A 288,358-nucleotide genomic window follows, 5' to 3' on the forward strand; every position below is an offset into this window, starting at 1 on the left:
AGCCCCTATTTGGATTAGAGCAAAAGCTTCCTGCTCAAAGCTCATCATTTTACAGTCATTAAGAATCACAAGTATGCTTTGCTTATAAGTTGTGTTACATTTATATAAAATACTTTTTTTTCAAATTGCACAAAAGTGCCACATATTAGTACCAGCTTTAACTGTCCATGTGGAAAACATATAGAGAAGACAATGTCACCAGAAAATACCTGGACTATTTGACTTTATGACGAAGTTCAACACTCACAACTAATGATAGGTAAAACTTCTGTGTCATATGGCAGGAAACAACATTGTTTTTCCAGTTACACTGCATAAACTCTACAGATAAATAGGTCATTATGTTTGTATAAAACGAAGCTCATACATTAGTACATCAACATTTCTCACATATATTTATTTTCTGTAAAAAGCACCTATTTTGCAATTATGTACCAATAATGATTTAAATATAATTTCAACTTAAAGTACAAGCAGGAACACCTAATGTTTCATATTTCCTTTTATGTTTTGACACAACAACAACAAATTTTTGAAGTAGTGTGGAAGTACACTCATATTTATCATTACTTAATACGCAGATTCCATGAAATTTCAGTCTAGGTAATGGAACAAACCAAAATCAGCAACAGGATGCACTAAATTTTTACTGACCATGAGATAAAGCTTTAAAAGTTTAAGGTATTAACTACAACATTATTGTTATACACAATTCCTAAAGTCTCCAAAAAATAACATAGGGTTTCTATGACACCAAATATATATTTGTAAACTCTCTAATTACTTCTACATTGAAATATTAAGAAAAATAAATGATTTTATGATTTAAATATGTGAAATAAAATTTTTAATGCAAGGATAACATAAAGGAACATTTAATGTAATATATTTCAATCAGTGACTCTCAACCAATAAAACTATCAGTACTATCTGACTGAAGACAAACATTATAAGAAAGGGAAATTTGTATTCCAGTACTACAAGCGGAACCCACAACTTGCATAACATAATTAGCAGTACTCTAGTAACATCTCCACATATACAATATTTTATTATTTCTAAAACATTTGTCTTCAAATTGAATGAAACAATCAGAAACACACTTCAAATGCACTTCATTTTTATTGAACTACCAGGATAGGTTATATGAGCAATCTACAAAATAATATATACAAACCAGCTTTCACTACAGTCAGGAAAAGATATTCAGAATTGCAATTTTTTGCTTTTGTTATATTAGCATTCACAAACTGTTTGGACATGTTTAAATAAATGCTTGTTTCATGCTGCAGCAGATAAGTGATCAGCAGCATTGAACTTCTATTACTTGTGATAAACTTCCATAAAGGTATTGATTTCATGTTTCAGTGGGATAGATCAACACTCAGTTCAATGGATTCTTCTCAAAATTCATTTCCTTAAATCATACATGCTTCAAAACTTATGGTGCTGCTCCACATATTAAAATTATGGGTCTCTTATGTACTGATATTAAAGCAATACCAAGAAATATACCTGTAGTGACAATATTACAGTACATCCTGTATCAGGACAAATATTCTGTGTTGCATGCATTTATACAAAGTGAATTTCAAGAATTATGCAAGTATTTTGTTGAACTTAAAACAGCAAATATGTCTCCTACTGAGAATGTGGTGAATCACAGATAGTGTAAATACATATTCAGTTCCAATATCTTTGGTATAGATAAACTTGCATCCATTCACAGCATGGATTGCATTTGAAGGATCAGGGATGTATCTACAACACCACAATCAAGACAGGGTATAGATAAACTTGCATCCATTCACAGCATGGATTGCATTTGAAGGATCAGGGATGTATCTACAACACCACAATCAAGACAGGGTATAGATAAACTTGCATCCATTCACAGCACGGATTGCATTTGAAGGATCAGGGATGTATCTACAACACCACAATCAAGACACAGAAAAGAGGTTATACATATAATGTCTGTTGTTTTGGGGACAGGTGTCACTCTCCACACATAAAACATTACACGCACTACAAAAATGATCACCTGTTCGAGTAAATTCACTGTACATCAATGTCATTCATTTCTCAACAAGTGCTATGGCTGAATGAGATATTTATAGATGTTACTGAACTTACTCCAACATTAACAAACTCCCTGACACAAATATTGAAAGCTGATGAGGAAACTGTTGTGATGTCAAACGAATGTGTTACTGGGTAAGTATGAATACAATATTCCTTACTTCATGTTAAACATTCTGTTAGCTTTAGTAAACAATATAATATGGTGCATATTTTAAAACATTCCAATGCCATCTTGTTCAGCATTGCCAGATTTTTCAAAGAACATGTAATCCTGAAACAGAATTATGAACAGTAGATAAATATTTTTACCCAAAACTGTATGGAACAATAGCATTTTATTATTTTTCATTATTTTACAAAAAGTTAGGAAAATAGTTGAAATTAAATACTTTCGATACATTTACGGTAGAGTGAGATTACAACAACACAAGCAAGATTACAACACACAGATTCAAGGACTCGCACTATATTCATATCTCGTAATATATGAAGGAACTCGGTTGGGTGAAAGTGGAGAAACCAACAATTTCCCTGTAGTCAGAATATATTTTGAATCCTCTTTTCTTATTTTAATTGTTTATGTTGGTACTGTACCTGCTGAATAATTATTCATCCTTAACTGCCAACTTTCTTTGCATACACATTTGTGTAAATCCCATTCATCCCTGTGATCATGAAAATGTGCCATTCCATTTGCCTGGCTAACCATTCACCCTGCATGATTGCCCCACATCTCTTCCCCCTCCGTGCTGCCAAAATCAGTTCATCTCTGTCCACAATTGTCTGCCTTGGCAACTAGTCATAAACAGTCATTTTCACTCAAGACAGACTTGTGGAAGCTACTGCAGTTTTATTCTGTTGTGTGTCCATCACAATCACATCATCAATCAGCTGTTGATGAGTGGTTCCTATTGTTTATTTTAGAAGGTACTGTTTGGTATGTTACAGTCCACTTTCAGATATGCATCAAGATAATGGACAAATGAAAATGAGGAAAGAGAACCACTTACCTACAGCTGGCTGGTACGTGGCACATAGAAATCAATAAAAGTACAGAGGCTTTACTTGCTGTCGTGTTACTGTACTACTTCTACCTCATGTTCTATTGTATATAAAACAACATCATCATCATCATCATCATCATCATTTAAGACTGATTATGCCTTTCAGCGTTCAGTCTGGAGCATAGCCCCCCTTATACAGTTCCTCCATGATCCCCTACTCAGTGCTAACTTTGGTACCTCTTCTGATGTTAAAACTATTACTTCAAAATCATTCTTAACCGAATTCAGGTGCCTTCCCCTCGGTCTGCCCCGACTCCTCCTACCCTCTACTGCTGAATCCATGAGTCTCTTGGGTAACCTTGCTTCTCCCATGCGTGTAACATGACCCCACCATCTAAGCCTGTTCGCCCTGACTGCTACATCTATAGAGTTCATTCCCAGTTTTTCTTTGATTTCCTCATTGTGGACACCCTCCTGCCATTGTTCCCATCTACTAGTACCTGCAATCATCCTAGCTACTTTCATATCCGTAACCTCAACCTTGTTGATAAGGTAGCCTGAATCCACCCAGCTTTCGCTCCCATACAACAAAGTTGATCGAAAGATTGAACGGTGCACAGATAACTTAGTCTTGGTACTGACTTCCTTCTTGCAGAAGAGAGTAGATCGTAGCTGAGCGCTCACTGTATTAGCTTTGCTACACCTCGCTTCCAGTTCTTTCACTATGTTGCTATCCTGTGAGAATATTCATCCTAAGTACTTGAAACCGTCCACCTGTTCTAACTTTGTTCCTCCTATTTGGCACTCAATCCGTTTATATTTCTTTCCCACTGACATTACTTTTGTTTTGGAGATGCTAATCTTCATACCATAGTCCTTACATTGCTGATCTAGCTCTGAAATATTACTTTGGAAACTTTCAATCGAATCTGCCATCACAACTAAGTCATCCGCATATGCAAGACTGCTTATTTTGTGTTCACATATCTTAATCTCACCCAGCCAGTCTATTGTTTTCAACATATGATCCATAAATAATATGAACAACAGTGGAGACAGGTTGCAGCCTTGTCTTACCCCTGAAACTACTCTGAACCATGAACTCAATTTACCGTCAACTCTAACTGCTGCCTGACTATCCATGTAAAGACCTTTAATTGCTTGCAAAAGTTTGCCTCCTATTCCATAATCTTGTAGAACAGACAATAACTTCCTCCTAGGAACCCGGTCATATGCCTTTCCTAGATCTATAAAGCATAGATACAATTCCCTGTTCCACTCATAACACTTCTCCATTATTTGCCGTAAGCTAAAGATCTGGTCCTGACAACCTCTAAGAGGCCTAAACCACACTGATTTTCATCCAATTGGTCCTCAACTAATACTCGCACTTTCCTTTCAACAATACCTGAGAAGATTTTACCCACAACGCTGATTAAAGAGATACCTCTGTAGTTGTTACAATCTTTTCTGTTTCCATGTTTAAAGATTGGTGTGATTACTGCTTTTGTCCAGTCTGATGGAACCTGTCCCGACTCCCAGGCCATTTCAATTATCCTGTGTAGCCATTTAAGACCTGACATTCCACTGTATTTGATGAGTTCCGACTTAATTTCATCCACCCCAGCCGCTTTATTGCACTGCAATCTGTTGACCATTTTTTCCACTTCCTCAAATGTGATCCTATTTCCATCATCATTCCTGTCCCATTCTATCTCGAAATCTGAAACATTACTGATCGCATTTTCACCTACATTGAGCAACTCTTCAAAATATTCCCTCCATCTGCCCAAGGCATCCACAGGATTCACCAGCAGTTTTCCTGACCTGTCCAAAATACTTGTCATTTCCTTCTTATCTCCCTTTCGAAGACTGCTAATTACACTCCAGAATGGTTTTCCAGCAGCTTGACCCATAGTCTCCAACCTGTTTCCAAAGTCTTCCCACGATTTCTTCTTCGATGCTGCAATTATCTGTTTGGCTTTGTTTCTTTCTTCAACATAACTTTCTCTATCTACCTGGGTTCTGGTATGTAGCCATTTTTGATACACCTTCTTTTTCCTTTTACAGGCTGCCTTGACTGTATCATTCCACCAAGCTGTTTGCTTCATCCTACTTTTACACACTACTGTTCCAAGACATTCTTTAGCCACTTCTAGCACTGTGTCCCTGTACCTTGTCCATTCCTTTTCCAATGACTGTAATTGACTACATTCAACTAACTGGTACCTTTCTGAGATCGCTGTTATGTACTTGTGCCTGATTTCCTTATCCTGAAGTTTCTCCACTCTTATCCTCCTGCATATGGACCTGACCTCCTGCACTTTCGGCCTCACAATCCCAATTTCACTGCAGATTAAATAATGATCAGTGTCATCAAAGAATCCCCTGAATACACGTGGGTCCCTCACAGCCTTCCTGAATTCCTGATCTGTTATTATATAGTCAATGACAGATCTGGTTCCCCTGCCTTCCCAAGTATTCTGGTGAATGTTCTTATGTTTAAAACAGGAGTTTGTGATTACTAAGCCCATACTGGCACAGAAATCCAAGAGTTGTTTCCCGTTCCTGTTGGCCTCCATATCCTCTCCAAATTTACCCATAACCTTTTCATACCCTTCTGTTCGATTTCCAATCCTGGCATTAAAATCACCCATGAGCAGAACACTGTCCTTGTCCTTTACTCTAACAACTACATAAAACAACAAAATACATAAATATACTCACTTGTGAACACTGTATCTTTTTTCAATGAACAAGGCATGTCACTAAATAAACTAAATAAACAGTAAGTTTGTAACCTATTGTGCATTTTGATTACCCCGTTGAAGTATATACCAGAGGTCTCAAGACTTGAAGAATCCTAATACCTGTTAAACTAAGGAACATATTCCACTTGCGTGTACCTTTAAACAATGGAAAATACGGGATGGAATAATGACAATATTCTGAAAAGGGTAGAGTGCTACTCACCATAAAGTGGAGATGTAGAGTTGCAGACAGGCACAACAAAAAAAAACTGCCAAACAAGTAAGCTTTCAGCTAAGAGGGCTTCTTCCAAAGTACACAACACACACACACACACACACACACACACATATGATCATTGTCTTTGGTCACCAGAGACAGTGGTCATGTGTGTGTGTGTTTGTTTTGTCTGTCTTGTTTTAGGGCATGAAAACAAATAGGATAATACATGCCCATGTGAAAACTGTAGAACACGAAGACAAGGTGAGGAGTTACAAATGACTATACATTGATCCTAACCGACGGAAGAGAAGACAGCTAAAAACAGGGACATGGAGAAAGGTTTATAAAATACACCAAAGAGAAACGGAGGTCCAGGACTAAAAAATTAAATTGCCTTCGCCATATTGCCGAGATGGATAAAAAGTAAAATGCGGTCAACAGCCCATGTGTCATTCGCTAAAACAGTCAATAGCTCAGACAGCAAAAACAAACAAGAATGTAAGTGATTAACAAAAGGACATTCTGTCAGGAAATCGTGGACCATCACAAGTTGAGAGCAATGTGGACAAAGCGGTGGGGGAGCACCACTTAGCAAATGGTGATGGCTAAAATGCCAATGCCCAATAAGCAACCTAGTTAATATGATCTCCTCATGGTGAGAGGGCTGAGAGGAGGTCGTTCAAGCCACTGGGAGAGGCTTAATAACCTGGAGCATTACCAGTGGTGATGCCAAAGTGACACCACCTGCTGACAGACAGCAATACAGAGATGATCAGAGGGAATGTAAGAACTAGCGGGCTGAGGCATGAGGACTTTAGCCTTGGCAGCAGTGTCAGTGGCCTCATTTTCTGTCAGACCAACATGATCAGGAACCCACATAAACATCACAGTGGCTCTATCAAGAGTGAGCAAGTGACGGCTTTCCTGCACCTGTAGCACTAAGGGATGGATGGTGTACAGCACACACAGGCTCTGAAGGGCACTAAGAGAGCATGAGCTAATGACGCAATTGAAAAGTCTGTGTCAATGGATGTACTGTGTGACCTGATGCAGGGCGAAGAACTCTGCTGTAAATACTGAGCAGTGTTCTGAAAGCCAATACCGAAAAAAGTCGATGCCAATGACGAAGGCACACCTGACACACAGTCAGGCCAAGAGCCATCGGTGTACACAAAGGTACTATCGCAAAATTCCATGCAAAGGTCGTGAAACTGAAAGCGATAGAGCAAGGCTGGAGTAATGTCCTTAGGAAGTGAATGAAGGCCAAAGTGAACAAGGACCGCCACACGAAGCCAAGGAGGTGAAGGGTTCACATCAAGTGGGATTCACACCCACAGTGAAAGTTGCAAGCAGCATGAAGTTGAACTGCAGAGAAGAAAGAGCCAAAAGTGAACTCCGCGAGGTAACAGAGAAGAGGGATGTGCCCCATAATGGTGGCCAAAGGAGTAATAGAAGGAGGAGGCATAGGATGGGTGGCCACACATGGCAGACAAACAGCATGCCCTCTACTGAGGAGAAAGTCACAGCAGTAGGTCAACTGCAGTTTTTGCATACAGACTCTCAACCAGGCTAGTGTAAAATGCACCAGTGGCCAAATGGATGCCATGATGGTGGATAGTATTGAGAGACAGATGCGCAGATAAATGAAGCACCTATAGTCTAGTTTCGAATGGACAAGGGACTGGTACAAACGGAGGAGGGTGGTTCGCTCCGCTTCCTAGAAAGTACCGTTGAGGACACTAGAACACTGAGGGACTGCAACAGTGGGCTGCCAGGTAAGACACATGGGAGGACCATGTCCTATTGAGCAGGAGCTCCAGGAATTTCAGAGTTTCAATGACCGAAAGAGCAACAGGCTCAAGATGTAAAGACAGTGGTAGAAACCAAGTGCAACACCAGAAATTCATGCAAATGGTTTTGTCAGTGGAGAAATGAAAGCCATTGTCGATGCTCCAAGAGTAAAGATGATCAAGACATCGGTGAAGATTCTACTCAATGAGTCAAGCCTGTGGAGAACTGCAATAGATGGCAAAATCATCAACAAAAAGGGAGCCGGAGACACCTGGTGGGAGACAGGCCATTATAGGGTTAAAGAAGATGATGCTCAGGACGGAACCCTGAAGCACACTGTTTCCTGGATATATGTGTCCAACAAGGTAGAACCCACACATACCTTGAAATCTTAATCTTTTAAAAATTCCTTAAAGAAATGAGGCATGTGGCCTCGAAGCCCCACGTGTAGAGAATATGGAGGATACCAGTCTTCCAGCAGGTCTTATAGGCTTTTTCCAAATCGAAAAACACAGCCACCAGCCACAGTCTGGGATTTCCACAGAAAACCATTCATGATATGGGTGTACAAAGTGACGAGATGGTCAACTGCAGAATGGCACATTCAAAACCCACACTGTGTAGTGGTTAATAAATTGCGAGATTCGGGCCAACATACCAACCGGGCATGAATCATATGTTTCATCACCTTGCAAATACAGCTGGTGAGAGAAATGGGGTGGTGGCTGGAAGGAAGGTGTTTGTCCTTACTGGGCTTAGGTATGGGGGTGACAGTGGCTTCACGCCATCTTCTGGGAAATGTGCCCTCTGCCCAGAGGCGCTTGTACGTATGAAGCAGAAAGTGCTTGCCTACAAGAGAAAGGTGCTGCAACATTTTGAGTGTGAAAATCATCTGGCCTTGGGTGGAGAATCGGGATGAAGTGAGAGCATTAACTAGCTCCCTCATAGTAATGGCAGCATTGCCCGAGCCTCTTCCACTCATTTCCGATGGAGGAAGGCAGGGTGATAGTGGGAGGAGCTTGAAAGCTCCGCAAAATAGTGGCCCAAGGTGTTGGAGACAGAATAGGGTCCACGATGACATCGTCTGCTACTGTCAGGCCAGAAATTGGGGATTGGATCTTGGTCCCAGAGAGCCATCAGAGGTTGGCCCACACAACAGAAGATGGAGTGGAACTGATAAAAGAACGGTAAAATCCAGCTATCTATTTTACTATCCCAAATAACACAATGACACTGTGCATGCAACTGTTTATAATGAATGCAGTAAGTAAGCAGTAGTAAGCTGCCATTTGGGTGTGCAAATAGGTGGGACAGGTGTCAGCAAACAGAGAGCACAGGTGAAATGGTCACTCGTGTATGTGTCAGAGAGAATGGGCCACTCAAGATGATGGGCAAGCTGGGCAGTGCAGAAGGATGGGTCCAAATGGGAATAGGTCAGAGTGAAGTCTGAAAGGAACATGGGTGCTCATGTGTTAAGGCAGAAGAGGTTAAGATGATTGAGAAGGCCAGCCAAGAGAGCACCTCTCAGACAGGTTCTGGGAGAACCCCAAAGGGGATGGTGTGCATTAAAGTAACCAAGCAGCAGAAATGGGTGAGGTAGCTGACCAATAAGCTGGAGGAAGACTGCTCTGGTGACATCAAATGACAGAGGAATGTGAATGGTACAAAGGGAAAAGGTCAAGTGAGGAAGGAAAGGCTGAACTGCAACAGCTTGAAGGTCAGGGAGATGGGTTGACTATGAATGTGATCCTGTATGAGCAGCATGACTCCCCCATGAGATGGAACACCATCCTCGGTGGGAAGGCCAAAAAGGATCAGGAAGAAATGCGAGAGCTCAATGTAGTCATGACGATGCAATTTTGTTCCTGAAGGCAGCGAACAAGTGGACACTGCAGTTCTAAGATCAGCCATAAATCCTCTTTGTTGGATCGAAGACTACGAACGTTCCATTGGAGGAGAGTCATGATGAGGAAAAAATAAAAGGGTGTCACCTCAGCAGCTGCCGAGTGCCAGCCTTCGAAGACTCGTTGCTACAGGGCACAGGGCAGTAGGATCCTGCTCTGTGAGGTCTACAGAAGCGTCAGCATTTTTCTGTTGGCCTGCAGAGTCCAGGGCAGAAAAATGGTTGGTGATGCACACCAGCAACACTGAGGTTGGCTGGGCGAGGCTATCACATGGCGACACCATCGAAGAGGATCTTCGACACACCGAAGAAGACTGTTTGCCTTTGTTTGACTTCTTGGAGCCTTCCCGGTTGGCACAGGAAGGCTCAGATGTTGGTTGGCTGGAGGGACGTAGGAAGTCTTCATGAAAGTATTCCTTCTGTACTTTACAGCCTGCCAGTTGTGTAGCTGGTGACTTTGTCCAGTGAGGTGAATGTCTGGTGGCATGTTGCACAGCTGGAGGAGGAGACGGGGCTGCTACCATGACACTGGGCACTTTCACAAATGCCGTGATAAATTTGAGGCTGCATGTCTGCGTGGACATGTCCTTTATGGAGCAAGATGTAGCAAGAACAGCACTGTAGGTGCCAGATGGCTTTTTCATTCACCTGGATTTCCTGGACAGCCCTCTCATCGAGATACACAGGATAATTGCAGGTCGTAGCGGCATGGTCACCATTGCAGTTGATACGGGGGGGGGGGGGGGGGGGGGGGGGGCGGATAATTGCCCTTTTGAGCATCCCTATCACAGGTTAACATCTGGCTAGGTGTCTACAGGACCCTAAAGTGCGGTTGTAACTACAACACTGGTAACACTGCATCAGGTTTAAAATATACAATCTGCTGTGATAACTTCATAACGTGCTCTGATCCCTGACGGAAGAACCACTCTATCAAAACTGAAAAAGAGAGTGCATATGGGCACTATGGAGGTATCTAGTTTTTCCATCACCCGATGGACTGCAATGACACCCTGATCAGATAGGTATGTTTGGACATCTGCCTTGGTCAGACCATCGAGGAGCCTAGCATAAATAACACCACAGGAAGAATTCAGTGTTCGATGAGCCTCAAAACGAAGAGGATAGTTGTGGAGGAGCGAAGCTGCAAGTAGCTGTTTTGCTTGAGAACCAGAAGTAATCTCCAAAAGCAAAGTGCCATTTTGTAAACGAGAGCAGGATTTCACAGGGCCAGCAATTGTATCAACACTTTCCTGAATAATAAACAGATTTATCATAGCAAAAGCCTGACCGTCTTCAGTATGTGAAACCATGAGGAACCATCGTGCAGCTGAGAGGGTCTTTGAATCATTAGCCTCATTCTGTTTATGTTTTGTAGCTGTTGACTGTGAAGATGATTGGCTAATTGTGAGAAAATTCCCCACGATTGCCAGGATCTCCGATGGTGCGCTCTTTCCAACTGGGGGCCACATTCAGAAGGGGGTGCGTCTGTCTTAAGTGATTTTTCACTCCTCAGGTCACACCTCCTGAACACCTGACAGAGGGACCAATCAGTAATTTGGAAGGTAGCAGTTCAGGCCGTTATGCGCCAGACACGTGGGCAGGCCTTCAGGAGCACACGGGGAGGAAGAAGAGAAACAGGAACTTCAAATGCCGCAGGGTCATGCATATGTGAATAGTGTCTGCATAAATCTCTGTGTTGTCTACTTCGGAAGAAGGCCTTTTGGCTGAAAGCTCACTTGTTTAGTAGTCTTTCTGTTATCCCTATCTGCAACTCAACATTTCCACTATGGTAAGGAGCAATCTATCCTTTTCATAATATTGTTACTACTGATACTTTTGTATATGCTGCTTCTTTACGCAAACAGGTTAGCAGCAAATGAAGTTCACATAAAGAAAACCAGAGGTTTTAAGGACAGATAAAATTCAACCTGAAAATCTGCTTGTTAAGAACAAAATATAATTTTTAATCCTCTTTTGGCATTACAACATTCATAATTAATCTGAATAAGAATCAGTTACTGTATTAGAAAAATGTGACCTGTCAATATTTGTGAAGAACTATAAGCAGTCAGCTATCACAGTGTGCACTCAACAAAATAACATACAGTACTTTAGGTTAAGTGTGTGTGGTATGAAAAAGTGAGATATAAGGAAAAATGCAGCAAGTACAGGAATTAAAGAAATTTGTGAAGAAACAAACGAACAAGAAATAGGAGAGCTATTCAGAAAGTAGGGAACGTTTCCGTCTGACGCCACTAGGCATGTGCCAATTGCGTATATTTTGGTATGTGCATGCTCAGCAGCTCAGTTGGCATCCATCCGTGACAGTGGGAATGTCTCTGTGCATCTAGTTTTTTGATATTCAAATTTCAAATGTGCACTACAATCAAAAATCCCACTGGTTGTGAGGTATGGTCGGTGATACGATTTTTGTTGGTAAAAAACCTAAAACCTATCGAAATTTATCGTGAACTGTGAGAAGTGTATGGAAAGAATGTAATGAGTGAACGTTCCATCTGGAAATGGTGCATTAAGTTTGAAAATGGCCAAACCAACATTCATGATGAAGAGAAAAATGAACGCCCAAGCATTATGACTGATGCTCTTGGCGCTAAAGTTGATGAAACGATTCGTGAAAACCATCACTTCACAATAGCGGAACTTTTGCTTCCTTTCCACAAGTTTCATGGACTTTGTTGTTTCAAATTGTCACTCGAAAGCTGGACTACCACAAATTTTGTGCACAATTGGTGCCCAAAATGCTTACAGAGCACTGTAAAGAACAGTGAATGGAGGCAACGTTGACATTTCTGGAGGCCTAGTACAAACATGGTGATTCATTACAGGATCAAATCATAACCGGTGATGAGAGCTTGGGTGAAACACGTCAATGGCAAGACATAATTATGGTCCATGAAGTGGGGGGACACAAGGTCGCCCCAAAAACCGAGAAAACGTTTGCAAATCTTGTCAGAAAAGAAGTTGATGGTGACAGTGTTTTGGGATAGGCAAGATGTGCTTCTTATTGATTTTCTCAAACATGGAGCAACCATAAATTCTGCCCGGTACTGTCAAACTTTGCACAGCCTTAGAAGAGCAGTTCAAAACAAACACCAAGGAAAGCTGATGTCCAAAATTTTGTTTTTCCATGACAATGCCTGACCTCACATGGCAAACTGCACTAAATAACTCCTTAATTCATTCAAATGGGAAATTTTCCCTCATCTGCCCTACAGCCCAGATCTTGCACTACGCAACTTCCACTTGTTTCCCAATATGAAGAACTGGCTTGCAATGCAGTGCTTTGATGATGACGCGGAACTCCAGGCAGGCGTGACTCACTGGCTGAAGTCTCACGCGGCAGAATTTTACGACGAAGGTCTTTCAAAGCTTGTCCACCACTATGATAAGTGCCTCAATGTGTTTGGTGACTGTGTGGAAAAGCAGTATGTCAGTTGTTCTTTCAGATGTATATAATAAAATGTATTTCTTGTACTTAGTTTCTTTTTTCTTTTTTTAATGCCAAAACGTTTCCTACTTTCTAAATAGCCCTTGTATAAAGCAACAGTGTGTAGGTAGCAATATGCAGCTATACAAGTCATAGTCCTAGCAGGTACACATTACCAGGAAAGGAAAATTATCTGTAAGAGAGCAGTAAACATCGTTAGCCTTAATTGCATAATAGTTGAATCAAATTACGCTGAACATCTATGAGCAGAAATTAAATTGAGCATGCCAACAGATTTTTAATTTTAGACATACTGCTTAACAGATAAGCACATTTTTTTTACCACTTATTTCGGACTTAAGGCAAAGTTTTTTGGCAACAGCAAAGTGTGGCCAGTGAAGGTAAAAATTATTAAAATGCTCCAAGTGGCAGAGAGAGAGAGAGAGAGAGAGAGAGAGAGAGAGAGAGAGAGAGAGAGAGAGAGAATCTCAAATGAAATAAGGTGCAACTATTAAAGAAAAGGCGTGAATTGAAGCAAGCAACAATAAGAACAAGATGCGAAAAGCTAAATTGAACAAAATTATAAGGAAATGGCTCAGAGACAAAACACACTGTTTGCCAGGAGTAACAACTGCAAACAAAACAGTGTGCAGATGACTAACTAGAGCTTATTTTGTATACATGTCACATATCATCAATTACGATGGAAGATAGCTAACAACAGAGATAAAACTGTACACGCATTCAATGTTTTATTCTTTAATATGTTTGTATAGCTTAACAGTGGAATCAAACGCCACACACATCGTTAATAGTGAATATGTTGACATTCTGAAAAAGAAAAGGAAATTGCAGAATTTTTCATGAGATGTAAAGCTTTTCATGCTGACATGATTTCCAGTAACAAGATGACAAGGTTATCATCGAAAGCTTTGAATTTTTATTCTAATTTGGTGAAAAACTATTCCCATATTGCCCACACACTCTGTTTATGATAGGGATGTAACTGCTGCTCCATCACTGTACTCCATATTTCACTCTTCAAAGTGTATACTTCATAGTTAGTTAACAGCTGCTTAGTGACAGATTTTCTCTCATAATATACACCGCCATCTTCTCAAACTCTACTGCACAAAATGTAGCCAGTTCTCTGCAGATTGAATAACTCATTTTCTCTTTACACTTCTAGCCATGACGAAAAATGTATTCCTATTGCGTGTTGTGAATGTCTCTCTGTTCATTTGCCTTTTTTTAAAGCACAATATCCTGTAGCAGTACATGTTAAATGCATGCCTGCAGGTTCCTTTAATAATACTCCACCTTCGACAACCTGTCATGAAATTATTCCCATTTTACTCTATACCGGCTGACATCTCTGGAGTGGCCGATATCTCTAGAGTGGCACAATTCTGCAAAAAAAGTCTCGAGTAAAAGATGTAAGGTTTGAAGGGGTTATGGAGTAGTTATGTCAAAATGACCTTGAACCCTGTTTTCAAGGTCAAACCAAGGTCAAGTTCATTTCTGCAATTGGTAACCCCTATTTTTTATTCCACATTCATACTCTATGCAAAAAGAAGTATGTGTTCTTTGTAGGGAACATTTATTTTCAAAAAACCAGTGATTTGTCGTCAGGGGGCACTTCATTGTAGCTGTCACAGGTTACCAGTATCTCGAGAATGGAGCAAGACTGGGAAAAATTTTCAATGAAAATTTTGTACGGTTTCTGAACTCTGTCCACTGGTGAAATTTTCGTGAACTTGAAATGGCCTTGAAATTCTTCAGTAGGGATTAACTGCAAAGCAAATACCGTTGGCATTTGTGGAACACAGAACCTAACGTGCACCATATGCAGGATGCCTAGCGGATTTCGTACAGCATTAGCCCTGAAAACGGCTAATTTGGGATCGCAGATGCTCGATCAACTGCCCATTTTGCCTAATGTACATTTGCACTCTCTGTCAGAAACTGGTCTCAACAACATTCATTCAATGTCTGATGGGTGATTGCCTGGAAAGCCGCCACAATCCTTTATCTCATATCTTTTGGCATCATCAGGGGGGTGGGGTGGGGGGGTGGGGTGGGGGTGGAGTACACCTTCTGCTTCCAGAATGAGATTTTCACTCTGCAGCGGAGTGTGCGCTGATATGAAACTTCCTGGCAGATTAAAACTGTGTGCTGGACTGATACTCGAACTCGGGACCTTTGCCTTTCGCGGACAAGTGCTCTACCAACTGAGCTACCCAAGCACGACTCACACCCTGTCCTCACAACTTTGATTCCAGCAGTACCTCGTCTCCTACCTTCCAGACTTCACAGAAGCTCTTCTGCGAACCTAGCAGAACTAGCACTCCTGGAAGAAAGGATACTGCGGGATATGGCTTAGCCACAGCCTAGGGGATGTTTCCAGAATGAGATTTTCACTCTGCAGCAGAGTGTGGGCTGATATGAAACTTCCTGGCAGAAGAACTTGTGTGAAGTTTGGAAGGTTGGAGATGAGGTACTGGTGGAATTAAAGTTGTGAGGACGGATCGTGAGTCGTGCTTGGGTAGCTCTGTTGGTAGAGCACTTGCCCGCAAAAGGCAAAGGTCCCAAGTTTGAGTCTCGGTCAAGCACACAGTTTTAATCTATTTCACACGTTCTGCTTCACAGCTTCCATGATAAGAAGTCCAATGGTGTTAAGTCTGGGGATTTTTGTGGGAAATGACGAATTGCACTACCAATACAAATCTATCGATTCAGGTAAGCTGCAGTGAGGTACCTTCTGACAGGTAGGACCTGATGTGCAGGGGCACTGCCATGTTGAAACCACGGATGTGCTCGTATGTCTAGGGGGATATTTTCTAGTAAAGGAAGCTCCAGATTCTGGAGAATATTAAGATAGTGCAAGCCGTTCAACATTTTGCCATAAAAAATAGGACCTGTCACATAATCTCCAACTATGCCAGCCTCAACATTGATTGAGCACCGTCTCTGTGTTTAGTGATCTCACTGCCAGCGAGGATTTGCTTCTGCCCAGTAGTGTGCATTATGGAGATTGACTCCTCCCATGCTGTCGAAGTTTAACTCATCTGTAAAGAGAATGCATTCGAAGAAAAAGGGATCATGACGTATTTGCATATCGACCCATCGACAAAATGCCAGGCATCTCTAAGGATACCCAGGCTCGATTGCTTGGGTGATATGTAAGCGGTATGAGTGGAATTTAAAATATCTAAAAACTCGAGCTACTGTTGATCGAGGCACGCCATGCATTCCCTGAATCTGACGTGTTGAAAGGTGTGGATCTTCAGCGATGATAGCACAAACTCCCAGCACAACTGCCTCTCTTGGGCTTGTCTTTTGTCTCTGCCTTATCAAGGTACCTCTTTCTGCTCATCTTACCAAAGATCTACTTGTAAACTTTGTGGGATGATCAGCATCAGGACACCTTTTGACATACAATCTTTGCATGGTTGCATAGTTATCAAGACATGCACCAACAATTTTTATCATTCTCATTATTTTGAACAGCATATAATCAGCCATTTCGGACAGATTAGAGTCGAAAAATAAATTTTAGTGATCACTTTTACTATTAATGGCTTTCTTAGGTTCTTCCTTCAACAAAACATCCAGCAAGCATGTTGCAGGAGAACTGACTTAGTACAGTGTACACGACCCGTTTGTTTATGCCACAACGTGAAGCCAAAACATACAGTAATCAATTGCGATCTTTCACAAAATTACTTAGGTGTCTAATGGATATGTGTCTTTCAAGAGGGTGCCTTTACATATCTTGATATTGATGTAAATAATAAAATAATGAAATACCCCACGGTAATCTGGCCTTTTCAAATATGGAGAGAAGGCAGAAATGAAAGACGGGACTGAGAAAGTTGATTGCGAGACAAGGTGATTCAGATAAATTTTTCTCTTATGAGCTCCAAACATTCATGTGGAGAATAATTTTGCTTGTATGGATTTGGAAAAATTTCACTCCACAGAAATTCATTAGAGTCTCGGGAGACGAGATTGTTCTGAGTCCCACGAGGCGAAATTCATCAGAATTCGACGAGGTGGAATTTTTCTAAATCCCTTAACATTCATTTTTTTCTAAGTCCATAAGAGAAAAATTTATAAGATCGCGCCAGTCAAGAATCATTCTAAGTGAGCACAGCCGAGAAATTTTCAGAGTCTCCATAGGTAAAATTTCTCTGAACCCCCAGTCATGATTCCAAATTTCCCGACAATGATGCTTATTAGTTAGCCTCAAAGTTCCACCCTTCTCTTCTCTGATTGTGCTGCACAAGCACAATCCTGGTCTCTGATTCGGCACCATTCAAGTGGTGCACATTGGATTTCGCTAATGCCGATGATATTTGCTTTCGGGTTAATCTCTACTGAAGAATTTTAAGGCCATTTCAAGTTCATGAAAATTTACCAGTGGACAGAGTTCAGAAATCATACGAGATTTCCACCGAAGATTTTTCATGATCTAGCTTCATTCTAGAGTTATTGGTAACCTTGAAAAGTTACAATGAAGTGCCCCCTGGTCACAAACCATTGGTTTTTTTGGGAAAAAAAATGTTCCTTACAAACAATGCATATTTTTCAAGTAAAATACGAATATGGCATAACAAATTGGGGTTACCATTTGCAAAAATGAACCTGACCTTAATTTGATCTTGAAAACAGGGTTCAAGGTCATTTTGAGGTAACCATTCCATGACCCACTTCAAACCTTACAAATTTTACTCAAGACTTTTTTTTGCAAAATTGTGCTGCTCCAGATTAAAATGGGACACCCTATATACGTTACGTGCTTCATTTTCTCCTATTCACACACACACACACACACACACACACACACACACACACACACACACACACAGAGAGAGAGAGAGAGAGAGAGAGAGAGAGAGAGAGAGAGAGAGAATCCCAACACCATACTGATTAGTTAAGACTTTGAAGTACGGAATTTTTCCATAGTGTCAGTTTAGACAGCAGACCGGACTGACAAACAATAATAGGATAGTAACAAAAAGTCCATTGCATGTTAGTTCAAGCAAAGCTCTTTCATTAACTAGTACTGGTTACTTCCATCACTATGTGAAACAATGCCAGAAGCAGTGACACTTATTTATTGTGGCACAATGATTATGATCATGTTAGTTTTCAGAAGCATTGTGCATCCCAGATGCCTTCAGACACCTTTTTACGCAATATGACTTACTTTACCTTCAACTTGAGAAACTCTCTAGAAACATCAAAGTCTTCATTATAACGACTAAAACATTCCAGGGCGATCAGTTTCCTTATTACCACTCTTCTCAAAGAACATTACATCCTGCAGATATATCAAAAGCATGGAGTGAGGTCAAACCAACAAAATATGAATAACTTATAACAGTAAAGATATTAACAGAAACAAATAAAATTTGTACATACAATAATAACCCGAGAATGCAACAGAACAAAAGATTAGGGTTCAATCAACAGTCCCGATTCATTCCTTGAATTTTAATCTTTGTTAGGTCACATTCCGTTACTTCACTGGAGGTAAGATTTGAAATATTCAAGTACTGCAATATATCACTCAATACAGTCTTTGGAATGAATATTATGTATAATAAAACTCATTCTTAATTACAAGTCACTGTACAATGCACTATTGCATCTTAATGATATGTGACATTTTCTGCACATTTGTATGAATTACTTTGTTTCGCAAAATTAGTTCATCTTCCTGACTTTGCATCTTAACAGTGCACCAGTCATTAAAACCAGATTAAACACTGAACATCTTTTAACTCAAGCCTATGTTATATTTGTAAGCAGTTTTCTAACTATGCACAACCGAGATTTATTGAGCTAATGCTTATGATAATCTACTCCGATTCCTTTCCCACAATACTTCATTACACAAGTGCTCTAACAACATACATGAAGATATATATTATTAATAATTCTAACATGTAGATCCCCCCATGAACCATGGACCTTGCCGTTGGTGGGGAGGCTTGCGTGCCTCAGCGATACAGATAGCCGTACCGTAGGTACAACCACAACGGAGGGGTATCTGTTGAGAGGCCAGACAAACGTGTGGTTCCTGAAGAGGGGCAGCAGCCTTTTCAGTAGTTGCAGGGGCAACAGTCTGGATGATTGACTGATCTGGCCTTGTAACAATAACCAAAACGGCCTTGCTGTGCTGGTACTGCGAACGGCTGAAAGCAAGGGGAAACTACGGCCGTAATTTTTCCCGAGGGCATGCAGCTTTACTGTAGGATTAAATGATGATGGCGTCTTCTTGGGTAAAATATTCCGGAGGTAAAATAGTCCCCCATTCGGATCTCCGGGCGGGGATTACTCAAGAGGATGTCGTTATCAGGAGAAAGAAAACCGGCGTTCTACGGATCGGAGCGTGGAATGTCAGATCCCTTAATCGGGCAGGTAGGTTAGAAAATTTAAAAAGGGAGATGGATAGGTTAAAGTCAGATATAGTGGGAATTAGTGAAGTTCGGTGGCAGGAGGAACAAGACTTCTGGTCAGGTGACTACAGGGTTATAAACACAAAGTCAAATAGGGGTAATGCAGGAGTAGGTTTAATAATGAATAGGAAAATAGGAATGCGGGTAAGCTACTACAAACAGCATAGTGAACGCATTATTGTGGCCAAGATAGATACGAAGCCCACACCTACTACAGTAGTACAAGTTTATATGCCAACTAGCTCTGCAGATGACGAAGAAATTGAAGAAATGTATGAAGAAATAAAAGAAATTATTCAGATAGTGAAGGGAGACGAAAATTTAATAGTCATGGGTGACTGGAATTCGAGTGTAGGAAAAGGGAGAGAAGGAAACATAGTAGGTGAATATGGATTGGGGCTAAGAAATGAAAGAGGAAGCCGCCTGGTAGAATTTTGCACAGAGCACAACTTAATCATAGCTAACACTTGGTTTAAGAATCATGATAGAAGGTTGTATACATGGAAGAACCCTGGAGATACTAAAAGGTATCAGATAGATTATATAATGGTAAGACGGAGATTTAGGAACCAGGTTTTAAATTGTAAGACATTTGCAGGGGCAGATGTGGACTCTGACCACAATCTATTGGTTATGACCTGTAGATTAAAACTGAAGAAACTGCAAAAAGGTGGGAATTTAAGGAGATGGGACCTGGATAAATTGAAAGAACCAGAGGTTGTACAGAGTTTCAGGGAGAGCATAAGGGAACAATTGACAGGAATGGGGGAAAGAAATACAGTAGAAGAAGAATGGGTAGCTTTGAGGGATGAAGTAGTGAAGGCAGCAGAGGATCAAGTAGGTAAAAAGACGAGGGCTAGTAGAAATCCTTGGGTAACAGAAGAAATATTGAATTTAATTGATGAAAGGAGAAAATATAAAAATGCAGTAAATGAAGCAGGCAAAAAGGAATACAAACGTCTCAAAAATGAGATCGACAGGAAGTGCAGAATGGCTAAGCAGGGATGGCTAGAGGACAAATGTAAGGATGTAGAGGCTTATCTCACTAGGGGTAAGATAGATACTGCCTACAGGAAAATTAAAGAGACCTTTGGAGATAAGAGAACCACTTGTATGAACATCAAGAGCTCAGATGGAAACCCAGTTCTAAGCAAAGAAGGGAAAGCAGAAAGGTGGAAGGAGTATATAGAGGGTCTATACAAGGGCGATGTACTTGAGGACAATATTATGGAAATGGAAGAGGATGTAGATGAAGATGAAATGGGAGATACGATACTGCGTGAAGAGTTTGACAGAGCACTGAAAGACCTGAGTCGAAACAAGGCCCCCGGAGTAGACAACATTCCAGTAGAACTACTGACGGCCTTGGGAGAGCCAGTCCTGACAAAACTCTACCATCTGGTGAGCAAGATGTATGAAACAGGCGAAATACCCTCAGACTTCAAGAAGAATGTAATAATTCCAATCCCAAAGAAAGCAGGTGTTGACAGATGTGAAAATTACCGAACAATCAGTTTAATAAGCCACAGCTGCAAAATACTAACACGAATTCTTTACAGACGAATGGAAAAACTAGTAGAAGCCGACCTCGGGGAAGATCAGTTTGGATTCCGTAGAAATACTGGAACACGTGAGGCAATACTGACCTTACGACTTATCTTAGAAGAAAGATTAAGGAAAGGCAAAACCTACGTTTCTAGCATTTGTAGACTTAGAGAAAGCTTTTGACAATGTTGACTGGAATACTCTCTTTCAAATTCTAAAGGTGGCGGGGGTAAAATACAGGGAGCGAAAGGCTATTTACAATTTGTACAGAAACCAGATGGCAGTTATAAGAGTCGAGGGGCATGAGAGGGAAGCAGCGGTTGGGAAGGGAGTGAGACAGGGTTGTAGCCTCTCCCCAATGTTATTCAATCTGTATATTGAGCAAGCAGTAAAGGAAACAAAAGAAAAATTTGGAGTAGGTATTAAAATCCATGGAGAAGAAATAAAAACTTTGAGGTTCGCCGATGACATTGTAATTCTGTCAGAGACAGCAAAGGACTTGGAAGAGCAGTTGAACGGATTGGATGGTGTCTTGAAGGGAGGATATAAGATGAACATCAACAAAAGCAAAATGAGGATAATGGAATGTAGTCGAATTAAGTCGGGTGATGTTGAGGGTATTAGATTAGGAAATGAGACACTTAAAGTAGTAAACGAGTTTTGCTATTTGGGGAGCAAAATAACTGATGATGGTCGAAGTAGAGAGGATATAAAATGTAGACTGGCAATGGCAAGGAAAGCGTTTCTGAAGAAGAGAAATTTGTTAACATCGAGTATAGATTTAAGTGCCAGGAAGTTGTTTCAGAAAGTATTTGTATGGAGTGTAGACATGTGTGGATGTGAAACATGGGCGATAACTAGTTTGAACAAGAAGAGAATAGAAGCTTTCGAAATGTGGTGCTACAGAAGAATGCTGAAGATTAGATGGGTAGATCACATAACTAATGAGGAAGTATTGAATAGGATTGGGGATAAGAGAAGTTTGTGGCACAACTTGACCAGAAGAAGGGATCGGTTGGTAGGACATGTTCTGAGGCATCAAGGGATCACCAATTTAGTATTGGAAGGCAGCGTGGAGGGTAAAAATCGCAGGGGGAGACCAAGAGATGAATACACTAAGCAGATTCAGAAGGATGTAGGTTGCAGTAGGTACTGGGAGATGAAGAAGCTTGCACAGGATAGAGTAGCATGGAGAGCTGCATCAAACCAGTCTCAGGACTGAAGACAACAACAACAACATGTAGATTTGGGCAACACTGTTGAACTGCAGTCTTGCAGGCTATCAAAATGTGTTCACCATCTGGTATATCTAATTTGTGTCTACCTTAGTTTGCTCCTTTATACGCCTTTTCAGTTAGTTTTTTCATAATTTAAGATGTACAGTGGATGTTGGTCCTGCAGGAACTGAATCCCTGTGTTAATTTTTACATCAGCACATCTGGGGTGTCATTTTTCAGTTCTACAAAAAGATCAGTATTTGTCCAGAGCAGGGGCATGTACTGAAGTAAACATAGATGATAAACAGTTCAGAGAAGAAGAAAATGAAAGCTCTTTGAAATGCGTTGGTACTGAAGAATGTCAAGATTAGATGAGTAGATTGGATAACTAATGAAAAGGTACTGAATTAAATAAGGGAGAAAAGAAATTTATGGCACCAATTGACTACAAGAAGGGTTAGCTTGATAGAATGCATCCTGATGCATCAAGGTATCATCAGTTTTCTGGTAGAGGGAAGTGTGGGCGGTGAAAATTGTAGAGGGAGACCAAGGCTTGAATGCAACAGGCAGATTCAACTGGATGTAGGTTGCAGAACTTAGGCAGAGATGAGGGTTTGACATGATAGGAACTGCATACAACCAGTCTTTGAGCTGAAGACCACAACAATAACAACATAAAGAAACAGTAGGGGTTTCCAAGTTTATGAGGATGGTATGTAAAATATATTTTGTTTTGTATATAATCAATATCTTTTGTATTTGAGAAGCTACTTCTGACAGAAAACTGATTAACGCATATTGCAATCTTTTGATGACGTCAACATGAATCATCAACTCATTTTGATAAAGTAATGAAGAACATTATACTGCAACTTTAGCAATGTGATTTTTGATATTTTCCTTGAGGGAATTCACATTTTCTCAGTATAATACATAGTGAACCAGCTCTCAGAAGGCTGTGGCCCAAGAGAATAAGTTCTCTTCATTCTACATGTTAATGAGCAATAGTAGTCACTGCTCCTCATAAAGATAATTTGATCTGTCATTAAAACAATGCTTTAAGCATGACGACTCAGCCAAATGGGGTAGGCTTCTTACACCACATTTATCTCATGTGGTACACTGTTGTACAAATTTTTGAAAAGCTTAATGTTATGACAAAGATAATGTTTTCCTTTTATTTGCTAGGTCACAGAACCTGAAAATGAAGTTTAAAAAATGAAGTTGAAATTTACTAATTTGTTTTCATTTATAAGAATGATATTGCTTGTATCTCACACACTGGTGGTGGCTGCAGTAGAGCCTTGCACCTAATGCTGTTTGCTTGTCCTGGCCTTTTGGTGAAACATCCATCACTCAATGTGTGGCAGTCTACATGTTAAGAGTGTCCCTTTTTGTCCTGCCTCTGGTGTTGTGTTGCAGCAACATCTGTTTTTATCATCTAACAATATTCAATTAAATGATGACAGCACTCCATTTCCCATTCTACCTTTACTCAACAAGTGAAACATCCCACTGACCCACTCGCCTTGTTTATCACTTACATCACCACAATTGGGCTGCAAGTATGATGGCAAAAACAAAAGTTTAGTAAAGTGCTGAATTGCTGTTACTCATATGGGCACATTAGACCTTCCAACAGTTATTTTAAGTTTTTAGATTTCATGCTTCCCAGAAAACTATTTGAAAAAATCTTAAAAGATTCCTATGCTGTGTTCTCCTTTCCTTATCGCATTAAATCAAATTGAGTGTCTAACAAGTTCTCTGGTCTGTGAATCACAACCACACTTTCTTTCATTTTTTCGAAACTGAGCCTTGGGGTCTTTTGATGTAAGTATGCCAGTACGTAATTCTTCATAAATCCCAGTTTTATACGTAGTGCTTGAAGCAATATTTTGGTTGGCTGTATCAATGGTTCGAGCACTCAGTTTTTCATTCTAGGAGTTAATGAATGTTTCTTTGGACAACTTTTATGTGAATAGTGTACAATATTACTTTGTGTAGCTGGATTGCAGGCCTACTAATATGGCACACAAACTTTCCACTAGCATCTCACATTGTCAATCATGTTTCTCGTATCCAGATATATTTTTTGTATACAGTTCCCTTTGAAGCACTTTGATACCTGGCCACAGTGCTAGTGATTACATGGTAAAAACACATACCACATGATGATACTACACTGTGAGAATTCTGATATGCTCAAGCAGTGCTCCCAAATGCTTGTGCACAGAGCTCAATATTTAAAGATAATTGTGCTATAATGTTTACAATTTTCAAATTGCACAATTATCTTATTATGCATCTTAATGTTAGTTTTATATTTAGTGGTACCAAATTAATTTCCATGAAATTTTATGTGTTGAACAGTGGTGTACATGTGAATATCAGTCTAAAAGTTTCAAGAGTGCTGAGTTTATAATCCAATCTAATTTTGTGAAAGGTCAAATGATGTATGACCATTAGAATCAGTTAAATAAGGAGGGATCAAACCGTGATATTGAATGTTCCATCAATAGAGAGATTATTAGCGAAGGATACAGCCTCTATCATTTGAAATGAACCGTACTCAGTCTCCACCAGGCACAGGATCTTATTTTATTTTGACAACAGTATTTGCTAAAAAGGCAGCATGAAGAGACAAACACAGACCATCATGTATTTACACAGCACATCAGGTCTAGCCATACATGTTATTTTCCTTCTCTGGGAAAAAAAAACCCTTGAACATGCCTTGATTTGGGCTCTCAGAAGCACCTGTGACATCCCATCGAGTTATGCTGAATAACCTGTCTTAAAGAGGGAATACTGTGGGAGCTTCAGGGAGTGGCTGGAGATGGTACACTGGTGAAAATGACACAAAGAGACTACATTGAAAGACAGGATGGTCAGTTTACAAAAGAACTGTGACTTGCCTTACTTTCTCAAAACTTTCTGATTGACAATAATTTGTTATACTAAGATATCTTGCATTATATTCTGCAGTACTTTTTCTACTAAGCATCACGCCCTCAATCAAGGTATTAATTTTCTGATCTAATTCTGTAGTAATTGTTGACTCTGTCTTGTAACTAAAATATAATCTATGTTGATGTTATTAGTAAAACTTAACAATCTAACACAACTTTTGTTACTTACAATCAAAAAGCATGCTCCCAACATCACAGCCTTCATTTTCACATCAAGATCCATTGGAAATGTAATTCCAAAGTAATCAGCATCTGTGAATGCCTCTCTCAAAAGACCTGCCCATTGTTTCGATATTTTTCCCACTTGTGAGCTGCCATCCTTGGATAGAATCTGAAAGAAATTCATAACAAGGTATCAGCACCCAAAGCACAAAATGCAACAGACTTTACCTTATATCAGTCTGTGAAGTAAAGTCGTACAAAACTGGAAAGCCCTGTTTGGAATACAAACAATGGAAGGTGTAGAGGTAATCACTCATTGTATAGCTGAGGTCCTGAGCAGTGGACTAAACTAAGTGTTCAGTCTTGTTTATGGTCCTACCTACTGCTCATCCCACCCAATTATACTATGAGTACTGCATTCTTTGTTAAATGAAGTTGTGGTTTACAAACTGCTGACAGTCTTCTGTAGGTTTCTGCCTTGTAACTCCCAATTCAACACAGTGGAGCAAGAAAAATATCATTATGGTTTGCACCTCATGCATATTACCTCTCTGCGTGACAACTACATGTATATCATGCTGCTTGCTCAAATAATATCTAGTGTGGCAGTCAATGGTTGACTGTGGATTCCTTATTTTATTTTATTTTATTTGCATGTTTGGAAGAGAGTATAAGAGACCTGTATCTCAAATGCTGAGAAGAGACTACTGTCCAGACCAATAACATTGGGATCTGAGTGAGCAATTAAGTTTTGACAAATACTAAATACAATCACATAGTATGTATACACACATATGTATACAGGGTGGTCCATTGATAGTGACCGGGCCAAATATCTCATGAAATAAGCGTCAAATGAAAAAGCTACAAAGAACGAAACTCGTCTAGCTTGAAGGGAGAAACCAGATGGTGCTATGGTTGGCCCCCTAGATGGCCCTGCCATAGGTCAAACTGATATCAACTGCATTTTTTTAAAAATAGGAACCCCCATTTTTTATTACATATTCATGTAGTACGTAAAGAAATATGAATGTTTTAGTTGGACCACTTTTTTCGCTTTGTGATAGATGGCACTTTAATAGTCACAAATGTATAAGTATGTGGTATCACGTAACATTCCGCCAGTGCGGACGGTCTTTGGTTCGTGATATATTATCCGTGTTAAAATGGAGCGTTTACCAATTGGGGGAATGGTCGATATCGTGTTGATGTATGGGTATTGTGATCAAAATGCCCAATGGGCGTATGCTATGTATGCTGCTTGGTATCCTGGACGACATCACCCAAGTGTTTGGACCGTTCGCCGGATAGTTACATTATTTAAGGAAACAGGAAGTGTTTTGCCACATGTGAAACATCAACCACAACCTGCAACAAATGATGATGCTCAAGTAGGTGTTTTAGCTGCTGTCGTGGCTAATCTGCACATCAGTAGCAGGTAAGTTGCACGAGAATCAGGAATCTCAAAAACGTCGGTGTTGAGAATGCTACATCAACATCAACTGCACCCGTACCATATTTCTATGCACCAGGAATTGCATGGCGATGACTTTGAACGTCGTGTACAGTTCTGCCACTGGGCACAAGAGAAATTACAGGACGATGACAGATTTTTCGCACGCATTCTATTTAGCAGCGAAGCGTCATTCACCAATAGTGCTAACGTAAACCGGCATAATATGCACTATTGCGCAACAGAAAACCCATGATGGCTGCGACAAGTAGAACATCAGTGACCTTGGTGGGTTAATGTATGGTGCGGCATTATGGGAGGAAGGACAATTGGCCCCCATATTATCGATGGCAATTTAAATAGTATGTATGTATGCTGATTTCCTACATTATGTTCCACTGATGTTAATACAAGATGTTTCACTGCATGACAGAATGGCAATGTACTTCCAACACAGATGTCCGGCACATAGCTCGCATGCGGTTGAAGTGGTATTGAATAGCATATTTCATGACAGGTAGATCGGTCATCGCCCACACGTTCACCGGATCTGACGTCCCTGGATTTCTTTCTGAGGGGAAAGTTGAAGGATATCTGCTATCGTGATCCACCGAAAACACCTGACAACATGTGTCAGTGCATTTTCAATGCATGTGCGAACATTATGGAAGGCGAACTACTTGCTGTTGAGAGGAATTTCGTTACACGTATTGCCAAATGCATTGAGGTTGATGCATATCATTTTGAACATTTATTGCATTAATGTGGTATTTACAGGTAATCACACTGTAACAGCATGCGTTCTCGGAAATGATAAATTCACAAAGGTACATGTATCACATTGGAACAACCGAAATAAAATGTTCAAACATACTTACGTTCTGTATTTTAATTAAAATACCTACCTGTTACCAACTGTTCGTCTAAAATTGTGAGCCATATGTTTGTGACTATTACAGTGCCATCTATCACAAAGCGAAAAAAGTGGTCAAGCTAAAACATTCATATTTCTTTACATGCTACATGAATACGTAATAAAAAATGGGGGTTCCTATTTAAAAAAAATGCAGTTGATATCCGTTTGACCTATGGCAGCGCCATCTAGCAGGCCAACCATAGCGCCATCTGGTTTCCCCCTTCAAGCTAGACAAGTTTACTTCTTTGTAGTTTTTTCATTTGACGCTTATTTTGTAAGATATTTGGCCTGGTCACGATCAATGGACCACCCTGTACACATCCTTAAAAAACAATCCGGCACAACTTCTTCCTCTTTTACCCTTGCAAATTTTATTCAAACTGCTATGAGCAAGAGGAATTCATGACTTTATTAAGTAAAAATAAGCTGAAAAATGTTAGTTGCAAGTTTCTCCATTATTTGACACTGCTTAATCATCATCTTGATCGATTTTCTGATACTAATTCTGCAACCTTAGAACTGGGAATGACTAAAGCACTTCCGTTCAACAGCCAACAAAGGAAAACTGTTGGTGGTGGAAACGATAAATTCCTATTTACATCCTTTGTAACAGAAACATGTAAAACTTAGAGGTGGAAATGTTGTGGGAGAACATCAGGAGTTGTGTGTTTTAAAAAATAATAAAAATTTAAAAATACTGTTGTCTGAGAATGATAAGAGCAATACTTAATGCTCATTTCCAAGACAAGTTTATATTTTGAAAACATTAGTAATCTTGACTTTGCACTAACACTGAACATTCTCAGAAAGAATCTTTCACTCTGCAGATGATTGTATGCTGTTTCAAAACTCCTTGGCAGATGCAAACAGTGCGCCAGACTGGTTTGTGAACCAGGAACTTGCCTTTCATGTTTGCCACCGACTCTTGAACTGGGAACCTCGCCTTTCATGTTTGTCATCAGTTCCTGAACCGGGAACCTTGCCTTTCATGTCTGACACTAAGTTTGAAAACAATATACACTCAGCTGCTTAGTGGAAGGTTCATTCTGGAAACAATCCCAACCTATGGCTACGCCATTCCTCTGAAATATCCTTTCTTCCAGGAGGGCTAGTGTAGGTATAAAGGAGACTTTTTGTAAACTTCAAAAAATAGGATAGAATTACTGGCACAACTGAAACTGTGCTGGTAAATCATAAGTCATTACTAGGTATCTCAGTCAGCAACCATATTGCCTGCAAAAACAAGCTTCCAGGTTTGAGTTACGGTATGGTACACACCTTTCATCTGCTTGAAAGTTTTATAAGTAAAGTTATTTTTCAAAATTAAATTGCACCTCTTCAAGTATTTTGTGTTTCACAGCAAATTAAATAATGATTTATGAATATGGTATGTAACAGAATTGCACATTTCCTTTAATTTACAGGTTTACAAAAACTGCACTATTCTGCTTAAAATATATTATGTTTTTTTTCTGAGTGAAATAAAACAAGACTTTCAAAGAAAAATGCATGTATGAATGAGATGTTATTAGCCACAACTCCAGCTATAGTACTTCATACCTCATCACCAGAGATGGCTTCATCAGTAAAGAATATAAGATGAAATGTGGCAAAAATATAGCACTGTGTTGCAACATAACATTCCACACATATACACAAGTTTGCAAGTATACGCAACTGTAATCTTTGCTGAAGTATTTGCAGTGAAAGTACAGTTCTTGAACGAGAAAATTTTCATACAAGACAGAGTTATTATTATTATTATTATTATTATTATTATTATATTATTATTTAGCAACTGTGGATGTACATATATGGATCACATTCAAGTACATATTCGCAGTCAGTTTAACACAATAATTATTACATACACTATTTAATTATCAAAATATATCGTTTTTAAGGACTGGTTTTCCATCTGAGCTCTTGATATTCATGCGGCTGGTTCTCTTTTCTTCAAAGGTCTCTCTAATTTTCTCGCAGGCAGTATCTATATTTTCCCTCGTGAAACATGCTTCTAAATCATTACAGTTGTCCTATAGCTATTCCTACTCAATCACCTTTCACTTTCTGTAAATCTCATTTTCTTAAATTTTTGTAGTCTCTTTCAGCAGTTTCATTTGCTGCATTTTGATATTTTCTCCTTTCATCAGTCAAATTCAATATCTCCTGTGTTATCCAAGGATTTGTACTAGGCCTCGTATTTTCACCTATCTGATCCTCTGCTGTCTTCACTACCTCACTCTCAAAGCTATCCATTTGTCTTCTACTTTATTACTTTCTCCTGTTCTATTCAACCATTGCCTAATGCTCCCTCTGAAACTCTCAACAACCTCTGGTTATTTCAACTTATCCAGGCCCCAACTACCTAATTTCCTACCTTTTTGCAATTTCTTTGGCTTTAATCTACAGTTCATAACCAATAAATTTTGGTAGGAGTCCACAACTGCCTCCGGGTAGTTCATGCAGCAATGTTGAGCATCGTGCTGTGGTGGTGTAATGGTTAGCATTTCTGCCTAGCAAGCAAGAAGACCTGGGTTCCAGTCCAGGCCACAGCACAAATTTTAATTCATTTCTTCTGCTTCGATCATTATCGCAGATCGTGAAGAGACTTAAATGTCACAGGGAAACATTTAATTATAAGACTTTCCCATTACGTCCAACGCTGGGGTGCTATTCCAATGTCAGAGTGCCCTGGCAGTAATGACAATGTAAGGGACAATGCTCAGAGATCTGAATGGGGGAGTATTTTAGCTCTGGAATATTTTACCCAAGAGGATGCCATCATCGTTTAGCCACACAGTAGAGCTGCATGCCCTTGGAAAATATTATGACTGTATTTTCCCCTTGCTTTTCGGCTGTTCACAGTACCAGCATAACAAGACCGTTTTGGTTGATGTTACAAGGCCAGATCAATCAATCATTTAGACAGTTGACCCTGTGAGTACTAAACAGGCTGCTGCCCCTCATCAGGAACCACATGTTTGTCTGTTCTCTAAACAGATACCCCTCTGTTGTGGTGTGCAAAATGTATGAGACAGGTGAAATACCCTCAGACTTCAAGAAGAAGGTAATAATTCTGGTTCAGGTGCTGACATTTGTGTAAATTACTGAACTATCAGTTTAATAAGTCATGGTTGCAAAATACTGAAATGAGTTCTTTAGAGAAGAAGACTGGAAAAACTGGTAGAAGCTAACCTCAGGGAAGATCAGTTTGAATTTTGGACAATTGTAGGAACGTGCAATGCTATACTGACCCTACGATTTATCTACGAAGATATGTTAAGGAAAGGCAAATCTATGTTTATAGCATTTGTAGATTTAGAGAAAGCTTTTAAGAAAGTTGACTGGAATCGTCTCTTTGAAACTCTGAAGGTAGCTAGGGAGCAAAATGCTATTTACAGTTTGTACAGAAATCACATGGCAGTTATAAGAGTCGAAGGGCATGGAAGGGAAGCAGTGGTTGAGAAGAGTGTGTGACAGAGTTGCACCCTATACCCAATGCTATCCAAGCAAGCAGTAAAGGAAACCAAAGAACAATATGGAGTAGGAATTAAAGTCCAGGGAGAAGAAATAAAAACTCTGAGGTTCACTGTGATTCTGTCAGACACAGCGAAGGACTTGGAAGAACCGCTGAACGTTGTGGACAGCATCTTGAAAGGAGCATATAAGATGAAAATTAACAAAAGCAAAACACGACGAATGGAATACAGTTGAATTAAATCACTTGATGCTGAGGGGATTAACATGGAAACAAAACACTTAAAATAGTAGATGAATTTTGTTATTTGGGCAGACAATGGCTGAAGTAGAGAGGATATAAAATGCAGACTAGCAATGGCAAGAAAACCTTTCTGAGTAAGAGAAATTTGTTAATCTCAAATATAGATTTAAGTGTTAGGAAGTATTTTCTGGAAGTATTTGTCTGGAATATAGCCATGTTTGGAAGTGAAACATGGGCAATAAACAGTTTAGACAAGAAGAGAATAGATGCTTTTGAAATGCAAGGATGTAGGTTGCAGTAGTTATTCAGAGATGAAGAGGCTCACACAGGATGGAGCAGTGTGGAGAGCTGCATCAAACAGGCTTTTAGACTGAAGTACACGACAACAACAACAACAACAACACAATTTTTAAATACGATAACATCATATATAATAACACATTTTGTACATCCTTGACAACCTATCTACACACATTCAATTTCTATTTTACCATACATAAGAACACATCTTGAATTTATTCTCTCTCTATCTATGCACCTTTTAATTTCATTGCATTGAATGCTAATTTCCAATTTTTTGCATTTAGTGTTAGTTATTGTTTCTACAAGGATTAGTTTTATTGTTTGCTTAAATTTCTCTTTAAAACTAATATTTGAAATATGAAATGGTGAACAGTTGTAGAACTTTATTGTCATATAAGCACTAATACTTTCAAGTTTAGCTGTGTATGTTGCAGAACTCTTAACATTATACTGTTTCTGGTAGCATGGTTATGTATATCTTCATTTTTATTGAACTCGTATGTATATTCCCATGCAAACAGTAGTATGAGGGTAATCCCAAAAGTAAGGTCTCCTATTTTTAATAAGTACGGAACTCTGTTTGTGTGGCAGTTGGTCACACTGTTATGAAGATTGCTTCAAACGCTGTGTGTAAACATGTGCACGCCGCGCTTAGGCGCTCAGTCTTGGCTTCGCAGCTGTTGAGAATGGAGCTCCCATTGGATGTTACCGCCAAGTGCGAACTGCGCGTAGTTATTTGGTTTTTGAATGCAAAGAGCACTGTGCCAATTGATGGAAGTGTATGGTGAGTCGTGCATGGATGTCAAAAATGTTCATAAGTGGTGTAGAGAGTTTGCAGCTGGTCAGACCGAAATTCACGATGAACAAAGGAGCGGAAGACTGTCAATTTCTGAGGAGACAGTGTTGAAGGATGAGCAAAGCATGCGTGAAGATCAGCGAATCACACTGGATGATCTCTGCACGTTGGTTCCTGAGGTTTCCTGAAGCACCACTCACAGAATTTTATCGGAAACATTGAACAACTGGAAGGTGCACACAAGATGGGTGCCATGCATGCTGACTGAGGACCACATGCAGCGAGTTGATGCTTCCCGTGCATTTCTTCACCGCCTTGCAGTCGAACAGGACAACTTTCTGGACTCAATTGTCATGGGTGACGAAACCTGGGCATACCACTTTACACCTGAAAGAAGAAAGGTGAAAGAAGAGGTTCATAACTTTCTGAACAGCATGGCGGAGAGCTGGTATGACACGGGCATGCAAGAACTGCCACAGCATCTACAAAAATGCATCAACAGAAATGGTGATTAAGTCAAAAATAGCTAAATGTTCAACCTGTAAACTGAAGTACATCATTGTAAAAATAAACAGGTCTATGTACTTATAAAAATAGGAGAGATTACTTTTGGGATTACCCTTGTATTATACTGTAGAAACTTATACTGTAAAATGGTCTTTTGAATAGATGCCTACAGCTATTTGCTCTTCTAGAATTAGCCATTATTCTGATGGTTATCTTTTGCAGTTTGGAATTTTTGTTTGCATCACTCGACTGACCGCATATTTGTATTCGATAGTTAATGATAGCACTGAAGTATGAGAAATAATAACTGATATATTGATGCTTTATCTGTAATTATTAACACCAATACACAGCACAAATATGGAGTTCCAACAAGATCATTTTCATGTTTTTACTAAGTGCTGTGACACTGATGAAAGTTTTATTTCAATACAGTGTTATGGTCACATAATAAACTAGCCTCAAGAGTAGTTGATCAATATAACTGATCAGTGGAGCATATCATAATGTGTTGAATAGATCACTATTCAGTTTTTATGGAGATGATATTTTATACCCAACAGATGTGGCTGCTGAATGTATATGTTGTAATACAGGTGAGACACATAAAGCAAAGATATCAGAGAGATGATTTACCATAATCTTTGCACACAATGCTGCACATTTAGATGATTTTTCTTTAAAAGAGTGTTTGATCTGTTATTCTCATAGCAGTATATTTTATGATAGAATGTTGCCATACTAATTGTTCGTCTTAAGACGACTCTCATCTGAGGACTGACATAAGTAGCTATTTTGATAGGAATATAACATCTCCAGACAGCACCAACAACAGTCTTCAGTGTACCTACATGTATGTAAACAAAAGCACGTGGAGTTTAAGTCCCAGAAATGTTTTATGTAGTAGAATTTAAAATTGTTGAAATTTACTGGTATGTTCAATGAAGATACTCTTAGTACACAGCTAAGGTTGACAGCAATTAGAATTTGTTGTATATGTGTTAGAGTTAATACACTATCTTCCAACTCGAATGAAAATGGCAGCTCCCACCAGCCACCACACCGATACAGTGAGAGTAGTCTTAAGAATGAACAAGTAGGCCTAATAAATAATGGCATACATCTAGTTTTATTAGTTACATAAGAATATTACTTAATTACTTGTTGTTTCCAAGTTACCAGAACAAAATCAATCCTTGCTGTTGTAAAATTGACAACAGGGATACAGAATGTTTTGGTGGCTACGTCTGCTGGTAAAGCTGGCATCTAATGTAACAAAAATCAAATTTGCATACTTTTTTGTGGCACAGGACCTGTGATTTTCTATAAGACGGTGAATAAAATACATTCTGCGAAATTATCACAAAAGTTTAACATGCAGCCTTTTTTGTTTTGTGCACAATGCTGAATGCATTTTGAATGGCTTTATAATATTTCACTACCTAATATTTTTCCCACTTCAGGCAGCAGAGCTCCAGCTTATGACAGCATGTATCTTCAATTAGTACATAGAAAATTATGGATCTTCTACACTGTATCAAAACAAAAGACTTTGATGTGGATTTTGAACCCTGCCAGAAATTTGGAAGGGATCAGATTTACCAGTAATGACTCCTCAGCTAGTCTGGTGCCCTATTTGATGAAGGAAATAATGTAGATAAATGACATTGTGAAAAAAAGAAGTAGGGTTATACGACACTGTTAAGTGGGAGACTGAAGTTTCAATGTGTAGCATGAATCATGTGTCTCCTTTTTAAATGTTTACCATACATGACAGTGATAAGTACGTGTAGACTGTAGTGTCTGAGATGAGGACATGGAGCAATTAGCCAAACACCACTGAACAGTACCAAGGGAGCTACTGAGCTTAATGTCTCAATTCAAAGATGGAATGTCATCAAAATTGATTTGGTAACAGAACCCACATGGCATAACTGTAGAAATATCTAGAATAGGCTCATACAAGAATTGTCCTGGTGGGCGCAAGGCAGGGTAGCTCAGCACCCCGTGTGTGTTGCTAATGTCGGCATAGGAGCAAGAGAGAGTTGTGGAGCGAGTGTAACCACACAGCACTGCTCTGTGCTGGACTGTCCAACAGTCAGATTCAACATAAACAAAATAACAGAGGAAGCGCACTCTGTAAAAGTGGTCAATGAGTGGTAAAACAAGCAAACCATTTATTAGTTAGGTAACAATTAGGGTTTGTGTGGCAGAATTACTACGCAAAGCTTTAGAAAACAATTTCCAAAACAAGAATCAAAGAACGACTTAGAATTTTTCTGAACTACAGGCTGATTCTATTAGTATTGCACATGCATACTAGTCATATGTACACTAGGTGTCTTCTGAAAGATATATCAGTTTCTTAAATGAACTGGAGTCATAAACATTCTATTTTAGAAATAATTTTATGCAAAGGATACACAGTCTCATTCTTACTGTCGGTTGTTGCAAGTAAATATTTTTTGTTGTACTTCATGTTACAGGTTTTTGTATCCCTTTTCAGAGTTTAGAAATCAGATCCTTAGTTTGCTGTTTTGTACACAATAATTTTAATTGACCAAGTTTGAAAACTTATTAAAAAAATAGAAATAAGGTTATAAAGAACTTTAATCCTTACAGTCAATATTGTTAAAGAAGACAACTAACATTTTACAAGTTTTTCATTTTCAAGGCAATGACTTTGTCTAGGTTTGGTACAATATTGCGGGAGATTGCTAACCTCAAAGAAATAGCCAAATTTTTATTGCTAAGTAGTGTACAGCTCTTAGTTTCAGCAATCTTTAAAAGGGGGAAAAAGCACTCACAAACATATGTGGAACCAAACATTGAGAGAACTTTGGCCACTTGCTTGGGTAAAAGAGGATACTTTTCTTGTGGAAAACAGCTGTAAAAGTCATCCGAAGTTTTACACATAAGAAAGAGGTCTTTCAGGTGGATGCCACACTGCTGGTCAATCAGATCTAGTTGAAGCACTTATGAGACATCCTCTGCCCGAAGGGGAAACAGGCAAACCTCACTTATCTCCAAAAATCTCTTTTCAAACTCTTCTTGTAATCCACAAATGATCTGAACATAATCTGAAAAATCCACATTTTCTTTAACACTGTCTAATGCAGGAAAGTGTCCACAATTCTCCTCACACAACTGTTTTTCCCACAGAATAGTGTTTTTTTTTTTAAATGCTCGAGTCATCGGTACTAAAACAACAGCAGAGTGATTTTCACCTAGGAGTGAAATATTTAAAGTATTTAAATGACCAGTTTGATCACTCAAAAAAGTCAAATTCATCACCCACTTAGGATTATGAAGTAATTCTTCTGGATGTCATTTCATTTTCAAAAAAGTATTGATTTCATCCCTCAAGGAGAAAAACCGATGAAGCACCTTCCCTCTGCTCAGTCATCTTACTTAGGTGTGGTAGGGGATGTCCAGGTATTCTGCTTCAAAATCAGCCAGAATTTCTTTAAATTGGCAATGGTGAGTCCATGCAAGCGAAGATAATCAACCATTCAAACAACTGTGTCCATAATATTTTTTATGTTGACAACCTTCGCACAAACTGCCTCCTGATGAATCAGACAGTGGACTGCCATGAATAAGGAACAGCTGACTTCAGGCATTTTTGACCTGGCATAACCCAGGAATCCAGTGCGTATCCCTTGTATCATATAAAGTTGATCGTCGGTAAAGCAGATGGCAGACTGAGATTCATTGGAAGAATCCTAAGGAAAAGCAATCAAAAAAAGGAAGTAAGTTACAGTACGCTTGTTCACCCACTGCTTGAATACTGCTCAGCAGCGTGGGATCCGTACCAGATAGGGTTGATAGAAGAGATAGAGAAGATCCAACGGAGAGCAGCGCACTTCGTTACAGGATCATTTAGCAATCGCGAAAGCGTTACAGAGATGATAGTTAAACTCCAGTGGAAGACTCTGCAGGAGAGACGCTCAGTAGCTTGGTACAGGCTTTTGTTGAAGTTTCAAGAACATACCTTCACCGAGGAGTCAAGCAGTATATTGCTCCCTCCTACGTATATCTCGCGAAGAGACCACGAGGATAAAATCAGAGAGATTAGAGCCCACACAGAGGCATACCGACAATCCTTCTTTCCATGAACAATACGAGACTGGAATAGAAGGGTGAACCGATAGAGTTACTCAATGTACCCTCCGCCACACACCGTCAGGTGGCTTGCGGAGTATGGATGTAGATGTAGATGTAGATGTAGGGCAGGGCTCCATCTGTTGTTACACTGGTCAGGCATTCCCATTTTAAACCCATTAACTTGAACACATTTTCCATGGCTAGAAAAATATCTGAACCCGTGGTCTAACATTTCTGATGACTAAGGATGTGTGAGTGTAAGTGCAAACTCCCCACTTCTCTTACACAAGTTGACTTAGTTGAGAATGCTCAGCCGATCTTCTTCTCTGGATAGCCGGCTTCTGGAATCTCTACAAACTTCTTCTCCGAAGAATGATGCTAGTCACAGGAACCTTTAAGACACTCTATCTCTCTCTCTCTCTCTCTCTCTCTCTCTCTCTCTCTCTCTCTCTCTCTCTTTGTGAAATAATGAGGTACTCAAATAATACTTCTCAACAACTATCGGTATATCTGAACTTCCACAAAGAACAAAATACACACTTCTCACATAAACAATTGACTTCTTGTAAGTCACCCGTGTCATCTCACATTAGAAACAATTAAGTTACATTTACAACAGAGTTGGCTTTATAACCACGAATCTATTATACAGGAATCGTACACACGTCTTGCCTCTAGCAAGTTCAAGTTAAAAGTTACTAAAAATCTTTTTTCACTCAATTGTTCTTTTGTGACTAACAATAGTCACAGTTACATAACAACACAAAATAACACAGAAGTTCCTTGGTGCTGCCATGTGCCTTCATTATGACTTCCATGGACTGACCGACAAGTACTTGTCGGTGCTGTTCGATCGCCGTGTCTACCGTCTTTGTATGACAAACTTCAAACCTGCACACACAGACAGGTGACACGCAGTAGATAGGGTTCCTTTCTCCCACTCACATCTAAAATATCGTGTGTTCGAGATGGTAGAAGGCCGAGTGATTCTAGTATATGCACAGAAATTCTCAAAACACTACGGTGGTTGTGTCTTTTAATGGTATAAGGTCGAGAAATTCTTTGGCGACACACAGATTGTCGTTGACACTCCGAATGAATATGACGAGCTGTGTCCACAATGTCCCTGGACTCATCAAGAGCAACAGAAAATGAAAGGAAGTTTGTCGCTCTCTCCATTAACTGCTGTTCCATATCTGAGGCCATATCCTCGACTTGGCAAGCAACACTTTGAGATGAAAGAGCTATATTTTTAAAATTTTTCCGTGATGTCTGTTAGACAAATATATGCTGCCAAGTCAACCAGGCAATCTCTGATGAGATTCTCAGCTGCAAAGGGTTTCCCTGCTTTCGCAATTCTCAGCAAGCATTTGTAACTTACACACAAACTTTGCCCACCTACTTTCTGCTTCTACCATAGCAAAAGAAAACCTTACAACTTTACAATTTTTCTCCCAGTTCCTCTGAAAAGCGGTCATAGACACTAGCAAGGACAGCAAAATGTGGTTGCAAAATAAATTTTTATCTATTGGAATACCTGTGTTTTAATTAACTGAAAACATTGAGCAAACTATAATATTGGCATTTGTGCACCTGAATAAGTATTAAGGAGAATAAAGGACATTTTACTAATAACTTATTTGCACATTCAAGAACAAATAAGAATTTACAGCGAACACAACAGAATAATTAGCACACACAAAGAGTGTTGGACAATGCCAAAGAGGTCTATTTTACATAGTGCACTTTGCGCCGTCACACACGAAATATGCTGTTCACACAATTCCAACACCCCTCCTTGAACTTATATTTTGTGTGTTGCTTCCACAAGACAAACCAAATAGTCCCACAATCTTCTCAAACTTCTCCCTTTCCAAGGGTTTGGTCAGAAGGTCAGCTAACATGTCTTCTGTGCGCAGATAGTCCACGGCAATGTTCTGTCGCTCTATGTGGTCCCGAATGAAATGGTGCCGTATATCAATATGCTTTGCCCTAGCACTAGTAACATCATTTTTAGCTAGGTTTATGGCTCCCTTATTGTCACAGAAGATGGTTGTAGGTTCCTCAATTAAATTGGGTTCTATTTCACTCATTAATGTTTGTAGCCATAATGCTTCCTAAGTGGTGTAAGATAGTGCCATATACTCGGCCTCTACGGTGCTCAATGCAACAGTTTTTTGCTTTTGACAGGACTATGATGTGAGGCCCCCCATTAATTTAAAATAGCAGCCAGTGGTGGAGTATCTGTCTCCCAATTCACTCCCCCAGTCCGCATCGCTCTATCCCTCTAGTTTTGCGTTACCATCTCTATGGTATTTTAACTCATAGTTTGAGGTTCCTCTTAGGTATTGGAATATCCTCTTTACAGCTTTCCAATGCTTTTCCTTTGGGTCTCTGCAATATCTGCTCACTGCATTGGTGGCAAAAGCAATGTCAGGTCGTGACGTTTGAGACAAATATAACAGACTCCCTACTGCTTCTAAATAAGGAACATTCTTGTCACATTCCACATCAGTCTCATTTACACTTAACTTCACTCCTACTTCCATTGGAGTACTTATGGGTTTGCAATCACTCATGCCAAATTTCTTTAATATTTTTTCCGTGTATGATGATTGACTTATGCTCAATTCTTGTCTTTCTTCATCCTTAGTAATCTGCATACCTAAATTGACTTCTCCCAAATCATGCACCTTAAACTTGGTTTGCAGCTGTTTCTTGAAAATTCTCATTTGGCCTTCACTTTCAGTCAGGATAAAGAAATCGTCCACCCATATCGCCATTATTATTATTTCTTCTTTTCTCCCCTTATAGTAAATGCTGGGATCTGCCTTGGATTGTTTCATATTCATATTTATTAGAGTTTCATGTAGACATCGATTCCAGCAACGTCCACTTTGTTTAAGTCCATAAATACTTTTTCTCAAATGCCAAATCTTTTTACTTTCTGATCTGGTTTTTATGGCTTCCCTTGGTGGAATGACATATATCTCCTCCTCCAATTTCCCATTTAAATATGCCGTTTTAACATCCATATGATGAATTATTAAATTTCGTTTTACTGCCAAGGCTAAAAGATATCTCAATGGTGCATACCTGACTACAGGTGAAAAGGTTTCTTCGTAATCTACCCCTTGTTTTTGTGAATATCCTTTTACCACAAGTCTTGCTTTATATTTTGGTGATGAGCTTTCAGGGTTCTTCAAATTGAATACCCATCTTGCCTGCAGTGGTTTCTTATCTCCTGGCATATCTACCCATTCAAAGGTTTCGTTCTGATATAAAGATTCTAATTCTCTCTTCATCACTTCTTTCCATTCTTGAGAGTTTGGGCCACTCATTGCTTCTTCTGCTGTTCTTGGCTCATCATTAAAAGACTGTGCTGTATACATCTCAAAATCCGGATAAGCCTTCGGTTTTGGTACACGAGAAGAACGCCTTAAATTTTTTTCTTCATTTTTTTCATCCTCTAACTCATTGTCATCATAAATTGTATCCATTTGTCCTTGGCTGTCATCTTCCTCTTCTTCACTTTCTATTTCCTCACACAAGGTTCCACCTTCTGAACTAGGTGCAGTTGACTTAGTGGTTTTGCTCTCTTTTGAGTCCTTTCTATTTTCAAAGAATATTACATCTCTACTTGTGACAATATTTTTAGTCAATGGATCCATTAATCGGTAGCCCTTTGAATTTTCACAATAGCCTACAAAAATATACTTTTTAGCTTTCGGATCCCATTTTCCTCCTAGCTGTTTTGGAATATGTACCACTGCATCACACCCAAAAACCCTTATATTGCTTAGATCAGGTTTCTTTCCTATCCATATCTCATAAGGGGTTCTATTCTTTAATGCTTTTGTAGGTGATCTATTGTTCAAATATACAGCTGTTGACACTGCCTCTGCCCAAAAATCTTTGGATAATTCAGCGTCAGTCATCATGCTCCTTGCTTTCTCAACAATGGTCCTATTAGCCCTCTCAGCAACCCCATTTTGAGATGGGCTGTACCTTATGGTAGTTTGATGCCTGATTCCCTTTTCTGCCAGAAGTTTCTTCAATTTCTGATTAATATATTCTCTCCCATTATCAGACCTGATGATCTTGATCTTCTTTCCCGTCCATCTTTCAACCATATTGCAATATTCCTCAAAGATATCTCTCACGTGGTCTTTAGAACTAAGAAAATAAACATGAGTATATCGTGAGTAATCATTAATAAATGTAAGAAAATAATTACTCCCACCTATGGATTCACACTCCATTGGGCCACATACATCTGTGTGGATTAACTGTAAGACTTATGTGGATTTACTCTTACTAGTCTTGAAGGGTAACCTTGCTTGTTTTCTCTTTATACATGTCTCACAAGGATCCTTGGACACACTAAAATTCTGTATTCCCTTTACCATATCCTTTATTATAGACATACTCTTTCTATTTAGATGTCCAAGCCTCTGGTGCCATAAAAAACCTTCTGCTGAATATACTGAATCACTAACATTTTTATGTTTACTGTCAATGGTATCCAACTTAAAAATACCCCTTTCGCTACTTGCTGTAGCTATAACTTCACCACTTTCACTGATTACTCTTCCACCCTGCATGTCAAAAGTGACTGTATTTCCTTTCTTGACAATTTCCCCTACAGACAGCAAGTTAGTTGCCACATTTTTCACATAATGAACATTGTGTGCTGTAACCATATCTGATTCACCATTTACACTTACATGTAGATCTAGTTTCCCAGCCAGGTGACACTGGAGCTTGTTGCCATCAACAGTAGATATTCCCATATGAGTCTTATCTTTGATGTCATAAAGAAGTGATTTATCTTTAACAATACGCACAGATGCACCTGAGTCTAAAATCCATTCCATATCATGATTACTCATCCCACCAAAAGAATAAAAACATGAGAGTGCCTTACTTTTGTTATTGGTCCCTCTCTGGGCTATCAGTAACATACCTCTTTTGCTGAGTGTCTGATCTTGGGCTTACTTTTTCTTTGCACTGAGATGCAATATGTCCCATCTTCTGACATTTATAGCACCTCACCGGTTTCTTCTTTTTGTTTTTTGAGTACAGAGCAGACGCACCTTCCTTCTCCAATGTACAACAGCTTGGAGCACTCTTTAGTCCTGCAGGATTTTCACCTTAACACTGTTGCCTATGATTGGTATACCCGAGCTTTCAAGTCCCATAATCATAGGTGCATACCTTTCGGGCAGTCCTGCCAACAGCAATGTTCCTATCCATTCATCAGCGATCTCGAATCTGATGTTTCTCAGTCGGTTCGACGTGGTTATTATTTTGTTAACGTATTCGTCTACACTCTTACATTTGTCCAGACGAGTGGTAATTAACTCGCGTAATAATCCTACTTTTCTCGTAAGACCACCATCCTCGAATGCACTTCGTAAATTGTCCCAGACTTCTTTCGCTGTAGCAGCTTTTTCAATGTGAACATAATTCACGGAATCAATCAGTAATATCAATTTTGATTTTGCTTTCCTATCCTTATTTGAATAATTCTGATCTGTGGATTTCATTGTCCCATCTACCACGTCCCATAGGTCGTCTAAACGTAAATACGCTTCTACTGCGAACTTCCAGGTTGCATAGTTTTCGCGACCTATAAGTCTTTCAATCTGTGGAATTTGTGCCGCACTCATTCTTAATGGTAACTTGCTTTTTATTGCCGTAAAGAACACTGAAAAATAATGCGGAAAAAAATTGTGATCGTCTTGTAAGGATAACTCGCACTTCACGTAAATTAGAACTTTTCCAATACTTTCTCCCTACTATTTTATTGATATACTTATTCCAAATGTAGCCTGGGCCCATAACCTATTGGAATTTGCGCAGCTGATTAAGTATTAAGGAGAAAAAAGGACATTTTACTAATAACTATATTTGCACATTCAAGAACAAATAAGAATTTACAGCGAACATAACAGAATAATTAGCACACACAAAGAGTGTTAGACAATGCCAAAGAGGTCTATTTTACACAGTGCACTTTGCGACATCACACACGAAATATACTGTTCACACAATTCCAACATATAACATTTGTTTTCCCATCCACCAAAACACAAATGCACAAAAACACAGAATGACTCTTAACGACACTTTGCTGTCCGAGGGAGCGTTTGTGATGGCTTTTCAGAAAGTGGCAAAAACTAATGTACCTGAAACTTTTTCTTATGTCTGTATGACATGATTTAATGCAACCCAAATATAAAAATTAACTGAAAAGAAATGTTTCTTGTTGTTGATAATCTGATATTCGATAACTGGCACATTGCTATGTGACATATCAGATTATAAAATACAGTTTTATTTACCATCTTTATAAATGCTAAAGAGTCACATGATAGGAAACACTTCACTGTAATGCTGCTTGAAATTTTCTTTCAGTTCTTCAAGCTCTGACTGGTGTTCCTCTTGCGACAAATTTCTGAACTGATATTTATGACAGTTACTTAAGTGCTGTTCAATCAAGCACTTTTTAAATTCATGAGATTCCGATGAAATAATAAACATTTGGCAAGATTTTTGACAACAGTTCAAAAGAAATTAATTTCCCACTCAGGTTTAAATTATGCAGATGTTGTTGACCATCCATCTCTATCCACTGTAGCCTTACATCTGTTGACTGACGGCTTTGTGTCGCATCAATGCTTTTGATTACTGCTGGCGAAGTGGTATGTATTCTGTACAAAGCATATGTACAGCGTCATGGCAAGGCACGGTGGGCAGACCGCACGGTCAGCTAAGTGCACGGCTTGGCCACTGCAACAACATAAGAATTCGCCCAGGGCGCTGGCCTCCGGAGATCGCAGGTGCTAGCGCCCCAGGAGCAGAGTCTCGATGAGCCTGATCTAGAATTTAGATGGCAACAGTGATCTACAGTGTTGTTACCATGGACTGCATACTGTCAGCTCTCTTCCGTAGTTCGATAAATGCCTCTAACAATCATAATTCAACAAATTCTCCTGAACATCTGTGAGTAATTTATGCTTTTAAAATTGAAATGCATCACTTGGGAAACAAAATTATTATTTTCCAAATTTCTAGTATAGCTGAAGAGGGTACCACCTCATTTATATATTATCAGTAATGCAAGAAGTATGGTTATCATTTCATTGACCACATTAAAAAAAGCTGTCGAATGAGATACGGGAGTGTTCCATGACCATTTGTAATGTTGATGAATTAAGAAATATCAAGAATTTGATTTAGGGGAATTTTAAATGTGGTTTATTTCTTCAATTACACAGACCTGGAAATTAATAACCATTAGAATGGCAGGAATAAGAGAACTTTTAATCTTTCCTTCTGCAATTGGCTTCCAACACTGTCAATCCTTTCCTTCTTGAGCACAACAATGCTGATCCTCTGACCTCATTTGCATGGTAACGTGGTAAAACATGAAGGTATTCCTCTAATGCAATAGCCAATATGCTCTCTGGATAAAATCTCATTGTGTATTTAATATTCATTTATGATTACTTGCACTTCCCCCAACACGAGCTCAATGAAACTATTTTGAGAACTCACATAAGGTAATTACACAGGAAATGGTGGAGAGGTATAGTAAACTGAAAAGCGAGCAGTGCTCATGGAGGAGGAAATTACCTTTCCTGGAAGAATGCTAAAGCTGGTGCACAAGATGACCACTCTTCACCCTTATTCTTTCCTCACTGTTATGCACTCAGAACACAATTTATCCCATAACATGGCTCTAATGCATCTACATGCAGTACACATTTTTAACATTTGTTTTTAACCCACTTCATTTAGCAATAAATATTGATTTAAACCATTGAAGCACTATATTTCATTATTTGCGATTTTTTCATCTCTTGCAATGCTGAGACTATTAGCCCTAGAGCAAAAAGGAACAGAGCCTTTTTTGTAAGAAATTTAATGTAATTTAATTTTGTACTGGGAAACATTTTTGGTACAAGCAATGGTATTCATGTTATTCAAGAAAAATGCAAAAAGTGACCTTCAAACAGCCCCTCCATCCCACACTCACTCCCCACTGATCACAATTTTTAGTATGTTGTTCATGACTCTCCCTTCTACCACAGTAAAATAATTTATGACTACATGAACTGTTTCCCCTAATTTTCCTTCATTGACTGGACTAGATGGCAATTGAGAAGACATTTAAATGGGGTGCTGCTGCTGTGAGGTTGGGAAAGCTAAAAACAGCTGGGGGAACATAATGCTCCAAGAAAAGACCTTGAAACTATGTAAGTAGACTTTCGTGGGATAGTCCACATCTAACTCCAAGAGTCTTAAATTTCCAGTTTTCAATTTTTCCCACGAGTTAAACAAAGCTGTGATCATATGTTCTACAATTCTTCATATACATTCAATATTTCCAGTTAGCCCTAGTTCATATGAGTTCCACACACTTGATCAGTATTGATACAGTGCTGTAACAAATACGTTTGAGAAGGCCACATGCAGAATCCCAGTTTGGGTGGGTTATTGTTCTTAGTTCCTATTTGACTTAGGAACATGGGGTACAAAGTTTTTGGTTTAGCCCAGAGTGGTTGCCATTTGTTTAGCCATTCAAACCCCTGCCATACTGTAGCTATGATACAGTATATTAAGCATAGTTTGAACAAAGAATTGGAGCTGGTGCCCAGGCAAATTGTGCAAATCAGTTTTTATTTGCACCTTTTGGATTTTACATGAAAATATGTGCAAAAAATATGTTGGTCTGGGAGGTTTTTTTCAGTGTGCCACTTCTATACTTCAAATTTGTATGAATCAGTTCAAACTCTGCACTAAGTAAGATAAATGGATACACTCCAAGCGAAATTTTTTTAAATCATATAATCTTTATCCATTGCCGGGATATAATGAAGTAAAGTCGAGGTAAATGTAGTAAGACACATTCATTCTTACATGAATTGAATGCCCAGAAACAGTTTAAAGTGATTAAAATAAATAAAAACGCATTATTAAGATAAAATTGAAATCTTGCTTTCAAAAATCTAGCTTCATTTGGATTTTATATGCAAAAAACACTTTTTTTTTTAGTTTTTTTACTTGTGCCAGTTCTGTGTTTCAGTCTGGTTCAAATTTTGTATTGAGGTAGACAAATATATGTAACTAATGTTTGTGTTGTTGTTTTGTGAGAGCCTTATCCATTGACATGATATAAGGAACATGGTTTGAAAGGCAATAAATAGCCTACACCTGATCAGTTGTCACCAGAGTCAACAAAATCCGGGGAGGATAATGGTTCAAACCCACATCTGACCAAGCTGATTTAGGTTTTCCACGATTTCCCTACACTGCTTAAGGCAAATGCCAGGATATTTCCTTCAAAAGGGCATGGCCGCTTTCCTTCCCCATCCTTCCTCAATCCGAGTTTGTTGTTGACGGAAAGTTAAACATTAATCTCCTCCTCCTCCTCAACAAAAATCTACATCGGCTGCCAAGCTATGGCAGTCTAATGCTAAAATTATAGTAGAGTAGAAGTTGGGAACCAGAATGAAAAATACCCCTATCATAGCACAAAAAAGCTGAGTATGTCCTGGGCAGACTTAGGGATTTAAAAGAAGGGAACTACCTTATCAATTTCTCTGGCAGCTTCAAAGACATTTAAATCAAAACATCTTGACACATTTGCACTTTTTCATGAGCTCTACATCTACATCTACATCTACACCTAAACTGATATTCCGCAATCCACCTTATGGTGCATGGCAGAGGGTACCCCGTACCACTACTAGTCATTTCCTTTCCTCTTCCACTCGCATACAGAACAAAGAAAAAAATGACTGTATTTGCCTCCATATGAGTCCTAATTTCTAGTATCTTTGTGGTCCTTAGAAGCAATGTGTGTTGGAGGCAACAGAATTGTTCTGCAGTCAGCTTCTAATGTCGGTTCTCCAAATTTCTCAATACTGTTTGTTCCTCGAAAAGAATGTCGCCTTTTCTCCAGGGATCCCCATTTGAGTTCTCAAAGCATCTCTGTAACACTTGCATGTTGTTCAAACCTACCAGTAACAAATCTAGCAGTGCATCTCTGAACTGCTTTGAAGTCTTCCTTTAATCCAACCTGGTATGGATCCCAAAACACTTGGGCAGTACTCAAGAGCAGGTCACACTAGTATCCTATATGAACCACACTTTCCTAGAATTCCCCCAATAAACTGAAGTTGACCATTTGTCTTTCCTACCACAATCCTCGCATGATCTTTTCATTTCATATTGCTTTGGAACTTTATGCCCAGATATTTAAATGATGTGACTCTGTTAAGCAGGACACTACTAATGCTTATCCAAACATTACAGGTTTGTTTTTCTTACTCATAAGCATTAACTTGAATTTTTCTACATTTAGAGCTCGCTGTAGTTCATCACACCAACTAGAAAATTTTCTGTCATCTTGTATGCTCTTACAGTGACTCAAAGATGACACTTTCCCCGTACACCACAGCATCATCAGCAAACAACTGCAGATTGCTGACTACCCTGTCCACCAAATCATTAATGTACATACAGAATAATAGTAGTCCTATCACACTTCCCGGGGGAACTCCTGACAATACTCTTGTCTCAGATGAAAATTCACCATTGAGGAGAACATACTGGGTTCTATAACTTAAGATGTCTTCGAGCCACTCACAAATCTGTAAAGTTTTTCTATATGATTGTATCTTCTTTAACAGCCTGAAATGGGGCACTAGGTCAAATGTTTTCTGCAAATCTAGAAATACGGAATCTGCTGCTGCCCTTCATCCAGAGTTCACAGTATGACATGTGAAAAGTGATTGGGTGGAAGCCTTAGAACCACTTAGTGATTTTACATAGGACCACAATTTTCTCGAGTTCTCAGCCAAATCTTTTACTAAGGTGTGACGGTGATGATAGTTGCATGCTTCATGCATACATATTTTCAGCTTCCTCAGCAGTTTCTGAACCTTGTTATTAAACCTACAGTGGGTCTTTTTCCATCCTTAACTGACTGAACAGGCACATAATTCTGCAGATCATGATTTACAATCTGCTAAATCTCTGCCCGTAATTCCCCTACATCCAACTTACTGGAACTAAATACTGTCAGTTCCTTGTGTGGGATGCTAACAACTGCTTATCTCCTCTTTCTAGCAGAAATACTATCCTCACCTTCTTAACTGATTTATTAACTTTAGTAACCATAGCTACTATAGTGACATCATGATCACTAATATCCATTTCTGTACTGATGTTGTCGATAAGGTCCTGCCTCTTTGTAACTACAAGGTCCAAGACATGTCCACTGTGTGTGGACTGCTGAACTAGCTGCTCAAGACAGTTTTCAGTAAACATGTTCAAAAGTATTTTCACATCACTGTCTGTCTGTACTCCTCGAAATGAATCAATAGACATCCCGGTCTATGTTGTCTGTTAAAAGTCACCTCCAACTAGCTACTGACTACAGACATTCTTCAAGACTCTACAACTGTCACAGGAAAACTGACTGGCCAGTAAAAACATCCAACAATTAACTTGATTTCACCTACACCTGTTACATGCAACCAGATAGTTTCACTGTCACACTTAACTTCCACGTCAATAGAAACAATATTTTTGTCAACTGCAATGAATGCTCCTCCTCCTATCTTTCCAATATACATTCCATTCCTTGCTAAATATCCCAGACTTCTCATTTTGGGTCCCAGCCAGCTTTCGATCTCAAGAATAATTTGAGCATGAGAACTGACGTGGAGAGCAGGAACTTCGTTACGAATACTTTGACAATTTACTGATACAATTTTGAGTCTGACTTCCCTTGCTGCATATGAATTGGCGAATGTGCATCAGTGTACCTCAAACTACCATCTAACCCTGTTTCCCCAGCTCAATGAGCTCTCTCAGCTGCAAGGTGTTGGCACACCTGTGTCTTGCAATTGATAAGATGAAGTCTCTGATCTTGTGCCCAAAAACCAGAAGATTTGACAGTCATAGTAAACAATACACAATATCATATGGATGAAGAGCATACATGCAATAGCTAAGAAAGTTTTTCTGGGGGGGGGGGGGGGGGGGAGGGGGGGGAGATAAGACATGTGAACTAACATAAGAAAAGTAAAAACGTGCAAATATGTGAAGATGTTTTGATTTAAATATCTTTGAAGCTGCCAGATAAGTTGAAAAGCTACATAGTTCCCTTCGCTTGTATCCCTAACTCCACCCAGAATGTATTCACCTTTTTTGTCCTGGACACATTCACCTTTTTTGTGCTATGATAGGAGCATTTTTCATTCTTCTCTAATACAGGTGCATGAGTGTGTTGTAAATAGTCTCCCTTGTATGTCAACAGCTTTTTCGCAATATTCTACCAATGAATCAAAGTCTGTCACACAGCTTTACCTATTATTGAGCATATGTGATCAATACATTTCATATTTCCACAAATTGTTACCCAGGTATTTGTATGAGTTGACTGATTCCAACAGTGACTCACTAATATTGTAGTCTACTTTTCTGCATTTAGTGAGGAGCACAACTTTAACATTAAAGCAAGTTGCCAATCTCTGGACCACTATGAAATCTTTATGAAGATCTGACTGTATAATAGTGTGCTTGGTGTCTGCTGGCAACCTGTAAAAAACTTCTGCACTAGAATGAACACTCCATTCTAAACTGTAGACATGGAACACAGTTTATATAGAAAATATTTTTACTTCTACTAAAATGCTCAGATACAGATGATGGCATATGTGGTTTTAAGCATTACATCACTCAGATTCATGTATAATTACTCCATCCTTTTAGCACCCACTCAAATATTACATTTATTCATCTGACAGTGTGTTTCATTCATGGCTTGTAATATCGCCAAGAGAGAGAGAGAGAGAGAGAGAGAGAGAGAGAGAGAGAGAGAGAGAGAAAATTCATATTAGTGTAAGGAGCATTCTCAGTGACTTACATCATGTCATCATTTAGATAAGGCTACAGTCAAATCCCCTTCCCTCAAACATCATTAAAATATCTTCCCAATGCAGAACTGTCTCCAGAAAGCCTAAATCAGAGATGACTTTGCAGAACCTTCACTTGGCAAGAAAATACTAGCTATTTGATGTTCACTACACACAGGAAGTTTTGTTCTTCTGACATTACCCTGCCGTGAAGATGCCTTAGCAGAAGTGCCTTTTTTGGTCTTTCACCTTCTGAATACTACTAGCCTTAACATGTGTTTTTTCTGTCCTGTTAGACCTGTTGCTTAACTACTTATGTTTTCTGTACACTTTTCTCCACCGTCTCTAGAGTACTGAAGTTGTTGGAGACATCTACGTAGATAGCACACGTGCAGCGTCTCTTAATCCCATGGCCAGATTTGACAAGTTTGACCTTACCTTAAATTCTACATCACCACAAATACTGTATGTGCAAATTGGGCCTTCAATCCTCAGCACAACATCACCAGCTGCATTCTTTATGCTAAACTGAGGTGACAGAATGCTCCATTCTTGCTGAATGTATCCAACAGTAGTTCCTGGAGGTGATGATACTTCCATGCTCTGCAGAAGGAAAGAAAGAAATATATGTTAATAAATATGTATACATACACATATGTTTGTCGACATACAAAATAAGCTTTAGACATGACAAGAGACAAACAAGATACATGCCCTACACTATTGTTTAACAAACTGAAAGACTTAACATATACTAGTTTATAAATAATTTCTATTTCCGAAATTAAAGTAAAGCCTTATGATTAAAACAATGCTCTAATGATAAATGTAATGGACTGTATGCTAAGTTGAAAGCATAACTTGTTCTTGTTGATGATGTGATGGCGATAATGTAGTGGTAAGAGTAATGACTTTGTTCCAAGCACTCAAATTTAAAATAGATTAATTTAAAATGTGTATTGTGATCTTTGTTTAATGTACACCGTCAACATATAATTAGATGAAGAGAAATCAGAACTGAAAAAAATCATAACTATTTATCACATAAGGTCACGAGATATCAGTACAGAAATGCATAAAATCTTGTCCATAACAGTCTGAGAAGTGGGCCACACATTAAAGAAGTTTTAAAAACTCAGCTCATTCAACATACTGCCAGCTGAAACAAAAGGGATTGGTGTATTATAACTAACCTGTTACCATCTTGCTGTAATTAAATATAACAAAGATCAGCAACACGATGATTGGTTTGAAAACTGAAGTGTTTTATTGGACACATTGAGGATAACATGCTCTTGCTTTGCTACAGTTTATAAACTGCTTCATGTATCACACTGAGAGCAACGAAAGTTGAGGTTTTCTATGAAAAGCACTCCCACTGTCATATTCTCACTCTAAAATTCAGTCAGCAGAATATGAAAGCCCTAAAAAGAATATGTAATGATACATGTACGCATACCGATTATCGTTACCTCAAAAATGATGTTCACTTCATGAGATGGCAACACATGTAGACCAGACGATCTGTCTGAAAGTGAGTGTCAAAATTAAACATAAGCATATGTCATCTAGTGGAAATAAGATGAAATAAGGCAGAACGACATCACATGCTAAGAACTGTACTGAAGGATGTTGCCACCTAGTGAGAAAAATATGTAATATAAGGCATTCTTTTCTGTGTAGTATATAAAATGAATTATTTGTCAAAATGTTGGTTTTGTTACATGTAAAACAAAGAACTAAATAATACTGCAAAAAGAATTACATATTTAAACAGAGAGAAACGGTTAGGATTATTTGGATGTGACATAAGTAAGATGGCAGGACAAAGGACACTATGTAAGCCCACCTTTTTCATTAGTCTTTGTGTGTCTTGCTTATGAAGTTGTTCTTTAGGAGTGATAGAAAGATGTCTGTTCTTAAGATTCATAGTGCAAAGCCACTTCTGTAAAAATGAGTGAGCAGACAGTATAGTGCCTCGACAAACTGTATTAATAATGCTACTTGTGAAAAATTAGTATGTACAATAGCTGTACAATGACAAAGTGGATTAACTGTGGCTCTATATTTGCATATAATGAGGAGCCAGTATCACGACATTAATATGGACATTGAAAGGCTTGCAATGGATGCTGGCTAGCATTTCATATTATGTATTCAGCAGCTTGTAAGTGGTGCAAGCTACCTTCAAGAGCCATAAGTTAAAGTGGTACAGCTGTTAGAAATTTATGTGGCATTTTCAATGGAAGCAAACTTAAAGCTCAGCACAGTAACTGAACATCGAAATGTTTTTATTCTGAGTGTTATCAGAAACTGTGAACAAGTCTGACAGCAGCCATTACTGAAAGTTAAAGTGTGCTAATTGAATTTTTGAATAATTATATTATTATTATTATTATTATTATTATTATTATTAACAGCATAGTGCACAATGTGCTTTTATTCACAAAGTGTGAGTGATTTCAAACTTGTGTTGCCCTTAACTAATATCATTTCCCATGTTCAACAACAGTTACTAAAATAAAGTAATAGCATGGAAAAGCAATTTATAACATCAAAAGATGATCAGCACTCATAATTCGAAAGATCTACCTTTCTCCACCTAAAATATCATCTAGCTGTGAACTATGCCAAGAAGTACACATCAAAAGATAATATGCCAAATTCTATATTACAAAGAGTAGGCATTGCCATAACTGAAATCAGGGAAATGGTACATCTTTTTGCATGTGACAGAATTCTAATATTTTTAAAGTATCAAGGAACGTCATAAAAATTACATTCACTATATTCACTATTATCATATCATTATGATAAAGTGAACTTTCACTTACTTTTGCAGACAGTAACAACTTATAAATAAATATGTTAAAAGTTTCTGATTAAAACACCAACCACCACAGTGTGCACTGAGCCTTCAGCCCAATGCAGATTAACTGTACAATTATCTTCTGGGTAGTAATTCCTTATACTTACTGAAATGTTTTTTATATTATGATGGTTCATGTACTTAAGTGTAGACAGATTCAAGTGATTTTATTATATTGTTTTATGGGTTACGCTAAGGTTTCTTGTACAGTCATCTCAAAATGATGAAACGGTGAATTGTTCAGACAATGTTTCCATCTCTATGCAGTCAAAATTCAAATTACTTATATTTATTTGTGCACTGGCTTGTATGCACAATCACATAATAAACTGCACTTTGATGAAAGTATTAATGAGCAGATACAGCATGTGGCTGTTAACTTTCCAATGTCCGATGCTGCACTGTGAAATGCAGGCAATTCCTAATTAGGAAAGGACTAATTGAAAGAAAAGGAATGGTAGCATCACAAATAGAATAGCACTTCGACATCCAATGCAAAAATATTACAATTTAGTAATACTGTAGTGGTGTAGCAATTACAGCTGTGTTGTTAAATCTGAGTGAGTCATGCCAGTGGCAGCCAAGTAAATCAAGTACAGTGTTGCCACAAGTATTAACAGCAGGGATCTGTTAGATAATACTTATTTCATTACGATACTACTGTAATAGAAGTGAGATTGTCGTAATAGCATCCTTTTACACTTATGGGCTGAGAGAAGGGTCTTTCAATGGCAGTTTCAGAAGAAGGAAACAGGAAGAGAGGTAAAATGGATATTTCACACATGCTGCAACTTTGGCTGCCCAGTAGTAGCTATAGGGTTAATTATGATATAATATTGTTTCTAAATGGTGATGCTACTTGAAATATCCATCATAAACATACCAATGTTAGAGGCCAAAGGCATGCAGAAAGGGCAGGAGGGGGAGGGATGGAGTGGGCATGGTGTACAGGGCAAGAGGGGGAGGGATGGAGTGGGCATGGTGTACAGGGCAGAGAGGGAGAGGGGGAGGAGTGTGTGTGTGTGTGTGTGTGTGTGTGTGTGTGTGTGTGTGAGTGAGTGAGTGAGTGAGTGAGAGAGAGAGAGAGAGAGATAGATGGGAGTATAAAGCTTTGAATTTGCATTCTGACACTTGGCTGTTGAGTTAATACACCATCACCATAATCGACCTTTTAACATCTACTGTCTGACAAAGGCTTCAAAGAGCTTTAGTTACTGTGGTACTTTCTCTAATCTCATCTATCCACATTCCATTAGGTTTATACTTTGGTCTTTTTCTAGGTCCATGGTCTTTTTCTAGGTCCATCTACTATCCACTGCCTGACTAAGTGTTCTCCACATCACTATTTCATTTCCATTTACATCACAATTGTGTTTTCCAGTCTAGTTAGTTTCAAAATACATTTCTATGTTTAATTGTCTCATTTAATAATTCCAAAAATGCATCTCTTCACTGCTCAGTGAGGAATCGCAAGGGTGCTGCCATAAGCCAAAACTTGTAAGACAATATTGTAAACTTTCTGCTTCTGGCACACTGGAAGACATTTAGTTTATAAAATCCAATCCATGCTAGTTTTAATTTATCTTTTTTTTTTATATCACACACTTGTACTCCTTCTTCGTTATCTCAGTCAAAGGATCTGAGTTTCCTCAAAAACAGATGAGGTTAGAAATGGAATCTCCTTTTCTGACACGTCTTTCAAATCTGAATTTTCCGCTATTCTGGTGACAGTCACTGTTCTATCCTGCTGTGTGTCTTGTTTGTATTTTATCTTGTGAAATATAAGACTTAAGCCAGGGGCGGGCAAACGTTGCACGCAGCTCATGAGCGCACAGCGCTGCACGTGTGCTGCTCGCGTGCAATCGTCGACTGGGGCAGTGTAGTACCAGGCTAAGCTGCGGACGTTGATGCGTAGCGACCACTACGTAGTCAACGTTGTATTTCAAGAACCGGAAAATGCAGAGTGAAACAAGGAAACGGAGAAGTGGAGATTTGCTATCTTTTAAAAAGTAATGGGAGAATCATTTTTTCTTTGTGCAAAAACGTGAAAATTCAAAATGTTTAATATGTGGCAGTATTGTCGCTGGTCAGCGGAAGTTTAGTATTGAAGGCCATTATAACAAATTTCACAAGGACGAGTACAATTTATTGTCGGATTCTGAGCGGATGGGGAAATTGACTGAGCTTAAGAAGAGCGATCTGACGATACTAGATGAATCTGTCGTAGTTGCTGTGGTCACGAGAGATCTGCGACTTCCTTTCGTCATGTCTCTTATGTAACTGATTTAACATTTTATGGAGCACCGTTTTCAATTTTTCAGGACGACGACAATGATAGCCCAGCGGTACGAGCTTAATATAGCGAGAGCTGGAAAACCATTTGCTGAATTAGTAAGTGTCGGTTAAGAGCATACATCAGTGATGAAAATTTAAGTAACTGCTTGCGTTTGTCTGTATGTTAAAATTTTATTCCCCTCCACCTGTGATAATTAAATAAAACGTATCGTAGGTAATAGGTACTCTTTCAAAACACGACATCTTTCAAGCACTCCTACTAACCTTATTTTGTTCCACCCCACCTGCGATAATTAAATAAAACGTATCTTAGGTAATAGGTACTCTTTCAAACCACGATATCTTTCAAGCACTACTACTACTAAACTTATTCCTACATTCAATAAAGCAAGCTAGGAAACAAAACGCATTGCAGAGGAAGGAGCGGACAGAAGGTATGGTGGGGAGGGGAGATAAGCGGGTGACCAGCTTGCCCCTGTGTGCACGCAGAACACCTGTTAACTGCACGCGTGCAAGTGCACCGCACACGTGCAGGATTCCTGCCCGCCCCTGACTTAAGCATTGTTACAGTTATAGAGATTTGTTACAATATGCAGGCATTCTGTAATTAATTCTACAAGTTTGTTACTGTATTAGTTTTACTCCAGATTTAATCATTTCTGCTGACATACTGGCGCCTCTTGGCCCTTCTGTTTTTTCATACTTCAAATACTCTTCTACACGCCATCAACTACTAATTTCCAGAATGCCATTATTTTCATAATTAAATGTCTTTGTTTCCCATTTGTCAGTTCAGTTATACAGACATCTAAAGAATTTTTCATATGGTTGTTAATTAGTTTGACAGCTGCCATCATAACTGGTGAGATGTAATGTTGACCCAACTGAATTTTCTATTTGATTCCTTCATCCTCTTATGGATTTCGATCACTTCCATTTCAAATATTTAACAGATCTCACATTCTTGTGAAGGCATTTCCAAATAATTCTGTTTTATATAGCATATTCTGATATTATCGTCTTTGTGAAACTCTCATTTTTCTTTAATAATTACCTTGTTTCAATTGACTTTTTTTTAGACTTGCCTTCTTCATACCTCAAACTCATTTAGCTATTTGCTTAAATACCTCCATCCAATAATTGTTGGCTTTTATTGTGTCCATATTTTCTAAGATGCTGAATTACTTGCTTAATTTGATCCAGTACAACACTTTCTTAATTAAATTCTAGTAATATACTTTTTTGACCACCTACTCCCAGTTGCTTTCTAACTACATATCTATTTATCCACCTCAATATGTTGTCTTCCATGTGGAGGACCTGGGTTCGATTACCAGTGCTGCCAGGGACTTTCCCTTGGTGGTAGGACTGGAACAGGGCGAACTGAGCCTCATGGTACTGAGGGAACTACTTGATTGAGAAGTAGTGGCTCCAAGGTCAAGAAAGCCAACAACGACCAGGAGCATTGTGTTTTGATCCACTGCACCTCCATACTGCATCCAAATGACAGAACTGGCAGAGGATGACATGGTGGTTGGTTGGTCCAGATTGGCCAGTCTGGGCCATAACGTGAAGCTTTGCTTTTTGCTTTGGTCTACAGTCTGTCCCAGGAGTGTTGTTGTTGTGGTCTTCAGTCCTGAGACTGGTTTGATGCAGCTCTCCATGCTACTCTGTCCTGTGCAAGCTTCTTCATCTCCCAGTACCTACTGCAACCTACATCCTTCTGAATCTGCTTAGTGTATTCATCTCTTGGTCTCCCCCTACGATTTTTACCCTCCACGCTGCCCTCCGATATTAAATTGGTGATCCCTTGATGCCTCAGAACATGTCCTACCAACCGATCCCTTCTTCTGGTCAAGTTGCGCCACAAACTTCTCTTCTCCCCAATCCTATTCAATACTTCCTCATTAGTTATGTGATCTACCCATCTAATCTTCAGCATTCTTCTGTAGCACCACATTTCGAAAGCTTCTATTCTCTTCTTGTCCAAACTATTTACCGTCCATGTTTCACTTCCATACATGGCTACACTCCATACAAATACTTTCAGAAATGACTTCCTGACACTTAAATCTATACTCGATGTTAACAAATTTCTCTTCTTCAGAAACGCTTTCCCTGCCATTGCCAGTCTACATTTTATATCCTCTCTACTTCGACCATCATCAGTTATTTTGCTCCCCAAATAGCAAAACTCCTTTACTACTTTAAGTGTCTCATTTCCTAATCTAATTCCCTCAGCATCACCCGACTTAATTCGACTACATTCCATTATCCTCGTTTTGCTTTTGTTGATGTTCATCTTATACCCTCCTTTCAAGACACTGTCCATTCCGTTCAACTGCTCTTCCAGGTCCTTTGCTGTCTCTGACAGAATTACAATGTCATCGGCGAACCTCAAAGTTTTTATTTCTTCTCCATGGATTTTAATACCTACTCCAAATTTTTCTTTTGTTTCCTTTACTGCTTGCTCAATATACAGATTGAATAACATCGGGGAGAGGCTACAACCCTGTCTCACTCCCTTCCCAACCACTGCTTCCCTTTCATGTCCCTCAACTCTTATAACTGCCATCTGGTTTCTGTACAAATTGTAAATAGCCTTTTGCTCCCTGTATTTTACCCCTGCCACCTTTAGAATTTGAAAGAGAGTATTCCAGTCAACATTGTCAAAAGCTTTCTCTAAGTCTACAAATGCTAGAAACGTAGGTTTGCCTTTCCTTAATCTTTCTTCTAAGATAAGTCGTAAGGTCAGTATTGCCTCTCGTGTTCCAGTATTTCTACGGAATCCAAACTGATCTTCCCCGAGGTCGGCTTCTACTAGTTTTTCCATTCGTATGTAAAGAATTCGTGTTAGTATTTTGCAGCTGTGGCTTATTAAACTGATTGTTCGGTAATTTCCACATCTGTCAACACCTGCTTTCTTTGGGATTGGAATTATTATATTCTTCTTGAAGTCTGAGGGTATTTCGCCTGTTTCATACATCTTGCTCACCAGGTGGTAGAGTTTTGTCAGGACTGGCTCTCCCAAGGCCGTCAGTAGTTCCAATGGAATGTTGTCTACTCCGGGGGCCTTGTTTCGACTCAGGTCTTTCAGTGCTCTGTCAAACTCTTCACGCAGTATCGTATCTCCCATTTCATCTTCATCTACATCCTCATCCATTTCCATAATATTGTCCTCAAGTACATCACCCTTGTATAGACCCTCTATATACTCCTTCCACCTTTCTGCTTTCCCTTCTTTGCTTAGAACTGGGTTTCCATCTGAGCTCTTGATGTTCATACAAGTGGTTCTCTTATCTCCAAAGGTCTCTTTAATTTTCCTGTAGGCAGTATCTATCTTACCCCTAGTGAGATAACCCTCTACATCCTTACATTTGTCCTCTAGCCATCCCTACTTAGCCATTTTGCACTTCCTGTCGATCTCATTTTTGAGACGTTTGTATTCCTTTTTGCCTGCTTCATTAACTGCATTTTTATATTTTCTCCTTTCATCAATTAAATTCAATATTTCTTCTGTTACCCAAGGGTTTCTACTAGCCCTGGTCTTTTTACCTACTTGATCCTCTGCTGCCTTCACTACTTCATCCCTCAAAGCTACCCATTCTTCTTCTACTGTATTTCTTTCCCCCATTCTTGTCAATTCTTCCCTTATGCTCTCCCTGAAACTCTGTATAACCTCTGGTTTAGTCAGTTTATCCATGTCCCACCTCCTTAAATTCCCACCTTTTTGCAGTTTCTTCAGTTTTAATATACAGTTCATAACCAATAGATTGTGGTCAGAGTCCACATCTGCCCCTGGAAATGTCTTACAATTTAAAACCTGGTTCCTAAATCTCTGTCTTACCATTATATAATCTATCTGATACCTTTTAGTATCTCCAGGGTTCTTCCATGTATACAACCTTCTATCATGATTCTTAAACCAAGTGTTAGCTATAATTAAGTTGTGCTCTGTGCAAAATTCTACGAGGCGGCTTCCTCTTTCATTTCTTAGCCCCAATCCATATTCACCTACTACGTTTCCTTCTCTCCCTTTTCCTACACTCGAATTCCAGTCACCCATGACTATTAAATTTTCGTCTCCCTTCACTATCTGAATAATTTCTTTTATATCATCATACATTTCTTCAATTTCTTCGTCATCTGCAGAGCTAGTTGGCATATAAACTTGTACTACTGTAGTAGGCGTGGGCTTCGTGTCTATCTTGGCCACAATAATGCATTCACTATGCTGTTTGTAGTAGCTTACCCGCATTCCTATTTTCCTATTCATTATTAAACCTACTCCTGCATTACCCTTATTTGACTTTGTGTTTATAACCCTGTAGTCACCTGACCAGAAGTCTTGTTCCTCCTGCCACCGAACTTCACTAATTCCCACTATATCTAACTTTAACCTATCCATTTCCCTTTTTAAATTTTCTAACCTACCTGCCCGATTAAGGGATCTGACATTCCACGCTCCGATCCGTAGGACGCCAGTTTTCTTTCTTCTGATAACGACATCCTCTTGAGTAGTCCCCGCCCGGAGATCCGAATGGGGGACTATTTTACCTCCAGAATATTTTACCCAAGAGGACGCCATCATCATTTAATCATACTGTAAAGCTGCATGCCCTCGGGAAAAATTACAGCCGTAGTTTCCCCTTGCTTTCAGCCGTTCGCAGTACCAGCACAGCAATGCCGTTTTGGTTATTGTTACAAGGCCAGATCAGTCAATCATGCAGACTGTTGCCCTTGCAACTACTGAAAAGGCTGCTGCCCCTCTTCAGGAACCACACGTTTGTCTGGCCTCTCAACAGATACCCCTCCATTGTGGTTGTACCTACGGTACGGCCATCTGTATCGTAGGTACGGCCATCTGTATCGCTGAGGCACACAAGCCTCCCCACCAACGGCAAGGTCCATGGTTCATGGGGGGGAGTAGTAGTCAATATTCAGGGATATAAGATGAACAATCAACTGAAGCTGAAAACTGAATATGGAAATATGCCCTATTCTCAATGGCTTCCGAGACAGAACACACATAATGCACACTGTTATGTATTTTCTGTATTCTTCGATATGTAGTCAGGTTTACACATGTGCAACAGGTACTAAACATTGCAACATGCATTTTACAAAACATCAATTGAAAAATACATACTTTTAACACACTCACCTCTAAGCATTATTGTACACACTACATTAGAGCTGTTGTACAGCTCACAATAAATGTATGAATAACCCACAATCAACTTCAATGCACTTGTGCACACTCTGGAGAATGTGTTGTGCTGCTTGTCTGAGTGCCTCTGTTTGTTCCCTAATGAGGGCAGAAGCCTCCATGATGTGACCAAGCTGTTCATCTTCTGCATTCACCTTTCGTTTGCACACCTCAGACTTCATTCAACTCCCTAAACAAAAATTTAATGACATAGGGTTTGGCAATCTTCGTAGTCAATTAATTGTACTACCACAACCAATGCAGTGATTTGGGTAAGCGTGGTTGAGATGTTCTCTCATAAGTCGGGTACAATGTTGAGGGCCACCATCATGTTGAAAGTACATTGCAGTCCACATGGCCAAAGGAACTTTCTCAAGGTGTTCAACAAACGAATTTTCCAAAAAATCCAAGTAATTCTGTCCCATCATTCACTCTTCTAAAATGTTACTGATCATGCTGCATCAATCATTGTTCAAAAAACAAACTTGGAAATTAGTTTCCATTGCAGCGTGTAGGTTTTCCTGTGCCCACTGACGATTATGAAGTGTGTTGTTGATTCCATTCCATGTAAATGTGGCTGCATTAGTGAGTAGTATTAATGGAAGAAAAGGATGATTGTCATCTAACCAATGACAAAATTCAAGTCATGTGGCGGTGTCACCAACGCGAAGATTGTGGATACACTGTATCAGAAATGGATACAAGTTTTCTGCATGTACTGTTTACCATTCGTGTGTTTGTGGACATTCATACATGCAGAAAATTGTCATGTACCAGGTAGGACTATGCTGCACCATTTTAACAATGTGTTGCTGTTCCTGCAAAGGTTGTTGAACTACATGTTCAGAAGAAAAATCGGAACATGGAAGAATATCTGTTTCACACAATGTGCGGAAAACTCTATGATCAGATGTTCAACTTGATGGAAAACGCCAATGGTATTCTTTGACAGCTGCAGGTGCACTACCACTGCAGAAGCCACAAAAATACACCATATCTGCATATTCTTCATTAGTTTAGATACGTGGCATTTTACCCAGCATATGTACAAACACAGTCAACTGATGCTTCTCTCTTATACTCTTTCAGTCTCTCTCACTACTTCACTCAGAACACATCAAGGATAATTGTGCATTCAATGGGCTAACATATACATCTACATCCGCACTCTGCAAAACCACTGTGAGTTGCATGGCAGAGAGTATGTCACAGGGTTTCTTCTCATTCCATTAGCATATGAAGCATGGGAAGAGTGACTGTTTAACCCTTCTTGCACTATTGGGGTCAATCTGATCCATAAGCACACTGGAAATATATTTATTCAAAATACACAATTTTCTTCCTCTAAGTCAATTATATCCAATGATGTTTTGTTCATTTTTATATTTACAATACATTAAGTTTTATTCGTGGTTTCTGCAGTGAGTACCATTGGGGTCAATATGACCCCATAAGCACACTGAAAATCATATTTCCCTTGTTTTTAAAGCTTTCCCCCCCCTCCTAATATATGATATCCTTTCTCTCTCTCTCTCTCTTTTTCTCTCTCTGTTCAATGTATCCAACAGCATTTAGGCCTGTTTTTTTTTTGCACTGAGTACCACAGGTGTCGATATAACACCAATCTAAATTTCCTTTTATTTCTTGAAAGTAACAGCTATGAAACTATAGTTATTACTGTTACACTGAGCAACTGTAATTTATGTTTTTATGTTAGTTCATTAAAATACTGCCAATACATCTGACGTAAATTCCTTGGGGTCTATATGACCCAAGTGGTACTTAGTGAGAGAAAAAAGCCCTGGTAGTAGAAGGGTTAAATGCCCCCATGAGACGGCAATCAGTCTAATCTTGTCCTCAATAGTCTCTATGTGAGTGATACGTAGGGAGTTGTAGTATATTCACAAAGTCATCATCAGTTCCTAAAACTTTGTGAGTAGGTTTTCTGAAGATAGTTAATGTCTATCTTCGAGAGTCTGCCAGTTCAGATTCTTCAGTATCTCTATGAAACTCTTCCACAGGTCAAACGAACCTGTAACCATTCATGCTGTCCTTCTTATCCCCTGTTAGTTGCAGCCTTGGTCTAAGGGTAGCATCTTTGATTAGTTATCAAAACATCCTTGGTCCTAGGTTCGAACCCCACCACCACTTACATTTAGAATAAAAATCATCAGCAATGGCAGCCAAAGACTTAGAGCATAAGAAGTTGCCCTGATTCAGCCAACGGCCCTGTCAAAGAGGGCAGAGAAGTAGACAGAGGTGCAGGGCACTCTCTTGCATTTAAGGTGGGTAATGCCCCCAAAGGTGGAAGAATTAGCAATGATCATTGGCATGAGAATGCAGAGGGCAATGGAAACCACTACATTATAGACACACAATGTGCACCCATATCTGAAAAAGTGTCATGATGATCTATCCATTGGAAAAGTATTCTAGACCAGTCTCACATTCAGTACTGCTGGAGGGACTGCCAAGAGGAAGGTGACCATGTGAAAAAAGATTGAATAACCAACAAAAGAATAACATTTTATGAGTCTGTGCATGGAATATCAGAATTCTGAACATGATGGGGAAGCTAGAAAATCTTGAAAAGGCTCAATCTGGATATAGTGGGGGGTTAGTAAAATGAAATGGAGTCAAGTCACGGATATCTGGTCAGATGAGTATAGAGCAGTATCAACAGAAGTAGGATTTGTTATGAATAGGAATGTATGGCGGAGAGAGAGTGGGGCAGTTCAGTGATAGGGTTGTCCCTGTCAGAATCAACAGCAAACTAACACTGACAATGACAGTTAGGTACACATGCCGGTGTTACAAGCTGAAGATGAAGAGAGAGAGCAAGTATAGGAGGGCACTGAACAGATAATTCAGTATGCGAAGGGAGATGAAAATGTAATAGGCATGGGAGACTGGAACACAGTTGTAAGGAAGGAACAGAAGAACAGGTTACGCGAGAATATGGGCCTGGTACTGGGAATGAGAGAGGAAATGGACTAATTGAATTCTGCAATAAATTTCAGTGAATACTCTGTTCAAGAATCACAAGAGGGGGGGGGGGGGGGGTATACTTGGTAAAAGCTGGAAGACATGGGAAGATTTCAGTTAGATATCATGGTCAGGCAGAGTTTCCAAAATCAGATATTAGATTTAATGTGTACACAGGAGCAGATATACACTCAGTTCAAAATTTAGTAATGATGAAGAGTAGGCTAAAGTTTAAGAGATTAGTCAGAAATAATCAATGCGCAAAGAAACAGGATACAGAAATACTTAGGAAAGACGAGATATGCTTGAAGTTCTCTAAGGCTATAGTTACTGTGAAAAGGAATAGCTCAGTAGGCAGTTCGGTTGAAAAGGAATGGACATCCCTAAAAGGGCAATCACAGAAGCTGGAAGGAAAAACATAGGTACAAAGAAGATAACTGTGAAGAAACCATGGTAACAGAAGAAATACTTCAGTTGATCAAAGAAAGAAGGACATACAAATATGTTCAAGGAAATTCAAGCATAAAGGAATGCAAGTCACTTAGGAATTATATAAATAGGAAGTGGATGGAGGCTAAGATGATATGGCTGCATATCAAATGTGAAGAAATCGAAAAAGAAATGATTGTCAGAAGGACTGACTCAGCATACAGAAAAGTCAAAACAACCTTTGGTGAAATTAAAAAAAAAAAATAAAAAAATAAAAAATGGTTCAAATGGCTCTGAGCACTATGGGACTTAACTGCTGTGGTCATCAGTCCCCTAGAACTTACAACTACTTAAATCTAACTAACCTAAGGACATCACACACATCCCGAGGCAGTATTCGAACCTGTGATCGTAGCAGTCGCACGGTTCCAGAATGTAGCGCCTAGAACTGCTCGGCCACTCCGGCCGGCGGTGAAATTAAAAGCACAGGTGGCATCATTAAGAGGGCAATGGGAATTCCACTGTTAAATGCAGAGGAGAGGGCGGTTAGGTGGAGAGAGTACATTTAAGGCCTGTATAATGGGGGAAGACGGGAAGACTTGTCTGATGACGTGATAGAAGAAGAAACAGGAGTCGACAGGGAAGAGATAGGGGATCCATTATTAGAAATCAGAATTTAAAAGGTCTTTTGAAAACTTAAGATCAAATAAGGCAGATGGAATAGATAACATTCCATCAGAATGTCTATAATCATTGGAGGAAGTGGCAACAAAATGAAATTTCAAAGTTGCACGAGCCGATAACTGTGAGAATTATCACACAATCAGCTTAACAGCTCATGCATCCAAGTTGCTGACAAGAACAATATACTGTAGAAAGGATAAGAAAATTGAGGCTGTGTTAGTTAGCAATCACTTTGGCTTTAGCAAAATAAAGTCACCGGAGAGGCAGTTCTGACATTGTGGTTGATAATGGAAGCAAGACTAAAGAGTAACCAAGACATGTTCATAGGCTTTGTCAACTTGGAAAAAATGTTAAACAATGTCAAATGGAAGATGTTTGAAATTCTGAGAAAAATAAGGGTAAGCTGTAGGGAAAGATGGGTAGCATACAATATGTACAAGAGCCAAGAAGGAATAAGAAGAGGGGAAGACCAAAAATAAAATGCTTGGATTGAAAAGAGTGTAAGACAGGGATGTAGTCTACTGTACAATATATACATAGAAGCAATGGTAGGAATAAAAGAAAGGTTCAGTGAGTGTAATTAAAATTCAGGGTGAAAGGATGTCAATGATATGATTTGCTGATGACACTGCTATCCTCAGTGAAAGTGAAAAAGAATTACAGGATCTGTCGAAAGTAATGAGAAGTAGCAAAATTGAGAACAGTCATAAACTTAACATCAGGACTAGTGATCATGAAGTAAATGAAGTTCAGGAATTCTGCTACCTAGGCAGCAAAATAACCAATGGTGGACGGAGCAAGGAGGACATAAAAAGCGGACTAGCACAGGCAGAAAGGTTCTCCACAGAATCAGCAAGGAAATGAATATATGGCAATCAATGACAAGACGAAGGGACAAGATAGTAGAACATCTGTTACGACATCATGGAATTACTCCCATGGTACTACTACAGGGAGCTGTAGAGGGTAAAAATTGTACAGGAAGACAGAGATTGGAATAGCTCCAGCAAATAATTAATGATATATGTTGCAAGTGCTACTCTGAGATGAAGTTCTATTTCATAGGGGTTCCACACAGTTAAGCAATATTCTAGAATGAATCGCATGAGTGATTTGTAAGCCATCTCCTTTTTAGACTGACTGCATTACCTCAGTATTCTGCCAGTAAATGGATGCCTACCACCTGCTTTCCCCGTGACTGCACCTATGTGATCATTCCATTTCATATCCCTACAAAGTGTTATACCTAGGCATTTTTAGGAGCTGGCTTATTCCAATTGTGACTAATTGATAGTATAGTTATAGGGTACAACATTTTTGTTGTTTTGTGACGTGTGCAGTTTTTCATTTCTGAATGTTTAAAGCAAGTTGCCAATCTCTGCACCACTTTGAAATCTTACCAAGATCTGATTGAATATTTATGCAGCTTCTTTCACATTATACTTCATTATAGATAACTGCATCACCTGCGAAAAGCCTGATTTTACTATTAATATTGTCTGCAAGGTCATTAATATACAAAATGAACAGCAAGGGTCCCAACACACTTCCCTGGGGTGTACTTGAAGCTACTTCTACATCTGATGATGACTCTCCATCCAAGATAACATGCTGCATCCTTCCTAACAAAAAATTCTCAATCTAGTCACAAATTTTGCTTAACACCCCATGTGGTCGCTGCTTTTGACATAAAGCATTGATGTGGTACTGAGTCAAATGCATTTTGGAAATCAAGAAATGGAGCCTCTTCCTGACTGCCTTGATCCAAAGCTTTTGGTAACTCGTGAGAAGAGTGAGAGTTGGGTTTCTCACGATTGATGTTTTCGGAATCCATGCTGGCTGGCAGGGGGGAGGTCATTCTGTTTGAGATATCTCATTATGTTTGAGGTCAGAATATGTTCTAAGACTCTACAACAAATCAGTGTCAAAGATACTGGATTGTAGTGTTGGGGATCACTTGCACAACTTTTCTTGTAAATTTGTGTGAACTGAGCTATCTTTGAAATACTGGGCACACTTTTTTGTCTGGGGGATTTACAGGAGATTATAGTTGGAAGAGGGGCTAACTCGGCTGCAAATTCAGTACACAACCTGATGGGGTTTCTATCGGGCCTTGAAGAACACCACTGAAACAAACACTTATTTCACTCATCTTTTCAGTGGCACAAAGATTAAATTGGGGCAACACTCCTGGGTTTTCCATTGTAAAGTAATGTTTGGAAATGGAGTTAAGCATTTCAGCTTTTGCTTTGCTACTCTCAGTTTCAGTTCCTGTTTTGTCCATAAGTGATTGGACACTAACTTTGGCGATACTAACAGCCTTCACATAGGACCAGAATTTCTTTGGGTTTCGTGAAAGATCTTTTGGCAATATTCTGCTACGGTAGTCTGTGAAAGCTTCTTGACAACAAAACATGTTTCATTCAGTATCTCTCTATCTACACTCCTATGCTTTGTTTTCTGTCTATTATGCAGTGGTCTCTGTTTCTTTACAAGATTCTTTACAGTGATTGTATACCATGGAGGGTCGCTCCCGTTATGAACTGTTCTACTGGGTACGTATCTATCCAGCAGGTCTTGTTCAACTTGAAACATAGTTTTTCTACATGCTCCTGCCCTGTGTTGAAAGTTTCAAATTCTTTATTGAGATATGACACTACTGCTTTCTTATCTACTAAGTTACTGAACATGTATGCCAAAAACACATACATGCATCCATGTCACTCGTCCAAAAACAAATGTACATTGATGTATTCTATTTTGGAAACCATTCACAATAGGACACATGTTAATATGGAGTTTACTGCTTCAAACGAGCATTCCCATCATAACCCTGACCATTCCTCCTGCGACACACTGTACATCTATTTGTAGAGTGCATCTCAGTAGTCTATGGTCATATGAAATTCTAGAAGGGTTCATGACTGTCATGTCTTTTAGAATTTCTTTATGAAAGTTTTTTACAGATTAAAAAGACAATGTGTCAGACTAGGAATCAAACCTGGAACTTGAATATTTGTGGTTAATGCTCATGCCCACTGACCAATCCCTACACAACTCATGACCTGCTCCCATAGCTTTACTCCTGTTCATCTCACAAAGTATGCAGAAAAACTTCTGTGAAATATGGAATGTAAGAAAGAGGTACTGGTATAAGGAGAGCTGTGATGCAGGTTGTAAGGTCTGTTGGTAACAGTGTCGTCAGTGAAATGCCAGGTTCCAGGCTTGAGGCCTGGTTTGGTGCACAGTTTTAATCTGTCAAGCAGTTCTGGAAGATTCATTTTGGAATTTCTTTATTGTCTGTCAAAACACAGTCGCTTTTATTTTTAGTTCCACTGCATTCTTGCCTGGTGCATCTTCTATTCTTTTCTGTCATTATACAAAAAACAATCAATTTCTTTAAAATTATCTGAGCATGCCGGCAAAGAGTAAACAATGAAGCATACAGTGAATGATAGAAACAGAAATTGATAACATTGTGGAGTGTTAGTTATTGTACAAAAATATTTATGTTGATACACATTTATCATTTTGGCCATGTAACGAGCAACCTATCTGTGGAGGCATTCATACAAACACATTGTACTCTGAACCACAATAGGAAGGGGACTGAATGCTACCAGTTTCATTTTCTTCTGTGGGAACTAAAACTCTTTGATGTGTACAAGTGCAACAACAGGTCATAAATTAAATAATCTTGCCTTACGTGTTTCGTGGAAATACTAAATGGTTCATATAGGATTTGAAACATTTTTTGATTAATGAGTGTTCTTCATGACCAATGTGCCACTTCATTCTGCATTAAAGTTCTAAATACCTTATGAATGAAGTAACCAAAGGAGTACTTACTTGAAGACAGCATGGAAACCAACACGTATCACATGCCAAAGGACGATTCAAATGAATCACTTCATTTCTAAAATTATCCAGTATCTTCATATCAAATGGCCTCAGAGGACCACAACAATTGCGAGTCAGGCAATCGGAATCCTCCACAGCATAATATACTTTCTGGCCAACACTGTTCTTTATAGTGAACTTGTTTTTTGTCTCAAATCCAGTCAATGCTGCAATACAACACATATCAGATGAGTGAAAGTTACCAATATCAACATGCTTTTGTTACATACAGAATACAATGTATGTGTAAATGGAAGGGGGATCACAGCTCTCAGCTACAGCAGGACATTAAGCAGAATCAGTGGCGACGAGTGAAAATGAAAATGTGTACCGGGCTGGGGTTCAAACCCTGGATCTCCTGCTTACTAGGCAGGTGCAATAACTACTGCACCATCTGAGACACAGCGTTATCGCCACTGCACGGACTATCTCGGTACACCTCACAGCTGATCCACACTCCCACTGTGTGCCACCTATCTGCAGTCCCTGTCCATTAAACTCCTGTTTGCTACTCAGAGGTTCCCACAGGAGGTCTGACGTCTTTCATGCATTCACACTGAACAAAGAGGAACCATAGCCCAGCCAGGCTAATCATTATTTTTATGAATGCAAGGTGTTTGTTCCTACGAAAGAACAGATATCATACAGGTCCAGCAGCTGCGAAATACTATATGAAAATAGACAGGGGATTACTGCTGTGATGCATACCGAGATCGCCCATGCACTGTTCTTTCGAAGGAACAGATCACCACTGATCGTTTTTCAATGTTTTACCACCTGATAATATATGAGACTATATGTACTCACCATCATCAGCTGCAACATATGACACATTATCTGCTATTTTATAAGTTTCTTTTCATGTTGTAAGAGCTGACATTGAATTTTATGTTTCATCTTCTGCACTCTGTATGTTCAAGACAATTTATTGGCTAAGTAACTTATGGAATACTTCATGATGGTACATAGTTTGAAATTTCAAAGAAATAAAACTGACCTAACTGGCACCACAAATAGATGTTAATAGACACACAGACTAAATCAAACACTATGTGGAAATTCCTTTGGAACTAGTGTGATAACAAGCTAAATGCAGTCAACGAACACACAAACTACTTACACAGCTCATGTCAGCATAATTTGGACTTTAAGAGTATTGTGCTGACCAATATAACCTTGCTTTAAATACTGCCATTGCCTCTTGTCTTACTCACATCCGCCATTATGCTGTTATCTGATTGAGGACTGACAAAATGTGCATTCAGAATAGCAGGTGGAATTGCTATATGGTATACTTTATCACCGCAGTTTATTTCTGTTTTAATAATTTCCCATGCAGCTTTGCATTTACTCACTGAGTTCAGTATATATGTATAATATACTTTGCACTTAGCTCCTTGATTTTAGACCCATAAATCTTTTTCGCTTTCATATACTTTATTGTGCTTAGATCTATCATGATATAGTAGCATTATGATTCTTATTTTACTTAGATGTGAGGTGTGCCAGCTTTTTAGATTTTGTGGTTTGGTGTAACGATTTTGCTTCAATATTTTCTTTAGGACAACATGCTTCAAAATTTTCAGTTAACAGTTCTAAAAATTTGGTGGTAGATTCATTTGCACCAGCAGTAGTTATTATTTTATCCCATTCATTTGCACCAGCAGTAGTTATTATTTTATCCCAATTATTAAATTCACTTTACTTATCAACTTGTTTAGCTTTGATTCATTAATTGGTATTATAATTTTTCTGCAGTCTGTGAAAGTTTCAGTTGCTTTACTGTTAAAGAGTTTGTCTGAACCATAGCTTGATTGTGTCAAATTCTGTTTTGTTTAGATGAAAATTACATATTATGTTATCTAGACATGCTTCCTGCCTTGTGGGTTTGTCACTTACCCACCTGAAGTTCAGGGATCTTACTGTATTTAGCAAGTGGTCAACATTTCTATTCTTAAAACTAATTTCTATACTGATATCACCAAATATTAGTGTAATCTATGTATTTGAGTAGCAAGAGTACCAGTTTCTCCAGGAACTCCACAAACAGGTCTTCATTGTGATTTGGTGGGTGGTATATTGAAGCTATTATAATTTCTTGTTTTGGCAACATTATGGCTGCAGCTTCAAATTTTGCTTCTATGCACAGGCCACTTCCATCTACAATTTCATAGATTAGGTTCACACTATTTTTAACATATACAGATACACAACCACATTTAGTACCTGTTCTACAGTAGCTAGTTGCCAACTCATATCCAAATGGTACAGTTAATTTTAGTTCCTGATTGCTAAGCCAGTGTTCATTTATCGAAATCATAGTGCAGTTTAAGTTTCCCTTGTATTTATCTTACAGTGGTGTTCCTGTAGCCCTTCAGCAAAAAATCATTGAGATGGGATGGAACAGTTGCTTTCCTCTTCCTCAGTATATGACCACTTGATGAGTTTTCCAGTGTTGACTGATCCTTAAGATGGCATGGAGGTGAAATTCTTGTCTTCTTAAGGGGATGAGTGGCTTCTATTACTTCTGATGGTGTTGATGTAGCATTTTCCATTACTGATGTTGATTCTCCTCTTGTTGCCTGTTTTTCTGACGATAATGATTCTGGGGATGCTGCTGCCACTTGTGACTGTGGCTCTGCTGCTGTTGACTGGGATGATGATGACATTGCTTTTTCAGTTATTGCTGCTGCTGCTTCTGATAATAGTTTTGTTTTTGTTGATGTTGATTTAGCTGCCACTGGTGTTGGTTCTGCTGAAGTAGCAGTAGCTGCTGCAGTTGGTGATTGCTGCTGTGCTATTGTTTGTGGTTGGCACCCTACAATTGGTTCTGCTATTTTAGACACATGATTTATTCTTTTGCTATCTGCGGTCAACATTTCCAGTTTTATAGCTGAGAAGTCGCTTAACCTTTCCATTTATGTGCATTCAATGCTTTGTGAAACTGTCTCTCTGTAAGTCGTCAACAGATAGAAACTGAGTGTTTTGATACATTTTGCAGCTCTCCTCAAACTGTTTATTGGCCTTAATAATTTCTCTATTTACACATGACTCTTTTATAAGGTCATATCTATGTGGTATTTCAATGATGATCATATTTTTGTTCTTGTTCGAGTCCAGTACTACCTTCAGATTTTGTACAGCACTAGACAAATGAGAAATCGTTCCTATAAACATCATTGGCAACCCCCCTCCCCCGCCCCTCATTTGCATTTTGTTAAGTCCATATAACTAACTACAAGAACATAAAATTTTTGATAGACCACACCCATGACAATCAGTGTATATGTTTACAGAAGGTTTCTGTCCTATTTGTATGTTTAGGCCTACTTGTGTTTGTAATTTTGTTTGCACACATTTCTTCTGCACTTGTGTGTCTCTCTAGGACACTAAAATATATATATATTTTTTATGACACTTGGAACACATTTTCAATGCATTTTCTGTGGGTGAACTTTTTATAGTTACACAATGCCATCTAATGAATAAAATATGCACGTATGGAATATTGGACAAGCTCTATGATTAGAACCCAACAGATTATTGTTCATGGAGAACGCTTGTCTCGTGTAAAAGCAAACTTCAAGAACACCCTTGAGAGTTTTACAGTGCTATTACTATTCAAAATATATGGAAACAATCTGGTGGATAACAGAGCTCTTCGAGGCTGTTCATAAATGATGCTGTTCTATACAGAGAAAATGAAACACCAGAAAATTATAGCTAAATGCAGGAATATCTGCAGTGGACTGATGCTTGATGTAAGCACTGGCAGTTGACTCTCAAAAAGTATAACAATTAAAATGGAAATTGTAGGAGATTGTACATAAATAAGCTGAAGACCCATTATCATTTGACTGCATGACTGGCAATCAATCACTGGTAATGGTCATAGCTAAAAGTAACTACGAGTAGGCATTCACCTTGCACTGGCCCTAGATTTGTTGGCAAAGATTACAGTCAATTTTATTTTCATGTCCATAACACCAATATGGCAAGTGAAAATAGAGGTTCATTTAGGGGCTATATTTTTGCGCAACTTGGCATAGTGTGACACTGAATTTTTGAGCTTTAGTAGCATGCAGACCCTTTTAGAAATAAAAAGGTTGCATAATTACATTGACTTTGATGTAAAAAGCTGTTTTCTATCTTGTCCTGAAGTCCCACGTACCTAAATGAATAATCTTCTGCATTCTGATAAAATGTCATTGTAACTATGTTTATAAAGGATTTATGATGATGATGATGATGATGATGATGATGATGATGATGATGATGATGATGATTAGTTTGCGGGTTGCTCAACTGCGCCGTTATCAGTGCCTGTACAAATTCCAACCTTTGCTCATTCCAATCTGCCACTTTCATGAATGATGATGAAATGATGAGGACAACACAAACACCAAGTCATCTTGAGGCATGTGAATATCCCTGACCCCACTGGGAATTGAACCCGGGACCCCGTGCTCAAGAAGCGAGAACGTGACCGTGAGACCACGAGCTGTGGACTATAAAGGATTTGTCCAATCTGAGTTTTTCATCTACTCTGCAAACCATACTTAAGTCCCTGGCAGATGATTCATCGAACCATCTTCATTCTAATTCTCTATTATTCCACTCTTGAACAGCGTGTGGAAGAAAAGAGCACCTGTATCTTTCCGTGCCAGCTCGGATTTCCATTATTTATGATGATTATTTCTCCCTATGTAGATTGGCATCAATGAAATTTTTCACTTTCAGAGGAGAAAGTTGGCAACTGAAATTTTGTAAGGAGATCCTGCAACAGCAAGAAATTTATTTGTTTTAATCCTGTATCATTTCCGTGACACTCTCTCCCCTATTTCTCGATAATACAAAATGTGCTGCCCTTCTTTCAACTTTCTCAACGTACTCTGTTAATCCTATCTGGAAGGATCCCACACCACACAGCAGTACTCCAAAAGAGGATGGACAAGTGTAATGTGGGCACTTTCTTCAGTAGATCTGTTGCATCTTCTAAGTGTTCTGTCGATAAAATGCAGTCTTTTGTTCACCTTCCCCACTTCATTTTCTACGTATTCATTCCAATTTAAGTCTTTTGTAACTGTAAATCCTCAGTATTTAGCTGAATTTATGGGCTTTAGATTTGATTGATGTATCATGTAACTGAAGTTTAATGGATTTCTTTTAACACTCATGTGGATGACCTCATACTTTTTAATACTTAGTCTCAACAGCCAATTTTTGCACTACACACATATCTTTTCTAAATCATTTTGTCATTATTTTTGATCTGATGATGACTTTCCTACATGATAAACAACAGCATCATATGTAAACCACCTCAGATGGCTGTTCAAATCTTTTATTTACTATGCACGATGTGTTCCAGTCTCAACATCAAAGTCGTAGTCATTACAGTAGCGCCCTTTAATAGACTATGCACTGAAAACTATTAGCATTGAGTCATGAGATTAAATAAAGGAGATGAAATATTTGCATACATCTCACCACAAAAATACACTCACATAACTTTAAACACTAAAGTTGAAGTTCAGTTTGTATTGCCAAATGCTAAATAAATAAATGCAAATCACACACCCATATTTCCATACATGTTAAAATTGCACACAAGGCACCGGATGGTGCACATTTCAGGCATGTCAACAGAAGAACAATACACAGCATGGTAGGTAATCCTGAAGGAGGTGATAGGAGACAGTGTTGAAACACAAATTCAAAAAAACTGTGCAGCAAAGGTGTTACATACATGAGAATAAAATTATGGTATTATCTCCCAACACTAATAAAGAACATCACAGAGCTACAGAATTTTAGAATCATCTAGGATCAATCATAGTAGAGGACTATTTTTACAGCATACAGGAATTCTTAGGATATGATCTGGCACAATAAGCAGCAGGATGGCTGAACAACATGAGGCATATGTGTGAAGTCAATTTATCCATTTTTGTTATATATGCAAGTGTGTATAAAAGGACAAATGAGTATAAATTTTTTAAGTGTAAGAGCCTGTAACCTAGCAGAATAATGTGGTGATGACACTGTTTGCAGAGTTCAAATATTCCTTAGTTCATTGCGTATGTTTTTTTCTGGAAATATCTATAATTTATTTATTTTCTGAACTCTTTAATATGCATCTCCTTTCAGATTGTACCCATTATGTGAAGCAATGTACAGTACAACTTAAAGGTAACCATCATAGCACTGTCCATCATCTACCATCATATCATTACTGATTTGACTAATATCATGATGTACTTTGTGTACTATGTTTGAAGATCACTAAAAATACAATACAGTTTCATCATAATTTCATTTGGTAACTGTAAGAGCATCATGTAACATCCCATGAAATTACCAAAATTGTAAACCAGAGTAATTTTAGCTTGTATGGTGATGTACTGATAGTGCAATTGCAACATATTACTTGCCCCTTAATAGGCTTTGAGAAGTACCAATGACGATGTAGATGCATGGCAGCTGAAGAAGGCCCCCTAACATCATTGTCATCATGCTTGTGCCAGAGAGATATCAAAATATTCCAAAAGCTATGCCATGAATGGCAGTCCTTACCTGGGTACACTGGAATGATAATATGCAACACAGACTCATTCGACCCATTTTTATATACCTGCCTTTCAGTTTGCTTGTCTCTCACTGTTTTACAGAACATGACTATAGAATCAGACTCCTGTGAGATGATTTAATGCAGTGTTTGATGAAACGATGATCAGACTTTTAACATCTCATCAACAATGAGGTCGTTAGAAATGGAGTATCAGCTCAGATGAGAGGAGGAAGTCAGCCATGTTATCTCAGAATTTGCCTTAAATTATTTTGGGAAATTTCAGGAGAATTAAATCTGGGTAGCCGGACAGGAATTTGAAATTGTGTCATCCTGAATATGGATCTAGTATCACGGTGTTTGCTCTCTTAACAAAACTATCCAGTGAAATGTGCAGTCATGTTTATGAAACCTGTCTGTATTTTCATTTGGCAAACATCTTCATTCTGGGCACTTGCACTGCAACTTTTGTTAAAGACTGGATCCACCTGTATCTTTTCCAGCCACACTGGATACAATAAATGAAAAGCACCAGTTTGCTTTTGTTCTACCAAGAACTGACGGAAGATTCTGTTAATATACACTGGATATTGTGACCAAAAAGTTTCTGGAAGAAGAGAGAGGTTTTTCTGCATACTCAACATATAGGGTGGTTATAATTAAACTTTTGCTACTTGAGCCTTTGCAGGAATGATGTTCACACTGTCTACTGCAAGACTTGCAGTGGTGTTTGTGTCATGACTTGCAATTAGGCACCAGAACTGGTATGGTTACGCAAGGTTGAAACACATGCATCAGCATGCATTACAGTTGCTGACAGTTAATAGCCTGCTCAAAGTGGACAGGGCTTTACTCGTACAGCTATTTTATCAAAACAGCACAGCAACAGCACTGCTGCTCTTTGCAAGTGTTGACCTATTAAAGGAATACGGTGAGGTCCTCTTTCCGTGCTGGTGTTGAAGAACTTTATTTGAAAGATTGAATCGAAAGGCAATTTGGGAATTGCTCCTGGGGAGAGGAAAATGCCCAATTGTGCCACAAATTGATGAGGAAGTTACTGTTGTCATAGTTGAGAATGCTGGACACAATGTGCAACTTTCAAGCAGCGCACTACCTGTGTCACGACAGCAGAACATTCCATCATCTACCGTTGCTTCCTTCCTTTCCCAATCCGCTGCCCCCTCCCTCGCGCCCAGTGCCTCCAAATGCTATGTCTGTCCTGCAACCATCTAGTGCTTGCACCCTCCACAAGGCACCAATGACTTCACTACCCCACCTCTACCCTGTTATCCCTCCTCTTCTCTGCCGCACTTTGGATTGCTGCTTCAGTTTGACGTGGCAGAACTGTAATCTGACTGGAGAAGCCACAAATAGTGGTCATGTCTGTGTGAAGTGTGCTTTCTTGTGTGAATGTTTGTGTGTTTTCTTTCTGAAGAAGGCTTTGGCCAAGAGCGCAATGTGTAACATCCATTTCATTGCACCTGCCTGCAACTCAAAGTGTCATCTTTACTGTGAGTAGCGATCTATCTTTTTCATAATATTGTTAATTTGTTTTACAATTTCCTGGTCTCTTAGTTCTGTATCTTACTTTTTCATGTCCATGCAACAATCAAAAATAGAAACTGTGTTGCAGCACAGTGATAATTTATTTTTGTAAAAAAGTGTACAGATTTATCTTCTAACCATTCCTTATCTTTTTTAATATATATGCTCATCTTTCTAGGACTCCATGTCTCAATCTGTAAAAATGGAAGCCTTATAAGATCAATCTGTCGTCCACCTGTCTGTTCGATTGTTAATGCTTGAGTAAGCGTACCATTTTTCATAACATGAGCGTGTGCAAGGTGCACTTTGTACACACGTAAAGAATAGCTGTCTTTATGTTACCAATGTAATCATTTATGAGCAAAATCACAGTAAACATCTTTGTGTAACTACACAATGATAAAAAAACTTAAATTATATGAGATAAATCATTTTTCAATTAAACAATAATAAAATAAAGTTTCCATTAGATCACTCTGTTTGTACACAATGTAGTTGCATCAGACTCTGCCATCCACTTACTTGATTACTAATTATCTTATACATAACTGTCTCACTGTGGGATTGTGCTGCTAGATTGGAAGCAGGGTCATTTTCTTGCCCGGGTCGTAATTTTTTTTCGCCTGTCTCGCTGTTTATTGTATATTATTGCTGATCACTTGGACATACCGCAGCACAAATTATTACTGTGCTAGCTGAATCAATAATGAAGAAGTAGGTACAGGCTCACAATTGTACAATAACAACGGAACAGTACAAGACAATGTTATTTGTGACTGGTGCACTTTATACATAGATGCGCCCACTCGAGGGTTAAGAACACTATTTCTCAGGAACGAGTAGACATATGAAGTTCAAATTTATGTCACACTTTGAGGACTATGGCCCTTGGCATGTAAAAGTTTTAAGCTTCAAGCAGTTCCATCAAAAGATATGGCCATTTATGTCACAAATTTCGATATTCGAAAACCCACTCATCAAAACCCACAGTGAACACTTCCTGTTCACTTAGAATCATGAAAGCAATTAAGACACTGGAAAGTTGTGGGCAAAGGGAGTACTTAACAGTACTATAGTAATAGTCGAAGCTGCGTTGGTAAAGTACCGGAACTTCAAGCGCTGATAGAAAGCACTGAAGCTGAAATCGTTATAGGTACAGAAAGCTGGCTGAAGCCAGAGATAAATTCTGCCGAAATTTTTACAAAGGTACAGACGGTGTTTAGAAAGGATAGATTGCATGCAACCGGTGGTGGAGTGTTCGTCGCTGTTAGTAGTAGTTTATCCTGTAGTGAAGTAGAAGTGGATAGTTCCTGTGAATTATTATGGGTGGAGGTTACACTCAACAACCGAGCTAGGTTAATAATTGGCTCCTTTTACCGACCCCCCGACTCAGCAGCATTAGTGGCAGAACAACTGAGAGAAAATTTGGAATACATTTCACATAAATTTTCACAGCATGTTATGGTCTTAGGTGGAGATTTCAATTTACCAGATATAGACTGGGACACTCAGATGTTTAGGACGGGTGGTAGGGACAGAGCATCGAGTGACATTATACTGAGTGCACTATCCGAAAATTACCTCGAGCAATTAAACAGAGAACCGACTCGTGGAGATAACATCTTGGACCTACTGGTAACAAACAGACCCGAACTTTTCGACTCTGTAAGTGCAGAACAGGGAATCAGTGATCATAAGGCCGTTGCAGCATCCCTGAATTTGGAAGTTAATAGGAATATAAAAAAAGGGCGGAAGGTTTATCTGTTTAGCAAGAGTAATAGAAGGCAGATTTCAGACTACCTAACAGATCAAAACGAAAATTTCTGTTCCGACACTGACAATGTTGAGTGTTTATGGAAAAAGTTCAAGGCAATCGTAAAATGCGTTTTAGACAGGTACGTGCCGAGTAAAACTGTGAGGGACGGGAAAAACCCACCGTGGTACAACAACAAAGTTAGGAAACTACTGCGAAAGCAAAGAGAGCTTCACTGCAAGTTTAAACGCAGCCAAAACCTCTCAGACAAACAGAAGCTAAACGATGTCAAAGTTAGCGTAAGGAGGGCTATGCGTGAAGCGTTCGGTGAATTCGAAAGTAAAATTCTATGTACCGACTTGACAGAAAATCCTAGGAAGTTCTGGTCTTACGTTGAATCAGTAAGTGGCTCGAAACAGCATATCCAGACACTCCGGGACGATGATGGCATTGAAACAGAGGATGACAAGCGTAAAGCTGAAATACTAAACACCTTTTTCCAAAGCTGTTTCACAGAGGAAGACCGCACTGCAGTTCCTTCTCTAAATCCTCGCACAAACGAAAAAATGGCTGACATCGAAATAAATGTCCAAGGAATAGAAAAGCAACTGGAATCACTCAACAGAGGAAAATCCACTGGACCTGACGGGATACCAATTCGATTCTACACAGAGTACGCGAAAGAACTTGCCCCCCTTCTAACAGCCGTGTACCGCAAGTCTCTAGAGGAACGGAAGGTTCCAAATGATTGGAAAAGAGCACAGGTAGTCCCAGTCTTCAAGAAGGGTCGTCGAGCAGATGCGCAAAACTATAGACCTATATCTCTGACGTCGATCTGTTGTAGAATTTTAGAACATGTTTTTTGCTCGAATATCATGTCGTTTTTGGAAACTCAGAATCTACTATGTAGGAATCAACATGGATTCCGGAAACAGCGATCGTGTGAGACCCAACTCGCTTTATTTGTTCATGAGACCCAGAAAATATTAGATACAGGCTCCCAGGTAGATGCTATTTTTCTTGACTTCCGGAAGGCGTTCGATACAGTTCCGCACTGTCGCCTGATAAACAAAGTAAGAGCCTACGGAATATCAGACCAGCTGTGTGGCTGGATTGAAGAGTTTTTAGCAAACAGAACGCAGCATGTTGTTATCAACGGAGAGACGTCTACAGACGTTAAAGTAACCTCTGGTGTGCCACAGGGGAGTGTTATGGGACCATTGCTTTTCACAATATATATAAATGACCTAGTAGATAGTGTCGGAAGTTCCATGCGGCTTTTCGCGGATGATGCTGTAGTATACAGAGAAGTTGCAGCATTAGAAAATTGTAGCGAAATGCAGGAAGATCTGCAGCGGATAGGCACTTGGTGCAGGGAGTGGCAACTGACCCTTAACATAGACAAATGTAATGTATTGCGAATACATAGAAAGAAGGATCCTTTATTGTATGATTATATGATAGCGGAACAAACACTGGTAGCAGTTACTTCTGTAAAATATCTGGGAGTATGCGTGCGGAACGATTTGAAGTGGAATGATCATATAAAATTAATTGTTGGTAAGGCGGGTACCAGGTTGAGATTCATTGGGAGAGTCCTTAGAAAATGTAGTCCATCAACAAAGGAGGTGGCTTACAAAACACTCGTTCGACCTATACTTGAGTATTGCTCATCAGTGTGGGATCCGTACCAGATCGGGTTGACGGAGGAGATAGAGAAGATTCAAAGAAGAGCGGCGCGTTTCGTCACAGGGTTATTTGGTAACCGTGATAGCGTTACGGAGATGTTTAACAAACTCAAGTGGCGGACTCTGCAAGAGAGGCGCTCTGCATCGCGGTGTAGCTTGCTCGCCAGGTTTCGAGAGGGTGCGTTTCTGGATGAGGTATCGAATATATTGCTTCCCCCTACTTATACCTCCCGAGGAGATCACGAATGTAAAATTAGAGAGATTAGAGCGCGCACAGAGGCTTTCAGACAGTCGTTCTTCCCGCGAACCATACGCGACTGGAACAGGAATGGGAGGTAATGACAGTGGCACGTAAAGTGCCCTCCGCCACACACCGTTGGGTGGCTTGCGGAGTATAAATGTAAATGTAAATGTAAATGTAAATGTAAAAATGGTAACAAGTTGCCACAGCCACAGCATGACTCTGCTCACTTTCATTTATTTTTATATATTTCATATGGAAGGGTTAGGACGAGTTGTCCGTATTTCTATGTAGCTTTGATAACAGTCTATGTAAATAAGACTATAATATATTTAGAAGTCTACTCACATGTACCTTGCAAATTTGTGTGCATTAACGATCTAGCTCCATCAAATTACACAAGCAGTTTCTGTTTCAAACCTAGGAAAGAACACGTTCATACCATTGTTGTTGTGGTCTTCAGCCGAAAGACTGGTCTGATGCAACTCTACATACTGCTCTATCCTGCGCAAGCCTCAAATCTCCAAATAACAACTACAACCTACATCCTCTCCACGATTTTTACCCCCTACACATCACTCCAATACTAAATTGGTGATCCTTTGATGTCCCAGAACATGTCTGATTAATCAATCCCTTCTTTTAGTCAAGTTGTGCCACAAATTGGTTGTACGTCCAGTTCCAATCAGTATCTCCTTATTAGGTATGCGGTCTACCCGTCTAATCTTCAACAATATTATGAAAAGGAAAGTTGCTAATCACCATATGGTGGTCTCACTCACACACACACACCTGCAATAGTGTGTGTGTGTGTGTGTGTGTGTGTGTGTGTGTGTGTGTGTGTGTGTGTGTATTGTTGACGAAGGCCTTAATGGCTGAAAGCTTTAATTGTGAGTCTTTTTGTTGTACCTATCTACGACTCAGCATCTCCGGTATATGGTGTGTGGCAACTTTCCTTTTCATAATACTGTTACATTTCATCCTGGATTTTCCATTGTTTGATTCATCTAATTTTCAACACTTTTCTGTAGCAGCACATTTAGAAAGCTTCTATTCTCTTTTTGTCAAAACTGTGTATCATCTGCGTTTCATTTCCATACATGGCTACATTGCAGGCAAATACCTTCAAAAAATACTTCATTGCACTTGAATCTGTATTCAATGTTAACGAATTTCTCTTCTCCAGGAACACTTTTCTTGCTATTGCCAATCTACATTTTTACATCTTCCATACTTCAGCCATCATCAGTTATTTTGCCGCCCAAAGAGCAAAACCCATTTGCTACTTATAGTGTCTCATTTCTTATTGTATCTTCTTCAGCTACTCCTGATTCAATTTGATTACATTCCATTTGTTTGGTTTTCTTTACTGTTTGATCAATGTCAAGATTGAATAACGTCAGGGATAAGTTACAACTCTGTCTCACGCCCTTCTCAACCACTGCTTCCCTTTCATGCCCCTCAATTCTTGTAACTGCCATCTGGGTTCTATACACATTGTAAATAGTCTTTCACATGCTATAAATGTAGATTTGCCTTTTCCTAACCTATCTTCTAAGAGAAGTCGTAGGGTCAGTATTGTTTTGCATGTTCCTACATTTCTCCAGAATCGAAACTTATCTTTCTTGAGATCAGCTTCTAAAAGTTTTTCCACTCATCTGTAAAGAATTAGTACTTGTATTTTGCAGTCATGATTTATTAAACTGATAGTTCAATAATATTCATGCCTGTGAACACCTGCTTTCTTTGGAACTGGAATTATTACATTCTTCTTGAAGCCTGAGTATATTTCAACTGTCTCACTGTATTACTACCTTTTTTCTTTTCCTATTTTGTATGTAAGAACTGTTTGTGAAATAACTCTGTAAACAAAGCAACTGTGCTCTACTTTAAATTTATGCATTTACGTGAATGTATCAACTCGTATAACCTCAAATATATTCACTGGACCAATTTTGTTCACCTGACATTTTTATGCTTTGGATGTTTTTTCTTATATCTATTCTGAGTTTTGTCTTTCATTGTCTTACTCTCATAAGATATGGATGCCATTCGGCTGTGCTCTTTGTGAAGATTATTATGTAAATGATTATTAGCCTTTCTTAACACTGTATGAAGTTAAAGTTATTCTGCCTTTCATTTATAACAAAAACCATGTCACTTTTATGTGATTTCAAATTTGTGTGAGGTGTTTTCATAGGATCATGGCTGGAAGAGATGCACTGACGGCATATTGTTAGTGGACATTAATGACCAAACACTTTTCATATTCAGTCATTACTTTTCATTGCATCTTTTGCTACATGTCTCTCAGATACTTGAACTGGTCATTTTATTTGTATTTTGCAGGATTTTCTTGCAAGCTATGCAAAGGATGATTCAATCATTCATCTACTAACGACAACATCGTCATGTGGCCCTACGCCACTCGGACACAGGCCCCGTGAACATTTAAAAGTTTTTGATGATGGTTAATCTCCCTTCTCTATGTTGCAACCTTAGCTTCACACCAAACTCAGTATGAAGCACTGGTTGTATTACCACCCTTAGCCACATGTATTGCAGACAACAAAATGTGCAACCATCGCTTGGTGATACCCACTCCTTTTCTTTTTTAATTTATATTACATCACTGAAATTACTGTTTTTGAATCTATTTAAAGGCAGTAACGAGTCATCATACATCTTGGACACCAGATGGAATAATTTTGTCATGGCTGGCTCTCTCAAGGATATCAGTACTTATGATGGAATGTCATCTACTCCAGGTGTCTTGTTTACACTTATGTCTTTCAGTCCTGTCAAATTCTTCTCACAATATAACATCCTCATCTCTTTTCATTATGTCCTCTTCATCTATAATATTGCCTTCAAGTTCATCTCCCTTGTATACACCCTCTACATACTCTGTCAACCTTTCAGTTTTCCCTTCTTTCCAACATATTGGTCTTCCATCTGAGCTCTTGATATTTATACAGCTGCTTCTCTTTTCTCCAAAGGTCTCTCTGATTTTCCTGTTGGCAGTATCTATCTTTCCCTAGTGAAATATCCTTCTAAATCATCTAAATCCTTATATTTGGCCTCTAGCCATTACAGCTTAGTGATTTTGCACTTCCTGTCAATCTCGTTTTTTAGACAGTTTTTTTCCCTTTTGCCTGCTTCATTTGGCGCTGTTTTGTATTTTTGCCTCTCATCAATTAGTCAATACCTCCTACGATATCCAAGGATTTATGTGCAGGCCTTGCCTTTTCACCTATTTGATCCTCTACTTCCTTCACTACTTTATCACTCAAAGCTTCGCAGTAGTCTTCTACTGTATTCCTTTTCCCTGTTCTAGTGAATCGTTGCCTAATGCTCTCTCTGAGACTCATTCTTTCAATTTATCTAGGTCCCATCTTCGTAATTTCCCACCTTTTTGCCACTTCGTCAGTTTTAATCTACATTTCATAATCAATAAATTGTGGTCAGAGTCCGCTATCTGCCAATGGAAATGCCTTACAATTTAAAATCTAGTTTCAAAATCTCTGTCTTACCATTATATAGTCAATCTGAAACCTTCAAGTGTCTTATGATTGAAGTTGCACACTTGTACTGCTACACTTTGCGTGTCACAAAAGTGCATTTCAAAAAGTATATGTTATACACACTGACAATGACATATTGAGCTCGATGCAGAAAACATCACATATTCACATGGAGAAATTTCTCGAGTTCAGTATTGCACATGAAATCATCAATTATAGAGTCTGTTTTAACCCTTGAAATAACAGGGGAGCTGGCAGCTAATGTGTGTCCACCTTTTGAAAATACATTCCAGATATGCTTTAAAATTTTCAGTTAAGCTTAACCCATAATTTAAGTTTCATTAGTAGATGTGACTTTTCACAATGAATATTATCTACACTACTACATAAAGTGAACCTGTTGTTTAACTTTGTTACAAAAATCTCAAAAAGTTCTTGACCAATTTCTTTCAATTTTTTACAAGATACTCCAATAAATATTCAACAAAAAAATCAGTTTTTGACAAAATAATTTAATTGGATAGATAAAAAACTACTCATCAAGCAGTGGCAGATCACCCACATAAAAGAGGGTTGTAATTAGGCAAGCTTTCAGAGCCACTGGCTCCTTCTTCAGGCAGAAGGGTTGAAGGGAGAGGAAGAAGGTGAAGGAAAAGGACGGGAGAGGTCTAGGAAAAGGGGTAGGTTTCAGGAAAGTCACCCAGAACTGTAGGTCAAGGGAGACTTACCACATGGGATGAGAAGGAAAGACTGACTGTTGGAGACAGTCTCCAACAATCAATCTTTCCTTCTCATCCTGTGCAGTAAGTCTACCCTGACCCGCAGTTCTGGGTGATTTTCCCAAAATCTACCCCTTTTCCTAGACCTCTCCAGTCCTTTTCCTTTACCCCCCTTGCTCAGGTTGTATTTCCAATTCCTAAACATATTTAGCAATTGTGAAGTGTTGCTGGTTTCAGCAGTATTCAATATTTTCAGATTCAGGACCCTACTTACACATCAATATCCATTTAAAGTATGTTGTGAGCAGAGGCTAAAAGTAATTAAAGAAATTTCTGTGGTGGTCACAAAGTTTGAGGGTTTCAATGTTATTACATACATTAATATTCTTTTGAAGTAGTGACTAGACATTGTAGAACCTCCTAGTTAGCTGTACTTGGTGTGCTTTGGATGTGTTATGGGCTTTTCATTATTGCTGTACTTTTGAAATTTAAAATAAATGTTTTATTTTAAAAACAGCCTATAGTGTTTTACTAACATGGCAGCAGAGTGTGGTTGGTAAAGTTTGCAGGCATCAAGTGCGACAGATTTGAACAATTTTCATGGATACTTAATGTTACTGAAGTGCAAAAGATGAGATGATGACAAAGGAAAGCCAACAAATTGAAAACCTGACAAAAAAACTTTTTTTTTGAAGGGGGGGGGGGGGGCAACATGCAAAAACCAAACAATGGAAAATCCAGGATGGAATGTAACAATATTATGAGAAGGAAAGTTGCTACTCATCATATAGCGGAGATGATGTTGCAGATAGGCACAACAAAAAGACAACTAAAACTTTTGGCCATTAAGGTTCAAATGGCTCTGAGCACTATGGGACTTAACATCTATGGTCATCAGTCCCCTAGAACTTAGAACTACTTAAACCTAACTAACCTAAGGACATCACACAACACCCAGTCATCACAAGGCAGAGAAAATCCCTGACCCCGCCGGGAATCGAACCCGGGAATCCGGGTGTGGGAAGCAAGAACCCTACCGCACGACCACGAGCTGCGGACGGCCATTAAGGCCTTTGTCAACAATACACACACACACACACACACACACACACACACACACACACACACACACACACACAATTGCAGTCTCAGGCAACTGAAACCGCATTGTGAGCAGCAGCAGCACCAGGGCATGATGGGAGTGGGAACTGGGTGGGGGTAAAGAAAGAGGCTGGGGCAGGGAGGGGGAGGGATAGTATGGTGGGGTTGGTGGACAGTGACGTGCTGCAGATGAGACAGAGGGCAGGGGGGGGGGGGGGGTAAGTAGCGGAAAAGGAGGGAAATAGAGGGAACAGGCTGGATGGATGAGGTCAGTAACTAACGAAGACTGAGGCCAGGAGGGTTACAGAAACGTAGGATGTATTGCAAGGAAAGTTCCCACCAGCACAATTCAGAAAAGCTGGTGTTGGTGGGAAGGATCCATATGGCACAGTCTGTGAAGCAGTCATTGAAATGAAGGACATCATGTTTCACAGCGTGTTCAGCAGCAGTTTGGTCCACTTGTTTCTTGGCCACTGTTTGTGGCCATTCATGCGGACAGACAGCTTGTTGGTTGTCATGTCTACATAGAATGCAGCACAGTGGTTGCAGCTTAGTTTGTAGATCACACAGCTGGTTTCAGAGGTAGCCCTGTCTTTGATGGGACAGCGAGGTCATTGGTCCCTTGCTCCAAGTAAAATGATTACACTAGGGAAAGAAGAAAAGAAAAGAGACATACAACACAATAACAGGAGAAAAGAAGAATGACAGAAGGACAAGCAACATTACAATGGACAAAACAGGAAAAGAAAGCCAAAGAGAGAAGCAAGAAACAGATGGAAGGGATAAAAACAAGAGAGGAGATGACCGTGGCTGGCAGACCACGAGAATAAAAGGAAAAGCCAGCCATGGTGCGACACATTAAAACATGCAAGCCTAAAAGTACTGGAGTGGGATAAGGCTTAAGGATTTTAGAACCTCTCCCCAGAGTCCATTTCTCTACTCACCCCTACCACTCGCCATACTCCTACCTTCTACATGCTAACAAGTCCATAAACCAAGCACCCAGGACGCCCCATTGTGGCCAGTTACTGTGCCCCCACTGAGAGAATTTCTGCTCTTGTAGACCAACACCTTCAACCTATCACCCAGAGCCTACCCTCCTATATAAAAGATACATACCATATCCTCCACCGACTCTCCAAACTTCCTGTCCCTTTACCACATGGTGCCCTGCTCATCACTATTGATGCCACCTTCCTGTACACTAACATTCCTAATGCCAATGGCAATACTGCTGTCGAACACAACCTTTCCAGACGCCCTGTGGATTCCAAACTAACAAAACCCTCCCTAGTCGCCATGACCAGCTACATCCTCACCTGCAATTACTTCTCCTTCAAAGGCATTACCTACAAACAAATCTGCGGTACAGCTATGGGCACCCGCATGGCACCATCCTGTTGTTGTTGTGGTCTTCAGTCCTGAGACTGGTTTGATGCAGCTTTCCATTCTACTCTATCCTGTGCAAGCTTCTTCATTTCCCAGTACCTACGGCAACCTACATCCTTCTGAATCAGTTTTGTGTATTCATCTCTTAGTCTCCCTCTACGATTTTAACCCTCCACGCTGCCCTCCAATACTAAATTGGTGACCCCTTGATGCCTCAGATCATGTCCTACCAACCGATCCCTTCTTCTAGTCAAGTTGTGCCACAAACTCCTCTTCTCCCCAATCCTATTCAACACGTCCTCATTAGTTATGTGATCTACCCATCTAATCTTCAGCATTCTTCTGTGGCACCACATTTCGAATGCTTCTATTCTCTTCTTGTCAAACTAGTTATCATCCATGTTTCACTTCCATACATGGCTATGCTCCATACAAATACTTTCAGAAACGACTTCCCGACACTTAAATCTATAATCGATGTTAACAAATTTCTCTTCTTCAGAAACGCTTTCCTTGCCATTGCCAGTCTACATTTTATATCCTCTCTACTTCGACCATCATCAGTTATTTTGCTCCCCAAATGGCAAAACTCCTTTACTACTTTAAGTGTCTCATTTCCTAATCTAATTCCCTCAGCATCACCCGATTTAATTCGACACCATTCCATTATCCTCATTTTGCTTTTGTTGATGTTCATCTTATACCCTCCTTTCAAGACACTGTCCATTCCATTCAACTGCTCTTAAGTCCTTTGCTGTCCCTGACAGTATTACAATGTCATCGGCGAACCTCAAAGTTTTTATTTCTTCTCCATGGATTTTAATACCTACTCCGAATTTTTCTTTTGTTTCCTTCTCTGCTTGCTCAATATACAGATTGAATAACATTGGGGATATGCTACAACCCTGTCTCACTCCCTTCCCAACCACTGCTTCCCTTTCATGTCCCTCGACTCTTATAACTGCCATCTGGTTTCTGTACAAACTGTAAATAGCCTTTCGTTCCCTGTATTTTACCCCTGCCACCTTCAGAATTTTAAAGAGAGTTTTTCAGTCAACATTGTCAAAAGCTTCCTCTAAGTCTACAAATGTTAGAAATGTAGGTTTGCCTTTCCTTAATCTAGTTTCTAAGATAAGTCGTAGGGTCAGTATTGCCTCACATGTTCCAATATTTCTACGGAATCCAAACTGATCTTCCCCGAGGTCGGCTTCTACCAGTTTATTCATTCGTCTGTAAAGAATTCGCATTAGTATTTTGCATCCGTGACTTATTAAACTGATAGTTTGGTAATTTTCACATCTGTCAGCACCTGCTTTCTTTGGGATTGGAATTATTATATTCTTCTTGAAGTCTGAGGGTATTTCGCCTGTCTCATACATCTTGCTCACCAGATGGTAGAGTTTTGTCAGGACTGGCTCTCCCAAGGCTGTCAGTAGTTCTAATGGAATGTTGTCTACACCTGGGGCCTTGTTTTGACTTAGGTCTTTCAGTGCTCTGTCGAACTCTTCATGCAGTATCGTGTCTCCCATTTCATCTTCACCTACATCCTCTTCCATTTCCATAATGTTGTCCTCAAGTACATCGCCCTTGTATAGACCCTCTATATACTCCTTCCACCTTTCTGCTTTCCCTTCTTTGCTTAGAACTGGGTTTCCATCTGAGCTCTTGATATTCATACAAGTGGTTCTCTTTTCTCCAAAGGTCTCTTTAATTTTCCTGTAGGCAGTATCTATCTTACGCCTAGTGAGATAAGTCTCTACATCCTTACATTTGTCCTCTAGCCATCCCTGCTTAGCCATTTTGCACTTTCTGTCGATCTCATTTTTGAGACGTTTGTATTCCTTTTTGCCTGCTTTATTTACTGCATTTTTATATTTTCTCCTTTCATCAATTAAATTCAATATTTCTTCTGTTACCCAAGGATTTCTACTAGCCCTTGTCTTTTTACCTACTAGATCCTCTGCTGCCTTCACTAGTTCATCCCTCAAAGCTACTCATTCTTCTTCTACTGTATTTCTTTCCCCCATTTCTGCCATTTGTTCCCTTACACTCTCCCTGAAACTCTGTACAACTTCTGGTTTAGTCAGTTTATCCAGGTCCCATCTCCTTAAATTCCCACCTTTTTGCAGTTTCTCCAGTTTTAATCTACAGTTCATAACCAATGGATCGTGGTCAGAGTCCACATCTGCCCCTGGAAATGTCTTACAGTTTAAAACCTGGTTCCTAAATCTCTGTCTTACCATTATATAATCTATCTGAAACCTGTCAGTATCTCCAGGTTTCTTTCATGTACACAACCTTCTTTTATGATTCTTGAACCAAGTGTTAGATATGATTAAGTCGTGCTCTGTGCAAAATTCTATCAGGCGGCTTCCTCTTTCATTTCTTAGCCCCAATCCATATTCACCTACTATGTTTCCTTCTCTCCCTTTTCCTACTACCAAATTCCAGTCAACCATGACTATTAAATTTTCGTCTCCCTTCACTATCTAAATAATTTCTTTTATTTCATCATACATTTCTTCAATTTCTTCGTCATCTGCAGAGCTAGTTGGCATGTAAACTTGTACTACTGTAGTAGGTGTGGGCTTCGTGTCTATCTTGGCTACAATAATGCGTTCACTATGCTGTTTGTAGTAGCTTACCCACACTCCTATTTTTTTATTCATTATTAAACTTACTCCTGCATTACCCATATTTGATTTTGTATTTATAACCCTGTATTCACCTGACCAAAAGTCTTGTTCCTCCTGCCAGTGAACTTCACTAATTCCTACTATATCTAACTTTAACCTATCCATTTCCCTATTTAAATTTTCTAACCTACCTGCTCGATTAAGGGATCTGACATTCCACGCTTTGATCCGTAGAACGCCAGTTTTCTCTCTCCTGAAAATGATGTCCTCCTGAGTAGTCCCCGCCTGGAGATCCGAATGGGGGACTATTTTAGCTCCGGAATATTTTATGCAAGAGGACACGATCATCATTTAATCATACAGTAAAGCTGCATGCCCTCAGGAAAATTTACGGCTGTAGTTTCCCCTTGCTTTCAGCCGTTCGCAGTACCAGCACCATCCTATGCCAACCTATTCATGGGCCACCTGGAGGAACCCAGAATCCTAAACCCCTCACCTGGTTCAGATTCATTGATGACATCTTTGCTATCTGGATTGAATCGGAGGACACCCTATCCACATTCCTCCAGAACCTCAACAACTTCTCCCCCATTTCCTTCTCCTGGTCCTACTCAACTCAACAAGCCACCTTTGTAGGTGTTGAGTTCCACCTCAAAGATGGCTACATCAAGACCTCTGTCCATATCAAACCTACTAACCACCAGTGATCCCTCCACTTCAACAGCTGCCACTCGTTCCATACCAAGAAGTACCTTCCATATGGCCCAGCCACCGGTGGTTGTGGCATCTGCAGGGATGAGCAGTTCCTCTTGAAATATACTGAGAGTCTCACTGAAGCCTTCACTGATCATAATTATCCTCCCAACCTTCCAGTTTCCCACTAACCCCCAAAGCCCCACCATCCGGCCACAGAGGAGCATTCCCCTTGTAATTCAGTACCACCCAGGACTGGAGCAACAGAATTACATTCTCCACCAACGTTTTGATTACATATCTTCTTGCATCGAACCTACACAATATACTCGTCCATCCTTAAACAACCCCTGCTCTCAATCCCTTACCTCATGGTTCATGCCCATGTAATAGACCTAGATGCAAGACCTGTCCCATACATCTTCCCACAATCACCTTCTCCAGTCTGGTCATTAATGTCACTTATCCCATCAAAGGCAGGGCTACCTGTGAAACCATTCATGTGGTCTACAAGCTAAACTGCAACCACTATGCTGCGTTCTATGTAGGCATGAAAACCAACAAGCTGTCTGTCCACATGAATGGCCACTGACCCTGTGGTCAAAAAACAAGTGTACCACCCTGTTACTGAACATGCTGCTAAACATGATATCTTTCATTTCAATGACTGCTTCACAGACTGTGCCATATGGATCCTTCCCACCAACACCAGCTTTTCTGAATTGCGCATGTGGGAACTTTCCCTGCAATACAGCCTATGTTCCCGCTGGCCTCAACCTTCGTTAGTCACTGTCCTCACCCATCCAGCTCATTCCCTGTTCCCATTCCAGCACTACACAGCTGTCATTCCACCACCACACCCAGTCTCTTTATTTCTCTCCTTTTCCGCTACTCCCCCCCCCCCCCCACTCCGCACCTCGCCCCTGCCCTCCGTCTAACCTGCAGCACTTCACTGTCTGCCACCCCACCATACTATCCCCTCCCTCTCCCTGCCCCAGCCGCCTCTTTACCCCACCCAGTCGCCACTCCCATTGTGCTTGGGTGGTGCTGCTGCTTGCAGTGTGGTTTCAGTTGCCTGAGACTGCAGTTGTGTGTGTGTGTGTGTGTGTGTGTGTGTGTGTGTGTGTGTGTATCTATTGTTGAAGAAGGCGTTAATGACCAAAAGCTTTAACTGTGAGAGTCTTTTTGGTGTGCCTATCTGTGACTCAGCATATGCGCTATATGGTGAGTAGCAACTTTATTTCTCATAATATTGAGACAATAACCGAATGTGATGAAATACTTTAATTGATTAAACCAGAAGAAAGTGCTGAAAAATTAATAAACCGATCTTACTGCATGGATTAAGGCTAATGGAAAGGCAAGGAAATATCTAATTTTCTCACTAACACCAGATTTTTTCTTTACACTGATATCATGCACGATTTTTGCAAACTTTGCTCAGAGAGTCCTATTACGTTGATTTTACATAGGATGATTTATCTGCTGAAGACAAAACATTCAGTAAGTTTAAAAAATGTGTTTATTTTATGAGTTGTGAATAACAGATTGTGAATATGATTGTGCTGCTAAGGAATGATGTCAAAAATGTAGGTTAACAAACACCAACAATGGCACGATCAAACTGCAACTGAAGCACGCATGTATAAAATGTCTCATTTAAGAAAATGCTTTTCATGTGGCAAAGTAGGTCACATATCAAAACAATGTGACACAGGTTTGGTTTTGGATGTGAGAAAAACAGCAGCTTGCAAACGCTCTAGCATGCACAAAGGAAAAGACTGTATTATTCTGTCTACTTGTGTAACATCAATGGGAAGTTCAAGAAATTGAGCCACAAAGATACTTCAAAAATTGAGGTTGGTTGGTTTGTGGGATTAAAGGGACCAGACTGCTATGGTCATCGGTCCCTTGTTCCACAACTGTAAAACACCCACACAGAGTAAAAACGAATAATGGAGACAACAGACGACACAGGACAAGACAGACTCAGACAGAGAAGAGACAAAACGAATTAAAAGCACACAGAGTGTGACAGTGGTTGGCCGACCATAAAGACAAAAAAGGACAAGCCAACCACTGAAAGAAAAAACACACTAAAAAGTCAGACTAAAATCGTTGGCCAAAGGCCAGAATCAATACGAAAGGACAAACACTTAGATTGAATGATAAAAGCCCCCTGCCCGAATAAAATGCAAAACTAAGCCCGCCATAGCATTGTCATCAGTTAAAAGGGCAGGGAGCGTGTCAGGCAGCGCAAACGTCTGCCTGAGCAGAGTTAAAAGTGGACAGGCCAACAAAATGTGGACCACTGTCAATGCCAACCCGCAGCGACATAGAGGGGGGGGAGGTTCTCCTGGTGCAATAAGTGGCCGTGCGTCATCCATGTGTGCCCAATGCGCAGTTGGCAGAGGACGACAGACTTCTTGCGACAGACTTGCAAGGAGGAGCGCCACACAGTCGTCGTCTCCTCGATAGCACGGAGTTTAATAGGCGCGGTCAGATCGCGCCATTCAGCATCCCAAAGCGCGAAAACTTTGCGGCATAAGACAGCTCGCAAATCAGTCTCCGGGAGGCCAATGTCCAGAGATGGTTCACTGGTGGCCTCTTTCGCCAGGCGGTCAACAGTTTCATTGCCGGGTATCCCAACATGGCCTGGGGTCCACACGAAGACCACAGAGCGGCCACAACGGGAGAGAATGCAGGGACTCCTGGATAGCCATCACTAGACGAGAATGAGGGAAACACTGGTCGATAGCTTGTAAACCGCTCAGGGAATCGCTATAGATAACGAAGGACTCACCTGAGCAGGATTGGATATACTCTAGGGCACGAAAGATGGCGACCAGCTCAGCAGTGAAAACGCTGCAGCCAGCCAGCAAGGATCGTTGTTCGTAATGGTCCCCTAGAGTGAGAGCATAACCAACACGACCAGCAACCATCGAACCGTCAGTGTAAAAAACGCCAGAGCCCAGATACATGGCTAGGATGGATAGAAAGCGGCGACGGAAGGCCTCAGGAGGGATTGAGTCCTTTGGGCTCTGTGCCAAGTTGAGCCGAAGGCAAGGGCGGGGGACACACCATGGGGGTGTACGCAGAGGGGCCCGAAAAGGAGGTGGAAGGGGGAAAACCCCAAACCCGGAGAGAAGCTCTCTGATGCGGACTGCGATCGTACAACCCGACCAGGGCCGACGATCTGGGAGACGGACGATCGACGACGGAAACAGGAGACGATAATTAGGATGCCCGGGCAAGCTACAAACATGAGTAGCATAAGCGGCCAGTAAACGTTGGCACCGTAACCGCAGTGGAGGGACACCTGCCTCCACAAGTATGCTGTCCACAGGGCTGGTCCGGAAAGCACCAGTGGCAAGGCATATTCCGCTGTGTAGGATTGGGTCCAGCACCCGCAGCGCAGATGGGGATGCTGAGCCATAAGCCAGGCTCCCATAATCCAGACGGGACTGGATTAACACCTGGTAGAGCCGTAAGAAGGTAGATCGGTCGGCACCCCAGCTGGTGTGACTCAAGCATCGCAGAGCATTTAGATGCCGCCAACACATCTGTTTAAGCTGCCGAATATGTGGCAGCCAAGTCAACCGGGCATCAAAAACCACACCCAAAAACCTACGTGTCTCCACCACAGCAAGAAGTTCGCCGCCAAGATAAAGCCGCGGCTCCGGGCGAACAGTCCGTCGCCGGCAGAAATGCATAACGCAGGTCTTGGCAGCCGAAAACGCGAACCATTGCGCTACAGACCAAGACTGCGCCTCGCGGATAGCGCCCTGCAGCTGACGCTCAGCAGCGGCAATGCCAATGGAGCTACAGTAGAAGCAGAAGTCGTCAGCATACAACGAAGTGGAGACAGACGTTCCCACTGCCACAGCGAGCCTGTTAATTGCAATTAAAAACAGGCAGACACTTAAGACCAATCCCTGTTGTACCCCGTTCTCCTGAACTTGGGAGGAACTATGGGAGGCCGCGACTTGCACGTGGAAGGTACGATGCGACAGAAAATTTCCGATGAAAATCGGCAGCGGACCCCGAAGACACCAGTCATGAAGTGTAGAGACGATGTGATGGCACCACGTCATATCGTAAGCCTTCCGCATGTCAAAAAGACAGCGATGAGCTGCTGACGGTGGGCAAAGGCCGTACAGACGACGGACTCCAGGCTCACCGGATTGTCGGTGGCAGAGCGGCCTTTACGGAACCCACCCTGAGACGGAGCCGAGACTTGAGTACCCAACTCAATCGCCGGCTCACCATCCGTTCGAGCAACTTGCAAAAGAACGTTGGTGAGGCTAATGGGGCAGTAGCTGTCCACCTCCAAAGAGTTCTTGCCAGGTTTCAAAACAGGGATGACAATGCTTTCCCGCCATTGTGACGGAAACTCACCCTCGACCTATAGACGGTTGTAAAGGTCGAGGAGGTGTCGCTGGCAGTCCACTGAAAGGTGTTTCAGCATCTGACAGTGGATGATATCTGGCCCAGGTGCGGTATCAGGGCAAGCAGCTAGGGCACTGTGAAATTCCCACTCACTGAATGGAACATTGTAGATTTCAGGATGGTGAGTGTGAAAAGAAATCTCCAAAGTTCCATCCATTCTTTAATGGAGCGGAAGGCCAGGGGTAATTCGCAGAAGTGGAACTCAGAACAAAATGCTCTGCCAAGCGGTTGGCAATTACGTCGGAGTCAGTACAAACTGCTCCATTCAGTGAGAGCGCAGGGACGCTGATAGGGGTCTGACAGCCATAGGGGTGTTGAATCTTGGCCCAGACATGGAAGCCAATGGTGGACACATACTGCTCCCAGCACTCCTGCTTGCATTGACGAATGATGCGGTGGGCCCGCCCACGGAGCCGTTTAAAGGCAACGAGGTTTTCTAAAGATGGATGCCACTTGTGACGCTGGAGCGCCTGCCGGCGATCTTTAATCGCCTCGGCGATCGCAAGCGACCACCAAGGCACAGTCCTCTGCTGAGGGGACCCAGAAGAACGGGGAATGGCAGATTCTGTGGCAGTAACGATGCCGGTGGTGACCGAGTGAACCACCGCATCAATGGAGAGGCTCAATAGCGGCAATGGAGGAGAACAAGTCCCAGTCAGCCTTATTCATAGCCCATCTGCTAGGGCGCCCAGAAAAGTGACGCTGTGACAGTGACAGAAAGTGGTCACTACCACACAGGTCGTCATGCACACTCCATTGGACAGAAGGTAAGAGGCTAGGGCTGCAGATCGAAAGGTCGATGGCGGAGTACGTGCCATGCACCACACTGAAATGTGTGAAGGCACCATCATTTAAAATGGAGAGATCGAGCTGTGCCAATACATGCTCAATGGTGGTGCCTCAACCTGTTGCCACGACTCACCCCAAAGAGGGTTATGGGCGTTGAAGTCGCCCAGTAACAAGAAAGGTGGCGGCAATTGGGCTATCAGCACAGCCAGGACATGCTGCGTGACATCATCAACCAGTGGAAGGTAAAGACTGCAGACGGTAACAGCCTGTGGCATCCACACCCGAACAGCGGCAGCCTCTAAAGGTGTTTGTAGAGGGACAGACTCGCTGTGGAGAGAGTGGAGGACATAGATGCAGATGCCACCAGACACCCTTTCATAAGCTTCCCGATTCTTATAATAACCCCAATAGCCATGGAGGGCGGGGGTTCGCATTGCTGGAAACCAAGTTTCCTGAAGAGCAATGCCGAAGAAAGGGTGAAGGCTGATAAGTTGTCAGAGCTCAGCTAGATGGTGGAAGAAACCGCTGCAGTCCCACTGGAGTATAGTATCGTCCATGGCTGAGAAAGGTGTGAAGGGACTGGGAAGGCAGATTATGCTGCTGGGTCACCTGCTGCCTCCGACTGAGCACCTGTGCTAGTGCTATCCATGGCGTCTGAGGGACCAGCGAGATCGAGGTCCTCAGGGGACGCCCGAATCTCCACCTCGTCCTCAGACGCAGAGGTTGTAGGAAGCAGTGGGACGGATGCCACCGCAATGTCAGGATTCTTGGGGACTTTCTTCTTTTTCTGCTTCTCTCACTGAGTCTTCGGTGGTTCAGGCTGGGAGGGCTTCACCGGGTCAGTCTCAGGGACGGACGACGACCGTGAGGCCCTACGACCAGCGACTGGTGGTTGTTTCAGCCGCACTTGCGGGTGTCCGCGTTTCCGCTGGTCGGAACTTACGAAGGGAGGTCCCGAAGGGACCCCTTCCTGGCGAGAGTAGCCGAAGAAGTCTTACTCTTCCCCGGCTGGGAAGGGGGAACTGATGTCCCCGATGGTTGGGGTGGGGTGTTGGGGTGGGGGGGGGGGGGGGTGTTGAATGGGGCTGGTGGATGCTGACCGATCACAGAGCTAACCGTGTGGGACGACACGGGAGATGGGAGAACCATCGTTGCAGCAGCGGCGTAGGTCGACGTCATTGGCACAGGATGGAGCCTCTCATATTTCCCCCCATCCTCGGAGTATGTCAGGCGGTCCAGGATCTTATATTCCATTATCTTCCATTCTTTCTGGAATATCCTGCTGTCCGGCGAGCAGGGGGAATGGTGTTCTCCGCAGTTAACACAGATGTGAGGTGGAGCACATGGAGTATTGGGATGCGAAAGACATTCACAATCTCGACATCTGATGCCGGAAGTACATCAGGAAGACATGTGCCCAAACTTAGCATTTAAAACACCGTATCGGAGGAGGGATATATGGTTTCACATCACAGCGGTAAACCATCACCATGACCTTTTCGGGTAAGACATCACCCTAGAAGGCCAAGATGAAGGCACCGGTGGCTACTTGATTATCCCTCGGACCCCTATGGACACGCCGGACGAAGTGAACACCGCGTCGTTCTAGGTTGGTGTGTAGTTCATCGTCCGACTGCAGAAGAAGATCCCTGTGGAATATAATACCCTGGACCATGTTTAAACTCTTATGGAGCATGATGCTAACTGAAACATCCCCCAACTTATCGTAAGCGAGCAACCTCCGTGACTGGGCAGAGGATGCTGTCTTGATTAGAACTGACCCAGTGCGCATTTTAGACAAGCCCTCCACCTCACCGAACTTGTCCTCTAAATGCTCCAAAAAAAAAAACCGGGGCTTGGTTGACATAAATGATTCACCATCAACTCGCGTACAGATAGGTACTGGGGTGAATAATCTGCACTGCCTTCTTTGGCCATATGCTCCTCCCATGGAGTGGCCAGGGAGAGAAAAGATCTCGGATCAAATTTCTTCTCGTTGAGGTTAGGCCTCGATCGCTTAGAGACTGCTGGTGGAGGCCCACCAGCGAGAGATGATGTACCACGCTTCATTGCAGGTCATCCGCCCTGATGCCACCCACTCCGACCAGGGGCTCTCCCCACGGGCGCCACCCAGCCACAGCAAAGACCACCTGGCAGGATGGTCTTTGCTGGGAGTCCCAATGCCCCAGAGGGATAGGTATCTACTCCTTGGCATACGTGGGGAGGTAGCAGCTCAGGCATCAGCAGTGCGATCCCTGTGTATTCAGGGGGCTACCACCAAGAGGGTACATGACGACCCCACCACAATGGACTCGCTACCGTGCTGTATGTCGGGTGTCGAATATTGTACATCACGAGGGCAAAGATAGAAGAGCACAATGGAGGGAATGTATGCTACCCGGAATACACTGCAGCTGATGTGGCCGGAAGCTTGGTGTAAGTCCAAGTCCATGACAATATCGGGTGTGCCAGATCTTAGGGCAAGATGGATATATAATACACCACGTAAGACGTCCTTCCCCAAATGGTATGCACTAACAGAAAATTTTGGAAGGTAGTGGTCAAACCCCTTAGGGGACTATCACATTAAGGCCGAAACGTTTGAGACTCCTTTTAGTCGCCTCTTACGACAGGCAGGAATACCGCAGGCCTATTCTTACCCCTGAACCCGCAGGGGGGCAAAATTGAGAAGATAGTTTTAATGGTGTGACAAAACAATTTTTCTGTAGATACAAACAAACTGGACTTTCACAAATGGAACACTGACAGTGGTGCAATACATTATAAAACAAATCAACATGATTGGTACACCATGCATCAGCCATTTGAAACTCCAAGACAGCTGTATATTGGCAAAAATAGAGTAGAAATTGGAACATTTGGTGCAAGTCAAATTTATGTGCAGGTATTCAATCAATAGAAATTGATTATTTTTTGTGTTAAGAGCACTGCATAAAAAGGAATAGATCAAATAATTAAAATGTTGACAATCATGGGTCTTTGGCACAAATAGTATAGCAAATGCTGTTGCTGCATCCAGTGTCGAAAATGAGCTTTATCATTTGGCTGTGATGGTTGTTTCTCACAAATAGTCTTGTGTTGTTTGTTTTAGAAAGTGATGATACCTTATACGGATGGTAAGAAAAACTGGGTTATGAAAATAAGTACTACATGCACTAGTTTTTGAAGGATTGTGGTAAAAAGACAATGACTGACAGCAGATTTTATGAGATGTGTATCTATAGCAAGAAACATCTGCTGGCATTTGGTGAAAGAATGGTGAAACCTACTAAACCTGGATAATTAGTTTACACCGATGTTTGTGGACCATCATAAAAAAATAATTTACAGAGTTTCCAATACTTTGCTGTTTTCAAGGATGATTTTTCCAGTTTCACGGTAACATACCTTTCACAACATGAAGATGAAGGTAAAGAAAAATTATCATGGTCAATTAAAACAATAAAGACTCTAGTTCAATTTACAGCTGTGAAGGAATTATGTAAAGCTGGTGGCAAGGAGTTCCATAATTAAGATGTACATAGGTTTGCTCTCTCAACTGGATGGAAACATTCAATTACTGCACTTTATGGAAGACAACACTGGAGGAAGACATAATTTCACTGAAAAAAGCAAAACATAGGAACTAGTTTACAAACTACGATTGAAGACTGATGTGTTTCTGTCAGAAAACTGTATGCAAATATTGCAGTGGTTCAATATAAAGCTTGACTGGTTCCAAAATGATATGTTCAATGATTTGGAACTGATTTTGTTGACACATTTAACCTCACAGCAATATTTAAGATGATGAGAGCCCTGTTGAGTGCTGGAATTCAACATGAATGGTGTATAATGCAATTTGATGTAAGAATGTCATTTCTCAATGGTATTTTTGGGAAATTTACATACTATCAACCAGATAGCTATAATGACGGTACAAGTGTTGCACTAAATTGCTGAAGAATCTGCACAGTTTTAAGCATGCCTCAAAATACTAATAAGAATCTCTTTTTAAATCTCTCAGTGAATGTAATTTATGGCAGAGCCATGCAGAATCATTTATGTTCTACTTTGAAAACCTGGTAATGCTATTTTACATTACTGATGGATTGGCTATGGGTTCCAGGGATGCAACAACTAAATTTATTGAACATTGTGATAAATGTTTTCAGATCACAGTAGAAAATGTTCATTACTTCCTTGGCTTGCAAATCAAGAAATTTGACAATTGTACCCAAATAAATCAGTCTGCAGATGTGAAGAGAATTTTAAACAAATATGGCGCGGTGGATGTAAGATCATTATCTTTACCAAACGAACCACGTTGGTTACTAGGAGAGTCACGTTTTTTTAAACAATAGTGAACCCTGTCAAGAAATATTTGTAAGTTTGTTGTATTTAACACAGGGCACAAAACCAAATTTATCATTTGCTGTTAATGTTGTATTCACAATTTAAGACTCAACAACATAGGTGTAGTTCGCACTGCTCAAAAAATACTCAGATATCTTAATTAAACAATTACACATGGCACTAAGTTTGAGAAGAATGATGAGTGTAGTATTGAAGCTTATAGTGATGTTGACCATGGTGGGGATAAATGCACAAGACAATCAAATAGTAGAATTGTACTCAAGTTTGATGGAGATTCCTTTGTGTGAAAAGTTAAATTACAGCTTTGTGTTGCTCTTTCTTCAAAGACACAGAATATGTGGCTGAAAGTAAACTTCCAAATCACTTGTGTGGTTAGAGCAACTTCTGAAAGAAACTGCAGCTGTTGATGAATCATGAGTTCCTATTTCACAAATAGATAACCAAATCATTATCAAGTTTATCAATGGGCCAGAATTTTATGAATGTTCAAAACACACAGAGACAAGGTACCATCACATTCATTAACTAGTTTAATGAAAGGAAGATTTAGAGTGACCACACATCAACCAGCTGACATTCCAACCAAAGAATTACCATTTTCAGTGCCACAGATGATAAAATAAGTTGTTGGTGTTGTGTCTTCTTCATCGTATTTATGAAATATTGTGGGGGAGTGTAATTCTGATGTTTTACATAAATGTTTTATTTTAAAAATGGCCTATAGTATTTTATCAACAATGTTCACTTGAGATATCTCAGGGCTGCATTAATGAGGATACTCACTCACTTTCTTCCTTGATTCAAGTGTGAAGGAACAGGAAATGGAACACTAAATAACCTGTAAAGAAATCCCTAATCAGGTGATGTGATTAATGTTTACTTGTACAGATTCCTCACATAATTATAATTTCAAACAATGAGTTCAGAATACACAGAAACATGCAACGTATCTAGTCTCTCATGTTCAAACACTGAAAAAAAAGAGATGAAAACCCAATAGCATCTGACCAATAATAAATTGCCTGTTTCATTGTCCACATAACAATCAGTTTCTGAAAATGTTTCTTGCTACACAAAAACAGTTTGGGAAGGCTTGCGTGCCTCAGCGATACAGATAGCCGTACCGAAGGTGCAACCACAACGGAGGGGTATCTGTTGAGAGGCCAGACAAATTTGTGGTTCCTGAAGAGGGGCAGGAGCCTTTTCAGTAGTTGCAGGGGAAACAGACTGGATGATTGACTGATCTGGCCTTGTAACACTAACCAAAACGGCCTTGCTGTGCTAGTACTGCGAACGGTTGAAAGCAAGGGGAAACTACAGCCATAAATTTTCCTGAGGGCATGCAGCTTTACTGTATGATTAAATGATGATCGTGTCCTCTTGCGTAAAATATTCCGGAGCTAAAATAGTCCCCCATTCGGATCTCCAGGCGGGGACTACTCAGGAGGACATCATTATCAGGAGAGAGAAAACTGGCGTTCTACGGATCAAAGCGTGGAATGTCAGATCCCTTAATCGAGCAGGTAGGTTAGAAAATTTAAAAACGGAAATGGATAGGTTAAAGTTAGATACAGTAGGAATTAGTGAAGTTCGCTGGCAGGAGGAACAAGACTTTTGGTCAGGCGAATTCAGGGTTATAAATACAAAATCAAATAGGGATAATGCAGGAGTCGGTTTAATAATGAATAAAAAAAAATAGGAGTGTGGGTAAGCTACTACAAGCAGCATAGTGAACGCATTATTGTGGCCAAGATAGACACAAAGCCCACGCCTACTAGAGTAGTACAAGTTTACATGCCAACTAGCTTTGCAGATGATGAAGAAATTGAAGAAATGTATTATGAAATAAAAGAAATTATTCAGATAGTGAAGGGAGACAAAAATTTAATAGTCATGGGTGACTGGAGTTTGGTAGTAGGAAAAGGGAGAGAAGGAACCGTAGTAGGTGAATATGGATTGGGGCTAAGAAATGAAAGAGGAAGCCGCCTGATAGAATTTTGTACAGAGCACGACTTAATCATAGCTAACACTTGGTTCAAGAATCATAAAAGAAGGTTGTATACATGGAAGAAGCCTGGAGATACTGACAGGTTTCAGATAGATTATATAATGGTAAGACAGAGATTTAGGGACCAGGTTTTAAACTGTAAGACATTTCCAGGGGCAGATGTGGACTCTGACCACAATCTATTGGTTATGAACCGTAGATTAAAACTGAAGAAACTGCAAAAAGGTGGGAATTTAAGGAGATGGGACCTGGATAAACTGCCTAAACCAGAGGTTGTACAGAGTTTCAGGGAGAGCATAAGGGAACAAATGGCAGAAATGGGGGAAAGAAATACAGTAGAAGAAGAATGGGTAGCTTTGAGGGATGAAGTAGTGAAGGCAGCAGGGTATCAAGTAGGTAAAAAAAAGAGGGCTAGTACAAATCCTTGGGTAACAGAAGAAATACTGAATTTAATTGATGAAAGGAGAAAATATAAAAATGCAGTAAATGAAGCAGGCAAAAAGGAATACAAACATCTCAAAAATGAGATCGACAGGAAGTGCAAAATGGCTAAGCAGGGATGGCTAGAGGATAAATGTAAGGATGTAGAGGCTTATCTCACTAGGGGTAAGATAGATACTGCCTACAGGAAAATTAAAGAGACCTTTGGAGAAAAGAGAACCACTTGTATGAATATCAAGAGCTCAGATGGAAACCCAGTTCTAAGCAAAGAAGGGAAAGCAGAAAGGTGGAAGGAGTATATAGAGGGTCTATACAAGGGCGATGTACTTGAGGACAATATTATGGAAATGGAAGAGGATGTAGATGAAGATGAAATTGGAGATATGATACTGCGTGAAGAGTTTGACAGAGCACTGAAAGACCTGAGTCGAAACAAGGCCCCGGGAGTAGACAACATTCCATTAGAACTACTGACGGCCTTGGGAGAGCCAGTCCTGACAAAACTCTACCATCTGGTGAGCAAGATGTATGAGACAGGCGAATTACCCTCAGACTTCAGGAAGAATATAATAATTCCAATCCCAAAGAAAGCAGGTGTTGACAGATGTGAAAATTACCGAACAATCAGTTTAATAAGTCATGGCTGCAAAATACTAATGTGAATTCCTTGCAGACGAATGGAAAAACTAGTAGAAGCGTACCTTGGGGAAGATCAGTTTGGATTCCATAGAAATATTGGAAAACGTCAGGGAATACTGACCCCACGGCTTATCTTAGAAGCTAGATTAAGGAAAGGCAAACCTACGTTTCTAGCATTTGTAGACTTAGAGAAAGCTTTTGACAATGTTGACTGGAATACTCTCTTTAAAATTCTAAAGGTGGCAGGGGTAAAATACAGGGAGCGAAAGGCTATTTACAAATTGTATAGAAACCAAATGGCAGTTATAAGAGTCGAGGGACATGAAAGGGAAGCAGTGGTTGGGAAGGGAGTGAGACAGGGTTGTAGCCTCTCCCCAATCTTATTCAATCTGTATATTGAGCAAGCAGTGAAGGAAACAAAAGAAAAATTCGGAGTAGGTATTAAAATCCATGGAGAAGAAATAAAAACTTTGAGGTTCACCGGTGACATTGTAATTCTGTCAGAAACAGCAAAGGACTTGGAAGAGCAGTTGAACGGAATGGACAGTGTCTTGAAAGGAGGGTATAAGATGAACATCAACAAAAGCAAAATGAGGATAATGGAATGTAGTCGAATTAAATCGGGTGATGCTGAGGGAATTAGATTAGGAAATGAGACACTTAAAGTAGTAAAGGAGTTTTGCCATTTGGGGAGCAAAATAACTGATGATGGTCGAAGTAGAGAGGATATAAAATGTAGACTGGCAATGGCAAGGAAAGCGTTTCTGAAGAAGAGAAATTTGTTAACATCGAGTATAGATTTAAGTGTCAGGAAGTCGTTTCTGAAAGTATTTGTATGGAGCGTAGCCACTTATGGAAGTATTGAATAGGATTGGGGAGAAGAGAAGTTTGTGGCACAACTTGACTACAAGAAGGGATCGGTTGGTAGGACATGTTCTGAGGCATCAAGGGATCACCAATTTAGTATTGGAGGGCAGTGTGGAGGGTACAAATCGTAGAGGGAGACCAAGAGATGAATACACTAAACAGATTCAGAAGGATGTAGGTTGCAGTAGGTACTGGGAGATGAAGAAGCTTGCACAGAATAGAGTAGCATGCAGAGCTGCATCAAACCAGTCTCTGGACCGAAGACTACAACAACAACAAGATCAACTAACTGCCGTTTCAGTGTGTAACAGCTTTGCACTGGTGACAAAGATCACCTCATGTTATTAACCATGGCAAAATGATAAAAAAAAAAGAAATGGTATGAATATCTCAGAACTGCTAGCACAAATGCAACAACTCATTCATCTGTAAATATTGCAGCTTACCTTCCAGTAGTTCAACTTTTTGATGCACAAGCAACTGGTCAATGAGTGTAAGGTACTCGAGGCCTGGCGGTACATTGGGATTGCCTTGTGGCATATTCATCCAGTCGCCTGAAAGGAATAGAACAGACAATGTTAAGTTTTTATACATAAAGTGAACTTCATTTGAAACATGGAATATGGAAAAAAAGGTTTCACACAGCTGTCTTCATTTTCCAAGCAACAACAGAAAACAAATTATAAAAAAAGGGCAAATGAATACCTAGGAAACTAAAGTTTTGGTATTTTACATTGTTGCAAAAGCATCAAATAGCAGGTTTGCTGAGTCTTCAAGTTGCTTTTGTTTCACAGCAGCTACTAACCTGAAAAAACAGACTTTTATTAAATAACAGCTAACATACAGTACAACTTTTATACTGTAATATATAGTTTATAAAAATAATGTTAATAATATCTTCTGTTTCATATCAGTTAAAGTTCAACTTTCTGAAAAGTCCCACAAGTGAGTTTGTGCATTACAGGTGCATTTCTTCTTTATGTGATCAGATGGGAATGACATTTTTCTAGTTTGGTTGAACTACATTACGATATGATTTATATATGTCCAGATTTGCATTTAAATTTGATCAACTGATGGTAGGAGATCATAAATTTTAAACCTACTTTTCAAAAATGTCTACATTGTAAATGTTTCAACTTTATAAACTGAATAACAATACATGTGAAATGTTCACATGGCACAAAAGTGATATAAATACGTATGTAAATTGTAGTTGTTTACAAAGAAAATGCCTTTTTTTGCATGCTGCACATCAAATTTTTATTTTTATTTATGCACCCAGATGCGTTTTGCCTTTTTTACAAGGCATCTTCCTGAAATAGTACATGATTTGTCCATTTTTACACATAGGTTATGGTTTCACATCTAGGTTATAGATTTAAAAACAATTCCTTAACGTTTTTTTATGAAATGGAAAGATACTTACATGTAAGGAATTAGAAGTTGCCTGTAAGTACCTTTCCATTTCATAAAAAAAGAATTACAGAAATGTTTTTAAATCTATAGCCTAGATGTGAAGCCATAACCTATGTGCAAAAATGGACAAATATTGTAATATTTCAGGACACCCACTGAAGATGCCTTGTAAAAAAGGCAAAACATGTCTGGATGCATAAATAAAAATGAAAATTTCGATGTGCAGCATGCAAAAAAAAAAGGCATTTTCTTTTAAACAACAGCAATTTATATATAGCTGCTGCAAAAATGGCTACTACAAGAAACATGTTAAATACAGATGTACTTATTAATAGCCTTCAGAGGACACACAACACTACAGCACTGAACAAACAGTGATGTGAAACAAAAACAGCTATACAAGGGTACAGGATTGTAGATTGTATTTTATTGGTCCTGTTGTCTACATACCAGCTTATGCATAAGACATTGGACAAGTCAAGTTATAAATATACAGGCTGAAAGTCATTTCAAGGCATACATATTTAAGCTTACAATAATACACTTTACACGTAAGTATTTATATAACACATTTCATAAATTTAAATATTCTTCAATGGAGTAAAAGCAGTGATGCTGTAAATATGACTTTAGAGATTTTCCAAATGTATTGACCTCAGTGACAGCTTTTATGTTTTCAGGAAGTTTATTATAAAGCTTAACTCCCATGTGAAAAGTACCTTTTCGCACAGTGCTGTGCCGATTTGAGCCATATGTAAGTTTCTGTTTTGTCTGGTAAAGTGCACATGTATATCAAAGTTTTTTTGCAGTCTCTGGTCCTTGCCTATTACATTTAATTTAAAGAACAAAAGGGTTTCCATAATGTATACACATGGTAATGAAGGAATACCAGATTTCTTAAACAGGGGTTTACAAGAGTCTCTAGGCTTGCACCCAAACAAGATTCTAATGGCCCTTTTTTGTAGTTTAAAAGTGCTATTAGCTGTTTCAGAGTTTCCCCAGAAGGTGACCCAATATCTAAGACGAGAATGAAAGTACGCACGATATGCATTCAATACTGTTTTCTCACTACAGCATGATTTTAATGAACAAAGAAGGTAACATGTTTTGCTCAGTTCTGCATTGAGATATTCAATATGCTTATTCCATCTGATGTTACTCTGCAGCCAAAGTCCTAAGAATTTGGTTTCAGTACTGTTACCAACTGGTTCGTCATTGATAGAGACTGATCGGATAAACATGTCCTTGTTAGGAACATTGTGGAATTTTAGAGCAACGGTTTTCTTACTGTTTATTACAAGCTGATTACTCTGTGCCCAGCTGCTAAGTTGTTTCGTGACCGTGTTTACTGTCTGCTGTAACTGTTCATCGTCGTCTCCTTTTAGTAGAATCGAGGTGTCATCTGCAAATATGATTGTTTTGTGTGCATCAACATTTAAGCTTAGATCATTTATGTACAGAAGAAACAGAAGGGGTTCCCAATACTGATCCTTGGGGTACACCACATTTTATTTGTTTATAGTCAGATAAGTGATTATATACAGTTTTTAGTTCAATATTTGTGTGCTTGACACACACTGCCTGCATACGATTAGTCAGAAAGGAACTGATCCACTTGTTGGACAGACCTCGAATACCATATCTTTCTAGCTTTGACAGCAGAATTTTATGGTCCACCATGTCAAAAGCTTTTGACAAGTCATTAAAGGCTCCTACTGTTTCCTGTTTTTTGTCCATCAGATTTAGGATGGAATTGATGCACTCATAGACAGCAGTTGTCATTGACCTCTTATTTCTGAATCCATGTTATTCATTACATAGGATGCTGTTTTATTTATAAATTTCATAAGTTTCTCATACATAACTTTTACCAGTACTTTAGAGATGCAGGAGGAAATTGTGATGGATCTGTAGTTATTTACATTGTCTTTATCCCCTTTTTTATACACAGGGATAACTTTTGATGTTTTCAACACATCAGGGAAAGTGCCTGCCTGAAGTGAGCAGTCGCATAAGTGTGTGAGTACTTCAATTAGGTTTGATGCGCCCTTCTTTAACATTGTTGCGGGTATACCATCAATACCTGCCGATATAGAATTTTTTAGTCCTTTTATTGCTTTAGCTACTTCATCTTGTGAAACAGAACTGATGTACATTGATCCTCTACATGCACTTATTTTATATTCATTTGCCTGGGTGCTCTTAAAGTATAATTGAAGTTTCACTACTTGAGTGGGACTCTGTGACATGAGATCATAGGACCATGAAACTTTGTGGGAGCATTTGAACAGACAGGCAGAAAAGAAGTAACAAATAAACCATTGGTATAAAGAGATTTTAAATCCCACATGAAACAGTAACCTTTGTTAACTGTCCCACGTTCATGTACCACATTACAAATGCTGCTCAGTGTGACAACCATCTGTATCCATGACAGCCTGGAGTTGCACTAGAGATACTGTTTCACAACTGTTTGTAGCACTTTCCGAATTGTGCACAGTGGAATATTCAGTTATCATGACACAGCTCGTGCACTGCTTCATGATGGTACTTTGCATCTAGCATTTTCAGCCATGGCAATAGTAACTTGCTCAACAATTTGTGGCTCAACTGACCGATGACCCCTCTCAGTAGCAATTCCCAGGTTGTCAGTTAATTCCTTTAATGCATCAATACTCATGAAGAGCATCAGTACTATTGCTGTTGTTTTGGAAAAAAAAAAATTTACAAGTAAAGCCCTATTCATCTTGTCTAGACCTACATTCACTGTCTGCAACTGTAATGCAAACTGATGCTTGCGTTTCTATCCTACATCAATGTACCAGTACCAGTGCTTAATGGCAAGTCATGACACTAACACTACTAACAATGCAAATCTTGCAGCCCACAGTATCATCATTATTCTTATAAAGTTGGGCATTGGTACAGTAAACAGTTTTTCGTCAATACTGGCTCTAGTAGTGAAAGGTTAATTATAACCAACTTGTGCTATATGGTGTAGAGAATGTGAAATGTTTACTTTAAGAACAGTATTTTAAGAACTTTAAGTAGGTGCTTTAAGAACAGTACATAGTAAGGAAAAGTGTTTGTGCACAAACTGAGAAGAAGTAATAGCAAGTGATCAGCTAATGAATCTGGAAAGCTTTGGAGCATAGATGGATTACACGATCACATATAACAGGTGTTTTGACAAATTTCAGAAAATATTAGTAAGAAAGCAGCTGTTTTCCAACTGTAATTCAGAATTCAAGTAATTCCTAATATGCCACTGAAAGACACTCACAGAAATATGGAGATGTAGTGCTCAAAATCACATTTTCTATGGTGGACTATGAAAAACAAAAGGAGTTTAATCAGAGAAAGAGATAGTTACATGAGGATAGCCCGCCTGGTTGGCCGTGCGGTCTAATGGATGGCTTTCCGGGCGTGCCTGAAGTGCCTGGTCTCTGGCACGAGTCCGCCCGGCGGACTTGTGTTGAGGTCCGGTGAACCGGCCAGTCTGCGGATGGTTTTTAGGCAGTTTTCCATCTGCCTCTGCAAATGCGGACTGGTTCCCCCTATTCTGCCTCCGTTACACTACGTCAGCGATTTCTGCGCAAACGAGTTATCCACGTACGCATACCCAACCATTACTCTACCACACAAACATAGGGGTTACACTCGTCTGGTGTGAGACGTTCCCGGGGAGGGGGCGGGGGGGGGGGGGGGGGGGGGGGGCCTGCGGCTGGGACGGAGCCTCTCTATCATTTCTAGGTGTCCCCAGTTAACATACAATACAATACAAGTTTTAGATGTTCCAAAGTGAAGTAACCATGACTATACAAAAAGAATGATATGGTCAGTGCTGGTAAGTCTACTGAAAGGTAAGTGGAGCAGAGGTATATTGAGAAGAAAACATCACCAAATTGATGTCATATTTCAAGAAGGAAAAAGCAGACTTCCAAAATATCAGCCCTAGCAATTGCTCCTGCATGAAAATTTGCGCCGTAACTATGATATTACACAGTAATGACCTTCTGAACACACAGCTTTGAAGTATGTCTGCACACAGGTTGTCGCTTGCTTCCACCCCACTGCAGCTAATTAATGCCCGAGTGTGAAGTACTGTATGGTGGAGTGAGTAATAGTTCTGTGAAATACTGTTTGGACATAGATAACATGCTTTGTTCATTGTGAATAGTTTTACGTTGCAGTTCACAAATGCAATGTAAATGAATGAAGCGAATGAGTGTGTCATTAAAGTAGCAGCATAGCGCTATTTAATTACCAACAGTGCTGTTTTGAGATTATAATGCTCACACTGTTACCGTGCAGTACATTTGCTGGAGATACACAATTCTTCAATGACATTGGCATGATCCAATGACACATTGAAAATCTTTAGCTTCACTTTATTTCATAATAATACTACAGTTCACTTGGTTTATTCATTTTGACTGTGAGGTGTATATATCACTGCAGAATAAAGAGAATATTGTTAAAATAATATTGAATGTATATGTGCATGAGGTGGTTATATTATGTGCTCTCATATTACTTACTATTTTCTGTGTAGAATACTATGTTCTCACGCAAGATTCCCAAACACAGTGGACAGACGTTTCCATCTCCCCCATATTCTTCCTTGCCTTCAACATGCCACAAGCAAGAGGGCTCTGACTGTCACTCTGTTGTAAAGTACTTCCCACTTGGGCATTAGGCTGCTACAATGGGACAGAGTGATTGACAAACAACCAGTGCATGTGGAGGTTAAAGGCTGCACTTTCAGAAGGTCATAACTGCATACTATCAGAATTATGGCCAAATTTTCACATTGGATCGATTGCTGGGACTGATGTCTTGCAAAAGTGCTTTTTCTCCTTACAATACAAGGTCAAGTTGGTGACATTCACTTTTGAGCCTATTAATCTGCTTAGGATTAGAAAAAACTCTATGCCAAGGAACCTTATCAACTACAGACTGACTCCACAAATAAATACCAAATTGATAAGGAAACCAAGCAACTAGATTTTTTTGAAAGTCTCTCCCACTGTTGTGGTATCACTCTAATTTCCAGTTCTGACACTTTTAAGCTAATAGAACATTTTCTTCAGCGTATATCATTCAGCATTTTCAGTCCAACAACACTATTGACAAGTAGCAGCCACAGATCCACTGCTGAACAATATAAGCTCTGGCAGTGGTAGTTGTGAAAATGAAGACAATGTTGTAACATAAGCAATGCCAATGATATACATCTCATGACTGCTATTTTGTTATTACATTATTGGGCAGTAGCCAGAGTGCAAATGATACTTTCACAAAGGTGTGTGTTTACAGTCACAGGCTAAGGAGAAGGGTTCTCACTTGCTGTTGTCCAAGATGGGATGTGACAGGTGGAGAGCTGATGATCCTCTCAGAGCCACCACTTCTTTGAATACCTTGTATTATAATACAGTATTTAGTATTGTTGTGATCTTCAGTCTGATGACTGATGCAGTTTTCCACAATAGTCTAACCCTTGCAAGTCTCCTCATCTCTGCATAACTACTTCAACCTACATTCATTTGAATCTGCTAGGGCAAAGGTTGGAGGAAAGTAACAGCTTACTACCTCCAATAGGACCACACCTAGCAAAGCATTGTGGTGTTCAAACCGAACTTCAAGTTGAGGACTGCTTTACGTTTTTTACTACTCCCTATACAAAGTTCCCTCAAAGATTCCCATTAACAAATTGATGATTTATTGATGACTCAGGGTAAAGCCTATCAACTCAATTTGATTCAGTAACCCCCCCCCCCTCCTTTTCTTAGTTACCTGATCTACCCAACTATGCTTCAGCATTCTTCTGTAGCACAACATCTTGAAAACATTCTCTTCTTGTCTGAACTGTTTATCGTTCATGCTTCACTTCCATACAAGGCTACACTCCAGGCAACCACCTTCAGAAAAAGAGTTCCTAACACTTAATTTATATTTATTGTTGACAAATTTCTCATTTTCAGAAGCACTTTGTGGCTACTGCTAGTCTGCATTTTATAGCCTCTCTCCTTCTTCCACCTTCAATTATTTTGCCACTTTAGTAACAAAACTCATCTACAGCTTTCAGTGTCTCATTCCCCAACCTAATTCCCGGAGCATTACCTGATATAATTCAACTACAGATCTGTAAAAAATACAGCATCTCATACCACACACAAAAGTGACAGAAGTTATCACACATAAAATAAAGGGAAGGCAACAACTCAGATCGATGCACAGAGCACAGAAACACATAACAGAAAACAGCATTCACACTAGCTTTTGAGCACTAGCTCTGTTTCTAGCAGTATTACACACATCCACACATACAACAACATAGACACCCAAACGTACACTCCCATGATAACAGCAAGACTAATGTCGTGGCCACAGGAGTGTGTGTTTGGATGTTCGCGTGGATGTATGTAATACTGCTAAAAAACGAGCTAGTGCTCCAAAGCTAGTGTGAATGCTGTTTTCTGTTATGTTTTTCTGTACTCCACTCTTCAATCCGCTATAGGTGAGGATTACCTTTCCCTTTTTTTACGTACTGCTCCATCAAGGAATTTCCATTATTGTTATAGAATTTGTCATATGATCAAACCAGGTAGAAGAATTTGTTAAAAGACATTTTGCTGTACACCATGAGGAATATATGGTAAGAAAGAGATACTAGATAATACACACAAGTGTGCAGAAACAAGAGGTAGGATATCACTGCAGCATTACAGGATATTATTTACCATTATTCAAAGAATAAGTTGCCTTCCTCAGTTACTAGAGAAAATATTGATTCTCAGTGGGGAACATTTGCTTCAACTTTGAAATATGGGAAAGGTGTACTCTTATAAAACCGCAACATTGCAAAACTGTGACACAGTTAAATAAACGAAAGTTGAAACTACTTTCAAGACATAAAGCAGTACCATACTCAAGTAAGAATTGGACAACCCCGAAGTACAGCAACAATGGAAAACGACAAATCATCACTAATGTATATCTTGTATGCCCACATCAAATGGCAAGAGTGCTAAGAATAAAATCTTTATGATGTTAAAATTGATGTGGATCTTTATGGTAGACAGGTTGTTGTGTGGACATGTTATAGCAGTCAAATAATAAATGGCCAATCTTCTTGATTGTATTAGGCACTATTGTCACAGTCTGACAATTCAATATTTTTACACTTAGCTCATGGTATACAGCAAGATGTCTTTTAACAAATACTTACAAGCCGCAGAACACCCAGCATGTAAGGTAGAAGGAATTTTTTAACCAGTAAGAAATTTATATATGAAAATAGAGAAATAAAAATGAAAAACGGGTAAGACCAAAACAGTGACCAATAGCATGTGGTAGAAGATGAGCTTGGGGAAGATCATTTGGGTCCTGGAGTAATGTTGAAATAGGCGAGGCAATACTGATCCTACGACTTATCTTAGAAGATAGGTTAAAGAAAGACAAACCTATGTTTATAGCTTTTGTAGACTTAGAGAAAGCTTTTGACAATGTTGAGTGGAATACACTCTCTGAAATTCTGAAGTTAGCAGGGGTAAAACACAGGGTGCAAAAGGTTATATGCAATTTACACAGAAACCAAGCAGCAGTTCTAAGAGTCAACGGGCATGAAATGGAAGCAGTGGTTGAGAAGGGAGTGAGACAGGGCTGTAGCCCATCTACAATGTTGTTCAATCTGTACATTGAGGAAGCAGTAAAGGATCCCAAAGAAAAATGTGGAGAAGAAATTACAGAACAGGGAGAAGAAATAAAAAAAACTGAGATTTGCCAAAGACACTGTAATACTGTCTGGGACAGTAAAGAACATGGAAGTGCAGCTGAATAGACTGGACAGCACCTTGAAAGAAGGATATAAGATGACTGTCAACAACAGCAAAAGAAGGACAATGAAGTGTCGTAAAATTAAATCAGGTGATGGGGGAATTGGATTGGGAAATGACACACTGAAAGTAATACATGAGTTTTGTTATTTGGGCAGTAAAATAAGTGACAATGCCCAAAATATGGAGGACATGAAACGTATACTGGCACTATCTAGCAAAGCATCTCTGAAGAAGAGAAATTTGTTAATGCTGAATACAAATTTAAACATCAGGAATCTTTTCTGAAGGCACTTGTCTGGAGTGTAGCTTTGTACTAAGGTGAAACATGGACAATATGCAAATAAGACAATAAAAGAATGGAAGCTACAGAATAATGCTGAATATTAGATGGGTAGATCATGATACTAAAGGGGAGATACTGAATAGAATCGGGGAAAAAAGAAATTTGTGGCATAACTTGACTAAAAGGGATTGGTTGATAGGACACATTCTGAAATATCAAGGCATCACCAATTTAGTACTGGGGTGAAGTGTGTTGGCAATGGGGAGGGGTAAAAATTTCAGAGGGTTACCAAGAGACAAGTAGACTAAGCATGTTCAAATGGATGCGGGTTTCAGTATGTATTCAGAGTTGAAGAGGTGTGCACAGGATAGAGCAGTGTGGAGAGCTGCATGAAACCAATCTTTGGACTGAAAATGATGACGATGACAATGACAACAACAACAACAACAACAACAACAACAACAACAACTGCAGCAGCATATGAAGAATGGTCTTACCTAAAGATGGCAAAGTGGGCAGACAAACGACAAAAATCACAAGATTTTCACATACAGAGAACAAAGAAAATAATTTATACAAAACACCTCTACGATGAAATGTGACCTTAGAAAAAATTAGGCCTGTATGGCATTCAAAAGACTCCATTTGATAACAGATGGAACAGCATAGAAAAAAAAATTGAAAGAGAAAAGAAATAATCAGAAATACAATGAAATGAAGAAACTATCGTACAACACAGCAACAAACAGATTAAAGGATAGTTGTCAAGATTATCATGGTTATCATTAGATGAAAACAATAACTTGTTTATATATAGGGTAACATGGAAAAACTGGAAGGGAAGTTCGCAACTTGATGTTCTTTTAAAACAGCTGGATGTTTAATATCTGTAGTAATAATAGAGCATTAATGATGACCCAGTTGCATGCCCAAAAACTGATAGAACTCTTCTTTCATCAGGTAAATTTACATAAAACCATCAATACTTATAGTATATCATAATAAATACCTAACAAATGCATATACTAACAAAATAAACATTAATTCCAAATCATTAGCACAATTTCTATGTATTACTTCTTTGAACCTTATCATCTTTTTAATAAATGCTGACCTTTTTTCTTCGTCTGTTAGGAATTTAAAATATGCTACGTCAGTTGCTGTTCCCAGTAACACATCATCCGGAACACTTCTTGAAAATTCAGATAAATATTTCCAAATTCTTCTAAGAACACATTTCTTAATGTTATTTATCTGTTTACACTTGTTCTGTAAACTGTTAGCAACGTGTTTCAGACTTCGTGCTTTCCAAGCAACTCTGTAATCTCTGCAATTTTTCTCTGATTCAAAAGGATGCTTTTCCTCAGTAAACATTCTGACATTCACTTAATGATTAAAAATATTTTGATATTATTGAGAAATTTCAAATGATCATGTGCCATACAACATTAAAGATACTAAATTCTTAAACTTTTTGGTGACAAATAGCTGGCTATCTACGGAGAATTTTAATTGCATCTGGTGTGGAACACATGATCATGAATTATGAGTCACTGATCCTATAAGTGTAAATTTAAAGTAATTATTATATAAAAATTTTTTATGCTTATCTTGTGACACAAGGGACACCCAATATGCAACTTCATTCACTGATCACAACATATAATACTCAGTGTCACATCCTCACAGTCTTACGTGTGGCATTAATTTCCTGCTTGTCTACTTCTTATCTGCAACCTTTGTACATCCTTATCACTACAGGACAATAGTAAATATCCCCCAACAAGGGTAAACAGTGAAGCTTACAAAGACACATTTCCTGAGTATTCAGAAATACATCAGTAACAGAGAGAGAGAGCACTATCAACAAAATAAGTATGACTTTAATATAAATACAAAGCTAACATGGAAAGATATCTAGAAGCACATGGTGGTAACTGCTACTACAGAGAACCAACAGCTGCGATGGAGCAATTGGCAATGTAAGTGGCCATTGTGACATCTATTATTAGACTGATGGGAGGAACAGCCACTTAAAGAGGTGCAGCAGGGAACACACATCCTGCTCAACTGTATACCTCCAGTCTCCATGCAACTTTTAAGGGAGAAATTATATTATGGGATTGTATCACATATTACATGTAAAGCATACAAGTTATGATTTAAATACTTTGGAGAATAAAGTAATTCAGTTCATACACAAGAAAGTGTAGAGATAATGTTACTAATGTGTCAATTATGGAATACAGTTTACACATAACATGTAAAATTTTCTCTCTCTTAAATTGTGTCAATAAAAAATATACACAGTGTAGTGCTACAATCAGCATCAGCAAATGACGGATTTTAAGTGTTGGTGCAAATATTTAAGGAGAAATCGGTGTGGTGTCTATCTGAAATGTTTGCGAACCTTAAAATTAAATAATGTAAGTAGAATTTTTACAGTGCTTTTGTTTCGATAGAAAGATACCATGAATTTCCATCTATTATTTTGAGTTATGTTCTGTGAACATTTATGCAGACTTTAAACAATGTTTGCATCATAGCAACTTAGTATGGAAAATGATAATTTTCGAACTGACATAATATGTGCCCTATGAAAGAAGTGCCTGGTCATGCTAAATCTGAACAAAGAGTAGTGATTTATCCATCTCATAACACACACTTATAAATCATCAGATAACAGTGCAAAACATGTCAAAAATAAGTAATGCAATAAACTTTTATACAACTGCAATTTATGAGATGGAAGTGTATTCTGAGTTAATATTTGTTCCTGAGAATAAAATTATATTTCATAACAGTGTTAATGATCAATGACATCCTGCTTCAATTATCAGATCATCCTTCACAAACACTTCCAATGCATAGAAACATTTCTGTATCAGAGGATCATGTAGCTTCTTTTTTATGTTCTGAATGTTTTTATCTTTTAGTCTACTGAAGATTTACATTTTCCTACACTAGGGAGTCTGACCATATAAATTTAACTATTGGACAGGAAGTATAAGATTATCTTTATTCCTTGCACTACCTGATTGATCTAAATGATATATCATGAATAATTCTGGTTTCCCATTTAAAAATAATAATCTCTCATAGATATACAGGGTGTTACAAAAAGATACGGCCAAACTTTCAGGAAACATTCCTCACACACAAAGAAAGAAAATATGTTATGTAGACATGTGTCCGGAAACGCTTACTTTCCATGTTAGAGCTCATTTTATTACTTCTCTTCAAATCACATTAATCATGGAATGGAAACACAAAGCAACAGAACGTACCAGCGTGACTTCAAACACTTTGTTACAGGAAATGTTCAAAATGTCCTCCGTTAGCGAGGATACATGCATCCACCCTCCGTCGCATGGAATCCCTGATGCGCTAATGCAGCCCTGGAGAATGGCGTATTGTATCACAGCCGTCCGCAATACGAGCACGAAGAGTCTCTACATTTGGTACCAGGGTTGCATAGACAAGAGCTTTCAAATGCCCCCATAAATGAAAGTCAAGAGGGTTGAGGACAGGAGAGCGTGGAGGCCATGGAATTGGACCGCCTCTACCAATCCATCAGTCACCGAACCTGTTGTTGAGAAGCGTACGAACACTTCGACTGAAATGTGCAGGAGCTCCATCGTGCATGAACCACATGTTGTATCATACTTGTAAAGGCACATGTTCTAGCAGCACAGGTAGAGTATCCCGTATGAAATCATGATAACGTGCTCCATTGAGCGTAGGTGGACGAAACTAAAATAAGCTCTAACACGTAAATTAAACGTTTCCAGACACATGTCCACATAACATCTTTTCTTTATTTGTGAGTGAGGAATGTTTCCTGAAAGTTTGGCCATACCTTTTTGTAACACCCTGTATAGGGATGGGACTATTAAATGTTCCTGGGTTTTAAATAACAAATGAGATAACTCTGATCAGACACAGATTCTATGACCTTTAATAATAAAAACAACGATAAGCTTTTCACATGAAAAATAATGCACAAAAAAGGAAATGATTGTTTTGACTATACTCTTGCAACAGTAGTTTTAAAGCTAACATTTGTAAATTTCATGTAAATGCTTATGTCTTTTGATTATGAGAATTTAGTTTCGTTAGTGGTTTAACTGTATGGCAGTAGAACTGTTTTTAAGCACTGACTTGCCTGCGACCACCACCATCGCCACAGTGATCAAATGATAAACAAATAAATACATTTACAGCAAATCTCATTAATCTTGTTGTCAAAGCCTGCTAAATTTTTATATTTAATTAAATATGCAACTTAAAAATTATCTCAATTAAGAGCTAGCTGACAATCTTTCAAACAGGCTGAATGTTGAATTTTTATGGAATAACATAGCTTGGATATAATCACATCATGTCTGTCATCCTCAAAACATTAGAGGGTACCTGACAATTTATTAATATGTAACCTAAACTGTAATGATGCACCCCACTTCCACAGAGCAAGCCTGTCATTTTTTCACAACAGTATCACATTTCTCAAAACACTCCTCTATCTGTTTGCAAGTGTATGTTACACTCCTCAACAAATAGAGGATGTTTTGTGCAGTGAATATGCGTGAACTGCTAACTGCAGAAAAGGAACACGTCCACTTCCACAAATTTTAGAGGAGAAACAAAAGACTGTTTTATACAAAAGCTTGGAAGCAAAATTATTCTATATTTTTTCTAAAAATATGCAGTTGTTCTGTGCTTTACATAATGTGATTTTTATTCACCTTTTAAAATTTGTTTTTGCAACTGGACATGTTCCCTTTTTACAGTAAACAACGTGGAATATAAATGAAAAGCCTTACATTTTTAGGGTACAAATTTAATTTATGTATTTTACTCAAATTAAATTTTATACACTATTACATCAAAATAAGTTCATGAACTTATACATTTTTTTCAGTTTCATCTCTCCTTGTTGTCAGATTTGTCAAAATTTCATTCCAAAATTGCATCTTTCTTTATTACTAAATGAACACACCGCCATTTGACTGTATTGTTGTTTATTTAATTATGACCTCAGTTTCGGCTTTTTATGCCATTTTCAAGTGATTGCATTTATGACATTAACATATATTGCAGGACATAAATTCAATCCTTGAAAATGACACAAAAGGCCAAAACCTAGGTCTTAGTTAAATAAACAACAATACAGTCAAATGGCAGTTAGTTCATTTAAAAATTATTGTATGACTGTTGCTCAGCAACATCAAAAACGGTTTGCATATTTTTTCTGGGACCTAAATTAAACTTTTTAAAATATCATCCATTTTATGGTATTTATGGGTAGTTCAGCTTTGTAGGCAGTTTCCTTGAGAAGTTCAAGACTCATCGGAGTGTTCCTTAAATAAAAGCTATCATCTTGCACGCCACTGATGGTTTATCTTACACTGAGTTACCTGTGGCTTATCTTTGCTGAAACTAAATGATACGTTGATGGGGCTAAAGAAATATTTTGCTGCTTTGGAACACCTTTTCCACTAAGGCAAGCATTTTTTCCCAGAATTTTGGCCACTAAATACAGTAATCTGTAAAGAACTAAATTTGTCTTCCTTCTGTGATGTCTATCACCTCACTAACAATATAATATCATTCCCAATTTCTCAGTTTTCTCTTTATGATGCCAGAATATGTTCCCTTTCTGCAGCAAGCAGTGAATTATACCTGTTGCTAGAGACACTTCAATGACTGTGGCCAAGTATATGCAGTAAACTATGTGTCTACCCAACTGGACTTCTTTGATGCAATAAAAAAAAAAGGGATTTTGAAAATTTTGGACATCTTTCCTTTCTGTAGCTAATGAAGAAGATAAGAACTGCTTGGCTTTTGGACACAATCCTCCACTAACAAAGATAATAAACCAAAAAAAAACTCAAGTTACACATTTCTCTAAAAAATCTGAACACTGTTTGAGGAAGGATGGTGAAGGAAACTGAGTGTGCCCTTACAAAACAACCATCCCATCACTCACCTTGAGTGAGTTATAGGGAGATCAAGGAAAATGAATCTGGCTGGCATCACAACATGTAACTAATTACCTACCTATCTATTTTGGAGTGGGCAGTTATTTTTTAGTGCAAATATTCCCTTATAGTCTGAACATTTTTCTTGCCTGAATTACATGATTCTATGAAACTTCCTGGCAGATTAAGACTGCGTGCCAGACTGAGTCTTGAACTTTGGACCATCGCCTACCGCGGGCAAGAGCTCTACCCACTGTAGAGTGAAAATTTCGTTCTGGATACATGATTCTAGCTCTGAAATGTGACATATGTCTGTCCTATTTACTGAAAATACAGCCTTTCCTGCCGATTTTTCAATCCTTCCTTACCTTTTTTTTACCTGCTCACATTATGGCTTTCATGCCAAATCACAGATCAGGCCAAAGTTTTCCACATACAAAGGTTTTTCAATACCATTTAATTAATTAATGACAGTTACTAATGTGATGCATACTCTTTGGAGTGCCCAAATGGTGTACTATAAATGTTCCTTTCATGAGCTGTTCTTACAAGGGGAGGCCACAATGTTGGGATCACAGATTTACTTCGAACTTTGTACACCTTTAGTAGTCCATTAAAACAACAAAACTGCAAGTACCAAGGTGCACTACTGTGGCAATTCCGAGAAATTTGCAAGAGAAGTTTTATGTGTCTATAATGTGTCTTCTGTATCTGTGCACAGGTGTCCGGCAACAAAGTTCATGTTTGTCACGTGGTTAGTGTTTGAGCTTCGTAAGACGAATGCATATGAGGTGATGGTTCGACCCTCACTAAAACTTGTTAGTTTATTTTTTTTTTTCATCACTGGTCATATTATTTAAATTATATGACATTTGAGAAGTAATATAATGAAAAAAAAGACCCATGTGTATTTGCATGGAGTTTTTATTTATGTTTTCCATGTGTGTGTGACAAATAACATCCTATAACTTGGGATGTCGACTGCACATTTGACGAGCAACTGCCCATCACCCTTGCGGTTGGGCACATTGTTACTTATTATATAAATGATTGTGAATAACATTATTTGCATCATTATTTATCTAGGTCTGACTTGGAATTTCCAAGCCTGTCCATTGTTCTTGAAAATTTAATTACATTTAGTAAATACACAAATAACATATGAAATTCATTAGAACTTCATGAAAATACATGTGGTTTCTTTTCATTATATTACCTCTCAAATGTGATATAAATTAAATGATGTAAACAGTGATGAAAAAATAAGTGTTGGTGGGATTCGAACTGTCACCTTGTCCATGGCCTTCTTGCAACACATTAATGTTAACCGTTTAACCACCACCACTTCTTACATCTGTAATCTTCGCACAAGCACATCAGTTACATAATAAACCCATAAAACTACTCTTGTGATTTTCTCAGAATTGCTATAGTAGTGCATCTTACTACTTGCACATTATGTTGTTGTAACAGCCCACTAAAGGTGTACAAAGTTTGAAGTAAATCTGTGATCCCAACATTGTGACCTGCCCTTGTTAGTTTCTTTCTGTTCAATGAAGTCGAGACAGCATAAATGTGAATGCTGTAATAGTGAAAATATGATTTAAAACAGTTTAAGGTACATTTAAGACAGAAACAACTCTAATAATACCAGCATTAGTGAAATATTTAATGATATGTGGAATAACACTGGTAGCTAATAAGCAACACTAATATCCACAACAATAATACAGAACCTTCAACGTAAACATGAGGAAAGGTACACAATTAAGATGGTCAAGGTATTAGCAAGTTCTAATGTTTCAGTTACTGGCTTTGGTTTATGAGAGAGATCTGGTGGAAAATGCAGATAGTCACTTGTAAATGGATAAAGGTTGCATTTAAAATAAAGATGAAATATTATTATTGTTTAGGACATGAATCATTAGCTACCTTTTAAAGAAGAAGATATGAGTGAGTTCTCTGGTATTGTAATGAAGATCCTGCTGCGAACGGTGACTTACAAAAAGGCAACTGTATGATGTAGAGCGGCAGAAGGGATATCGCCCTGATGCAGGTAAGTGCTTTTGCTGTGCTGTTTTGATAAGCACATTTAGGTGAGGCAGAAAAGACTGTACAAATATCAAACAGTAAATTAGACAGAGCATGTGGAAATGTCTGCACTTTGCAGCACATGATCTAAATAACGGTGTGTAAGAAAATGAAATATAATTCAAAATCATAAATGCTATAAATATACCACACAAAGGAATTCCCACCAGCTGCAAGCAATGTGAAAAAGTCCTTGCAGAACAATATTGCTGTAGTCAATGACTGGAAGTACAAATTTCTTTTTTTTTTTTTTTGGTCCAAAGAGAAGGGCTTTTCAAATTCTCATGTGTGTGGATAGATGATGTCTTTCTACATGTTGTAGCTGTTTCTATCAAAGTTTAGATTTTAATCTAACAGACCCTTTACTGGAAAAAGAGCAAGAGATTGAAGTGAAATACGATCGCCTTCAATTCAACACAGAGCAGGTATAGAGTGGCAGACAGGAACACTGAAAGTAGAGTGCTGGATATCAGTTGGCTATTGAACACTTTAATGCTGTCACGTTATGCTTCTACTGATTCAGATCTTTGATGCTACCACAAGTCTTTGAATGGTTTACTTTCCCCAAATAGTACTATTTCTTTTTTTCTAGTTTAAGTAATGCCATATTGTGAAACTTTGTGTGTGTCTACGAACATGCTGGCACCTGGTCAGCAGATTGTCTCATCTTCACTTAGCTATACTCTTCTATTTGTTCATTACGAACAAATATAATTTATGCATGTGTACATTCTCAGAAATTTGTGATGTATACTTCAACGTCTGGAACAATTAGAACTCTGTTATAAGTTAATAATGTGGTGGGAAAGAATAAAGAGAGACCAGGAACATGTTTCACTTATTCATTGATGTTGATAACTGTAGTGAGTATTGTAGACATGATGACACTTATCAAATTTTCATGAGCTGCTATGATTACTACTTGACGCATCTGAATGAATGACAGTGAAGCTGCTAGCTATCAGGTTCAATTTGCTCAAGTGTTGGCCACGGAAATCAGTGGACAAGGGTTCATTAATTCTGCATAGCAGAGTAGGATACATACAATGGTGGCACTACTGAGAGCAGACAAAATTACAGGATGAGCAAAGTATTTGAGTATACTGTTCATTGTACACTTTTGCTAAAGTTGCTCAACAGGATACTTGTGTTAGTGATTTTTTTTAACCTAATGACATCATCAGTTACAACCATCATTACCGCAGCATTGAATAATGGAATAAAGATTTATAGTTACCTTAACTGTTACATTAAGTTTATGGTCATGGAAGGATATGGCATCTTACAGGAGAACATTTGCTCAACAAATGCATCACAGGAATTTGAGAGGCTTATTATGGCTATACTATGCTATGTTAAACTATTTCTGGAGCATTCCTGGAAACTTTAATGCTACAAAAGGCACAAAAAATCTGTGGAACATGCAAATAAAATTACTGACCACTTTCATCCCCTACTTTCTGCTATTTTCCTCACCAATCATGGTATTCCCAGCAGACCAACTTTCCACATAAAATGCCTACAATCATACTGAAATCATTTGAGAAGCATATTGAAGAATTCTGGCTGATATCCTCTCCCAGACATTAGCCTTATCAAACTAACCTCAGATGTAATTGAATCCAATTCCAGAACTTATATACAATCTACTGATATTCTTGTGGTGTTACACAGAAGTCTTGTGCAATTTACTTCTGGCTGCAAACCAAGTACTTCTAAAATATTATACCACAACAACATACAGCATTTTAGTGCTGTGTATGCACCAACATACTTTTAGGGGAGTGTTCTTAAAGTTCTGGCTGATTAGCATAAAATCTTTTATTCACAATGACTTGAGAATTGTATGGCTGTAAAGAAATGTTACATTGATAATAATACCACAACTCACCATCACCTCTCTGAAGGATTAATTTATGTATGTGTAGGCAGTTACAGGCCTAAGTCCATTTAAGATGAAAGTATACATTTTTGGGCCAATTATATATGTTACTCACAAAAAGACAGTGTTCTTTTTCCAACAAGAACAGTTGTAACATGCACATTTGATAATAATATCATGAAAATGGTTATGTATTAAATAGAAGCTTCATTGCGATGATAAAATATTGTAATATAAACTAGAAATAAATGAGAACAAGCTAACAAAACTAACATTCATACATTTCCGGAAAGCGGAATCAACCACAGAATGGATTACAGAACTAAGAAAAGAACTAGAAAGAAACACCACCAAAGAGTCTAAAATAACACAACAAAACATTTTTAAGAATAAAATACTACACTGAAAGCTCCCTAGGTAGAAAAAATAAGAATAAGAAACATGGTCAGAACAAAGGAAAAAACCTGATGTATAAAGAGAAAAACAAACAACAACAGTCATCCTGTGATTAGAGCTAGTTTGTTAGTTTCATGTTCCATGTATCATTTGTACGATTGTTTTCAGATTTTCCTTTGTTGCCTGTCAGACATATATTACAGGGTAGGTGATCAAAATTTTTGTTGTAGCATTGTGCAGCCCTATTTGTGCATAGAATAATCTTAATCTACATCCATATTCTGCAAACCACTGTTTTGTTTTAGGGCACAAATACGCAAGCTGTGCATGCCCATGTCAGAACCATAAACATGAAGACAAAAAAAGGAATCAAAAGCAACTACAAGTGAAGCCCAATCAACAGAAGGCAAGATAGTTAAAAACAGGTGCTTGGAGAAAGGTCCATAGAATACGACATGGAGAAGCAGAGGTCCTGAACTAAAGATTAAATGTCCTTCGCCATAATGCTACGATGGATAAAAAGTAAAATGCAGTCGACAGCCTACGCATCATTCGCTAAAATAGCTGATAACCCAGACAGTACACAACAATTGGAACGTGAGTGGTTAAAAAAAATGGCACTCCATCAGGAAATGGGAAACTGTCAAAGGTTAAGGGCAATTAACACAAAGTGGTGGGGGAACACCACTTAACAAATGGCGATGGTTAGAAAGACAGTGCCTAATACGTAACCTAGCTAAACAAACCCCTGTGAAGTGCATAGCAGGGGGTATGTCCTTCTGTACCAGTTATTAGGGTTCTTCCCATTCCAATAATGATGGCATGCAGTGAGAATGATTGTTTAATTGTCTCTGTGAATGCTATAATTAATCTAATCTTGTCCTCATAATCTCCATGTGAGTGTTACATAGGGGGTTGTAGTATATTCCTAGGCACATCATTTAAATCCAGTGTTGAAACTTTGTAAGTAGGCTCTCATCTACATCTACTTGGATACTCTGCAAATCACATTTAAGTGCCTGGCAGAGGGTTCATCGAACCACCTTCACAATTCTCTATTATTCCAATCTTGTACGGCGTGTGGAAAGAACGAACACCTATATCTCTCGGTACGAGCTCTGATTTCCCTTATTTTATCATGGTGATCATTTCTCCCTATGTAGGTCAATGTCAACAAAATATTTTCGCATTTGGAGGAGAAAGTTGGTGATTGGAATTTCATGAGAAGACTCCATTGCAATAAAAAATGCCTGTTTTAATAATGTCTACCCCAAATCCTGTATCATTTCAGTGACACTCTCTCCCTTATTTCACGATACTACAAAACGTGGTGCCCTTCCTTGAACTTTTTCGATGTACTCTGCCAATCCTACCTGGTAAGGATCCTACACCGCACATCGGTATTCTAAAAGAGGATGGACAAGTGTAGTGTAGGTAGTCTCCTTAGTATATCTGTTACATTTTCTAAGTGTCCTGCCAATAAAATACAGTCTTTGTTTAGCCTTCCCCACAACATCTTCTATGTGTTCCTTCCAAGTTAAGTTGTTCGTAATTGTAATTCCTACGTATTTAGTTGAATTTATGGCCTTTAGATCTGGATGGTTTATCATGTAACCGAAGTTTAACAGATTCCTTTTATCACTCATGTAGATGACCTCACACTTTTCATTATTTATGGTCAATTGCCAACTTTCGTACCATACAGATATCTTTTCTTTTGATCTTCTGATGACTTTACTATTTGATAAACAACAGCGTCATCTACAAACAACCTAAGACAGCTGCTAAGATAGTCTCCCAAACCATTTATATAGATAAGGAACAGCAAAGGGCCTATAACACTGCCTTGGGGAATGCCAGAAACCACTTCTGTGTTACTCAATGGCTTTCCGTCAATTACTACAAACTGTGACCTCTCTGACAGGAAATCATGAATCCAGTCACATAAATGAGATGATATTCCATAAGCACGCAATTTCACTACAAGCCGCTTGTGTGGTACGGTGTCAAAAGCCTTCCGGAAATCTGGAATCAATCTGAAATCCATTGTTAATAGCACTCAACATTTCATGTGAGTAAAGATAGTTTGCACCTATCTTCAAGAGTCTGCCAATTCAGTTCCTTCAGCATCTCTGTGACATTTTCCCATGGGTCAAACAAACCTGTGACTATTTGTGTTACCCTTCTCTCTATACATTCCTATTTGGTAAGAGCTCACACACTTGAGCAATATTCTAGGGTAGGTCGCATGAGTGATTTGTAAGCAATCTTCTTTGTAGACTGATTGCTTTACTCTAGTATTCTAGCAATAAACTAAAGTCTGCTACCTGCTCTCCCTACAACTGAGCCTATGTGATCATTCCACTTCACATTCCTACTAAGCATTACACACAAGTATTTGTACAAGTTTACAGACTCCAACTGTGACTCACTGATATTATATACATAGTATCCTATGTCTTTCTTTCATTTCGTGAATTATGTAAGTTTACAATTTTGAGCATTTAAAGCAAGTTATTAATCACGGCACCACTTTGAAATCTCATCAGGGTCTGACTGAATATTTGTAAAGCTCCATTCAGACTGTACTTCATTGTGGACAGGTGCATCATCTGCAAAACATCTGAGGCTACTACCTAACAAGAAATCCCCAATCCAGTCTCATATTTCATCTGATACCCCATACTTCTGATAATAAATGTAGATGTGGCACTGAGTCAAATGCTTTTTGGAAATCGAGAAATACTTCATCTACCTGACTGCCCTGATCCACGACTTTCAGGATATTGTGAGATAAGTGCAAGTTGGTTTTTTTACATGATTGATGTTTTGAAAATCCATGCCGGTTGGCATGGAGGAGGTCATTCTGTTTGAGATACCTCATTATGTTTGAGATCAGAATATGTTCTACGATTCTGCAAGAAATGAATGTCAAGGGTATTGGACAGTAGTTTTGTCGATCCTGCCAGCCTTCTTGTTAACAGTTGTAACCTATGCTCTCTTCCAGCTACTGGGCACAGCTTTTTGTTTGAGGGATCTATGATAGATCATAGTTATGAGAGTGACTAAATCAGCCACAAATTGGGTATAGAATCTGACAGGGATTCCATCAGGTCCTGTGAGTTTGCTCCATTTTAACAATTTCAGCTGCTCCTCAATGCCAATGATACTAATACATATTTCACGTGGTGCAAGAATTAAACTGGGACAATACACCTTGGTTTTCCTTTGTAAAGCAACATTACTTATTAAACACTTCAAGCATTGCTCTCTTGACTCCTGAACACATTTCTTTCAGTATCTCCCCCTATAGCCCAGTGCTTTGTTTTATACCTGTTGCAGTACTTTCTGTTTCCTTAGGAGTTTCTTTACAGTGATCGTATACCATGGAGGATCACTCCCATTGTGAACTGTTCTACTGGGTACAGTTCTATCCAATGCATGGTCATTTATCCTTTTACGACTGAGTCACAGTTCCTCTAGATGCTCTTATTCTGAGATAAAAGTTTCAAATTCCTCAATGAGATGTGGCACAACCTCCTCTCTATCTAGTTTTCTGAATATATAATTCTTTCTGCTTGTTTTAGTTGCCCTATGTATTCAGGTACTCATTGTTGCAGTAACTGCCTCCTGCTCCCGATACGTTTCTATGTGGACTTCCTCAAAGAGGTCATGTATATTTGTTGCCAATAGAAGTAATATATTTCTTAACTATCTGTTCTACGAAGTTTTCAGAGAAGGCATTTACAGGGTGTATATGCAAGGAAAAACAATACCTGGATTTTTTCCCCGATTTCCCAGTTAAAAATACATTTTCTCCCAGGTGAAAATACACTTTTTCTGTGTTAAGTGACAGTATACTTTTCCTCAGAACTGTAAAAGTTATCAATCCTTTGAATGGCTATGGTTTTATACACTGGCGTAGAATTACTTGGCACTTTAGAAAATGAAACTCGGGCGGGGGGAGGGGGGGGGGGGGGTGCGGGGTGGGGGGTGGGGGGGGGGGGGGGGGGGAGACCACAAGATCTTCAATGTGCAACAACATGTACGCTGCATATTTTCATATTATGAAAGTATAAATGCATCTTCCACCAAACACCGCATGTTACTTTCCAAAGCATTGAATTCGAGATTGCGATGTGTTTTTGTAAGCCAGACACGTGATCTTGCCAGTCGATGACAGCGGATATTCAGAGTATAGGACATGTGATGTAGTCAGCCAATAGCAACATAATTGTTAAGCAGCACGAACACACAAATAGGAAAAGTTAATGGTTGAATATACTTTGTGTTGCTACAAGAAAAGCAAAGCTTTCACATAAAATATTCGTCTTGAAGATTTGCGAGAACATAGAACAACTGGCTCACCCCCCAATAATCGCTACCCTACCACAGCAAGAACAAAGGCATCTTTGCCAGATCAGTTCTCTGTTGTACGTGCTCTATGCTACATGCATTGTGTATACGCTGCGAGAATAAAAGTATTCATAGTAAGTGACGGGAGTGCGAGTGATTATTCATTGTTGTAATTACCATGCTCGCTCTCCACTACTTATGGATTAATAAGCTGCCAGAGAAGCTAAGCTCTAACATATAATTTAGATCTTTTTTGCACATGTTACACTTTAAAATACATCACACAAGTGTGCCAGTAAAATGTTTAATAACAACATAAATCTCCGATCTTTTGGCTCAAAATTCTTCTAAATGGCTTGTCCTCAAAGAGTTGACTTTTAAACTAGAGTCAAACTCTGTGGTTTAAGAAATTCATCATACATTCTCACACATAGTTCATCTTGCATAAAAGGAAATTTACTTTGAAAGTAATGCTTTTCAAACCATCATTCGCAATATTTTTCCGCGACCTGTTAGAAATAGGTTCATTTCAGCAGTTTCCAGAGGTGCCAGATTACAGGTTCAAAGCATTTGCACAGCTATGATGTCGTAGGAAACCTGTATGTTCATACATGTAAATCATTAAAAAGATTTTACATTATGTCATAAAAGAAACAAGACATCAAGAGGATGCTCCAAGAGCAGCACAGTTTTGTGAACCATATTAAAATAATTCGGCTTATAGTGCACATTCGCATGTCCAGACTCCCAATGAAGTTGGCTTTGACCTGATATTAAGCTTTTCAGTGCTGTTTTTAGGATGTAAATTTTCTTGGAGTACCAGTACTGTATTATCTTATATTTGGTTCTTTATTATGGCGTTATATCTTATGTCCTAGAAGATGAAAAGGACCATTTGAATGCAGCCAACAGTTGAAACTAGCCAATAGCATGGAATTAAACACTTAGTTTCAAATAAACTGACTGCCTCAGTGGAAAAGATTAATAAAAGTCAATTTTCTTTAGCAAACCAACAAAAGTAACTTCATTGTTCTGCAAGACAATTAATGCCTGATTGTCAGAAAGGTGGAAATAAAATAAGATCTGAAACTAATAACATTTTAGCCCTCCATAATTATGTGAATGTATTTTAATTCACTTGATAACTCCCGGCCACAGAAATCAGTTTTGTTTTTATTAGACGTGAGAGCAATAAACGAAGAGGAAACAGCAAAACCACCAAACGTAAACATGCGTCACGTGGAGACTACTCAGCTCCCCACTACAACTCAGACTGCTCTGTGCATCTGCCTCGGATCTACGATATTTCCAAACCCCCCTGCAAGCGTTTGAGATAGAACGCCAAAAATTTAAAAGAATCAACTTTTCCTAAAAATGTTCATTTTGTAGTGCACATCTTTCTGAAAAGTCTGATACATAAAACATCTATGCTCAAGGAAATGTAACACATGTTACATGGTCTCACGTGGGCCAAAGTGCAGTGCCACATCTCTTCACACAGCATTCTCCTATAGTACATCACTGTATTTCCCTCTGTGGAATGCAAATGTGTATATTTTGTAATGGATGCCATCACAAACTATATTCATGACAGTGGAAATTAAAATGCCCTGTGGTGCCCCTCCTGCTCCCAGTTGGCCAGTTTGGCATCCTGCCCCACCTTTTTTTTCTCTCCTAAAAAAATATCCCCTCACAATTAGTACTGGATTATTTGTAACCGGGAGAAAAAGAAATCTTCAGAAAATTTGCATTCTTTATTGCATATTAGCTAATAACTTGCAGTTTTGTGGTGACATAATATTAAATATAGGATACATAAAACCATAAAGACAAGAGACAAGCAAGACAGTCCTTCAATCCTTAGGTCCTAGCATTTTTTTCTCTCTAATCTTGCTACAGCTTTACATGGCACACTTCCCTTCCTGCAAAAGAATCTACTACCTCATCAAAGTACGTCAAATGTCTTCCTACATGAAAAATCGAAATGTCATTGTCTAAAATACTGTTAACAGAAATAGTACCCAAGACTGGTGTTATTTCTTGATCTAATTACGTCTGTTTTGTCACTGTCTGTTAGACAAAATGAAACAGGCCTGTCTAGTATCACAGCAATTGTGACACACACCAAATAAATGAGACTGTTTTGGCACAAATGGTCATTTTTATAGCACAACAGAATATAATTCATGATGTATCAATATCAAAAGCCTATTAGACCTACTAAAAGCAAAAAGCTTTATGTTAGGAAATAGTTTCACATTTCATTCAAACAATCCAGCTTCTCAAGCATGAGATCAAAAAGTAGTACTATGAAATTTTTGTATAAATTTGGAATCATCATATTCTTCCATGATTTGTGTGATGTCCCCGTTTCTTCTCCTTCCTCATTCTAAAAAACAATCTTGTCATCACTAATTCTGTAACTATTCCAGCCAGTGTCAAGACATTCTCTGGTTAGCTTCACTAACTCTGCCACAATCAGCAGTTTAGTTATCCCACATTTATTCTCCTGTTAGGCCTTATTACGTGTTCGTACAACATGTTTTCTGCGCTACTCAAGAATTGAACTTAAGTGTCTGCTAGCCGGCGACTGTGCAACTGGCCCTTACTAGTGTAGCGATTTGGCCAAAACTTTTCTGTCGAAGTTTCATTTTCTTGGGTACACCAAGAAGATAATAAGTAATCTTTCTTATCTGTTATTCCCGTTTGTCATTTATTTCCACTCTGGTAGTTTGCATTATGGAATTATAACAAAGCTGATCATTCGCAAACCAAACATGATCATTCGCAAACCCAGTCAACTCCATAACAAACAGTCATTGGCATTCACCTGTTCAGCTTTATTCCGCTCATCTCATATAGCCCTGTCCCCTCCTACTTTTCAAATGGATGTATACAACATGGCATGGATGAGAATCATGTATCATTCTTACAGCAAGCTTTTGAGCAATGAAGATTTCGTAAAAAGAAAACTGGCATTATACTTCATGGAATTCAATACCTCACCACAAAATTATTAGGATGAAAGTAAAGCACACAAGGGAAAGAACAAATAAATGAGACACGACAAACTGTAAATAACACAAATACTGCAACAGAAAAAAGTGAGTTGGTGATAAATACAGATGTTATCTAGTTAATACAATTAATATCATTTCTAAATACACTATCATTTTACATTTATTTTCTCAATGATAACATTCAATTCATTCAGAGCTCCAATTGCTCTGGTTTGGCTGGCTACTCTACTGATTATTTTGAATGTTCAAAGTGTTTCAGAGGTGCAAGGAACATGTATGTTTTAACAAACTGTACCTCTCTCTTCTTTTTGCACTTGATTTGTGAGCAGTTTATTAGTTTACTTTTTTTATATTTTGGTCATTTACTTCCCTGTGACAAATTGCTGCCATTAAAATTCAACAACTGGCATTAATCTGTTTGGTAAGAAATGAGTTTAATGACAGTACTAACCAGAAGCGAGTACACAGAATATCAAGCAGTTGAAAGCACTCACGCACACACCCGCACACACAGATATATATGTACACTGGTTGGTTTAAGTGTGAGTGACATCGATTAGTAGGAGTGAGGGTCGGAGCTTGTGGTCAAATTCCAATAAAGGGTAGCATGCGAATACTTTACAATATGTCTAGTGCTTACTGCTTGCATCAAACGCTACGGATAATGTAAATAGACAGGGAGCAATATGTAACATAAGGGAAAGGCAACCACTCACCTGTAGCAATGAGAGAAGCATAGTAGCTCATAACAGAAAACAGCAGTAGCTTTCGAGCATTAAGTCTTTTTCCAGCAGTAGTATACGCAGTCAGTCTCTCACATACACAACCACACTTACACCCAAATGCACACTCCTGTGGCCACAGCAAAATTTCAGAGAAGATATAGAAGAACAACTTGATTAACATACCTGGTGCTCCACCGCCACTGACTGGTTGTTGTGCAATTGGCTGGCTGTAGGGTTGTCCTGGAGAAGGGTACCCTGTGGGCTGAGGGTACCCCATTGGAGGCTGATACCCCTGTGGTTGGTACCCACCAGGGCTAGGCTGGTATCCCCCAGGCTGATATCCGCCAGGTTGATATCCACCAGGACCCGGCTGGTACCCACCTGGTGGAGGTTGGTAGCCACCGGGAGGCTGAAACCCAGGTTGACCTGATGGAGGGTAACCTGGCTGTGCTGGAAACAATACCAAGATTGATTGATTGATTGATTGATTGATTTAATATGAATATGGTGACTTAAATTTCACTTCACACAATAACTAAAATAATACCGATGCATGATTATAGTGATGCTGCAAGTAGGGTGGCATGGAGTATGGTGACACAGAGTGAATCGAACATGTCTGTTTCTGAGCATGGCAACCAGAGCATTCGAGTGACTCTGGCTGCGGTCAGGCAATGCTGGTGGCATTCGGCTGTTTTTTCAGGTAGTAGCATCAGTACTGTTGCTTGTTCTGGGTTGTTCAAGATATGTTAGAGCTGATATTTCTCTCTTAAGTGAAACTTGCAAGCATATTTTCTGGAAAATGTTAGGTCTTGGGATAGCTGTGTATATGTTAGAGAAAATATTGACGTCAATAGTGTTCACTCTTAGATATAAAGCACAGCCATTAGGCAGCTGCCACAGAGACTGAATAGGAGTCATTTGCTTAAGGTTACCATTATAACAAGCTGCAGCTCAGAACTTTAAGTCGAGTCATATGTGCGATCTAGTAACAGTGTAGGATGTGTGAGTGCAGTCCCTCTTCATAAGCTGTTACAGCGCTGTATATGCTCGTAGTCTCATGGTAAGCATCACACAATGTAGACATAAAATCTTTAGTATGAGTCCACCCCATTCCCTAAATTTTTAAATAGCATTCTGGTTGACTAGTTAAGTTGTCAATTTGATGGTATGTTAAAGATAATTCCGTTTCACTTTCTAATCCACATGTATGTGCAAAAATGACCAGGAACCATTTTGCCAAACAGCTCATGGCAGCGTTAAGATCAGTTTGCTCTCGAGAGTTTCCTCACTCTACAGTGGCCACTGGCTACTGGTGACATGTGACCCGCCACTGACCTGCTGCCTGACCGGGCAACCATGGTGCAGTGCTGTGAGTTTATTTATCAACAGTAATTTTCTTATTTTAAGTAGTAGTATTCATCTTGCAGTTACATATTGGAGTTTGCATACTTGAAACTTCTGAACATTGTTCAAGTGTTGCAAAATAGACTCGCAAGTAGAAAAAAGGCCTATCATTTGTGACATTTGGGTTTAATACACACATCAAAAAAAGTTTTGCATCACCCCAGTTCCCAGAACTCCTAAAGATAGACGTTGACTGTGGATACTGTGTCACAGGCACAGTCCTTTGACTGTTCAGAGATGTTACTAAACCTGCCCAAAGACCATGCATGAGCAGTGCCTATTAGATGGAGGTGGTCCAAAAGGCGATCAGTTTCAGTCATTCCACCAGGAAGGAGGTACACGTCTCGTTTTGTCTGTAGTTCAACCATGCCTAGATGGTCAATACCGCGGTTCGATTGTGTCCGCATTGTTACTTTGTAGCAGGAAGGGCTCTCAACAAGGGAAGTGCCAGGTGACTAAGAGTGAACCGAAGTGACATTGTTCAGACAAGGAGGAGAAACAGAGAGACAGGAAATGTAGATGACATGCCTCGCTGAGGCCGCCCGAGAGCTACCACTGCAGTGAATGACTGCTACCTACGAAATATGGTTTGGAGGAACCCTGACGGCAACACTACCATGTTGGATAATGCTTTTCATGCAGCCACAGGACATCGTGTTACGACTCAAACTGTGCGCAATAGGCTGCATGATGCGCAACTTCACTCTCGACGTCCATGGCAAGGTCCATCTTAGCAACCATGACATCATGCAGTGCGGTACAGATGGCCCCAACAACATGCTGAATGGACCGTACAGGATTGGCATCATGTTCTCTTCACCGATGAGTGTTGCATATGCCTTCAACCAGACAAATGCCGGAGATGTGTTTGGAGGCAACCTGGTCAGCCTAAATGCCTTAGACACAATGTGCAGCGAGTGCAGCAAGGTGGAGGTTCCCTGCTGTTTTGGGGTAGCATTATGTGGGGCCACGTATGCCATTGGTGGTCATGGAAGGTGCCGTAATGGCTGTATTATATGTGAATGCCATCCTCTGACCAATAGTGCAACCATATCAGCAGCATACTGGCAAGGCATTCGTCTTCATGGATGGCAATTCATGCCCCCATCGTGCAGATCTTGTGAATGACTTACTTCAGCATAATATCGCTCAACAAGAGTGCCCAGCATGTTCTCCAGACATGAACCCTATCAAACATGCCTGGAATAGACTGAAAAGGGCTGTTTATGGATGACATAGCCTAACAACCACTCTGAGGGATCTACACCGAATAGCTGTTGAGGAGTGGAACAATCTGGACCAACAGTGCCTTGATGAACTTGTGGATAGTATGTCACAACGAATAAAGGCATGCCTGTATGCAAGACGACATGCTACTGGTTTTTAGGGGTCTCACTGTATGGTGGTACAACATGCAATGTGTGGTTTTCATGAGCAATAAAACAGGCGGAAATGATCTTTATGTTGATCTCTATTCCAATTTTCTGTACAGGTTCTGGAACTCTCAGAATGGAGGTGATGCAAAACTTTTTTTGACGTGTGTAGAATGCAGTGAAGGCAGCTCTAAACTTTGTATTGTGTGTGGGACTAGTGCTTTTTTGAAAAACACATTAGAAAAGGATTTTCTTCTTTCACAAAAGGTCATTCTGGAATGAATGATTTTTCATATTCAAGAAGATACTAAACTGACATATGTGATGACCTGAGACAATTTACGTATCATGCAACATTTGGATTCAATAGACAAGGTTCAAAAGTCACAAGTTCGAGCACTGCTTGCTCTAATGCAAAGCAACTAAAATCAAGGGGATGACTGTTATTGAATTTTTGCTTGACTGTCATCAGTTTGCTCATTGAACATTACTCTGCAGATTGTTACTGGTGATAGGTTGTGATGCCTTTATGCTAACTTCTTAGGAAGAAATTAATAGCTGGGCACCAACAAACAAGATACACTTGAGCAAAGGGCAGTAAGACATAATATTTTGCATCTTGTGTCTCAGAAATGTTGTTGTGTACTATGAACTGCTCCCTAGTGGTGTTTCCATTGCAGCTGGCATTTGATGCCACCAACTAGAAACACTTTTCGGCCGCATTGTAAGAAGAACGACAGACAGAAATCCATCACATGCTGCCACTACATGATAATGCACTCAGTCGATTTCACAAATAAAACTATCCAGGATCTTTTTTGGGAAGTCATTTGTTTATTATTCTACTAATTATGACCTCAAATGTTTACCTTTCCTGCTCCTTAACGAAAAACAATCAAGACATTCATTTCCAGATAAAAACACACTTCCAAATTGGTTTGATGACATCTATAACACAGATCCAGTAGGTTTCCACAGTCTTGGCATCAGTAAATTATCTGAGCATTGTCAGACTGTTTTAGATAATGTGAAGGAATACATTGTTGATGATTGATTTCTCTCTGATGTTTACTGTTGTGTTCAACCAACTAACAGAAAGCACTATTAAAATATGCACTGTACCAATACAAATGAAATACAATGTACCATAATAACCTTACAACAAAAGTCTATTTTAATAAAACATAGTTGTTTGACAGTTTTTCTGGTGTGCCTATATGTGACTCTACATCTCCACTATACAGTGGAGTAGCAATCTATCCTTTTCTTAATATTGTCATTAGTCCATCCTTGATTTTCCATTGTTTAATAAAACATAAGGTATCTGTAATTACATTGTGCCTATATTGCTATGAATTAATGAAATATTACTAACTCTGGACTTTAAAGCAGTCTGTGTGTACTTGCTGTCCTGGGTCACTCTCAAGCAATAGGAAAAGGGACATTTCATAAACAAAATAAATAAGATTCTCTTACTGATTTTCGATCTGGCTGCTTGTATCTCTGTCACAAAATGCCTAAAAACCTGCCCTTCAGTAAGACTGTAAACACAAACCACAGCAGCCTTCATTTTATAGCTTACCTCAGAACTAGTGAAACATTATGGTATTTCCCTCTCCCTTATTGTGCCAGTAGTGTCAAGGACAGCTAAATCACAAGATAAAACATGAGATAGATATAATTTTCAGGTGGAATGTCTTTCCTGGACTCAAAACCATAAATTAGTAATCTTATTTCATTCCTTATGTGAAAACCTCTCAGATTATTCTATGGAAATGATACAAATATATCAATTAAATTTAGGAGGATAAACCATGAAGCAAATCTTTGATCACAGAGATGCCAAACACATCCTGCGTTGTAGCCAATATTCAATTATAACAGAAAGAATACCATCTGATATGTTCGTGGAATAGGCTGTGAAGTGACCACAGTGGCTTTCTCGAAGACATCCTGCTGAGAGCCAGAATACCCAAAGGATATGTGTGTGAGTCTTATCTGAATTTCAGGTTTAGTGACTAGAGAATAATTATTAATAATACTCACAAGCACCAATTTCAAATCAAAGGTCATAAATCAATAACTGTCACAATTATTTGAGTTCTTCCGTCTTCAGCCCACTGAAAGCTAAAAAGGGCACTTCACCAGATGCCACTTACAATTTTGGAGAATCTCTAGTGGTGCATCATTAGTAGGCAGCACATCTTTATAAAATACAGGGTGATCAAAAAGTCAGTATAAATTTGAAAACTGAATAAATCATGGAATAATGTAGATAGAGAGGTACAAATTGACACGCATGCTTGGAATGACATGAGGCTTTATTATAACACACACACACACACACACACACACACACACACAAAATACAAAAGTTCAAACCGACAGATGGCGCTTCATCTGATCAGAATAGCAATAATTAGCATAACAAAGTAAGACAAAGCAAAAAAAAAATCTTTACAGGAAATGCTCAATATGTCCACCATCATTCCTCAACAATAGCTGTAGTCGAGGAATAATGTTGTGAACAGCAATGTAAAGTATGTCCGAAGTTATGGTGAGGCATTGGCGTCGGATGTTGTCTTTCAGCATCCCTAGAGATGTCGGTCGATCACGATACACTTGCGACTTCAGGTAACCCCAAAGCCAATAACCGCACGGACTGTCTGGGGACCTGGGAGGCCAAGCATGGTGGAAGTGGCAGTTGGGCACACGATCATCACCAAATGATGTGTGCAAGAGATCTTTCATGTGTCTAGCAATATGTGGTGGTTCCAATAAGACCCCATGTCATTCCAATCATGTGTGTCAATTTTTACCTCTCTATCTACATTATTCCGTGGTTTATTAAGTTTTCAAATTTATACTGACTTTTTGATCACCCGGCATGTTTCTTGAGATCACTGCCATTGGCACTAACTCCAAAAGTGAACCACGCTAATAAAGAGACAACACAAAACTGATTGCTAAATGTGAACATCCACAGAAAGACTTTGTAAGCTACACACAGTGTAAAGTTCAAAATCAAGAAGAGCTACGTGTAGGAAACCATATGCATTGACAGAAAATGTGGGCTCAAAAATCCGTTGAAAGTGAAACCAGCGAATGCTAGACTTAATTTCTGCCTATGAAAGAACTGCTCAGCAGTGATCATTTCTGTCATGTTTTGGTCCATACTGCCACCTCTCAAAATATGAAAATCAAGGGGCTTGCAGTATAACAGGCCCACTATCAGAGGTATTTTCGACTCTGTCATTTCCAGACCAGGGTCCCTTACTTCAAATTCAAAGAATTACTTTTCTCCGTCATCCCTGAAAATTTGTGCCATCATTGTGGAATTGTGCTACAGGTATACACCTGCGTTCATTGTCGTACATTATGAGACATCCGCAATGAGTGTGGTGACTGTAGGGAGGTAGTGGGTGTGAACGATGGTATGGTAGGCTGTAACACCTGCTTTGTCAGCTCCATAATGGGGTGCAAGACTGCTTTGAAAGAAATTAATTTGTTGGCAGAAAGATGCATACACAGTATTTTCTGCAACTAAATGGCACATAATAGATCTGAGTTCTGCACAGGATGCAGAGGTTTTGATGCTATTCACACAGTGTCGAGCAATTCTTTCAAAGCCAGAAATTAATTCTGAGCTATAATCTAACATACTGGTAATTTGGCGTTATGAATCGGAGGCGAAAGGATATTCTCGGCAAATTCTACAACTGCCTGTCCATCTATGCTGTTGCATTACAACTAAATAATTCTCATCTGAATATTATAGTAGCCTAGAGGTGTCGTTCATATGAAAACGTCAGGGGCTAAATTAATATCACTTTGCACAGACACTTCATAGAATTTCAGCACCATGCTCAGCTTGAGAAACCAGTTGTTACTTGGGTTCTCTCTGTCTTAAGGGTACAGCAAGTTAAAAGGCCCTTCAACATGGACACTTTTTGTTTTATTGACAAAGCATCAGAAGTAATAATACTGCAATCATTACAAGTAGGTGAGTTTTGCCATTCTTTCAGTATTTATAGACTGAATGATGGCTTTGCTTAATGATGACTGGGATAGACGTTCTGTGTTCTTGTTCCTCATTCTGGTGGCGACTGCTTCTCCTTTCACATTAGCTGTATTAATTTTCTCCGTTCCTTTCGGAGACTGCTTTTTCAGATGTGGCATATGGTTCCGATGCAAAGTAAGCTACCTGATTTGGAACTACACTCCTGGAAATGGAAAAAAGAACACATTGACACCGGTGTGTCAGACCCACCATACTTGCTCCGGACACTGCGAGAGGGCTGTACAAGCAATGATCACACGCACGCCACAGCGGACACACCAGGGACCGCGGTGTTGGCCGTCGAATGGCGCTAGCTGCGCAGCATTTGTGCACCGTCGCCGTCAGTGTCAGCCAGTTTGCCAGTTTGCCGTGGCATACGGAGCTCCATCGCAGTCTTTAACACTGGTAGCATGCCGCGACAGTGTGGACGTGAACCGTATGTGCAGTTGACGGACTTTGAGCGAGGGCGTATAGTGGGCATGCGGGAGGCCGGGTGGACGTACCGCTGAATTGCTCAACACGTGGGGCGTGAGGTCTCCACAGTACATCAATGTTGTCGCTAGTGGTCGGCGGAAGGTGCACGTGCCCGTCGACCTGGGACCGGACCGCAGCGACGCACGGATGCACGCCAAGACCGTAGGATCCTACGCAGTGCCGTAGGGGACCGCACCGCCACTTCCCAGCAAATTAGGGACACTGTTGCTCCTGGGGTATCGGCGAGGACCATTCGCAACCGTCTCCATGAAGCTGGGCTACGGTCCCGCACACCATTAGGCCGTCTTCCGCTCACGCCCCAACATCGTGCAGCCCGCCTCCAGTGGTGTCGCGACAGGCGTGAATGGAGGGACGAATGGAGACGTGTCGTCTTCAGCGATGAGAGTCGCTTCTGCCTTGGTGCCAATGATGGTCGTATGCGTGTTTGGCGCCGTGCAGGTGAGCGCCACAATCAGGACTGCATACGACTGAGGCACACAGGGCCAACACCCGGCATCATGGTGTGGGGAGCGATCTCCTACACTGGCCGTACACCACTGGTGATCGTCGAGGGCACACTGAATAGTGCATGGTACATCCAAACCGTCATCGAACCCATCGTTCTACCATTCCTAGACCGGCAAGGGAACTTGCTGTTCCAACAGGACAATGCACGTCTGCATGTATCCCGTGCCACCCAACGTGCTCTAGAAGGTGTACGTCAACTACCCTGGCCAGCAAGATCTCCGGATCTGTCCCCCATTGAGCACGTTTGGGACTGGATGAAGCGTCGTCTCACGCGGTCTGCACGTCCAGCACGAACGCTGGTCCAACTGAGGCGCCAGGTGGAAATGGCATGGCAAGCCGTTCCACAGGACTACATCCAGCATCTCTACGATCGTCTCCATGGGAGAATAGGAGCCTGCATTGCTGCGAAAGGTGGATATACACTGTACTAGTGCCGACATTGTGCATGCTCTGTTGCCTGTGTCTATGTGCCTGTGGTTCTGTCAGTGTGATCATGTGATGTATCTGACCCCAGGAATGTGTCAATAAAGTTTCCCCTTCCTGGGACAATGAATTCACGGTGTTCTTATTTCAATTTCCAGGAGTGTATATTACTCCTAGCCTATGAAGTCTCTCTGTGGATGTTCAAGTTTTGCAGTAAATGCTGTGTTGTTATCTTCTCATTTGCATTCCTCTGTTTTGGAGGTAACCACACTGTTTTATGAAAAATATTTTCAAACTGTTTAACGACCAAAAGACATGATGCCTACTCATATTATTTACAGTATAACCACCGGAACGCTCCAGAAATGTGAATCCTTTCTGGTGAATGAGCTTTTCAGCATTCAGCATACTTGAGACAGAAAAACAGAAATAACTATCACAGTTATTGTATTTCATTTACAGTTGGTGCACCTAAGTATTATAAGTAATTATGCTCTAGTATCTATAGTCAGTTACAGAAATGGAAATAAAACTCAGTAACATTTACTTTCAGTATTCTGACTCCCAGCAGTGACATCTTTGAAACGTAAGCTGTATTCACTTATGAGCCCGCTCAACGCAACATCGCCTGGTATTCTTTCTGCTGGAAGTATAATTGAATCTTGGTAAAAATGCAAAATAAGTTTGGCAGCTCTGTGAGTGATGAGTTACTTCCTGAATGGCACAGAATTATTCTGCTAAATTCACTTGACTCTACATGTCATTACCATTGAATAAGCTTTGCAACTTTCACTTAAGGTGAGACATAAGATTATCTAATTATAGTTTTGAGTCCAGGAAAGTCATTCCATGTTGAAAGTGCAACTAATTTCTTCTTCCATACTGCAATTTATCTATTCTAGTCACCATTGGGGCAATAGGGAGAGGGGCGTTTAGCTAGCTCTGAGGTAAAGTGATCACCTGTCAAATGAAGGCTGTGTTGGTTCACAGTTCCAGTCTCGCTGAAGGCCATATTTTTAGCCATTTCATCACAGAGCAAAAAGCAGTCACATCGACATTCAATAAGGAAACCTTAAGAAAACTTCTCCAGCAAATATTACCTCACTAGTTTTAGTACTACATAGTGAAAAGATGAAAAACTTATTACACTGCACAACTGATAATACCTCTTTTCACTTCTGCTGACATAACTTACAGTTTTTGTACATAAGTAATTTTAATTATCAAATTACACACTTCCATTCTACTTGAGTATGGCTGAACAGTAAGTAAACACTAACTGCTTCAAAGCCCGAAGTGAATAATATCTTACTAATTCATGCAGATATAGGCATGCTCATGTTACATGTATTAATGTTTCATTAAAATAGACTTTCATTGTAAGGTTATCATGGAAAGTTGTATTTCATTTGTATTAGCACAGTGCACATTTTAAGAGGGCTTTCCATTAATATACTGAACACAACTGCAAATATTTATCCCACATGAACTCTATATTCTCTAACATTACCTAAAATTGTCTGACAATGCTCGGGTAGTTTACTGATTCCATGCCTGTAGAAACTGACTGGTTATAGATGTCAACCTGGGTTTGAAGGAAGATTTTTGCCTGGAAACAAATTTACTTGACGTTTGTTTGATAAGGGATGGGAAAGATAAACATCTGAGGGCATAAGATCAGAATAGTAAGAGTGTGAGAGATGACATACCAAATAATCTCCTGAATAGTTTTGTTTTTGAAATCAGCAAAGTGTATTATTGTGTAATAGCAATTCACGATGCAGTTTTGTCTGTCATTTTTCTTACACTGCAATGTCTTTCTTGATATGGCTCATCCATTAATTTCTTCTAAGAAGTTAAAATAAGGCATCATAACTTACCACCAGTAACAACACTGCATACGAATGCTCAATGAATGAACTGATGATGTTCAAGCAAAAATGCAGTAACAGTCACCCCCTTTGATTTTTGTTGCTTTTAATTAGAGTATGTAGTATTCCTATGCTCAACTTTTGAACCTTGCCTACTGAATGCAAATATCGCATGGTGCTTAAATGGTCACAGTTCATCACACACGTCTGTTTTTGACACTTATGTCTAAGACTGTATATAAACACAATAATTTGTCCAATGAAAAATATATAGAACCATCTATAGTTGTATTATCAAGGCAAAACACAATTACTTTCCATGTGTACAGGTCACCAGACGGAGACAAAAAGTGCTTTTCATTTACAAGGAAGGACATGGGGAAGAAATTTACTCTCCCAAGAAAAATATAACCATATGTGCTGTCTTCAATGCTGATTTCTCAAAATCCAAGAAATTCAAAGACAATAGTATACATTCATTGTATATAAGCCCAACATTAATGGAACCAGCTGGGAAAACAACAACTTCTACATCTATCATAACTAGGTGATGCTAAATACCTGCAAAAATGCACATAAAACATACGAGGTAAATACAAGTTTTAGCACTCACTACACCCAAATTCTTACAATGAATGATTCAAGAGATTCGCAATACTGTGAATAAAACACACTGTAAGAATTTCAGTACTGAAAATATGGAATATTTTTGTTCCCTCCTGAAGAGGGAATATTAGAATGATATATCTAAAAACAAAGATGATGAGACTAACCAAACAAAAGCGCTGGCAGGTCGATAGACACACAAACAAACACAAACATACACACAAAATTCAAGCTTTCGCAACAAACGGTTGCTTTGTCAGGAAAGAGGGAAGGAGAGGGAAAGACGAAAGGATGTGGGTTTTAAGGGAGAGGGTAAGGAGTCATTCCAATCCCGGGAGCGGAAAGACTTACCTTAGGGGGAAAAAAAGACAGGTATACACTCGCGCACACACACACACATCCATCCGCACATACACAGACACAAACAGACATTTGTAAAGGCAAAGAGTTTGGGCAGAGATGTCAGTCAAGGCGGAAGTACAGAGGCAAAGATGTTGTTGAAAGACAGGTGAGGTATGAGCGGCGGCAAATTGAAATTAGAAATTAGCGGAGATTGAGACCTGGCGGATAGCGAGAAGAGAGGATATGCTGAAGGGCAAGTTCCCATCTCTGGAGTTCTGACAGGTTGGTGTTAGTGGGAAGTATCCAGATAACCCGGACAGTGTAACACTGTGCCAAGATGTGCTGGCCGAGCACCAAGGCATGTTTAGCCACAGGGTGATCCTCATTACCAACAAACACTGTCTGCCTGTGTCCATTCATGCGAATGGACAGTTTGTTGCTGGTCATTCCCACATAGAAGGCTTCACAGTGTAGGCAGGTCACTTGGTAAATCACGTGGGTGCTTTCACACGTGGCTCTGTCTTTGATCGTGTACGCCTTCCGGGTTACAGGACTGGAGTAGGTGGTGGTGGGAGGGTGCATGGGACAGGTTTTACACCGGGGGCGGTTACAAGGGTAGGAGCCAGAGGGTAGGGAAGTTGGTTTGGGGATTTAATAGGGATGAACTAAGAGGTTACGAATGTTAGGTAGACGGCGGAAAGACACTCTTGGTGGAGTGGGGAGGATTTCATGAAGGATGGATCTCATTTCAGGGCAGGATTTGAGGAAGTCATATCCCTGCTGGAGAGCCACATTCAGAGTCTGATCCAGTCCCGGAAAGTATCCTGTCACAAGTGGGGCACTTTTGGGGTTCTTCTGTGGGAGGTTCCGGGTTTGAGGAGATGAGGAAGTGGCTCTGGTTATTTGCTTCTGTACCAGGTCGGGAGGGTAGTTGCGGGATGTGAATAGGGAAGGGACTGTTTGATGTGGAATGGGTGGCAGCTGTCATAATGGAGGTACTGTTGCTTGTTGGTGGGTTTGATGTGGACGGACGTGTGAAGCTGTCCATTGGACAGGTGGAGGTCAACGTCAAGGAAAATGGCATGGGATTTAGAGTAGGACAAGGTGAATCTGATGGAACCAAAGGAGTTGAGGTTGGAGAGGAAATTCTGGAGTTCTTCTTCACTGTGAGTCCAGATCATGAAAATGTCATCAATAAATCTGTACCAAACTTTGGGTTGGTAGGCCTGGGTAACCAAGAAGGCTTCCTCTAAGCAACCCATGAATAGGTTGGCGTACGAGGGGGCCATTCTGGTACCCATGGCTGTTCCCTTTAATTGTTGGTATGTCTGGCCTTCGAAAGTGAAGAAGATGTGGGTCAGGATGAAGCTGGCTAAGGTAAAGAGGAAAGAGGTTTTAGGAAGGATGGCAGGTGATCGGCGCGAAAGGAAATGCTCCATCGCAGCGAGGCCCTGCACATGCGGAATATTTGTGTATAAGGAAGTGGCATCAATGGTTACAAGGATTGTTTCCAGGGGTAACAGACTGGGTAGGGATTCCAGGCGTTCAAGAAAGTGGTTGGTGTCTTTGATGAAGGATGGGAGACTGCATGTAATGGGTTGAAGGTGTTGATCTACGTAGGCAGAGATGCGTTCTGTGGGGGCTTGGTAACCAGCTACAATGGGACGGCCAGGATGATTGGGTTTGTGAATTTTAGGAAGAAGGTAGAAGGTAGGGGTGCGGGGTGTTGGTGGGGTGAGGAGGTTGATGGAGTCAGGTGAAAGGTTTTGTAGGCGGCCCAAGGTTCTGAGGATTCCTTGAAGCTCCGCCTGGACATCAGGAATGGGATTACCTTGGCAAACTTTGTAAGTAGTGTTGTCTGAAAGCTGACGCAGTCCCTCAGCCACATACCCCCGACGATCAAGTACCACGGTCGTGGAACCCTTGTCCGCTGGAAGAATGACGATGGATCGGTCAGCCTTCAGATCACGGATAGCCTGGGCTTCAGCAGTGATGATGTTGGGAGTAGGATTAAGGTTTTTTTAAGAAGGATTGAGAGGCAAGGCTGGAAGTCAGAAATTCCTGGAAGGTTTGGAGAGGGTGATTTTGAGGAAGAGGAGGTGGGTCCCGCTGTGACAGAGCACGAAACTGTACCTGGCAGGGTTCAATTTGGATAGTGTCTTGGGGAGTTGGATCATTAGGAGTAGGATAAGAATCATTTTTCTTCGTGGCAAAGTGATATTTCCAGCAGAGAGTATGGGTGTAGGACAGTAAATCTTTGACGAGGGCTGTTTGGTTGAATCTGGGAGTGGGGCTGAAGGTGAGGCCTTTGGATAGGACAGAGGTTTCGGATTGGGAGAGAGGTTTGGAGGAAAGGTTAACTACTGAATTGGGGTGTTGTGGTTCCAGATTGTGTTGATTGGAATTTTGAGGTTTTGGAGGGAGTGGAGCTGGAAGTGGGAGATTGAGTAGATGGGAGAGACTGGGTTTGTGTGCAATGAGAGTAGGTTGAGGTTTGCTGGAAAGGTTTTGAAGGGTGAGTGAGTTGCCTTTCCTCAGCTTTCAACACTACCGCTGCTATAAAATCCACCGTTTCTAGCTCACAAACAGTTCCTTTCACCTATTAAACAACTTTTTCGGCTAGTTCTAATAACTTTTGCTTTATTTCCATTTCCGTTTTTCTCACATCACCGATCGTTTTTAGCCGCTTCCCACAGGTTTTAACGTCATTATTTCTTCATCAGACAATTGTTAGCCTCATTTCCATAATCTGCCACCACCAAACCACTCCTTTTAATACATCTACACGTAGTTTTTTCGAAATTTTCCCGAATTTCTCCACCCTTTAACGTGTTTTGGCGGCAACACAACCACCTAACCTTTATGCACATTGTTGTCTACCTACACAAGTTCACCACAGGATCAACATAGCCCAGCTCTAACCAACACTTTTTCGCCTTTTTTCACACCAGATCTCCATTTGCTTTCTAGTTCACCTTTATCTCTTCCCATATATTTTTATATTTATTTTCATTTTCATTTCAGCCTCATGTTACACTTTCCACCTTCTAATACCATGTCACCCTCACAACACCTCCACAACGACCCCATTAAGTTTGATTTACATTCCCCCCGCAAACATGCCTTCGCCCTAGCCAGATAACACTCCGATATTTTATTTTCTCAGGCTTGTCTGACATTTGGCATCACCCCCAAAGGCCTCACACTTAAAGTTCCCATCTCTGGCTGCAACCCTTCTTTCCATCAGTCCCTATACCAGTTCCAAACTGAACAATCCATTGCCCTCACCCACCTAATCCTTCACCTACACATCAACTCAGCCAATCAACACACCCGTCAACTCCTATCCTAATAAAAGTCCTCAATCTTCCCTCTCCCACATCCACACCAGCTGTTCAGAGCATCCTCCTACAGGCCAACCGCAAATTAGAACAGCATGTCACCCTCCACCATAAAAAACTATCCAGTCGCCTGGTTTCCCACACCGGAAAGGCAACTCACTCACCCTTCACAACCTTTCCAGCAAACCTCAACCTACTCTCATTGCACACAAACCCAGTCTCTCCCATCTACTCAACTCCCACTTCCAGCTCCACTCCCTCCAAAACCTCAAAATTCCAATCAACACAATCTGGAACCACAACACCCCAATTCAGTAGTTAACCTTTCCTCCAAACCTCTCACCCAATCTGAAACCTCTGTCCTATCCAAAGGCCTCACCTTCAGCCCCACTCCCAGATTCAACCAAACAGCCCTCGTCAAAGAGTTACTGTCCTACACCCGTACTCTCTGCTGAAAATATCACTTTGCCACGAAGAAAAATGATCCTAATCCTACTCCTAATGATCCAACTCCCCAAGACACTATCCAAATTGAACCCTGCCTGGTACAGTTCCGTCCTCTGTCACAGCGGGACCCACCTCCTCTTCCTCAAAATCACCCTCTCCAAACCTTCCAGGAATTTCTGACTTCCAGCCTTGCCTCTCAATCCTCCTTAAAAAACCTTAATCCTACTCCCAACATCATCACTGCTGAAGCCCAGGCTATCCGTGATCTGAAGGCTGACCGATCCATCGTCATTCTTCCAGCGGACAAGGGTTCCACGACCATGGTACTTGATCGTCGGGAGTATGTGGCTGAGGGACTGCGTCAGCTTTCAGACAACACTACTTACAAAGTTTGCCAAGGTAATCCCATTCCTGATGTCCAGGCGGAGCTTCAAGGAATCCTCAGAACCTTGGGCCGCCTACAAAACCTTTCACCTGACTCCATCAACCTCCTCACCCCACCAACACCCCGCACCCCTACCTTCTACCTTCTTCCTAAAATTCACAAACCCAATCATCCTGGCCGTCCCATTGTAGCTGGTTACCAAGCCCCCACAGAACGCATCTCTGCCTACGTAGATCAACACCTTCAACCCATTACATGCAGTCTCCCATCCTTCATCAAAGACACCAACCACTTTCTCGAACGCCTGGAATCTCTACCCAGTATGTTACCCCCGGAAACCATCCTTGTAACCATTGATGCCACTTCCTTATACACAAATATTCCGCATGTCCAGGGCCTCACTGTGATGGAGCACTTCCTTTCACGCCGATCACCTGCCACCCTACCTAAAACCTCTTTCCTCATTACCTTAGCCAGCTTCATCCTGACCCACAACTTCTTCACTTTCGAAGGCCAGACATACCAACAATTAAAGGGAACAGCCATGGGTACCAGGATGGCCCCCTCGTATGCCAACCTATTCATGGGTCGCTTATAGGAAGCCTTCCTGGTTACCCAGGCCTGCCAACCCAAAGTTTGGTACAGATTTATTGATGACATTTTCATGATCTGGACTCACAGTGAAGAAGAACTCTAGAATTTCCTCTCCAACCTCAACTCCTTTGGTTCCATCAGATTCACCTTGTCCTACTCTAAAGTCCATGCCACTTTCCTTGACGTTGACCTCCACCTGTCCAATGGCCAGCTTCACACGTCCGTCCACATCAAACCCACCAACAAACAGCTGCCACCCATTCCACATCAAACAGTCCCTTCCCTACAGCCTAGGTTTCATGGCAAATGAATCTGCTCCAGTCCGGAATCCTTGAACCATTACACCAACAACCTGAAAACAGCTTTCGCATCCCGCAACTACCCTCCCGACCTGGTACAGAAGCAAATAACCAGAGGCACTTCCTCATCTCCTCAATCCCGGAACCTCCAACAGAAGAACCCCAAAAGTGCCCCACTTGTGACAGGATACTTTCCGGGACTGGATCAGACTCTGAATGTGGCTCTCCAGCAGGGATATGACTTCCTCAAATCCTGCCCTGAAATGAGATCCATCCTTCATGAAATCCTCCCCACTCCACCAAGAGTGTCTTTCCGCCGTCCACCTAACCTTCGTAACCTCTTAGTTCATCCCTATGAAATCCCCAAACCACCTTCCCTACCCTCTGGCTCCTACCCTTGTAACCGCCCCCGGTGTAAAACCTGTCTCATGCACCCTCCCACCACCACCTACTCCAGTCCTGTAACCCGGAAGGTGTACACGATCAAAGGCAGAGCCATGTGTGAAAGCACCCACGTGATCTACCAACTGACCTGCCTACACTGTGACGCATTCTATGTGGGAATGACCAGCAACAAACTGTCCATTCACATGAATGGACACAGGCAGACAGTGTTTGTTGGTAATGAGGATCACCCTGTGGCTAAACATGCCTTGGTGCACGGCCAGCACATCTTGGCACAGTGTTACACCGTCCGGGATATCTGGATACTTCCCACTAACACCAACCTGTCAGAACTCCGGAGATGAGAACTTGCCCTTTAGCATATCCTCTCTTCTCGCTATCCGCCAGGTCTTAATCTCCGCTAATTTCTAATTTCAAAGTGCCGCCGCTCATACCTCCCCTGTCTTTCAACAACATCTTTGCCTCTGTACTTCTGCCTCGACTGACATCTCTGCCCAAACTCTTTGCCTTTACAAATGTCTGCTTGTGTCTGTGTATGTGCGGATGGATGTGTGTGTGTGTGTGCGCGCGAGTGTATACCTGTCCTTTTTTCCCCCTAAGGTAAGTCTTTCCGCTCCCGGGATTGGAATGACTCCTTACCCTCTCCCTTAAAACCCACATCCTTTTGTCTTTCCCTCTCCTTCCCTCTTTCCTGACGAAGCAACTCTTTGTTGCGAAAGCTTGAATTTTGTGTGCATGTTTGTGTTTGTTTGTGTGTCTATCGACCTGCCAGCACTTTTGTTTGGTAAGTCTCATCATCTTTGTATTTGGATATATTTTTCCCGCGTGGAATGTTTCCCTCTATTATATTCATATCATTAATAAGAATGTAGTTAATCAGACAACAACAGAAGGAACTTTGTATAGTATTAACATCATTAGAAATGAAAACAACACAGTTAAACTGCTTGAACTGGTGATTAACCAACAACTCTAGGGTAGAACACATGAATTATCTCAGCAGGAAACGAGCTTGGGTACTTTTTCATTGTACAAATGGAAGTTAAATGAGAACAAATAGTTGTTACTCTTCTCATTTTTTGCTTTCTTCCATTCCCAGCTGCAGTACGGAATATCACTGCAGTGTTATCCTGGTGTATTTCTCCAGAAACTAGATATACTTTGAGATGCCTGAAGAAAGCAGTCTGATGCACATTACAATTAGCATGCAGAGAGTCCTACAGAAAATAATTTAAATGCCTTTGTATAATGACAGTCCCCAGCTTGTAAAGTACAAAGTGATTCTTCAGCTTCACTACTGTGAAACAAATCTCTTCTACTAAACACGTGCTCACTGCTCTTCAAGTGTGCATTATACACTGAAGAGCCAAAGAAACTGGTGCACCTGCCTAATATCGTGTAGGGGTCCTGCGAGCATGCAGAAGTGCTGCAACACGACATGGCATGGACTCGACTAATGTCTGAAGCAGTGCTGGAGGGAACTGACACCATGAATCCTGCAGGCCTGTCTATAAATCTGTAAAAGTATGAGAGGCTAGAGATCTCTTCTGAACTATATGTAGCAAGGCATCTCAGATATGCTCAATGATGTTCGTGTCTTGGGGGTTTGGTGGCCAGCAGAAGTATTTAAACTCAGAAGTGTGTTCCTGGAGGAACTCATAGCAATTCTGGACATGTGGGGTGTCACATTGTCCTGCTGGAATTGCCAAAGTCCACTGGAATGCACAATGGACATGAGTGGATGCAGGTGATCAAACAGGATGCTTATGTATGTGTCACCTGTCAGAGTCGTATCGAGATGTACCAGGGGTCCCATATCACTCTAACTGCAAACACCCGTCCCATTACAGAGCCTCCACCAGCTTGAATAGTCCCCTGTTGATATGCAGGGTCCATGGACTCTTGAGGTTGTCTCCGTACCCGTACACATCCATCTGCTTGATCAATTTGAAAAAGACTCGTCCAACCTGGCAACATTTTCCAGTCATCAACAGTCCAATGTTGGTGGTGACAGGCCCAGGCAAGGTGTAAAGCTGTGTGTTGTGCAGTCATAAAGGCTACAAGAGTGGGCCTTCGGCTCCAAAAACCCATAACAATGATGTTTTGTTGAATGGTTTGCATGCTGACACTTGTTGATGGTCCAGCAATGAAATCCGCAGCAATTTGTGGAAGGGTTGCACTTCTGTCACACAGAGTGATTCTCTTCAGTCTACGTTGGTTCCATTCTTGCAGGTTTTTCAGCTGCAGCGATGTCAGAGATTTCATGTTTTACTGGATTCCTGATATTCACGGTACACTTGTGAAATGATCGTACAGGAAAATCCGCACTTCATCACTACCTCGGAGATGCTGTGTCCATCGCTCTTGTGCTGACAACATCATCGTGTTCAAACTCACTTAAACCTGAGAGCCTGCCATTGTAGCAGCAGTAACTGATCTAACAACTGTACCAGACACTTTTTGTCTAATATAGGCATTGCTGATTGTGTATTCTACCTCTTTACATATCTGTGTATTTGAATACGCAGGCCTATTCCAGTTTCTTTGGTGCTTCAATATAAGTCAGACAAAATTTTTGGAAATTTAAAATATGGTGTGATATTCATGCATACTACACCAGAAACAGTTTTATTTGTTGCTGTTGCCTTCTTTAAGATCTACTATGATCAATAATAACTGTAACTGCTTAAGTATAAAATTGTTCATAAAGTTAGCATAATTAGATCATTAAGTACCACTAACTAAATATAATGGACTTTTCAAAACTTGCCCAAAATAAAATGAATTTGATTCAGTTCAATAATTCTTAGAAACTAATCATTAAAATATATGTTTTTCTTATGTAATTATATAAATCATCTTTTAGTAGTTAAGCAAGCTCCTTACTTTCTGTACCATTTATGTAACTAATTATTGTGTAAAACTTGACCACACTGTATGCCTTCATGAATTTTTCTGTATGAAAACTACTAAAAAGACAAATGAAGCTTCTGAGTCATTGGATTTAGTTGTACACAGAGACAGGCTGCACTCCATCCAGGTGCCAGTTGTGGTGAAGGAGGGGTGGAGGATGGGGCGAAGGCTGAGCACTTGATCAGTCATCACTTAGTTAATGTTAATTTGTACTCACAGCTACTAACTTATTAATTTTATTTTACACATAAACACATGGGCAACAGATCATTTTATATGAGTAATATATTTCTATGCACTTGTGACTACATGTTTAGTTGGGCCCACCTTTAAAATGAATTTACATTAATGACATCGTGAATGCTAAAGTGTGGAACATAGGTTTTCTGTAAATATTTTTATTTGAAAAATTTAATAACTAACTATGTGTTTTAGTGTTGTATGCACGAAAATAAAAGAAGATTCTACAAAAGTGGTGTGTGCAATTCCTGAAAAAAGTTTATATAGCAATGTATTTTTGAATACTATGTCTAGATTAGCTAATCAACCTAATTTTCAAGATCACCTGAGTGTGCTAAGGTAATGGTAACACCTGGCCAATGGATAGCCTAAGGCCATCTCTTCTTGTGCAGATGTTGCATGAACCACCCCTAAAGAGATTAAAAAATTCACTGGATTGCTAAAAAGTAATAATTTACCTGGTTATGAGGTGTTTATAGGTTTATATTAATACCTTTATCAGTATTTATAGGATTACCCTTAAGCCAACTTTTTGATCAGTCAGTGACTTGGGATGTATTTCCTTATTTTGAGAATGTGTCGTTTGATAGAATGCTAATCCATTTTTTGGAGAACAACTTATTAACTGCCTCTCAGTTTGATTTTAATACAGAATTTTCCATGGAGCAACTAACATTTGACCTCACAAATGAAGCCCTGGCAGAGCTAAAGAAGAAAAAAATATCCTGCCAGTAATTGTGATTTGGCAAAACCTTTCAGTTTGTGCATCATAAAATTCTATTTGGCAAACTGAAATGTTATGGCATTAGTGGTGTACCGCTTGCATGGGTGGAATCCTCCCTACGTAGCAGAAAGCAGACTGTCTCAGTATCACAGGCATGAAACTAACCTCAGGATGGGGAACATTACATATGGGATCTCACATGGATTGGTACTGGGACCATTTCTTAACCTATATAACCAATATTTCAATGGCTTTAGATAGCAGATCAGAATACAAGCACACTAATCAAGTATCGTAACTCAAACTTTTATTGCTCAATTGATAGCAGAACAGGCCAACGCCTGGATCACAGCAAAAAAATTGAAGTTTTAGTCTCACAAAGACTTATACTATATGATATTGTACATGCAAATATTACCTAGTACCGAAAGTAGACACGTATAATGGTCATACACTAAATGAAACACACTCTGTCAAGATCCTTGGGACCCAACAACTTAAAATGCAGTCAGTATGTAGACAACTAATCCAGGAGTTCGATTCAGCATGTTTTGTCCTTAGAAGCATCACTCAGTGCCTTAAAACAATCAGGCATATTTTGTATTAACCAGTGGAATTATCACCTGAGGCAATGCAGCATAAGCAAATCAACTATGAGGGTATGCTGAAAAGTAATGCCTCCGAATTTTTCATGTGAAAACTCTTAATTTTTTTTTTAAATAAAACTAACTTTATTACGGTGTGTCACATAACAATATTGGTGTGTGAGAAGCAGCATGCTGTAACAGCATTTTTAATGCAAAGAGTTCATCCACACATGGAGCACCCTCTCCTGCTGCATGACAATGCCAGTCCACACATGAGTGCTGCGACATCTGCAACACATTGATACCTTGGATTCAACATCATCGATAATCTTTCACACAGTCCTGATTTGGCCCCATTCAATTTTCATCTGTTTCCAAAACCTAAAGAAAATATTTGAGAACGTCACATTGATAGTGATGAAGAAGTACAAGCAGAGGTGAGATTATGGCTCTATGAAGAAGTCATACATTCTACACTAATGGTATCAACAAAATGGTCTCTTGTTGGGAGAAAAGTGTTTGTCACCATGGGACTATGTTGAGAAATAAATATGTAGAACATTAATAATGTTTTATTTAAAGAGATTTAAGAGTCATCACACAAAATATCTGGAGGCTTTTCTTTTCAACATATCCTCATATTTATTTAATAGAACTGAACAGTAACAACTTTGTGCAAAGAGGATTGCCATCATCTTGCAGAATCCTTTTTAAGATTTTTTGAATTCTTACACTCAGTTCTCAGTAGATTTACTCCTTGATGGTTATTGCTGCTGACAATAAAAATTTACGTCTACTGTACTGTGAACTATAAAATCACAATAGAAGACACAAAAATAATTTTCATGTAAGCTCTGCTTCCCATTCTAGGGTTCAGATAGGAGTTATGTACTCTGGTGTAAAGGTACCTCCTCTAATTTCTAATCTAACATGAAGCAAGAAAATAGGAACCCAGCCTTGCTCAAGAGAAAAATAAAAACATGATTAGCCCCTCTTTCTGTTGCCTGTAAATCTTCATGACTAATAGTGATGTACTGTAACTATGACCAATAATTACAGACACAATAGTGTTCTTTGGAAAAAAAAAGTGACATACACAGAGAATATCAAGCTACTAATAGGAGGTAAACAGGAGCTTATTTCAATGTAGCAGCTTTCTTTTTAATTTATTTCATTAAATTTAGCTGACATGAGAATGAAAGTGTGAGGCAGTATAGTGACAGTTCATTGTCAACATAGTTAAAAGATCATGTTTGTATGCCTTTTGTTGATGTACATCTTTACTCATTCCTCAGCCCTAAAAGTGCTACTCCTTGATGAGATCTAGACAGTATGAGGGAATGAGGGAGTGAATGAGTGATTAAACTGAACATGGAAGATATGAAAGAATTCCCATAAATGAAGTGAAGTTCATATGCAGTCAAATTTAAGTTTCTGAGGACTGGTGTTAAATATTTTAATTAATCTCTTACCTATATACATTTCTTACACAACTAGTATGAATTCAGTAGCAGAATAAAATTTGTTAAGTTGTTTAACTTCTACTACATCACTCAGAAATAAGAAACCCAGATAAGGAGTACATCTAAATAGTCTTAGCATAAGGAATAGTTATTTAGTCATACCAGAGTATGGTGGTGGATAACCAGGTTGTCCACTGGGTTGATATGACATGTCTGCTTCCTGCTCCTGCACAAAGAATAAGAACACCTGAATATTAAGTTAGTCACTGATCAGAGTGAAGAGAATGAGACCATCATAACCAAGAGTACACAGGTAGCCAATGTATTTAACAATCAGTTGGAGTAGATGACATCTCTAACAAGTTATTAAAACAATGTGGAGCAATCACAGCTGATGTTTTCAGTCACATATGTAATGCATCACTGACTCAGGATATTTTTCCAGACAGATTAAAATATGCCATTGTCAAGCCTCTCTACAAAAAGGGGGAAACTACAGATGTCAATAATTACCGGCCAGTATCCTTACTTACAGCATTTTCAAAAATCTTTGAGAAAGTAATGTATTCAAGAGTGTTTAGTCATGTCAACAGTAATGGGATACTTAGAAAATCACTGTTCGGATTTCAGAAATGCTGTTCCACTGATACAGATATATACAATTTCACTGTTCATATAATAGAGTCTTTAATTAGTAAAATGTCACCAGTAGGAATATTCTGCGACTAATCCAAAGCATTTGATTGTGGGAACCATGACATTATGTCCGAGAAATTACAATTCTATGGTAAAAATGGAACAGCATATGAGTGGTTTAAGTCATATCTACAGAACAGGAAGCAAAAAGTCTCTTTATATGCTTCAAGTGATTCAAAGGAGTTTGCCACTTCATCTAACTGGGGTGAAATTACATTAGGTGTTCCACAAGGTTCGATCATGGGTCCCCTCCTGTTCTTGATATATGTGAACGACCTCCCTTCTTATGTGAAACAAGATGCTGAACTGACACTCTTTGCTGACAATACAAGCAAAATTATTAATCCAGTAAAAGGAAGTCCGATAGAAAATGATACAAATAAGGTCTTTGGAAAAGTTATTAATTGGTTTTCTGCGAATGGGCTTGCTCTGATCTTTGAAAAAACACAGTACATCCAATTTTCTGCTGCAAAAAGTATAATTCCTTCAATAAACATAACACATCAAAAGAAGTCAGTAGCCCGGGTAGAGCATGCTAAGTTTTTAGGTGTACATATAGATGAGAATCTTAATTGGAAAAGTCATTTTTGGATCTCCTAAAGCGACTAGGTTCAGCAACTTTTGCAATCAGAATAATTGCCAATTTTGAGGATGTAGAAATTAGTAAGCTAACATACTTTGCATACTTCCACTCTCTGATGTCATACAGAATAATATTCTGGGGCAACTCAACACTTAGGCAAAAGGTATTCACTGCTTTAAAGAAAGTAGTTAGAATAATGTGTGGGGTCATAGTCAGTAGCCCGGGTAGAGTATGCTAAGTTTTTAGGTGTACATATAGATGAGAATCTTAATTGGAAAAGTCATTTTTGGATCTCCTAAAGCGACTAGGTTCAGCAACTTTTGCAATCAGAATAATTGCCAATTTTGAGGATGTAGAAATTAGTAAGCTTGTAGGCATGTGTTTAAAAGGTTAGGCATCTGTTTAAAAGGTTACAAATTCTTACAACTGCTTCACAGTACATTTACTCAATAATGAAATTTTTTCTCAACAACATGGACCAGTTTAAAATAATCAGCGACATTCATGATTACAATACCAGAAAAAAGAAAGACCTACACCATCCTTTACTTAACCTATCTTTGGCACAGAAAGGGGGAAAATATGCTTCTTTAAGACTTTTTGATAAAGTACCAGGTGAAATAAAATGTCTGACAGACAGCAGTAATAGTTTCAAAAACAAATTGTAATCATACCTCCTTGACAACTGCTTCTATACCATAGATCAATTCTTGAATATGAGTAAATAAATCTGGAGACATAACATATGCATTTTGTGCCATTTAAGAGAATGTGATAGATAATAGAAATATTTAGGTTTAACACTATAATGAAAAAAAAAAAACCAATCTTGTTTCCTGTGTGCATTTCTTGTGCATTTGACATGTTCCACATCTTAATGGATTTCCCGTGCTATTGATCAATGGAACACATAACTAACTAACTCAGTAGTGGTTTAGAGATTACATGTTATGATACTTATGAATATCCGATCTTGAAAAGTTTGCACACTTACCTCACTTTTACATTATTCAGAAATGTGGCTGGAATGGTACTTTTAGTGATAAACTAATTTAATGACACATTGAGTGTATTTTCCTTTATGTATTAATTTACTGTCTCTCTCTTATCTTTGATTACATGGCCACACAACTTCTTATAATCCTCTGACTTATAGATGTGATGGGCTGCAACCTAATCTCTTCACATGGTGTTATCTGCTGAGAAAATTCTTTTCTGGTTGAGTTTGAAAATTATCTACTATAAATCTGTTTTTAATTCCTAATGTAATTTGAGCCGTATACCATCATAACTCATTTGATCTCTAAGGTGTTGTCACCTGGCTCTGACTGCTTACACTTGATGGACAGATACTGAAGATACAAGAATTAGAAAAAAATACTATTAACAAAACAACTAATATGGTGTAAGGGCAGCTTTAACATCCAATACAGCCAGAGCAAACCTGGCTGGCAATCCACACAATTTTATGCCGTTCCTCTCACACACACAATTACAGTTCCTTCAAAAATATATATAACACAGCCCACAATGATATTCAAATCTACCTATGTGGGAGGACATGTTACTTCACCCTCTTGCTCATAATACCAGTCTTGAAGACTGTAAGCCATGTGAGTGGGCACATCTTCATCCGAATGTGATCCCTCATAACAATATCTGAACAACTGACTTTTGCACTTACCTTTCCTGTCAGTGTTGCAATAAAACTCACTTAAAATAATAACATGAATGCCTAACCTATTACAGAATCTTCATTGTGGTTCAAAATTGGAAGAAAAGTAATCTAGCTTGTGCAATTCCCTAAAGTTTTTCATAAATACAAACTACATTGGGCTACAGCAGATGTATTGAAGCACATTGAACACTTATCATTTAGCACCAGTTCCATTGCTCTCTGAAGTCTTTTACTTGCATTCATCTCTTCAGAAATGTTATGTAAACAGCAGTTCCACTGCAATTGACTTTTTTGTGTTTCCCACAACAATGTTTTCGTTGAGTTTATGTTCTTTACATGCAGAGTAAGGTCAGTGACATGTTGTCCTTCATATGTAACTTTTCTATGCTCTGCTCAACTCACAATAAAAACATAACAAATGGGTGAGTGTCACAATGGTGGTGGTCATACAGTTTGCTTAACATATGTTTGCAATGAATGCCCAGAAATAACCACAGTCACATATGAAGCTGTTTAAAGGGTAAGCACGGTTCATTAACTCAAACAATGAAAACCATCTAGTTCTTAATTTAGAAAGAAACTGATAAAATACTGAACACTACCTACATCATTTCTGCACTGTTATGCATTTACGAAACATTTCTTCATGTAATCAAATATATCTTTTTGTAGTATAGATGCCTTAGACAGACATTATAGATTTATTTTTCATTTTATTACATTCACACTATGAAAGGACATTTTAATGTTTCAGAATAAAAAAAGCGCTTGACACTTTACTTTAAAGAAACTCAGCACCACTATTTGTATGCCCAACATGTGTAATACTTCACATACTCACAAGAAGAGGCTAAGATATGTGGGGCACAAAGGTAGAATTCATATCACACAGGATATTTTTTAAACCAACTTTAAATCACATACAAGGGCTCTAGTGCTGTATGTAGTAGCATACAGTACTTACGCATGACAGTCTTTCGTGTCAGTAACATTGAGTTTTCACACGAGGAGAAAAGTCTGAGCAACAGTTTCCACACGAAATGCAACGATAAAAAATTTTAGTAACAACAGATAGCCTTTTTCACAAATGGTGAAAATTTACTCATGGTGAACTACTGTTATTTAAAAATTCTTTCTTGGAATAGTTAGGGCGTCAATAATTATTCACGTTTATGACGACAATCTCTAGGTGAACAGAGTAGGTCCGTAATATTTCATATTGACACTGTGTAAATATAATTACAATAGTACAATGAACTATATTAATTTGCACGCTTTCTTAGTTGATACCAATCTGCGAACTTGATCGTATTTATTTAACTTTGTGTAAGCTTAGAGGATCTATGCAAATGTTGGTTCGCTCGTTAATATTCTTTTTACGAAGCTACTTCAGACAAGTGCTACACTATGTCAAGGAGGGAGTAAAGCAATACTTTTCACAAGCGAATGGAAATATGCACAACTCTAACTCTAGACGTTGGTTTGATAAAGAGAAAAAATCTCTACACTTAGCTCTTCCTAGATTACATTTTGACGCAACCTGTACGCTACCATATTATGTTCTACACACATGTTACAAAGTTACACTAAGCAGGGAAACGGTAGGCCGCATACGCTAATGTTACTGGGAGTGTCATCTGCTACAGAGAGAAAAGCAAACAGAGATTGACGAATCTGATATTAATTATAACATAATACAATAAATGATTAGACAATTGCAGAAAGCGTTATAATAAGTATGTGGTAATTAATTATCACTTGGGAGCCAAAGGGCGAAATAAATACTTTCCTACCTTTACAAACAAATCGCAGACACCTCCGTATCTTTCTGCTTATTATGATGATGCAATCCGCACTGTACACGGTCACGTGACAATACGTCACAGCCACAGTAATTCACTTTCTACATTTGCCACTAGAGTACTCTGATGTTTACTATGTGAAGCGGTGGCGATCTATGAATCGTCATATCCGCTCTAGCAGTTACTGAATTCACCGCTAGAGACCGCTAGGTGTCATCCAATGTGCGCGTTGACTGTCGAAAGTCCACAAGCGGCGCTGCATTGTGCTGCAAAAATCAGTCTTGTAAGATGGCGACAGGAGTGAAGAGCTAAGTGTGCGATGGCTCGTGTTCCTGGTGGCTTAAATTCTTTTCGAGTGTTATTAGCGTTTCAGTGAGAGATTTTGGTCAGTAGTGTGCAGTTTTCAATTTGTGTGAGGAATCTCTGACCGTGAAAGAACCGAAATGCGCGAGTTCAAAGTTGTCGTCCTCGGTTCGGGCGGGGTTGGCAAAAGTGCTCTCACCGTCCAGTTCGTGTCTGGTTGTTTCATGGAAAAATATGATCCTACGATTGAAGATTTCTACAGGAAGGAAATAGAAGTCGACAATTCGCCGTGTGTGCTGGAAATTCTGGATACAGCCGGTACAGAACAGTTCGCGAGTATGCGCGACCTGTACATCAAGAATGGACAAGGGTTTGTTGTGGTGTATAGCCTGACAAACCATCAAACGTTCCAAGACATCAAAACAATGAAGGACTTGATCACTCGCGTTAAAGGGACAGAAAAAGTACCTATATTACTGGTAGGAAATAAGGTAGACCTCGAGCACCAGAGGGAGGTAGCGACGAGTGAAGGTAGTGGTTTAGCGCAGATGTGGGGATGCCCATTTGTGGAAGCAAGTGCCAAAAACAGGACAAATGTCAATGAAATGTTTGCCGAAATAGTCAGGCAAATGAATTTCAGCCCCGAAAAAGAAAAGAAGAGCTACTGCTGCTGCACTGTTCTGTAAGGAACGTCATATCGACTGACGATATATGGTGTGTACAGAATTGTAAAGTGATGCAGAATTACAATTAGGGCCTACATCGCATTTGAAACTGGTATTGTTCCACTTGACTGGCCAACTTTTTAGATCGTTGTCGTTGTTTTTGGTGTGTATTACATACGTGTATTTCCTTAGAAATTAAATCAGTGTTTCCCATGTTTTCCTTTGATTTGTAAATTTATGCCTTTTAGACATTGTACAGAAGCCCTATGTTTGCTCTCTGCGGGGCTGTAGTAAGGGTTATGCAGATATTACAAAAAGATTATCGCTTATTTTGAAAATACCCGCAGTGTATTAAGGTAGAAACTACATTTCTTTAGCAGCCTAAATGTGTGTAAGCAGTCTACTGTTAATCTGCTGTAAATTATGCAACTTGATTCCAATGCAAAACGTTGGTTTTTGATACAAAGATGACGCTCTGTGTTTCATCCTGCACTTCCTATGTGTCTGGTGGTATCCATTCTTGCGAATGTAGCAGGTTCCACAAGTGCTGCTTCAAAACCCAGTTGGCCACAATTTTTAGGTGTGCAGTATTTTACTCCATTGTACTCTACACTGTGGAAGTTTCAGTAAGTGTGCACACATCCGCTGCACGAGCAGTCACATTGAAATATTTTCTATTTAATTTTTATATAGTCATATTTCATTCACTGAATTTTATTGAGGTGATTCACTACATCGATTCAGCCTGGCCTAATCAGTGTCAGTCACTGTGCCACATTTGATGGTGCTGCACTATTACCAGTGCACATCAATCTAACGTCCTACATTTTTATAGTTGGTGCTGAATTTTACATATAATTTGATACTTTAAGCACGTACCCGTTGTGTACAGACAGCATATTTAGTGAGAGCAGAGTTGTTTGTATAACTATGGTGCCGAGTCTTAGCTTTTAGACTGTTATCCTTTGATGTGAATAATCATTTGGAATTCCTTGTTCATAAAACCGGTTGTATATGCAATTTTTGCATTTATCTTGAATCGTTCTTTTCTACAGTAGGCTGTTAGTTTCTGCGAGGATGTCATCTCTGTTTTGTGACAGAACCATGAAGTATGGTACTTGTTCATGGATATATCAAAAATGATTCAGTATGTACCTACATTCGGATTTAAATTAAATTTTGAGCCATCATATGTACTTAGTGGTTAAAAGCGAAACTTCTTTTTTTCTATGTGTGGGAGTGCACTGAAATCATGTTTAATTTGTGATATTTACCGTGAATGTAAATACAAGAGTGAAGTGAGGACATAATTAATGGCTGGTATTGTAAAACATATATCTATCTATTCACAGTTACTATAGCAAACAAAAGTCCTACTTGTGCGAACAGAATGGTAGGAGGTTATAATGTGTAAAAAAGGAAAAAATCAGGTTGGGTCCACTTTCGAAAGTGCTTTGTTATTTTTGTCTGCGTATATATTCCTAAAGTGTTGCACGTTTTGTATATAATATGAAAGTAGACAGCAGAACAATTTGTTGAAAATGCCCTGACTTTTTTATGCGTGATTATTTATTAATTTGTAACCTCCTTTGCACTGCAGCCACATACAGTGAATCCGTCTGATTTTGTAGGTATACAAGGAAAGGGTTGTACCATATCAGATTTTGAATATGAAATGATTTTTAAAATTTAGAACTAAATAAATCATTTTTACGTTCTTGTGGGAGGTGCAATTTGTAATGGGCTTTATGTGAGCCAGTTAACGCAGTTGAGGCTGGGAAAGACTGGTCTGATACTGAAAACACAGCAGTGATGTAACTTGAATTGTTGTAGCTCTTTACTGCTGTAGTCCAGCACTAGAAGTGTTGTTTGTATGTACATATTGATTGAGCTAGTCAGATTTTTAGGTTTTGCATTGAATTGTGATATTGGGTTAATTTATAAATAAGTCTTGATGAAGGAAAATGATTGAAATATTTTCCTACTTGCTACCAAAGAGAACTGAACTAATATTAGTATAATGTTGCATTACATACTTTAAAAGGTTTCTACAATATTATGTTGCTGAGTTATAATAATTTATTTGTTAATGTTAGGATTTCATTGTATATATATTTTTTATTGCCAGATCTTTATGTAATGCATTGTCAGTTGAATAATTGAGTGTAGTTAGCTTCTTCCCTTTGCTGCTGTTTCACATGTTAAGAGCTGTTCATGAGAAAATACTACAAACAGGATGATGCCACTAATTAACTAGTTGTTTTTTTTCTGATCTTCTAGATCAAAAACTTTTACCACAGTGTTGAGTTCTTGTAACTAAACCTTTTCCAAGCTGTCTACTCCTGGTGGCCAAACATGGGGACATGTGGATTTATATAGCTTATTAATGAATCTCTAATTTGTTTTGTGTTGGTAGAGTTTTATCTGCAAAAGAGTGAAGGAATGGTCTGTATACTCTATAGTTGGTACAGAGTTTTATATCAAAACTTTCTTCTGACTAGCTCAGGACTGTCATTAACAATTAACGTTTTGTAAAGTTATTTCCATATCATCTTTGCAGGTTAATAGCCTTGTTAGCTCAACTGCTGTGTTGTCAGTATTCTTTTTTCCAACCAAAATAAGAACATTGTATGTAAATAGTAGTGAAATGTGTTGGATATTACTGTAATATTAGCCAGCATAAATTAATGTGGACTCAAAATCTACATGTTACTTTGATGATGGCAGAATGCATAGATTTTTAATTGTGTAACAAAGAACAAAGTATGTTTTAATACATGGTTTTTATAAAGTTTTTGTGTTTATTTTTATCCATAGTGCCTTGTTATCATAGACCCATACAAAATGAATTTATACTCACACGACATTAGACAACGTGGTGTAAACTTGTCTGAAGAAATCAGAGAGAATAATGTTGTTGTAGTCTCTTATATTAGTAGCATATGTCGCATACGACTGACAGAGGTGTATGTGAGGAATAGTTCAAATGAAACACTATTTAGTATATGATCTAATGATACTACTACCATTATGCTGCTATTAGAAAATCTTTGCTTGTAGTTTCCACAATGGCAACAAATAAGGTTCTTCTTGTGTGGCATGAAGTACAATTTTTTTGTCACTGTGTTTTTGGTATCTGGTGGCTGTTGTGTTTTTGTTGTTTGCCACTTAAGACTAAAAATGAAAGATGCTTGTGTTTTTCTGTTCATGGTGAGAGTATTTGTGTAGACATTACTGGGCTAGGCTAGTATTTGCTTATACACTTGATGGAATCTCCTATTTTACAAATGACAGAATAATTGATTTGTTTTACTCATATGTTGGGCTGTTGAAATGTCAGTTTTAATTCATGCATTTACTTTTTGTTTTCAAAGTTCAGCTGGCTCGCACGCATAAAAATTAATCAGATGTTAAAGTTGACCATACGAATTGAAGTGTCACACACAGTTTAATACAATACTTCCAAATATTGATGGAATAGAGATAATAAAAACAATGCATAAAACTATCTGTCAGTGGAGGCATTGGGAAAAGGATAGACATGCAGGACAAGAGATTTTAACATTATGGCCCAGAATTTGAATTTTGTACTTGCGTCATTCTTCATATACTGTGTAAAGGAATGAAGTGTGCTAGATGTCAATTCTTGTTTGAGCTGTCTTTGTGCACAACACACACACTGTATCATAACTCTTTTATTGTTAATATCTAAATATTTAAATTTTTATTATATGGTATAATGTATTCTTAAACGTATATGACACTGCATGTCGGTTATTAGTTTCTTGATCTAGGAATATTTAACAAAAAAATTTCAGCTTTTCATTATAACGTCATTCACCTACTTTCATAGTGTTTTCAGTGCACATAGGTAAGAATGCAGTTGATTATTTTCTTTGGGTGGGGGGCAGATAATAGTACTGGCAGAAACTAGATAGTATATTAAAGTCATGGTTGTTACGTTGTTACGGATTCTTTTCAGATCGGATGCTTCGAAAGCCCTTTTTAGAATTGATAGTTATGTATTAGCTTTTATTAAAAATATTGTATCTCTTACAATTCAGCAAACTGTCATATTCTCAATGCATTGACTTGTCAGTATTAGGGGAAGATGACAGGACAATTAAGTTTGTGAAATTTGGCTAAAGTGAAGATGATTGTTTTTCAGTATTTATTCAAATATTGAAGATGTGACGAAATACAAAAATATTCATATATTTATCACCTTGGGGCTGTTACTGTAGTTACAGTGGAATTGGCTTGTTAGGGGAAAGTGACATATTGGTCCAGTGTGGTCTGATCATATGTATAAGTGCTACACTTGTGTGGGTGATTTCATTTCTGAATGACACTGGATGTTGGCACTAGTGCATTGAAAACTGCACGTTTGTTGTTTCCATGGAATTGGCATCTAACCAGGTGAGTTGACCTTGTATTTCTGTTAATGAGTCAGTTCGTGTAGTTGATGACAAGTTATAAAGTAACAGATTTTCTTGCTTACAGGTAGTCTGTCTAAATCTTTATATCTGTACTGTGATGTACCTATCATGTGGTGCACTATCAGAAAATTTTTATTTATTTTATTGAAAATGTTATAAAATATATATCAATCTTTGTGGGGGCTTGATTGTTTTAAACTGTGGGATGAAGTAATGAATGCAGTTTTAAGTTATTGCACCATTCTGTAATGGCTGTTGCTAAGATATTTTGCAAGTGTGATTTGTATTCTGTGACTGCTCTATTCAATACTCTTTAATGGATTTTTGTGTACAAATATTTCTTCTCCCAAGTGAATGCTTCTGAGAAGAAAGTGACGTAAGACTGATGAAAGGACTTCAACCAATTTGATGGTCAGAATGAATAGTATTTTGTACAGTAAAAACATTCACGAAGTCAATTAACTTTACCTACATTAATCACTGCATTCCTCAGACACATAGTGCAGTATTTCCTATGACAGTTTTGGATTTAGACTTTCTTGTAATGTTAATGGCTATGGAAATGCATTATTACTTTGTGCTGTGTACTTTTCTTGGTGAGCTTGCACGTGCACCTTAAGCCTCTCTCACCTGTAAGATGAGGTTATGCCTCCAAACTTCCTGTGATTAACAATTTTAAGTTAGCAGTGTTTTATTGCTTTAATGGTGTAAATTGCAGTTACTAACAGCTTTTCAACAAATTATACAGAAGTTCTGAGATTATAGACAAGTATGACAAAGTACCATAAGTAATTGCAGAAAAGTAGATTTCTGCAGGAAGTTGCACAAAAGCCGTGTTGTGGCTGCTATTTTCCTATAATGTCGCAGCTGTAATTGGCAAGAAGCTGTACTAGTTAACTGCTTGTTTGTACATGCTATCTTTGTAAGTATGAATCTGGTGCTAATTCAAAAATTGACAGTGAGGCATTGTACCTTTAGCCACGGTGAAGGACGTTGCCTAGGATGTTACCCAAACGAAAACTTAGTAGGCAACAAGATTTAATTTCTTCAGAATTGCAACGCAAAAGTGATGCGTAATATGTCAGAGGCACATCGTTGTTAACAGGGCAAGCTTGTTCAATTCCGACATATCAATGTGGTGCAAAATCAGTCAAATATTGAAAATAAAAATAGATCTTTCATGTAACGCCCGTAAATTACATACTGTGGAATACAGTTGTAAAGGTAGCCGTGCATTTGACTTTTTATGCACGCAGATTTTGACAATTTTGTGTTTTACACTGACTCTTATGTTAACCTATATTCACTCTCATTTCACATCTGATGGTAGTTCCATTATGGGATTATTGGACGCAATGTATGATCTGATGTTATCATAACGGCTGCGTTCCCTTTATTTTAGCGACGCAGGCGCTTTAGATCTAGTGAGGTATCGTTTGAGAATCTATTTACGTAAGCCGCCTCAGTTTGAGTGATACGTTTGAAGGAAATATAATTTGTTTTAAAATATTAGAACTTTTCATGTTTATACAGTGATCAACCATGAGCATTATGTACACCACTAGAAGGATTGATAGGAGATTCTCAAAACAGGCCGTGGTGAAAAGAAATGTCCTTGCAACGCATGTGAGGGTAGCGGGTAGTTTCCACTGTGGCTGTGAAAGAAGTGTAAATTGAATTACTTGTGTTTATTTTTCGCCAACGTTGTTAGAGGCGACAAAAAATAAACTTTCTATGTTTGCTGCAAAATTTATTTCTGCGCTAACCGTGTTCCGTCGTTTTAAGGAGCATTAAATGCAGATGTGCTGTGCTGCGCCGCGCCGCGGAGAACGACGTGGGAATAACTAACGTAACTGACAGTTGATAAGAGTCACAGGTGCGCGGCACAGCTGGACGTCAACACACAATACGCTGCTCCTCGTACTTTCAAAACACGACGCATACGATGTGTACAGACCATTACAATCTTGAGACAAGTGAGTGTCGCAATGGCAGAAAAGTTGTCGTGGGGCAGAGAGAGGTATTTAGTGATAAGTTATAGCTATTTTAAAGTTACAAGGTAGTAAGGTAAAGATGTAATAGAAAGTGGCATTTTTGAAACTGATTTTTCAGTACTTACACAGTTCTTCCGTGATGCAAAAGTTACTCGTAATTTTGGACGTGGAATAATGACTGTTTTTGTGTCATATTCTCGTTAATTTCCAGTGTCTTTGGTACTTTTAACTTAGTAGTTGTACTTTCCGTTACTGCACGTCGCAATATGAATCAAATGATTGGTTTACGATTAGGAAATGTTCGACAAGGCTGGCCCTGGCTTTTAGCCACAAGATTCTTTCATGTCCTTACAATGTAGTTGCCATAGGCTCTGGCAGGCTAACCTATACAAATGCGCACATACGTGTGTCGTGAGGCTAGGGCCATAGAGGCAGTAGTTTCATACAATGAAGTGGGGTGAAGGAAACGAAGCACAACTTCTTAGAAAATATAAAACTCTAAACTACTGAACAGCTGTGCTTATTAATCACATAACCTGTTAATGCTGGTGCTTATTTTAATGGGCACTTAGTAATTAACTTTTTACTAATCCAATGTATGCTATTTCGTTTGATACATATTATTTTGCTGTCACGTTGGTTACATTGATACACATGCGAACACGTGCGAATTTATAGAAGTTTAGACTTTGACTAGCAACACGATAAAAGTGGGTCGAGAACCATAGGTACAACTGGGTCCTTTGCCGCTTTTTCCATTAGATGTTCTACCTTTTTTTTTCCTAGGGGGAAGGTGAAGTCTGTTATATGAAGAAAATTCTTCATAGGCGACTTTATGAAGTTTTACTTGGTAGTGTTGAGTTTGGATTTAATAAAATTTTTGTACCTTTGTTTTTGTTGTGAATGTGTCTAAATAACTTACCACCGTCTCGCCTGTTGTAGAGAACAAAGTTTACCGCGCGGTGGGTTTTCAGTGCGGGACTCTCAGCAAAAACTTATTTTTTACCAGTTTTATTGAAACGTAAGAGCTAAGCGAAGTTAAAGTTTCAAACATAAAAACTGAAAATAGTAATTACTTCAGCAGTAAATACTCTTTCCAGAAAACTGTACAACAGTTTTCTTCTACGAGAAAAAGAGCTACTTCAAAATTCTCACCAACGTAATTAAGTATTAGCAGTGCATTTTTGATTTCTGAATATTGTTTTGAATTAAGATTTTTAACTTGGTATTTGATCGTAGTTTCCTCTTTTTTGGACAATTTTATAGCAGTTTGTATTAACAAAGACTGATTTCAGTATTCTGTTAGTGATTTGAGTGTGTTGAGCGAATACCTGATACCGCACACAATGAAGAACAGACATCGTGTGTTTTGCCCAAGATAATTGTTTGTTAAAACAAGTAAAATAACTGAAATAGTCCCCAGATGAAAAATTCAATTTATGTCTCATCGTAAATAGATTCCTGACTCACTAGCATCGGATTTACGTAATTCATTGAGTGTAAACCGGAAATATGATGATCGAATTTAGACATTTTTCCATCAAAACAATGTTTCTTATTACTGCAATCAGTTACTACATCTGTACTCTGCAAATCGCAGTGAAGTGCATGGCAGAGGGTACGTGTCACTGTGTCAGTTATTACGGTTTTTCATGTATGGAGCGCGGGAAGAATGATTGTTTAAATTCCTCCATGCGTGCTGTAATTAATATAATCTTGTCCTCACGATTCGCATGGGAGCATTAGTTAGGGGGTCGTAGTATATATCATAAAGAGTCTACCAGTTCAGCTGCTTCAGCATCCTTGCGACAGTCTACCACAGATATAGCACACCTGTGACCATTCGTGCTGCCCTTCTCTGTAATACGTTAGACATCCCCTGTAAGGCCTATTTGGTACGAGTTCCACACTCTTGAGCGATATTCTAGGATGAGTCGTACGAGTGATGTGTAAGCAATCTCCTTTGTGGACTGGGTAACCCCATATTGCCAGTCAACTATCGCATTCTGATATTCCAGATATAAATCATCTTAAAGGGAAGAGGTTTGCTCATTCGCGTTTCTTTTTTTATTTTTTGTGTGTTCGCAGTATACCTTTTTTCCTCCACTGCAGTATTCACATACTTCGTGCACTATCATCAAACTAATTTAATATTAGCTATTACAGATTTGCGGTAACGATTGTTTGTTTTGCGGTAATAATTGCTAGCATTCAACAGTAATTTTCACCATTCTCGCAATTAGGTAGCGCGTTTCAAGAGAGAATGCCTTCGTCATAAGGTTGTAAAACTTATCTCATGTGGTTAAAACGGGAAGTTTTAGAACCTGATAACACTTCCCCTCGAACCATGTTGTTGAGTTGTGTAGGACATTAATTACGATTGAATGTTGCCAATTATTATTGTATCATTAAACTAAAATAAAGTTCAGTGTGTTAAAATTCAGTGATTTTTCGGTGCACTCTTTTTTACAAGAGGTCCTGTAACACTACCAGAACATAGTGAAGATTTGTTTTCGATGCAGTCTTCAGCTTCACCATATCATTTATACATGTCTGTGGTTCGTTTCATATTAATTGGGTGGTATATGTAATAGACCACTTAAATGTTCATAGCAGGACAGTTCTCCATGTCTCAGCTTAGTAACGTGATACTGGTAGGATGCGAAACAGCCTTGAGTATCACAGTGTACAGTAAGGTTGCTGTCAAAAATATAATGCAGTCAGCCTTTTTAACGAAAATGGTTTAAAAGTCGGTATTGCTGGAGTCTAAACTGGAACTTCTTTTATGCTTAGTAACAAGTCACCATTCGTCTTCCAAAACATTGAAAATATTCCATACCCCCAGGTCTAAAGCCGATCCTCCGCCCCCACTACGAACTGTCATATGTGTGCCCATCTTGGGAATGTATCAGGGAGGGCAGCTTTTCGCAACCCGTCCGTCCATACGAATTTCCTTGTCTCTCTAAATCATGTGAGGCATATGCCGGGAAGTTCCTTTGAAAACGACACTGCGGATATACTTCACCAGTAGGCCTTTCGCTACCTCTCTGACGTCGTAGTCAAAGGGATGTTTAAAATCTAATGTTCCTCACTACTGCATCGTTTCGCAAAGAAACTGCGACTTCACTTTGGTGTGGAATGTGATTCGGGCTCGAAATCTGCATTGCAGATATTCTGAATATCATTATCGTTAGTTCCCAGGTTCATTCAGTTGTTCATTAAGGGTGGATATTTTCGAGATGATTTTCAGGCCAAAGTAGTGAACATATGCTAACCACGGAAATTTGCTGCGATGTGTTTACAGTGGTATTAGCGCATGTTTTCAATGTGAAATATGTTTGTAACTGAAAATCTTCCCAACCAGGGTTACGAACGCTTTGTGAAGTGCGCCCAGTCGCGGGGTAGCCTCTGTGTCGGCAAAATTTGTGAATGACTTCTCCCTTAGGGAAGGTGAGTTTGCCATCCGTGTCCTAACATGCGGAAAGCAGAAAGATGACCGATAATCATCAAAAATGGAAATGAAATTATAGTCATCTGCCTTAGTGTTATGTTGCCTGATATTAACCGTTTCGATTATAACTGCCAGCAAATAAAGCTTTATTTTACCAAGGATTCCGTCTGTATGTACAGGGTGACCCTATGATGTTACAAACTTTCTAGGCTGATTGAGATGGATAAATGTATCAATTTGAGGTAAGGACCCCTGGTTCGTGTACGAACGAGTCGAAAGTTACAGCGAAAATCATTCTGATACATCTGGCAGTGGAATAAAAATATTGGTATTGTTGTAACTGTGATTGTTGGGTAGGCAACTTTCAGAGGTGGTAATATGGAGTACGAAGTATGGACGAAAACAAGGGAAAAAATTTCCAGTAAACATGGGCTCTAAAATGCATACCTGAGGAGCTATGCGTACTTGTTCATCTTCGCTACTGTGAAACAAATTTTTCCTGTTGAACAACTGCTCTTACCTTTTTAAGGTATGCATTTTAGAGCCCATGTTCACTAGATATTTTTTTTCTGTTTTGGCCCATACTACTACTTCTGAAAGTTGCCTACCCTACAAGCATAGAAACAACCGTACCAGTACATGTATTCCACTGTCAGAAATAACTGAACTGTTTTTTTAAGTCCCGGCACAGAGACCCCTGCTACCCCATATTGACACATTTATCCTTTATTCATCATCCTTCTAAGTTCGTAACATCATCACGGAATAACCATATATATGTACACATATTTGCATGTGACGGCGCCTATACCTTTGAGCTGTGTAGCGTCGTCGGATGACTTCCGGACCTGAGTTCCAATATTATAAAACTTCATGTACTAAGTTGCCTCTACCACCTCTAGAAGTGTGTAACATGGATTGTGAAACAATATATTTCCTAGCTGCTTGATTGCAGGTTACAGACGTCACTGTTCTAGGTGACTGAAATGTTAAGTATGGACACTTACGTTTGAACCAGCGATGACCATTGTAATGGGTAAGGTAAGTAACTTCAGGTGTACAGTTATTACTCAGAGTTGACCATACTACGAAAATGTATGCGTTTCGAAGCATTCTCAAGAGGTTACACTTAATGTGCGCTGCAGTTTCATCCCGTGCCAATATTCACATGGGACGTTAATGATAAGTTTTGTTTCTTAGCCGGCTGAAAATTTACATAATACTACTTACCGTAACAGCGATCGATCCACATGTCTGAAATTTTAATTTCACTTTATATTTAGCTGCAGTTGCGTTATCGTATGGGTTCTACTGCGTTGCGTTATCATGCTTGTAATCTAAAGGTAGGTCTCGTTTTTTAAAGAATCGTGATGGATCGTTGGTGTATAGTAGTAAAAGTCACTTTTGAAGGGAAATGTAGCTCATCAGTCACAGTGAGCTGAAAAACTTTGGCAGGCACTGAATGTTACAACCAAGCAACACAACCGCAGGTCAAATTATGTGATACATAAAACAGACATGCAGCAACCAATCGCAAGTGGTGGTCATTAACAAACTGTCTGATAATGAATTTGCACTATTGTGTGTTAAAGCATAATATTATGGTTTGTTCAAGACGCTGTGGTTAATATGAGCAGAAACTGTATTGCACTGTCATGAAACCTAGTGAAAATTGTGCACGTAACACCAACATGGATATGTTTCAGACGACGCAGTCGTTGTTTTTAAGAATAGTAGGTGTGCCTGATGAATGCTTCACTTGCAGTAGTATTGCTGCTGTGCAAAAAATCGACGAAAATGAAATGTAGTAAATGTTAGTTTGCACGACGCATATTCAAAACTTGTCACACCTGATTACTATACACTCACTGAGGATAAAGCTCTTTAATGTGGATTGCTAATGTCTTCAGTTTTTATCACTTTACCTCACATGTTTTTACATCTTAGGGCAGAACACTAATAAATCACAAGATTTTTTAACTATATGGCCGTTTTCCTGAAGATGAATTTTCAGAGTTCGAATGCATTATGATGCATCTTCAAATAAAAATATGTAACTAATTTGTGGCAGTTGCTTTTTTATTTTTATAGTGTACACAACCGTTTCTCAATACAACTGTTACGAAATTTTAAGATATTTCCTTATTAATTAAAAAAAGAGCCTTTGTGTACTTAAAGTGGTTATGCTTGTGTCCTGCCCCCTTCCTAGGTGTATGTACATTAGTTTATCAGTTGCACAGAGAAAGGGATTAACGAGGTTTCCGTCGACTCCAGTGCACTCAAGAACGATGAACAATGACAATAGTATTTATTATTGTGATATTGCAGTTTCTCCCGGTTTATTTGTTGGTCGAGCAGTCCACGGTTGTACTTCCGGTTCATAGTGCCCAACGGGGCACAATGTTTTGGCCACCGGACATGTCACTATCGTCAGAAGCGCTGATGAACTAACGTCACCGCGCCTGACGATGACGATGTGACTGGTCACCAGTGTACTGTGCCCACTGGACACTGTGAATCGGCTGTACACCCTTGGGTTGTTCAATCAGTAATAATTTGATTACACAGTGGTTTAGAGCTGCACAGAGTTTCGCCAATACTGATGGCCCCCATGCAGACATGCACTGCTGACACAAAGTAATTTCGTATTTCCGAGAAATAAGTTTTGATCAACTTCTGTCGGCTTTCTCTGCCGCGAACTCGTGGCACTTCCTATGGCAAGTAATATGATAACGGAAACTTGCTTGTGGGAGATACAGAGCCAGTATGCATAATGTTTCAGACACAAGAAATTTACAAGGTGTTTTTCCGCTGACATGCGGTATCGATTCAGCGGTAGAACTGAATAAACTTATGCAGCACTACAGGTAAGGTGACATGGCTTCGTCGTGGAAACCACAACGCTCTTGCATGGCTGGTCAAGGAACACTAAAAAATGTTTAATAACAAGGTTTGTGCTGAGGTTTTTGCTCTGAGAAAGCAGTAAAGTATCGTAAGAGTATGTAATTCTAAAGCGCAGACGTACATTTTTCGTTTTGCGCACTTCTTTGACAACGCGGCTCGTGTTGAATGCAGTTACGGCATAAATCTGTTCTCCCACATGCCCTCCACTCCCTACTTCTTTCCAATGGTCAGCTGTTATCGAATCACTTGTTGCGACCCGACGATTTGTGCGTGCAATTTTTTCACCATTAGACTATTTTGGTTTAGTGTTTCTGGAAGTTGCTACCGACTGTGGAAATTGAAACTGAAGAACAACAGTATTTATTGTTTAGCTAAAATAACAGCTGGAACCCATTAGAGGGTGTTTTAAAAAGAATGGATTGATTTCAGAATTTCATATTTATTGATAAAAACGTACCGCAGATATGAGGTACACTGCAAAATACATCATCTTAAAGCTTTAGTTACGGTATTACAAATGCTATGTGCACGAACATCATCTAGACGATAGCTAAATTCGTCGATAACTTTACACAGTGTATCTGCTTTTACAGAAGTTATGTAGTCTGTTACTCTGTTCTTACTTCTATGTCACGAGGGAAAGGATAGATGAACAAACTTTTCTTCGTATATCTCCACAAGAAAAAGTCGCATGTCTGAGGCCAAGAATACAGGCCAGTGTATCGCGGTCCCGTGCGCCCTGTCCAGCATCTTCAAATGCTGCAGAATTGGCTTTTTACACAACTTCAGGACGCCTCAGATGACTATTTTCCAACAGGATGGAGCTCCACCACACCTGCACAACAACGTACGTCACTTTCTCACTGACACTCTGCCTCAACGCTGGATAGGGCGTAAGGAACCCCAGGACACAGGACTGCATTCGTGGCCTTCAAAATCGCCAGACAAAATCTCGCGCGATTTTATTTTGTGAGGATATGTGAAGGAAAGTGTCTTTATCTCCCTCTTGACATAAGTAGTAGTGAAGAACACAGAACAGGCGCCGTAACTTCCGCAAAAGCATATACATTGTGTAAACCTTACGAAGAATTTACATATCGTTTAAGATGATGATCGTGCTGCCGCTGGTAGCATTTGTAGCATAGCCAAAACTTCAAGATTTTCTGTGTTTTAATTTAGTCCATGTTTGTAGTACCGTATGTTTTTATCAATAAATGTGGAGCTTTGAAAATAGGTCATTCTTTTTGAAACACCCTGCATATTCCTCTCGGCCATAGCGCGATCACTCGCTATGTGGTAGGGGAGCTTTTAAACAGCGTTGTTCACTTCGACAGGCCTGTAAGAGCACCGCATTCAGCGAGGTGGTGGACTTGTTGCGTTAAAAAACTTTTCAACCAAATCCATTAGCAGACATCTGGCGGCTAGTGCCGCTGAAATGTTCACGAGAACTTCACCGGCACGTGGGCGCAGTAATGGTTAATAACAAACCCGAAGCATTACCACAAACACAAGTTTGTCGAATGTGTGTGCCCTGAGACAAGAGAAAAAGATTTTGTTCCTTACATTGTGACAGAGGAGATGGGAACTTCAATTACTAAGCTTGTCACTATGGAAACTGAAAACTGTTTCTTTCCTTTCTCAATAGTTTTTCTGCCCAAAATGCCATGTGTATTGCTCCCCGCTCTTGCAATCGATTTCAAGGCCATGTGATACCACCCACAAGCCCTTAATGCTAGAGTCGATGCATTATGTACATGCAAGTATATAATATAATCATGAGGCAGCGTCCACGCATTAACGTTGGAGAAGGTGAGGTGTAAGTACATATGTTTAGAGATAGATTATACCTCTTGGGCACATGATACGTTTGCAGCCGGCCGAAGTGGCCGTGCGGTTCCAGGCACTGCAGTCTGGAACCGCGAGACCGCTACGGTCGCAGGTTCGAATCCTGCCTCGGGCATGGATGTGTGTGATGTCCTTAGGTTAGTTAGGTTTAACTAGTTCTAAGTTCTACGGGACTTATGACCACAGCAGTTGAGTCCCATAGTGCTCAGAGCCATACGTTTGCAGTTGTGTAATACGTAGATTCCAGTATTAAGTGCCTGAGGCTGATGCCATGTCATTCTGAAATCGATTGTAAGGAATATATATATATATATATAATATACACGCAGTCATAAGATTTTTTTCAGTTTATTACTGGATTATGTGCAGATGGTATTAACTCTTGCATTGCCAGTGTCCTCCTTGCAAATGGTCCGTGTTCCGGCTTCTTTGAACCGTTGAAGGTACGAAGTTTGAAATACGTCTTCGTGTTCGTATATGCTCCGCAAGCTACCTTACGGTGTGTTGCGGCGGGTATTTTGTGTACCAGTGCAATTTCACCCTTTCCCTGTTCCAGTCCGCCTGCTGAGCTGGATGATAACGTGCTTTCAAAATGTTTTTTTATTCCAGTCTTGGAGCACATTATAAAGTTCTTAGACGATGGCCGGTTTCAGTCAGTAATGACCATTTTTAATCTGCTCTACGCCATGTCCTAATGTGCTAAAGGCGTAATGGCGTCGTCAAAATACTGTATATAAACACACACAGCAAAGCATCGTCACGAAGAACTAAAATATGGTGTAAAATAGGCTTCATTGTCCACACAGTCATTTTGCAACTGGCGTTACTGTACAAAACATACTGAAGTTAGGTACAGTGACGCAAAATAGTGTGGACGATGCGGCCTATTTTACACCGTATTTTAATTCTACATGTCGACGATTTGTTGATTAGATTAGATTAATACTTGTTCCATAGATCATGAATACGACACTTCGTAATGATGTGGAACGTGTCAGGTTAATAAAAGATGTCTGTACAAGATTTTACATTACACAAAATATTGCGTGTCAGTAGTGTTTAAGTTCCCCCCCCCCCTTAATTTATATCTAAAAATTCAGCCAATGACTAGAAGCAGTTGTCATCTAGAAATTCTTTTAATGTATTTTTAAATGTTAGTTGGCTATCTGTCAGGCTTTTGATGCTGTTTGGTAGGTGACCAAAGACTTTTGTGGCAGCATAATTTACCCCTTTCTGTGCCAAGGTCAGATTTAGCCCTGCATAGTGAAGATCATCCTTTCTCCTGGTGTTACAGCTATGCACACTGCTATTACTTTTGAAATGGGTTGGATTATTAACAACAAATTTCATAAGTGAATCTATATACTGTGAGGATCCCTAGATCGTTAAATATATGTCTGCAGGATGACCGTGGGTGGGCTCCAGCAATTATTCTGATTACACGTTTTTGAGCAATGAATACTTTTCTACTCAACGATGAATTACCCCAGAATATGATGCCATACGAAAGCAGTGAATGAAAGTAGGCATAGTAAGCTAATTTACTGAAATTCTTATCACCAAAATTTGCAATAACCCTAATAGCATACGCAGCTGAACTCAGACGTTTCAGCAAACCATCAATGTGTTGCTTCCAGTTTAACCTCTCATCAATAGACACACCTTGAGTGTATTTATATGTTTTGACGATGTCATTACGGCTTTATCACATTAGGACACAGTGTAGAACAGATCTGAAGATGGTCATTACTGACTGAAACCTGTCATTTTAGAATGACTTTATGTTGGTATCAAAGACTGGAAAAAAAATATTGACAGTACCGTGATAACGTGCTTACCTCCCATGCAGCGGGCCCTGATTCGATTCCCGGCCGGGTTGGAAATTTTCTCCGCTCGTGGACTGGGTGTTGTGTTGTCTCCATCATCATTTCATCCTCATCACCTGCACGCGAGTCGCTCAGTGTGGCGTCGACTAAAATAAGACTCGCTCTCGGCGGCCGAACTTGCTCGGATGGGCCTCCCGGCCAGCAATGCCATACGAAAATATTTTCCCCCTGTTCCAGTCACGTGCGGTTCTCGGGAACAACGACTGCTGATAAGCCTGCGTGCAGGCTCGTTTCTAATTTTATCTTGATGGCGTTTTCCCGAGTAGAAGGAATCAATATACTGGTTGACGCTTCTAGGAACGTGCGCTCTCTGAACTTTAAAGTAGACCATACTGTGATGCAGAACGCCGTCTTGCAGCGTCTGCCACTGGACTCGACAGCATCTCCGTGCCGCTTTCACGGTTACTAAATGAGTACAACAAAACGTGCTGCCGCTCTTTGGATCTTTTCTGTTTCCTCTACCAGTACTTTCGGGTACGGATCCCATTGTTTCTTGTGGTCTTCAGTCCTGAGACTGGTTTGATGCAGCTCTCCATGTTACTCTATCCTGTGCAAGCTTCTTCATCTCCCAGTACCTACTACAACCTACATCCTTCTGAATCTTGTTAGTGTATTCATCTCTTGGTCTCCCTCTACGATTTTTACCCTCCACGCTGCCCTCCAATACTAAATTGGTGATCCCTTGATGGCTCAGAACATGTCCTATCAACCGATCCCTTCTTCTAGTCAAGTTGTGCCACAAACTTCTCTTCTCCCCATATAATCTTCAGCATTCTTCTGTAGCACAACATTTCGAAAGCTTCTAGTCTCTTCTCGTCCAAACTAGTTATCGTCCACGTTTCACTTCCGTACATGGCTACGCTCCATACAAATACTTTCAGAAACGACTTCCTGGCGCTTAAATCTATACTCGATTTTAACAAATCGCTCTTCTTCAGAAACGCTTTCTTTGCCATTGTCAGTCTACATTTTATATCCTCTCTACTTAGACCGTCATCAGTTATTTTGCTCCCCAAATAGCAAAACTCCTTCACTACGTTAAGCGTCTCATTTCCTAATCTAATTCCCGCAGCATCACCCGATTTAATACGACTGCATTCCATTATCGTCGTTTTGCTTTTGTTGATGTTCATCTTATACCCTCCTTTCATGACACTGTCCATTCCGTTCAACTGCTCTTCCAAGTCCTTTGCTGTCTCTGACAGAACTACAATGTCATCGGTGAACCTCAAAGTTTTTATTTATTCTCCATGGATTTTAATACCTACTCCGAATTTTTCTTTTGTTTCCTTTACTGCTTGCTCAATATACAGATTGAATAACATCAGGGATAGGCTACAACCCTGTCTCATTCCCTTACCAACCACTACTTCCCTTTCATGTCCCTCGTCTCTTATAACTGCCGTCTGGTTTCTGTACAAATTGTAAATAGCCTTTCGCTCACTGTATTTTACCCCTGCCACCTTCAGAATTTGGTTCAAATGGCTCTGAGCACTATGGGACTTAACATCTGAGGTCATCAGTCCCCTAGAACTTAGAACTACTTAAACCTAACTAACCTAAGGACATCACACACATCCATGCCCAAGGCAGGATTCGAACCTGCGACCGTAGCGGCCGCGCGGTTCCAGACTGAAGCGCCTTTACCCGCGTGGCCACACTGGCCGGCCCTTCAGAATTTGAAACAGAGTATTCCAGTCAACATTGTCAAAAGCTTTCTCTAAGTCTACAAATGCTAGAAACGTAGGTTTGGCTTTCCTTAATCTAGCTTCTAAGATAAGTCGTAGGGTCAGTATTGCCTCACGTGTTCCAATATTTCTACGGAATACAAACTGATCTTCCCCGAGGTCGGCTTCTACCAGTTTTTCCATTCGTCTGTAAAGAATTCGCGTTAGTATTTTGCATCCGTGACTTATTAAACTGATTGTTCGGTAATTTTCACATCTGTCAGCACCTGCTTTCTTTGGGATTGGAATTATTATATTCTTCTTATTATATTCATCTTGCTCACCAGATGGTAGAGTTTTGTCAGGATTGACGAGCAATATTCAAACATTGGTCGGACGAGTGTTTTCTAAAATACTTCCTCTGTTGATGGACTACATTTCCTGACGATTCTTCTAGTGGCTCCCTGTCTGGCATGTGCCTCACTCGCGAATAATTTTATTAGGTCGTTCCACTTCAAATCCCTCCATACGTATACTCCTAGATATTTTATGAAAGTAGCTGCTTCCACTGATTGTTCTGTAATTTTGTAATCATACAATATAGAGTTTTCCTGTCTATGTACATTTATTTATGTTGAGTGTCAATTGCACACCCTGCACCAAGCGTCGATCCTCTGCAGATTTCCCTGCATCTCGCTGCAATTTTCTAGCGTCGCGACTTCTCGGTATACAGTGTCATCCACAAAAGCCTCTAGGAACTTCCGACGTTGTCTACTAGGTCATTTATATACAGGATCGAAAAAAATTTTCTGTCACGGAATTTTAACCCTGGATAGCTGATGCCGGTAGGAACCAAAATTACTAATGTCGTGTAGGTCGACAACGCACTTTCGCGAGATTGCCATGTTGCAGGATGCTCTGAACAACACATGACCGCGAAGGCTTTTCCTGCCGGAGATCGCAATGTATCCAAGGCGGCTCGCATGCTCGGTGGCAGCGCGCCAGCCTTCCACTCTGGGGGCGAATCCGCCGGGGTCCCGATACATCCATTGTAGTTTCATGATAAGACATACCGGGAACAAACCCGTCAACAGCTCTTAGTACGCGTACAGAAAGTCTTTCACAAATTGTGTCGACCCTGAAAAGGACCTTTTTTGTAACTAGGATATTGTTTACTTAAAGCGGGTTCTCGAGCTGGCGACCCTCTGACGCGTCACAAGCTTGGTAACGTCGGACGGTGTTTTGCCGAACTCTTCAAAGGTTCTTGGCATTGCCCTGGTGTGACTGGCGGCGTGTTGAATGCGATCCATTTATTTCTCTTCGTTTCTAGGTGGCTCGAGTCTGGGTGGGTGAACTGGAACCCTGAAGAATCCCCACACGAAAAAGTCCAGTGGCATGAGGTCTGGTGATCGCGGGGACCATGTCCTATGAGCACCTCTGCCAATTACCCGGCCGTTGAAGAGTTCATTTAAATATCTGCACACAACACGACTGCTATGTGCGGGCACCCCATCATGCTGCAACCACATGTGTAGCCATATGTCCAGGAGAACATCTTCCAGCAGGCTGGGTAGAGTTCCTTGCAAAAAGTGAAGGTAATTTGCCCCGGTAAGTCGAGGAGGTAGACGGATCGGCACAATCAGATGGTCACTCACTTTGCCTGCACAAATTTTGAGCGAAAATCCTTCCTGGTGTCCGTGGACGTACGTGACGTGAGGATTCCCCAGTAATGAAAGTTACGGGTGTTGTAAAGTCCATCTCGATGGAAGTTGCACTCGTCGGTAAACAAAAAAATGTTGGGGAAGTCAGGATCTCGTGCAACACATCGCAGAAAGCGGGAAAACATCATCCGCTAAGTCACAACGCGGGTGAAAGCGTGTGTTGAGTGATCGTGACAGGGTCATTGAAGGCGATTGGACGAAAAATAAGAGGCTGAAAGCTGCTAAAGTCAATGCAGAACTAATGCCGCAATCGCGAACCGTGACAGCACCAAAACAACACGAAGGGAGCTCCATAAGTACGGAATTGCAGAGCGATCTGGAATTCGAATACCACTCTTCAGTGATGCAAATGCCCACAACAGGAAAAGGTTATGCCGAAGCCATAAACCCTGGCCTATGGAGCAATGAAGGAATGTCATTTGTTCTGATGAATCTAGTTGCACACTGTTTTCAACTTCTGGCTGAGTGTACGTTCCAAGAGTGAAACGTGGCGGCGGTTCGGTGATGATTTGGGAAGCTATATCCTGCTATTGCGTGGACCCCGTGGCTAGTCTGCAAGGTTACATGACTGCTAAGGGTTATGTGACCTTTTCGGTTAATCAAGTCCACCCTGTGGTACAATGTTTGTTTCACAGTTGTGGATGTATTTCAAGAAGACAATACTCCTATTCACAAAATTCGCATCGTTCAAGACTGGTTTTATGAGCACGAAAATCGTTTATCGTATCTTCTCTGACCACTACAGTCTCCAGACCTCGGTATTATTGAGCCTTTGTGGTCTACTTTGGAGAGAATGGTGTGTGATCGCTATCCACCTCCATCGTCGTTACATGAACTTGACCACTATTTTGCTGGAAGACCTTCATTTATCCATTCCAAGACTACTGGAATCTGTATTGAATGCCATCGGTTTCACTACACAGTATAAGGCACGTTAATGTGAGTGTGCCTACTTTTGTCTAACCGCTGTACACTATGTAATCAAAAGTATCCGGACACCTGGCTGAAAATGACTAATGAGTTCGTGGCGCCCTCAATCGGTAATGCTGCAATTCAATGTGGTGTTAGCCCGCCCTTAGCTTTGATGATAGCTTCCACTCTCGAAGACATACGTTCGATCAAGTGCTGGAAGGTTTCTTGGGGAATGGGAGCCCATTCTTCACAGAGTGCTGCACTGAGGAAAAGTACCGTTGTCGGTCGGTGAGCGCTGGTACTAAGTTGGTGTTCCAAAACATCGCAAAGGTATTCTTCAGGATTCAGGTCAGGACTCTGTGCAGGCCAGTCCATTACAGAGATATTATTGTCGTGTAACCACTCCGCCACAGGCCGTTCATTATGAACAGGTGCTCGAGCGTCTTAAAAGATGCAATCGCCATTCCCGAATTGCTCTTCAACAGCGGGAAGCAAGAAGGTGCTTAAAACATCAATGTAGGCCTGTGCTATGATAGTACCACGCAAAACAGCAAGTGGTGCAAGCCCCCTCTATGAAAAACACTACCACACCACACCATAACACCACCACCTCCAAATTTTACTGTTGGCACTACACACGCTAGCAGATGACGTTCACTAGGCATTCGCCATACCTACACCCTGCCATCGGATCGCCACAGTGTGTGCCGTGATTCGTCACTCCACACAACGTTTTCCCACTGTTCAATCGCCCACTGTTTACGCTCCTTACACCATGTGAGGCGTCGTTTGGCATTTACCGGCTTATGAGCAGCCACACGACCATGAAATGCAAGTTTTCTCACCTCCCATCTAACTGTTATAGTACTTTTAGTGGATCCTGATACAGTTTGGAATTCTTGCGTGATGGTCTGAATAGATGTCTGCCTATTACACATTAAGACCGTCTTCAACTGCCGGCGGCCTCTGTCAGTCAACAGACGAGGTCGGCCTGTACGCTTTCGTGCTGTAAGTGTCCTTTCACATTTCCACTTCACTATCACATCGGAAACAGTGGGCCTAGGGATGTTTAGCAGTATGGAAATCTCGCGTGCAGACGTATGACACAAGTGACACCCAATCATCTGACCACGTTCGAAGTCCGTGAGTTCCGCGGAGCGCCCCATTCTGGTCTCTCACGATGTCTAATGACTACTGAGGACGCTGATATAGAGTGCTGGCAGTAGGTGGCAGCACAACGCACCTAAAATGACAAACGTATGTTTCGGGGGGTGTCCGGATACTTTTGATCACATTGTGTATCTTGTACGTGGAATGAAGATTAAAAAGATTGTTTAGGTTAAAAAAATTGATTTTACGAGGGTGTATGTTATACATGCAAGCACATACTACCTTGGGGTACTTTTTACTATTACATTTAGGACTGAAGTTTTCATTTGCCTTTCACGCATGTTCAATGTGCTCTCCAGTGGAGGCATTACAAACGTCTACATGGTTGTCAAATTTTTGCACGTCTGAAGTTACCGCATCCACTCGTCTTCGTGCGGGGCGTCGCAGATCACCCGGAGTTCTCGGAAGGGGAGCCACATAGTCGTAGACTTTCACTTCACAAAAAGTCGCAAAGTGAGATCTGTGCGCACCGTACACTGTAGTAGGTGCGATGACGTGTTGTCGACAAAAGTCGCGCCGCGCCATCATAACTGAGATGCATCCGTCGGAACGGAGATGGGAAAACTTCCTATACTATTGCCGTCTCGCCTCCCAGTGAACAACGAACAAGTGATCAAGCTACTGTAACTGCACCGGGGGGTCCACAGGTAACCATGTGAACCAACAGCTTACAAGTCAGAGTAAACTTTTAGTTCCAGTGTGAAAGTTAACAATTCACTTCGTAGCTTCTGTCTGTATTTATCCGTAAGACCATCTTGCGAAATAGGATGAATCATTTGAAGCAGCCTGTATTGGAGTAAAGGCATGTTCCTGAGAGAACATGCATTTATGTTGAACATGTGGTTGGGCCACTTAGATTTCGACGTTCGATTACCTCGTGAATTAGTCCTAGTATGGTACGCTACTGATATGAAGAATGGCTTATTGATATATCAGGGCTAAATAGCCAGTAAATATAATAATTTGCAGCGCTTGCTCTTTACTTTGTATTCGTATTTCTCGTCTGTACAGTGAACAGGGAGCTCCAGTGTTTGCCCCGTTTATTCGGGATATGTGGCACGCACTTCCGTGGAGCTACAAGCGATCCTCACGCGTCTAGTACTGGCGTGTTATTTCCTCTTTGCCATCAGTTACTTACAAAATACTGTATTTTACTTACAAAAAACTGCATATTTACTTAAAGATTTAAATGAAAATTGTCAAAATTATGCAGACGACAAAGAATTCTAAAGTGGCATTTTTAGGCATGAAGTCGAGAATGGGGAATGAATATTTGAGACGGTACTACTCAGTCCAGAATGAGCGATACGCCGCCACCGCCGCCGGTCCAACGCTACGCCCTGTTCAGCGCAGTAGGTCACCGATTCTTTGAAGAATCGATATCGCATGTATAAAACTGCCTCCAGCTTCTGATTACTTTGCAAATGAATTAATGTGTCAAATACCTGATGTTAAGCATGTAAGTGAGAATAACGGTAGAAAAGATTTGAAATTACGTTTAGTTTGTTGGAACTTGCCAAATGCTGTCTATCAAACACCTGATGTACTCTGGGTAATTTGCGCTCCGTTTTAAGCAAAAGCTAGTTTTTTTTCCACGCACCTCAAATGTTTACGACGTATTTCCTGAACTAGTATCGTACAATGATGTAATTTTGCAGGTACATTCGCTGGTACATGTGGTTTCCGTCTGCTGAATGAATTGCGAATAGAATTAGTAGTGAAGAAGTAATAAATTAAAACATGTCTCATGCGGCAGTTTTACTGCATGAGCAACGAAAACGTAATGAGGATACACTCTTTTCCTTTCGTCATTTTGAAGGGTGTGTCAGCAAGGGAAAAAGTTTCGTAAAGCTTTGACATTATGTGTAACGTTTGTTGCAAGCTGCTAATTGCTCTCATTCTCAAATATTGAATAAAAGAATTTGTGCACAGTGAGTTCCACTTCCTCAGGAGAAACACACAGATTTTAACTGTAGTACTTGTCTCACTGTGTTAAATCCTTAAAGTAAGATTATGGAGTATCCCTTAATGAGCAGATCATGACAGCGTTTTACACGTTTGAATTAAGTGAGTAATTACATCAAATATTTCAAATCAAAATTTTTTGTCCCTGGAAGCTGTTAGATGGGCAATCTCCGACAGGGGTTGTGTAACATGAAGCATACACGGGGTTGGATGCTCTGCTTGTAATTTAATTAGTCACTCGATACTTGTTGATGAAACGAAAACTGTGGATGAACGTGATCCGTAACTGAGATCTTGGGCTGGCGTCGTACTATCTTTCTGGCCTTGGTCGCAGCTGTGCCCTCTTACAGTTTTACTTGCTGCAGATTTCGTGCAGTCCATTGCAATCACCATTACCAACGCAGTCGTTGTCGTTGTCATAGTGACTGCCGTCGCTGTCTGTTGTGTCCACAACCGCATTTTCTTCGTCAGAAAACTCCAGTAATGGTGGATCACCTGCAACAACATTGATTCTTCCAACATCTTCATATTGAAAAGTTGGATCAAGGCAAACAGGTAGGTGAAATATTTCTTGATTTCCGAAAAGCATTTGATTCAGTACCCATCTACTCGTATTGTCAAAACTACGATCATATGGGGCATCAAGTAAAATTTGTGACTGGATTGAGGACTTTTTGTTAAGGAGGATGGAGAGTCGTCGTCAGATGTAGAAGTAACTTCGTGTGTGATCCAGGGAAGTCTGTTGGGACCCTTGCTGTTCGTATTGTATATTAATGAGCACGCAGACACATTAATAGTAAAATCAGGCTTTTTGCAGATGATGCAGTTATCTATAATGAAATACTGTCTGGAAGAAGCTGCCTAAATATTCAGTCAGATCTTGATAAGATTTCAATGTGATGCAGAGATTGGCAACCTCCTCTAGATGTTCAGAGATGTAAAATTCTGCTCTTCAAAAAACGAAGAAACTTAGTATCCTATGACTATATCAATGACTCACTGCTGGAATCGGTCAGCTAATACAAGTACCTGGGTGTAGCACGTTGAAGGGATATGAAATGGAATGATTTGATAGGTTGAGTTGTGGGTAAGGCAGGTGGTAGACTTCGGTTTATTGGTAGAATATTGGGGAAGTGCAATCAGACTATAGAGGAGATTGCTTACAAATCACCGGTTCTAGAATACTGCTCATGTGTGTGGGACCCATACCAAATGGGCATATTGAACGTGTACAGAGAAGGACAGTGCGAATGGTCCCAGGTTTGTTTAATCCATGGGAGAGTGTCACAGAGGTACTGAAGGAACTGAACTGGAAGACTCTGGAAGATAGAAGTAAATTATCCCGAGAAAATCTAGTAACAAAGTTTCAAGAAATGACTTTAAATGATTACTCTGGGAATATACTACAACCTCCAGCGTATCGCTCACATAGGGATCGTGAGCATAAGATTAGAATAATTACTGCACACACAGAGGCATTCAATCATTCATTCTTCCCGCGCTCCATACGTGAATGGAGCAGGAAGAAACCCTAATTACTGGTACAATGGGATGTACTGTGCCATGCGCCTCACGGTGGTTTGAAGAGTAAAGATGTAGAATTCTTTGTCTCTAAAACCAACCGTTTTTCGATGTTTACAATGTCGAGCCGTCCCATTGGTTGACGTCACAGAATCGATTTGGGTAAAGCCATTTACGCACGTTTATATGATAAGGGAAGTCTCACTGAAATATAAATTAGCATTTAATTTTATAATGGATGTAGAGCAATGGTTGCGACTCTTGGGGGGAATTATCATTTCGGGGGTGGGGAAAGTGAAAGAAATTTATCTGAGGGTTAAAGACAAAAAACTTCACTAGTGGGTCGCTCGAGAAACTAAATTATCTCTATTTCATAAAACTGGAATATAAATTATATAAGTCACCAATAATTACATTTCTTTCAAACACTACTCGTAGCATTAACGTGTGACACAGCGTGGTGGAGGTTACAGGTTGTGAAACGAATGTATCATCATCATCATCATCTTCCTCACAGAGTTCAGCGACTTAACACACACATCGTACCATGGACCTAAAGCGGTAAAACTGAGACAGCTACACCACAAGTCTTTGAATGCCTCATGAAAATGCCTTCTCCAATTGTAGGTATTACCCACAAATCACTAGATATTGCACTGCCTCGTAAATAGTGATCGAGCGGGGAATCAATGTTACTGCGCTTCATTTCAAAAGATGACCCACATAGTGGCACACCATCAAACCTCTCTATCTCTACACAAAGCTTTACACTGTATTTGTTTGTCGTCAACAGGAATAGGAAGCGGGAAAACGAGGCAACAGTGATTTCCACAAATGTGATGCATACATCTAGACCACAGCTATGGAACGCAGAAATTAATACGAGGCCTGTTCGGGAAGTGAAAATCAATTTCTTTTTTCCGCAATAGTTCCAGTTACCTTTCTAAATAGCTGTCGCCCGACTTAGACATTTGTCATGGCATTGTTGCAACTTTCCAGTACCCTCATAACAGAAAGCACCCGCTTGTGCTTTCCACTGATTCTCTACGCTGGTCTGCCTTTCGTTGTTTATGTCAAAATGTACTCTTTGCAGCCATCAGCTCATATGAGCAGAGATGAACATCAGACGGAGCCAATTAAGGGCTGTATTGTGGGTGATCAAACGCTTCGCATACAAAGTGCTGCAGAAGGAGCGTCTCGATTGCCTCTGCAGAATGCGGCTGAGAACTGTCTTTAAGAAAGAAACGCATGACATTTATGTTATGTGGGCTGTGTAGCTTCAGGCGAAATCCCTCACCAGATCCACATACTTAGCGGGAGACGCTTTTGTTTTAGGCGTTCCTACATGATCACTTTGCACTCTGAACTGAAAAGCCCGACGTGAAGCGATCGACAGATACACCAAAGACACTGCCCAACACATCCGTGCAAAGCTCCAATTGATTTTCTCAGTGGTTTCCATTTCGAGCCAAATCGGACCTTACTTTCTAAATACGCCTCGTACAAGCAAGGATCTAAATCTGAAAAAGACCATTCTCACTGTTACCGCCTTAGTATAACATTTGCAGTACTGAACCACAGCTTTGTTCTACATAGGCTCAAAACATTTCTTAACTTTTCTGAATCTTGGTCACATGTGTTTGCCCGCCCGGCTAGCCGCGCGGTCTATTTCGCTGCTTCCCAAGTGGAAAGACGTGCCGGTCCCCAGCTGATTAGTGTCGAGGTACGGCGTGCCCCACCGACCAGCCTGTGGATGGTTTTTAAGGCAGTTTTCCATCTACCTCGGTGAATGCGGGCTGGTTCCCCTCAGTTACACTATGTCGACGATTGCTGCGCAATCACTGTCTTCTCGTATGCGTACATCATCATTACTGTATCACGCAGACATTTGGGGTTGCACTCGTCTCTGGTATGACATGTTCCCGGGGGAGGGGGGGGGGGGCTCCACTGGGGGTCGAACCGCACCATAACCCTGGGTTCGGTGTGGGGTGGCAGTGAGGTTGATGGACTGCTGTGACCTGTTGTGGGGTTGTGAACCACTGAGGGCTACGGCGGGGCAAAGCCTCACCGCCGTTTCTAGGTCCCTGGTTTAATACAAAAAACAGGCTGGTTTAATACACAAAACAGTACACACGTGTTTCCGTGTTCATGGGCAGCAACTAACGAACTGCCTTTCTCTTTAGGGTTCTGTACCTTAATCGGTAAACCGAACCCTTATAGTATCGCTTTGTTGTCTGTCTGTATATCTATCAGTCCGTCTGTTAGGACCCCTTTTTTCTCAGGAACAGGTTGGTGTATCAAATTGAAATTTATGCCACACACTAAGTCCTGCAGTCGATTGGCGATGTAAAACATTTAAGCTTCTTAGTCAATGAAATCATTTATGCCACATATCTTGATCCTCGCTAACTCATCAAAACCTATAGCGAATTTCCCTCGTATCAGAATCATGAAATTTGACAAGAAGAAAGGCTTCACAATACAAGTTAAAGAAAACATTCAAAAGCTGTTAATCTATAATTATATCATACAAAAAATATTTTTGTCATCTCTTATTCGGTTATCTGTCTGTCTGGTAAAACCCGCTTCTCTCAGGTACGGATAGATGTATGAAGCTGAAATTTATGTCACATGCTAAGCTGTATTGTCCTTTTGAGGTGTGCAAGGTTCTAAGTCAATCCTTTATAAGATATGGCTACTTGTATCAAATGCCTTGATACTTGCAAACTGATTCTTCAAAACCTATAGGGTTCTTCCTGTTGACATAGAATCATGAAATTTCACAAGAAACAATGTTCCATAATACACTATGTAATCAAAAGTATCCGGACACCCCCAAAAACATACGTTTGTCATATTATGTGCGTTGTGCTGCCACATACTCCATATCAGCGACCTCAGTAGTCATTAGACATCCTGAGAGAGCAGAATGGGTTGCTCCGCGGAACTCGTGGACTTCGAAAATGGTCAGTTGATTGGGTGTCACTTGTGTCATAGGTCTGTACGCGAGATTTCCACACTCCTAAACATCCCTAGATCCACTGTTTCCGTTGTGATAGTGGAAACGTGAAGGGACACTAACAGAACAAAAGAATACAGGCCGACCTCGTCTGTTGACTGACAGAGACTGCCGGCAGTTGCAGAGGGTTGTAATGAGTAATGGGCAGACATCTATCCAGACCATCTCACAAGAATTCCAAATTGCACCAGGATCCACTGCAAGTACTATGACAGTTAGGGGGAAGGTGAGACAACTTGGATTTCATTGTCGTGCGGCTGCTCATAAGCCACACATCACGCCGGTAAATGCCATCGACGTTTCGCTTGGTGAAAGGAGCGTAAACATTGGACGATTGAACAGTGGAAAAGCGTTGTGTGGAGTGACGAATCACGGTACACAATTTGGCGATCCGATGGCAGGGTGCGGTTATGGCGAATGCCCAGTGAACGTCATCTGCCAGCGTGTGTAGTACCAACAGTAAGATTCGGAGGTGGTGGTGTTATGGTGTGGTAATGTTTTTCATGGAGGGGGCTTGTACCACTTGTTGTTTTGCGTGGCATTATCACAGCATAGGCCTACATTGATGTTTTAAGCACCTTCTTGCTTCCCGCAGTTGAAGAGCAATTCGGGGATGGCGATTGCATCATCATAATGCACGGCCTGTGGCGGAGTGGTTACACGACAGTAACATCCCTGTAGTGGACTGGCCTGCACAGAATCCTGACCTGAATCCTATAGAAAACCATTGGGATGTTTTGGAACGCCAACGTCGTGCCAGGCCTCACCGACCGACATAGATACCTCTCCTCAGTGCAGAACTCGGTGAAGAATGGGCTGCCATTCCCAAGCAACCTTCCAACACTTGGCTGAACGTACGTCTGCGAGAGTGGAAGCTGTCATCAAGGCTAAGGGTGGGCCAACACCATACTGAATTCCATTATTACCGATGGGGGGCGCCACGAACTTGTAAGTCATTTTCAGCTAGGTGTCCGGATACTTTTGATCGCATAGTGTACAATAAAGTAAAAATATCAGAAAGTTTTTAAATTGAATTATATCACATAAAATATCTTTTTCCATTTGAAACTACATTGCATTCATAATCTGTCAGAAGCATAATAGGATAATATTACTGCATGCATACATAGAATGTAAGTTGTATTCATGTTTAAGTAAGTAAATTAAAAAAATTTGTTACGTCTTCTCTCTTTATATATATAAACTGAAGTCCCCTGCTCACCTCTTTTTGTATGTCCAGGTTGGTGTCAGGTCTTGCAATTCTCGGTACCGATATCTTGCCAGTATCAACATCGATAACGGATTCCCTGGGTGGATGAATCATCTATATACATAATTAAGTTTTACGGAACCCTCAGTGCCCCAGTCCCACTCGCACGTGGCCAGTTCTTTTTTTTAATTTTATTTTTTTAATTATCGTCTTTGTATGCATTACTTTTTCCGAGCCATTATTGTGTCGTAGATGTAACGCATTCATAAAAAAATTCATAGCTTTATCACTATGCAAGTAAACCACAATAAAATATTAACGTAACCATTTGATTTTTATTTAAAACAGCTGTAATGGATTACTCGTGTCTATCCACCAGATGAGTCGCAGAAGCAAGGTTTCAAGAGGTACATCTATGAGAAGTAGGCCTACACTTTGAGCAGGTACACCAAACTACTGTACCGACTCCAAGTAGTCGAAACCGAAGGGTCATCGCCAATGTGGTATACATTTTTTCTTAGTCGTATTGCCCCTATCAGTTCTCGGACGAACTGTTTCAAAACGATATATTTAAAAACGTGATTCAGCGTTCTGAGAATGGTATGTATCCAACTTCAATTCTGTTTTTTCATTCTTGCGGGACAGTCACGTAGAACTTTTCAAATGTAATTTCCGCCATTTGACTGTAAATTGTTTATTTATTTCACACTTACACAATCGTAATTTCGGTTTTACAGACATTCTCAAGTTCATGCTGAACTGAGAATAAATAAAGCACACATCATAGAGTGCAGGTCATAGGGACAAGAAGTCACCACGTATCTGAAAACGTTGCATAGATGTTACAGTATATCTGTCCAGTCTGTGACATGTCATCGTCGAAAAAACATATTTCTGGTCTCATCGACTGTTAGTCGTTTTACAAGGTATGACTACGTAGAGAACATAAATAATATGACTGACATTGTGCACAGTGATTAACCACTGGTACACAGTATGGTGCAAACAGCCCTGTCATCTACGACCCATGGTGTGCCCAGTTGCCTCGGCGCCATTTTGCCATTGACGGTTTTCTCTAACCACAGCAGCACGCGAACGGTTTACAAACTTAGTCATTTCGGTAACGTTTCCATCCTGGGCCCGAAAGCCAGTGAACATGTCCTTTGGACGTCAGGTAAATCGCTCCGTTCCCGCATTACGACATTGACCGCACTATTCTCCATGGCCTCCCCCCCCCCCTCCCTCCCCACGACACCCTTCGTATATCTTCCACTGTTAATGTTGTCACCTGCGGTCTATGAGTGGGTAATGCACGTTACTTTGGACGTAGGTGCAGGTCTGCAGATCACACTAATGTGACTGGACCGTGTATATACAGGGTGGTCCATTAATAGTGACCGGGCCAAATATCTCACGAAATAAGCATCAAACGAAAAAAGTACAAAGAACGAAACTCGTCTAGCTTGAAGGGGAAAACCAGGTGGCGCTAGGGTTGGCCCACTAGATGGCGCTACCATAGGTCAAACGAATATCAACTGCGTTTTTTTAAAATAGAAACCCCCATTTTGTATTACATATTCGCGTAGTACGTAAAGAAATATGAATGTTTTAGTTGGACCACTTTTTTCGCTTTGTGATAGATGGCGCTGTAATAGTCACAAACGTATAAGTATGTGGTACCACGTAACATTCCGCCAGTGCGGACGGTATTTGCTTCGTGATACATTACCCGTGTTAGAATGGACCGTTTACCAATTGCGGAAAAGGTCGATAGACAAATTTCGTTCTTTTTAGTTTTTTCGTTTGAAGCTTATTTCATATTTGGCCCGGTCACAATCAATGGACCACCCTGTATATTGTTAAGAAAGTATCGCGTATATTGCGAGGTGGTAGTGTGGACCAAAACAAGAAAAATATCCTGTAAACATGGGCTCTAAAATACTTTCCTTCAGAGGTATGAGCATTTCTTCACCTGCATTAATGTGAAACATATCTATTCCACTGCAGACACCTCGCTATTAGGAAAGACCTGCAGACTGCGGTAAACTAGGCGCTTCAGTCTGGAACCGCGCGACCGCTACTGTCGCAGGTTCGAATCCTGCCGCGGGCATGGATGTGTGTGATGTCTTTAGGTTAGTTAGGTTTACGTAGTTCTAAGTTCTAGGGGACTGATGACCTCAGATGTTAAGCCCCATAGTGCTCAGAGCCATTTGAACCATTTGAACGGCGGTAAACAAATGACACATTGTTCTGGTACTGTGAGACAGTACGCTCCAAATTGCGTTAAATATGATGCGAACGCAAACCTCAGGCTGCAGTACAGATCAGCCGGTCCCCACAGCGCTTACTTCACATTCACATCGTTGGTTACGCCAATTCACAATAGCAGAAGAATATGCTATGTTCTGTAGGTCGTACGAATAGCAAAGAACTTGCAGCTGACGAGATGTGTTTCACAGTCATAACAGAACGTGGAGATCGAAGGCTTTACCCGCTCTGTGAAGCTGAACAGGCGGTGATCTGTGGCAGATCTGGTGCACGCACAAGTGTTTCGGAGCACGCCCTTGCGCACATTGCCGAACATGGGGCTCACCATCGGAAGATTCCCACAGTGGTTGAGTAACCTTTCTTGTTAAACCACGTCGATGATTGTGGTCCTGGTACACAGTCATCCAGGTAAACGGCTACTCGAAACATGTTCCGCGCCACGGACGCAGGCTGGTCACTTACTTTTCATGCTGTCCAAGATACAGATATATATACCGGGTGATCAAAAAGTCAGAATAAATTTGAAAACTTAATAAACCACGGAATAACGTAGATATAGAGGTAAAAATTGACACACATGCTTGGAATGATATGGGGTTTTATTAGAACAAAAAAAAAAAAAAACAAAGTTCACAAAATGTCCGACAGATCTCTTGCGCGCGTCGTTTGGTGATGATCGTGTGCTCAGCCGCCACTTCCGTCATGCTTGCCCTCCCAGGTCCCCAGACCTCAGTCCGTGCGATTATTGGCTTTGGGTTTACCTGAAGTCGCAAGTGTATCGTGATCGACCGACATCTCTAGGGATGCTGAAAGACAACATCCGACGCCAATGCCTCACCAGAACTCCAGACATGCTTTACAGGGCTGTTCACAACGTTATTACTCGACTACAGCTATTGTTGAGGGATGATGGTGGACATAGTGAGCATTTTCTGTAAAGAACATCATCTTTGCTTTGTCTTCCTTTGTTATACTAATTATTGCTATTCTGATCAGATGAAACGCTATCTGTCGGACATTTTTTGAACTTTTGTATTTTTTTGCTTCTAATAAAACCCCATGTCATTCAAGCATGTGTGTCAATTTGTACGTCTCTATCTACATTATTCCGTGATTTATTCAGTTTTCAAATCTATACTGACTTTTTGATCACCCTGTATATAATATAGTGTGTGTGTGTGTGTGTGTGTGTGTGTGTGTGTGTGTGTGTGTGTGTGTGCGGAGGACACTTGTATCGAGTAACAAACATTGGTACGCAGTTCAAATTCGATAGCTGACTACGCAGAGGTCATGTGGCACCGATTTAATATTATCTACCCGTGGCCTTGCGTCTGTGACGGGCAGTAGCTCCATCGTAATAAGGAAAGCGAATCACCATCGTTTCTTGCGTTCTCATATTTAAGGCAACCTTTCCTGTACCTAAAGGGCTCTTTCGGTGTAGTCACCCACCGTATCAGTAAACCCAAAAGTGGCAAGTAAGAACAATATGAATTTCTGCAAGAATCACGCTAGGCAACTCAGATAGCTATAAGTCATTCGTCGATTAACTTGTAGTTGTTTTTAACGGATGAAAAATAATTTAAGAATGTTTTTGAAAGGTTTGTAATTATGAAGTAATAAAACATGCTTGCTATTCAGAGCATTGACTGTCGTTTTTCCTTTTCAAGGCTACTGGAAGAAGATCTAGCGTGAAGCTTATTTACTCCGTTTTTGTACAAAGAATTGAAAACGTTGCTCTTTTTCGCCTCTCGATCTGTGCTGCCGCTATATCTGCCATTAACAGTTCTCTCCCGTTTGCTTGCTAGGTGTAAGCATAGCAAGGACATGATCAGTATCTCCGACTCAAAATTTTCAAGACTTCGTAAACTGTTCCGATGCGTCAAATCTATATATACTACTACATAAAGACAAACCTTGTTTAGAGTTGTTACCAAAAACCTCGAAAAGTTCTTGACCGATTTACTTCAAAATTTTACGTGATGCCATAATAAACGTTCGGACGGACATAGGCTACATGTTTTTAAAATATGTACAACATATAAATATATAACAAGTAAGAGGGAAATGTTGTTAGCAAAACTCCGAAAAGTTCTCGACCGATTTATTTCACATTTTTACGCGATGTTCTAATTAACCTACATCCGGACATAGGCTGTTCATTTTTGTAAACAACAATGTACAGGTTTTCTGTTAAAACCGACTGCGAAAACAGAAAAAGGACAAAAAAACTGTCTCTCTGAAAATGCACGATTTAGTTTCCTTTCTCACAGTCTGTTTTCACTATGATAGTAAGGCATTTAATCCATTAGACAGATTGTTTCTGCCGTAGATAATCTTTTCCCTTATATATAATTTTAATGAAGAATTGTATACACAAAAATGTCTTGTTTTGTTTTCTTTCTCCCAGATGGTTTTAACAGATAATAGGAAGGTTGTATTTTTGGCTCATCGACTTACGATTGGAATATTACTATCGAATATGAATCGTCCAAAATTATAGCCTGTCCATTCGCAGATGAAAACTGAGCGAAATACTGCCACTGAAGCTACTTTCCTCACAGTTGCAGCTGCTGAAGAGGTCTCTCTCCATCATGCCCCAATACCACCGATCCCAACCAGTTCACCCAATTATTTTAAGCGACTTCGTTTCCAATCAAGGTTTTGCGCCGGCCGCGGTGGTCTAGTGGTTCTAGGCGCGCAGTCCGGAACCGCGCGACTGCTACGGACGCAGGTTCGAATCCTGCCTCGGGCATGGATGTGTGTGATGTCCTTCGGTTAGTTAGGTGTAAGTAGTTCTAAGTTCAAGGGGACAGATGACCACAGATGTTAAGTCCCATAGTGCTAAGAGCCATTTGAACCAAGGTTTTGCATTAACAATAAACATGGTTCGAGATCAGAGAAAGTGAGGATGAGGAGATGGACAGAGGGAAGAGGGGAGGGTGGGGGGGGGGAGGAAATGGACATACCGACGGCGAAGGAGGAGGTAGACAGATGGGGGAGGAGATGGACAGATTGGAGGGGGAGAAAGAGATTAGGATGTATATCTAATTTACATACATATTTATCAAATGCGAGGCATTGCTGGATTTGCTAGTTTCATATATAAAACGACAAGTTTTGCAACTTCTTTAAATGTGAATGCCCTATCCGCTGTTATACTGTCCTTTATAATTGATGAGTTTTAGTTGCGGAAGTACGATTCCATGACGTCAAACCCACAAACTAGTATTGCTCACTCTCAACTAGCTTCTGTCCGACTGAGGTCAATGACACCATACGATAGCCCCAAGGCAGTAGTGGATGTGATTTACTTTCGCCTTCTCCCCACCTGTAGAGCTGTAACTGTATTGTGCTGAGCTGCGACGTTTGTGGTTTGAGATAGGGTGGAGTGTTGTTTGTGTTTGTTGGGATTGTTATGGAAATGAAAGTTAGGGAGAGGCAGGGTGAAACCTGATGCGCGCACGTAGCCTGCTCCCCTCGAAAAGCAACGACCTTAACGCACCTGTTATGTTGGACTGCCGGCCGCGGTGGTCTAGCGGTTCTAGGCGCGCAGTCCGGAACCGCGCGACTGCTACGGTCGCAGGTTCGAAGCCTGCCTCGGGCATGGATGTGTGTGATGTCCTTAGGTTAGTTAGGTTTAAGTAGTTCTAAGTTCTAGGGGACTGATGACCACAGATGTTAAGTCCCATAGTGCTCAGAACCATTTGAACCATTTTATGTTGGACTCGCAGGTAAACAGCAACTGCCTAATGCCTCGCTCCGTGAGACGCTATACAGTGCTGAGAGCGTTCAAACGCAGCCCAGAATACTGACGAACGGTGAGGTGATCAAGGCTTCTCGCTCTGTTTGTTTCCCAATCCGCGCATGACCACAAATGGATTCGGTTATTTACGGGTCACACTCTGCCACCTTAATGTGATAAGGTCTTCGTGCACATAGCTAACCTATCAGCCCTGTTTACATCTTTTTGTGAAGAGTAACAGCAGCCATTTCAGTTGTTATAGGGGCAATATTATGGATGACTGGCTGATTAACATTGTAACACTAGCCGTCATTGGCATGCTACGTTGGTACTGTGAACGACTGACAGCAACAGGGAAAATATAGTCGTTATATTTCCCGAGAACATAGAACTGTACTGTGTGGCTTAATGATGATGTCTTCCTCTGGGGGAAATATTCCAGAGGTGAAATAGTTTTCCTTTTGGATCTCCAAGGAAGGATTTATCAGGAGGATGTTGACGCCATGAAAAAATAAAGCTGGCATTCCATAGGTCGGAGCTTGGAATGTTAGATCTGTTAACAGGATATGTCAGTTGGAGGACTTGAAAAGATAAATGGATTGGTTGAAGATAGATACAGAGAAATTAATGTAGTGTGATGACAGGAAGAACAGGAATTGTATTCAGGAGAGCACAGGGTTATTAAAACAAAATGATATGAGGTAATGCATGAGTAGACCTAATAGTGAATAAGAATGTAAGACTGCGCGTAATCTGCAATAAACAGCATAGTGAACAGATTATAATATACACGCTAGAAACAAAGCCAGGACCTACGACAGCATTACGAGTATGTAGGAGAAGGGCTTGTCTTATTTCCTTTAAAATGAATCACAACACATGATCGATTTATTAAATGGCTGGATCACACAGCTAATTTGAGCCACAGCTTAAAATAAGTGGAAAAGTCATATATTGTGAATAGAATTTATTGGACCTAAGCACAAGACTAATATATTTTTTGTGAAAGCCAAGACCGCTTGATTTTAATACCTTTATTGCAGTTACTATTTTCGACAGAACCTTGCTGTCATCTTCAAATTGGCATTACAATATATGAAAATAGGTAATCAGTAATCTACACAAAATACAACCATTGTTTGGGATGACCCAAATTTTACAAAAACTTTTCCTTTTTTTTTCTTTATTGGATTTCGATTCCCCCCCCCCCCAAAAGGGACAGGCTGGCAGCAGCACAATACGCCGCCTACAGAAAAGTTAAAAAACAGAATTAGGAGATATAAAATAAACAAAAGCAGGCGATAAGACGGCGACTGTTAAAAAACTGAAACATGGAGAAAAAGATACGAAGAAAAATATAAAAACAAAACTGTCCGCGATCTTATTAAAACACATAGTAAATAGACAGGCACAATTAAAAAACATGGCAACAGTCTGATTTCTGTTCGCACGAGATAAAAAAAAACACAACTAGCGACGGGGGACGCACTAAACTGAACACTCACTTAAAACAGCACTATACAGGTGACACAGTGGCAAATGGGGGAGGGGGGGGGGGACGACCCGGATCGATGAGGGGAAAAAGGGGGAGGGGAGGAGAGGAAAAAAGGGAGGAGCCGATGGAGGGAGGGGACATATAAAATGGGGGGAGGGGCTGGGTGGAAGCGAGAAGCAGTTGGAAAGGCGGTGGACGGGAGAGCAAAAAGGACCTGGGGGAGAGAAGGGAGCCAGAGAGAGGGTAGGCGGGGAAAATATGGGATGGAAGGGGGGGAAGGGAGCCCAGGAAAAGGACAGAGGAAGGGAGGGGGAGGTGAGGATCAGAGTTGATAGGAGGGATAAATGGAGGGAGGGAGGGCATCATCTGGAAGAGGGAATCGACAGAAGCCACCTTGGGAAAGGAGATGAAGGGTGTAGCGGTGGAGGGTAGGGGGATGCAACGGTGAAGGTGGGGCAGAGGGTGGGCGCTGGAGAGGAGAGGAGCAACCAGGGGATGAGGGGGATCAATGCAGTGGGAGGTCTAGAGGATGCAGATATGTTCGAGGAAAAGGAGCAGATGGGGGAATGGAATCAGGTCATAGAGGATCCTTGTGGGGGAAGGGAGGCGTATACAGAAGGCGAGGTGGAGTGCATGGCACTTGAGGATCTGGAGGGACTTATAGAATGTGGGGAGAGGCGGATATCCAGGTGGGACTGGCATAACAGAGGATAGCGCAGATTAAGGGTTTGTAGGTATGGAGGATGGTAGAGGGGTTCAACCCCCATGTCTGACCAGAGAGGTGTTTGAGAAGTCAGAGGTGCTTGTGGGCTTTAGATTGGATAGAGTGGAGATGAGGGATCCAGGTGAGGTGACAGTCAATGGAAAGGCCAAGATAGGTGAGGGTGGGGGGAGAGGTGGACAAGATGGGCGCAAGTGGTAAGGGAGAAATCAAGGAGCCAGAAGGAGCGAGTGGTATGACCCACAATGATTGCCTGGGTCTTGGAAGGATTAATTTTCAGGAGCCACTGGTTACACCATGTGGAAAAAATATCAAGGTGATTCTGGAGAAGGCTTTGGCACCGTCGAAGGGTAGAAGTGAGAGCAAGGAAGGCGGTGTCATTGGCATACTGCAGGAGCTGTAGTGGAGGGGGGTGGGGGTTGGGGCATATCTGCCGTGGACAGGAGGTAGAGAAGAGGGGAAACGACAGAGCCCTAAAACTTTAACATACATTTGGGTATATGGTTTCATATATATGTGGTCGACATTTTGAGAAAAAGTGTAAACACATTAAAACACTCCACATAGTTTATCATTTATAAAACAGAATGCTCCCAGGTAGGTTGTCAGATCAATAACAGGTAAAAGTACAACATCCATAGCACAAATAGAGCTGAAACTACACGCCAAGTCGACGACCTCACGTAGGCTAAACTGAGGTGTCGCAGAGCCCTTGTGACTTGCTGTGTATACGTCATGTGGCGCAATTTGTATCAACTGGCGATATACTGAAATATTTTGAAATTAATCTCATGAAATTTTTTTACACAATTTAAAATGCATACTGTGTACTATGGGAAACACAAAGGTAAATCCTTACACCTGACTTATATACAAAGATATGGCGCATTTCATAAATATAAATTACATGTATGGAAAAACATAATGCTAACAAACATTTGTGATCCTCCTAGTCCCACTATGTGCTACAAGGCGCTCAATACATCATGACAGTCGATGAGCTCGCCCACTGTACACGATGATCTTTTTATTTACACCATTCACTAATCAATCCAAGCCTAGCCATACAAAATATTATTATACACACCACAGAACAACCAATCCAAAAACCAGGGGAGGGGGTGGAAGGATGGAAACATAGGGGGAAAGGGTGGCTGTATGGGGGGTGGTGAAGGGGGGAAAGAGGTAATGAGGGAAGGGGGGCGGGAAGGGGGGGCGGGATGGGGAAAGAATCGAGGATTCGGAAATGTATAGAGAAAGGGGGCGGAAAGATGAGGGGGGGGCTATTTGGGAGGGGAGTGGTACATGGTTAAAAATTATTTGTCATGACAAGAAAAAAAATTGCTTGTCACACTAAATTTACAGTATGTTTGTAAAGATCAATAGTTAAAATATGGTGTTTAAGAGGAAATAATAATGTAATAATACCCTAGTGTGCATCACTAACATAATCATAAGAGCAGGATGATAGCTAAGCAGAGTTACAATGGTGAACAGATTCCACAGTATGGTAACATAGCCACAGATTATCATTTATAAAACAAAAAATGGTATCAAGTGTAATAATAATAATAATAATAATAATAATAATAATAATAATAATAATAATAACAATAATAATAATGATGATGATTATGCCAGTATGCATAATATGCTATCTAAATACCCATTGGCAGTTATAATCAGAAGAATGGTGTCAAGTGTAATATATATCTACATGTTATTAATTTTTCTAAATAAATATGCAAGAAACATAATTCGGTGACTGGATAAACACAAATAGGTGTATTTCAACAAAAGGCACAAATTTCTGGCATTACAAATAGCAAGTAAGCATGTATTAATGTAAACACCTGCGGAATGGGAACGGGTTTGGGGGGAGGGGTTGGGGGGCGTAGGGAGGGTGTTAGTTACACCATTTTAGTACATTTGAAACCATGTATACAGCAGCAGCATTGAATACCTGTACGTACAGCGTAATACCAATCTGAAGATGACAGCACAATTCTGTCGGAAGAAGTAATTGGAATTTGTTTTTGGTCATAATTCTTCTGACTGGTTTGATGCGGCCCGCTAAGGATTCCTCTCCTGTGCTAACCTCTTCATTCCAGAGCAGCACTTGCAACCTACGTCCTCAATTATTTGCTGGACGTATTCCAATCCCTGTCTTCCTCTACAGTTTTTGCCCTCAACGGCTCCCTCTAGTACCGTGGAAGTCATTCCCTCATATCTTAACAGATGTCCTATCATCCTGTCCCTTCTCCTTATCAATGGTTTACACATGTTCTTTTCCTCCCCGATTATGCGCAGAATCTCCTCATTCCTTACCTTATCAGTCCACCTAATTTTCAACATTCGTCTGTAGCACCACATCTCAAATGCTTCGACTCTCTTCTGTTCCGGTTTTCCCACAGTCCATGTTTCATTACCACACAATGCTGTACTCCAGACGTACATTCTCAGAAATTTCTTCCTCAAATTAAGGCCGACATTTGATATTAGTAAACTTCTCCTGGCCAGGAATGCCCTTTTTACCATTGCTAGTCTGCTTCTGACGTCCTCCTTCCACCGTCCGTCACCCGTTATTTTACTGCCTAGGTAGCAGAATTCCTTAACTTCATCTACTTCGCGACCATCAATCCTGATATTAAGTTTCTCGTTGTTCTCATTTCTATTACTTCTCATTACCTTCGTCTTTCTTCGGTTAACTCTCAATCTATACTCTGTAGTCATTAGACTGTTCATTCCGTTCAGCAGATCATGTAATTCTTCTTCACTTTCACTCAGGATAGCTATGTCATCAGCGAATGGTATCATTTATATTCTTTCATCTTGACTTTTAATTCCACTCCTGAACCTTTTATTAATTTCCATCATAGCTTCCTTGATGCACAGATTGAACAGTAGGGGCGAAAGGCTACATCCTTGTCTTACACCCTTTTTAATACGAGCACTTCGTTCTTGCTCGTCGGTCGTCACTGTTGTTATTCCCTCTTGGCTGTTGTACATATTGTATATGACCCGTCTCTTCCTATAGCTTACCCATACTTTTTCAGAATTTCGTACAACTTACACTATTTTACAGTGTCGAACCCTTTTTCCAGGCCGACAAATCCTATGAACGTGTCTTGATTTTTCTTTAGTCTTGCTTCCATTATTAACCGCAACGTCAGAATTGCATCTCTTGTGCCTTTACCTTGCTTAAAGACAAATTGATCGTCATCTACCACATCCTCAATTTTCTTTTCCATTCCTCTGTATATTATTCTTGTAAGCAACTTGGATGCATGAGCTGTTAAGCTGATTGTGCGATAATTATCGCACTTGTCAGCTCTTACTGTCTTCGGAATTGAGTGTATGATGCTTTTCCGAAAGTCAGATGGTATGTCGCCAGACTCTTAGATTCTACACACCAACGTGAATAGTCGTTTTGTTGCTGCTGCATGTCGCAGGTTCGAATCCTGCCTCGGGCATGGATGTGTGTGATGTCCTTAGGTTAGTTAGGTGTAAGAAGTTCTAAGTCTAGGGGAGTGATGACCTCAGATGTCAAGTCTCATAGCGCTTGGAGCCATTTGAAGTCGTTTTGTTGCCACTTCCTCAAATGATTTCAGAAATTCTGATGGTATGTTATCTATCCCGTCTGCCTTATTTGATCTTAAGTCCTCTAAAGCTCTTTTAAATTCTAATTGTAACACTGGATCGCCTATCTCTTCTAAATCGACTCGTGTGAAAGGAAGCTACCGTACAGACAGAGGGATCTATATTTATACTTGGCAGAACTGATTACATACTGACATAATCGTCGGAATTGCTTTCGTTTCCCAAAAGATACAAATATTTCGATTTCGGAAAAGAAGCTTTGTATTTGGCAAAGGTGTCGAAGAAGAAGGTCCCTTACGTACTGGTTGTATCGAGTAAGATGTGGAGACGGTGGTTTGAAAGCGGGCAGAAGAAGTACGAGGAATGACGTCCGTTACCTGAGGGATCGCTACCTGGCGAAGGGGAAAGTGTGGCAAATGTCCGTCGCGGCAAATGTAAGGCGTGGCAAATGTCCGGCATTCTTCGGAGGGACGCTAAACCCTAATCTTTCTTACTTCCTTCAACTAGCGCTGTACGGTTCCGGTGCGGAACGAGAGCAGGGTAAGCGCGCTGCACTCAGCTGGTGAGAAGCTGTGTGGAACACGAGGAGAGAAGAGGGGCGGCGGGGGGAAGGGGCGTCGGAGGGGTGGGCACAGCAGAGCAGGGCTCTACTGGTTCTTATCGCCCCCGCCGGAGGCGGCACTCCGCCGGGGAGGATGACACGGGATGTTATGTCTGCTGATAAACTCGAGGCGCGGAGTGAGATGTAATGTTTATCTCAGGCAAATGAGAGGCGGTGGAGGAAGTCGACAGAAGTCGGGGGACCGGGGGAGAGAGGGAGAGAAAAAGAAAAGGAGTCGTCCGTGAAAGGAGAGCTGCGAGGAGGCGAGGGTAATGGACGTGGCTGCTGGCCGAGCGAGGGGCGGGGCAGAGCGAGCGTCATTAGGGCCGCTCACTGCGCGCTGCCCACTGCTCGGCTCCGGCCAGACACGTCGGAACTGGTGCCAGCTGCTTCCGCCCACTGGCGCTACTTTCCATCTTGCGGCGCAATCAGCCACCGTTTCCGTAAAGAGAAAAGCATCTCGATGGAAAACAACATTGTTGTCTTTGGAGCTACGCAACAGGCTCGCATTTCACAGCTCTTACAAACGTCCGCAAGGTGGTGCCATTGGGATGTGACACGACTGTAGTAGCTGTTGTTGTGGTTTAGTCCGAAGATGTGGTTTAGTCCGAAGACTGGCTACGTACACCTTTGCACGCTGGACTATCCTGCTTAAGCCACATAATCCCTCAGTAACTACTTACTTACTTACTTACTCACTGGTCATACCGGACTCGAGAGTCCATTACCGCAGCAACGTATTTTCGCCATCTGTCCCTGTCTTGGGCTATTTCCTTCCATTCACCTTCAAGGCTCCTCAAATCAGCCTTCACATTGTCCTCCCATCTACGCCTCGGTCTCCCCACAGGGCGTTTTCCATCTAGGTGCCCTACCAGTACTCTGCGCGCTGCCCTGCCCTCATCCATTCGAGCTACGTGACCCGCCCATCGCAGCCTACGTGATTTAATAATACTGATTATGTCAGGGCTTGAATACAGTTCGTGAACCTCTTCGTTATGCAGTTTTCGGCACTCTCCGCTAATGTCATCCCTTTTTGCTCCGAAAATTTTCCTCAAAATTTTGTTTTTAAATACTCGAAACGGCTTTTCATTTTGCACAGTGAGAGACCAAGTCTCACACCCATAGAGCATAACAGGTAGAATAATAGTTTTGTATATCCTAATCTTTAAATTCCTAGACAATATCCGTGATGAAAGTAATCTATTCAGTGAGAAGTAGCACGCATTTCCCGCCCGTAATCTCTTCTGATTCTTGATGAATAGATTTGATAGTAAGAGAAGAAGAAACAGGGATGGTTCATCACGCCATCGCCTGCTCCCCATCGGCTGTCCGCGACTGCTTTTTTTTTTCGTATTCGCAGCTATCCTTTATATCTGAACGCCAAGTAACTACTACAAAATTGAATATTTCTTCATGCCTCAGGGATCAGAATGTGATCAGAAGTATCCGGATACCCCTACATAATGCAGAATTGACCAACAGATAGCACCAGACACGGAATAGCCAGTATAAAAGGTGGCGGGAAGTACTGCGCTGTCAGTGGGTAACCGGTAATAGTAGAATGATCAGTCAGGGGATATCAGTGACTTCAAACGTGGGCTAGTCATTGGCTGTCACATGAGCAGCAAATCCATGAGTGACGCTTTAACCCTTCTAAAGCTGCCTGACTGTTGGCGAAACGATTGTGAAGTGGATATGCGGAGGAACAACCACATTTGAACAAAGACCAGGCGTGACAGACAGGGGCGTCGGGCATTGTGGAAGGTGGTTGTAAGACATAGCATGGAATCAGTGGAATCAGTGATGATGCAGTCCGATCTCTGGTGACTTTGAAATAAGAGAAGCACCCCATATGGTCATGCAAATTAATTTTAAGGAAATGATAGTCACACAGTGGAAATGTGTTACTGAAATGATAATTATTAGGGATGGCCCAATCAGGCATGAAGGTATGGGTACCACACCTTGCACACATATGTATTAATGCGAGGAAAGCCCAACTGCTTATACACTATTGACCATTAAAATTGCTACACCAAGAAGAAATGCAGATGATAAACGGGTATTCATTGGACAAATATATTATACTATAACTGACATGTGATTACATTTCACGCAGTTTGGGTGCATAGATCCTGCTAAATCAGTACCCAGAACAACCACCTCTGGCTGTAATAACGGCCTTGATACGGCCGGGCATTGAGTCAAACAGAGTGTACATGTACAGCTGCCCATGCAGCCTCAACACGATACCACAGTTCATAAAGAGTAGCGACTGGCATATTGTGACGAGATAGTTGCTCCGCCACCATTGACCATTCGTTTTCAATTGGTGAGAGATCTGGAGAATGTGCTGGCCAGGGCAGCAGTCGAACATTTTCTGTATCCAGAAAGGCCCGTACAGGACCTGCAACATGCGGTCGTGCATTATCCTGCTGAAATGTAGGGTTTCGCAGGGATCGAATGAAGGGTAGAGCCACGGGTCGTAACACATCTGAAATGTAACGTCCACTGTTCAAAAGTGCCGTCAAAGCGAACAAGAGGTGACCGAGATGTGTAACCAATGGCACCCCATACCATCACGCCGGGTGATACGCCAATATGTCGATGACGAATACACGCTTCCAATGTGCGTTCACCGCGATGTCGCCAAACACGGATGCGACCATCATGATGCTGTAAACAGAACTTGGATTCACCCGAAAAAATGACGTTTTGCCATTCGTGCACCCAGGTTCGTCGTTGAGTACACCATCGCAGGCGCTCCTGTCTGTGACGCAGCGTCAAGGGTAACCGCAGCCATTGTCTCCGAGCTGATTGTCTATGCTGCTGCAAACGTCGTCGAACTGTTCGTGCAGATGGTTGTTGTAAACATCCCCATCTGTTGACTCAGGGATCGAGACGTGGCTGTACGATCCGTTACAGCCATGCGGGTAAGATGCCTGTCATCTCGACTGATAGTGATACGAGGCCGTTGGGATCGAGCACGGCGTTCCGTATTACCCTTCTGAACCCACCGATTCCATATTCTGCTAACAGTAATTGGATCTCGACCAACGCGAGCAGCAATGTCGCGATGCGATAAACCGCAATCGCGATAGGCTACAATCCGACCTTTATCAAAGTCGGAAACGTGATGGTACGCATTTCTCCTCCTTACACGAGGCCTCACAACAACGTTTCACCAGGTAACGCCGGTCAACTTCTATTTGTGTATGAGAAATCGGTTGGAAACTTTCCTCATGTCATCACATTGTAAGTGTCGCCACGGGCGCCAACCTAGTGTGAATGCTCTGAAAAGCTAATCATTTTCATATCACAGAATCTTCTTCCTGTCGGTTAAATTTCTCGTCTGTAGCACGTCATCTTCGTGGTGTAGCAATTTTAATGGCCAGTAATCTGAGACAAGTGGTCACTGTAACAATCAGATTTATTATCGTAAAAAATCATCATATGAGTTTCTTCATTTGTGTGGCTATATTATCCGTAGTTGCTTTACTATTCCTGAGGGTTTTTGTTCCGTCGTTACAACTACAAGAAAATGCATGTTTTTTTCTGTCCAGACGGGTTTCGCTTTATCGAAGTAAAGTATCATCAGCAGTCTCTAATTAAAGATATTTACAATTTAATATGTTTTTAAGATAGCAAATCAGTGCGTTAACATTTTGTTGGCCTTTGCTTACGTCAATATTTACTTGGTTTTACGTCTACATTAGGAAAAGCCGTATGCTAGCACGTCTTTGTTTCTTTCTTCATTATACACAGATAGTTGTAGTCTTATTTTTCGCTGCGTAGTTTTGCAAAGCACTGATGATGTAGTGATACAATGAGTTTCTTTCTTTTCCCTTCGTTTCTTCCCCCCTCCACTTTCAATTTACATAATTCAATAACTTGATACGGGTATCATAATTGCAAAATCTAAACTTGGTACAGGTGAGTGATTAGCGAATTACATAGAGAAGACAGAAAAATACACTCCTGGAAATTGAAATAAGAACACCGTGAATTCATTGTCCCAGGAAGGGGAAACTTTATTGACACATTCCTGGGGTCAGATACATCACATGATCACACTGACAGAACCACAGGCACATAGACACAGGCAACAGAGCATGCACAATGTCAGCACTAGTACAGTGTATATCCACCTTTCGCAGCAATGCAGGCTGCTATTCTCCCATGGAGACGATCGTAGAGATGCTGGATGTAGTCCTGTGGAACGGCTTGCCATGCCATTTCCACCTGGCGCCTCAGTTGGACCAGCGTTCGTGCTGGACGTGCAGACCGCGTGAGACGACGCTTCATCCAGTCCCAAACATGCTCAATGGGGGACAGATCCGGAGATCTTGCTGGCCAGGGTAGTTGACTTACACCTTCTAGAGCACGTTGGGTGGCACGGGATACATGCGGACGTGCATTGTCCTGTTGGAACAGCAAGTTCCCTTGCCGGTCTAGGAATGGTAGAACGATGGGTTCGATGACGGTTTGGATGTACCGTGCACTATTCAGTGTCCCCTCGACGATCACCAGTGGTGTACGGCCAGTGTAGGAGATCGCTCCCCACACCATGATGCCGGGTGTTGGCCCTGTGTGCCTCGGTCGTATGCACTCCTGATTGTGGCGCTCACCTGCACGGCGCCAAACACGCATACGACCATCATTGGCACCAAGGCAGAAGCGACTCTCATCGCTGAAGACCACACGTCTCCATTCGTCCCTCCATTCACGCCTGTCGCGACACCACTGGAGGCGGGCTGCACGATGTTGGGGCGTGAGCGGAAGACGGCCTAACGGTGTGCGGGACCGTAGCCCAGCTTCATGGAGACGCTTGCGAATGGTCCTCGCCGATACCCCAGGAGCAACAGTGTCCCTAATTTGCTGGGAAGTGGCGGTGCGGTCCCCTACGGCACTGGGTAGGATCCTACGGTCTTGGCGTGCATCCGTGCGTCGCTGCGGTCCGGTCCCAGGTCGACGGGCACGTGCACCTTCCGCCGACCACTGGCGACAACATCGATGTACTGTGGAGACCTCACGCCCCACGTGTTGAGCAATTCGGCGGTACGTCCACCCGGCCTCCCGCATGCCCACTATACGCCCTCGCTCAAAGTCCGTCAACTGCACATAAGGTTCACGTCCACGCTGTCGCGGCATGCTACCAGTGTTAAAGACTGCGATGGAGCTCCGTATGCCACGGCAAACTGGCTGACACTGACGGCGGCGGTGCACAAATGCTGCGCAGCTAGCGCCATTCGACGGCCAACACCGCGGTTCCTGGTGTGTCCGCTGTGCCGTGCGTGTGATCATTGCTTGTGCAGCCCTCTCGCAGTGTCCGGAGCAAGTATGGTGGTTCTGACACACCGGTGTCAATGTGTTCTTTTTTCCATTTCCAGGAGTGTAGCTATAAACGCTAGGAAGATCGCCTAAGTGCATGATGAACTCAACTTTCTGGCTGCGAAATATTAAAACTGTGATACTAGCTCCAGAAGGGAGTTTACTAACATTGCGTCCCTGCCTCATCGATATTTGCAGCGGGTGAATACGGAAGGTAGGAGCGGCAGCGGCTGAAGATTCTGAGTTCAGTTCGTTCTCTGTACTCACGCGCGGAACTCCCCATTGCACCCCCCCACCCCCCACCCCCACCCTCAGATTTAGTGGTAACATGGCCCAGTGAATAGCTCGTCAAAAACTGAAGACAGATCAAGCATGAAAACAGGAAGAAGGAGCACTGAACTGTGAAAAAGAAGCAAAATAAAAAAAAGTGAACGGTCCAGTCTCAAGATGTTCAACATCAAGCTAATTGCCAGACTCGAGGCGTCGTGGTTGCGTGGTCACGGTGGTGTAAGGCAAACCGCGAGATCTGTCTTCAAATCTCTGTCTTGCCCCCTTTTTGTCACAAAATTATAAACTTTCCGTCAGGTCAGCGATCATAACATGTGGTACTTGTGCAGAGAAAACGGTAGATACATACGTCAGGAGGTTCCTTATTTACACCTTATTGTTGTAAACGGACCTTACACCACGACATAGACATAACTGTAAATACAGCAAACAGACACGTCAATGACAGGACGGACAGTTCATAATTTTGTGGGGAAAAAATGTGAGGCACGAGGGAGATTTGAACAAACTCCTTCCTGTTTTCATGCTTGATCTGTGTTCAGTTTTTGACAGGCTACCCAGTGAGTTATCTTACCACTAAGCCTGAGGGTGGGTGCGATGGGGAGTTCTCCTTGTCAGTGCTAAAGTGGAGAAAACCTTCTATATGACAGCAATGATCATGGCCCGGTTCTGTTCTCTTTCTTAATGCTCTAAAACCTGGCTCTTTTCCAGAACCAAGTTCTCTTCAGACAGTAGTGACAAACATTGCGATTTCCGTCCAGTAATAATTTAGTAACGACGTTAAACAAAAGATTGCTATTGCAGATTTCGTTATTATTAACCAATAGTGCTCCGGCGTGGGGAGGAAGCAAGAAGACTTCTCCCACTCCACAATACGACTCTGAAACAGACCTATTCAAAGGCTTGCATGTAGGCACACATGACAAAACACGCACTCTATGTAAAATAACACTATGAACGATGTAGCGTGGCTCTTGAGCCAATGAAATTTCTCACACAGGCCCCTGGAAAGCAACATCTGGGTAGATTTTTATCTTTCTCAGAGGGTTTTTGAACAATACCGTCTGTTTAGTAGGTGCTGTCCTGCGGTCCACCCGGAGTGTGGGGTATGGGGAAACACTAAAGCCGTGTTGGCTACGGGGCTGGAACTCATCTTTGGGCCGTTTAACAAGTTTATGGTCTAGCCTGTCCCTTTTAAGAAAACACTCATCTCTTCCCAGTCAGCTCGAAGGCTTTCAACTCGGCAGTCCCTCACCGTAATAAAAGGGAATGGAAAATAAAGCAATAAACTGAACAACTCCTGTTTTGCTATTTGGGGAGCAAAATAACTGATGATGGTCGAAGTAGAGAGGATATAAAATGTAGACTGGCAATGGCAAGGAAAGCGTTTCTGAAGAAGAGAAATTTGTTAACATCGAGATTCAGAAGGAAGGAAGTTGCAGTATGTACTGGGAGATGAAGAAGCTTGCACAGGATAGAGAAACTTGGAGAGCTGCATTGAACCAGTCTCTGGACTGAAGACCACTACAACAACATATTATTTAAAACACTTGAAAGCAAAAGAAAATATGACGATTACTGACACCTGATGTATCTGAAGTTCCATACTTGATAAATCTTAAACCTTATTTCTGAGTCTGTTGTTAAATTCGTGGTTTATGGGTCGGAAATAACCAAAGGATAGGTTGACTGTACACGCACTTAACATCCACATGCAGTTATTGATGTTTACATAAGGAGAAAATAAAAGAGCAAAGGTCCTGCATTATGAGCGCAAGGTGCCAGTGAAGAGGTGCTGCTCCCTCGATTTTAACACTCGAAATGAAAACTTTAAATTTGCTTTTAAATACTTACAAGAAGATCAAAACATGAAATAAAAACACATTTAATTGAAATACACTGCATACGAGGACGATTACGGAAGCTAGGGCACAAAAAGCTCGCAAACCAGAACAAGAGCACGTGGTGATAACCAGCAAGGGCAAGTAACAAACAAACAGGAATTCCAGGATAATCGGATTGAAGTTGCACTGAATTTATCGCAAAGGTAACAAGATGTGAGAGATAAAGTTCCTTAAACATGAATACTAAAACGCTCTGGTAACGAACAGAGGTAAGTATTGAACAGTAGAAGCAACAGGATAAAATACAGGGCTATTACAAATGATTGAAGCGATTTCATAAATTCACTGTAGCTCCATTCATTGACATATGGTCACGACACACTACAGATACGTAGAAAAACTCATAAAGTTTTGTTCGGCTGAAGCCGAACTTCAGGTTTCTGTCGCCAGAGCGCTCGAGAGCGCAGTTAGACAAAATGGCGACAGGAGCCGAGAAAGCGTATGTCGTGCTTGAAATGCACTCACATCAGTCAGTCATAACAGTGCAACGACACTTCAGGACGAAGTTAAACAAAGGTCCACCAACTGCTAACTCCATTCGGCGATGGTATGCGCAGTTTAAAGCTTCTGGATGCCTCTGTAAGGGGAAATCAACGGGTCGGCCTGCAGTGAGCGAAGAAACGGTTGAACGCGTGCGGACAAGTTTCACGCGTAGCCCGCGGAAGTCGACGAATAAAGCAAGCAGGGAGCTAAACGTACCACAGCCGACGGTTTGGAAAATCTTACGGGAAAGGCTAAAGCAGAAGCCTTACCGTTTCGAACTCATTGATGGGGACATGCTGCGCCGAGTGTGGGAGGAACTTGATTATCGGCTTGATGTCTGCCGAATCACTAAAGGGGCACATACCGAACATTTGTGAATGCCTAAAGAAACTTTTTGAGTTTTTGTATGTGTGTGCAAAGCATTGTGAAAATATCTCAAATAATAAAGTTATTGTAGAGCTGTGAAATCGCTTCAATCATTTGTAATAACCCTGTAGATTGAAAAAGCAGTGGCAAATTCACAGTGGTAACATGTAACACAAATGCACTCTTGATTAGAAAAACGAAAAGGTGACTGAAATGAATTATTACCTACTTCGACACACTTTCACGTGTTTAAGCACTTAATTGACGCAAACAGCAACCCACTAAACCTAAGTTTCAAAGAATTCAGCAATCGCAGTATTGAATAAAATTCTCCACTGAAGCTAAGATACTACAAAGCTACAAGAGAAAAGCAGACATACACAAATACAGACATTAACTAAACTATGGAGGAGGAGCTCTCACGACTAACCGATCTTACCAAGCTCCCAGTGAACAGTAAAGCTCCTCCCCCAATGAGAGCGGGATTTATCCGTCGAACGGAAGTGACGAGAGAGCAGGCCTGCTGCACTGCGCCAATCTACACGGATGGTCCCAGCAAGACAAACAAAAAGCTCTTTGTTGCCCGCCAAGTGTCTACTGGAGCCGGTCCTACTGTCACAGTAGCAGACCACACTACTCCCACGGCTATGCACATAGAATTCGTAACTGTGCACACACATATTCATTAGTTTTATTATTCCAGGAGGGAAAGGAAAGGACAGGTGCAGTGGAATATGGTACTGACACATTGTAAACGTGAGTGTGAGACTCAAAGAATCAGCAAACATTAATGGGCTTCGCACAAGAGCACCTGAATCGGATAGTTAGAAGACAAGATTAGTATAAAATATGAAAAATAGGTAAACCATGGCGGATATGAACGCACTCAGCTGCTCACTCTTTTTATACCGGAGGAAATTTACTGACTGCGCCGTAAATTGGGGTGCCGCACGTACTGAGATGAAGGTACTTTCAATAAAAATCTCGTGAAGATACTCACATAGAGACCATTTAGATGTAAGAGACGTCGTAATGACCCCCTAGCATTTCCGCGTCAAATACGAAAAAGCGCCGATATGATTGAGGTTCTAAATCATCGAATACAGGGCGTGAATTTGAACTGTACGTCTGTAACGTGGATCCTTCTGATCGTTCCGCTTCTCGCTTCTCCAGCACTGTAGCTCCCTCTTACCATTTGTTTTCCTGCAAGCTCTTCACTTGCTTTTTCATTCTGATTCCTTGCAGCTATATTTTTGTTGGGAGATCTTTTCGTGTACGTGTTTTCGACAGTTCTCCAATACCTTTTTGGGTCTTGTATCCGAAATATTTAGATTTTTTTGGAAATAATGAATCTCCTAACACCAGTCGTCTGCATTGAAGTATGACGTCATCAGGGTGGCGGACATACATCACTCTTCGAATTCCATTATGCATAAAATACACATCATAACAAGAAATTACTGTTATGAGGTCACATTCAATTGGCTTCGAAATCTCACAGTTGTCATCTTTGAACATAATCTACTGCTCGGGCTACGCTACAGTTTACTATATCACCACAACTGTTCTGTCATTTCTGCAGTCGTTGGCTTCGTCACCTCGCAATCAGACTATATCTTTCCAGCCTAACCTAGAGCTCGAACTACGGTGCAGATCAGTGTGTCATCACAACCAATATTCCAAGTACAGTACAGGAGAAAAATAAAGGTTGTCGGTGTTCTTGTATCCCTCTGTTTGCGAGCGTATAACATCACGCGCCAGAATGGCATTATCTCACGGTCAACGGGGCGTCTGGTGTCGGTAGGTTCAACCGATCCTGTTTTCGCAAGACTGGAGAGCTAACCCCGCGCTTCAAGAGTCTTCTTGGAGAGTCAGTATTACCGAGCAGAGTTGCAGCCCCAGAGTATACTGAAAAGTAGCAGGTGCTTGTTTTTGGTCGACTGCAAGTCTTTAATTTCTGCGGCATCTACCGTATCTCTTGAGTGTTCCCCTATCCACTGGGACTAGCAATCCCACACGGGACTAATTTATACCTTTTAATACAGACTGTTTTCAGATACGGTTTTTTTTTACGAATTCTTGATCTCCAGCGGCTTTCTTTCGACTGATTCCTTCTATTTGTTAGCCCGAATGATTCCTTCTATTTGTTAGCCTGTTATACCCTGTCCAGTCACATTCATGTGATTATTGCCAGGAGCTTGAATAGCTACCTTTTGCAGCGCAGACCTCCGCGAGACGTGCAGGAAGAGAGTCAGTGAGGTTTTGGAAGGTACCAACTGCGATTGTCGAGCCATGCCGACTCCAGTGCCGTGCAGCTGAAGATCCACGGCGCCACCAGCGCGATCGATGTGGTCATACAGATTCTCGATTCCAGAATGAGACTTTCACTCTGCAGCGGAGTGTGCGCTGATATGAAACTTCCTGGCAGATTAAAACTGTGTGCCGGACCGAGACTTGAACTCGGGACCTTTGCCTTTCGCGGGCAAGTGGTCTACCAACTGAGCTACCCAAGCACGACTCACGCCCCGTCCTCACAGCTTTACATCTGCCAGTACCTCGTCTCCTACCTTCCAGACTTTACAGAAGCTCTCCTGCGAACCTTGCAGAACTAGCACTCCTGAAAGAAAGGATATTGCGGAGACATGGCTTAGCCACAGCCTGGGGGATGTTTCCAGAATGAGATTTTCACTCTGCAGCGGAGTGTGCGCTGATATGAAACTTCCTGGGAGATTAAAACTGTGTGCCGGACCGAGACTTGAACTCGGGACCTTTGCCTTTAGGGGACAAGTGCTCTACCGACTGACAAGCACGACTCACGCCCCGTCCTCACAGCTTTAAATCTGCCAGTACCTCGTCTCCTACCTTCCAAACTTTACAGAAGCTCTCCTGGTAGAGCACTTGCCCGCGAAAGGCAAAGGTCCCGGTTTCGAGTCTCGGTCCGGCACACAGTTTTAATCTGCCAGGAAGTTTCAGATTCTCGATTGCATTTAAATCCGAAGAGTTCACGGTCAGGGGGGTACGGTAAACTCGCCCTGGTGTTCTTCGAACCACGCACGTACACTGCCAGCTGTGTGACACATTGCTTAGTCGTGCTGGTAGATGCCATTGTGCCGAGGAAAATCAAATTGTTTGTCGGGGTGGACATGGTCCCCAAGGACACTTGTATTGATCGATTTTGCTTTCTAGAGTGACGAGATCACCCAGGGGATGCCACAAAAATATTCCTCAGACCATAAAGCTCCCTCCTCCGGGTGTTGCGTTTGCTTTCAAACGTTTCACGCCCTACACGTCAACGTAATTCATCTGAAAAGGCCACCTGTCGCCATTCAGTGGACAAACAGTTGCCGTATTGACGTGGAAATTTCAGCCTTCGTCACCGATGAACAGCAGTAAACATGGCTGCATGAACCAGGCCCATATGCAGTAACGCTTGCTGAATGGTCTTTGTGGAGAGACTGATGGCTGCCTCTTAGTTCACCTCGGCAGTCAGTTGCTCATACGTTGTACGTCTATTCGCCTATAGACATCTCCACAGCCTTCTTTTACCCCTGGCATCTACGGCCTATGGTGGACCTCGACAGCGTTTATAAATTACTCCATTTAGCCACGAATATCATACTTTAGCCACGGCAGCAGGCAAACAACTTTCGGAAAAGCTTCCGCCCTTGGCCCGAAAGCCAACTCCGTTTCTGCATTACGACAACGACTGCACTGTTTCCTCCCCTCCTCCTCCGTTCTCCCGATACAGCTGATTTACCCTCCACTAGTAGTACTGCCATCAATGGCTTTGCCGCAATGGATGCACCTGTTCCCGTCAGATCACCGAAGTTAAGCACTGTTGGGTGTGGCCGGCACTTGGATGGGTGACCGTCTGTGCCGTCATGCAGTGTTGCCATTCTTCGGGGTGCACTCAGCCTCGTGATGCCAGTTGAGGAGCTACTCCTCCGAATAGTAGCGGCTCTGGTCACAGAAAACTATCATAACGATCAGGAGAGTTGTGTGCTGACCACATGTTCCTCCTATCCGCATCCTCGTCTGAGGATGACACGGCGGTCGGATGGTCCCGATGGGCCACTTGTGGCCTGACGAGGGAGAGTAGTGCTGCCACCTGCCGACTGTGAGTGGTTATTGTTCGTTGATGTAGAACATAGGTGGTGGTCATATTAAAGTGACTGGATCACGTGTAAGTGACTGTATTGCATTCAGATGCACACTAGCTATCGCTTTTCTCACCTATTGCGATGATTTAAAATGTGAAAAATACCAAGCATGCTTTGAGATTAAACTGTTAGTCCTGGGTGGATGGGTTGGTTAAAAAAATGGTTCAAATGGCTCTGAGCACTATGGGACTTAACATCTATGGTCATCAGTCCCCTAGAACTTAGAACTACATAAACCTAACTAACCTAAGGACAGCACACAACACCCAGCCATCACGAGACAGAGAAAATCCCTGACCCCGCCGGGAATCCAACCCGGGAACCCGGGCGTGGGAAGCGAGAACGCTACCGCACGACCACGAGATGCGGGCGATTGGTTAAAGGGTTGGAGAAAGCCCAGGGCTCCTCCAGTAGGGACGTGCATAGCGCACCACTGCTGTGTTCAAATCAACATTTTGGGTTAGGACAGCTTTTCCTTTTACTTAATACAAATGAACAGGAGGTAAAATGTTAGCCGTACACAGAGAAAATATTTTCATTTAACCGTATAACACATTGCAGACAAACACGCTGAAATGCCCTCTTGCCTTTTCGTGAACCTTAACAACGGCAGAACACTGTCACGTAAGTCCGCAGCTCGTGGTCGTGCGGTAGCGCTCTCGCTTCCCACGCCCGGGTTCCCGGGTTCGATTCCCGGCGGGGTCAGGGATTTTCTCTGCCTCGTGATGACTGGGTGTTGTGTGCTGTCCTTAGGGTAGTTAGGTTTAAGTAGTTCTAAGTTCTAGGGGACTGATGACCATAGATGTTAAGTCCCATAGTGCTTAGAGCCACTGTCACGTAAACAGGATCACGCAATGAAAGTAACACGTGTAGCCCGTTACAGTTGAGCTTGCAAGGCAGCCAGTGAGAGTCGTTGTCCAGTCTGTCGAGATCACGGCAGTCGACATTGTGAACAGCGCTGTATTGTGTGTTTCACGGTAACGTGGTCCTTACGTTACTCTCTGTTTTGTTACTTTTCGTTATCTGCTCTTGTACACATGATAATATCCTCCCATTGTCAGAGTTCAAACTTGAGACTATAGAGGCAGGAGGGCATTTAACTGTGTCGTCAACAGCGGATAAGATGAGTCAGTTAAAAAGTTTTCTTTACCACTGCGACACACATTCTGTATTGCACGCACTTGAACAGCTGCGGTTGAATTTTCAGTCACAAAGGTATTTGAAGTTACAAACCGAATGAATTACACTTTAACGATCCACAGGACGCTAGAGGCTACTGTTATCGAAGCACTCACCGAACCACGCTGGTAAATCTCTGGGAATTTGCTGGTACGGCGGACTCATTCTGCATACTGCGATCCCTGGTAGTTTCATTCTTGAGGGACAAGAAGAATTTTATATAGTTGGTCTTCGACGGCCGGTCGGCACTGGGACGTTATCATGTCATTTAAAGTGAATTTTATCTTTGGCAATTACTCCTCTACGTGAAAAAAAAAATTCTCTAGCATTTGTGAGTCTCACTACACACTACAAAGTGTGTGAATTGATTTGTACCTCACATTTTTGAATAGTATCTCACTGAAGGCCAAACCATTGTTATGAAAGTCATCTCTTTCGTAGACGAAGTGCAGTTTCCCGGTACCGTATTAACAAATCAAAGCCAGCCATTTATTTTACCGTTTTTCAAAAATGTTTATGCAAGCGGAAAAATTATTTTCGATTGTCACAGTAACCATCTTTCATATTCACATTAGAAGTGTTTATTCAACCAAAAAAACAACAGTTATCATACCGAAAAAAACAACATTTATTATAACGGTTTCGCTTGTCAGAGCATACATTTCGCATGTTCATATTAACGTGCCACAAATTATATTCCTAGCGTGACGCGCAGCTGTGCGTCCTAGTACATTTGTCTTCAACACTCAAAATGAAATTGCACAGCAACTATCTATTTAAGGAAGTAGATAAAAATTCGCTTGACGCCTTCCCAGGGAATAGTCTCTACTCCTTCACGACTAACTATTTAGGCGTAGGGCTAAATTCAAAGAAATCGTATCGACTGCAATTGAGAGATTTATACAAAATAAATTAATAAAAGATGGCACTGATCCCCCATGGTACACAAAATAGGCCAGAACAGTGTTATAGAAGCAACGAAGAAAACATACCAAATTCAAAAGAACGCTGTATCTCCAAGATTGACATTTTGCTGAAGCTGGAAGCTTAGTATGGACTTCAATGCGATATAATTTTAATAACTTCCACACTGAAACTCTGTCTCGAAATATGGCAGAAAACCCAAAGAGATTCTAGTCATATGTAAGATACACCAGCAGCAAGACATCATCAATACCTTCACTGCAAGATACCACTGGTAATATTGCCAATGAAAGTGCCACTAAGAGTTACTAAACACAGTTTTCCGTAATTCCTTCACTAAAAAAAGTCTAAGCAAATTTTCTAGAATTTTAATTAAGAGCATCTTCCACGATGAGTAACTTAAAAGTACATATCTTCTGTGTTGCGAAGCAGCTTAAAACACTTAATAAGGGCAAGTCTTTCGATCCAGATATTATGCCAATTAGTTTCCTTTCAGAGTATGCTGATACAATAGCCCAACAGAATTTCATGCAACCGCTCGCTGGACGAATGACCTATAGTTAAAGACTCTAAAGCTGCACAGGCTACAGCAGTACTCCAGAAAGAAAATATAAATGATCTGATGATTTACAGACCTATATCACTGACGTAAATTTGTAGTAGAATTCTGGAACACATGTTATGTTTAAACATTATGACTTCCCTGAAGAAAACCGTCTATTGACACACAGTCAGAATGGATTCGGAAAATATCGTTCTTGTAAAAGGCATATCCAAACTGGTTGATATCAACAAATACGGCACTCTACTCTATTCGGGTGATTACTGCGTTCTGGAGGAAGGCGTTAACGAGATGAACGTGGCATGCTCGCTCATTATCATCTTAAAAGACATCATTGAAATGTTGAATATATGGCTGGACTGCAGGATAGTGGACCCTCTCTTGATACTCCATATCTCACAAATCATTCTCGATGCTGAAAGAGGCGTACGACATCAACACTACGTTCCAATCGAAAGCAAGGCTGACAAATCACCCTAAAAACGTGCCGTCAGCCTATCACATCTCGTACACTTTAGAAATCATAGAAACACTCACTGCTTTTTCCTTTACTACTTCATCAATTATTAATTTCTGAGAACATTTTTCTTGGAGAACAGCGGTGGTTTTTCCTTTTATTACAAAGTAATAATGCACATAAACAGTCACAATTGCAAGAAACTTCTGCTCCGTTTACCACCACCGTCATGGTGCCAGGTCTGAAGATGGTCTAAAACAGACCAATACCGGTAAACTCACAAAAAAGAAGTTTTTTGCGGGTCAGGACTGTTTATGTGCATTTTATGTAACTTCGTCTGTTATTCTAGGGTCAGAATACTATTCAGATGCTGTGACTTCGAACACAATAAAGCATAGCGGTTACGACGACTGGAAGACAAGAAAATATAAAGCGAGTTTATAGAAACAAGCAGCTCCTACCTATTGCCCCGTTTGTCAGTAGCTGAGAGTGAGATAGGAATACACATTGTTTCCCAGTCTAGTGACTGATTTTAGAATCATTTGAAGGAATGCACACAAGGAACCTCCATAAGGACTTTCCAACATTTTCTGCTGTTTTTGTTGAACATGAGGTTGTGTTTTGAGCAGCTTTTGTAAATATTATGCGCTCTACATATTTAAGTACTCTATAATATACAGGGTTATTACAAATGATTGAAGCGATTTCGCAGCTCTACAATAACTTTATTATTTGAGATATTTTCACAATGCTTTACACACACATACAAAAACTCAAAAAGTTTTTTTAGGCATTCACAGATGTTCGATATGTGCTCCTTTAGTGATTCGGCCGACATCAAGCCGATAATCAAGTTCCTCCCACACTCGGCGCAGCATGTCCCCATCAATGAATTCGAAAGCATCGTTGATGCGAGCTCGCAGTTCTGGCACGTTTCTTGGTAGAGGAGGTTTAAACACTGAATCTTTCACATAACCCCACAGAAAGAACTCACATGGGGTTAAGTCGGGAGAGCATGGAGGCCATGACATGAATTGCTGATCATGATCTCCACCACTACTGATCCACCGGTTTTCCAATCTCCTGTTTAAGAAATGCCGAACATCATGATGGAAGTGCAGTGGAGCACCGTCCTGTTGAAAGATGAAGGCGGCGCTGTCGGTCTCCAGTTGAGGCATGAGCCAATTTTCCAGCATGTCCAGATACACGTGTCCTGTAACGTTTTTTTCGCAGAAGAAAAAGGGGCCGTAAACTTTAAACCGTGAGATTGCACAAAACACATTAACTTTTGGTCAATTGCGAATTTGCTGCACGAATGCGTGAGGATTCTCTACCGCCCAGATTCGCACATTGTGTCTGTTCACTTCACCATTAAGAAAAAATGTTGCTTCATCACTGAAAACAAGTTTCGCACTGAACACATCCTCTTCCATGAGCTGTTGCAACCGCGCCGAAAATTCAAAGCGTTTGACTTTGTCATCGGGTGTCAGGGCTTGTAGCAATTGTAAACGGTCAGGCTTCTGCTTTAGCCTTTTCCGTAAGATTTTCCAAACCGTCGGCTGTGGTACTTTTAGCTTCCTGCTTGCTTTATTCGTCAACTTCCGCGGGCTACGCGTGAAACTTGCCTGCACGCGTTCAACCGTTTCTTCGCTCACTGCAGGCCGGCCCGTTGATTTCCCCTTACAGAGGCATCCAGAAGCTTTAAACTGCGCATACCATCGCCGAATGGAGTTAGCAGTTGGTGGATCTTTGTTGAACTTCGTCCTGAAGTGTCGTTGCATTGTTATGACTGACTGATGTGAGTGCATTTCAAGCACGACATACGCTTTCTCGGCTCCTGTCGCCATTTTGTCTCACTGCGCTCTCGATCGCTCTGGCGGCAGAAACCTGAAGTGCGGCTTCAGCCGAACAAAACTTTATGTGTTTTTCTACGTATCTGCAGTGTGTCGTGACCATATGTCAATGAATGGAGCTACAGTGAATTTATGCAATCGCTTCAATCATTTGTAATAGCTCTGTATTTACATATTGGGAGGATATTGTTAATAATTCAGTTGTGTATATTTATTGTTAATTATTCAGTTGTGTATGTTTTTAAAACTAGTTACGTAACATGTGGATGGTCAGACATACTTTTCACATTTGAAAAACTCAACTTCTCCAGAGTAATTTCCGCAATTTCAGAAAATGGCTACAGCACACATAAAGTGAACGCTATCATTTAGAAATGGACAAAAATATATGTTCAACTTCTATTACAGGGCTGGCTGAGGCGAAACTCTGAAGAGTGTTCTTAGGTACAAGACATCTCCACTACGCCTTACTAAGTTCGAACTGAGGCTGAATCAGATATCTTCACAATCTTCTTATCAATTTGGCATTGTCGGTATAGTAAATCAATTCACGCAACCGTGTCTCGATGCATTATAATTAGTTCTGGAGCAGAAGAGGGTTACATGCGTTTACGCAGAAGATATCAACAACCGAAAAATTTCCGCAAGTAGTTTCCGCGACATAATGCGATATATTGACAAACAAATGAAATATATTATATATGGAAATATCATTTTGACAGAAGTATCTGTTTTGATCACAAAAAGGAATATCCATTATCATTTTCCATTTAGCGTAGCGTAGTAAATTGACGGAATCTGTAATAAAAAAAAAAAGTGGACTTTGTGGAGGTGTTCTTCGTCCGGAAGTGCTCTGCTGTAAAGAGATACAGAGTATACAGTATATTCTGCTTTAGGGATACAGTTACACTATTTCCAACAAACTGGGTATACGTCTGTGTGACATTCCTCCGAGCAGCGCAAGATAATTTTCAAAACGGAGTGTGTATCGAGAAAAGGGCTTCTCTCAATTCGAAACAGTACAATAAAATTAACGTAACATTTATTTTGGACAGGAGCATTTTTTGTGGAGCTCATTTCACCTTCTGTTTGTATTTATCGGCGTTTAAATACTAAAGCACTTTTAATACTTTCAGAAAAGACTTCCTAACACTAAAATTTATGTTCGATGTAACTTGTTTCTCTTCTTCAGAAACGCTCTTCTTGCCACTGCCAGTTAACATTTTACATCCTCCCTATTTCACCCATCGACAGCTATTTTACTGACCAAATAGCAAAACTCATCTACTAATTAGTGACTCATTTCCTAATTTAATTCGCTCTGCATCGCCTGATACAATACATCTCCATTCCATTAGCCTTTCTTTGCTTTTTTGTTGTTCTTCTTATACCCCTCTTTCAAGATACTATCCATTCCATTCATCTGGTCTTCCAAGTACTTTGCCGTCTCCCTCACAGCTGTCGTCTGGTTTCTGTACAAGTTGTGAATAATCTTTTGCTCCCTGTATTTGCCCCCTGTTACGATCAGAATTTGAAAGAGTGTATTACAGTGAACACTGGCAAAAGCTTTCTCTTCGTCTGCAGATGCTATAAACATAGACTTACCTTTCTTTAACCTTTCTTCTAAAATAAGTCGTTGAGTCGGTACTGTCTCGCGTGTTCCTATATTTCTCCGAAAACGGAACTGATTTTCCCTATTGACGACTTCTACTAATTTTTCCATTCTCCTGTAAATAAATCGAATCAATATTTTTCAGTCATGACTTATTAAACAGATATCTCGGTAATATTCCCACCTCTTAACGCCTGCTTTCTTTGGAATTGTAACCATTACAATCTTCTTGAAATCTGATGGTATTTCCCCTGTCTCATACGTTTCCCACGTAACGTGGAATAGTCTTGTCATACCTGGCTCTCCCCAGAACTTCTGAGAGAATGTGGTCTACTCCAGGATCCTTGTTTCGACTTAGATCTTTCAGTGCTCTGTCACATTCTTCCCGCAGTGTCATATCTTACATCTCATATTCATCTGATTCCTCTTCTCTTTCTGCAACGCACCTTCAAGTTCATTTGCATTATGCAGCCCCTTTATAAAAGTTCTTCCATATTCCAGTTCTCCCTTCTGCGCTTAGTACTGGTTCTCCATCTAAGCTTCCGATATTGTTTTCTAACGTTCACGGAAACACTGATGTTCGTGCAGTCTTGAATTTCATATCAAGCATGCTCTTGTGTTCTTTTTACGAAAAGTTTTTCTGTAAATTTCTTCAAGCATCATATCGCTGTACTCCACTTTTCAACCATTCAAAAAGGCCGGAAACAAAAATACGCAGTTCCATCTCACCTGCACAAGTTTACGTCGAATCAAAAACCCGATTTTTCCCGTGATGCGACAGGTGTACGTCACGTTAACTGTCGGATGAGCCATAAACACTTAGTCTTCTAGCCTGGCTACCTACCTACCAATTACAGTACTGCCAAATATGACAAGATTTTTGACGATAATATCTATATTTCTTTTAGTCAAAAAATATACTCATTTGATGTATAATTTTTTATTCCTTTTTTGAAATTTTGGTTTGGTTTTAATGTGAATATTTTGCACATTATGTGGATTGGTATCATATATGGAACAATAACTAATTGTTTGGTTTCTTTTGCTTCAGACTATTTATTATTCTGAACGTGTTCTGTATTTAAAATTTCGGTGCTCATAGTTATTTATTTCATCCTGTTGATTCAGCCATGATAGATGCGTTGCTGTCGGAATGGTGTTTTGCACTGATTCTTACATATGAATCAGTTTCAACGTGAGAAATTAAATAATCAAAACACTCTAAAAATAACGGTATGCACCTTTTGATTTATGTAAAATTAAGGACGTGAAATGTTGTAAATCTGTGATTAAAATATGTAAAAAAAATTGCTGAGTACCCTAGGACACACACTTAAGGTGTATTTCACATAAAAGGCGAAACGCCTCTTGAAAAATAAGAAAAAATATTCTAACACACAAGGGGAGTGTTTCTGATAAACGATGTTAATATTACTCGCAGCTGGTTTTAAAAATCTTTAAGTAATTTGTTCTCCCTATATAAATAACGCAGACCAACGATGGAAAACTTTTTGCGGAAAATAGCTTATTATTACGATTTTTACGGTGGGGATCCAAATATGACACTCAAAAAACTGTATCACCCTCCAATTTTTCACATTTTACAGTTAAATTTATTAAATTAAGTGATTTTTTAAAGAATTTAACAGCTTTTATGTAGTTAAAATAATTTAAAAAGGAGGTGTAATGAATGTAGATGACGTTGGTAGTTGGCAAAAAAAGGTCGATTCTATTTTTGTGTTAACAGGCGGTGTTTTGTTTACTGTCAATCTAACCTCACTTTCCCGTTTCCTGTACATGTGCTCAGTACAATGTCTAACTGTGGTCCTAAAACTCTGCTGACAATTTTTATTATATTTGTGGTGAATTTGTGATTAAAAAACGCCAAAGAAACATTACAGACTTTGTGAAAAAGGTTTATCTATCATACTTTGGATATAAACTTTTGTGATCAAGATAAATCTTGGGCACCGCATAAGGTATGTTATATGTGTGTTGAAGATCTGAGAAAATGGTCCAAAAAGGAGAAACAAGCCTTTAGATTTGCTGTTCCTGTGATATGGAGGGAGCCAATAAATCATTCCAATGCTTGCTACTTTTGCAGTGTTGATATTACTGGTCATAATTCGAAAAACAAGAAGGTAATAAGCTACCCTAACCTTTTGTTCGCCATCTGACCAGTAGGGCATGGTGTAGATTTGCTGGTTCCTGAACCACCAGATGATTTAAATTCTATTCCAACAGAAGTATTTTCTAATGTACAATCTGATTTACATGAACCAGATGATGATGAATTCCATTATAATACAGAAAGTATAGAGCCCAAATTGTTTACTCAGACCGAGCTTAACGATTTGGTTATAGATCTGGACTTAACGAAAGAAAAATCTGAATTGCTTGACTCTAGATTAAAAGAAAAGAACTTATTGGCAGTTGGAACCAACATATACATGTATAGAAATAGAGAGCAGCATTTTTCCAAGTTTTTTCAACAGGAAGGTGATGTAGTGTATTATTCAGACATTCCCAGTCTGATGAATGAGTTTGTTATTGAATACAAAAAGGAAGACTGGAGACTGTTTATTGATTCATTCGAAACTAGTTTAAAGGCTGTTTTATTACACAATGGTAACATGTATGTATCTATACCTCTTGGACATTCTATACTTATGAAAGGAAGCTAAGAAAACCTAGAAATCGTGCTATGTAAAATAGGCTATTCTGCTCATGGTTGTTCTGAAAGTAACATGCATGCTCCTTGGTCAGTAAGTTGGCTTTACCAAATTTCCATGTTCCTTGTGCGAATGGGACAGTAGGGCTAGGGATCAACACTGGTGCAGAAAGAACCGGCCTGTGAGGGAGTCTTTAAAACCTGGTGAGAAGAACATTCTACTCAAAAACCTTGTAGATCCAAAAAACGTACTCCTAGCACCTATACATATAAAGTTAGGCCTAATGTAACAGTTTGTAAAGGCTTTGCCTAAATATGGACCATGTTTTAAGTATCTCTGCCAATAGTTTCAACACCTTTCAGAAGCTAAACTAAAAGAAGGCGTCTTTGTCGGACCTGACATTAGAAAATTGATGTTAGATGTTAACTTTGAATCAATAATGACCTTAAATGAGAAAGAAGCATGGGTATCGTTCAAGCAAGTCGTTACAAAGTTCTTAGGACATGAAAAAGACCCAGAATATGTTTCTATTATAGCTACAATGTTAAAGAAGTTAAATACTTTAGGATGTTTAATGAGCCTGAAAGTTCACTTTTTGAACATTCGCCTTGATTACTTCCCGGACAATATGGGCGATGTTAGTGAGAAGCAAGAAGAGCGTTTTAACGAGGTCATTAAAGTGATGGAAAAACGCTATCAAGGCCGCTGGAACACCAACATGATGGGGGACTACTGTTGGTTACTTCATCGAGAAGTTCAGCAAGCGACTCATCGTAGATAAAGCTATACAAGAAGCTTCAAAGGAAAAAGAGAAAGGAAATACAAACCAATTCCATCTGACAAGTGAAACCTCTATTAACACATATCATTGTTATAAGTAGCTTATTGTAAATACAAACCATGCTTATGTTGTAACAAAGCGTTTCATTAATTTCCCCGTTTACCGTGTAGCATAGGATTTTTATACTGTATAGTAAAAAGCATATTGCTCAAAAACTATTGGTGATACAAAAAAAAACTAAGACTAGATTTGGATTCAGCTCATAAAAATCTATAAAGATCAGCTGTCAAAGTAAAAAATGTTTTCCAAAAAAAAATTTTCGTTGGCCTGTGTAATCATTGACGCAGCAGTGTAGCCATGTACACACTTAATAAGTTATCTGTTTTCAAAGCCCTCCTCAAGTATACATTTTCAGCCGGAGCTGAAGCTTGCTTAGGTCAGTGGTGGCTGGTATTTGGTGTTGGGCCTTCATTCGTTTCTTTTATATAGAGGAAGATCGAAAGACAGAAATGAAACAAAGAGATAGTAAATTCCTTATTGCGGAGCGTGAAATAAAAAGATGGTGACAAATGTATTAAACGTGCTCGAGCAGCCTTGTACTTAAGTGAAACGTGTTTGGTAAACAGCTCAGATAAGAAGAGAATAGAAACCTTTGGAATTTGGTGCTACAGAAGAATGCTGAAGATTAGATGGGTGACCGCGTAACTAATGGAGTGCTAAATAGAATTGTGTAGAAAAAGAATTTGTGGCATAACTCGGCTAAAAGAAGAGATCGGTTGATGGGACGCATTCTGAGACATCGAGGAATCACTAGTTTAGTATTACAGGACAGTGCGAGGGGTAAAAATTATAGACGGAGACCAACAGATAAGTAGGCTACAATAAGCGGATTCAGATGTATGTAGGTCGCAGTAGGTTCAGATGTATGTAGGTTGCAGAAGGTATGCAGAGATTAAGAGGATTGCACAGTATAGAGCAGAGTGGAGAACATCGTCTGACCAGTCTTTGGACTGAAGACCGCAACAAAACAACAGCAACGGAAACAAGCACTTGTTGGCATTCTCATCAGAAATCTTTTGTGTGTTGAAGGTTAAATACATATATACTCCAGAACCCGCCCTACTGCATGTCACAAAGTGTACTTCTGGTCGCATTATCGGTTCCACCATTCGCTGTTAAAATCACGAACGTGGCGTAGGAAGAAAAACTGCCGAGAAACCTGAGCTCCAATTTCTGTGATTGTCTCGTCTTGGTCATTTCGCGAGATGTATGTCAAGGAAGTATCATATTGCCGCATTACTCTTGGAACGTAAGCAGTGAGAATTTCAACAGTAAACTCCTACGTGATGCAGAGTGCTTCTCTCGTAGCGTCTGCCACTGTAGCTTGTTGAGCACTTCAAAACCCCTCTCGCGCTTGCTAAACGGCCCCGTCATGTAATGCGCCACTCGTTCGACCTTACCTGTTCAAAATGGTTCAAATGGCTCTGAGCACTATGGGACTTAACTTCTGAGGTCATCAGTCCCCTAGAACTTAGAACTACTTAAACATAACTAACCTAAGGACATCACACACATCCATGCCCGAGACAGGATTCGAACCTGCGACCGTAGCGGTCACGCGGTTCCAAACTGTAGCGCTTAGAACCGCTGGGCTACCCCGGCCGGCCGACGACCTTACCTGTCTTTTCTACTAATCCTGCATGGGAAAGGTCCCAAGTCAATGAGCAATACTAACGAATCGCCCGAAAAGTGTTTTGTAAGCCACTTCTTTCGTGAAAGAATTTCATTTCCTTACAATTTTTCAACGAATCTCACCATGCCTTCCGATTTTCCTACAGTTAGTTTTCTGTGATCACCCACTTCGGGTCGATCCTGGCTATTGCTCCTAGGCCTTTCATGTCCAGAGATTTGTCGCTAACAGAAGTCTAGTAACTGTTTCCAGTAATTATTCATCTATACAAATAAAAATGTAAGAGATTTATCACTAACAGTAGCCTAGTAACTGTTTCCAGTGATTTTTCATCTATATAAATAAAAATTTAAGTTTCCGTTTGCTCAAAATCGTGTATCTCCGAAAGCTCTTGAGCTGTTGTTTCGAAATCCTGACATAAGGTTGCATTCTAACACACGCGTACTTATAGGTACCTATTTCTTTAATACATGTACATACACACATACATACACACACACACACACACACACACACACACACACACACACACACACACAAGGGGAAGAGGAGATGAACATAGAAAACGGGAGGAAGGAGATGGACAGAAAAAAAAGGCAGGAGGAGATGGAGAGGTAGGGGGGAGGAGAAGATGGACAGATAAAGGGGGAGGGGAGAGGGATTGAGAAGGGGGAAAGAGGGGGGACAGGAGGAGCCAGAAAGAGAAGGGGGAGGTGAAGATGGATAGAGAGAAGGGGAGGAGGTTATGGACAGAGAGAGTGGGAAGGAGGAGGAGATGCAGAAAGCAGGTGGGCGTGTGAGATGGACAGAGACAGGGGAGAGAAGGAGATTAGGATGTATATCCAATTCCTATATATATTAGAAACGTGTGCTTCCTCTTTTCTTTCTTTTCCATATAAGCAGTCTGAGCCAAAGCGAGTTTATAATCTGACCGGACGCGATTTATAAGTGACAAACCTCCTGCGTAGTATTTTCTTACATAGAAAACGTAGATGGCGCTGCTAGTACGTATGTGGTCTGTTGCAGTGAAAGTCTAATCTACATACACATCTACTCGTGACTGTTCTGCAGTTCACACCTAAGTGCCTGGTAGAGATTTCACCATCTTCAAACTATCTGGTCTAGTCACATTAATGTGACTACTTTCGAAGGCCTGAATAGCCACCTTTTTAGCGCGGACGTGGAGGAAAAGCTTCAGTGAGGGACTGAAAGGTACCGACTGGAATGTGAAGTCGTTCTCCAGTGCCGTCGCCAGCTGCTCTAAGTTTCTCAGTTGAGGATCCATGGCCCCATGATCCTAGAGATTCTCAATTGGATTTAGATCAGGGGAGTAAGGTAAACTCATCCTGGTGCTCTTCGTATGACGCAGGTACACTACATGTTGTCTGACGCGTTGCATTGTCCTGCTGGTTGATGCCATCGTGCCGAAGGAAAAAAAAATTGTATGTTGGGGTGGACATGGTCCTCAAGGATTGATGCATACTTGTGTCCATTTATGTGCTCTCCATAATGACGAAGTCAACCAGCAAATGCCACGAAATTCCCAATACGCTCCTTTCTCCGGACCCGACCCTGCCAACGATTGTTGCAGTCGTACAAGCCATTGGCTATCTATCCGATGGAGCATAAAACGGTTCATCTGAAAAGGCAATCAGTCACCACTCAGTGGAAGTTCAATTGCGGTATTAGGATGAAAATTCCAACCTTCGTCGCCGATGAAGGGCAGTCAGCGTGGGTGCATGGAACGGGCGCGTAATGCAGGGGCCCATACACATCAACGTTTGCTGAACGGTCGTTGAGGTAACCGCTTGGATCATGTGGGCGGTCAGCTCCTCAAAAGTTGTACATCTGTTTGCCCGTACACATCTCCGCAGTCGTCGATCATCTCTGTCATTTATGGCGAGTGGTGCCGATGCTGGTTTTGGATAGCACCATTGCCATGCACGGTGCGCTTTAACGTTGGCAGTACGTGAACAGTTTACAAGCTTTGTCCTTTCGGAATACTTCCATCCTTGGTCCGAAATCCAATGATCATGCCCTTTTGGGTGTCAGATAAGTCGCTCTGTTTTACGTATTACGTCAACGCCTGTACTGTTTTCCTCGTCGCTGCCCCCCTTCCCCTCCAGACACAATTTATATACCCTCCCCTGCTAGTGCTGACACCTGCCGCCTATGAGTGGTTATCGCACGTCGACGTCGAACAAAGACGTGACTGGACCCCGTATTTCATAGAGCGATATGGCGCACTGATTAGCACACTGGACTCGCATTCGGGAGGACGACGGTTTAAACCGCGTCCGGTCATCCTGATTAAGTTTTCTGTGATTTCCTTAAATCGTTTCAGGCAAATGCCGGGATGGTTCGTTTGAACGGGCACGACCGACTTTTCCTCATCCTTCCCTAATCCGAAGGGACCGATGACCTCGCTGTTTTGTCCCCTTCCCCCCCCCCCCCTCCCCCCCAGGTCAACCAAGCAACCAACCAACTAACCGCGTGTTTCTCTGCAGTTCCACTCTCGAATAGCACGCGGGAGAAACGAATACAGTCCTTAAACCTTTCTTTGTGACTCTGATTTCTCTTACTGTTACGTAATGATCATTTCTCCCTATGCAGGTGAGCGTCAAGAAAATATTTTCACATCCAGAAGATCTAGTTGATGACACCAGTTTCGTGAAAAGATCTCGCAGCAACTCTCTCCTATTTCGCGAGAATATGAAGCTTCTTCGATGTCCTTCGTCAATTCTATCAGACAAGGATCCCATATCGAGCAGCAGTAGTCCAGAAGAGGGCACGTTGGCGTAATGTGGCAGTTTCTTCAGTAGATCTGCTGCGTCTTCTAAATGCCACCTTACAACGAAGCGATCACAAGCGAACACGACCGAATGATGCACATACGCGCGAACAATGCACAAGGATTCTCTAGTGTGTACCATCCATACCTTTACCTGCGAATAGGTATTTACATTTACGGAGGAGAATACGAGATAATCGAGCAGCCGACATGTTGATTTCAGTGTTTGCGTAGCTAACACGCCATGTTTGGTAGTTTTTGCATACAGCGAGGATTTCTAGGACTTGTAGAGGGGAGTAGTACATAATAGTCTGAATAGGAACCCCTGTCCGGAAACGTACTGTTTCCATTCCACGATGGTTTAAGTTCGCGCATCCACGTCTACTGAGGAAAATAGAAAAGTCTCAAGTGCTGCCTGTCTTGGTATGCAATAAGGTGGACAGGAAGCTGTGTCACCTGATGGCACTTAACGTCTGCCTTGTTGCGAGACCTATTCAATGCCTGTGCGTCTCCGATACATTAAACATGGGTCGGTACACGTTTTCGGAATACACAGACATCCTCCTTGTGTATGGCGCAGCTCGAGGTAACGGAAGAGCTGCTAGTCGGTTGCATCACGAACGTTTTCCGTAACGTAGCACGCCATCGCATAAACTTTTTGCCCAATTTATGCAGGGGCTCCGAGAAACAGGTGCCATCACCGTAAAAAGGCAGGACTGTGGTGCTTCACGGCAACGCTGCACGCCCGAGTTAGAAGAAGATGTACTTCATCGCGTTGAAGAGGACCTGTCAACAATTATTCAAACAACTGCACGTGCGACGGGTGTTAGTCACAGTATCGTCTGGGACGTGCTGCGTGGGAACCAGTTACATCCTTACCTCTTACAAAGGCTATTTTCCACAACGCGTTGCCTGTTGCCAGTGGTTCCTTCAAAGCTGCATCGACTCGCCCCTGTTTCCACGTCGAGTTCTGTTCACAGACGAATGAAGTTCACCAAGGACTGTGTTTTGAATTCGCGGAACAGCCATGTCTGGGCAGACGAAAACCCTCGTGCCATGCATGTTCAGGGGATTCAGCATCGGTTTGGTTGCAACGCACGGGAGGTTTTTATTGTACAATTATCGATGTATTGAAAAATATCTATTGGTAGTCTTAGTCGACCTTGAGTTGCTATCTGACTTAAGTTGGCTTTGTTTAAACGCGCGGCTACGCCCCCAGTATCGTTTGCATCGACATTATCATTACACTATAATTATTAAACAAAAATATGGTGAGTGCTAGTTACGAAATCAATAATGCGGTGATTAGCATATGATACCAAATTAAGATTTATTCAGAAAACAGGATGAGCAATATTTCTAGCCTAACATGACAATCCAATACACTCGCTACGTAACTAGCCTGTCATTGGCACAATGTATACTCTTTTCCTAACTCCTTAAGTCAACAATGAATCCGCAAGTGACCCTATTGAAGTTCTGTCTGAACGGACACAGAGAGCGCCTGTCAAAGAGCTAGTGGAATACGAACTCATTTAGAATTACAGTGCCCTACTTTGGCTGATGATCGCTAATATCACCGTAATTCTCCGTGATGATTACGACTGTCGGCCCACCCAACGTCGTGATGCCGCCTTTTTCCCGTGAGCGAGCTTGGCTTTAATCTCCAACGTGGACGTGGTTTGCACCCGTAAACTCCTGTACGTAAGTGCTCAATTGCCGAGTCAGTCACGAGTCAATACTAAAGCTACTTGTACATATACCAAGAGTAGTTGGTCGACTCATTAACGCGGCAGCAAAGCTAGACTTCAGATTGCATATGAACACCACAAGTTAGTACAATTCTGTTTCTCTTCTCAGAGGAACAGATAATACTACGTGTGTGGAGTCGTATGCTCTACACAATTCAGACTTGGAGAGTAACCACTGGACTCAATGCCGGTAATTTCCCCAACCTACTTCTCACCACGCTTTCCAAGCAGGGCAGCCAGGCTGCTCCTGTCCAATACCGTCCCCAGAGTCCTCATTCAGATTTTTGCAAACCTGGCCGTTCTTCGTCGCATGGATCCGTGCACGTTGGTAGCCAATCACGACACAGATTTCCATGTATCCGTGTGCGTTTGTACCCAACCACGACACAGAATTCTCCCGCGGTTACTGTTGCCGCCAAACTTTTAATATGTATCTCTACGCGCTCTGCGCCAATCCCGAAACAGTCTTCCGTAAATTTTCCACTGTGGCGCGAAATCGTCTTTCTCTCTTTCGCATATAGCTCCTTCTCACTTCTTGTTGTGATGGCCCAGCCTCTCCCAACGTCTTTGGTGGCCTGAAGTGCCAGCCGACAAAGGGGTCCGGCCGTGTTCCAGCCTCTGGGGCCGTCTCGTTTTGTTAAATGGCTACCTCTGTGTATTCTGTGTATTAGTACTGATTTAGCGTCATGTAAGGTGCAAAATCTGCTACCTTACATAGTATTAATGTATGGGCAGGTACTTTGGATGGTCATGTGACTGGGCCACTCCTTCTTCCACTAAAGCTAACTGGTACTGCATACTTGATCTTCCTACAAACGTGCTGGACACGTTCTTGGAAGATGTACCTCTCTGTCCGTCAGGAAATGTGGTTTCAGCGTGATAGTGTACGCCCTCACTTCTCACGTGCTGTTTGGAAACATCTCAACAAACGATATCCTGGAAGATAAACGGGCGGAGATGGTCCATCCGCGGGGCGCCGTTATCACTGGATTTAACTCCTATGACTTTTTCTTGTGGGGTCGTATGCAAAGTTTAATTTACGAGATTTCTGTACAGACAGAGAAAGATCTACTGGCACGAGTTCTGGTCGCTGCACTAGAAACTGAAGAGACGCCAGGTGGGATGGACGGAATGTATCAAAACATGCTTCGTAGTTACAATGTCTGTAACAACGTTGGTGGTCGCCACATCGAGCCGCTGTTGCATTGCATCAGTAGCGATCTGTACGTAGAGCATGCTGGGTTCTTTTTTGTTTTACACTCCTGGAAATGGAAAAAAGAACACATTGACACCGGTGTGTCAGACCCACCATACTTGCTCCGGACACTGCGAGAGGGCTGTACAAGCAATGATCACACGCACGGCACAGCGGACACATCAGGAACCGCGGTGTTGGCCGTCGAATGGCGCTAGCTGCGCAGCATTTGTGCACCGCCGCCGTCAGTGTCAGCCAGTTTGCCGTGGCATACGGAGCTCCATCGCAGTCTTTAACACTGGTAGCATGCCGCTACAGCGTGGACGTGAACCGTATGTGCAGTTGACGGACTTTGAGCGAGGGCGTATAGTGGGCATGCGGGAGGCCGGGTGGACGTACCGCCGAATTGCTCAACACGTGGGGCGTGAGGTCTCCACAGTACATCGATGTTGTCGCCAGTGGTCGGCGGAAGGTGCACGTGCCCGTCGACCTGGGACCGGACCGCAGCGACGCACGGATGCACGCCAAGACCGTAGGATCCTACGCAGTGCCGTAGGGGACCGCACCGCCACTTCCCAGCAAATTAGGGACACTGTTGCTCCTGGGGTATCGGCGAGGACCATTCGCAACCGTCTCCATGAAGCTGGGCTACGGTCCCGCACACCGTTAGGCCGTCTTCCGCTCACGCCCCAACATCGTGCAGCCCGCCTCCAGTGGTGTCGCGACAGGCGTGAATGGAGGGACGAATGGAGACGTGTCGTCTTCAGCGATGAGAGTCGCTTCTGCCTTGGTGCCAATGATGGTCGTATGCGTGTTTGGCGCCGTGCAGGTGAGCGCCACAACCAGGACTGCATACGACCGAGGCACACAGGGCCAACACCCGGCATCATGGTGTGGGGAGCGATCTCCTACACTGGCCGTACACCACTGGTGATCGTCGAGGGGACACTGAATAGTGCACGGTACATCCAAACCGTCATCGAACCCATCGTTCTACCATTCCTAGACCGGCAAGGGTACTTGCTGTTCCAACAGGACAATGACCGTCCGCATGTATCCCGTGCCACCCAACGTGCTCTAGAAGGTGTAAGTCAACTACCCTGGCCAGCAAGATCTCCGGATCTGTCCCCCATTGAGCATGTTTGGGACTGGATGAAGCGTCGTCTCACGCGGTCTGCACGTCCAGCACGAACGCTGGTCCAACTGAGGCGCCAGGTGGAAATGGCATGGCAAGCCGTTCCACAGGACTACATCCAGCATCTCTACAATCGTCTCCATGGGAGAATAGCAGCCTGCATTGCTGCGAAAGGTGGATATACACTGTACTAGTGCCGACATTGTGCATGCTCTGTTGCCTGTGTCTATGTGCCTGTGGTTCTGTCAGTGTGATCATGTGATGTATCTGACCCCAGGAATGTGTCAATAAAGTTTCCCCTTCCTGGGACAATGAATTCACGGTGTTCTTATTTCAATTTCCAGGAGTGTAGAATAATGTAAACACGTACTGTTTTAAGTTTTAACACAAAAAAATGTGCTTAAATGAAGTATGGATGTTTCGTTACGTTTCCTTCGAATTGTTATTGTACTGTGTCACGCCTAATTCAAATCCTCAATACATCTGTACTAAAACGGTCCGTGTCCGGACATGGGTTACTGTTCAAAATATTATGTAATCACTCTCCTCTTATAGTTTTAGGAGTCTGTAGTGGGAATTTCCAAACATCCTGTAGCCTAAATGCATGGGAATAATGCGCTTAACACTGAATTGCAGTTCCGACTTTCCTTGATACTAACCCAGAGCGTTGCACATATGTAGACTGACGCTTTTTGCTGGCTTCTCATTACAACTGGAGTGGAAATTTTGAAAGCTGGACACTAATTACCGAGGACCAAGACAAAGTGAAGAAAAACTCAGGCCATTAGCAATCGGAGACATTTATGTTAGCGTTTGTTTTCCATTTCAGTAGCGGCTATATATCAGATACATTAGCGCAATGTTTGTATTTGTCAGTGTCTACTTGTATACAGTTCGATGCATTACACTGTCATATGCAGACATTGTACTATCGTATTTAATGCCAAAGCCAAGGCAACCTGGCGAGAAAAATAAAAATAAGTCTTTCCCTGAGCGAGAATTACGTAATTGTGCGAGCACTGTAGAGATTTGGCTAGGTCTTTGAAGCGTGCTCGGATAACTTTATGCCTATATAATCGTATCTGTTGCTTGTGTGCCACTAGTCCCTCAGAAGGAAGTGTGTCGTCTTCGTGGGTCAAAAAATGGCTCTCAGCACTATGGGACTCAACTGCTGTGGTCATAAGTCCCCTAGAACTTAGAACTACTTAAACCTAACTAACCTAAGGACAGCACACACATCCATGCCCGAGGCAGGATTCGAACCTGCGACCGTAGCGGTCGTGCGGTTCCAGACTGTAGCGCCTTTAACCGCTCGGCCACTCCGGCCGGCAAAAACGGCTCTGAGCACTATGGGACTTAACATCTGAGATAATCAGTCCCCTAGGACTTAGAACTACTTAAACCTAACTAACCTCAGGACATCACACACATCCATGCCCGAGGCAGGATTCGAACCTGCGACCGTAGCGGTCGCGAGGTTCCAGACTGAAGCGCCTAGAACCGCTCGGCCACACCGGCCGGCCCGTCTTCGTGGATATGTCTTTTCTTTCCTTTATTATGTTACAAATATGTGCGTACCTGAATCACCTCCACATCCTTGTTCCTTCATTTAAGCTGTGGTGCTGACAGTGCGGGAGTCAATGTTACATTCCGTGACAGTAGTCAGCAGGTGTCTGTTGATGAAGTTTCGTCTGCTCCTCCAATTGTGCCATCAGTTTTAGGGAAAGTAAAAAGGCATAGAGGTCTAACTTGGCCATCAGAACTGGTTCAACAGTACATAAAAGAGTTATGTTGACAGATAAGACGTCAGCTTCTTCCGCTATCCCTGTAGCGAGTGAGGAGGGCATCAGAGATAAGATGCAAACGCCTTATCTGCCAACGTAACTCTTTTGTTTGCTATTGTACCAGTTCTGATGATCAAGCTAGACCTCTATACCTTTCTACTTACCGTAAAGCTGTTGGTAAAACTGGAGCAGCAGACGGAACTACATTAACAGACAGCTACTGGCTACTCTCACGAAATCTCTCATTCACTCGTTTCAGTCATCAACCACAGGCTAAATGAAGGAACAAAGATGTGGAGGTGATTCAGGTGACCACTCATTTATAACATAATAAAGAAAAGAAGAGACATATCCATGTAGATGACACACTTCCTTCTGAGAGACTAGTGACACGCAAGCAATGTACACCATTATATAGGCATAAAGATCTCTCTCTCTCTCTCTCTATGTGTATATATACATATAAGAGAGGGACCTGATGGAGCAATTGATGGCAAGTGTTAAGGTGACTGCTCACGACGAGCGGGATATTCGGGTTCGAGTCCTAGTCTGGCGCAAATTTTCATATGTTTCCAGTCAGTTGTGTAGCTGTGGTGGTACTGTGTTCACAATTTGCGAATAGATTTCATGGTAAATCAGATACTTTGGATGTTTATAGAGATGTGCGCGAAGAGCTTCAATGATTTTATTAAAGTACACATAAGGAAGATAACGTCAATAAAATATGATTAATGAAGTGTGAAATATACACATTACGTGTCACATTTGTTACTTGATAAAATCCGCCATATAATTTGTTAGAGGGCAGAAAGGGTGAGCGCTGGTAGTCACTTTTCTTTATCTTCAAAAATCGCTAACAGTGATACGTCAGCCATGTAATTACAATCAGCATGAACGTAAGCAGCGAGAATGACCAATCTTTCGTGTGATTTTAATTTTAATCTGCATTATAGATATGTATTAGCACTTGCTTACTTTCATAGAAATTTATTGTGCTTTTCCTTTTTGATAAAAAGAATTACGTAGGTTGTGCTTATTCACTCCATTCCCGTCTGGTGCATTAGATTAGTCTTCCTCACGTCCCCAGTTGGACCTCTGAGCACTTCGGCAATTTTCTACTTATCATATTTCTACTTCTTCGGCGTTTGCGCTGTATATCTCTTCCATCACGGAAGTACGTATCCTATCTGTATTGACAAACTGCCTATTGACTTCTGCCTCTATATTCTTCTTCAGCTCACTCCATCGCTCACGCAACTTACGATGACAACAACAAAATTAAACAAGGCAGCAGGTGAAAGCTTTCTGTACAGATAGCGCCGAAGCGGAGAGGACGCGAACCTTCTTTTGGTGATTCGCTCAAAAACTGACAAACTGCGGATCGCAAACGAATATCTGCGAATGCGACCCACACACGACCAAAAGCCGTTTGTGCACGTGCGCCTTGTGTTTATACCAGAGAGAACTCTCGTTCGCTGTTGCAAATTCGCTTCTGTGCAAAGTGTTCTGGCAATAAAACGCAGTCTTTGGTTCGCCTTTCCCACAACATTGTTTATGTGATCATTCCTGCTTTAAGCTATTCGTAATTGTAATCCTAGGTATTCAGTTGTATTGAAAGCCTTTAAATTTGTGCGACTTATCGGACAACGGGAATTTAACGGATTCCTTCTATTACTCATGTCGATGACCTCACACTTTTCACTATTTAGAGCCAACTTCCGCTTTTCACACCATACAGACATCTTCACTAAAACGCTTTGCTATTATGAACGCTGCTCAGATTGTCTCCTAAATCGTTCACGTAGATCAGGAACAGCAAAGGGCCTATAACTTTTTCTTGAGGAATGTAAGATATAACTTCAGTTTTACGCAATGAACTCCCATCATTTACTGTGAATTGTGGCCTTTCTGACAGAAAATCACGAATCCACTGTTCACGTAGATCAGGAACAGCAAAGGGCCTATAGCTTTTTCTTGAGGAATGTAAGACATAACTTCAGTTTTACTCAATGAACTCCCATCATTTACTGTGAATTGTGGCCTTTCTGACAGAAAATCACGAATACACTACTGATGTGATATTCCATACGCACACAATTTAATCGGAAACCACTCGTACGAACGGTGTCAAACTATGGAATCAATTTGGGATTCCCTGTCGATAGCGCTCATCACTTCATATGAATAAAGAGCCAGTCATGTTTCACACGAACGGTATTTTCTGAATTCGCGCTGGCTGTGTGTCAATAGATCGCTTTCTTCGAAGTAATTCATAATATTCGAATGCAGTAAGCCGGCCGTGGCTGCCGAGCGGTTCTAGGCGCTTCAGTCTAGAACCACGCGGCAGCTGCGGTCGCAGTTCGAATCCTGCCTTGGACATGGATGTGTGTGATGTCCTTAGGTTAGTTAGGTTTAAGTAGTTCTAAGTCTAGAGGACTGATGACCTCAGATGTTAAGTCCCATAGTGCTTAGGGCCATTTGAGCCATTTGAATGCAGTATATGTTCCAAAATCATACTGCAAATCGACGTCAGTGATATGGACCTGGAATTCAGCAGATTATTTCTATTTCCTTTCTTGACCATTGGCGTGGCTTGTACTGCTTTCCAGTTCTTGTGTACGGATCTTAAATCATTTTGAGAATATAGTAGAGGATGGCGCAAAATAGTGTTAGAAAGTGTTTGGCTACTACGACATAATCTGGGATGAAAGATTCTTGTCATAGTATTGATGCTACACCAGCGAACCTGAAATTTAAAACAGAAGGTTTTCAAAGTGTTTTCGTTTGGCAGCAGTGAGTGTGTAGAACACCGAACTTTCTGAAGAACGCCTTTTTCGACTCCACAAATCTCTCTGGAAATTGTAGTATGAAGATGATGGAGCGTTGCAGCTGCATCTTTGAAGATTATGTCCTTTAGATGACGCCACAAGAAATGATCACATGGGTTGAGATCGGGACTGTAAGACGGCCGTTACGCACCATGTCCACTGAATCCGAAGATGTTGTGGGCAACAATCTGATCTGTGAACGTCGCGTGAAGAAAATGGAAGACGTCCGTAAGACGGTGTAGATGTGGTCCATCCTGCGCGAACCAGTAATTTCGGAGCATTCGACGGCGTCCTGCAGCCGGTACAAATTCATGTTCCAGTGCCTGCCTGTATTTGTCTCCTGTGACAGTTCCCTCAATAAAAATGGGCCCAGTAATACAAGGTGCACTCATTGCGCGCCAGACAGTGATTTATTCACAATAAAATGATAAAACGGAGCGCAAGCTTGAATGTGTCGGCTGACAGTAGCTCAGTGGCGACAGTTCTGTTTGCTGACGTACCCATGCATATGGAAGTGTGTGTCATCACTAAACCAGATCTGATCCTTACCGACTGTTCCATTTTCAAGGGCCTCAGTCATCTCATTTGCAAAAGATGATCGCCGCTCCACATCCCTGTCCTTCAAAGGTTCGCACAATTGAATATTGTAAGGTAAAAGGTTAATCTTGTTTATGGATTCTTCCATTTTTCTTGGTAGAACAGTTATAAATTTACGGTTGAATAACAATTAAACTATTTTTTTCTATTGAGTTTACTAACTGTTTTTCGGTTTATTGGTCCATCTTTAGGAAGTAAGGTTCGCACAGGTTCGCAGTCGTTGCACATTCTCCAGGGTCACAGCTGAGGCTGATCGTGCTGAGTAGCATCAGCATCAAAGAATGCTTAAATTTGGTCACCATAATTGAAGGACAGTTACGTACTGTAATCTCACCGAGAAATGGTCATTCCGGATGGTGGTCGAATACGCGTCTCACCACGACGCTACGTTTAGAATTAGCATAAAATATCTTTACAATAAACGGATGCTGCTCCGATGTTAGTGCTAGTGAATTGAGACATCGGTGGGTGAGCTTTGTGAGTGAATACGAAGAGAAAAGTCACTGGAAAAACTATATGGTAGTGAAAATGCACCTAACAAATCTTGGGTTATACGCTAAGTGGCAGCGTCCTCCTAATGTAGCTACCATAGAGCTGTCTTCAAATGATGCCACCATGTAAACTGATTTGATAATTTCCAGAATGAGATTTTCACTCTGCAGCGGAGTGTGCGCTGATATGAAACTTCCTGGCACATTAAAACTGTGTGGCGGACCGAGACTCGAACTCGGGACCTTTGCCTTTCGCGGACAAGTGCTCTACCATTTGAGCTGCTCACGCACAACTCACGACCCGTCCTCACAGCTTTAATTCCACCAGTACCTCGTCTCCTACCTTCCAAACTTCACAGAAGTTCACCTGCAGATCTTGCAGAATTTGCACTTCTGGAAGAAAGGATATTGCGGAGACGTGGCTTAGCCACAACCTGGAAGGTAGGAGACGAGGTAGTCGCGGAATTAAAGGTGTGAGGACGGGTCGTGAGTCGTGCTTGGGTAGCTCAGATGGTAGAGCACTTGCCCGCGAAAGGCGAAGGTCCTAAGTTCGAGGCTCGGTCCGGCACACAGTTTTAATCTGCCAGGAACTTTGATTTGATAATATTCCTTCTAATACCTAAAGATTCATAACAGCTAATACACTGCGCTGCAGCAATTAATATCGTGTTTTCAGAGCTGCTACACAACAATATCACAAGAAGGATCATTTACGGCACACGATTAATCAGAGTCGGCAAACACCTATTTTGTGTCACCCCGTATGCCATTTTTCTGTTTGTTGCATTCTAACTTCGTGTTTTTGCAGTATACGAGGTGCATTCAAGTTCTAAGGCCTCCGATTTTTTTTCTAATTAACTACTCACCCGAAATCGATGAAACTGGCGTTACTTCTCGACGTAATCGCCCTGCAGACGTACACATTTTTCACAACGCTGACGCCATGATTCCATGGCAGCGGCGAAGGCTTCTTTAGGAGTCTGTTTTGACCACTGGAAAATCGCTGAGGCAATAGCAGCACGGCTGGTGAATGTGCGGCCACGGAGAGTGTCTTTCATTGTTGGAAAAAGTCACTAGGAGCCAGGTCAGGTGAGTAGGGAGCATGAGGAATCACTTCAAAGTTGTTACACGAAGAAACTGTTGCGTAACGTTAGCTCGAAGTGCGGGTGCGTTGTCGTGGTGAAACAGCACACGCGCAGCCCTTCCCGGAGGTTTTTGTTGCAGTGGAGGAAGGAATTTGTTCTTCAAAACATTTTCGTAGGATGCACCTGTTACCGTAGTGCCCTTTGGAACGCAATGGGTAAGGATTACGCCCTCGCTGTCCCAGAACATGGACACCATAATTTTTTCAGCACTGGCGGTTACCCGAAATTTTTTTGGTGGCGGTGAATCTGTGTGCTTCCATTGAGCTGACTGGCGCTTTGTTTCTGGATTGAAAAATGGCATCCACGTCTCATCCATTGTCACAACCGACGAAAAGAAAGTCCCATTCATGCTGTCGTTGCGCGTCAACATTGCTTGGCAACATGCCACACGGGCAGCCATGTGGTCGTCCGTCAGCATTCGTGGCACCCACCTGGATGACACTTTTCGCATTTTCAGGTTGTCATGCAGGATTGTGTGCACAGAACGCACAGAATTGCCAACTCTGGAGGCGCTCTGTTCAACAGTCATTCGGCGATCCCCCAAAACAATTCTCTCCACTTTCTCGATCATGTCGTCAGACCGGCTTGTGCGAGCCCGAGGTTGTTTCGGTTTGTTGTCACACGATGTTCTGCCTTCATTAAACTGTCGCACCCACGAACGCACTTTCGACACATCCATAACCCCATCACCACATGTCTCCGTCAACTGTCGATGAATTTCAATTGTTTTCACACCACGCAAATTCAGAATACGAATGATTGCACGCTGTTCAAGTAAGAAAAACGTCACCATTTTAAGTATTTAAAACAGTTCTCATTGTCGCCGCTGGCGGTAAAATTCCATCTGCCGTACGGTGCTGCCATCTCTGGGACGTATTGACAATGAACGTGGCCTCATTTTAAAACAATATGCATGTTTCTATCTCTTTCCAGTCTGGATAAAAAAAAAATCGGAGGCCTTAGAACTTGAATGCACCTCATATAATGGAAACAGTGCTGGCCCTATACACTGAGGCGACAAAAGTCATGGGATGGAGATATGTACATATACAGATGGCGGTAGTATTGCTTACACAAGCTATAAAAGGTCATTTGTACTCCCGCAATTCGTATGAAAATGTGTCCGACGTGATTAAAGCCGGACGACGGGAATTAACAGACGTTGAACGCGGAATGGTAGTTGGAGCTAGATGCATGGGACATTCTATTTCGGAAACAATTAGGGAATTAAATATTCCGAGATCCACAGTGTCAAGGGCGTGCCGAGAACACCGAATTTTAGGCATTACCTATCATCACGGACAAAGCTATGGCCGACTGCCTTCGCTTAACGAGCGAAGGCAGACGCGTTTGCGTAGAGTTGTCAGTGCTAACAGAGAAGCAACACTACGTGAATTTAGCGTGTGATATGAGACGAACGCCGGCCGAAGTGGCCGTGCGGTTCTAGGCGCTGCAGTCTGGAACCGCGAGACCGCTACGGTCGCAGGTTCGAATGCTGCCTCGGGCATGGATGTGTGTTATGTCCTTAGGTTAGTTAGGTTTAACTAGTTCTAAGTTCTAGGGGACTAATGACCTCAGCAGTTGAGTCCCATAGTACTCAGAGAGATTTGAACCATTTTTTGTGAGACGAACGTATCCGTTAGGACAGGGTGGCGAAATCTGGTGTTAATGGGCTACGGCAGCAGACGACCGACGCGAGTGCCTTTGTTAACAGCACCACATTGGCTGCATCGCCTCTCCTGAGCCCGTGACCATATCGTTTGGACCCTAGACAACTGGAAAGCCGTGGCCAGGCCGGATGAGTCCCGGTTTCAGTTCACAAGAGGTGATGATAATGTTCGTGTGTGGGGCAGGTCGCATGAAGCCACAGACCAAGGTTGTCAACAACGCACTGTGCAATCTGGTGTAATATGGCTGTAATTTCGCACCTTACAAGAACTCATCCACATACTTGCTGAGAAGCCAGCGGTGGAGAGACGAGGTCTTTCCGTTGTGAGCGCTCGTGTGTGACGGTCGCTCGATATCAGCTTTGTTGATACAGACGGACTTGGTGTCCCTGCTCTCAGGAGAGTTTATAGTTAGAACAGTTAGGCACTGTACTGTTGCGAATCTATACGATTCTGCACTTCACCTCCGGGTTGGTAGTCGACGCTGAGTACGCAGCGTTCAGTAATTGAGAACACTTCCTCTGCCTATACTTACGTTGAGACGTTATCTGAACTCCGTCCTTGTGGCTCCGAGTTCGCGTTTCTCGTCTGTAGAACACAGAAAGGAGAAGACAGTAGTAGAGTATATTAATCACAGGACCGCTTTCTGCCGGCCTAGTGTTTGAAAGAGTTTATTTGTCGCTGGAGTTCTTCCGTCGTCGCAGACGAGTGCGAGAACCATCACTTCGACGCACTGGACGCAGTACATACGGTGATATCGCAAATTGCTTCGGCTTATTAGGGCTATGAAAGCTAAAAAGCTGTGATCACGTTAGTTTTTTTCCATTGAAGTTCCACACCACCGTAGTTCATCTTCGAAAGTAGTGTCTTCTAGTGTTTGGTACGTAGATGATTGATATTATACCGCGCAGTTATAATATGCGGCAGAGTTGGGCAATTGATTAGTAATTTTACTTAGGAAATGTCAACTTTGTAATATAAAGGTTTTTTTCTAAATCTACAATAAATATATAAGCAGGAACAACGTTTATCATTTAGTAGGATTAGTTACCTTCATCATTTATTTATCTTTACATTGTAATTTATAGAATTAAGAGATCCTAAGATCTGCTTCAGGGGTAGTCAGACAGGGCCAAATTTCATTTTAGCGTTTATTATTCTCCGTTGCCCACATTCATTTTACACCCGCCTGGAGTAGCATCTTGGACTGGCGGTGGTTCCATAACGGCGTGGTCAGTGCTTACATGGAATGGATTGGGTTTTCTGGTCCAAATGAACCGATCGTTGACTCGATATTGTTATGTACGACTACTTGAAGACAATTTGTAGTCATTCATGGACTTTACGTTCAGCAACAACGATGGAATTTTTATGGATGATGATGCGCCATGGCATCGGGTCACAATTGTTCACGTTTAGTTTGAAGAGCTTTCTGGACAGTTCGAGAGAATGTTTTAGCCACGGAGATCGCTCGACGTGAATCCCATCGAACATTCACGGGACATAATTGAGAGGTCAGTTCATGCACAAAATCCTGCACCGGCAACAGTTTCGCGATTATGGACGCCTGTAGAGGCAGCATGGCTCAGAATTTCTGCAGGGGACTTCCAACGACTTGTTACGTCCACGCCACGTCGAGATGCTGCACTACGCAGGGCAAAAGGTTGTCCGACACGATATTAGCAGCTACCCCACGACTTTCGTCACCCTAGTGTATAGTGCAGATAGTAATAACCCGCTGCAGTTCCCTTTGGCTACACACAAAATTACTTTCATGTCTGCCGATTTCGCTGTGTTAAGAACAAAGTGTTGAATTCTATCTAGGAAGTATTGAATCCAGCGAAAGGCTATTTACAATTTGTACAGAAACCAGACGGCAGTTATAAGAGTCGAGGGGCATGAAAGGGAAGCAGCGGTTGGGAAGGGAGTGAGACAGGGTTGTAGCCTCTCCCCGATGTTATTCAATCTGTATATTGAGCAAGCAACAAAACAAACAAAAGAAAAATTTGGAGTAGGTATTAAAATCCATGGAGAAGAAATAAAAAGTTTGAGTTTTCGCAGATGACATTGTAATTCTGTCAGAGACAGAAAAGGACTTGGAAGAGCAGTTGAACGGAATGGACAGTGTCTTGAAAGGAGGATATAAGATGAACATCAACAAAAGGAAAACGAGGATCATGGAATGTAGTCGAATTACGTCGGGTGATGCTGAGGGAATTAGATTAGGAAATGAGACACTTAAAGTAGTAAAGGAGTTTTGCTATTTGGGGAGCAAAATAACTGATGATGGTCGAAGTAGAGAGGGTATAAAATGTAGACTGGCAAAGGCAAGGAAAACGTTTCTGAAGAAGAGAAATTTGTTAACATCGAGTATAGATTTAAGTGTCAGGAAGTCGTTTCTGAAATTATTTGTATGGAGTGTAGCCATGTATGGAAGTGAAACATGGACGATAAATAGTTTGGACAAGAAGAGAAGAGAAGCTTTCGAAATGTGGTGCTACAGAAGAATGCTGAAGATTAGATGGGTAGATCACATTACTAATAAGGAGGTATTGAATAGAATTGGGGAGAAGAGGAGTTTGTGGCACAACTTGACAAGAAGAAGTGACCGGTTGGTAGGACATGTTCTGAGGCATCAGGAGATCACAAGTTTAGCATTGGAGGGCAGCGTGGAGGGTAAAAATCGTAGAGGGAGACCGAGAGATGAATACACTTAGCAGATTCAGAAGGATGTAGGCTGCAGTAGGTACTGGGGGATGAAGAAGCTTGCCCAGGATAGAGTAGCGTGGAGAGCTGCACCAAACCAGTCTCAGGACTGAAGACCACAACAACAACAACAACAATCTACAGTGTGGAAATGTCAAGAACAAGTTGACGTTTGCAATGTTGTTAAGTGAACCCAACTTCTTAGAGCGCCTTATGTCGAGTTTCCAGGTTGCTGCTAGCCACCTCGCGTGTAGCGGAATGCGATGCGCCGGTGTCCGCTAATGGCAGGCGCTGCTGCAGGCCGGGCCAGTGTGTGTGTGAGCAGGTAGCTGGGGGGGGGGGGGGGGGGAGGAGGCCGTGACTGGGCGCTCGGCAGCACCACAGCTCCGCAACGCCACAGCCGTCCCGTTGCGACAGCCGCGCAGCTCAGGGGAAAGTGCTCAGCAGGCGGCAGGCGGCAGGCGGCAGGCGGCGGCTTGCGCAGCCGAGTCCTTGCGAAGGTTGGCGCCGTCCGCTGGCAGCCTTCCAGAAACCGCCAGTCCTCACCTCAGCCGTGTGTTTGGAAGCCGAGCAGTTTAACGGCCTAATGGAGTCCACACCTCGTACTGCTTTCACGCTCTCGCTCTTTTTTTTTGAAGGAAATTCCCACTTCGTTCTCCATCTTCCGCAGCCACTGAATTTTCTTCGTTTGTTCCAGTCGTCTCCCCCCTGCCGCTACAGGAACTAAAAATAGTCGCAACTGCCGTACAACGCTTGCCTGTCTACGCAGTGATGGGTGGAGACCACATTCCACAGGAATTTAGCTCCGTTACACGATTGTCACCAACTTCCGCATTAATGGATCGCCGGCCGTAGTGGCCGAGCGGTTCTAGGCGCTACAGTCTGGAAAAGAGCACAGGTAGTCCCAGTCTTCAAGAAGGGTCGTAGAGCAGATGCGCGAAACTATAGACCTATATCTCTGACGTCGATCTGTTGTAGAATTTTAGAACATGTTTTTTGCTCGCGTATCATGTCGTTTTTGGAAACCCAGAATCTACTCTGTAGGAATCAACATGGATTCCGGAAACAGCGATCGTGTGAGACCCAACTCGCTTTATCTACATCTACATCTACATCCATACTCCGCAAGCCACCTGACAGTGTGTGGCGGAGGGTACCTTGAGTACCTCTATCGGTTCTCCCTTCTATTCCAGTCTCGTATTGTTCGTGGAAAGAAGGATTGTCGGTATGCCTCTGTGTGGGCTCTAATCTCTCTGATTTTATCCTCATGGTCTCTTCGCGAGACATACGTAGGAGGGAGCAATATACTGCTTGACTCTTCGGTGAAGGTATGTTCTCGAAACTTTGACAAAAGCCCGTACCGAGCTACTGAGCGTCTCTCCTGCAGAGTCTTCCACTGGAGTTTATCTATCATCTCCGTAACGCTTTCGCGATTACTAAATGATCCTGTAACGAAGCGCGCCGCTCTCCGTTGGATCCCCTCTATATCCTCTATCAACCCTATCTGGTACGGATCCCACATTGCTGAGCAGTATTCAAGCAGTGGGCGAACAAGCGTACTGTAACCTACTTCCTTTGTTTTCGGATTGCATTTCCTTAGGATTCTTCCAATGAATCTCAGTCTCGCATCTGCTTTACCGACGATCAACATTATATGATCATTCCATTTTAAATCACTCCTAACGCGTACTCCCAGATAATTTATGGTATTAACTGCTTCCAGTTGCTGACCTGCTATTTTGTAGCTAAATGATAAAGGATCTATCTTTCTGTGTATTCGCAGCACATTACACTTGTCTACATTGAGATTAAATTGCCATTCCCTGCACCATGCGTCAATTCGCTGCAGATCCTCCTGCATTTCAGTACAATTTTCCATTGTTACAACCTCTCGATACACCACAGCATCATCTGCAAAAAGCAGAGACCCGGAAAATATTAGATAAGGCTCCCAGGTAGATGCTATTTTCCTTGACTTCCGGAAGGCGTTCGATACAGTTCCGCACTGTCGCCTGATAAACAAAGTAAGAGCCTACGGAATATCAGACCAGCTGTGTGGCTGGATTGAAGAGTTTTTAGCAAACAGAACACAGCTTGTTGTTATCAATGGAGAGACGTCTCCAGACATTAAGGTAACCTCTGGCGTACCACAGGGGAGTGTTATGGGGCCATTGCTTTTCACAATATATATAAATGACCTTGTAGATAGTATCGGAAGTTCCATGCGGCTTTTCGCGGATAATGCTGTAATATACAGAGAAGTTGCAGCATTAGAAAATTGTAGCGAAATGCAGGAAGATCTGCAGCGGATAGGCACTTGGTGCAGGGAGTGGCAACTGACCCTTAACATAGATGAATGTAATGTATTACGAATACATAGAAAGAAGGATCCTTTATTGTATGATTACATGATAGCGGAACAAACACTGGTAGCAGTTACTTCTGTAAAATATCTGGGAGTATGCGTGCGGAACGATTTGAAGTGGAATGATCATATAAAATTAATTGTTGGTAAGGCGGGTACCAGGTTGAGATTCATTGGGAGAGTCCTTAGAAAATGTAGTTCATCAACAAAGGAGGTGGCTTACAAAACACTCGTTCGACCTATACTTGAGTATTGCTCATCAGTGTGGGATCCGTACCAGATCGGGTTGACGGAGGAGATAGAGAAGATCCAAAGAAGAGCGGTGCGTTTCGTCACAGGATTATTTGGTAACCGTGATAGCGTTACGGAGATGTTTAGCAAACTCAAGTGGCAGACTGTGCAAGAGAGGCGCTCTGCATCGCGGTGTAGCTTGCTCGCCAGGTTTCGAGAGGGTGCTTTTCTGGATGAGGTATCGAATATATTGCTTCCCCCTACTTATACCTCCCGAGGAGATCACGAATGTAAAATTAGAGAGATTCGAGCGCGCACGGAGGCTTTCAGACAGTCGTTCTTCCCGCGAACCATACGCGACTGGAACTGAAGAGGGAGGTTCAAATGCCTCTGAGCACTATGGGACTCAACTGCTGAGGTCATTAGTCCCCTAGAACTTAGAACTAGTTAAACCTAACTAACCTAAGGACATCACAAACATCCATGCCCGAGGCAGGATTCGAACCTGCGACCGTAGCGGTCTTGCGGTTCCAGACTGCAGCGCCTTTAACCGCACGGCCACTTCGGCCGGCTAAGAGGGAGGTAATGACAGTGGCACGTAAAGTGCCCTCCGCCACACACCGTTGGGTGGCTTGCGGAGTATAAATGTAGATGTAGATGTAGATGTAGATGTAGAACCGCGCGACCGCTACGGTCGCAGATTCGAATCCTGCCTCGGGCATGGATGTGTGTGATGTCCTTAGGTTAGTTAGGTTTAAGTACTTCTAAGTTCTAGAAGACTGATGACCTCAGAAGTTAAGTCCCATATTGCTCAGAGCCATTACGGCAAGAAAAAGGAATAAAAGTGAGATAGTGTTAATACTTTCATCCTTCTTTACCTCCTCTGCATTACTGCAGATGACGTGTCACTGAGCACATTTGTAGTGTGCATGCAGTACACGTGAGATGCCTAGTTGTTTCCACTGCCCTGTGTGGAATACATAAGTTCTTGTACACTTCACTAACCTGCTGTCTTCATGATGAGGATGTCCCCAGCGCAGAAAACAGCACGCAGGTCGTGGATTCTTTTTCTTGAGGCTGAAATTAGCTTCGAAAGGAACTGCTGCTACGGATAAACTATAACTGATTTGGGATGCCACTCGCGTTTTTATTGATATAGACACGAGAAACTATTCTTGATCACAACGTACTGAACATATCTTTCCACAGTCATTATATCTTGCTAAAGTAAGATGAAATACATCCTGCCACAGACAACATGTCTGTCTACTGGAACCGTCAGAACTGGAGAATAAAACTACATGAATCAAATACTACTATTACAGACAACATGTCTGTACCTAGCGACGGTCGGGAACTGTAGTAAATAAAACTGCATGAAACAAATACTGCTATAACAGACAACATGTCTGTCTACTGGAACGGTCAGGACTAGAGAGCCGGACTGCCCGAGACACATCGCGCGCCAAGCCAGCAAGGCGTGACCCGAACGCCACCGAAGTGCATCGGCAGTAATATCGTCAGTCTTTTGTTTTAGTAATACTGTGCTTTTAATAATTTTGAAATGACTGATTGATAGCTGCCTATTGAGAGATGTTTATTTTTAAAAAAAAATGAAGTAATTTGGGTGACAGGTTTAATTAATAATAGCAACTAAAGTTTAACGTTTTGGCGCCCTACCGCCGAACACAGCAGCCAATCACAGAGCAGCAGCATCATGCAGGCGGTCTTTCTCACGGGAATGGTACCGAATCTAACATCTGTCACCGGTACCTCATCCCACATTGCGTCATCTCTATGCTTCTTGCATCTCCACTGCCCTGGGAATAGCTTCCTGGAGCCTAATATGATGGCTGAATAAGCCAGAAATATTACACCATGTGAACCATTTTTGTTAATGGATCAGGGTGATGTGATAATGTGTGCTTATGAAAATATTTGTTCTCGCAGTTAACTGCGTATTTCGTTGTTAATTGAGTTTTTGTTATCGCCATTTTTCTTAAAGTTCATATTCGCTTTTTGTCCTGTAAGTTATACACACATCTTTTGTGTTTTGGGGCTTTTCTAGAACTTCACAGAGTAGTAAGGCTGCATTTTAAAACTTTATAATTGCTTACATCATTAATATATCATTTTGCTGAACGAAAATTGTGGTAATCAATGATAATTAGTGACATGGATTCCAGAAACAGCGATCGTGTGAGACCCAACTCGCTTTATCTACATCTACATCTACATCCATACTCCGCAAGCCACCTGACGGTGTGTGGCGGAGGGTACCTTGAGTACCTGTATCGGTTCTCCCTTCTATTCCAGTCTCGTATTGTTCGTGGAAAGAAGGATTGTCGGTATGCCTCTGTGTGGGCTCTAATCTCTCTGATTTTATCCTCATGGTCTCTTCGCGAGATATACGTAGGAGGTAGCAATATACTGCTTGACTCTTCGGTGAAGGTATGTTCTCGAAACTTTGACAAAAGCCCGTACCGAGCTACTGAGCGTCTCTCCTGCAGAGTCTTCCACTGGAGTTTATCTATCATCTCCGTAACGCTTTCGCGATTTCTAAATGATCCTGTAACGAAGCGCGCCGCTCCCCGTTGGATCCCCTCTATATCCTCTTATCAACCCTATCTGGTACGGATCCTACACTGCTGAGCAGTATTCAAGCAGTGGGCGAACAAGCGTACTGTAACCTACTTCCTTTGTTTTCGGATTGCAGTTCCTTAGGATTCTTCCAATGAATCTCAGTCTGGCATCTGCTTTACCGACGATCAACATTATATGATCATTCCATTTTAAATCACTCCTAATGCGTACTCCCAGATAACCCTGTGACGAAACGCGCCGCTCTTCTTTGGATCTTCTCTAACTCCTCCGTCAACCCGATCTGGTACGGATCCCACACTGATGAGCAATACTCAAGTATAGGTCGAACGAGTGTTTTGTAAGCCACCTCCTTTGTTGATGGACTACATTTTCTAAGGACTCTCCCAATGAATCTCAACCTGGTTCCCGCCTTACCAACAATTAATTTTATAAGATCATTCGACTTCAAATCGTTCCGCACGCATACTCCAAGATATTTTACAGAAGTAACTACTACCAGTGTTTGTTCCGCTATCATATAATCATACAACAAAGGATCCTTCTTTCTATGTATTTGCAATACATTACATTTGTCTATGTTAAAGGTCAGTTACCACTCCCTGCCTCCCTGCACGAAGTGCCTATCCGCTGCAGATCTTCCTGCCCCCCCCCCCCCCCCCCTGCGGATCCAGCGGTTAGAATAGGCCCGAGGTATTCCTGCTTGTCGTAAGAGGCGACTAAAAGGAGTCCATCCCCCTCAAGGGGGTAGTTAGCGCCTGCGTCCGGAGACGGACGGTTCCACGACCTATATTTGTCGTCTTTTTGGTTTTTCACTTCTCGTTTCTTCCTTCCTTTGGTTGGTTCCTTTCTTTGTTCTTCTCCATCTCACTGTCTTCCTTACTCTTTCCCTTGCCTTCTTCTCCTTGCCTTCTTCTCCTTGCCTTCTCTGGTCTCCGCCTCGGCGTTTGAGACAGTCTGTCCTCTCTCTTCTTTTTCCTCTTCTTCCTTCCTGCCTGTGCGCGCCTGAAGGCCGACCCACGCGTTCGCACGCGTAGCCGGTGACGGGGTAACGCGTAATTCCCCGCCCTGGGTAGTCAAGTAAGGCACGCACGTACCCCCTGGTAAGGGCCAGGTCCAGGGAGGGGTGTTTGCCTGAGCTGATACCTTCTGACCATGCCGATTGGTCCCTCCGTCTGTTTCTCGGGAGGTGTGACCTGAGGTGTAAACATTCACCTAAGGCGGGAGTGCCCTCTGAGAGGGTCCCCATAAGGAAGGAGCGCGCCATCGGAGACGCTGGCAATCATGGGGGATTCCTCCGCAATGGATTTCTCTTCTTCTTCTCTCTCGACTTCTGCCCACAAACGGAAACTTGACCAGCCACCAGTGACAAAAGTACTACCGCCTGCCTCACAGTTCCTCGTCGTTTTTCGATCTGAGGACGGAAAGGATTTTTCCTCTGTCAACCCTTTCGTTATCCAGAAGGGCGTAGATGCCATAGCCGGTACTGTTAAGTCTTGTACCAGGTTGCGTAATGGTACCTTGTTACTAGAAACTGAGAGCGCCTTTCAGGCACAGAAACTGCTTCGAGCCACACTCCTGTACACGTTCCCTGTCCGGGTGGAGGCTCACCGAACTTTGAATTCGTCTCGTGGTGTGGTCTATACGAGATCTCTCGACGGATTGACTGACGAGGAGATTCAGTCTTTCCTCGCTGAGCAGGGCGTGACGGCTGTCCATAGGGTCATGAAAAAGGTCAACAATGACCTTGTACCGACCCGGACACTTTTCTTGACCTTTGATAGTGTTCAGCTGCCATCGCGCATCAAAGCGGGCTACGAGATTATTTCTGTTCGCCCCTATGTCCCGACACCTACGCGCTGCTACCAGTGTCAGCGTTTTAATCACACTCGCCAGTCTTGTTACAATGCGGCTAAATGTGTCACTTGTGGCAGGGATGCCCATGAGGGTGACTGTCCACCTCCGTCTCTTCGTTGTGTGAACTGTCAGGGTGACCATGCAGCGTCCTCCCGCGACTGTCCCATCTATAAGGAAGAACGCTGTATCCAAGAAATTCGGGTCAAAGAGAAAGTGTCCACCTCGGCTGCTCGCAAGCTATTTGCTAGTGGGAAGCCCACGCTGTTCCCAGCGGGGAAATACAGTACTGTTCTCGGCTCTCCTCGGACTAGCAGGGAGGTGGCAACCCAGACATGCGATCTGACTATCAGCACCACGGTCGTCCGTTCGGCCAGTGCTAAGATCGCGCGATCGACGTCTCCTCTTCCTCCCCACAGACACAAGCCCCTTCATCAGCTTCTGCTAAGACGAAGACCCAGAAGTCAGATGCACAGGCCTTCAAGAAGGAACCGTCCCGTGCAGACGTCCTACGTACCTCGACCTCCCAGCCATCGACCAGTACTTCCACCAAACGACCTTCCAACAAGGCTCATAGGAAGCACAGTTCTTCTCCGCCACGGCGCATTTCTTCTCCTGCGCCACCCAGCGGTTGCCGCCCCAGGCCGTCATCCGTTTCGCCTGGCCGCACCGCTGGTAGCCGAACATCTGGCCGTTCACCGGCGGAGGAAGCTCCCCCTCCTGGCCATCTTACCAAGATGGCCGATGAACCTATAGAACCAATGGACGATGACTGTCCGCCTACTGATAGCGGCGACAGTGCTCGCTCGAAGCCAGGCCCTCAGCGGCCTTTGAGGTGACCCCTTCTTTCCTTTTTTTCTTACGATGGTACTTATTCACTGGAATATTCGCAGCATTCGCTCCAACCGAGAGGACTTGAAGTTGCTGCTCCGCTTGCACCGTCCGCTCGTCGTAGCCCTCCAGGAAACGAAGCTACGCCCATGCGATCAAATTGCCTTGGCACACTACACCTCTGTGCGTTTTGACCTACCCCCTGTGGTAGGTATTCCAGCTCATGGAGGGGTTATGTTGCTGGTCCGGGATGATATTTACTACGATCCCATCACATTGCACACCGGCCTGCAGGCAGTTGCCATCCGAATTACTCTCTCCACTTTTACATTTTCCATTTGTACCGTTTACACTCCATCGTCGTCTGCCGTTACCAGGGCAGACATGCTGCAAATTATTGCTCAGCTACCTGCACCATTTTTGTTAACTGGAGACTTCAATGCCCACCATCCCCTTTGGGGCTCTCCAGCATCCTGCCCGAGGGGCTCCCTGTTAGCAGACCTTTTCAACCAGCTCAATCTTGTCTGCCTCAATACTGGCGCCCCTACTTTTCTTTCGGACACATCTCACACCTATTCCCATTTAGACCTCTCTATATGTACTACCCAACTTGCACGCCGGTTTGAGTGGTATGCACTTTCTGATACATATTCGAGCGACCACTTCCCGTGTGTTATCCATCTCCTGCAGCATATCCCCTCTCCGTGCTCATCTAGTTGGAACATCTCCAAAGCAGACTGGGGGCTCTTCTCTTCCAGGGCGACCTTTCAGGATCAAACCTACACAAGCTGCGATCGTCAGGTCGCACACCTCACGGAAGTCATTCTCACTGCTGCTGAATATTCCATCCCTCACCCTACTTCTTCTCCACGTCGCGTACCGGTCCGCTGGTGGACCGCAGCATGTAGAGACGCTTTACGTGCTCGTCGACGTGCTTTACGCACCTTTAAACGCCACCCTACAGTGGCGAATTGTATCAATTATAAACGATTACGTGCACAGTGTCGTCGTATTATTAAAGAAAGCAAGAAAGCCAGCTGGGCTGCTTTCACAAGCACCTTCAACAGTTTTACTCCTTCTTCTGTTGTCTGGGGTAGCCTGCGCCGGCTATCTGGCACTAAGGTCCACTCACCAGTTCCTGGCTTGACGGTCGCGAATGACGTCCTTGTGGCCCCTGAGGATGTCTCCAATGCCTTCGGCTGCTTTTTCGCAGAGGTTTCGAGCTCCGCTCATTACCACCCTGCCTTCCTCCCCCGAAAACAGGCAGAGGAGGCTAGGCCACCTAACTTTCGCTCCTCGAATCGTGAAAGTTATAATGCCCCATTCACCATGCGGGAACTCGAAAACGCACTTGCCCGGTCACGGTCCTCCGCTCCAGGGCCTGATTCTATTCATATTCAGATGCTGAAGAGCCTTTCTCCTGCGGATAAAGGTTTCCTTCTTCGTACTTACAATCGCATCTGGATTGAGGGACATATTCCCGCATGCTGGCGCGAGTCTATTGTTGTCCCGATTCCTAAGCCGGGGAAGGACAAGCACTTGCCTTCCAGTTATCGACCCATCTCGCTTACCAGCTGTGTCTGTAAGGTGATGGAGCGAATGGTTAACTCTCATTTGGTTTGGCTGCTCGAGTCTCGACGCCTACTTACCAATGTACAATGTGGATTTCGTAGGCGCCGCTCTGCTGTTGACCATATGGCTACCTTGTCGACCTTCATTATGAATAACTTCTTGCGGAAGCGCCCGACCGCAGCTGTGTTCTTTGATTTGGAGAAGGCTTACGACGCCTGTTGGAGGGCGGGCATTCTCCGCACCATGCATACATGGGGCCTTCGCGGTCGCCTCCCTCTTTTTATTCGTTCCTTTTTAATGGATCGACAGTTCAGGGTACGTGTGGGTTCTGTCCTGTCAGACACCTTTCGCCAGGAGAATGGGGTGCCACAGGGCTCAGTTTTGAGCGTCGCTCTCTTCGCCATAGCGATCAATCCAATAATGGATTGCCTCCCAGCTGATGCATCAGGCTCCCATTTCGTGGACGATTTTACCATCTATTGCAGCGCGCAGCGTACATGTTTCCTGGAGCGCTGTCTTCAGCGTTCTCTTGACCGTCTTTACTCCTAGAGTGCCGCCAATGGCTTCCGTTTTTCTGCCGAGAAGACGGTCTGTATTAACATTGGCGCTACAAAGAGTTTCTCCCACCGTCCTTACGACTCGGTCCCGTTGCTCTCCCATTCGTGGAGACAACAAAATTTTTAGGTCTTACATTTGACAGGAAACTCAGCTGGTCTCCACATGTGTCATATTTGGCTGCCCGTTGTACCCGTTCTCTAAATGTCCTCCGTGTTCTCAGTGGTATGTCGTGGGGAGCGGATCGAACCATCCTACTTCGCCTATATCGGTCGATCGTCCGCTCCAAGCTGGATTATGGGAGCTTCGTATACTCCTCTGCACGGCCATCCATCTTACGCCGCCTCAACTCCATACAACATCGGGGTTTACGTCTTGCGATCGGAGCGTTTTATACTAGTCCCGTCGAGAGTCTTCATGCTGAAGCTGGTGAATTGCCACTTACCTACCGGCGCGATATACTGCTTTGTCGGTATGCCTGTCGGCTACTGTCAATGCCCGACCACCCGTCTTATCGTTCCTTTTTTGACGACTTTCTCAACCGTCAATACGGGTTGTATGTCTCTGCCCTGCTACCCCCTGGAGTTCGCTTTCGTCGCCTCCTTCAACACCTTAATTTTTCACTCCCTGCAACCTTTCGAGTGGGCGAGAGCCACACGCCACCTTGGCTCCAGGCTCAGGTTCGCGTTCACCTTGACCTCAGCTCGCTACCAAAGGAGGTTACCCCCGGTTCGGTCTACCACTCCCGTTTTGTCGAATTTCGTTCGAAGTTCATTAATATGACCTTCATTTATACAGATGGCTCTAAGACCAATGACGGGGTCGGGTGTTCTTTTATTGTCAGGGCACAAAGTTTCAAATACCGGCTCCATGGCCATTGTTCGGTCTTCACAGCTGAGCTCTTTGCCCTCTACCAGGCTGTTCTTTACATCTGCCGCCACCGACATTCTGCTTATGTCATCTGCTCCGATTCCCTGAGCGCCATCAAGAGCCTCAGTGATCCGTATCCGGTTCACCCTTTCGTGCACCGGATCCAACGCTCTCTTCAGCAGCTGGTGGACGACGGTTCTCCGGTTAGCTTTATGTGGGTTCCTGGCCATGTCGGTATCCCTGGGAACGAAGCTGCAGATGCCGCGGCCAAGGCTGCGGTCCTCCAGCCTCGGACAGCTTCTTGTTGTGTCCCTTCGTCAGATTGTAGCAGGGTCATTTGTCGGCGCATTTTATCGCTGTGGCATGCCGATTGGGCTGCACTTACGGACAACAAGCTTCGGGCCTTGAAACCTCTTCCCGCGGCGGCTTGGAAGTCCTCCTCCCGCCCTTCTCGGTGGGAGGAGGTCGTTTTGGCTCGGTTACGAATTGGACACTGCCGGTTCAGCCATCGCCATCTGCTGACGGCTGCGCCGGCGTCGTTCTGCCCATGTGGGCACTTGCTGACGGTCCGCCACATTTTAACGTCCTGTCCGGATTTTAACACACTGCGTCTTGATCTTGGCCTGCCATGTACTCTAGATGCCATTTTAGCCGGTGACCCACGAGCAGCTGCTCGCGTTCTTCGTTTTATCAACTTGACAAACCTCTCTATGGACATTTGATTATGCTGTTTTTTTTAAATCCTATGCCTGTCAGTCTGTCTTTTATCATGTTTTCCCGTTTAGTTGCTGTTTTAACCTTGTGCCTCGCGGTGCATTCCTAACGTAGTCTGGGCGCTAATGACAATTGAAGTTGTGCGCCCTAAAACCACAAAAAAAAGATCTTCCTGCATTTCGCTACAATTTTCTAATGCTGCAACTTCTCTGTATACTACAGAATCATCCGCGAAAAGCCGCATGGAACTTCCGACACTATCTGCTAGGTCATTTATATATATTGTGAAAAGCAATGGTCCCATAACACTCCCCTGTGGTACGCCAGAGGTTACTTTAACGTCTGGAGACGTCTCTCCATTGATAACAACATGCTGTGTTCCGTTTGCTAAAAACTCTTCAATCCAGCCAAACAGCTGGTCTGATATTCCGTAAGCTCTTACTTTGTTTATCAGGCGACGGTGCGGAACTGTATCGAACGCCTTCCGGAAGTCAAGGAAAATAGCATCTACCTGGGAGCCTGTATCTAATATTTTCTGGGTCTCATGAACAAATAAAGCGAGTTGGGTCTCACACGATCGCTGCTTCCGGAATCCATGTTGATTCCTACAGAGTAGATTCTGGGTTTCCAAAAACGACATGATACTCGAGCAAAAAACATGTTCTAAAATTCTACAACAGATCGACGTCAGAGATATAGGTCTATAGTTTTGCGCATCTGTTCGACGACCCTTCTTGAAGACTGGGACTACCTGTGCTCTTTTCCAACCATTTGGAACTTTCCGTTCCTCTAGAGCCTTGCGGTACACGGCTGTTAGAAGGGGGGGGCACGTTCTTTCGCGTGCTCTGTGTAGAATCGAATTGGTATCCCGTCAGGTCCAGTGGACTTTCCTCTGTTGAGTGATTTCAGGTGCTTTTCTATTCCTTGGACACTTATTTCGATGTCAGCCATTTTTTCGTTTGTGCGAGGATTTAGAGAAGGATCTGCAGTGCGGTCTTCCTCTGTGAAACAGCTTTGGAAAAAGGTGTTTAGTATTTCAGCTTTACGCGTGTCATTCTCTGTTTCAATGCCGTCATCATTCCGGAGTGTCTGGATATGCTGTTTCGAGTCACTTACTGATTTAACGTAAGACCAGAACTTCCTAGGATTTTCTGTCAAGTCGGTACATAGAATTTTACTTTCGAATTCACTGAACCCTTCACGCATAGCCCTCCTTACGCTAACTTTGACATCGTTTAGCTTCTGTTTGTCTGAGAGGTTTTGGCTGCGTTTAAACTTGGAGTGAAGCTCTCTTTGCTTTCGCAGTAGTTTCCTAACTTTGTTGTCGAACCACGGTGGGTTTTTCCCGTCCCTCACAGCTTTACTCGGCACGTACCTGTCTAAAACGCATTTTACGATTGCCTTGAACTTTTTCCATAAACACTCAACATTGTCAGTGTCGGAACAGAAATTTTCATTTTGATCTGTTAGGTAGTCTGATATCTGCCTTCTATTACTCTTGATAAACAGATAAACCTTCCTCCCTTTTTTTTATATTCCTATTAACATCCATATTCAGGGATGCTGCAACGGCCTTATGATCACTGATTCCCTGTTCTGCACTTACAGAGTCGAAAAGTTCGGGTCTGTTTGTTATCAGTAGCTCCAAGATGTTATCTCCACGAGTCGGTTCTCTGTTTAATTGGTTCAAATGGCTCTGAGCACTATGGGACTTAACTACTGAGGTCATTAGTCCCCTAGAACTTAGAACTACTTAAACCTAACTAACCTAAGGACATCACACACATCCATGCCCGAGGCAGGATTCGAACCTGCGATCGTAGCGGTCACGCGGTTCGAAACTGAAGCGCTTAGAACCACACGGCCACACCGGCCGGCTCTGTTTAATTGCTCGAGGTAATTTTCGGATAGTGCACTCAGTATAATGTCACTCGATGCTCTGTCCCTACCACCCGTCCTAAACATCTGAGTGTCCCAGTCTATATCTGGTAAATTGAAATCTCCACCTAAGACTATAACATGCTGAGAAAATTTATGTGAAATGTATTCCAAATTTTCTCTCAGTTGTTCTGCCACTACTGCTGCTGAGTCGGGAGGTCGGTAAAAGGAGCCAATTATTAACCTAGCTGCCGGCCGGTGTGGCCGAGCGGTTCTAGGCGTTACAGTCTGGAACCGCGCGACCGCTACGGTCGCAGGTTCGAATCCTGCCTCGGGCATTGATGTGCGTGATGTCCTTAGGTTAGTTAGGTTTAAGTAGTTCTAAATTCTAGGGGATTGATGACCTCAGATGTTAAGTCCCATAGTGCTCAGAGCCATTTGAACCTTTAACCTAGCTCAGTTGTTAAGTGTAACCTCCACCCATAATAATTCACAGGAACTATCCACTTCTACTTCACTACAGGATAAACTACTACTAACAGCGACAAACACGCCACCACCGGTTGCATGCAATCTATCCTTTCTAAACACCGTCTGTGCCTTTGTAAAAATTTTGGCAGAATTTATCTCTTTATACTGTAGCAGGACTCTGACATGGATAGCTTTCCTGCTAGATGAAATGACCCCCTTCATTGGTGTTTGCTTTACTTCTTGCCATTGGTGGAAATAGGCGAATGAGAAACTGGCAGCTTAGTGTTTAGGTTCAACAATGTACGGTACTTGTAAGATTTAACGACATAACAGTCGAAGACCTCCCTCAAAGAAAGTCGTGAATTACAATTTCATAATTTTTCAGGAAGTAAAAATATATGTTGTTCTTGGTACTATTAATTTATGCGTTTGTTGTGTATGATTAAGTAACACACTATGTATCATACAGGGCGCAAATTTTAAGTTGACAAACCAGAATAACTCGAAAAATAAGCTTCACAAGAAAAAAATGTGTAGAATCCAAAGTTGATTATTTTCGAGGGGGACATCTGCTGGTGCTAAAATTAGCCCGCCGCCCCAGCCCCCTGGGGGTGGTGCGGGAGGCAACTTTAAAATTTCAAATGGGAACCCCAATTTTTTATTGCAGAATCAGATTCTACATCATAAGTAACGTACATTTTGTCAAAAACATTTGTTTTTATTCTTGGTAGTTGGCGCTTTAATTCAAGAAAATCCATGTTCTCATTTTTGCGTGGGTAATGGTTACAGATACATAAAAAATACTTATTTACTTCGTAAATTTTGATTCGCTAAAACTAAAACTCTCCCCCTCTCCCCATAGGGTGGGGTTTCAGAGATAGAGGAATTAGAGCTATACAGGTGTTGACCCAAATATTAATATTTTCCGCCGATTCGGATAAGTTTTGTTTGTTTCGCGGTCAACGTTTGTAAAACTCTAATTCTTCTCTATGATACACTATGTTCTTACACGTTGCTGTAGTTTTTTCAGACACGTCTTTACCAGCTGTAGAGTTTTAAGATTTTCCACTGTTCCTCCAACCTGACATTCTGCTTCCAATTGGATGGGTCTTTTTCCTTTCTATGCTTTTGTTTAACGACATAGTATGTTTAGGAATGAAACTGCATGAGCCACTTCCGTGCCGGCCGAAGTGGCCGTGCGGTTAAAGGCGCTGCAGTCTGGAACCGCAAGACCGCTACGGTCGCAGGTTCGAATCCTGCCTCGGGCATGGATGTTTGTGATGTCCTTAGGTTAGTTAGGTTTAACTAGTTCTAAGTTCTAGGGGACTAATGACCTCAGAAGTTGAGTCCCATAGTGCTCAGAGCCATTTGAGCCATTTGAGCCACTTCCGCCATTATCGTTTATATATCACGTCCTTCCAGGATGGTGAACTTTAGAAATACAAAGAAGTCTATTGTTGTGGTAGCTTGTCTCACGTGATGTAGCACATTATAGCAGCAAAAACTCAACACTGCCAAAAATGTGATATGCAATCTTCTTTGAGGAAGATCTTCATTTATGGAGAGACGATGTTGGACACTTGGGAAAAAAAAACTGTTGTAATAAGCTCTATTGTAGTTTTTCGCCCCTCCATATTCGCTACTCAGATAACTTCGGAGACAGAGATACGCACTTGTTTAGCTACGAGTGTGGCAGGCCCTCGCGGCTCCCAAGTGTGTCGCGGCCGGCCAGTTGCAGGCGGGGCGCTGCCGGCGGCCCTCCTCCTAAGACCATTCGGCTGGAGTGGCCGCCGGCATTTCCTGTTTAAACTCCTCTGGCGGGCCGACACGCTTTCATCAGCTGCCGCGCCGCCCGTCGTCGGCTGCGAGCCCCCGCCGTGTTTGTACGTCCTTGGGCAAACACTGGAGTGCTGCTCGTATGCCGCTCGTGTAACTGTGCGCCTGTGGACACCCTAAGAGACGGGGGTTTACACGCTGTCGCCGGCACGCAGGAGGGCCTGCGCACGATCTTCCTGTGACGACAGTCACATCCCAGCCGCGTGTGGGAGGATGGGGTATGGGGGCACTTGGACGGCTGATGGACTGTCAGGAAGGGGTCGTTAGCAACTGAGAGGTAGCCGCGGGCCGCCAGGAGCACCTCTCAGGCCACTCCACCAAACAAGTGTCAGCGGCGTAAATACTCGGTGTTTCACAGTGATTCATCTGATTTCACGAGACTATGTCCTCTACACGACGCGTGAGTAGCCTTTTGTGACCAAGGGTCTGATTCATGTAGTTACTTAAGCTCTCGGGCAACCTCGTCACGTAACAGCAGAACTCTTACGCCTGAAGTCAAAACTATAGCGTCCGTGACATTCTGTTATGGACTAATGCGCAGATATGAATGGCCAGGCCAAGAAATTATGCCTCAAAACACGCGTCTTCGATAGTGGTTCAAATGGCTCTGAGCACTATGGGACTTAACTTCTGAGGTCATCAATCCCCTAGAACTTAGAGCTACTTAAACCTAACTAACCTAGGCACATCACACACATCCATGCCCGAGGTAGGATTCGAACCTGCGATCGTAGCGGTCGCCGGGTTCCAGACTGTACCGCCTAGAAACGCTTGGCCACTCCGGTCGGCCTTCGATAGTGCTTTCATTTAGTGTCTAACTAATCTTCAGATGTTTACATTTAATTAAGCATCGTGGACATTGTTTTATTACTACACGTTTTACAATAACTGTCTTAAGAACTTCCACTGCACAATTCTGCAGCGCCTCGCTCTCTCTCCCGGGCTGCCTGTTGCTCGCCCACTTGTAGTCCTGAGGAAGGAAAATACACTGATGCTCATAAATTAAGGGTAATGCTGATACATGGTGAAACAACACTCTGGTGGACGGTTTTTGGATTTAAATCACCTCCGGGTATGACCATGCGGTGCATTTGACCTGCGGTCGTATCACGGTGGCGCTAGCAGCAATCCACATACGCAGAGGTGTGTTGGTGCACGTCAGAGTACGGTGCAGCGAGTACGTGTGCAGACGTTTTCAGACGTGCTAATGGTGACTGTGTGTTGAAAATGGCTCATAGAAATATTGATGACCTTATGAGGGGTAGAATACTAGGGCGACTGGAGGCTGGCCAAACACAGCAGGTCGTAGCATGGGCCGTCCGTGTGCCACAGAGTGTGATCTTACGATTATGGCAACGATTTCAGCAGATAGGAAACGTGTCCAGGCGCTACAGTACGGGACGTCCACAGTGGACAACACCACAAGAAAACCGATATCTCACCATCAGTGCCCGCAGACGGCCACGGAGTATTGGAGATAGCCCTGCCACAAAGTGTGATCTCACGATTATGCCAACGATTCCAGCAGATAGGAAACGTGTCCAGGCGCTACAGTACGGGACGTCCACAGTGGACAACGCCACAAGAAGACCGATATCTCACCATCAGTGCCCGCAGACGGCCACGGAGTATTGCAGATAGCCCTGCTCGGGACCTTACTGCAGCCACTGTCGGGACCTTACTGTAGCCACTGGGACAGTTGTCTCCAGACACACAGTCTACAGACAACTGAACAGACATAGTTTGTAAAGCCTTGGGTCAAGAACACAGTGCATAATCGTTGGAAGAGTGGTTCCAGGTTATTTTCACGGACGAGTCCAGGTATAGTCTGAACAGTGATTCTCGCCGGGTTGTCATCTGTCGTGAACCAGGAACCAGATACCAACCCCTTAATGTCCTTGAAAAGGACCTGTATGGAGGTCGTGGCTTGATAGTGTGGGGTGGGATTATGGTTCAAATGGCTCTGAGCACTATGGGACTTAAGTTCTGAGGTCATCAGTCCCCTAGAACTTAGAACTACTTAAACCTAACGAAGCTAAGGACATCACACACACCCATGCTCGAGGCTGCATTCGAACCTGCGACCGTAGCGGTTCCGTGGTTCCAGACTGTAGCGCCTAGAACCGCTCGTCGACCTCGGCCGGTGATGGGATTATGATTGGCATACGTACACCGTTACATGTCCTTGACAGAGGAACTGTAACAAAAAATGGTTCAAATGGCTCTGAGCACTATGGGGCTTAACTTCTGAGGTCATCAGTCCCCTATAACTTAGAACTACTTACACCTAACTAACCTAAGGACATCACACACATCCATGCCCGAGGCAGGATTCGAACCTGCGACCGTAGCGGTCGCGCGGTTCCAGCCTGAAGCGCCTAGAACCGCTCGGCCACTCCGGCCGGCCTAGTAACGGACCAAATGCAGGTATAATGTCATATATCAATCATATGCATTACAATCAAGCTATTAAAAAGCATCATGTCACAAACTGTCATGTTAAATCCAAATATAATGCTGGAGTACATTCGACATAACCTCTCCGTGACGATTGGGACATATGTGTCCCGCATACAAGTATATGATTTTCCTGATTTCACAGATATATGAGAGTCCCAAATCTGTGCGGTGCAGCGATCTAGCGTAGAATGTATCAACTGGAGCCAACGGGTTCATTGTTTGGCTTTTAATGCGCGAGGCATGCTAAATTGTTTCAGTTCCGCATTGCGTGGCTTTGCGGTTTTGTGCAGTTTTTTTTTCCTGTCTCCAACAGATAAACCCAGTAAAGGTGTTATTGTCTTTCTTTTACACTGTTTGCTAAAATAATACAGATTTCTGCTGTTATTTATTGATAAATCACTTTTAAATTCGTTTGGTGGTTTTAACATATGACAACTGTTTGTCCACGATAAGTTGTCGACTGGTGCGGTGGCTACCGGGAACGACTGAGCCCCCCTCCCCCCCCCCCCTTTCGTTACCACGGCTGTCGAGGGGCAGGGTCGGTGAGGGGAAGGCAGCGTAGGTTGCTAGCAGCAATCTGGCACCAATGCCCGCGTTATGTGCTTGATACGAAATGGGAGGCGGCACTCGCGGAAATCTTGCCCGCTTTTAAGTGACACTTCCGTCGGATCGGTTAACCCCTTATTTGTTGACATATTCATGCTCGAGAGTTTTACCTCCAACTTACGTGTTACTTACTTATCGCAAATAACGAAAAATGAAAGTAGATGACTGTACAACTTACGACACTACGAATCGAAAGTAAAAAACTGATTTTTGGAATCTGTTTGCACATTGCATTTATTAAATGCAGCACAGCAGTAATGTTTACAAAGTGTAATTAACTGTGGCTGAAAGAATTGTCAAAATGATGTTCACTAAAGATCGCTGTCATTTGTGTTTAATTCAAGACAGTCATCATCATCATAGCTTGAGGGCGCGGTATTGATCATAACTTAATCGATCGCCATTTTCGTTATTCCATTTCGTCTCCACTACTCATGCTCCGCCGGCTCTACTTTTCTGCAGTAACCTTGCCAGTCCTGTGCAGTAACTGAAAGGAAATCAGTATTAACAAGATTCTGCAGGCTTTTCATTCGACATGTCACAAGTGACGTTGTTCTCCCTGAAACTGTGTTTTATTTTGGCCCGTGCCAATTATGTTGAATCTAGATCGCAGTTCTAGGGCGGTAAAGGAGTATTTTATGGCCTCTGCTCTCGGCGATTTTATCCACTACGTACACTTTCACGGCTGGTTTCTTTTACTTTTCGGACAACAGTTCAGTCTTCCTTATTGAGTCGTTGCGGTTTATTTCCCTGTCTCGCAACAAATCTAATATCGTAATCCTGAAATCACATTTATTAGGCGTTCTGTAGAACTTCCAGCTGGGGTATGGAGCATTATCCGTACAGCCACAAAGTTGTGTTGAATATAGGGATCACGACATCTGTAAACACCCCCCCCCCCCCCGCCCCCCCACCCGCCACTACGTTGACATCCGGTAGTTTCGCCAACTTCAAGAAATTCGCTAGTTAGTGAAAACAGTTTCTTGCACGAAATTTACTGACAGACTGAAACTGTGTGCGAGATCGAGTTCCCAGGTTCGAGTCTCGCTCCGGCACACAGTTTTAATTTGTCAGGAAGTTTCAAATCAGCGCACACTCCGCTGGAGAGTGAAAATTCGTTCTTGTTTCTTCCATCTTGCTGCAAGTATTTGGGAGTTTGTCATTTTGTGGAAGGTTTTCTCAAAGTTACAGAAACTGTGTGTGTTCAGTACCAATGCTAAAATGTCAGTGTCGAAAATGAGAATTGCACAAAGGCAGATGGGGCGAAGCAAATGTATGATTGGTACCTTTGAACACAAGTAATTGGTACCACCAGTCAAGGAAGTGCGAAATAAGTTTACCAATTAATTTGTTTCGCCAGAAGAGAAAGCAGAAAGGCAGTGCAGATGTCTTGAAATTTTAGCTGATTTGTTTAAATGTTGCGTAAACATAAATGCATTACATTCGTGATAAAAGTAGTAAATGCTGCTTGTAAAAATCGAAGAATAATTAAAAGACAGTCTATTGGTAAGATACTGCGCCGCATTTTTGTTTCCTGTTATCGGATATTCGATTATACGATAGACAAGCGATGTTCGAAATATACTTAAGACATCCTCAAAGTTTTTAATCTAAGTGAAATGCTATGATTTTAGTTAATTGTATAGTGTTTCTTGCTAGCATCGATATGAACCCCCTCTAACTTTTTTCTATTTTTTATTTTTATGTTTCGTCGCAATTTTTATTCTTTAATATTAATGCAACAACAGTGAAAACTGCTCTGATTTTTAAAAATAACTACACTTCTGTAACAAGCACTTGCAGAATTTTCTGAAACAATCTTGTCCAAGTGACACGAACAAGTAAACTTGATTAGGATTTTCTTCTAATGTAAGCACCTCAGCAAATGCTTACAGATGTTACTTGGCAGTAACACAAGCCTTTCGTAATGCTCCGCATCTAGGGGCAGCTTGACGTTGGCAGTGCTCGGAGACAAATGAATATCTTCCAAGTGGTGCCGATTTTCTCCGCTTCTGGCAGCACTAGCGCAATGTCAAGTTATCGTGGCCAAACGTTAATGTTTTTTTGTTTATTTTTTTGCTACGTGCCGCATTACAATGTTTGTAATACTACATGGATGTATTGTGTGTGTGTGTGTGTGTGTGTGTGTGTGTGTGCACTAGCGCAATCGTCAAGTTATCGTGGCCAAACGTTAATGTTTTTTTGTTTATTTTTTTGCTACGTGCCCCATTACAATGTTTGTAATACTACATGGATGTATTGTGTGTGTGTGTGTCTGTGTGTGTGTGTGTGTGTGTATGACGATGAAGATAATGAGAGAGGGGAGACGCTGGCTCTCGGTACTAGCACATAGCCTTCTCCTCGGAAATAGAGCCGAGGGTCCGCCAAGCTTAACGTTCCCATTCGACGGACGGATCATCAACGGTCACATGCCCTCACTTCATTTGACATTGAGAAGTTTGGTATTTAAAACAGGACATTGGCGCAGAATCTGGTGATATTTCTCCATCAGCAGGATTCGACCGGCTTTACCGCCAGGTGGAGCGACCTTTCTTTTTTTTTTTTTTTTGAAAATAACCCTATCAAGTTTGTTTATTTGTCACGAGAGAGTACAAAATGATGCCACGTATTACAAAACTTTCAGTAGTGCAAAACATACATATAAACTGCATTGTGGCCAGAATATAGCTGATTACATTATTAATACTCAGTCAGTCGTATATTACTCGTTTTGTCTCTATGAGTAATCATAATCATCTCGTGGCATGTCAATGCTTCGGGCTCCTCCTTGCGATAATGACCGTCGGCCAGGTGAAGATTCAATCCGGCGATGATGTCCGCAGCCCGTGGTCGTGCGGTAGCGTTCTCGCTTCCCACGCCCGGGTTCCCGGGTTCGATTCCCGGCGGGGTCAGGGATTTTCTCTGCCTCGTGATGACTGGGTGTTGTGTGCTGTCCTTAGGTTAGTTAGGTTTAAGTAGTTCTAAGTTCTAGGGGACTGATGACCATAGATGTTAAGTCCCATAGTGCTCAGAGCCATTTGAACCAGTCCGGTGATGGAGAATTGCTGTGCCGCGCGAAGGACAATCGTCAGGTCAGATTGTATGTCAATTGTCCTTCCGAGCTACAGCTATAAAAATGTTTCCTCCGGGCCGGATTCGAGCCGGTGACCTACGGATTTCTGCTTAAAGAATCTCTACAGTCCACCTAAATTCTTCGAGTCTTTAGTTCGATCTTTAATTCCTTTCTGAGTACTTTGTCATTTTCATTCGCAATTACTTGCAGTGTCACCTGACCAGCGTGTGAGGGATGACATTTCAAGGTTCTGGTGAGGCCTTCACGGCTACCGTAGCGACCTCGGGGCTCACGATGTCCCTACAGTACCCCACCCACAGCAGCTATCCCCTACTTGCTGCCGTCACCCCTACACGTTCCACAACAATAAACTGAGCAGCTACATGTTTGTTATCCTAGACCCGACTTTTGGAAATGGATGTTTAGCATGTTTACAAATTGTACTTTTTGATCTTTTAATGAGAGTGTGGGAAAATACTCTTTTTCTGTATACATTTGGAACTCCAGTAGACTGTAATCTCCTTTCTTCTTAATAATATAATTGACATAATTCCCGAAAAGCCACATATGGCGTTGTTTTTCGTGTAGGGATAAGCTGCCTGATCTGGAACCAACGAGTCGGAGATTTCTACATATTTAGTATCTGTTTTAGCAAAGCTATTTTTCTTTTGATGTCCTTCCATATATCTAAATAACGACCACATGTAAATCTGTGTATCGTAATGACCACTGTGTCTCTATATGTTTACATTTATATATTTTATTGGGTGCTGTAATTTTATTTCCCATGATTGGATTGCAAAAACTCTTGTTTTTTTTTGTGATGAATGATTACCTTCCCCTTCTCTTTATTTTGCTCCCAGTTGTGAAAGCTGTGTTACAAAAACAAGGTGGAAAGAAAGCTGCTCATTTTTTCCTCCATTATTACCGTTCTACGACTGTTTACTATTGCAACATCTAAAAGAAAATAAGAAAGACAATGGCAACATTTGAGAGACCTATTGCCAATAACACATTTTGATCATCGCTGGTCGAACCGATCTACAGCTCCCATTACGGCTGTGTACTCTTGTTACGGACTCATAACAGGATATCTCAGTTACTTCTTATGAAGAATCTTATACGAGGGAAGGAACTTAAATAGTGGCAACTATTTATTCACAATCGATACAAAAGAGTTACATGTTTGCACCTATTACTGTCCTTAAAAGTATTTACCAGCGTTGTGTAGAACCCGTTGCCAGAGATGTGGAAGCAGTAGTATAACGTTAGCAAAGCCTGTTCCGTTGATGGTGGTGGTGGTGGTGGTGGTTGTTGGGATGTTTAAGGACCGTTGATGGTGCGAATGGAGCGGTGTACTGCCTGTCGAATCTCTGGAACAGTTCTGAAGCGAATGCCACGAAGTGGTTCCTTCATCTTCGGAATCAAATCAAAGTCACATGGACTTAAGTCCGGGGAGTATGGTGGATGGTACAGTACTTCCCAGTCCCATCGACCGAACAGAGTAGCCACAGCTTGCGCTGTATGCGCCCGCGCATTGTCGTGTAAAATGGTGGGTGGGTTACGCAGAAAGTGTCGCCGCTTCTTTCGCAAAGCTGGTCGTTTTTGGAGCATCACCTACGACCAGATATTTCGGTGAACACTTCGAGCATCTCCTCTCGCTATCCACGGTTTCACACGCTATCATTTCCATTTCTCTTTCTTTTCAAGCAGTGCACTCGCCACCAACATATGCTTGTTAACTGTTCGGCATCCATACCCAAAGAACTATAACGAACAAGTTTACGATCGTGTATAGCTGCAGTGAAGCAGTTTGGTCGAAGAAGTTTCACCAAATCTTTGACAAATCAAGAGTTCGCGTCGGTCAAAAATTAGTCACGCACTTATTCAGCCCAACTCCTTGTCATTAACCCTTTGTGTCTCTCTAACTTACACCTGTCTCACAGTCACAGTCTCCTTCGGTCTGTCCTGCTACTACTGTCTCCTTTCGCTGTCACTGTCTTGATGTCTCTTACTGCTACTATCTCGTTCATTCCTCCCCACTGCTTCTTCTCCCTGCCACTATCTTTCTCTTTGTCATTATCTAAGACGGTGTCTCTCATTATCACTGGCTCTCATCCACTTCCACATCCTCCTTCTCTTTATTCCTGTCCCACTGGCGCTATCTCCTTCACTCTTTTCCTGGCACTGTTCTGTCAATGTCAACTATATTCCACTGCCACTGTGTCCGTCTCTTTCCCTCACACGGCCTCTTTGTCTACAACAATCATTGTATACTACCGCCCATTATTTATCACTTTTTCGTCTCTTTCCCACGGCCACTGTCTGCTTTTCTCTTAGAATAAAAAATGGCGATTATGTTCGCATGACAAAACTTTTGGAAAAGTTTTTAAAGATGCTGAGTAAGGCAGAAAGAGGCAGATGGTAACCCATTTTTCAGTCAGTCTTTTAAACAGCACCACATTAATCTTTTATGTGCTCTGATAGAAACATTTTTCCGCTGGTTCTCTTGTTTTCCCTGCTACAGCAGGGCATGTCTCTCATACGAAAACAGCTTCATGGGTCAGTAAAATTTTGATTGTTTACTTACGTGGAACTGAAATAACGCAAAACTAATTTTACAACTCAGACTGGATTTTACATCCACAAAAATTTTGCATGTACTTTAGGGTTTCCAGAACCCTTGTGATGATAACGGAGACACTTTACAGCATATTTTTCTTGTTACCTCATTAATAAGCTATGTTTTCACCTTACACCGGATTTTACATGTGTATTTTACGTGTACAAATAGGGCAACTTTGAACCTCTGCATCTCAGAAACGGATAGATATGCCAGGAAATTTTCAGGCTGTTGGAGATCAAGATCTTAGGGATATACTGTAAAAAAATTGATCCACTTGCCGTCTTGGAATCCGCTGCTCGGTTTTGGTACGAAAAAATGGCAAAAAAGCAGTTTTTTTGGATTTTCTGAGGAATAAGCCATGAACTACTGGCGCTTCCATACACTCCCTAAGGTCCACCGTTGACCACATCAAATGCAAGAGGAACCAACCGATTTGCTCCACATGGACTGTGCGGCTGGTCCCGGCGGAGGTTCGAGTCCTCCCTAGGGCATGGCTGTGTGTGTTTGTCCTTAGGAAAATTTAGGTTAAGTAGTGTGTAAGCTTAGGGACTGATGGCCTTAGCAGTAAGTCCCGTAAGATTTCACACACATTTGAACATTTTTGATTTGCTCCATTTGCCTAAGTAGGAGGAAGTGAGTAATATTCATACTTTGACCCTGTATTGCAGAAAAGTGACACCAAGACGATCCTTCTGTTTGGTATACAAATGGTCCCTAGCCCAAGGATTGTCCAAAGCACTTGACCCTACCTTCCTATCACCAATAGAACCCCAAGTATGAGCCCCGGAAAAATCCCGTTTTTATGCGCGGCGTTTTGGAGCATATTAGGTAGCAGATGCCTTCGCATGCTTCCCGATGTACTGTTGTTCCAATTCCGTAGATAAAAAAATTTACTTTCATTTTGCGTACCGTACTTTGACTTGCCAGAAGTCTGATCAGTTTGTTCTACGTATTTTTTATATACTCTTTATAACGTACTTTTGTTTTATTCTATTGCACTGCATGAACAAGTGGCAACGGCCTTGCCGCAGTGGATACACCGGTTCCCGTGTGATCACCGAAGTTAAGCGCTGTCGGGCGTGGCCGGCGCTTGGATGGGTGACCATCCAGCCGCCATGCGCTGTTGCCATTTTTCGGGGTGCACTCAGCCTCGTGATGCCAATTGAGGAGCTACTCGACCGAATAGTAGCGGCTCCGGTCAAAGAAAACCATCATAAGGACCGGGAGAGCGGTGTGCTGACCACACGCCCCTCCTATCCGCATCCTCATTGAGGATGATACGGCGGTCGGATGGTCCCGATGGGCCACTTGTGGCCTGAAGACGGAGTGTGCATGAACAAGGTTTTTTGGAGCTGAACTAGCAGTAAGATATCGCTTCAAAAATGGTTCAAATGGCTCTGAGCACTGAGCCAGATCGCTGGTCGATCATCAGCGATCGGCTTGTTATCTTTGGCGCGTCCCCGGGCATGAGGATCTTTGCGTTTTCGGCTGGGGCGCGCGGGACGGCGGGAGGCAGTCGATTTGGGGCGGCCGGTGAGACTGGCGGAGTTGTGGCTCGGGCGTAAGCACGTGTGTGATGTCTGTTACGCTGGGGCTGTTAGCTAATCGTGAAACTCCTGCGGCGGTTACTGGTTGCCTGGAAGGCATTTCATATAAACTGTGCCAAGCATCGCAGTGAGAGGGGAGTCCGGAGTTGGTGTTGGCCTAGATGTTTGTAGAAATTGAGGTGCCTGTGTGAGAAGCACGGCGTGGGCCTGTTGGTTGCTTCGTCCTTCTGGCAGCCACCGCAAGCGGATGTTCGGCCGGAATGTCTACAGTTTGTGGTGAGCATAGTGTGAACAAGTTCTGGTAGGATGTGCTACCAGCCTGATTCTTAGCCTGTGTTATTTGTGGGTGCCGACCCCTTGTCTGTAACTGCTTCCGGGTGTCCTGTAAGATATCACAGGAAAACTGTGTTTTTCGGCATTCTGTGTTTCTGGCTCAGCCTCCGCCTAGAAAGGGGAAAGGTTTGTGCCTCAACTGAAAGGGGGGGAGGTTCGATTGGACATCTTTTGGAATTCCTTAATGCTGTAATTTAAACATATAAAAAAAATTGTTCTTTCAGAATAAGCGCCTGTTTCTTTGGGACACTGCAGTTGAAACAGGAGTCGCGTAATGTTAATGAGTATTTGTTATTCGTCAAATGAAGTGTATTTAATGTCTTGCAGTTTTCTGGGGCACACAGCTGTGCTATTGAACTCATTTTGAAGTGTTCTGTCGTTTGAATGACTGCTCCCCACTTCAGTGTATTCTTTTGAGTAGTGTTGTAAGGTTTTTGGATATTTGTCAGTGGGGTGTATTGATTCAATTTTTTTCTCTTTCTTTTGAATTACGGAGAATTGTTTAGTTTATCTGGTTATTGGCTTAACTCGCGCTTCACGCACTAAATCAGCTGATATTGAAATTGTTTTTTTATTTCTGTTTAATGTCAGACAGATTCAAATGTAACTTCATTTATGTTATTTGAAATAAATGTGTTGAGGTTGACGTTAATGAATTATGTGCAATCGAAGTAAGGGACCCAGTCGTTCATTAGCGCTTAACAGTGGCGTGTGGTTCGGGTTGTGAGCCCCGTGCTCGGACCAAGCACTATGGGACTTAACAGCGGAGGTCATCAGTCCCCTAGAACTTAGAACTACTTAAACCTAACTAACCTAAAGACATCACACACATCTATGCCCGAGGCAGGATTCGAACCTAGGACCGTAGCGATCGCGCGGGTCCAGACTGAAGCGCCTAGAACCGCTCGGCCACACCGGCCGGCAGTTAACGCTTCCGACGCAGTTCTACAGAGATGACTCTTTCGCTTCTTTTACGTGAGCAGTGAAGAGCTGGTATTAAAAACAACATTTCTGTAAACAGGCACTCTTCCAAAGTGAATTTGATAACCACAGGCATTTATTTTCATTCTTCTTTCTTTATTTATTTTATCGTTACACGCGATTCATCATTTTGGTCACTAATGTTGACATCTTATTTTCTTTTCACTAACTAAATGTTCAGTATTCAAATAAATTATTGTTGCAGTTTCCTGAAATATTTAATTGGTAGTTCATTCTTATTCTGCACGGACGAACAGCAATTCTGACACTTCTTGCTACCTTAAATACCTTTGTCTCTCTTAAAAATAAGTTCGGAACTTCATCACTTCACTAGGTTTTTAAGCTTGTCCCGGTTCCAAAACTTTCGCCCATTCGCTTGTAAGTATTTCGATGTTCTTCCTGCCATGTGTTTTATAATCCAAAGCTAGTGTAGGAAGTGTTTTGCTGCAGCCCCAGTTTGTTTTTTGCCAGGCTCCACCACCACTAGTTTCTGCCATGTTATAACGTAGTGTTCTTTTTAGTAATTTAATTTCGGCACTCTGTATTTTTTTCTTTTTTTTTTGGCACGTAGCTTTATAAAGCTTTCTACATCTCCATCCATACCCCGTAAGATACTGAAGAGTGCATCGCGAAGGGTAAATTGTAAAAAATATTATCAATGTTCTTTTTGAACTATTGGTTACCTTCTTCCCCGCTGAGAGAGGAAAATGGTTGTCTGTATACCACTGTGCGTGTCCTAATTCGTCTTATCTTGCATGATTTTGTTCTTGAGCGTTTGTGTTCAAATATGGTTAGCATTATTTCAAGATATTTATTAGCATCATGTGCAGAATGACAGCCAGATGGCTGAATGGTGATACTTGATGAAATACCAAATCTAAGACAGTTTTACGCCGAACTGGATGTTTGCGACAGAACACCATTATCTTTCTCTCAACTTAAGAAATTTCATCTTATTCATTGTATGAGTTATTTAAAAGATGCACACTGTGAACCGTTTTCTGATTAAGTATTAAGCCACTGTCTGCACAAGTTTAAGTATTTAAAACTCTCCTTGTGGAGTTAAACTGATTAAACTGCATTGAGTTATGGCTGATGTCCTTTATATAAATGCTGTAAAGAGTATTTGACTCTTGTCACTCATGACATACACATTTATTTATTAAAAATTTCATGAAGCTTTATCCTCCGTCTGTTCATAACAACGGTGCAGAACTAGGACACTACAGTGTGTCCCAGGAGGAATGGTCAATACAAATTGTCACGAACGACCATTTGAGGCAAAAAACTTCATATGGGCATATGCGCTATGGCGAAAGGTTTCCAGAAAAGAACTCATTTAATATACATTGTTATACTAGGACTATGCTGTATCACGTCAACAATATACTGCTGCTCCTGCACAGGTTGTTGAACTGCACGTTCAGAAGAAAAGATGGGAACTTAGAAGAATACTTCGTCTACATCTTCGTCTACATCTACACACTCCGCAAGCCACCGCACAGTGCGTGCCGGAGGTTGCCCTGCACCACTACTAGTCATTTTCTTTCCTGTTCCACTCGCAAACCAAGCGAGGGAAACATGACTGTCTAAAAGAATCTGTAGGAGCCCTGATTTCTTGCGTCTTATCTTCGTGGGCCTTACACGAAATGTACGTTGGCGGCAGTAGATTTGTTCTGCAGCCCGCCGCAAATGCGGTTCTCTAAGTTTCCTCAATAGTGCCTCACGAAAAGAACTTCGTCTACCCTCCAGGGATTCCCATTTCAATTCACGAAGCATTCTGTAATACTTGCGTGCTGGTCGATCCTACCCGTAACAAATCTAGCAACACGCCTCTGAACTGCTTGGAAGTCTGCCTTTAATCCGACCTAGAGGCGTTCCAAAGCTTTCGAACCATATTCTATAGTGTGCCGCGTGATTTTCCATACCCCGTCTTCATTATGGGAGATCTACACTTTCCCAAAATTCTCCCAATAAAACGAAGTCGCGCATTCGCCTTCCCTACTACCAATTTGATGCGCTCATTCCATTTCACATCGCTTTGCGTTACGCCTGGATACACTCATGTTCAGAAAAAAACAGAACACCTTGAACGACTAGAGATAGGACGTTCATATTCATAGGACACGTACATGAGTACGTTCTGCAGAAATGATCGACATTTGAACCTTGTCGGGGCGCGGGTTCAAGGTCAACATCAATATAAAAAATGGTTAAAATGGGTCTGAGCACTATGGGACTTAACTTCTGAGGTCATCAGTCCCCTTGAACTTAGAGCTACTTAAACCTAACTAACCTTAGGACATCACACACACCCATGCCCGAGGCAGGATTCGAACCTGCGACCTTAGCGGTCGCGCGCTTCAAGACTGTAGCGCCTAGAACCGCTCGGCCACTACGGCCGGCCAACATTAACATCGCGGCGCTACACACCCTACTGGTAAAATGTGCCTGCGGCTCTCGTTGTCGCTCTAAACCGAAGGTAATGGACCTGTGTGACTTGAGCAGATGAGCAGGATGCCTTACAGACGTATGCGCGAAGAGGGTGCATTATTGGCAAGAGTGTATGTGATGTATCCGCCCGGGAAATTGCTGCTCTTGTGTTACGAAGTGTTTCGACAGTGCAATGTGTGTGTGTGTGTGTGTGTGTGTGTGTGTGTGTGTGTGTGTGTGTGTGTGTGTGCAGAATGGTTGAGCGCGAGACCGTAGAACACGATGAGATGGATCAGTTTTCAGCACACAGACCACCCCACTCCTTCCCCGAGAAAATCGACAACTCATCCGGATGGCATTGCAGAACAGATCTGCGTCCTCCTCGGGTCTGGCGCAACAGTGGAACACTAACATATCATGCACTATCAGTGGTGATAGCCCGTCGCCGTTTATTCAGTCATGGGTTGCGTACGCGTCATCAACTTCTCCGCCTACCTTTGACGAATGTGCTAGGCGGCAATGGTGCATGGAACGACGTCACTGGGGACATGAACTGTATCAGACAGTGGTTTCGAACGAATCCAGGTTCCGTTTGTTTGAAAATGATGGCCACATTTTGGTTCGCTACAGACGGGGGAAGCGGCATCACAGTGACTGCATTCGTACGAGACATTACAACGCAAACATATGGTGTGGGTGCTATTGGGTACAACCACAAATCACAGTTCGTGCATGTACAGGGCACTGTGACCAGTGTGACCTATGTGAATGGCATTCTGCGAGCCGTAGCCACACCCCTTCTGCACAACACTCCAGACGCCATTTTTCAGCAAGACAATTGCTGCACGAACACGTGCCTTCTTGGTGTCACAGATGTTAGCCTTTTGCCTTGGTCCGCCTGATCACCAGACTCGACGCCAATCGAAAATGTGTGGGGTATGCTGGAACGGCGGATGCAGCGTTGTGACCTAATGCCAACCACCGCAGGTTAACTTGGGAACAAGGTGAATGCAGCATGGATGGCTATACCATAGGACCCCGTTCGAGTCTTTTCGCGTCGGTGCCATCACACACGGAACAAATTAACAGGGCCCACGGAGGATCCTGTGCCTACTAGGCAAAAGGGCGCACGCTGAACCAAGGCAATTGAAATGCTACTCATGTCTGCAGAACATACTAATGTACATGTCTTGTGAATATGAACGTCATATCTCTAGTAGTTCAAGGTGTTTTGTTTTTTCTTACATAAGTGTCTTTAATCGGTATGTGTGTTTCCAGCACTACCGTACTAATGCTGAGTTCGAATGTTACGGGGTTGTTTTTCCTACTCGTCAGCAGTAACTTACATTTTTCTCGTGTGAAACAGTTAGAATGAATATTTTTGTATCACCCAGTATGCTGAATACTCTGGTAAACACTCTAAAAGATCAGGAATTCGTCGTTTCGGCAAGCGCCGATGGTATTCATCAGCAGCAGCAGGAAACTACCATTGCAGAAGCCATAAACACACATAGTATTTGTATATTCTCAATTGGCGTAGATCTGTGGCGTTTTATCCACCGTGTGTACAGACAAAGTTAACTGATACTTCTCTCTGATACACCCTCAACACCTCGCACTATTTTGCTGACAAAACTGACAACTGCGCATGTAATGGTAGAAATACATCCCGAGCAAAGAGTTTGAAATCGGTGAGGTACGACGGGCTAGAATAAAACGTTAAGGAAGCTGGGTGTTTAAGACACATACACGCGCTCCACTAGTCCAAAAACTAAAAAGTACATTAAAAGTGTTCTATATCGAAAACTGTACGGAACAGAGCATATGTTCATATGAAGTTTTTTGCTTCAGATGAGCGTTTCTGCAACATCCCTAAATATCGACCATTCCTCCTGAGAGACCCTATACATTAACAATTGATAACGTAGTAATTAGCACGTACGCAGGAAGTTCAGTCCCATTATGACTCCAACGATCAGGTTCGACTAGTGACTGGTCATCACCGGATTTCCATGGAATGCTACTACTTTAATGTATGCCTACGTACTGATCCTAGCTAACTCATTAAAGGCACAACATCCATGAAAACCTGAGACTTGCTAGGGTACTATTGAAACCAATCGTTTCAGTCAAACACACAGCAAATGGAGCTACTAGGAAATTACTTTATCTGCCTACTGCTGCAGAACGCCCATTAACAAATAATTGATTACTGACTTAGCACTTGAAATAGCAGATTACCTATCATTAAAAAGGAAAAAAATAATACAAAATAGGAGAAGGAGAACGAAAGAAAAGAGGAGGAAGTGGTAGAAAGAAAGGAAGAGGAGGAGAAGGAAAGAAAGTGGCAGAAGGGGGTGGAAAGAAAGGAGGGGGAAAGAGAGAAGGATGAATTAAAAGAAGAGGAAAGAAAGGAAGGGGAGAAGGAGGAGAGGAAAAAGAGTAATAGGTGGAAGAAAGAAAGGAGGAAGAGGCAGAGAGGAGGAAGGGTAGGGCGGAGGAGGAGGAGGAGGAGGAGGAGGAGGAGGAGGAGGAGGAGGGAGAGGGGAAACAGAGGAAAGGAAGGAGGACGAAAGAGAAGGAGGAGGAAGGAAGAGAGAAACAAGAAGCAGAGAAGAGGAAGAGGAGGAGGATGGGAGGAGGAGGAAGAAAAGAGGAGGAGGAAGAAAGAAAAGATGAAAAGGCTGAAAAGAAGGGGAGGAGGATAAGGAGAAGATGGAAGGAAAGGAGGAGGGAAGGAGGAAGCGGGAAGAGAAGAGGAATATGAGGAAGGAAAGAAATGAGGAGGAGGAGGAGAAGGAGGGGGAGGAGAAGAGAGAAGGATCAGAAGAGAAAGGGAACGTAAGAGAGAAAGAACAGAAGAGGGAAGAAGAAAACGAAAGGAAGAGGAATGGAAAAGAACAGAAAAGGAAAGGAACAGAAGAGAAGAGGAAAGCAAGAGATAAAAAGAGAAAAAAATATGAGAAAAAGAGTGAAGGAATGAAAGAGCTGTGATCATCAAAGCATGTGGCTGGGAGGAAAACTGTGCGGTTCCTAAAAGGGTGGAGGTTTCTGTGATGAGGGTACTCTCCCTACAGTTTTCTTTGGTACTATCTTGAGATACTGGAGTGTCAGGAAAACAAAGCGAAGGTGTACTACGCAATTTCTGATATGCAATTGAATTTTTCGAGTTTTAGACACACTTTGTGATCTGAAACTAATTTAATGCGAACACGACTTCGATCTGAAGCAGGAGTGCCTCAGATTTTGGACGGTCTCTTTCTTGAGGTGTGGAGTGCGGACGCAAATAAGTCACGAAAACGGCTGGGCGGTAAATGTGTGTCCTTGCTGGAGTAAAAGCGTGGTAACGCGACCGCGCGCTGAGAAGAAAGCGCAAACCCTCACTGCCACTTACCTCCGAGCTCTTTTCACTTTCACGAGGGTCTGTCTTCCCTGGAAGTACAGTCCTGTACTGATGTGAGCGCTCCACTCAGTTTGAGGTATACTAGGCAATCACTCCACTTCCAAAATTGCGTATAAAATCATCGGGATACATTTATGTCCATTTACTTAACACCTGCTACATGTTCTACTACAATGTGAACAAATCATAGTTCTAGTCTCGGTCCGGCACACAGTTTTAATCTGCCAGGAAGTTTCATATCAGCGCACACTCCGGTGCAGAGTGAAATTCTCATTCTTTTAGAGGTTTCCGTTTCACTCAAGATCTGTTGTTGCAACAGTGCGTATGGTGTACATGAATACATTTACAGATCAACAGCACAAGCGCTTCTGTGATAACAGGTATCGATCCGTAACGAAACATTGATGTTAGTACGTGGTGTAGCCTCCATACACGGTAATGCAGGCGATTACACTGGCATCCCGTCGATCGCACGGATGGGTTTCGTTATGCCACGTCTGCTCCACATGTCCACATAGTTCTATAAGAGTTGTTGGCTGAGTAGTCATTTCTCGTCCCATCCTATCCCACACCTGCTCGATTGGGGACAAGCCCGGAGATCCGGAGATCGTGCTGGCCAGGGAAGTTGCTGCACTTCTTGGAGAACACATTCGTTTCATGGGCATTGTGTGGGTGAGCATTATGCTGTTGGAACACCATATCATCTTCCTGTTGCAAAAATGGCAAAAGAATGGGTCTAACAACATTCTGCACATACCGATCGCTGGTTAGCGTCCCCTCCAGAAACGTCAAAGGTGAATGACAGTTGTAGCTTATCGCACCCTAGACCAGAAGACCTGGGGTGTGGCTTCCAAAAGATAGAGCTCACAAGGTCTACGCCGTATGCGCAAACGACCGTCACTTGCGTGCAAGCAAAATCTACTTTTATCGCTGAAGAGCACGGCGCGGCATTTGATCTTACAAGCGATCTCTGACGGCAACAGTCGATCCGTGCAGGTCGATGCTGTGGCATGAGTGGTAGACGGGTTAGAGGTGCGTGTGCCCGTAGTTCCATTGGTAATAACTGGTTCGCATTTGTTCGTGTTGACACGTGTGGGCTCACATGCCCTCTTATCCTTTCTGTGGTAGCTGTACGATCTGCCTCTGCGGCCCTTACAATACGATGAGCGTGGCGAGCGTCTGTGTAGCGTGGACATCCAGATACTCGTCTACGGGTGTGAGAACGTTCCCTCGACCGCTGATACCAGTATCATTGAACATACAACTTGTGTGGCAATTCTCCGAAAAGACCATCCCGCCACTCGGAAGGCCACAATTTAATGCCTTTCAAACTCGCTCAGTTGGCTGTAGGAAGCACGAGTGCATCTCCGTGGCATTGTTGCCTGCTTGCTTCACACATTTGCTCCACATTGGGTCCTCTGGCTGTTGAGCATTTCCTATTAAAGCATAGACAGAAACAGCACTTTGGTAGTTATGCCACTACGCTATCTGATACTAAAATGTAGACTTTCACGGCCGGAAATATCATGTCCATTATAATTATCCGGGCTGTTATGCCGTTTTTCCTGCAGATACGCAGGGTCGGCATGGTCAATCGAACGTGACAATGTCAGTTGAAGGGGTGGCCGGATGCCCTTCCTGCCGCCACCCTGTACCCCCAGGAAGGAATTAGTGTATCCCAACTGTCTGCGACTAGTGTAATCCACGGAATAGTGCGAAAGTGTTCAGATGTCTGCGAGCTGTGGAACTGAGGCGGGACGTGGGGACCATCCCAGTATTCACCTAGGGGGTTGTGGTAAAGCGCCTAAAAACCACATCCAGGCTGGCCGGCACACCGGCCCTCGTGGATAATCGGCCGGGCGGATTCGATCCGGGGCCGGCGCGCCTACCAGAGTCCGGGAAGCAGCGCGTTAACGCACTCGGCTAACCTGGCGGGTCATGCGTCTTCCACTTCTCGCAGTATACAATTAACGATGCCACTAATCACTGTAGTAGAGCCTTAGATCAGTCCGAGCACTGAAAAGGCTACCGGTAGTCTCCAGCAAGTCGTTCTTCACTAGACGAGCTACGACACATCCAATTCAGTTACAGATTCCGCCGGAAAAAATTAGTACACATGGAAAGACAACGTCGATTTTGGTCCGATGATGGTATATGCCACATGGGGTATAGTAAATGTACTCATAATGGTTTTGACGTCGTCCGCCAACAGATAACGTAGTGTCCATTAAAATTATCCGTGCTGTTATGCCGTGGTCGGTTGATGAATTCTGTGTCAATTCCCAACGTTTCGTCTCTGACTGCGGGAGACATCTTCAAGGGAGTCCGTAGCTCGATGGAAGGTCCAACGCACCCACTGGCTCGCTACTGACTGACAGTGGGCAGTGGGTGTGTTGGACCTTCCATCGAGCTACGGACCCCCTTGAAGATGTATCCCGCAGTCGGAGACGAAACGTTGGGAATTGACACAGAATTCATCAACCGACCACGGCATAACAGCACGGATAATTTTAATGGACACTACGTTATCTGTTGGCGGACGACGTCAAAACCATTATGAGTACATTTACTATACCCCATGTGGCATATACCATCATCGGACCAAAATCGACGTTGTCTTTTCATGTGTACTAATTTTTTCCGGCGGAATCTATAACTGAATTGGATGTGTCGTAGCTCGTCTAGTGAAGAACGACTTGCTGGAGACTACCGGTAGCCTTTTCAGTGCTCGGACTGATCTAAGGCTCTACTAGAGTGATTAGTGGCATCGTTAATTGTATACTGCGAGAAGTGGAAGACGCATGACCCGCCAGGTTAGTCGAGTGCGTTAACGCGCTGCTTCCCGGACTCGGGTAGGCGCGCCGGCCCCGGATCGAATCCGCCCGGCCGATTAGCCACGAGGGCCGGTGTGCCGGCCAGCCTGGATGTGGTTTTTAGGCGCTTTACCACAACCCCCTAGGTGAATACTGGGATGGTCCCCACGTCCCGCCTCAGTTCCACAGCTCGCAGACATCTGAACACTTTCGCACTATTCCGTGGATTACACTAGTCGCAGACAGTTGGGATACACTAATTCCTTCCTGGGGGTACAGGGTGGCGGCAGGAAGGGCATCCGGCCACCCCTTCAACTGTCATTGTCACGTTCGATTGACCATGCCGACTCTGCGTATCTGCAGGAAAAACGGCACAAGCCAAAGAAAGAGGTGGAAGACGCATCGGTAGATCAGGAGTACATATCGACTAATCTGGTAAAACGGGATTATGAACCCACCAATTCTTCTTCTTCTTCTTCTTGTTGATCATCATTATCATCACCCGTTTGATATCTACTGCTGGTTGAAGGCTTGCTCTAGACTTTTCAGTCTTCATCTGTGTACATCCATATCGCTCCTATGTGTTTGCTGACATCTGCCCACCGCCCAATAAGTCGTGTTTCTTGTCGTTTCTTATCTCATGGGATTCAGCATGGAACTTCTATGGTCAATATGCTATCCATTCGGTTGGCTCTGTGCCGTACACGCCGTCATTTCATTTCCATTACTATCGTAATTACGTTTCATCAGTAAAAGTCCGTTTCGTATAGCCGGACATCGAAACTAATTACACACAATTAAACTGCCTGTTTCAGTCACAATGGGATCTCCATTTCGAAAACTGTTCGATTTACCAAAAGCACTCTAGATCAATTTTTACTCTTTATTTCATTTGATTTCCATTCATTCGTTGTCTCCAATTTCCCTGAGGCTTAGCCCGAACGCTGCTAAACAGGAGAGACTTGCTTTGGTCTTAATAACAGACACTCCAACTGAGCACTGGAAGTCTATCTTGTTGACACAAGACTTAACCGCCGGCCGCGGTGGCCGAGCGATTCTAGGCGCTTCGTCCGGAACCGCGGTACTGCTACGGTCGGAGGTTCGAATTCTGCCTCGGGCATGGATGTGTGTGATGTCCTTAGGTTAGTTAGATTTAAGTAGTTCTAAATTCTAGGGGACTGATGACCTCAGATGTTAAGTCCCATAGTGCCCAGAGCCATTTGAACCATTTTTTTTAACTTAACCATTACAAGGGGTAATATCTGGGATAACGCTGGATAACGCTCTGTCTTTTAAATCGCAACTCAAAAAAACTGCAAAGAAGCTGAGAACAAGACATAATCTCGGACTTTGTGGAACCACATGGGGAGAATCAGTGACAGTTCTGCGGACTGTGGCACTCGGCCTGGTATACTCTGCGACGGAGAGCTGTGCACAGACGTGGCTAAACACCGCTCATGAAAACAAAAGTGGTGTCCAACTTAAGCATATCAGTTCGGAAACGATTAGGTCTACTTCTATCATTTGGCTGCCTGTCCTGAGTCACGTATTATCTGCGAAGGAGAGAAGCTTTGGGGATCGGGAATACAACAATATCTTAGCAAACCTTTGGATTACATGTGAATTCTAAAATCCCTCATTTTAGGATCAAAAGACTTACTTGGTTCAAGGCATTCTCCTCTTGCACTTCCCGACAACCTCGCTGAGGTTAACATCACCAATTCAGGAGGAGAAAGCGTTTTCAAAATGCCCCAGTGACATGTCAGTTAGCACCTTGTATCATTGAGACAGACCTGCAAGATATGGTCAACTCTCCTACGACCGAGAACGGGACATGGAAGATGTACAGATCAGTTTTTAAATGGGGAATGCTGTTCTCACTGGCATGCGAGTACGGCGCCCGCGAGCCAGACTATACAGCACATCGACGAAGATTGCAGTGCCAGAGCGTGTGGAGGGGGTCATGAGGAATTCCTGATGACAACCAGCATTTCATCAATTACAAAGTGTCCAGGTGAAACGTATAATAATATAAAATTAATAACTTGAAAAACAATTAAGATATTTATTGGCAGTTTGCTTCTATTAGTATGATAAGTGGAAATGTTTTCTGTGTTTGCTTGCAGCATGCGCGTAACTGCTTTGATCACGTAAAGGCGCTTCACTAGCTGTGTGTATTTGTCTGCAGACGGTGTTCTGTGTGCTTTCTCTCTCGGAGGTTAAGTCTTTCTTTTTTACCCAACAGGACGCCATCGTCATTTAACCATACAGTAGAGCTGCATGCCACCGGAAAAATCACGCCTGTAATTCCCCCATGATTTCAGCCGGTCGCAGTACCAGCGCACAGCAGGGCCATGCTGGCTGATGTTATAAGGCCAGATCAGCCAATCATCCATAATATTGCCCCTGCAACTACTGAAAAGGCTGCTGCCCCCCTTCAGGATGCACGCGTTTGTCTGGCCTCTCAACAGATGCTCCTCACTGAGTTTATCAAGAATCAAGTGCACCACACAGCAGCTCGTGATCTGCTGGTCCTATCGCAAATACTACGCCTGAAATGCTGCTAAGCACTTGGAGATAAGTGGAATTCAGATTAATGTCTGTCGCGCCACTAATGGTGCGCATATCAAGGTGTATTAGGTGTCTAAAAACATTTTGAATAACCGTACTTGTAGAATCATACCGTCAGTAAATGGCTCAGTTACTTCTCAAGTTATTACACTTTATATTACTATACGAGTATATTTAACTCGGACATACTATATATGTAAAAGGAGTAGATGTTGGCTTATGATTAAATATTAAGTGTTTAGAAACAATGTAACGTAATTCAATATTGGAAATGAGCGTTTGCTGTCATTGGCCGGGAGGCTCCTTACGGGGCAGGTCCGACCGCCTTGGTACTCAGCGCCACATTGGGCGATCCGCGCGCCGGATGGGGATGAAATGATACTGAAGACAACACAACACCCAGTTCCAGAACGGAGAAAATCCCCGACCCAGCCCGGAATCGAACCCGGGCCCGTAGGACGGTAATCCGTCACGCTGACCACTTAGATATCGGGGCGGACAATACAATATTAAAATGCGCCGTGATGCGATACACTAAATAAATTCAATTTCTATTGATGCAGAAGTAGTTATTATGAACTCGTTGTTAACGTATACTGTTTTTTATGAATAATTAATTGGACGTCAATGTAGTTGTCTTCAGTCCTAAGACTGGCTTGATGCTGCTCTCCACGCTATTCTATCATGAGCAAGCCTCTTCATCTCCGAATAACTATTGCAACTGTATTAAACATTATTTTAGTCTTATTATAAGTGATTTTCTGTTCTACTTTAATATTCCTTTATTAATTCTATGAGTTTGCTGGTGAAATTTATCTGCGCAGGAGACAAACGGTGCAACGTCATTAGCAAAATGAATGTACTTCATATAGCCTACACTGTCACGTATTCCATTCTCATTTTCCAAGCCTATTAATCCAAACACTTACTCTACGACTATTTAAAATAGCTTTCGTGACATGAAATCTCCTTGCCATAGTTCCCTTTCAGTTCTGACTTTCACAGTATACTGACGAAGGCCTAAGAAAGTTGTACCATCGACATACACTTTCTTCATCTGTGACATAAGATGATTCAGTACGTTATTTCTCAAGGGCTGGTGGTATAGACTTAGTTGAAAGTGAGTAAAAACATTTTCAGAATCTATGCATTCCTGGCAAAGTGTCAATTCATATGGTAACACTTGGTTTTAATTTCAGTAGTTAATGACCGTTCTTGTGCCTTTCTTTTTCTTAAGAAATGCTGGCTGTTATATACGTGCCCAAAAGATGTAGATAGCGGTACCGTAGTTGCAACCCAAGGTGAGTAAAGGGTTATAAATGAGGCGATCATTGTAGTAGTTGTGTAATTCTATGAAAGTTGTGTTTTGAGAACAGAGTAGTAGTACACTCTGCGTTTCGGAATCTTTTCCGCAGACTAGTAAGTGAAGTCCCCAGCTGAGCTGTGTAGTGTCGGATGGGGGCACTTTATTTGTCAACTGAAACAGTTTCAGACGACAAGTGAAGCAAGTCCACACTGAATGCCGTGTTTCAAAGTTCTGTAGTTCTATTATACCAAATAAACGTTACTGTGGACAGAGATGACTGCTTAAAAGCAAATAAAGATAAAGTAACGTAATTCAAAACGTACTGCGAAACATAGGTCACGTTGTTATCATAAAATGTTTTGAAACTGCTAATGTAGCATAACGTACTTATTTGTCTCGAATTTTATTTTTACTTTTTGTTTTTGTAACAGCTATTTTTAGTATATTATTTGTTATCGGTCTGAGAGAGGGAATCGTAGACAATAGTCCACCACTATTAAAGTAAGGAGGAAGAAAACGTACACGAAATGTGGAAACCTAGAAGACCAACAAATGGAAAACTGTCCGAAATAGTGTCCAAGAGCGTATAAACAGAAAAGGACAAATGGTTAAAGGAAAAGTTTTTACGAGCATAATCTACACATGTCGATTTAAAAGCTTTGCAAGAATGAGTAGTCTAGGAAACGGTTTGATTCTTTCTGGAACCTATGTGACTATTAATAACAAAATACTTTTCTTCGGCGAACAGTGCAACCATTCAGTGTGCAAAGGAGACGGCCGCGAAATGGGTCTGAAAAATCAAAAATCAGTTTCATTTAAGTATTTCTTAGAGGTAGAAAACTGAAGCGTCCATTTTAGTAAAGCAGTCTTTCTGAACACATTTCAGATAACCGAGGGACGACTGGACCGGTGCTTATCAAAGCCGGACGTTCGTGGTGTAGTGGCAAAAAGACAGAAGCAATAAAACTGATGACATGAATGTTATGGAATGTAAAAATCATTTGCAGCTTATCAAAATCATTACACAAGAAATAAAAGTTCTGAAAGAAAATACTGAAACACAAATTTGTCTATTTCCAAAATGTACAGCATGTACGTCCAGAAATGTGATGAAGAACATAAAACACTAGTACAAGAGAAATTCTGTCACCATGTCTGTTCAACAAAATTTAATCTCCATTTAAAACTACCATCAAAAGCACGTGCAGTTTCTGTGATGAAATTAAAATGAAGATTTCAGTGGAACAGAATGAAGCAATATTGCTGTCCATGACGCAGGAAACGAACATAAGCATAAGAAAAGCTGCTTAGACTAGGGACAATTTGAAATTAGATGCACAAAATATTTCAAATGACTTTTATGTACTGACATTTGATCTACGGAAGGCACTCCCGTTTCCAAAACTGAACGCATCAGTAGCATATTACCAGAGGAATCTGTATACGCACAACTTAAGAATACATCCATTTAATGGAAAAAAATGGTTTCATGTACATGTGGAATGAAACGGAATGAGGAAGAAGATCACCAGGTGTCTAGTGAAGCATCTCGAGGAACATGCATAATATTGCAAGCATGTGATTTTATGTTATGACAGCTGCACAGGACAAAATCGGAACATATAAATGGCACTTTCTTTGAAGAAACTATTACGAGACCTGGTACGGAAACAGAAATCATAAAAGATAAACTTCTGTTGTCAGGGCATTCGTATCTACCAAATAAAGCAAAGGGTAGAAAAGCAACCCATATTTATTCGCCAGATGACTGGATAACCATTGTGAAAGAGTTCAAAAAGAAAAATCCGTTTAAAATAGTTCAAATGATGCATACTGACTTTTTATCCACATAGAAATTGGAAAGAGCCATTTTAAACCGGAAGAAAATCATTGATGGTCTTCAAGTGAATTGGCTTCGCATTTACTGGCTGAGGTACGAAAAGGGATGTGCATATTCATTAAAATACAAAAGTAGCGTCGATCCTGTCACAGTTCCATGAAATAAATTTAACAAAGACAAGTAAAGGAAGAACAGTACGGTTCAGACATGTTCCGTGCACTGCACACACACATCAGAAACAGTTTGCTGAAAATGATAAAGAATCTGAAAACAATGACGAGTTGTTCTGTGTGTGAATACGCAGGTGAATGTAGCCAATACAAGAACAGATATTGAAATATTAAAAGTGGAACTGTTACATTGTATACTATTTTGTTTGCAATTATTTTCAGGAAAATACTGAAGCAAGTCCATATTTTACGTTTCAAACATTGTTGCAGTCTCCATTGTTTCTTTTATGTACTCCATTTTGCATGGAACAAGTGAAATACAGTTGTCTGATTTAAAATAAAGTAAATTTATGTTTGCAAAATTCATTCCCAGATTTTTTATCCTCCGATATCTCAGAAACATTTTCATTGAACTTGTGCACTTGTAATCTGAATGCCTTAAATACAAAATCAATAGGGGTTACTGCAGAAGTAGGTGTAATAATGAATAAGAAAGCAGAAATGTGTGTAAACTGCTATAAACAACACAGTGAACGCATTACCGTCGCCAAGATGGAAACGAAATCAACACCCACCACAACAGTGCACGTTTATATGCCAGCTAGCTCTGCAGTTGATTGAGGAGATTGAAGAAGTGTATAATGAGATAAAAGAAATTGTTCAGAGAGTTAAGGAAGATGATGCAGCATTAAGCACCGAAAATATAGAACTTGGAAATACTGACAAGAAACCTATTTAAAAAAGCAACGGAAGTTGGATTAGAGGGAAATGAAGAGAAAACAAAATTTATGAGAGTAGAGAGAAGTTACAAGACAAAAAGACGGTAAACCGTACAAATTGATGACCACGTGTGTGAAAACTAAATGAGTTTACTTATGTTAAGATTGCAGTAAATAACAAATACTACGAGAAACAAGAAACAAAAGCAGGGATAAAAGCGGCATCCAGAGTGTCATATTCACTCAACAAATTAGTATCATCCGAAATTTTATCAAGAGGAACCAATATGAACCATATAAAACTATAACCAGAGCGTTATTACTATATGGGGCAGAAATATGGAGAAGGGATAAGTATGTAGGGCGAAAGATAAAGATTTCGGGAAAAAAGATCTTACGGAAAGTATTTGGACCAGTTTGTGAGAGAAGAGAATGACGAAGAAGAAACACTAGGAAGCTCAGGGAGGTATAAAATAAAACATGGTTGTGGAAGCGAAGACGAGGAGGCTGAGACGGGACAGGAACGTGTATAGCAGAGAGGAGGGATCGAGACTGAGAGAGAGAAGAAACCTGAAGGACAAAGACCTTTAGGCAGACCGAAAATAAGATGGAGAGACCAGTTGGCCAAGGATCTTCAGACACTTGGGGCAAGGGAATAAGATACCAAGGACAGAACGCTGTGCAGGAGGCTACTACACGAGGCGAAAAACCGACTGTGGTTTGAGGGGTCAGGAAAGTGAGAGTAAGTAAGTAAGTAAGAAAGTAAGTGAGACGAAAATTTTATTGTGACAGGGTGGTGGAATTCAGTGGAAGGAAAAGGAAGGAAAGGAAAAATAGCATCTGAATATGGGCTGGAGGAAGAGAAGGAAAGAGAAAGCCACCTGGTACAATTTTGCACAGAGTATAATTT

At 41.5% G+C, this 288,358-nt stretch overlaps 2 protein-coding genes across 4 annotated transcripts; one reads left to right on the forward strand and one right to left on the reverse strand.

The window, feature by feature from the left end:
• Window positions 1-1,818: 1,818 nt before the first annotated feature.
• Window positions 1,819-159,450, reverse strand: LOC126161949 (phospholipid scramblase 1). 3 transcript variants are annotated; one of them, XR_007534976.1, is made up of 9 exons: window positions 159,330-159,450; window positions 154,742-154,805; window positions 132,281-132,547; window positions 104,550-104,657; window positions 68,626-68,843; window positions 50,744-50,908; window positions 25,572-25,733; window positions 18,417-18,530; window positions 1,819-2,356 (listed from the first exon to the last, which is right to left on the reverse strand). XR_007534976.1 is itself a non-coding variant. In XM_049918129.1 (9 exons), the coding sequence occupies exons 2-8, from the start codon at window positions 154,788-154,790 to the stop codon at window positions 18,471-18,473; spliced, it is 1,029 nt and encodes a 342-aa protein (XP_049774086.1). In that variant the 5' UTR covers window positions 154,791-154,805; window positions 159,330-159,443; the 3' UTR covers window positions 1,819-2,356; window positions 18,422-18,470. The 3 variants fall into 3 exon arrangements, 2 of the variants coding, with proteins under 2 accessions (XP_049774086.1, XP_049774087.1); XM_049918129.1 differs by having other exon boundaries at window positions 18,422-18,530; window positions 159,330-159,443; XM_049918130.1 differs by lacking the exon at window positions 159,330-159,450 and adding an exon at window positions 158,501-159,107 and having other exon boundaries at window positions 18,422-18,530.
• A 154-nt stretch (window positions 159,451-159,604) lies between these two features.
• LOC126161950 (ras-related protein Rap-2c) lies at window positions 159,605-163,100 on the forward strand. The gene has a single exon (XM_049918131.1). It carries the CDS (start codon window positions 159,782-159,784, stop codon window positions 160,325-160,327), a length of 546 nt encoding a protein of 181 aa, XP_049774088.1. The 5' UTR covers window positions 159,605-159,781; the 3' UTR covers window positions 160,328-163,100.
• Window positions 163,101-288,358: the final 125,258 nt, after the last annotated feature.

Source organism: Schistocerca cancellata, chromosome 2, assembly GCF_023864275.1.
Source record: "Schistocerca cancellata isolate TAMUIC-IGC-003103 chromosome 2, iqSchCanc2.1, whole genome shotgun sequence".
NCBI lineage: Eukaryota > Metazoa > Arthropoda > Insecta > Orthoptera > Acrididae > Schistocerca > Schistocerca cancellata.

What these genes read in the sequence shown, in the direction of transcription:
- LOC126161949 (XM_049918129.1), bottom strand. Translation starts at nt 154,790, where the DNA reads ATGTCATATCAACCCAGTGGACAACCTGGTTATCCACCACCATACTCT. An exon ending in GTGGTGATGTAGAATTTAAG is followed by an intron (nt 25,734 to 50,743) that starts GTAAGGTCAAAC and finishes AATTTCTTTCAG; the next exon opens with ATTCTATCCAAGGATGGCAG. An exon ending in TGGGAGCATGCTTTTTGATT is followed by an intron (nt 18,531 to 25,571) that starts GTAAGTAACAAA and finishes ATATATCTGCAG; the next exon opens with GATGTAATGTTCTTTGAGAA.
- LOC126161950 (XM_049918131.1), top strand. Translation starts at nt 159,782, where the DNA reads ATGCGCGAGTTCAAAGTTGTCGTCCTCGGTTCGGGCGGGGTTGGCAAA.